Source organism: Barbus barbus, assembly GCF_936440315.1.
Source record: "Barbus barbus genome assembly, chromosome: 41".
NCBI lineage: Eukaryota > Metazoa > Chordata > Actinopteri > Cypriniformes > Cyprinidae > Barbus > Barbus barbus.
Window position 1 is genome coordinate 6628517 of NC_136719.1, and position 245012 is coordinate 6873528.

Consider the following 245012-nt stretch of genomic DNA (forward strand, 5'->3'; position numbering starts at 1 on the left):
TGCCTCCGCCCTACACGCTATGGCGTTGTTGCAGGTTCATCAGGCCAAGGCACTGAAGGACCTGAACGAGGGTGGGCACGACCCAGAAGTTCTCAGAGAGCTTCGTACTGCTACGGACTTCACGCTACGAGCGACGAAGGTCACGGCGCGGTCTCTGGGCCGTGTGATGTCCACCATGGTGGTCCAGGAACGCCATCTCTGGCTGTGTCTGGCCGACATGAGGGAGGCTGACAAGATGCGGTTCTTGAATGCCCCTGTGTCCCAGACCAGCCTTTTCGGTGACGCAGTGGAGAACTTTGCCCAGCAGTTCTCCACTGCACGGAAGCAGACTGAGGCCATCAGGCACATCCTTAGTGGCAGCGCCTCAGTCTTCTCGTCGCAGCAAACGCAGCAGCCTCCAGCAAAGCAGCGCCGTGGAGCCGGTCGCTGAGGCCCTGAGACGGGCGACCCGGAGATGGAGGAGGATGCTCTTCGGGAGATGGTGAACGCACCACTCCCTCCCCCGGAGGAGGGCCGGGGCGGAGAATCTTTTGTTTCTTTTTTCCCCGCCACTGGCCTCACGGTCAGTGGTACCCAAAAACTCGACAAAAGAGCAGTTTCCTCTATCTCCGGGTCCTCAGAGGGGACGGGGGGGTTATGGACGAGCCAGTCTTGATTCACACTCACCCGCCTCTCTCGCCAGTGAGCAGCTGTGGGCGGTTCGGGAGTGCGGTCAACCATACTACCCACGCACGCTCTGCCAGAACGCAGATTGGTGTTGCACACACACTGACCCTGCTTCGAACCGGCAAGGAGACGCCCGAGCAGGGTCCCTGCGTTCCCCCTCGCTGCCCTGCCGCGGGTACGTTGATGGTTACGCTGGTGCCACTTGTACGGTTTCTGGGAGCCTGGTTAGCGCTTCCCAGTCTGTCTCGTTGGCTCCGCCAGACCATCAGACTCGGCTATGCGATTCAGTTCACCCGGCGTCCTCCCAAGCTGGGGCTGCTTCATATGAGACCGCTTCAACACTGGCTCCATGGCCAAGTCCCGAGGTGGGCGTGGCAGCGCGGCACTCACCGTGTCCAAGTCACACCGGCCTGCCACCGAACCCTCACCCCGTGGTCAGACCTCTCGTTTCTGCGGGCTGGAGTGCCGCTGGAACAGGTCTCCAGGCATGCTGTGGTTTACACAGATGCCTCCACCACCGGCTGGGGCGCCACGTTCGACGGGCTTGCAGTGTTTGGACGGGCCCCCAACTGCGCTGGCACATCAATTGCCTAGAGCTGCTAGCAGTACGCCTGGCCTTGATCCGTCTCAGGAGGCGCTTACGGGGTAAGCATGTACTGGTCCGCACGGACAACACTGCGACCGTTGCGTACATCAACCGACAAGGTGGTCTACGCTCCCGTCGCATGTCGCAACTTGCCCGCCACCTCCTCCTCTGGAGTCAGAAGCATCTGAGGTCGCTTCGTGCCATTCATATTCCGGACTTGCTCAACCGGGCAGCCGACAAGCTGTCACGAGCTACACTCCCCGGAGAGTGGAGACTCCATCCCCAGGCGGTCCAGCTGATTTGGAGATGTTTCGAGCCCGCTCAGGTAGACCTGTTTGCGTCTCTAGAGACCTCTCATTGCCAGTTGTCTTACTCCCTGACCGAGGGAACACTCAACACGGACACACTGACTCACAGCTGGCCACAGGGCCTTTGCAAGTATACGTTTCCCCCAGTGAGCCTTCTCGCACAGACACGATCAGGGAGGACGAGGAGCAGGTCCTGCTCGTGGCACCATACTGGCCCACTCGGACTTGGTTCCCAGAACTGATGCTCCTCGTGACAGCCCCTCCTTGGCAGATTCCTCTGAGGAAGGATCTACTGACTCAGAGACGGGGCACCTTGTGGCACCCGCGTCCAGACCTCTGGAACTTCATGTCTGGTCCCTGGACAGGACACGGAGGTTCTAGGTGACCTACCCCAAGAGGTAGTTGACATCATCACTTCGGCGAGAGCACTGTCTACGAGACATGCTTACGCCTTGAAGTGGAACCTGTTTGTAGAGTGGTGTTCTTCTCACCGAGAAGACCCCCGGAAGTGTCCGATCAGAGTCATGCTGTCCTTTTTGCAGCAGGGGTTGGAGCGAAGGCTGTCTCCCTCCACCCTTAAAGTCTATATGGCTGCGATTGCTGCCAACCACGACCCCGTGGAAGGGAAGTCGGTGGGTAAGCATGACTTGGTCATCAGGTTCCTTAGGGGGACAAGAAGGTTAAATCCTCCACGGCCCCCCTCTATAACCTCTTGGGCCCTGTCTCTAGTGCTCAAAGCACTACAGCAGGGCCCATTTTCGGTCGACAATTCGTGCCTAGAGTTTGGGCCGGCTGACTCCCAGGTAATCCTGAGGCTCCGGCCTGGCTATGTGCCCAAGGTTCCCACTACTCCCTTCAGGCACCAGGTGGTGAGCCTGCAAGCACTGCCCTCGGAGGAGGCAGACCCAGCCCTTGCTTTGCTTTGTCCTGTCCGAGCATTGAGATGCTACTTTGACAGGACGCAAAGCTTCAGGACCTCAGACCAGCTCTTTGTCTGTCACGGCTGTACCACCGCTGAGCGGCCGGGTCTCCGGCTCGGCTCCTCAGCGAAAACCTGAATATGCGCTGCACCTGCTGCCTACTTATACTCACGCTGTGATCAGTGGCAGCTGGATGCAATAATCGCATGCCAATGTGCATTGGCTTGTTTAGATACTCTCGTAGGGGATTGGTCTCTCTAAGCGAGATCCCAATTCGTCGGTCACCGACGTGACGTCTCCGTTCCCTCCTTCAGGGAACGAGGGTTACATACGTAACCTAGACGTTTTTTGAGCAGCAAATCAGAATGATTTCTGAAGGATCATGTGACACTGAAGACTGGAGTAATGATGCTGAAAATTCAGCTTTGCATCACAGGAATAAATTACATTTTACAATATATTAAAATATAAAACAGTTCTTTGAAACTGAACTAATATTTTATAATAATAATAATGCATTAATATTTTAATAATAATATATTTTTGATCAAATAAAGGAAGCCATATTGAGCTTGGTGAAACTGCTTAAAAACAAATTTGACTTTATATTTTATACACTTTTAAAAATAAAGGCGCTTCAGGATGCTAGAAGAACCTTTCTGTCTAAATGGTTCCATAAGGAACCATTAACATCTGAAGAACCTTTCTGTTTCACAAAAGGTTCTTTGTAACGAAAGAAGGTTCTTCAGATTATAAAAAGGTAAGGAAGAGATGGTTCTTTAAAGAACCTTTGACTGAATAGTTCTTTGTGGAACCAAAAATGGTTCTTCTATGCTATAAATAACTTTTTGAAGCACCTTTATTTTTAAGAGTGTACACAATATTATTGTGTACAATGGTGGACATTTTTTTATTTTGTGGTGCTGTCTGTGTTTATTTGACTCTATTGAATTTATTTTAGATAAATATGTCTAATCAGCTGAAAAATAGGCATAAGTATTGTACATGTTTACTATTTTATTATACTGCATCATAAATTATAGATGTAATCTTTATTGCTGAATTGCAATTCAGTGATTTCCACTTCCTTTTATTCCGCTTTTATTCAGCTCATGCACTGAAAGTCAGCCAATGTTGCCCAACCCTGATGTATGTACTTCTAGCCCCCTAACCTTTTGTTCAAAGCTTACGTAGACCCTTGTAATTTGCATCCTAATTGACTCAAAGTTCATTGTCTTTACTTGGATGTCCATTTACTATTGACATGACCAGAATGCAAAGCACAGGATACAAACATCCCCACCAGCTCATCATCACAAAGCAAACAGCTCATGTTCATGTCCTAAAACAGACAGAGAGAGAGAGATGGAGAGCATGCCAGGACATTGTACTTCAAAATGACATTGAAATTTAACCATCCATTATGGTTTAGATTAATAAAAAAATGTATGCAGAACATTACTACATAAAAAGTACTTTTCAAAATGATTTGCATTTCTACTCAGAAAATGTGCTTTGTCCTTGCAGGGGACGGTGGCAAATGCCATTACAGCTACTCCATTAAAACAGCTGCGGAGATCTTTCCCAGGTAACAAACAGCCAATTGAAGTTTCATTGATTTACAAAATGCTGGCTGATATCCAGAGGTTCACATAAGGACAAACTAACAATTAGTTGACCCAGATGACCTGAGAAACGCATCAGAGAGGTGAAGAAAGGGTGATCGATAGAGGATCCTTTGTTATGGCAGATAAGAACAAAGAAAAAAGAGAAGTTGAGTACATTGTCAGCTAATTGTAATTTTTGTCAGCTAATTGTCATTTTTGGGTGAACTTTTCCCCTATTCCTAATTGTATCCAGACACATTCATTTAGAGATTTGTGTAATTTCCATTATTTTCTTTGCAGTGAAACATTGTGGTAAATGATGTACAGAAACTGAACTTCCTTGTGCGCTCTAGGAAATGATGTCAACCATGAATAATCAGACTGATGTGACCGTGACTGGCTGTGCCAGTTCCTGTACCTGTGCAGTCGCCAGTGTGGCAGCAGTCCTTACGGCAGGACTTTTTGTCCTCTGCCTGGCTAATGAGTTTCCCCCTCCACTCTTCATCTGTAGCTGCAGGACATTTCTCCATCTGGAACAGCCGTCTTCCTAGCTCTTCTTCATTTACGGTGTTCTCATGTCACGCTCGCAGACAGCCTTGTAGCAGTGCTGTGAGCGGCCCATATTTTAGTGCTGGGTGCAAGTGTAACGTAGAGTAAATCTTTGCCTAGACACGTTCTTATTTTCTTTTTTCCACAAAGACTGGATATACTGCAATAGAGTGCAACAGTGACTGCCCATTTTTTTCAACAGGCTTGATCCCTGAAAAATATTTCCTTTTCTTTGTCTTGAACCAACCAGCTTTAGAAAATATACAAATATAAAGCTATACAAACTATAGAAATGATATAATGTTATTTATACTTACAATTAATAACTTGTAGTCAATATAAGCCAATCACTGTCAATATAATTATTGCGAAATATTAAAACATATAAAAAATATACTTATCCTATGATTGTTATCTGCATTGCCTCATTGTAGGGCAGAGACTCTAACAGACAGAGTTTCAACAGCAACTTCACTGATCGGTGGATCTCTTTATAGGCATTATGGGTAGTGTAGTTTTTACAGAAATAAAACACTAGAAAAGATCACATTGTATGTTATACACATTGTGTGTCACAAGAACATGTGTGTGTGTGATATATATATATATATATATATATGTGTGTGTGTGTGTTTTTGTGACAAATGAGGACATAAATTTGTATAATGACACAGGTATGACAAAGGTATTACAAGGTGAAGGTGACTTAGGAGGACATTGCCCCATGTCCCCACTTTTCAAAACGCTTATAAATCATACAGAGTGAGTTTTTTGGGGGGAAAAGTAGAAATGCACAGTGTCCTGTGAGGGCTAAATTTAAGTGTAGGGCAATAGCACATACAGTTTGTGCAGTATAAAAACCATTGCGCCTATGGGATGTCCCCACTTTTCACAAAAACAAACGTGTGTATGTGTGTGTGTGTGTATATGTATATACTGTATATATATACAGTATCTCACAGAAGTGAGTACACCCCTCACATTTTTGTAAATAGTTTATTATACCTTTTCATATGACAACACTGAAGAAATGACACTTTGCTACAATGTAAAGTAGTGAGTGTACAGCTTGTATAACAGTGTAAATTTGCTGTCCCCTCAAAATAACTCAACACACAGCCATTAATGTCTAAACCGCTGGCCACAAAAGTGAGTACAACCCTAAGTGAAAATTTCCAAATTGGGCCCAATGTATCAATATTTTGTGTGGCCACCATTATTTTCCAGCACTGTCTTAACCCTCTTGGGCATGGAGTTCACCGGAGCTTCACAGGATGCCACTGGAGTCCTCTTCCACTCCTCCATGACGACATCACGGAGCTGGTGGATGTTAGAGACCTTGCGCTCCTCCACCTTCTGTTTGAGGATGCCCCACAGATGCTCAATAGGGTTTAGGTCTGGATACATGCTTGGCCAGTCCATCACCTTTACCCTCAGCTTCTTTAGCAAGGCAGTGGTCGTCTTGAAGGTGTGTTTGGGGTCGTTATCATGTTGGAATATAATTTTTGTAGAGCAACAATTCTTTTTTTCAGATCCTCAGAGAGTTCTTTGCCATGAGGTGCCATGTTGAACTTCCAGTGACCAGTATGAGAGAGTGAGAGCGATAACACCAAATTTAACACACCTGCTCCCCATTCACACCTGAGACCTTGTAACACTAAGGAGTCACATGACACCGGGGAGATAAAATGGCTAATTGGGCCCAATTTGGACATTTTCACTTAGGGTGTACTCACTTTTGTGGCCAGCAGTTTAGACATTAATGGCTGTGTGTTGAGTTATTTTGAGGGGACAGCATATTTACACTGTTATACAAGCTGTACACTCACTACTTTACATTGTAGCAAAGTGTCATTTCTTCAGTGTTGTCACATGAAAAGATATGATAAACTATTTATTTACTATACATACATACACACACACACACACACACACACCGTGCTGCGTTGTCACAGGAACATCCCAGCTGAAGATAATGAGGAAATTACATCTCTCGCTTTTCCAAGTGGATTCCAAACGACTAAATAATGGCACGCAGGTGCCCTGCTCACTCCAAAGTCCCCATTCCAAGGGGATAGGTCTGATCGCTTCCATTTGGAATTTCCCCATACGGTTCGATACGCGTACCATTCCACCCCTAATACAACCCCAATTCCAGAAAAGTTGGGACGTTTTGAGAAATGCCATAAATGTTACCTGTTTATTCTCTTTAACTTTTATGTAATTGACTAAAGTACAAAGAAAAAAATTCTAATGTTTTCACTGACCAACTTAATTTTATTTTGTACATATAGACAAATTTTGATTTTGATGGCTGCAACACACTCCAAAAACGTTGGGACAGAGGCACTTTTAACACTGTGTCACATCAACTTTCCTTTTAATTAAAATTTTTCATTGTTTGGCAATTGAGGATACTAATTGTTAAAGTTTTGCAAGTAAAATGTTTGTCCATTCTCGCTTGATACAAGACTTCAGAAGCTCAGCAGTCTGTGATCGTCATTGCCTGATTCTCCTTTTCATGACTGGTCATACATTTTCAATTGGAGACAGGTCTGGGCTGCAGGTAGGCAAGTCTAACAGTCTACAAAACCACGCTGTTGTAGCACATGCAGCATGAGAGCTGGCATTGTCTTGATCTAATAACTATGGACTTCCCACGAAAGACATCATCTTGATGGCAGTATATATCTCTGTGCAATCCCAGAATATGCCTCCATGTCAATGGTACCTTCGCACATATGCCAGTCACCCATACTGTTTGCTCTGCTGCACCCCCAAACCATGACAGACGTTTGCTATTGCTTCTGTCGCTGATGAAAATGTGGATGGTCCCTTTGATCTTTGGGACTGAGAACTCAAAATCCATTTTTCCCGGAAACAAGCTGAAACGTGGACTCATGTTTGTACTCGTGTACAGCACACATTTCCACGGTCTTTTTGACTATCTGAGATGAACTCTGGCCTAGAGAACCCGGCAGCATCGCTGCATAGAATTGATGTAACAAGCTTTCACTAACAGAAATTCAAGTTGCATTTCTTGATGCAGCAGCAGACCGTGGTAAATGACAGTGGTTTTCTGAAGTACTCCTGAGTCCATGTGGCTATATTTAACACCGCAGAATGACGGTTTCTTATGCAATGCCATCTGAGGGCTCAAAGGTCATGCATATAGACCCTTTTTCTGTTAGTAAACATTGTGACGTTTTTCTGTGGGCGGAGCTTAGGTGGAGGCAAAAAGATTCCTCTGACCGCTTCAGTAATGCAATTTCTGAATTTCAGTAATTAAATTTATCTTTTTTCATTGATTTATGTTGTATTTTTAAAAATGTTGTAGTCATTTTCCCTGAAAAACAAAACAACCTCATGTTAACCGCCTCTGACAAGTAGTTAGACAAATCATTTAAAATTAAATGAGGAAAAGGTCATAACGTCTCTGAAGGCTTATACATAACATTTTATTTTATGAAGACAGCATTGAGGTCAGTCTGGCAAAGCCAAGCGCTCTGAAGGCAACTGTAAATACTGGTGACATTGTTCTAATAATGGCAAGGCCTTAGGCAACCAACAAGCGTGCCAGCCGAGTGACAAGCTGTCTTTATTACTGGCACGAACTCCTGGGAAAATGAAATAGTCTGGAGACATTTAAGGGGGCAACAGCAAGCACTGATCCTGAAACAGCTTGTGCACACAGACAAAAACTAAAAAGACTGATGTCAGAAAAGAAAGGAAGCACATTTCAGCACACAGACGGGAAAGAGCAATTCAATATGTGAAGTGACAGTGAGAGCAAGAGTAAAACAGGTAAAAAAATAAAAATAAAAAAAAAAGTCCATGGCAGGTTTATGTGTCGGTGAGATAGTGTTTGAATGTGGCGTGACACAAAAGACTTGGTTCCCACTGAGCATTCAATGAATGAATGAATGATAGGTTACATAATGCATCAATTCAAAGATTAATGGCTTCTTTCATTTCTTGTAAACAGACTTCAGAATTACATCGATTTTAAGTTTGAAACTGAGTTTTATTCTGATCCCTTTCATGTTTTCGATCAAGTCCTCGTCTAATTTTTATGGGTGAGAAACACAGAGGCTATCAAATGAGTCTATTGACAAATGCATTTTCAGGGAGTAATGCCTTGAGGAGCCTCTGAAGATAATTTCTGAAGTGATAGATCTTCTCAACCATGCATGGAGCCCTTCGTCTTATTTCATGGTCCTATCTTGGTGGTAAGTTCCTGTGCTTTTATCAGATAGTGTTAGAAAGATGCGCAAAATCAGTGGCTGTAACCAGGCCTTGGAAATGACACAGAGATTAGAGAGAACTGGACCACAGAAAAAAAGAAAAGAGAAAGACTGCAAAGGGATGAAATCATGGAAAGCACATCAAACTATAATATGTGAACTACTGGGAGTGTTTTTTTTTCTTCTGTTTTTTCATTCTTTGGAGTATTTGTAATTAGTGCTGATTAACAAGGCAACCCATTTTAACCCTGTGAAGCCTGACATTTAATCTTATATACTCACTGTCCACTTTATTATGTTATACCTCCTTTTGCCTTCAGAACTTCCTTCATTTTTCTTGCCATACTGTATATTTAAAACACTCCTCAGAGATTTTGTTCATAATGACATTATAGCATTATGAAGTTGCTTAAGATTTGTCTCTGCACATCCATGATGCAAATCTCTTTATATGGCCAAAAAGTAAGAATAAATTCTGATAGAATCTTTAGAAAAGGTTTTAACAGTATAACAGGCAACTTACATAAACAGCATGCATATTCATATCAATTATCACTTTTTAGTTCCCAATAATGTCTTATAGGATGATATTTAAATACTCAGTTTTATGATTAAAGCTCCTTAGTTTCAAAACATGTAATGCAATGTAATACAATGATATTTGAGCTGAACTAATAAACTTTCCTCAAAAGCCTGATGGATCATAATTGATTCATTTTATATAGATTTTTCAAAAAAAAAGAAAAAAAAGTAGACATCCCAGTGACATCCAGTCCAGCCATCCCGCGAGAAAATTAACACAGAGACCCTCCGACACCCGCTGAGGTGCTTCATCGAGCTCTGCGATGAGTCAAGCTGCGATTATTATTATTATATTATTAGTGCAAAGCTGAGTCTGGCGCTGCTTCCAAGATCGAATACTTCCCTAAACATGGTTAGAAGACAGCTGCAGTGCAACAGTCCTTCATGAAACAGCCCCTCCTAACTTTAATTTTATAAGTGTCTGCAGGACTGTTAGGAGAGGTGGAGGTGTAGCTGCTCTGTTTAAAGATGTTTATCAGTGCAAGCAAATGTCATTTGGTCAGTATTCATCTTTTGAATACCTAGGTATTGTGCTGAAAGGTGCTCCACGCACCCTGTTTATCATTATTTACAGGCCTCCAAAATATTCTCCAGCCTTTGTTGATGATTTCACTGAACTGTTATCAATGATTTCCTCAGAGTTTGACTGTTTTGCTATTGCAGGGGATTTTAATATTCACATAGATAATGCAGAAATCAAAACTACAAAATAAATTATAACTGTTTTAAACACTTTTGACCTGAGTCAGCATGTGCACGGACCCACACACAATCGTGGACACACCCTAGATCTACTCATCAGTAGAGGTCTAAACATCTCATCCATTGTAATCAAGGATGTAGCACTATCTGATCACTTCTGTATTTTCTTTGATATATTGATCTCGGTCACCACTGAATCTAGATCTGTCTCTATCAGAAAGAGATGCATTAACGAGAACACTAGTGCGCTATTTATGGAGGCAATATCATTAACACCAAGCATTTCTGCAGACTCTGTTGATCTTCTCCTGGAGTCATTTAACTCAAAAATTAAGAATGTTATTGATGATATTGCCCCGATAAAGGTCAGCAAGAAGACGGGGAAACAGAAATCAATTTGGAGAAAATCAACAGCAGTTCAGAGCATGAAAAGACAATGCAGAAAAGCTGAGCGGATGTGGCGGAAGACGAAACTCGAAATTCACTATAGCATCTATAAAGACAGCCTTCATGCTTTCAATGTGGAACTAGCCACAGCTAGACAGACTTTCTTTTCAAACCTTATAAACAGTAACTTAAACAACACCCGCACTCTTTTTGCGACTGTTGAGAGACTGACAAACCCCCCAAGTCAGATTCCCAGTGAAATGCTCTCCGACAGCAAATGCAATGAGTTTGCTTCCTTCTTTTCTGAGAAGATCAATAATATCAGAAAGGAGATTGGCACATCCTCAAGTTATGCAGAGGTCACACAGATTCGACCGCAATTTCAAAAAGAAGTGACTATGTGTGTTTTTAAAGAAATTGATAACAAAATTTTGGAAGAAATAGTACAGCACCTTAAATCTTCAACCTGCTATCTTGACACACTTCCCACATCCTTTTTCAAAAATGTGCTTAACTGTTTAGAAGCTGATCTCTTAGAAGTGGTGAACGCCTCACTTCTTTCTGGGACTTTTCCAAACTCCCTTAAAACTGCAGTTGTTAAGCCCCTTCTGAAAAAGCGCAATCTTGATAACACCATGTTGAGCAACTATAGACCCATATCAAATCTTCCTTTCATAGGTAAGATTATTGAAAAGGTAGTTTTTAATCAGCTGAACAACTACTTAAAGTCAAATGGATACCTGGACAATTTTCAATCTGGTTTCCGAGCACATCACAGCACAGAGACAGCACTCATTAAGATAATAAATGATATTCGCGTCAATTCTGATTCTGGCAAAATATCAGTGCTGGTACTACTAGATCTTAGTGCTGCGTTTGACACTGTCGATCATAACATACTTTTAGAGAGACTGGAAAACTGGGTCGGGCTTTCTGGGATGGCACTCAAATGGTTCAGGTCATACTTAGAAGGGAGAGGTTATTATGTGAGTATAGGAGAGCATAAGTCTAAGTGGACGGCCATGGCATGTGGAGTCCCACAAGGCTCAATTCTTGCACCGCTCTTGTTTAACCTGTATATGCTCCCACTAAGTCAGATAATGAGGAAGAACCAAATTGCCTATCACAGCTATGCTGATGATACCCAGATTTACCTAGCCTTATCTCCAAGTGACTACAGCCCCATTGACTCCCTCTGCCAATGCATTGATGAAATTAACAGTTGGATGTGCCAGAACTTTCTTCAGTTAAACAAGGAGAAAACTGAAATCATTGCATTTGGAAACAAAGATGAAGTTCTCAAGGTGAATGCATATCTTGACTCTAGGGGTCAAACAACGAAAAATCAAGTCAGAAATCTTGGGGTGATTCTGGAGACAGACCTTAGTTTCAGTAGTCATGTCAAAGCAATAACTAAATCAGCATACTATCATCTCAAAAATATTGCAAGAATTAGATGTTTTGTCTCCAATCAAGACTTGGAGAAACTTGTTCATGCCTTTATCACCAGCAGGGTGGATTACTGTAATGGTCTCCTCACCGGCCTTCCCAAGAAGACCATTAGACAACTGCAGCTCATCCAGAACGCTGCTGCCAGAATTCTGACTAGAACCAGAAAATCTGAGCATATCACACCAGTCCTCAGGTCCTTACACTGGCTTCCAGTTACATTTAGGATTGATTTTAAAGTACTTTTACTCGTTTATAAGTCACTCAATGGCCTAGGACCTAAATATATTGCTGATATGCTCACTGAATATAAACCAAACAGACCACTCAGATCATTAGGATCGAGTCAGTTAGAAATACCAAGAGTTCACACAAAACAAGGGGAGTCTGCGTTTAGCTATTATGCGGCCCGCAGCTGGAACCAGCTTCCAGAAGAGATCAGATGTGCTAAAACATTAGCCACATTTAAATCAAGACTCAAAACTCATCTGTTTAACTGTGCATTTGAATGAGCACTGTGCTATATGTCCGAACTGACTGCAATGAATTTTATGTATAATCATTTTCTTTAAATTTATTTTAAATCATTTTCTATATCATTTTAAAATTCCTTGTTTTTATTATTCTTATTTCCATGTTTTTATTGATTTTAATGTCTATTTCACTTTCTTTTATGTAAAGCACTTTGAATTACCACTGTGTATGAAATGTGCTATATAAATAAACTTGCCTTGCCTTGCCTTGCCTAAACATAGTATGCAGTATAATACACCAAAAGAGTAGTACAGGCAAAAAGTACCCAGATGACCTACTATGAAACTGGTCATGTGACAGTGCAGATGTATGGCATGGAATTTCATTCTTACTACCCATATTCATGCTATATAGACCTGAGTTTTTTATTAATATCCTTATTATTATTTTATGTAATTATAGTTCATTATTAACTGCTAGCAGTTACGTTATTTATTACTATTCTATTTTGTTTTCTATATTATCATATATTCCATTATTAATTCATTATCTATTATTGTATTTTTACATTATATAGCCATTAAGTTATTAATTGATCATTATTATTTTTAGTACTATTATTGTTGTTGTTGTGTTGTTTCCTACTCACCACAGGATGGGAGGGTTTTACCTCCTTCCAACAATCTGAACCCAGAGGCCCATCAGGCACTCACGGCGTTGACAGCGATTGAATCCTATATGAGGAACCACATAAACAATTTCTGGATCTGTAAAGACAGTTTGAGCGAAAAAACAGATCTCATCCTTCCTCAACGTTTGGTGACACCCCGACTTGAGAATCTGGAGCCCCAGTCACCTCAAACAAAACTTGAGAAAAACACAGAAAAGACACAGAGTAGCAATAAACGAGTACGATAACACATTAAAAACAATTTATCCAAATAAATGCTCAGTGGTCAGATTTGTGATGGATAAGCATGAGTTCCAGTCGTCTCCGTGCGTCAGCAGCCTCTTTCAGTCTTCAGTTTTGTCCTGTCCCAGCAGCAAAAAAACTAATTTCCTATTAATAATCCTCTTGGAGTGTGGCGCTAAAAACTAAATTTGCGTTTTTGACAGTTTTGACGGAGAGGACGTGAGGTAATATAACATTATTACGTCTCACTCAACAAACATACATGCACACGAAATGTCAGTTTAATATATTGTTCACTCATAGAAAAAGGTACAAAAGCTGTCATTATTTACCTGTAAAGGCTGCATATGGTACCCAAATAGTACATAGCCTATTAATAGCTGTTACTTATTAGCACCTTTTCAAATTGTACCAATTGTCCCAGTGACAACGTTTTTACCCTTTTTCTAATTTTAATTTTGGTACATATATAACACAACTAAAAATAAGTAGAAATTCTCCATGTAACTAAATACTTTCTTTAAATAAAAGTAGCTTCCAGATTCTTCTATAGAAAAGTGTGTAGATTTGCTTGGTAGATTTGTTCAACATTTCTGCTGGAAATGAAAAAGAGTTAAGGATAACTCTAGTTAAAGCATATGTCGTTTCAAACCTGTATGACTTTCTTTCTCTCACAGAACATAAAAAGAAGATATTTAGAATTTTTGAATGTTAACCGAAACTGAACTGTAACTGTTTTGGTTGCTATTGCCTTCCATTGTATGAAAAAAAAAATGTTCTTTATATAAAAAAAAGATGTTCTTATATGTTCCATGGAAAAAACAAAGTCATATGCAGCTGTAGTGCATGAGCTCCAGGTTGAGTCAGCACAAAAAAAAAATGCTGGGTTAAATAAAACCCAGCGCTGGGTAAAATATGGACGAACCCAGCAGTTGGGTTACTGCCCAGAAAGTTGGGTTAAACATTTAACACAACTGTTGGTTGAAAACAACCCAGCATGTGTTCTGTCAAATATTTACCCATATATATATATAAAGACAACCACTGCATATCTTGAAGCTTGTTTGAAAGTGCATTCTCTCTGTTTGCATTCCAGATTAGAACCTTAAGGATGCATATTTGTGAAGCCAACCTCTCATGAAGGATAATTCCAAGTGAGTCAACACTCTCTCCGGCTGGGAGCGGGGGGGATATCCATCAACAGACTGTCTGTTCTTCTGAAGCTGTATTCGTCATGAGCGTACGTATGGTGTATTTTCAGTTTGACTGGGGGAAAGAGAGGCAGGGTGGCCTTATGGGAAAAATGAATGAATCCTTTATCATTTGATCTGTGCCCCAGAGACTAGAGGAGATAAAGAGAAACTGTAGAAAGATTACCAGAGAGAGAGAGAGATGAGTGGAAAAAGAGGGGGAGTGAGAGACAGAATAAGAGACTTTCCCAAGAAGCAACACACTGGTCCATGCTGTGTTCTCTAAAATGGTCATGTCAGATAAACAGAGATTCTACTCTGAATGCACAAGTTTGCTTCAACAGTGTCTGATTTGCATGAGACAGGCCGGGTTTTTGGTGTGAGTGGAATGGCAAAGACTTTTGAGGCTCTATCACTGAACAAAAGCACACATAGACAAACATGACTTTCCATTCATGAGGAGATGCCTGATCTCTGCACAAATCCACATGTATTTCAGCAATATCACATGAGCAAGAGTGCTGTTGATCTGAATATCAGTGCAGCCATGATTGAGCCGCAGACAGAATGTTGATATTTAGACTAACAGCATCTTTGTGAATGTAATTTTGTTTGTATACAGCAGTTCAATAAACAAGTCAAACAAGAAATCTATCTATCTATCCATCCATCATTTATCCATCTAACCATCTGCTCATCTGTCATCTATGTATCATCTGTTTCTTTTTTTTAAAATATTTTTTTCAAAACACTTTAAGCCAACATTCTGTTTAGACAGATTTTCAATTTATTTTAAATCTACTTCCTTATTTGCAAATTCAACGCAATTTATTCTTTGCATCTTGTTTGTTATCAGTCAATTAAATGTTTAATGATTAATTAAACAAATTATTAATTGTTACACCTTCTGGTAGGTGTTGGTAGGATCTTGCACTATGCCCCAAATTTGGAGCCACGTTGTGAACAATCCGTCAAACTGAAGTTATGCTGCTTGGCAACAGTTTGCAGCCTTATTTTGATGCACTTAATTATTAACTTGATTGTACATTACACTGATTTTACCAAACTACAGATTTTTTCTAGTGGTTTAAAACCACTATAACGTATTATAACTCATGGTTTATTTCTTCATTTTGCATTAGACAACCACCTGAATCCCGGTGTAGCAGTCAAACAAGTGCATGTGTTTTAAGCCCTGTTTGCAAAGATGTTTTCAGGTTCTGCACTTTTGGAGTTTGGCCGCAAGCTCGGGATTTGGAGCATCCCTGGAGTGACATTGCATTTCCATGCCAGCCATTCAAAATGCCAACACCATGACACCATTATAGTATGAAAATCAAGAGCCCCAGTATGTTCAACCCACAAACTTTACTCTTTTGTGGAACCCTGTTTCCCAGGCAACGCCTGGCCCTGACACCAACCAAGACCATATGAGAGAACATGGCAGAATACATCTTTAATTAGTCGACTGATATGGGATGCAGACCATTGCCTGTTATTGGGCTGCGATTGGCAGCTAGTCTGAACACACTCTGTTCTTCCGTTAAATAGACAAGGAGCTCTGTGGTGCGTCTGTCTGACCACCAGATCCGTGACCGATCCTGTTTTCCTGTCTGAGGCTGGGCATTGTCGGGAACTGTGCCCGCTGACAGCTTGCATCGGAGAAACCGGTGGCTGTACAAGGGGGGCATTGGTCTACAGTCGTTTAATTACACCAGCACTGTCCATCACTGTTTGGACACAAAACCACCATCTGCGGGTCGTTCCATATGTGTCTAAACACGGACTTTCAATCCGATCGGCAGGATCCAAAAACTTGTCTCTCTCAGCTTGCAGCCTGTTTGAAGGATGCGGTAATGAAAGTACTAATGGCACACTGGAAACACAGCCTCTCTGCCAGGGGTCAGTGAGCACTGCAATTGCTGTTTGGGTCTTGAGGCCATCAGTGTTGATGCTCAACACATGAGAAAAGGAAGAAGAGCAAACCATCTCTTCAGATTTACAAGCTTTGGGAAAGTACATTTGGTAGCTTGGTACCATAATATTGCTACATACAGTATATACATTTTTCATGACATTTAAACTTTTGAAGAAGATGCGAATTGTGCAAAACTGGAGTTCTGGTGGTTCTGTTTTGAGTGGTTGCTAGGGTCAGGGCTGTGTAAAATCACAATAAAAGAATTGGCTCCCTTTTAGTTCATTAGGGACAATTTTGACAATTGAATTGACCCTTCGCTAGGAGTTTGATTGACAGGCGATCTGACCAATCATAATGCCAAATCGACCATTTTGTCCAACAAACAAACCAGACAGGAGAGTTGATCAACGTCGGTGGACTTGAAATTGAAAAATGGTGTGTATTGACGTCTTTCCGCGGCTGAAACAAGATACCTCCTCATGTTCATTGATGTTTATTTGTTGTGTATGTGTATTTATTGTTTGCATTTCTTAAAAGCAGGTTACTTCTGGTAGGAAACAAAGTTCAGCCTTCAAATTTTGTCATTTTGTAAGAAATTCAAACAAATATTGTTTTAATGGTTCTTTAATGTGTCATGACAGATCGCTGTAGCGTGCCATCTCAGGATTAGGTGTTGTGATTGGTCAGATCACCTGTCAATCAAGCTCCCTTCGAAGGGTCAATTGGATATTCAGTATAAATTTGACTTGAAATTTATATTTAAAAAAAATTAAGCAAAGGTCAAAACTTAGTAGTATGTGGTTGCTAGGGTGTACTGAGTGGTTGCTAGGTGGTTACTTTCAGGCCCAAGTCACTATGATATTCTGGTCTGTTCAGTGCAAGTCTATTGAGACTCTCTCCCACACCTCTTTAAACTTCAGAAACCCACTTCACCAAACACCTTCTCATCTCTTCTGGTGACTGCACATATTTTGAAGGCAATCTTTGTTAATTATGACAGTAGCTGAATACAGTTCATTTAAGCAGATGTGTTCTCTGGGATTTGGTGCCGTAGCATCTCTAGGGCACTGTTCTGTTGATCATCAAAACAGGAGGGAAACGCAGGAAGTTTCGTTTGTAGAACGGGCCACTGAAGTGCTCTCTGATGCGGTGATGTTCTTCACTACACGCTCGCCTCAGATACTGTCTCCTCCACAGCTTCACGACAAGCGAGTGTTGCCCAGAGGCGTGACGGCAGCACTTAACAGGCTTTTTCTTCATTTTCTAAAGACCAGATATGGCACTTATCCTAGTGCAACTGCAAGAATGGGGGAGTCAGAGTGCACAAGAGTGTGCTGTGACCCAGAAGAAAGTCTTGTTGTGGACCAGTTGTAAAGCTTTAAGTGGAGTCAGCACTTCTCATTGTTTTAAACTGTTTAAGGGACTTGTTTTTCTGAATTGTTTCAATTCAACCTGATCCATAAATGAAAATATGACATAAAAAATACAGTGAAAATTGATATCGTTTATTTAAAATAAATGCTAAAAAATAAATGTGTATTTACTTACGGTTTGTGATGCAGCTGCAGTCAGATCATCTTTCAACATGTTTCTTTGTTACCTCTCCATGACACCGTGGCTCGTTTACAAATCAAAATGCTCTGATCAATCCTCAGATACCATCCGGGGTGCCATTAAAAATAAATTATCCACTTGTTCCTTACGCTGGGATCTGTACAAAGATGCGAACGAGCTGTTTAATCTAAACCCGTCAAAGGGAACGGTCTTTCACTCCATTTGTCCTGACGACAGACTAGAACGTGCGGACTGTGTCCGAAAGTGAACGCACATACTGTATACTGTATCCAGTGTAGACAAGATAGCGGTAGTGATTGTAATTTTTAGCCCGATCTCACGGCAATTCGTACATATTTTACAAGGTGGCTAATTCGTACGAATTCGTATGACCTCACTCGTACAAATTCATACAATTTTTGCTTAATCGTACGTATTTTACGAGTTACCAATTCGTATGAATTTGTACGAATGACCTACACTTAACCCCGCCCCTAAACCTACCCGTCACTGGGGTTTAGACAAATCATACTAAATCGTACGAGTTAGCCACCTCGTAAAATACGTACGAATTGCCGTGAGATAGCGTTGGTAATTTCTGTTTGCTTTTGATGCAACGCAACATTCGCATTCAGCGTGATCAAGCCGACTGAACAGTAGTGGGCAGGGCCTATGGTAAGAAGACTATTCGTCGATGTCTTGCTCTGGAGGCGGTATTTATGCAAATGTTTGTGCCCTGGTGACGTCATCTTGCACCTCAGATCCAAAACGAGCCGTTTTTGGAGCTTGATTAAATAAATGCTGTGTTTATGAGTAGGATGTGATGAAATTTGCAGGATGTATTAAGCATACAAAGACCTCTTATATGACAAAAGATCAAGGCAAATTTGATTTATCATGTCATGACCCCTTTAACTGAAGTATGCAAGAAAATGTAAACACAAAAGGACATTCTTCTGCTGATATTTCTTTTGTGTTCTACAAAAGAAATTCACACAGCATTAGAACAACATGACGGTGAGTAAATGATCACAGAATTAGCATTTTTGAGTGATCTATAATATTATATTGTGTAATAAACAAAATACTTCACAGATCTTTTTGTCAAGTATAATGTATAAAATTGTTAGTTACAGTTAGTGTGGAAATACGCTGGTTAAGTCATTGTCAGTATTTTTAGCCAAACTATCCATTTGCGCTTTTAGAGGATTGCGGTCTCATGATAATTTGCCCTGTTTAGTAGGCTCTGTCTCACCCTAAAGCGGCACTTTGTAACTTTTGGGCCTCTAGCGCTTAAAAAATGGAAGAACGTTGTTTTGGTAGTGTTTCGCAGTTTTGTAATGTAACAAAGTAATAATACTTCGTTACAGTACTTAAGTATTTTTTGGGAGTATCTGTACTTTACTTGAGTTTTTATATTTCAGCCAACTTTTACTTTTACTCCACTAAATTTCCTAATTAAAATGTATACTTTTAGTCTGATACATTTCCCCAAAGCATATTCGTTACTTACTACAAAGTAGTCAGAAGTCAGAAGAACACAGACTGCAGGAAAGCAGGTTTGACGAATCCAGTGGTCTGGCGCTTGCAAGTTAGACTCATTAAATCGAGTCTGGGGTCTGCGATATACAGTATATCTTCTGCGATAATATGGTAACTGTAAGTGCTGTTGTTGTAATGATGTGCGATCTAGGCTATATCACCAAATCACACACAGAGTGCACGCATGTTAATTTTTATAGTGTATTAAAACTCAGAATTCCAGGCATTCTAAATTGTAGACGGCAAAAAATTATTCTGTATGCTTTTTATATTTATATTAATATAGGCTATATCACACAAAGAGTACCATTTTTCTGCAGATATCAGCATGAAAACACATTTAATATTAATTTTATACAAGTTCAGTAAAGCAATAAGTGACTTTAGATATAATATTGCTTGTTTTTGTTCAATTTTGCCAACGACAATGGTTCCAAACAAAGATCACAGCACTGTTTTGCGTCTCTGAGCAATGGACGGTGTTTCCTTATTGACTGAATCCGCTTTTTGAACGAATCGGTTGATAAAAATGATTCATAAACACAGTCAAGCGCTTTGTTTCTGAATTAATCAGCCGTTTGAATGAATCGGTTGAATCTCGACGACTCACTCATTAACAGTCGCTTGCTGCCACCTACTGGCGGTTTCACATTTCGACTATTTTTTTCATGTTTTAAATGATCAACATTCAACGTTTTATGTTAAAATCAAACATATTATGCATCTGTAACTGCAGGTTAAATGCATCCATGCCCCCTCTGAGATGCATTAAACTGTGTAAATACATCTAAATGCTATTTCAGATGCAGATTCCAGAAATGGTTTCTTATGTTGGAATGAAAGACACTAAGAACCGGATGAAGTGCGTCTTATTCTTACCCAAAAATACAAAATGGAAGAAAGAGTTAAAACTGAACACGATCTTGCTACTCAATCTGTGTGTGAACATTTTTATATAGGCAATTTTATAGGCCATTTTGCATTTACTCGTACTTTTGCTTTCAATACTTAAGTTTAAGATGATAAAAAAACATTTATTTTTCTTACTTAAGTAGCCTACAATAAATATCACATGCTTTAACTGAAGTAATATTCTAAACGGTGACTTCAACTTCTACCAAAATCATTTTCTGGTAAGATATCTGTACTTTTACTTAAGTAAGGCTTTCAGGTACTTTATACACCACTGGTGTTTTGGCTCTGCACCTCTGTTTGGATAAATGTTCTTCGTCAATTCTTTCTCATTTGTTGTGACAATAAAATTTAAGCTTTGCTACTTTTTACTTTCTGTATACATGGACGAGTGACGTATGTGTGCAATTTCCGGCGAAATCTGTCCCGATAGCTCTAAAATGTCCTTATAAAAGTGCATTAGTGTATTTGGGTGAAGATATTGAAAGATGGATTCATTGTATTTATTTATTTTTGCACGCTCATTATAGGCTAACTGTTTTATCAAAAGTTACATAGCTTTAAGTAATATTTGTTTGTATAAGTTGTCATTAAGTGTTATTTAATAATCCCGTGACAAAAGCAGATAGCCTTGTAAAGGTGTGTTTTCCCTAAGTGTCATAAAACATGTCTGTTTTCGGGCGCGCTCGCGCGTTTGCCCCATATGTTCCACTCTCCGTCGCACGCGCTGGTTTAGATGTTGTGTAAATGACCGGCGTGTTTTATTGCACCGGCTTCATACTGTCATTCAGCTCCAGAGCCTCCTTGTGTAATCAGTGAATCGCGCGCGCTGTGAGTGCGTTCAGCAGCACTTAGGCGAGAAAGCGGAGGGAGGAGTTTAAACTTGCCCGAGGCTTCGGGAGCCGAGTGACTGTCATCCCTCTCTCGGGTTTATATGTGGACGCTCGTGCTGATTTCTCCTGCTCCACAGCAGATCTGTGCGCTCGGAGGTGTTGTTCAGGAGCACCGGCTCTCTCGTCTACCGGACCGGACACCCGTGACCATGGCAGACACATACTAAAGCCATCACGGAGAGATACGCGTTTGTACCGACTATGGCTGTAGACGGTAAGCTCAGTGTTAAACCAGTTTTTCTGTGATTCATAACATGGTGACATGCAATGCAGCAGACAATACTTATGACTTCTGCTGTGTACTGTACTATACTATACTGGACTGAAGACTAATATTTTTGTCTACTAATACCTATAAATGAACTCTTTACACTGTTTAAGCAATTTTAACAGTACTATTTACTAATTTCTTCTTATGCTAATTCTTTACAGTATAAAATATAATGTTAACATCATTGTCTACATCCAATTTCACATTAAAAAAAAAAAAATATATATTTTTTTTTTTGCCATTTACTAAAATATTTACTTAGGTTTCATCAATAATTAAATTCAAAGTGGTTAAAAACTTTTTTTTTAATTTGGCTAATTTTTTTATACAGTGTAGCTACTATTCTTAGACTATCGTTTTACTATTTACTCCCTATACTATGGTGTACGACTATAAGACCATTGTTTTACTATTTACTTTTTTGCTGCATCCTGTGATGCTATTTATATGTTTAGCTGAATGCCATGTGCATGTTTTGGTTAGAAAGTTGATGATTGGTGCAGCCACACTCACACATTGTTTTTTTTTAATGCATTTTTGCCCATCATGTTGACATTGCGCTCAACCCGCTGAAGGGAATGTCAGAGTTCATGGGTTTGTAGCTGGACATAAACATAAATCTACCCGACATCCTACATGATGAATGAAACATTCACACACATGCTTACAGTGATCTCAAGGGCTTTTATGTAAACGTAAGAAATATATGTTTTCCCTTGGCCCCAGGCAATTATATGTAATCATAGTATATCTGCAGCGCTCAGCGTGGTGCTGAAACGGACAGCAAGACCTTGCCTCTCTTTATCCTGGCTTCTTCTTCTATCACTTGTGTGATAGTGTAGATTCAGTAACTTAAAAGAATAGTTCATCCAAAAAAGAAAATTTGCTTAAAATGTTCTCACTCTCAGGCAATCCAAGATGAGTTTGTTTCTTCATCAGAACAGATTTGGAGAAATGTAGCATTCCATCACTTGCTCAGAAAATGGATCCTCTGCAGTGAATGGGTGCCGTCAGAGTCCAAACAGCTGATAAAAACATTACAATAATCCACACCACTCCAGTCCATCAGTTAACATTTTGTAAAGTGAAAAGCTGCGTGTTTATAAGAAACAAATCCGTCATTAATACGTTTTAAATTTAAAACATTGCTTCTGGTCAAAATAATCCATAATCCATAATAATGCTTCCTCCAATCCTCTGTTGTTCTCTCATATCAAAATCTAACATATTTGTTTGGGACTGTTTTTGCTTGTAAGTGATGATTCTGTGTGTATTTCTCTACTGATTCAGACGAGTCTGGAGAAAGCAATATTAGGATAAAGGACTCATTTTTTAGCCAGAAATAACAGTTTGAAGTTAAAAACATCTTAATAATGGATTTGTTACACAAGACATTAATTGATAGACTGGAATGGTTCTGATTATTTTGATGTTTTTATCAGCTGTTTGGACTCTCATTCTGACGGCACCCATTCACTGCAGAGGATCCATTGGTGAGCAAGTGATGTAATGCTACATTTCTCCAAATCTGTTCTGATGAAGAAACAAACTCATCTATATCTTGGATGGCCCGAGGGTGAGTACATTTTCAGCAAATTTTCCTTTTTGAACTATTCCTATAAAATAACAGTTTGTACCCAGAATAGGATGTCCTTTATATAGAATTATGTTGTGTTCCCTTTGAGCAAAAACATGCATTTGCAAACAAATTGCATAATCTTAAAGTCTCCCTCAAGGCATGTTAGATAATTATGTTTATTCAAACATGTTGTTTTTTTACCCAATTAGGATGGCTTGTTTTAATTAATGTTATATTCTGTGAGCAAATTATTATCAATGTTTAAGCACATTTTCTCAGCCATCCTAAGAGAAAGCCTGATATGTGAGCACACAAGAGGTTTATTTAGAGGAGCCTCATATTTGCTTTCAAGCCGTTTGATTAAACAACTCAATTACACTTCGGAGAACTGATTGTTTGCTTTAATATCTTCTATTGCACAGATATTGCCATATCATTTTCTGGCTACAATACAGTTATTGCTTGGCTATAATAAAAATATTTCCAGAATTACATTGGTTTCTGATTCACATAAAGCATGTTTGTGTCACTGCTCATATAAAGCTTCATCAGATCTGGAGAGGCACAGATGTTGGGTTAACCCCTTCTCGCCCTTTTTCACACACCTGACAGCTCTGAACCAATCCCAGCATGCAGCATGAAGGCTGGGCTATTTTCCTGCTACCTAAGGGACCACCAATGTATTAAGTGCGTGGACACATGTGTGTCACTCATTCATTCATGCATACAGATGGATTAGAAATGCTAGACCCACAAGCTCTACTCACGGATGCTAACCACACGCACAATGGCTGAAAGAGAGGAAGAACGAGCAGTAGTGATAAAAAGAGAGTAATTTCTGTCCCGTTTCGCTCAGATTGACATGCAATGGGTGAAGGGAGTGTATATTTTGGCTCAATGTGTGTTTGCCTGTTATCAGCAGAAGCGATTCCATGCTTGACCAGTCTGTCAACACCACTGACTGTTTTTTTCTGTGACTGGCAGACATTTGATTTTACTCTGTCTGTCATTTGAGAACACAAATAACGAATTTCATTCATTTTGACCGTTTCGCTTCAGTCGCCTAGCAGACGTTTTTGCTACTTTTTTAATGGAAGTAAATCTTGTGTGTCATCTTTTCCACTTCCCAAAAATAAAGAATTAAAAAAGAAAGAAATAAACAAAGCAAGCATAACTTTTTATGTCACATTTAGTCATGTTGTTCATTTATTCTTTCACCTCAACTGCTGAGAGAAGAATAGCTTTTCCATTGTATTTTATCATTATTTTGACTCCGTTTATAAAACACAAAAACTGAATGCACTTATAATGGAAAGTTTATATGAAAGCAGTTAAAAAAGCTGTCAAAGCAGAAATGTGAAGCTTGTGCTATATTCGTGTTATAATGCTTATTTTAATTCTGTCATGTGTCTTATTTTAGCTATAAAGTTGTTTAAATCATAATTTTAACAGTGGGATATGTTCATAAGTAATATTATAAGTTTTATAAGTAGGCTAATATTATAAGTAATAGTGGGGCTACTTTTATACTGTTCATTGAAAGACTGGATACTGATGTACCAAAATGATTTTTTTACCAAAATACTGAAAATGAAATCAAATTTAGCAGAATAACAAAATTCAATAGAAAGTTGTTACATTTCTTTCAGAAATGTGAGAAATAAACTAATCTACATCTCTACATTTTATTATGTTATTCTGACTTTTTTCTCAGAAAAAGAGCACATCTCTTTTTTTATCTTAAAATTCTGACTTAATATTCTGAAATTCTGGAAAAAATGTCAGAATTGTGAAATTAAAAGTTGCAGTTACCTTTTTTTTCTATTTACAAGTGCACAGGTTTCCATGCAATGCTGACACAGTCAGAACACGTCATTGCAAAGTGCTACAGTAATTAATATTGGCAATATTTTCAATTGCTATTAATATTGAATACAAAATGTTAGAAACCAGTTTCACCTTACTGGTCTCATTTTATCTTTATAACATTTACATTCAAAACACATTTACATTCAAAACAGTTTTTATCCAATATATATTATATATTGTCCTATAGACTTTATTTGTAAGTGAAATACACAATTTTTGTTTTAAAAAAAGTCTAAATTATGTCTGTGGTAATGGACAGTATGTCACAGATGCTGATAATAGAGATTAACTATTATTGAACATTCCTTTAACAATGCTCCCAAATCTGTTCCTCTAGGAGCTTTTGTCCTAAAGCCTCTTGATCTTGTTTGTACTCAGAGCATTGTAGGTCAGATTAAATGAATCTCGGCCCAACCACATGACCGAAGTTACGTCCCTGTGAACTGATTCTCACATGAGCGAATTAATAAAAGAAGAAAAGGAGGTGAAATGAAAGGAAGCTACTGTTTTCTTTAGCTACATAAACATGGTCTTTATTAGCTTTCTCTCACATGTTTGTTATGGAGGGGCTCTTAACAGCTATTTGGTGTCCTGCCCAAAAGTTGGCTCTGGAGAGCTTTTGAAATGTGATCCTGCCTCAAATGGCGTGGAATATGTGTGTGTGTTTAGGCCAGCATCCTTGTGTCCTCACAGGCATTGTATCCACCTTAAACCATCCATCCATCTGTCCCTTTATCCCTCATCCTTTTGTATCATATCTTTTAGAAGCAGACAAAGGATTTTCCCCAAATGGATTTTGTGTGTGTTGTATTTTTGTAGAATATAGCATGTTTGATCTGTCTGTGTGCGTTTTCATTATGTTTTTGTGCTGCTGTGTGTATGTTTGGGTTTTAATTCTCGTTCTGTTGACCTGTTGGTCTTAATATCCTCTTATGGTGTCATAGTTCACACAGCATCTGTGCTGACATCAGGGGAAGAGAAAGTAAAAAAGATTTGCCTGCTTTTTTTCTTGCAGTGATACATTTATATGATACAAGATTTTAAATGAAAAGACGTCACTCTCCGTGCATCATAGGTTTAATGTTTGTTGTACATATTTTCCAGAAATATACTGGAATTATTCCACCCCTTTGCGACTCTAGATTGGATCAACAAAAATGCATCTTAATACCAGGTGTAAACAGGGCCCAGGATGTCCTTGTTGGTTCTTTAACATTGTTATGTGGTTTCTAGAGTGTTCTTGTTGGTTCCTGAAACATTGCTATGTGGATTCTAGTATGTTCTGGTTTGTTTCTACTAGGGTGTTAATAGATGGTGTTTTAGGTGGTTTCTAGGGCAATGCTAGGTGGTTGATGGGGTGTTCTGGGGGATTGTTTGGGAGTTGCTTTTTGGGGCTATTGTAGGTGATTGGTAGGGAATTTCAGCCAAGGAGTTGCTGGGTGGATGCCTACTGGTTGAATTTAAATGAGCCTTTCAAGTCCCTATTATAGTATACTGTGTTCCTTCCTTCCTTGTAAATATGTTTTTTTTAACCATATTATCTCCTGCCTTTTTAAAACTGCGAGTCTGATTACATAGAAAAGTAAACCTACACCCCAACAATGTTGGTACCACAAACAGTACAGGTCGAATTTAATATTACAGGTTAGAAATTTGCTCTAATCTCTAACTTTAAAAATAACCCTTAAAAGACACCACTTATAAATATGAATGAATTGTGCTGAAACCTCTTGTTTGATCTGTTTAAAATGATACAGTTAAGGCGGAACCTGAAGGTCCAGTTTACAGCTTGCCGATGCCTTTCACATTCTAATCAATAAGACTGTATAGATCACATTCATCATCCATATGCTGCCTCATTACAGATCAGCGCCACACTTCTGAGATTCCTTATGAATAATAGTGGGATTGAGGGGGATGGGGAGGAAAAGCAAGGGGGAGGTGTCTAATAAACATTCACACCTCAATCCCTGTGGACTTTAAACAGATTGTTTAAGCATTGAAACCCGGGAGGGATCAATTTGGCTTAAATCAACAAGCATCTTTGTGAAAATGGACAGAGAGTAAGAAGGAGGCAGAGAAATGGCTAAAGAATCGAGAAAGAAAGCTCCATTTCATTTGCTGGGAGGACTGATGGCTGGGTCGACCCGTGAGCTACGGATAATTGCTCTTGCGGAGGGCAGAGCTTTATACCCTCAACATCCCGAGTGTTCTCATCTTCGTTCTCCCCGCAGTGTTATCTAATTTCTTCAGTACTGTGGTCACTCTTGATTTTTTTAAACGGCCAGTCTGTCAGCTCCTCTCATCCTGTTGTATTAGCAAGCGCACGGGCCCATGTCCAATATCTCACCATTAATTAGTGCTCCGAGAAGAAAATAAATGCATGATTGGGAAAGATAAAGAATGAAAGAGGAGGAGGATGTTGAAGCAAGAGACAGAGACAGAAATGGAGAAAAGATAATAGAAACCGCTGAGAGGGTTGTGCTAATTAGCGATAATGCACTTGGTTTGAATTTGATGGAAATTGATGGTCTCGTGTATGCTTGTTAGTAGTTGCTTTTCCAAAGCATCTCAAAGCAGTGGCTCTTAACCAAGGGGCCACAGGATGGCTTAAACCCATTTAAATTAATGGAGTATATTAAAATAATCAAATTTAAATCTAATTTAAAATGCTAAAAATAAGCACATAAAATCAAGATGTTAACTGAAATAGTTTTTGTTTTGTTTTGTTTTTTTCCCTCAATTCCATTTTGCAGCACATAGAACCACTTGCGTGAAAGTTATGAAATTTGGCAAACAGATAGAGGACAGTCTGAATATTAACCATAGCAAATTTGGAGTCTCTATCTCAAACTCTCTAGCGCCACTAATAGGCCAATTTTTCGACTAATAACTTTTGAATCTTAAGGTCTAGAAGCAAAATTCTTTGTTCTGCTTCCTTGGCTCATGCCAAGTCGAATGCATACCAACATTTAAATTTCTACAGGTCAAGATTTTTCGCAATTTTCAATTTAGCGAAAAATCTTCTTTTTTTCGAACTTGTCCTGACCTAGACAGTTCTTCTGGTTTTCACCAAAATTGCTTCAGATCATCTTCTGACAATGCTGGCAAAAATTTCTCAAAAGATTTCTGATAGACCAACATGTTTTCATAAAACGCGTTAACGAATTTGACAAAATTCGTACAAAAATAGACATGAGGCTGTATCTTCACAATGCTTTAGCGGATTCTGACCAAACTTGGTATGTGCTATCACAAGCATGACCTGAGGGAACATGTGTAGTTTCGGCACAGCATCATCTACTGGTCAAAAGATATAAAAAAATTGACTTTACTGATTATAACTTCTGACCAGTTTGGCCAAAAATCATAAGATTGATCTCATTAGATTCAGAGTGGCATACTGAACCAAATAATACCCAATTTTCCTATGTCAGCCATTTTGGGCATTTTGTAGAAAAATGCTGTATCAACAAATGTCTTTAACAGGGGTCTCCAACCCTGCTACTGGAGAGCCATACTGCAGAGTTCAACCCGAATCAAACACACCTGAACCAGCTAATCAAGGTGATCAGGGCTACTCAATTACAGATAGGTGTGTTGAAGCAGGGTTGAAACTTGAGGGACAACCTACCTAAATATAATAGCAGCTATATTTCCATGAATTAAAAACATTGTGTAAGGAAAATATTAATTGTAATATTATAAAAACTTGTTTCTAAAGATAAAAAATGGGCTTTTATGTAGCCATTGTGCTTAACCCAAAGCAAATTGTTATATATATATAAATATATATATATATATATATATATATATATATATACACGTTCTCTTATTTTCAAGTGAAAATAAGAAATAAAAACAAAACAAATGAAAATTTGCTTATAGCTTTGAGTGAAAGAACAACAACTATCAAATGTAGAATATTTTATGTATTATTATTATTATTAGTAACAATAATAATAATAATAATCAGTTTATTATTTTGTTATTATTAATATTTACTTCATATTCAGAAAATACTATATCATGTAGAGATTATTAATAAACCAGTGCCCTATTCTTTAATTGTGAACTGTTTGTGAGTGTTCATAATGTGTGATGGAGGTTTTTGATTGGTCAGTGGCCTCATTGAAGGCACTAGGCGGAGAAGATGCTGCTCCTGCCCACAAAAAGCAATTACACTTATTTTTAACATCTGTATTATCAGTCTCACCCAGCTCTCCTCCAGCTAATGGATGCATTATGAACCCGAGAACATGACAGAGGGGTTCAGCGGACCACGTCGTCTTTCTATTCTCATCTGTGTTTCTGTGCGTGATGAACAGCGCTATACATTTTACCCTGTCTCTCAAAATATCACCCATGGGCCATATCTCTGATTCGAACTCTGTCTCTGTCCCTTTCTCTCACACCAGCTTCCTCTTCTGACCCGCTTTGACCATCTGGTCATCCACACAAACACAGACCTCAGCTGGAAGGGGCGTAGATGTGGATAGATAAATAAAAAAATTAGGAGGATTATAAAATTAGGTCGCTGTTAAGGTTTACCACACAGTTGATTAGATTTTATCCTCTGATTCACTTCACAGTTGGCTGTAACGCTGAGCAGTTATGATACCAGATACTATACTTCAATATGTACTGCATAAAAACCTGGTCAGAAAAACCTGGTCTTGTTGCCTCTAGAGGAAACTGAAGCTTTCTTGAAAGGATTGTTAGAGAAGTGCACTTAATTGTATTTAATTGGCACTTGTAGTGTACTTCAAATCTTACAAGTATTTTTATAAAAATACTTGCTGCTAATATAATATTAATGAAATAAAAAGCCACTTAAGTAGACTTAAAGAGAGTTTTTAAAAGTGCACTTTGTAATAATGTCCAATGAAAAGTTCATCTTAAATCTTAATAATCTTTGTGTCACGCTACGGTGTGAAATGAGCGCACAAAGATGAAGGCAAAAAGTCTTTTAATAAATCCACACAGAGGGTAAAACCACAGAAGGCAGGCACACACATAATCCACAAATGACATCTACAATACCAGACAAGGGAACACAGGACAGACTAGAACTTAAATAGGGAGGCAAATGAGTATAATTAGTGAGACACAGGTGAATCAAATGACGAAATCAAAGCGGAGACAGAAACTAGGTCACGCTGGGAACACGTGAGGGATGAAAACACAACAAAACAGTCCAAGGCTGTGACACTTTGGTTGTGCATTAAAGTACAACACTTATTTTGATGTGTTGACTAACATACTAAAGCACATATAAAGTAGAGTGTTTTTTATTTCGATATTACACTCGATATTACAGGTTCTTATATTTTAAATGTACAAAACTACAACTTCATAATCAAAAATGTGTAATTAAAATATATTTAAGTACATGACATACAAGTGTCAACAGAAATGACATTAAAGTATATTTTAGTTTACCATAAATACTTGCCAGTACATTCAGCAATTCACTTTAACCAAATTTGAACAGACAATACAAGTAATTATGAAATTACATAAATATGTACTTAATGGGTTCAACTTCAGTGGGTCAACTTCAAGTAATTGCATTTAATATGAATTTAAACCAAATCCAATTAATTGTCTGAAAACATTAGGCTACATTATATCTGCACTTCAGTAAATTATTTTGAAGTATATTATGTTTGTAATAAGTGCTCTTGTTTTAGAAGTATGCTGTACTTCTTTTTCACAAGGGTAGAGCTGATACAGTAAGTGTGTAAGCACACTAAAGTGCCTTTATTATGTATGTATTACATAAATAGACATAAAGACATTACGTCTGTATTAAAGAGTGGGAGAGCGCAGTTGTGAATCTTTCCCATAAAGGCCCATGTGTTGTCTGTCTGTACAGGGACTGACTGCTGTAAAGATGCCTTATCAGGGTTAAGTAAGGTAGAGCTCTTACTGGCCCTGAGCAGGTAGAAACCCTGAGTTTCTAGGGTGCCTACAGGGACTGTCTGATGTATGTTGTGCACAAACAATTGTCAGTGGATTTGCCTGGGTTTGCGAATGCCTTGAATATGATGTGAAGTGGATCAGACTTTATGTCCTTGAATAAGACACTCAACTCCAGGTTGTTCCAGAGGGACTCTCCCTTATTAATTATACTGTAAGGTGATTTAGATAGAAGTGTCAGCTAATTTATATATTAATTAGTAGTTCATTAAAAAAGATTGCAACATCAACAGTGGAGCCTTCATTGTTGTCATTGTTAGGGGTCAGATAAGTGTTTTGAGGATCTGATAGTTGTTGACTCCATTTTTGCACTTGAAAGTTAGGTGAGTGTTGCTTCTAGTTACATTAAAAAATCAGTTATATATATATAAAAAAAGAAAATGGTAGTGTATATATATATATATTTTTAGGGCTGTCAATGTTAACGCTTTGACGCATGCGATTAATCTAAATATTTTAACGTTATTATGTGTTACGGGGCTGACGAGACGTGAGACGTGCGGATCCATGTGCAAAGCTTTATTGTAAATCATGGTCAAGACAGGCAGGGTCAATCAACAGCAGACAGGTATGGCAAGGGCAAGACACAGCAATCCGTGGAGCAAGCGTGGGTCGACGATTAGCGTACAATATCCAGGGGGCAAGGCAGAGAGAATAAACCAGGAAACCAGGCAGGAATTAGAACCAGGAAAACAAACAGGAAAACTATGACCAGAAAACGCTTCGTAGAGTAGACAGGCTAACAATACTCGGCAGTGAGCAATAGCAAGTCCCAGACTTAAATAGTGAGTGAATGATTGTGAAATGATAATCAGGTGTGGGTGAGATAATGGTGAACAGCTGTACGTGTCGTCAGTGCAATGGATTGTGGGAAATGGAGTCCAGTGTGTTGTGAGTGAAAAAGTCAATGTGGTGAACGGGTGACCTCTAGTGGTGGTTGACCGGGAGAGCAAGGACCGGATTCGTGACATTATGAGGCGCTGGGCTAGACAAAAGTGAAGCGAACGCGGAGAGAGAGAGAGAGTGAGCTTGTCCTAGAGAGAGAGAGAAAGAGAGAGAGAGAGAGAGCGACAGTGCACGGGAGATATGTATACTCATATGTGATAAGGGTACAGCGAACCAGTGTTGCCAGGGTCGCCGTTTTCCTGCACAATTGGGCTATTTTGAAAATACAGTCAAAATTACAGAGCTGTGGGTTGCGGTATTTTGGGCTACTTTTATAATGTACCGCAGCCACCCAAAGTGTATATATACACATGTGATCTTAAAAGGAAGTTATCACAAACACTCGATGGTGGTTTAAAGTGAGCTCTGAGTAAAAGTGTACTATTAATCTCATAAATTGTTTTATGTAGTATGATGCTAATATTAGCTCTAATAGCTCTAATGCACCTGCAGAACAGGTCCAATTCTTCTTCATAATGCATGATTTTGTCATAATACTTAATTTAAGGTCGCAAGAAATGTTTTGTTGTATTTATTTAGAAATACTTTTGATAATAGTCGGGTAAATGTATACTGGGATTGAAGCGATGTGGCTTGGTAAACGTTTTATTGGCAGTATAAAGGCTGAAGAATAATAAGGATTATGTCTCATACTTTGCGGAGGTGTGAAAGGTTCTGTTTCCTTAAATTAGTTTGTCATGCTTTTATTTATTTCAACACATTTACAGGTAAATCCTAGTATTTTAAATTTGCGATTTAATCGTGATTAATCACAGTCCATGACTGTGATTATTAACACGATAAATGTTTTTAATGAATTGACAGCACAAATTTTTTTATTGCAACTTATTTCAAAAAGTGAAACTTTCATATATTATGGATTCATTGCATGTAAAGTAAAACATTTAAAAAGTTTTTTGTTTTAATTTTGATGATTAGAGCTTACAGCTCATGAAAGTAAAAAATCCAATATCTCAAAATATTATAATATTTACATTTGAGCTTCATTAAATGCCCATCTCTACAGTATAAATTCCGGGTATCTCTTGTTCTTTGAAACCACAAATATGGGGAAGACTGCTGACTTGGCAATGATCCAGAAGACAATAGTGCCTCAGCAGAGCCACAGGCTGATCGCTTCCATGCCATTCCTCACTGATGCTGGAGTTTGTGCTAAACGAGCCCCAACCGAATATTGAGTGCATAAATGAACATACTTTAAAGAACTTTTCTGTTTTGCAAATCCTTTTTTTGATCGATCTTAGGATATATTCTAATGTTTTGAGATACTGGATTTTTGACTTTCATGAGCTGTAAACTCTAATCATTAAAATTAAAACAAAAAAACGTTTGAAATGTTTTACTTTACATGTAATGAATCTAGAATATATGAAACTTAAATTTTTTTAAACAAGTTACAATAAAAAATTAACTTTTTCACGATATTAAATTTTTTTTAGATGCACCTGTATATATATATATATATATATATATATAAAACGTATATACATTATTTGGCACTCACATCATATGGATCAGGGTTTCCACCCAAGGGTTTGTGTGAAAGAGCTGCAAGGTGAGAGGTTCGAAAGTTCGAACTGCCAACGAAAAAACTTAAAATAATAAATGTTCATTTTTCATAATACAGACTAAATAATGATAAATGCTAAAATGTTTAAAGCTGCAGTCCATAAGTTTGGCCTCCTTGTCGCCATCTCTGTTGGAAACATTGTAATTGCAGTTATTTACAGAATTATTTTCTTTACGTGGGTTGTGCGTTGGCATGGCTCCTTTGCGTGAATGTATGGCTGTCAGTCATTGCACCGATGTGGATCCTGTACTTAGGAATCACAGATTCTAGCCTACGTTTATGGAAGTATGACCCAAATAAGAATTTTCACCAGATATTGTGTCTGAAGTAACAAGTCTGCCACTTTTGTTCTGACCAACTGAGGTAAAAAGCATTACAATAAATTGTGCTACCAATGGTGATTAAATCAAAATGCTCCTTGATCCTCCACCTGCAGCATCCTAACGTATGATAGCCTACTAGCCGGGACAACTTCTTTATGTTTACGTGACTTAATGACGCAGCGGCATGCTCGAATTTCCTGCCATTTGCCATCCGTACCTCTCAAATTAGCTTACCTTTGTGAATCGGACTAAGGTAAGGCGATAGTTTTGAACACTGGCTGGTAATATATGGTTATGTACTTCAAAAATTTATTTTGGATCATTTTAACCAAAAAAAGTTACTTACTGCAGCTTTAAATAAGAATACATTTTACACAAGTAACAATTAGTGGTCGACTAATTTTGGTTTTTAATGGCCGATGCCAGTATCTTAGAGAGCTATAAGCAAATGTTATAATACTTTTTTATATACCGTTAACCAGTGGTGTAGTCTATGTGATACGAAGGTATACGGCGTATACCCACTAGCAAAGGTCAAGGATTTCCGAACACCCACTTAAAAAAGCGCGAGGATACGTAACGACATCTTTGTTCATTCATAAATTCACCCCGTCTGTGTTGCGATCGAAGCACCGACTTTTTTGAAAATCACGCTGTGTTTCTGTTGATGACCAGTGCTGTACCAGTGCTACAACTCTTTCATTTCATCTGACTGGCTGATGCATCCTAAAAATGCGCCACTGCTCTGCGTCGCCACAAAAGCTTATCATTTGCAAGCGTTTTTGTGCCTTGCCCATTTAAACATTCAAAAGAGTTTATAAGCATTCAAACACAGGACGCGAAAAACTCAAATGAGTACTCGCGCCATGTTTGGTGCACACATATATAGAGAGCAAATGTAAACGTAAGTGAATGTAAACAGTTGAGAAAAAAATCGGATGTGTATAAGATTGTATGCATTGTCTCTTAAAGTGATCGTGCCTAATTTACTAGCTGCTGTCAGTGTCCTTAATGTTAATCCAAGAAAATTTAATCAGAGAAAATCACTCACAGCTCTTTACTGAACTACTTTGTAGTTTAACAAGAATTCATCTATATTTAATTTATAAGACTATGCAATGCTATTTTATATTTGATTTTTTGGTTTCTTTACCTGGACACCTACAAACTTGAAAAACCTTAAACATTGTGTAAATAGCACAAATAAATACATAGAACAAATATATATTAAACTATTTCAAACAGGGCCCACAAGTACAACTTGCACTGGGGCCCCGCAAACCCCAGCTATGGCCCTGGGAGCAGTGACAGTTCAGTCAAGTCTCCCAAGCATCTTTCATACAGTCAACAGTATGTTGACTTTCTCAGGCCAACATAACTAAATGTTACTCTTAACTGGCTGAGTTAGATGATTAACACAGTAGAAAATCAGTCCAGTGTCCCCAGCTGTAAATGTCATTGACTCTCTTGTGTTGCTTTTAATAAATTGACATGTTGATATCATATAAGCAGTCTTTCAGAATGTTGTCAGTTACATGTAGATGTATACTGTACACATTAGTGAGTGGTGCTTATGGGGTGTCGCTTTGGGACGGGTGAGGGAGGGAAAAAAATCAAAGTTGTTAAACATAGACTGTAAACTATTGAAGATGGAGGATGGAAATTATGTGCACTCAGGTGCTGCATTTGCTTGGTTGTCAAAATAAAAGTCCCACTACTGACACATCAGCCAAGCAGAAAAATCTTATCAGCCAATAATGAATTATATTGCCAAATATCGGCCACAAATAAAAAATTATAATTGAAAAATAAAAAGCTTTGTTTAAAAATGCAATAAGAATAAGAAAAATAAATATTTCACAAGTGAACATGCAAAGATATAGTGAAAATTGTTAAATTTTATGAAAGGTTGGCATTTCTCAAAATCTGAAGTAAATAATTGAAATCACAGGAATTTACAGAAAGTTCAAGGAATGATTGGACATTTATACACATGGAAATTATATTAAGAACTAGAGAAAGTATTTTAACTATTGATCAACTAGCCAATGCCAATGTCGATATCTGTAGAACATGGTGGCTGATGGCTGATATAATTTCCATATAATAAAGCAATAAAGACATACACAAAATTGCAGAATTCATTTTAAAATATACTCAAGTTCACAAAGTATTTGAAAAAAGAAAATGTGAACCAACTATATATATTTTAGTTAACGCCAAACTCAGAATGACCAAATGTTATCCAGTTAATCAGCCTGGGTAAAATTCTGCTATTATCACTAATTTTATTATTGGGTGAGTTTAAAAATGTTCATGAATGTTTATGTCAAAATAAGGTTGCATCTTTGCTCCTGTGTCTTACTTTCTCTCTCTTGCTCTGAGGTGTATTTAAATAAGGTGGACTACCACTCTCCTTTAATGTTTCCCTTACTTACACTCCCATAATCACTGGGCATCAGTAATGTTTCCTAGAGGTAATGCATTATCTGTGACTCTAGTCTCTATGCTGTGACACAATGATTATCTCTGCTGCTTAAGTGAGTGTGTGTTTGTGTTTGTGTGGTAATATTGCATCACTGACCTTTTAACATGTCTGTTCTCATAATCCACTCTGAAAGAGTCCAGACCACCTTATCTGCGATTAGAAAGGCTTTGATGTATACTGGCATGTGTGTGAGAGAAAGCGAGTGAGGAAAGTGAGAAATGCACTCTGGCAGGCCGTCTCAGAGTAAGCAGTCCTCTCAGTTTTTGAACTCAAGCTGAAGCTTCAAAGTCACTCTCAGGATTTGCCCTCGCTGGCTTGAGGCTGTATTGAATTACATAATTCCCCTCTGGACCAAAAATAAATACTGTTAAAAATTAAAGACATTAAAGACATATCAACCAGTGCTCCTTCTGAGATGGCAAACCATGATAGCTTGAACCCTCTGAACTATTACATCTTGAATTTTCAGTCTGTGTGTTAATCAAAATCGGTCTATCATACATTAAACTAATCTTTCATGTGTGAAATATGATTTGGAAAATATGCACTTTGGGGAACCTCTGTGGCTTCCTTTGGAAATATGAGTGGAAAACATCACATGAAATGAATCTGGCATGGCTGAGAGTGTTTCTTGCCAGTTGGGAGTAGTATGACATTGTGAGATATTTCCATATACAATATAATTTAATTCGACAAACTGAAAATGACCTTAAAATTAAAAAGTGTGTGAATATGTTTTAAATGATTATTCCAGAAACTTTTATAGAACCACCTCCAAGCAACACACAGTAGTGATGTTTGGTTCCTGAATGAATCAGTGTTTTTGAACACATCAGTTGAGTAAACGATTCAGTGACTCACTTATAAATACTTGCACTTGTTTGTTCCTGAATATAGTTTGTTTGAACGAGTTGGTCAAGTGAATTATTAAAATGACTCTCTCATAAAGACAATCACTTATTTTGTTCCTGAATGAACCAGTGTTTTTGACTAAATTGATTAAGTAAATGATTCAATGGCTCACCAATAAAGACAGTCATTCATTTTTATCCTGCATGTGTGTTTGAATGAATCCGTTGAGTAAATTAAGGTGCTTTCACACTTGCCTCATTTAGTTTGGTTGAATTGCACTAAGTTCATTGTCCCTCTTGGTGCGGTTCGTTTGGGCAGGTGTGAATGCAGCAGTCGCACTCGGGTGCGCACCAATAGCGGACCAAGCAAGCATACCGAGACCTCCCTGAAGAGGTGGTCTCAGCCCGATTGCAAACAGACTTTGGAGTGGTTCGCCAGTGGTGAGAAACCAATTCGACCCAACGGACCAACGAACCAAGCGGTATCATAATTCATAATGGGACATATGTTATATAAAAAGCCTGACTCACAAAATGTCTTTTGTGATGTGTGAGAGAGAATTTGTGAGAAACTGTGATTTTGTGAGTGAGAATATTTGTTATTGCAGTTGAAAACCAAAGAGCCCTTCATATTAAACGTTGTGTTAATTAATTGTTCTTTTCTGCGCTTTACAAGAATGCTGTCCGAATGAAGCCTCGATTCCCGCTGGCTGTAACTGCATTTTTATATATATATATATATATATATACTGTATCTCACAGAAGTGAGTACACCCCTTAAATATATTTTATTATATCTTTTCATGTGACAACACTGAAGAAATGACACTTTGTTACAATGTAAAGTAGTGAGTGTCCCCTTCAAATTTGCTGTCCCCTCAAAATAACTCAACACACAGCCATTAATGTCTAAACCGCTGGCCACAAAAGTGAGTACACCCCTAAATTAAAATGTCCAAATTGGGCCCATTTTGCCAATATTTTGTGTGGCCACCATTATTTTCCAGCACTGCCTTAACCCTCTTGGGCATGGAGTTCACCAGAGCTTCACAGGATGCCACTGGAGTCCTCTTCCACTCCTCCATGACGACATCACGGATCTGGTGGATGTTAGAGACCTTGCGCTCCTCCACCTTCTGTTTGAGGATGCCCCACAGATGCTCAATAGGGCTTAGGTCTGGAGACATGCTTGGCCAGTCCATCACCTTTACCCTCAGCTTCTTTAGCAAGGCAGTGGTCATCTTGGAGGTGTGTTTCGGGCTGTTATCATGTTGGAATACTGCCCTGCGGCGCAGTCTCTGCTTCAGTATGTCGCAGTACATGTTGGCATTCATGGTTCCCTCAATGAACTGTAGCTCCCCAGTGCCGGCAGCACTCATGCAGCCCCAGACCATGACACTCCCACCACCATGCTTGACTGTAGGCAAGACACACTTGTCTTTGTACTTCTCACCTGGTTGCCGCCACACATGCTTGACACCATCTGAACCAAATAAGTTTATCTTGGTCTCATCAGACCACAGGACATGGTTCCAGTAATCCATGTCCTTAGTCTGATTGTCTTCAGCAAACTGTTTGCAGGCTTTCTTGTGCATCATCTTTATACGAGGCTTCCTTCTGGGACGACAGCCATGCAGACCAATTTGATGCAGTGTGCGGCGTATGGTCTGAGCACTGACAGGCTGACCCCCCCACCCCTTCAACCTCTGCAGCAATGCTGGCAGCACTCATACGTCTATTTTCCAGACACAACCTCTGGATATGACGCTGAGCATGTGCACTCAACTTCTTTGGTCGACTATATATATATATATATATATATATATATATATGTGAAAATATATTTAAATATAATTATATGTAGATAGATATATTGAATGGCTACATTCGTTTTGCGTTTGCCAGGACAGCTATAAAGCCACAATAAGCCCGCGGAGCAAGCTTGCAAATCCATCTTGATTAATGATGCAGATGAACGTAAACAGGTGAACACTGACCAATTAGAGGACAGATTTACTCACATGTGACTTGCATAAACACAGTTTGGCATGCTTTGCAATGTTGCCTTGTGAAAGCGAAGAAGAAGAAAATGAAGAAGAAAATGCCAAGAAAGAAGAAAATGCAACAATGTAATAAATTAATCCCTGTTTCGGAACAAAGCAAACGATCTACAGGTCTGAAAGCACCCTTATTCAATGACTCATTCATAAAGACAGTTTTTGCCTACTTATATTGCCTAAACAGTAATCTTGTATGAAGAAAAAGTACATACTTTTGAGCGTGTAGCAGTAAGAGTAAGTTCTACTATAATACTACTCTGTCACTGTTAAGTGGCCTGTCAATCATCTTGTCACAGTTAATGTCCTCACATAAACACTCCATATTTCCTTTTACTCAACAATTCTTCCTACCATATTGAAGAGAAGTGAAGTAGCATGCTGATCTGCCAGTCATGTGTCTTTCGTGCTGAGAACTCTCTAATTTTTTGCATAATGAATCTGATGCATTTAACATTAATAAGATATTGAATATTAATCACTCAAAGCTGTTTATCTAAACCTATCTATTTAAAGCTGCAGTCTGTAACTTTTTTTGGTTAAAAATGATCCGAAATCAATATTTGACATAACCAGCCAGTGTCCAAAATATTCAAAAAAGCCCGATTCACAACGGTAAGCTTATAATAATGTTTTCTAATTTGAGTGGTACGGGTAGGTTTTCCTCTAGAAATAGTATATCCATGTAACTTTGGGATACTGATTTCAACATACAACTTTTTGTGACTCGCGGATTTTAAGTATTAATACTATTTAGGACATATAGTATTCAAATCGGGATGCAGAAAGTCACTTGTTTATCCCTGAATAAATCAGTGTGTTTAAACAAATTGGTTGAGTGAATAATTCAAATGACTTATATAACTACACTCCTACTGGTGTAAGAATGTAACCTGCAGAAAGTATCACTGAAAAATCCCCACCACAAATTGGCAAGACTGACAGTCTGTGTGAACATATTTCATGCTATTATTTGACTAACCTGGCAAATCCAGCAATTATTTCATCCTCAAAAGCTCTTCTTGCATCTTTCCAGGTGGACTGGTGCATCCTGTATCATTGAAGTTATTTTTACATTAAAATGAAAAAAAAAAGAATTTAGAACATTTAAACAGAATTTTTACACATACAAAACATACATCCACTTTATACTCCCTGAGAGGTTTCTGGACCAGATACACCAGCTACACAAAGACATACACTGGAGGACATAAATTGGGTTGCAATGACATGAGATTATTTGCTGTGTGCTTTTTTGAGAATGGAGTATGTTCTGATTAGAAAGAAAAAGGTCCAAAAGAGCAGAAGCTGTTGCGTCTCATTGAGTAAAGGAGAATAGGAAAGGACCACTGACCTGACATTAATTTTACTTACAGTTAAGACACTGATAACTTAATGCTTATTTGCTTATTTCGCTTTTAAAGGAACTGTTCACCCAAATGGTTTAAATTCTGTCATTATGCTCACCATCATGTCATTCCAAACCTGTGGAACACAAATGCAGACACTTAGCTGAATGTTCAAGCTGCTTTTTAATGATGAAAGCATGAAGTTACCACAAGCAGTTAGCAAAAACAAACTTGTATTTTTAACACCGTGTGAAATATGATTGCTTGATATATTCAATACCAGTCCAATTCTACAAATGAGCTACTAATTCATTTAGTTAATTTCTGTACTTGACATCACTATTTAGCATAAAAACTATGGTAATATTTGTTTATGTGTGTTTAAAGCTTGCTATCATACTGGGTCAGCATGAAATATATTATTTATTGCCCTAGGCTGATTGCAAAGCAGTACTGTAGAATTAAAATAGACTAAAAAGCAAACCTAAAAGGCAAATTTGCAGACTTGATGGCACTGACTGATACCAGTATCTGGTGTTAATAGCTAATAGTCATAATGTAAGTAGTAGTGACCCAGCTGTAGTGTGGAATAAACGCTAATAATAATGGAATGCCTTGCATATGCCACAATATTTCTTTATTACTTATAGTATCTACTTATAGTGTTTTGAAAAATGGCAATGGCAGACAGATGGAGAGAGTGTTCATTCAGGACATGAGTCTATGGAGAAACTGTGAATGCATAAAGAGCGGCAGCTTTTATTCTCTTCTCTGTTCTGTGTCTAAATGGCCAGTGTTGGTTCTGTTGGCTACCTGGAGCCCCCCTGCCCAGACAGCACACAATATAGATGGATAATTGGCATAGCTGTCAGGCAGAGGGAGGGGGAGCTGGGGAGAGTCTTATAACATGGCAATTAAAGCAAGAGAATACAGTGACTGGAGAATAAAGCAACAATCAGAGAGAGAGAGATTACATTTGGGTCCTTTGAGGACTTGAGTGAGTTCATACCTTATGAACACATAACCTTTCTACTCTCTGTGAGACTGTCTGAGCGAATGAGACAAGAGAGAGATGTTCTCTGAATACCTGTGTCTAGAGTAATTACTATGGCATTCATTCTTGGATTTGAACAAATCCCTAAGTCTAAAATTTTAAACTTGCATAATTCATCCTGCACCATTTGTGTGGAAATGATTGAAATTGTTGATTAGATTGTAGTTAAAGGTACAGCCCACCCAAAAATTACAATTCTGGGAAACCTTAGTATAGGGACCAATTCTTTCTATTAACTACTTGCTTATTTGCATGCCTATTGTTAACATATTTTCTGTTTATTAGTAGTTATAAAGCACATATTCTGCATGACCATATTCTACATCACGAATCCTACCCAATACTTAACTTAACAACTACCTTAAGCAGCAAATTAGGAGTTTACTGAGGCAAAAGTCATAGTTAATGGTTTGTTAAAGGCGAGAATTGGACCTTAAAATAAAGCAGTGGCGGGCCGGCGGGCTTGAGTCAGTGGTGGGCCGGCAGGCTTCAATCAGCAGCGGGCCGGCAGGCTAGGGTGAGCCTCGGACGGCGGGTTGGCTTTCCCCGCGGACTAGAGTAAGCGGTGGGCTAGGGAGCTCGCAGCTCACGGACGCGCGGCAATCCCGCCGAACTCCCACGCGGACTTGCAGTGGACTATGGCGGGATGACGAGCGGCGACTTCCTTGCCGCGGCACAGACAAACAGGAACAAAATAAAAACTAGAACAAACGAACAAAAGAAAACGAGGTGAAGGGGCGCCGCTTACTGTAATGGTCTGGTCTTCTGTCACGGTGCACACACGAGGAGGATACAGGAGGCAGGAACACAAGACACATGACAGAGGACTGACAGTATGAGTGAACATTTTGAATACTAAAAAGATTTGGCTACAATTTTGACCGTTCTGCAACAACTCAAGAACTCTTAGCAATGCACTAATAACCAATTAGTTCTAGTTCTAGTTTTTTTATTTATAAAGCACATTTAAAACAGTCGCAAGACTGACCAAAGTGCTGTACAACATAATGATCAAAGGTAAAAACACATTCAAACAACGTAAACTTGCAAAAGCTAAAGAAAACAAATGAGTTTTCAAAAGAGATTTAAAAACCGATAAAAATGGAGCAGCTCTGAGGTGTGCTGGCAGGCTGTTCTACAATCTAGGGCCCATCACCGAAAAAAATCTCCTTGGCGTTCCAACCTTGTGGAAGGACCATATGTAGGTTTTGCAATTAGCAACTATATAGTGGGAAAAGAGGAGAAGCTAAAGGAGGAAGAGAATAGAACGAGAGAGAACTGTGGCTTGTTGTCTGTAATGGATTTGTTTGAGATTAACTATGTTAATTTGGGTCGTGGAGAGATGGTACCACCCGGGACTGACCTCATGTTACAACAATAATTACAGACAGACTGACTATATTCACCAAACACTGAGGATGACAGATGAAAATATGGTGGAATAAGTTTCTCCCACTGTACAGAAAAAACTGGATTTGTAAGTTTTTGCAAGTGTGACTATGTGTATGTGTGTGTGTATATGTGTGTGTGTGTGTAAATTAAACTGACACTGATTTGTGTAGCAGCACATCCTGTGAGTATCTCAACTGAGGTGGCCTGTTTGCACCTAGATGTCTGATCAGTAAGCAGATTGCAGTTCAGCAAACACACACACACACACACACACACACACACACACACACACACACACACCCACAGCTGTGACTGGAGCTGGAGACACACTGCAACGCCCCACTGTCTGTGTGAGAGTGTGTGATCCGCTGCTCTCTGCTGTTCATTACTCTCACTCTGTCCTCACTTCTGTTTGTCCATTATTATTCTCTCTCTCTCTCTGGTGTCCGGGGCCCAGAGGTGACTCTCTCCTACTCTCATTTGTTTGTTGGTTTGTTTCATCGTTGGTTAGTTCATCCTTCCTACCTTCCTTTCTTCTTTCAGCTTCTTTTTGTTTTTGTTTCGTCTTTCCTTCAATCGCTCATTTCTTTTTTTTCATTCTTTTCGCTCAGTCCTTTCTTTCGCCTTCCTTCATTCATTTATCTGGTTCATCTAGTTTCTTTCTTTCTTTCTTTCTTTCTTTCTTTCTTTCTTTCTTTCTTTCTTTCCCATTTTGTTTCATTCATTCATTCAATCAATCAATCAATCAATCAATCAGTCAGTTAGTCAGTAATTTATTTGTTTGTTAGTTATTCCTCCATTTTGTTCATTCTATTTTTCCTTCTTTCCATTTATTGGCTCATTCCTTCACTCCATCCTTCTGTTTCCTCATTCCTTTCATTCTTTCATTCCTTCCTTTGTTTGTTTGTTCTCATCCTTCCTTAGTTCATTCCTTCTTTCCATCCTTCTGCTCCCACACTCATTTTTTCCCTTCTTTCATTTGTTTGTGTTTGTTCCTCCCGTCCTTTTATTTATTCATTTGTTCCTTATTTTCTTCATTCACCCATCATCAAACTGCAAACACTAAGAGACCTGATGGTCATACTGACCATCCTGCAGAGTTTAGCTTCAACTTGCCTCAACACACCTGCCTGGAAGTTTCTAGTATGCCTAGTAAGAGCTTGATTAGCTGCTTCAGGTGTGTTTGATTAGGGTTGGAGCTAAACTCTGCAGGACACCGGCCCTCCAGGACCGAGTTTGGTGACCCCTGGTTTAGTCTGTCTGCTCTGAATGACCTGATCAGTTTTAGAATGTCACATTGGATAAATACGTTAACTGTGAAAGAAAAATAACAGAATGAAACAGAATTAAACATATTTAAATAATCACATACATAACATGTTAATTTTGACAGCTCTAATGCATACATATAAATGGATGAATACTTTACCCACTTACACTGTTTATTTAAAAAAAGTGTATGGTATGTGTTACATTATAGTTGCAATTTATGGATTGTTTCATCCACAGACACACATTTCCAAAGTCAATACAGTCGAAACAGTATTGAATGGGGCCGGAGTTGAGTACATTGGACAGCAGAGGTTGGCTCCATTGATTTGTTATGAGCATCTGATGGGCTTATATGTTTGTGTTCATATGCAGCTGGATGTTAGTCCACCGAAAGCTCTTCTCTCCTATTTCAACAATCTTGAATTGTACAGTAACATGTGCTGTGCTCTGGACGGTGGCTGTTCTTGTGCTTTCTGCCCGGGTCGGGCCGGTTGACTCCTGCGGGTGAACTGGGGTGAAGGTAGGCTGGCTGTAGCCAGCGGGACAGGCCCATGAGGAGGCACAGCGTAGTGGTGGTTCAGTCCGGCACTGCTCCGTCTTACAGAACTGCCACACATAGTTTCATCGAAGGTACATTCATTATTCATTATTGTGGTCTTTTTTCAAATATGAGGGTAGGTTTGCTTTTTCTTAATTGCTATTGGTTGAATGGTTTACAATAATGAATTTTGTATAGTGTTTGTCCCAGAGGAATGTTTTATTTCTCTCAGTACTCAGGAGAACTAATTTCGCTGTCAGTTATGTTTCATAATACGTTTCATATGTGTCATTCCTATCAGATATTTCTCCTAAAATTCCTTTAGGGAGAAATAAAAATAGATATAAATGAGAGTAAGACAGTTATAAAAAGAATGTGGTATAGCTCACATAACTGGGTCTTGAAAGAATTTGATGACTTTGGATTACAGACTTTTTTGGCAGATCTGAGAACAGTGTGTGATATTGTTGGGATCTTGTGCTTGTGTGTCCAACCAAACGCTGATGTTTTGGAGCAAATGCATTATGCATCTATTATTTAGTTATATAGGTAATTTTAAAGGTGGGGTAAGCGATTTCTGGAAGCCAATGTTGATATTTGAAAATCACCAAAACAAACACGCCCCTACCCCTCGTCCGGTTTAGACACGGTGTTACTCACCTATTGAAGAGAACCAAAGCAACCTCGGTGTCCGATCGCAGGCCTTCCGATCCTTGAGTTCTCTCCAGCACTGGAAAGCTGATTCGATATTTACACAGTTCCTACTTCTTGCTTTATCGTTCCGCAGACGTTTTCCTCTTTTGTTTTTTATCCGCCATGCCTGTCTTTCTGTCACTCGGCTCGGCTGTTCACTGAACGCTCTCTCCTCCATATCATGAGTAGACACGCCCCTTACTGCTGATTGGCTACAAGTTTGTTTTGGTACTCGGCCCAGACTCAGTTTTCTAAAGCGTTTTTGAAAAATTACATACCCCACTTTTAAAGGAATAGTTTGAAGTAAGGTAGCATTACATCACTTGCTCACCAATGGATCCTCTGCAGTGAATGGGTGCCGTCAAATTTAAAGTCCAAATAGCTGATAAAACATCACAATAATCCACAAAGTAAATGTCAAACCATTGTTACCAGCTAAAATAAGAGTCATCTGTCCACAATATTGATTCCTGTTGTCTCATCTGAATCAGGAGAGAAATATGCACAGATTTAGGATACTAATGGGATGTGTATGATTTATTTACTACAGTAGCTCATGAAGACAGCACATTCACAAAAGAGAGGTCAGGACATTATGTAATTATAATGAAAAATGGACGGACTGCTGGAGCTTAAAAGTGAATATTTAGTATTTGATACCTGGTATTTAAATATTCTGATTATGCAGAAGATGCCGACTATGCTAATGAAGTCTGCATAAAAAGTTTTCTTTCAAGGTCAAAGTTTCCCTCCAAACTCAGCAGATGTTCATTTGTTTTTGCATTCACAATTAAGTCCTCATCTCTTTTATGGATGTCATTTACTATATCACAGCTACAGGGGTTGGGGAAATTAGCTCACTCTACAAGGTTTGGTTTATGTGTGACACGAAAGTTTTCAGAAGATGCAGTCAGTGTGCATGAATAATTCACACACATCATATTAGCGCAAGAAGCAGTTGCCCACCTCAGGCCTGTTATGCCACTCTTATGCAAGTCCTACACATGTGGCAGCTAAATGACAGCCTTCAAATTAAAAATACATGCATATCATATTTTTATATTAACTTACAGCAAATGGCAGATACTTTTATCCTAAGTGACTTACAAATAAAGAAAAATAAAGTGTTTTGAATTGAAAAACTGAAAGCTGTTTCTAAATTCATTCTAGTCAGTGCAGAACAATAGATGAAAAACACTTTCTGAATGGTTGTAGATGTATATATTTTATTTATGCTGTGTACATAACCAAAATCAACTACCATCCCTATAATGTTTAGCGTTGTAGTGCACTCAAACACAACATTGCTATTTAATGCTGTATTGCGCAAGCAACTTTTCTGCTGAGCAAACAGAGATAATCAAACACATCCTCATCTACCTCGGTCATATGCATCATTAACAAGTCCAATTCATTCAGTCGGTTCATCCTAAATGGTTCTCTTTCTCACATGTAGCATAATGAAAAAAAACTAAATATACAAAATATTAGTAATATGTATACTAATAAGCAGCTAGTTAATAGTGAGAACTGGACCCTATACTAAAGGGTTACATTATTGCCATTAAGTACCTAGTAGTTGTAGATTGATAAGACTGATAACCTGACTTTACCTTATCCTTACCTTAAGAACTAGCTGAATAAATATCTGTTTCTCAGCATGGAAGATTTATTTTCTTTGCTATTAACCAGCTTCGGTAGGAATGTTGTTTTTGGTCAGAAAATCAATGTCGTAGTGAATAATCCTTTCCTGTGTTGTTTGTTTTCCTCGTTTAATGATGTTTCTTTCTGTGGACGGAGGCCGTCTCAGGCTTGTCTTTTCAGCGGGAGATCTGTTATTCTTAATGCCTCTGCCCTGTCAATCTTCCTCCATTCCGGGTTGATTTGCTGGCTGTCGAAGCGATCTGATCTCCAGCAGACTGACTGTTTTGCAGCATGGAAAGATTCATAGATATAAATAGACATCTGTGGATTTTTTTAGCCATGCAGGTCACTGGATGTGACAAACTGAACAACCCTCAAGTGGACTGTATGTGTCAGGTGTGGCCTGTGTGTGGTTTGAGTTGAACTTTAATGTCTAATTCTTCTAGAAACTTTCAAAGTTTTAAGCTGCTTTGGCTCATGTCAGTATTTGAGATTCACTGGAACTTCCAAGGTTTAACCATGTTGTGTCGACTTTGTGTCTGAGAAGTTATAAATCTAGTCATTTATTTCAGGACCAAATTGGATGTATGCTAAAGAATCACCAGTTACATAAGCAGAATTCATGATGGACCTGAAATTGTATCTGCTTGCCTTTGTGGGGTAGAAGAGTTTCCTTTGGAGGTCTTGAAGTAAAAAATAAAAATGAGAGATGGGACTATTCACTGTGCCAGCCAGTACTAAAGCTAGTTTCTGTGGATGAAGACCATTGACAACACATTCTTTCAGAACAACTTTATATTTTTACGGTATTTTTCTCGACGTGATTGAACTGCTCTCTAGAGCTGGGTCAAGATGGAATAATTTCATGCTTCATTTCTGGGGTTCAAGATAGTGACCGCAGGACTTCCCCTTGGTAAATACTCCATAACCATGGATTGAACACCCACTTGCTGGAAGACATGCTGATATGGAAAAGACTTAATGGAAAAATTATATGGTAAAAAAGGTAATCTCAGGACTGTTTTCTATTAGCTTGTGGTATATTTAATTTCATGTTAAATGTGGTTTAAGTAGCAAAAGTTTACATTTTTAAAGACACTTTAACATACTTTTTTTTTTTTTTTTTATATACCAATACTATGTTGTTGACATACACTGCCATCTAGAAGTTTTCTTCAATATTTCTTCAAACTTCAAGAAGTTTCTGTATGCAACTTTTTTTTTATAGAAATTAATAGTTTTATTCAGAAAGTATGCATTAAATTAATCAAATGAGACAGCAGTGAAATAAAAGATTTTTTAGCATTACAAAAGTTTTGTTTTTATTATTTAAAATAAATGCTGTTCTATTGATCAAAGAATCGTGAAGAAAAAAAAGGTACAGTAGTATACATTTAATGTTTGATGTATTTGTAAAATAACAATCAGATCTGAAAAAATAAGCATTTTATTATTTTTATTTTTAGTCACCACATTATTCCTAATTCAATAATTCCTATGCTTTTTAATATACCTTTTGTATATTTCATAGTTTTAATGACTTTGCTATTATTCTAAAATGTATACGAGTAAAAATAAAGCATTAATTTATGCTAAAAAAGTAATGTAAAATCTAAATCGAAAGAGCAGGTGTGGCCAAACTTTTACTGGTAGTGTTTTTGCAGAAAATATGCATATGTATGTGTGATTTATAATTTGTTCATATATATATATATATATATATATATATATATGTGCTATTTTCATGGGAGAAGGTAGCAGCAAGTGATTTAGATGACAAACTGGTTGACAGGTGAAGGAGTCTTGAAGCCTCTGGGAAAGTTTAGTAGTGTATTACTTTCTTTAGGAAGGAATAAGTTTTTCCAAAAGCGCTGCGGTAATCTTCCATGATGGGCTTTGACTCGGTATGACCTTCCCACAAGCCACACCAAACCGCAGGGTAATTGCTTGCTAATGACTGTTAAAAAAAAGGCAAGGAAATGTCGAACGAAGTTTGGAAACTTTCATGATTAATCTTTTTCTGTGGTGGCAGGAGAAGATCTAAGCCATTCCATCAATCACATCAGGCAGGAGAGTGACTCTTTCTTCAGGGTTGAAAGCATTTGCCATTGGATCTCTCTCTTTCTTTTTGCATTAACTTAGCTGTCCTTGCCCCTGTTTCCATCTCTCTTTCTGTCTTTGTCTTCTATTACATGTATCTAAGCGGTTTAGTGCCTTGCATCAGCACTCAAAGAGCTTTGTACAGAACTCTCCCAGAATATTTAATGGAAATATTCAGACTTTTGTCCACATTTGACCTCTGCTGTCTGTCTCCTCCCCTCTCCTGATGGTGGTGTCGAGACCCCCTTTGTCTTCCCACTGTGGGACTTGAACGCTTAATTGAAGATCAATTCTGGCCAAGGTCACATTCTGAAGCTCGATGAGATGCCTGAGTGAGGTTCAGAAATCATCTCGCTTCCCACTATTACACCCGACTGTCTCCTCCAGCATGCCATTATCTACACTATCGTCTTAATTACAAAGAAACATAGCGTCATGGTATTAAAGTCAACAGCTGCCCAGAGAGTGCCTCTTCTGACATATTTCTTGACCAACATTTACCAAAAATCAGCAATATCTTTTTCGTATTGCATGTATGTGCAAACCTATAGTACAAACGACATCTTCCAGGAAATATACTAAACTATACAAATGTATTATTATTCTAGTCGTCGAATGTTTATGGCCAAGATTGCATTAATGGTGGGGATTTTTACTTAACTTTCACTGCAAAATACATCATTATGCCAGTAGGTGGAGACAAGTGAGTCACTGAATCAGTAACTTAATGGTTACATTTAACAACACTAATTCATTTGGAAATTAGTTGAAACAAATGACTTTTGCTGAATTCTGAATTGCATACTAGCATACTATTATTACTCTTACTATTATTACTCCGTACTGTATATTCAGTGATGAAAATACATACTCTGTGAACAGCGCAACAAATGAATTTCAAGATCTCAATGCTAGAAGATGGTGTCCATAACATTTACGGTGCACTCTATGTCTGAATTCACTCATTCGTTTTCATTCACTCATTCAGTGGACTGTATTAGTGGACTGATGTAAGGAATAGTGAATGAGGATACACTGTTATTTTAGATACATCCAGTGTTCAAGAGTGAGTCATTAACTTCACTGTGTTGCTTGGAGATGCACAGTGGTTTATTCTGCTGTGGCTTTGTTCATATATGTTCACTGGTGGAGTAGAAATAGACAAATGACTCTAAATATTGTGTCTACAAAATCTAAGTTAGTCAACTTGTTTATTGAACTGTTGAATAAAAACAATATTACACTCAAAATCGTGCTGTTATGCTCAAAGTCAACATAAGCAACACCCCTACTAGTGTGATATTACGTAACCTCAACCTAGTGAGCTGTTTTATTTAGTACTAAAAATATTGATGCAAAGAGTTAAATGTAATTCAGTGTGCTGTTTATGTTTGTGTTGTGTTTATTAGTATCGCATTGATAGCTTAGCAACATGCTAACATCAAACTCTTTTAAGATCAAGTGCTCATTATATGTGTGTCACAGAACCTTGCATACTACAATTTTTCGCCTACTACGTAGAAAGGAAATAGGCATATTCAGACACAACCAGTGTCGTCTTCTGGGATGTCAAGTGGAAATTTGTATCCTTTGAATCCGACTGAAATGCTGACACATAGTAATTTGGACCGATGGGTAGATCCAGCAGGATATCCAGAGAAAATATCATTCTTAGCCGCAGCCCCCTGTGGATGACTGACAGATGCTGTACGGTCTTTAACCACACCCCTTTCTTTGAGCGATGGGATGTGTTTCTTATCCATCTCAGTGTTTTCGAGAGCTCTAATTTTTGCCTCCTATGGATTTGATTGGCAGTAATAAGCTTGCGGCTTTCGTTTCCTGTCCGCCCAGGAGAGAAAGAACAGTGAGGAAAGCAGACACAGGAAACGCATCACTGAACCTTGACAAACTGCTCCACGATCCCTCTTTCCCATCACCCCATGATTACACTATGAACTTGACCTGCCCTTTGGGATGGTTTTGATAGGTGGAAACACTTTTGTTTTAGCTGTCTCCAGGCCGGTTTTCCCAGAGTTTCCATTTTCCCACAGTCGCTTTTATAGTACTTAAGTTAACACAGAGCTAGCGGCGACTACAGCGCAGTTTGAAACACAATGGACTCTAGCTCTTTAAGCAATGACAATCTATGCAAAGAGCTTTGAGACCAGCTTAAGCAGACAATCAAAACTTTTTCTAAGCTGTGTAGGGCTACCTCAGTCCTTTGTCAGTTTTTTTTTTTTTTGTGAATGGCCATTAATGTATTATTTACAGTTCTCCCCACTTTTGATCTCTTGCTCCCTCTCTCTTTCTCACTGATTTGCGCTCTTGTTTTTTAATCTCTTGATTCATATGTGCTGGTATCATCTTTTACCCTTCATTAAATATTTTGTACTTGCCAAGTGCTCGCCGTAGCACTAATCACATTAGCTATGCTGGAGAAAGGGCTTACATAAGAAAGCCAACTGGGAGAGGTAGATACACAGAAAGAGAGAGATAGCCGGGGGTAGAAGAAGGTCAGAGAAAGGAAAAGAAAGACCAGTGACCTTTATAAGCACATCGGTATTTTTTTATTTGCAGTTGGGTGTTTGGTTAAAGCAGCTCAGGATTGCGAATGGTGGAAAGGGAAAAGTGAGAGATTACGACTATGGTTCATATAGCATATTAGCATTCTACTTTTGTGCTATTTCTGTAGGACAAACTTTATTTTAATAAAAAAAAAATGACATTAAGTAGCTGAAGCTTTTTTAAGACAATTAAAGTCAACATGAAATGATAATTCACCCTATTTATTTTGTAAATACATGTAATAGATCTTCTTGTGAAAGATTCATGTACTGGATATGTAATTTTTTTTACCTCATAATTTTTAATCAAAATGGATGCATGTCACAACATGGAACAAAATACCTGTCGTTACTTCTGTTTCATTGCAACATAATTTATTTAATTTTTTTTGCATTGCAAGATAACATTTTTCCCCTAATTTTCATTACCATAATGCATTTTTACATTTTACATGACATTAAATTGACTTGACTAACCTGAAAATAAAATAAAATAAAATAAAATAAAAAATAAATGGCTGTAGGATTGTCTTTTAATTATTTTGTACTCAGAAATTGCTAGTGAATTTCACATATAATTACAAAGAAATAGCAAGTCACACACTGAATTAAAAAAAATTGAAGTAGAAAGACTGAAATGGTATTTTCTTGTAAAACATGCAAAAAAAAAATCAGTTTTATGTACAATTTTGAATGTATTTTGCATTGCTACTTGCCAAAATAAGCAGTACATGTGACCTATATCCAGTGTTATTATTTAATATTAAGCATTTTTTTTACTTAAAATTTAATTATGCAATGCAAAATAACCATTTTTATTTAAAAGATTAACTTTTTAAAAATGAAATTTTATGAGTTTGCGTGACAGCAGTGAATGGCTGTTTGAAATGTTTGTGTTGCACTGCATAGTGCATACTGCTTCACTATACTGTTTATAAAATAGGTAGTCTGTACACTGTATTGTCTTCTACAGATACTTTGCATTCATGGAAGAGCCTGTGTATGATAATTATGTTGTGGCATCACACACAGACACTGACATATTGATGTGCCACATTTACATTTTCATGCACACACACTCGAAGGGCTTCTGGACTGCTCAGCGGGTCCATGACCTGACACATCTTACCTGTCTCCTGTATCCGCTGGGGTTAAAGACTCACTGGCCACTTAGAGGAAGAATTTATGTATATTCTTATCTTTTTTAGACTACAAGCACAAGATTGCTGAGTAGACTTGTTGGGTTGTTGGATCACCCCTGAATCTCACATGTGTGATATATATACAGTCATGGCCAAAAATATCGGCACCCTTGCAATTCTGTCAGAAAATGCAACACTTCTCTCAGAAAATTGTTCCAATTGCAAATGTTTTGGTATTCACGTGCTTATTGTTTTTGTTTGCACTGCAACAACACACAGACATACAAAAAAAGTCAAATTTGATCAAATTTCACACAGAACTCAAAAATGAACTGGACAAAATTATTGGCACCTTGTCAAATTTGTAAGAAATAATTGCTTTTTAAGGATGTGATGCTCCTGTAATTTGTATTTAGACACAACTGTGGCAAGTAACAGGTGTGGGCAATATAGTAATCACACTTGCGACCAGTTAAAATGGAGAATATTTGACTCAACCTTTGTGTTGTGTGTCACAATGAGCATGGAGAAAAGAAAGAAGTGTAAAGAGTTGTCTGTGGATTTGAGAGAAATTGTTTTGGAAAACATGGACAATCTCAAGGCTACAAGTCCATCTCCAGAGATCGTAATGTTCCTGTGTCCACTGTGCGTAATATCATCAAGAGGTTTACAGCCCATGGCGGCACTGTAGCTAACCTCCCTGGACGTGGACGGAAGAGCAAAATTAATGAAAAATTACAACAAAGGATTGTTCGAATGGTGGATAAAGAACCCCGATTAACTTCCAAACAAATTCATGCTGATCTGTAGACACAGGGTACAACACGAGTGTCAGCTCGCACTATCCGTCGCCATCTGAATGAAATGGGACGCCATGGTAGGAGACCCAGGAGGACACCACTGCTGACATAAAGGCATAAAAAATCCTGTTTCTGGCACTGGATGCCTTGACTGTGTGAACGGTATCATGAAATCTGATGATTACCAAAGAATTTTGGGGAGCAACGTAGTGGCCAGTGTCAGAAATCTGCGTCTCCACCAGAGGTCATGGGTCTTCCAGCAGGACAATGACCTGAAACACACTTCAAAAAGCACTCAGAAATGGTTACAAACAAAGCGCTGGAGAGCTCTGAAATGGCCAGCAATGAGTCCAGATCGGAATCCCATAGAACACCTGTGGAGAGATCTCAAAACAGCAGTTGGGAGAAGACATCCTTCAAATCTGAATGACCTGGAGCGGTTTGGAAAAGAAGAGTGGTCCAAAATTCCAGGAGAGAGGTGTAATAAACTCATGCATGGTTACAGGAAGCGATTGATTTCAGTTATTTTTTCCTAAGGGGGTGCTACCAAATATTAAGTTAAGGGTGCCAATAATTTTGTCCAGTGAATATTTTGGGTTCTGTGTGGAATTGTATCAGAGTTGACTTTTCTTCTGTTTTTTTTTTTTGTGTTCCAATGCAAAAAATAAACATGAGTACCAAAATATTTGCAACTATACTTTATATTTACAATACTTTTGACTAATTTACTAGTAAAATGTGTCGGTGTATGTTTGTCCCCATACGTATTATTTGTCTTTATTGTGATTTTGAATTTCGGTAATGATCAAGTTTAAAGCTGAATTTTTAGCATCAGTCTATTCTATAGTGTCACATGATCCTTCAGAAATCCTTCTAATATGCTGATGATCAATGTTGAAAACAGTTGTGCTGCTTCATATTTTTGTGAAAATCGTACTACTTTTTTTTCAGGATTTTTTATTGAATAAAAAAAGTTCAAAAGTGTTCATAACATTAAAAAAGTCTTTACTGTCACTTTTGATCAAATCATTGCATCCTTGCTGAATAAAAACATTCATTGAATTTTTTTTTTTTAATAACTGACTCCAACGTTGCATTATTCAATACAATACTAATATATACCTGTCCTAATTTCTTATGTCATAGAAATCTACCATGCACAATTCAGTAAAATAATCAAAACAGGCATAAAATAAATAATAACAAATATCTACTTGTTTTTTTTTTGTTATGGGTAGAAATGTATGGAACAATGACCTGTGACTGACATTCTAATGAGAGGGTTCAGAATTCATGGAGCTTTGACAGTGATCCTGTGTAATATGTTGTGATGTGGACACTATAATAGTCTTCATCGTCTGTCTTCGTCTGTCCTCCACAGCTGCGTCCAGCTTCAGCTTCTGTCGGTCTGCGCTGGAGCACACAGTCTCAGCAGAGGAGCCCAACTATCAGCTGCCACGCAAGGCCGGGGGCAACCTGACCTGGCATGAAGGATGCGGCCAGAGGGTGACGAGGAGGACCCTCAAACTGCTGCAGCAGCCCGGCACAGAAGGAATACAGGTACACAATCACAGTCACGCTACCCACAGGAGAGAAAGCACAAATCGGGTCCCTCTACCATCTTAATTGTTTCCTCTGGGAGAGATCTATTTCAACAATGTATACACAAAGACTACAAAGGTTTCATATCAATATGAACTACACTGCCGATCAAAAGTTTGGGATCAGTAAGATTTTTTATGTTTTTTAAGGGAGTCTCTTCTGCTCATCAAGGCTGTATTTATTCGATGAAAAATACAGAAAAAACAGTAATATTGTGAAATTTAATTGTGAAACAGATTATTAAACTGACAACTATTCAGAAAATTGATTATCTTTATGATTATTATTATTATGAGTGTAACTGACTGACAACCATTCAAAAATGAGTAATATTTACCAGAGGACTTTGTTTGCAAAAGTCAGTTTTTGTATTGTTTTCTATTGTTATTGTACAATAGAATGTTAAAATAACAGTATTTATTACTAAAATGACAACTATTCAGGAAATGACTAATATTTGCCTGTGAATGGTTGTGTGAGAGCCTCGAGAATGTTAATAGTTGCTGTGCAAAAACATGTTTGCAGTTGGACTGGTGTGAACAGACCTTGACTTTCATATTCACATGTGTGTTTAATATTATCCAGGATTTCTTTTTCATCCATCATAAAATATTTATGCCCTTCCTTCCCAGCTCTGAAGGTCATGTAGAGGTTTTCTTGTTTACAGCATTGGCTCTGTGATATTTCATGTGTTCAGCAGCACTTGGTAAACTTCTCCTCTGAGCTATTTGTCAGTGCTATCGCTCGCTAGCTACCTTTGTCCTTCTTTATCACTGCACACTCAAACCGTCATAACAGGTTCATAATCCACCTGTCGCGATGAGAAAAAAGCACCCCTGATGTCTGGATATTATAGCATCCCATTATTTGAGCCATTACCCAAGAATCAGAGTAAGCTTGACCTGAAGTCTCTCATAATACGCATGTTTTTTCTATTAGAAGACACAATGAGAGGCGTACATGAAATTAATTATTCCCTCTTTGTATGCATCAACCTTGAGGGCCATAATTATTTCATAATAAAATATTTTCACCCTGATTTTAACTACCAGATTTGATTAGCGTGTTCTTTATGCTCTATCTGTTTTGTTCTAAATAATTGATTATAATGGTGTGAATTGAAAAAAATATCCTTTTGTGATGTGTCACCTTAAAACAAAGGCTTAGCGGAATGGCTGACAGTAGCGTGTGATTTATTTATTTTTATATGTTAAACATCTTTGTTCTGATTGACAGTGAACTGTGAGGAGATGCATATGTAAATGGAGCTTCTCTGGTGTTGTGAGCATCACTTTAAATAGAACAGATTTTATGACTTTCTCCTGTTTTCAGGATTGGCTCAGATGAGCTCAGTATTGCATGAGGGCTGCTGGATGTGTGTGGTGTTTGTGTGTGTGTGTGTGTGTGTGTGAATGGGAGAAGGTCACTGGCGCATGTTCAAACACACATGCTCATAGCCAACTGTTGAAATTCAAGGTTATTTGCAAGTCGAATAAAGAGCAAACTTTAAACCGGGTTCTTAACGCTTGAATTATAAATTGTAGGAGTCTTTCAGATTCGGTCTCTGTACAATGGTTAACAAATGCTAGCTTTGTTAAGATTTTATCGCACCCTCCTTTCGCTGTGTGTGATTCCCTATGCCTTTAGTATCCCATATGCACAATTACAAAACACTGCTGGGTTTTCAAATAGTTTTCTTGAACAGTTATTTCTACTATTGGTCAGAAAATCATGTAGCCCCGCCACCAAACTCACCCCATTGGTTGAGCCATTGTTGCTGGGCGGAATGTTTAAACAAACAGCAAGGTTTTGATAGCTTCACCAAAGTCCCTTCAAGGCAGGGTTCCTCAAATCTTGCCCTGGAGGGCCAATGCGCTGCAGAGTTTAGCTCCAACCCTGATTTGCTTTGCAGCTGTCATCTGAGCGGGGCGTAACTTAGCGATCTGGTTTTTCCATAAAAAACTTTCTTTTTTTTTCTTCAACACTTTTTATATGTGTGTGTGGGGAATGTGGCCGTATCTGCATGATTATCATATGTATGGACGCACATCAGCGTGTTTATTACCGACTCTATGACGGCTATCATTGTGATTCAATGATCAGCTATTATTGATTATATGGCCCATCTGTTTGATTATCATCTGTATGGACGCACATCAGCGTGTGATTACTGACTGTATGACCATGTCTGGCAATATCACTTCATGTCTGGCAATCAGAATATATACTTCAGAATAGAGCCCTGCGCGGGACTGTTTTCTTCATCCCGCTCCCGCCCGCCGAATTTCTGACCATTACCGCCCGCTCCCGCAACGTGTGTGTTACACTCCCGCCCGCACCCGCAATATGTATGTCCACTCCTGCCCGCACCTGCAAAACTCTGAGAATTTATTCCCGCACGATAATAGAGATGCATTGATTTTGTGTCTTCTCCCGTCCCACAGGAAAAAAAAAACGTATTGTATTGCCATTATTAAAGAGATTCATGTTTGTTCCTTTCCCTGATCTGCATGTATTCTGACGCACTGGTAGGGAAGATGAATATAGCCTGGGCTATCTGGACATCCAAAACGCTTAGGCTACCGCGCGTTTCTTTAGACTTCAAGTACTTTGATTTTGTTGACAATGACATCATGTCGCTAGGTTACCTCCCGATCCCGCAGTGTTTTTTTTTAGCCGCCCATTCCCGCCCGCAGCAAAGTTCAAACCGCCCGCTCCCGCGAGATTTGCGTTGGGTCCCGCGGTACCCGGCGGGTCCCAATCCCAATGCAGCCCTCTTGTCACGTCCTGCTGGTGTGCCCTGATTGGCCACCAGATGTCACTGTGTGTTTGTTTGAGCACATGGCTTGTTGTTTGTGGTTTGTGCCATGTGCTCTCCTGTCTATTGTCTGACCCCACCCTCCTTGTTATCTCGTTATTGTTTCAGTGACTTCACCTGTGTCCTCCTCGTTTGTCTCCCTATTTATTCTCCTGGTGTCTGCAGTCCTGGGCTGGTTCGTTGTCTATTTGTTGATTGTGATTTGTAAATGCGTGGTTGGGGTTTTTGTTTCTAGTGTCTGCTGTGGTCTGGGATACATGAACTGGACTGCCGTTTTGTATCCCAGTCATTTTCTGTTTTGGTTTTTGTGCCGTGTTGGCCTTTCTGTTTGTTTGATTAAAGCACCTCACCTGCACTTGGACCCTGACCTCATCTTTTCGCGGCGCTTCTTCGCCGTACCGTGACACCTCTACTTCAGAATACATACTATATACAAAGCAATTTATTTCTATTTTATTTCCTTTTTTATTACTCAAATAATTATTTTTGTATTTTTTAGTGCTCAAATAAATCACTTATGATGTCTAAAATTCTGTCTATTATTTTATAATTGAAAAACTATGCAGGAATATGTATAATGAATAAAATAGTTTGTATAATTCTGCAATCCATTTGGTGGTTATTTTTCCTCAAACGGGGATGTGGGGGGTGGGAGGACTATAAATAGTTTCAGAAAAAATATGGCAGGAATCTAATTTTTCATGGTATATTTCAAATTTGAAATATAAACTCATGAGACATGTGGCTTTCAATCCATTACTTGTCTGGATTCCTTCAGGACTTATTTCATGTATTTGTATATGAAATAAAAAAACTAAACTAAACTAAAAAAATATTTTTCAAGGCACGTCAGTGTCTATAACTTTTTAACTTTTTGAGCATTATCAACTCTGGATGATGGATAGTAAAGCCTAGAGTGTGTTCTTTCCAAAGATACCTAATTTGTTTGTGTAGCACACTTTGTCAGGAACTGTTACCGTTTTAATTTAGGTAGGTTATTTTCACCTGTGAGGCCCAAAATGGGGGGCGAAGGTTAACAGGTTAACTGAAACAGGAAGACAGGGTGGGACATATAAAGCAGCCCTGCCCCCTTTTATAATAGCCAATAGTGTTCGTTTATATCACAGCTTGGGCTAAAGCCGTTCAGAGCCGTTGAGCTCCGTAAAGCCACATTTGACAGGGTATGACAGCCACAATCTCATCCATATTGGTATAAAATATAGCATTCTGTGTAGAATTCAAATAGGTCCGAGACGTTTTGTGGTCTGCGCCGACTCGCGCATGTGATCCGCTCCGTGCTATCATGTCTCTGGACTAGCGCAGACCGTGTGTGTGTGCATTGCAGTGGTTAGCGTGACAACGCGAAACCAGACTTCTTTTTTTCCTTAATGGAAAGCATATTTACACTGTCTGAATCGTTCCCTCTCCCCTATATAGTGCACTACGTGCCATTCACCGAACAGAAAATACTAATTCTGTGAACAAGTGACCTATTTTAGCCGCGGCTTCAGCGTCTATTTATAGTGTAGGGGGCGGGCACTTCGATTTCCAGAGAGCATTTGATTAGACAGAAAGTTTGATGAGAAGATAAAGTTCGATGTGACGTCAAAAAAATCGTTGAGCCATTTTGGCAGAAGTGACAAACTGCAAGCTTTGAATGTTTATATCTTCTAAATGCGAATTTTTCACTGTTTTGGAGCACACTGGCATACAGATAAACAGACTAACATATTGATACTAACACCCAAAAAAATTCTATTTTGATTTCATGGGACCTTTAAGATTAAATTTCATATTTGAAATCACCAATGAAATCTGACAACAACTGTCTCATAAAAGTTGTTTATTTTGCTCAAATAGCATTAAAAAAGTTTAATTCTCAGGCTAGACCACGCAGGTTTTCTATAGTCTTGGCTCCACAGAGCCATTGTTTACACTTCTGAGGGAAATCACCTTATCTTCTCTTTGCATTTTCTCATGTTTCCATATTTGGTTTGTTTCCTGTCCTGTGATTATTAGTTAAATCTGTTCAGCTGTGTTTTAGTTATTATCTGTGATTATCCTGTGTATTTAAGTCCTGTCTGTTCAGTTAGTTTTCATCTAGTCTACTCATTACTCCTGCTGTTTCTGTGTATCTCCCCTGCCTTGTCTTGCCCTGCCTTGTTTGAAGTAAAGACTGTTATATTTGAGTTTATCCTCGTCTGCATGTTCCTCGTTCCTCCCTGCTGTGTGCACCGTGACAGCATGTTGTTTGGTCTTCTCTTATAAAGGTAGGCACTTTATGGAGTTAATAAAGTGGCCTGTGGTGGATATGAGATATATGATTTTTTTGTGTTATAAAACATAAAGCATTTGGGTGTTGTAGTGTTTTTTTCTGCTTATCCTTGTTTGTTTTTTTTGTTATTTATATGAAGATCTGGCAACACTGATACTTTACCGCAGGGCTCATGAGCGCAGTGTCAAAATGTGCTAAGTTAAGACTTTTTTCACTGTTATTTTCTTGCATCTCACATACAGACGAAGACACATTTCTAATGCATGTTCAAATACGTCATTAACAACTAGTTGATCAGTTCAGTTCTGTACACACTGCGTAGAATTTCTGTAAATGCGGTTGTCACTACCTGTATTTTTCGGGAGTTAGTGCAGTTGTAGAATGCGGTTGTCACCCCCGTATTTTAGTGAACTATGTGTGTACAGAATGCGATTAAGGAGTAAAAGGTGAACTGACAACCGAATTTAACTGCAGTGTGTACGTGGCCAAAGATCCGTGCTGGCAAAATAAGTCGGAATGAGCTAATGAGCTCTGTTGCGGCTACAATGCATCCGCATACTCAATTACATCAACGATTGGTTGATTCTCACTCAATCGGAGCGCATGGTGGCTCAACATCGAAATTTTGTTCTCACTCACATAAAAGTGTTGGGGTTAAGACTGAACGCCAAGAAGAGGGTGCTTTCTCCATTACAGAGAACCACTTATCTTGGTGTGGTGTGGGATTCAACCACGATGCAGGCACGTAAGCCCCCTGCTCGGATCGAGTCGATCCTCATGGCAGTCAGGAGAGTGAAAGAAGGCCAGTCACTCACTGTCAAGCAGTTTCAGAGACTGCTGGGTCTGACGGCAGCTGCATCCAACGTGATACCTATTGGCCTGCTGTACATGAGACCCCTACAGTGTTGGCTCAAGACCAAGGGGTTCCCCCCGGGGGGAAACCCGATTTGCATGATCAAGGTCATGCGACGGTGCCTACGTGCCTTAGACATGTGGAGACAACCTTGGTTCTTGTCTCAGGGCCCGGTGTTGGGAGCTCTGTGTCGCCACATAACGCTAACGACGGATTAGCGTTACGGTTGGGGTGCGGTCATAAGTGGCCACCCTGCCCACGGTCTGTGGAGTGGTCGGCATCTCACGTGGCACATCAATTGGTGAAAAAAAAATAAAAATGCCGTTAAGGACAAAAGCTTAGGCCGCGGCACAGGGGCCTATTGTGCACTACCCCACCTCCTCAAAAAAACATTTTTCTAAAGGCCATAATGACTATAATGTTATATTAAAATGTTAATGTTGAAAAATTTGGTCTACCTGTTTCAGCCGGATATGTGCCCACTGAAAATGAACGCATTTTAGTACAATGCAAATACATTAAAAAACCATATATGTGTACTACTGAGCATTAACGTGTTTCATGGAGCGGAAGATATGATGACTAGTTGCCTGTAAGTATTGTAATGGTGCAAAAAATCAAACTTCAGAGGCATGTCATCAATAACCTTTATTGGAATGTAAATGTACATCCAAGCTTAGCTGCAGGAATCTGTGAGGGCAACGGATGAAGAGAAAGCACCCGTTTGATAAATGAGCCAGTAGTGGAGAAATAATCACTTTTAAGAAATAATCTTTTTTGAGTGTGACGTGATTTGTGTCATGTGCAGGTGCGATGGATCGCGTACAAACCAATAGGGTGTCGGAATGGTATAGGTTTATATTCTCATCCAACCACAATTCACTCTATCCGGATGGCGCGATTTATCTGGATAGGTTTTTTTTTTTCTTTCTTTTTTTTTGATGATGGTATAATAATAAAAAATAAATAAATATTTACAAAAAAATGTATTAATAGGGTAGGATGGTATACTAAACTTATTGCAGTATTCCACTGTATTGCATAGATGGGTATAACATCCGAGTACAAGCCAAATACAAGTCTACCTGATCTCTCACACACACCTGTTTACTGTACAAACAAAAAATGTTACTGTTTGCATTACTAGTACAAATCTTTTTCTATGCTCAAGTACAAACATAAAATTGTAAACATAAAACATCATATCACTTTAAACTTACACTGACTATCCATATTAGCAATATAAACAACACAGCTATAAGGCTGGACAATGGATTAAACTATGTGGGTGCTGTGATTAACTTTTAAAAGTTAAAAAAACAAAAAAAACGCAAAACTGAAGCAGTCTGTGAGAAGGACACACAATGTTTCAATCTCTGTCAATCACTCTGATATGCAATTAAAATGAGTGCACTGACTGAGTGCTGTCTGTCACTGTCTTTAATCACTTCTATGCATAACTGTATGGTAGTTAATGCCACATGCACTGTAATATTAAGTTCTATATTGAAAGCTAAATTTTCAAATGAAAATAGCAATAACGTGATTGTTTTATAAAGTATGCGTATAATGTGTTAAGGGCTTTCGCTGAAGGAAACAGCTGTGGTGTGATGAATGGTGAATGCAGCGAAAACTTTACAGAAGATTGGAAACCGATGCTCTCCCATGACTTTTTGTAAACTGTATTTAAGACAAAGAACTGCACAGATGTAGATATTATAACAATCTATCGATAAACACACACCTTGTCCTCTCCTCTGCGCCACCGCAGTCTGTGGATTGAAGAACGCACAGAAAGATGGGGAGGAGCCGAAGTCTGCTGCCGTTTGAAATTTAAAGGGGAAGAATCGCAAGATTTTTAGGGGGGCTGAGCAGAAATTTAGGGGTGCCAAAGCCCCCCTAAAAATGACCTAGCAACGCCCATGACGATGACAAGCCGGAATGAAATGGGAGTAACGAGGCTATTTTTAAAATGTAAGGAGTAGAAAGTACAGACAATTGCGTGAAAATGTAAGGAGTAGAAGTAAAAAGTCGGCTGAAAAATAATTACTCCAGTAAAGTATAGATACCCAAAATTTCTACTTAAGTAAGGTAACGAAGTATTTGTACTTCGTTACTTGACACCTCTGGGGAGCAGACATGCTGTCGAGACAGGGGCTGAGGTCTGGGGAATGAATAGATTTGGAGAGTGTTTGGCCAGGCACAGGTGGACCTCTTCGCTACACAGGAGACAGCGCAATGTCCCCTCTGGTACTCTCTAACTCATCCAGCTCCATGGGGGCTGGATGCCATGGTACAGTCGTGGCTGAGGCTTCGTCTGTACGTTTTTTCCCCTGACCGCTCTGTTTCTGGGAGTTCTGGCGAGAATGCGCCAGAACGAGGTCAATCTACTTCTGGTAGCACCATTCTGGCCGGGCTGAGTATGGTTCTCGGACCTGATTTCTCTCCTCAACGGCTCTCCATGGGGGATTCCCATCAGGAGGGATTTCTTTTAGTGACAGTAGCTCCACAGTGCGACAGAAGGACAGCAACAGGACAGGTAATAAAAAAAATAAAATAAAAAAAAATAAAAAGTAATAAAATAAATAATGTACAAATATGCAAAAATGGACAATGTGCCAAATAGCACAAACACAATATACAAAATAGACAATTCAGTATGTACAGGTATGTTAGGTGCAAATTTGAAATGTAATAAGTATGTGTGTAAAATAAAAATAAAAAGTATGATAGTGTTGTGTGTTTCATGTTTATTGTTAAGAGTTCAAGTGTTCATGAGATGGATTGCCTGAGGGAAGAAACTGTTTCTGTGTCTGGTCGTTCTGGTGCACAGAGTTCTGTAGCGTCGACCAGATGGCAACAGTTCAAAGAGGGAGTGTGCTGGGTGTGAGGGGTCCAGAGTGATTTTACCAGCCCTTTTGCTCACTCTGGATAAGTACAGTTCTTGGAGAGTGGGAAGGGTTGTACCTGTAATGACTGTAAGTGTAATGATTCGCTCAGCAGTCCGGACTATCTTCTGTAGTCTTCTGAGGTCAGATTTGGTAGCTGAGCTGAACCAGACAGTTATTGAAGTGCAGAGGATGGATTCAATGATGGCAGAGTAGAACTGTTTCAGCAAGTCCTGTAGCAGGTTGAACTTCCTCAGCTGGCGAAGGAAGTACAACTTCTGCTGGGCCTTTTTCACAATAGAGTCAGTGTGAATGTCCCACTTCAGGTCCTGAGAAATTGTGGTGCCCAGGAACCTGAATGACTCCACTGCAGTCACAGTGCTGTTCATGATGGTGAGTGGGGGGAGAGCAGGGGGGTTTCTCCTGAAGTCCACAATCATCTCCACAGTTTTGAGCATGTTGAGCTCCAGGTTGTTAAGACTGCACCAGACAGCCAACTCCTTAACCTCCTGTCTGTAAGCAGACTCGTCACCGTCCTGAATGAGGCCAATCAGTGTGGTGTCATCTACAAACTTCAGGAGCTTGACAGAGGGGTCTGTAAATGTGCAGTCGTTGGTGTAGAGAGAGAAGAGCAGTGGGGAGAGAACGCAGCCCTGAGGAGCTCCAGTGCTGATGGTGCGGGTGCTGGATGTTTATTTTCCCAGCCTCACTAGCTGCTGTCTGTCTGTCAGGAAGCTGTTGATCCACTGACAGACGGAGGTGGGCATGGAAAGCTGAGTTAGTTTGGGCAGGAGGAGGTCTGGAATGATAGTGTTAAAGGCCGAGCTGAAGTCCACAAACAGGATCCTCACATAAGTCCCTGGTCTGTCCAGGTGTTGCAGTCCCATGTTGACTGCATCATCCACAGACCTGTTTACTCTGTAGGCTAACTGCAGGGGGTCCAGTAAGGGTCCAGTGATGTCCTTCAGATAAGCCAAAACCAGTTTTTCAAATGACTTCATGACCACAGATATTAGAGCCACAGGTCTGTAGTCGTTAAATCCTGTAATCTTGGGTTTCTTTGGGATGGGGATTATGGTGGAGCATTTGAAGCATGAGGGGACTTCACACACTGCAATATCACTGCAAGTGGGATTGCTTCGCTACGCGGATTAATTTGTGCCGCTAATCTGAGATTTGTTCATCAGAGAAGATTTACACATTTAAAGATGAAAATGGGGATTTCTTCACCCAAATTCAGATTTAGTCTTGTACCATCTATACGGGCTGCTAATCTGATATTTCGTCAGGGAAGGTTTACGATCTACTAACAACAGAAATTAGGATTTCTTTGCTAATATCAGGTTAGTTCCTTATTGTACGATTTAAACATGTATTGTAGCATTGATAACTGCTGCACGTAGTAAGGTGCATTCAAGATATAGTCTATCTGATTTTATCAGAAACTGCATGTGTAAAACGTTAATAAAATTATGAGACAAACACAAAAGTTTGATACTGAGTCTGCTTGCAAATAATGTTTAAACGATTGCCCACATTCTCCACCATTTCTGTAACAATTTATAAGATCAAAAGGGAATTGTATATAAATAATTACATTTAATTATGATTAATTACAATTATTTATATCGGCTGACAGTAATAACTGTAGCAGAATTAAATTGCCATCAACTGATCTGCCCGTCCAGCGAGCATTCAGTGCAAGTTCGTATCAACTCTAAGAAAGGATATGTCCTTGGCCACAGGAAATACTTTCCTATTAATGCATTAGAGCATGTAGCGAGGGTCAAAATCGTAAAGAGACATTTAATTTGCAAGGCAGAACCAGAAACGCAACTTTTGTGCACACAACTTTTATTAACTAAACACTAACGCAAACTAGTCTAACAAACAAACAAACAAACATACATACATACAATCACTCATACATGGGGAAAGGGCTAATGAGAGTTGATGGATGAAACCATCAGGAAAACCAGAGAATGCAGTTATGGAAAAAAGTAATTTAACCACCTGAGTAAAACCATTAGCGCCGTTTATAACGGGGTCTATAAATTGTACTAATAACCTCTGTTTTGTTTAGTTAAATGTACAATACTTACAATGCATTTGGTCGTGACGAGTGTCCGGAATGCAGTCTCAGATGAAAGTTTTAATGGTTTCAAGGTTTTGGATTGCCGATCACGTTCTTCCGGGTTGAAAAGTGATGAATTCCAAAGATGTTCTGAGGTAGAAATGTTCTTTCCAGGTAGAAAGTGGAAAAGAACAAAGAAAGAGATCTGCTGAGGTCCGAGGATACTTTGTTGAATGGAAAGTCAAGACCACAAGGCCTGGCACAAAACTTAGAGTGTTCAGAAGAGTTTTAGCTCACATTCTCATCTTATTAGAATCTAACAGAACCGCAGACTGCAGGGGTGTCACTTACGTGAGAGCTTTATCTGCTATAGAGGTCACACCTCTGGGAGTCAAAGGGCCTATGGTGACTTGAACTTTTGGAGGAAAAGTTTGCGACTCTTTTAGCCCTTTCACACATACAGACTTTTCCGGAAAATTACCGTAAAGAGATCATGTGTGAACAGGACCTTTTCAAAAATACCGGTAAATTCTACCAAATTCTACCAAATACCGGTAAATTAAATAAGTTCTGGCAATTTACCGGTATGAGAAATTGTAACATTACCAGTAAATTGCCAGAATTCTGCTGTGTGTGTATGCAGAAGGAAAATTACCGGTATGAGCATGTACACGTTCAGAACGCGCCGACGTAAGACTCTACTCCGGGCCAATCATAACCTTCTGACACAGTTGACACATTCACTCCACACTTTCCCATGTATCCGCCCATATCCGTCGCACAGACCTCTGCATTTGTGTAAACATAACAGGTTTTTTTTTCAACTGTTCACATTTACTTAAGAAAAATCCTGGATACTGGACAGGACGGCAAGGACTGAATTTTGTGTGTATTTGGCCACTTAAGTTCAACAACAAACTACGTAAAATAAGTCAATATGATACACGCTAGATGGCTTTGGATGTGACTGTGAGCGCACAGCCTCGAAACAGCCTCTGGAGCACGCGAGTACCTATTGGCTTAAAAAGACGTGCAAATTATAAATTTTTGTGACGATGTAACAATGACCCGATTAAGCAAGTTACAATTTTGTCAACTGTCCTGAAATGCGAGCGAAAGTCTTGGATCGGTGTGCAGCAGCTCGTTGCAGACGAGATGTGCTGATGTGAAGCCGCTTTCATAGAGTGAAAGAGAGAAGACACGTCCAGCTGAATCACTCACACTGTTTTCAAATGACTGATTTAATCTGCTAGTTTGTGTGGATTTATTTACACATATAACCTACTTGCTATCTTGAATAAATGTTTGCAAGAATTCCCCTCATTATAAACTTGAAAGCTGCGGGGATGAGTAAAACTATGTAATATACACACAATCCCCCACAAAATTCTGGACATGATTAATTATAAGTAAAATTAGAAATAGAATTTAATTATTTTTTTGTATTTTTTCCCCCCAAGCCTGGAAATGGCTGTTTTCAAAATTGAATAAAAGCAACTGATGCACGCTGTTAATCACTTAAGCTGGCCCACCAATGTGATCGGCTGAATGCTCCGTTACCTCTCCCTCCTCTAATCACATGCCGGATCCATCACCCCACTTTGTTCCGGGACCTCGACATTTTCAAATGAAGCACTGGTTTGTAGTCGTCTATTACGATGTCTCTGGGACAAAAACAGCTGCATGAATGCAAAAGTTTGAAACAAAAATGAAACCATCAACAAAAAGACTGACCGCATATACCCCTCCATGTTTACAAATACAAGCACAGCCATTGGAGGTTAATGATGTCACACAATTTACCAGTATTTTGGAATGGATGTGTGAATGGTGCTTTTCCGGAAAAAAGACAGAATGTCGTTGCCTGTGTGAACAGCGCATTTTTGAATTTACCGGTAAAGTCGTTCTGGTAATTTTACGGCAATTTACTGGTATTACTGTGTGAAAGGGGCTTTTGTCTCCATGCATGGTAATTTGCATATGAACCAGATTGGACGTTGATATACAAACTATTAAAGATTCTTAGAACACTTATATATATTGCATAGGTATCGACATATAATATACACTCTCAATTAGATCATCCAAAGACGAATTGATAGAGACCAAACATGATATACATGAGGTAATACTAGTGTTCTATCATAATCATGCATAAAACAGGATACAATACGCAAAAACATATACAAGAACAGTAATAATATACACAATGACCTGAAGATATGTGTTCATTCAAAGAAAGGTTTTTCTATGAATTAATTAGAGAAGAGTCCATGTATCTTTCCTAAGGGGAAAAGAAGTGAGTTCCCGCATTCCTTTGAGCAATAAAACAAGTGTTATCAGATGGGTTGCCATGGAACCAGAGGCCTGTTCTGCCTTCTTAAGTGTTAGATGCATTTCGGGGGGAAGGGTCCACAGACCCTCATAGTTGGTTAGGTGAGGGGGCATAAGAGATTATTTGTTAAATATAACAAATAGTTGTGTGTCTGATTGGTCCAAATGTTACACTTGCATGTGTACAGTTGAAACACCTTAAATAACTTGCATACACAAGAACCCCGAGCTGTGGTTTTTGCTTCACACATGTGTATTAGTGTTCTCTTTGATCGTGGGAAATTTGAAATGTGTGCGTCTCAAATTTTTTTTCCAAGGTGACATTTTCATTTCCCCGTGTCCCTTCCACAATGAATAGCTTATTATTCTTTTATGATTGTTAAACTTAACATATATAATTTCAAACGTTCCTCTGTGCTCTAAAAATAAACATATTTCATGACATTGTGCCATGCAAGGCCTTTTCATAAACTAGAGAAACGTGCGAGTATGTCAGTGGGGTACGGTTGAGACACAGTGTATATCATCTGTACCTGGATTAGTGTCCTATTGCTTCACATGTTGTTTAGTTGTACAGTGTTATGATAATAGGATAAAAGTCACAGTTACACATATGCTACGCAAATTCTGTTAAAAAATAATATTTGTGATATTTCAACTGTCTATTGTTAATGGACATATTTTCTAACATGAATGTTAAAAGGAATACATAGCATTTTAAGAAATATACAAGGTGGTGAAGTGGGTACAGTTGAGACACCCTTTAGGTTGCTATGAACTGTATACAGTAACAGTTCAATCATAGAAAATAAAATGCATACAGAGGCTGTGTGTGCTTGTGTAAATGTAAACGACTTATGGCTATTATCAATTTATGATATTTTAGTTTATAATATTTTTTTCAATTTATGATATTTTAGTTGAGATATTTTGGACTCATGTAATCGAGAACTCAATATGAATATTCACGAAGCTGGAATGCTGCGTTTTGTAACAACAGACCTACAACTTGTGGTGACCAGAAGTGAGCAGAGAAAAAGGTACCCCTCTCAGAAAACGTAGGCTACAAATAAAGGTCATTTTAGATGTCTAACTACTATTTGGAGCATTGGGATCTATAAGAGGGCTTAATGAACTCAGTTTTGTGAAAACCACAAATTCGAGCAAAACTGACATTTTTCACTTCTTTTGCCTGTAGGCTATAGCTCAAAATTAGATTGTGTGCATTCCGACTCATTTTACCAGCACTGGTCACATTTTATTATTTTTCATATCACACCACAGGTTCTTGTTTTATAATCCATCTTGAGTCTTATTATCAACTGCAGTGAAAATGACCTCAGAAAACATCAATTTTTAAATGACTGTAATACTGTTGCAGTGTTTGATTTATTTTTTGGCTGATAGTGTTTGGAACATTGTAATATACATTTTTAAGATTCATAATTAATAATTAATAATTTCAGCTAAAATCAATATTATATGCCCACTTATTTATTGATTTATTTTGTCAGATGCATGTGTGATAAGTGGGAAAACATGATACATGAACATCATTATTATTTTGTGATAATGAACTGTAATACTACAGTTAGAGGTTCTTTCAATAGTTCAGTGATAATTTTGAAAGTTTTACACATTAAGAAATAAATTGTTTTTGTGGATAGTCATCTGAATAATGTAGAATGATGTAGGCTAAAGTCTGTCAACATAATATTTTTCTATAACAGGTGTTAACATGGTTAATACATTAACTCCGATGTATTTTACCATGTTAAAATGATGTGATGCCTCTGTTGATACGCTAGTAGCGTTGAGTTGTTTCTTGGTGATGTGAAGAGAGAATATTAGAAAATGAAACACCAATATTATAGTGCTTTACCAGCGGAGATAATGAGAGAATCAGAACTAGTGTGACTGAAGAATAAAAAAATCTGAAGCCAGAAATACAAAGAATGAGTGCAAACATTGCAATTTTTGTTGTATAGGTAAGTGAATTATTGTATAGACCACTCTAAAACTCTCTAGTATCAGTGTGATTTATAAAAAAAAAACCTCCTGCTAATCCACATCGATAGATGGCAGCGTCTAATAACATTGTAGTATCAGTACTTAAAGAACATGAATAATGCTAAAGAACTTGTGGGTTATGCTAAAATATACTAACAATAAAAAATATTCACACATACAGACATACAGTGTAAATTATATCAGATTTAAACATAATATTAATTTGAGTCATGACATGTTTTCCCTGCTTCCCATATGCAATTACGGTTTCATTTGAAGACAATTAGTACTCAGTTTTAATGAGCTTTTTGTCTCAATGAGCTATTTCCTCTCTGATGTTCCTCAATGAATATATTCCATTATATAACATCCTGGACACTACCATTCATATGCATGTAGTATTATATCATATCACCTACGGCCATGTGAGATGCAACCTGGTATTATGAAGAATGTTGTGTAATCGTATAGCAGAAGTCAAGCGAGACTCCCGGCAGTTGTCTAATTGGACGTCCCACAAGCCATAGAAATGACTTGGTGGTCATGAATCCATCATTACTAGATCATATTCTGAGATTAAACTTCCATTACACATGATTGCACTTGGCAGAGGTTGTGGGTAGAGTCCAGTTAGTGTGACAAAATGAAGTCCTTTGCAGAGTGTTATGTTGTGGCTTATTCTAACAAGGCTTATCTCATGGGGCCAGTCCTGGCATGAAAATGAGTTTTGCCGATGGAATTTGTGTTAAAGATAACATTAATTTGCTGCATTTGGCTGGAGACTGGGCTGGGAATGATTAGGGATAAACTTTTGCTATTTCAAGGTGAGCAAAAGTGTCAGATTGCTGTTGGCAAGATTGTCAAGGATAGAAATAATTAGGACGACCATGATCATGACTAATGAACTATGTACGAGAATGGTTTCACAAGTGGTTTATTTAATTACCCACAAGATGTTCTTGTTTTTTCATGTTGCATTTCATTAAGGTGTAAAATATTTTTCATAAGTTATCTTGTCAGAAAAAAGTGAGGATTTGGGGAAAAGTACTATACTGTATAAGTACTATATTTTAGGACCGGTATTGCGTCCTATTAACAGTCCAAGCACAAAGTGCTGGAACCCTGTTGTGTTTGTGAGGATTTTTTCTCAAAAATTTTTTTTTCTGCCCTAAAACTGTCTGGGGGTCAGAGACCGTAAATTATAGAGACACCAAACTTGGTGGGCTCACAGACACTAGGTGGCGCTATAATATGGAAATTTGCATTTTGGGTCATATCTTCAGAACCATAAAGGCCTATAATCAAATTTACTTTTTTGTCAATGAATTGATGGTTTCACTTTTGTAATTTTTCCGCCATTTTGTATTTTTAACTCCTCCTAGGTCGTTGGTCCAATGCGCATAAAACTTCACATATCATCTCCAGACGCTCATGACAAAAGAATCATGATCAAAAGATTTGCTTGGATGAATCAAAAGAATTTTAGATGTCAGAGCATTACAAATATGTAGGTTAATAATTTGATATTTCAAAAACATGGCCGCCAGCAGCCAATCAAACTTCAGTGGCTAATAACTTCAAATCTTAACGGTCTACCATTACAAAACTGGAAATGATCATACATTGTGTGAAAGTCAAAATATCTGTACTGAATTGTGTGAAAATTATCCACAAGGTAGAAGTATAAAAAGATACTTTAATCCTTGCTTTAAGCCCTTCCAAGAATTTCTCACTTTTATGATTATCTATCAACTTTATCCCCCATTCTAATTTGTTTGTTTGAATTTAATATAGGCTGTTTGTCTGATTTGCACAATACTTGGCATGTATCATCCCCATATCCTCATGACAAAAATTTTGATTTGTCAAAGTGTTCCAAAAATATTAGTTAATTTGTCTGGCGATGCCCACAAATTAATCTATCTGCTGAATTCAATGCCCAAACTTCACAGAACTTCATACAAATGGACAACAAGAGTAAACAAGACAAGTTTCATTAACTTGCACAGATTACTAATCTGAACAATGTCTGAAACTTTGAATTACGGACACTTCCTGTGTTTATTTGCCTCTTTATGATAAATGAAAATGTAATACAAATGTAGTTTCAGCAGCAGTGACGTGGTGCTAAAACTACTCAAACAACGCACGCACATTAATGATGGCTTCAGTGAGGGTAGTTAAATCTTTATGGGGTGTTCACACATCACCAGGTGGCTGTATATTTGTTTCAGCAGGTGTTCCTGCTGCTGCCCTGACATTTCTGTCTGCACCACTGGCCACAGCTTCTGAAAATGTGATTGCAAATGGAATATATTAACGGTAAAATAAGATGTTTTTAGTAAGCACTTCCAGCTTAAAATAAATTCTGGATTTGACAGCGCTTTAATATAAATTGTAGGCTAGCAGCACATCATTTATCATAGCGTAAGATAAATGGTTATCATTGCATGAATCAACATCTAACAAGAATGCTTTTACTAATAAAATAAAACAAACTAAAATTGCTGGTAATCCACAGCACCTCAGAAATGACTGCCAGAAATTGCCATCTTTGATTGAAAATGAATGACTTATGGCTGCTTTTGCTTTGTGAATATGTGACTTTGCAGCACAGTTGATTTTCTGTTAGTGTAAAGTCTTATATGCACATAATATTACAGATGAGAGGGACAAGAGAATGAGGAAGACAGACTAAATACGGGGTTAATTGAAAAAGGAAAACAAGTAAACTGTCTGATTCCTTCACGGCAACAGTGCCATACAAATGTTGTTTAGCATGCAGTGGGTTTAGTCCATTAAAGCAGAGCTGTGATGAGGCTACCTGAGGTTGACAGCCAGAGGAGACTGGCCTCCAGATTTGTTTAGTTTCCTCATTACTGCGAAGGTTACCGACCCCATCAGCGGCACAAACAATTTCGAAAAGCACACAGATTACCAAAAGTCAGCAAACTTTGCCAGCCTATCTTAATTAGGCTGAATGGCTCAATCTTTTTCACATCAGCATACAGTTCTCAGTTAATCTCGTCTAAATGGTTGGATTCCAGTGAAAATGAAAAAGATGATTTTGAGTTGTGAGTTGCTTTTTTGCCCTGTGTGTCTGAACAGATGTTGTGGGAACCTCATAATGAATGCAGACCCACGTCTGACGTCTCATATCAGTCAGTTGTCACCAGGCTGAGAGGGATCATTGAGTTCTTATGCATGTAAACTGTCCTGGCGCAAAGGATTGTGGGACTGGAGGCAGTCTGCAGAAGAAAAGAGAGATGGAGAGACAAGCAGGAGTGGAGGGGGGGGGGGGGGGGGGGGGGGGGTAGTGTTGTACCTATTCGCTGTGTGAAAGATTATGCTTGTGTTGAAGTATGACATGACCAGACAGAAGGATGAACGCAAGAGCAACACTGATTGATTGAAAGGATGTAAAAAAAAGAAAAGAAAACAAGATTATGGCTAGAGTGCTAGTTTACTTGCTGAAAACTTACAGCAGTGTCAGAAATTATCCAGGACTTGAGGCAAAAATGACTCTGAACATGCTAAAATGTTCTGATGTGTACAATGTATTGAATTCCTCTAGTCTCATCTCTTCTCTTTAATGTATTTCTTCATATTCTAATTATTTATACTGTATATTCTACAGTATGCAGGGGTTTAGTGTGTTTTAGCGTGTTTTATTTATATTTTTAAAGCTGCAGTTTGTAAGTTTTGCATCTTTGTCACCATCTCTGTTTGAAAACCTGGAATTGCAGTTTCTTGTGGAATTATCTTCAGTGCGTAGGTTGTACTCTGGCACGGCTCCAGCACGGATGAATCTCATGTTTTGAGGTGAATGTGTGGCAGTGAATGTGTGAATCCTATATTTAGTAATCAAAGATTCTAGCCTACGTCTTGGAATATGGAATTTTCACCGTATATTGTCATCTGAACAAGTAAGTAACAAGTCTGCCACATTTGTTCTGACCAACTGAGAAAAAAAGCCTTACCATAAATCACACTACTAATGGTGATTAAATCTAACAATCGATTAGCTCATGTCACATCAAACCGTGCAAATTATTATTATTGTTATACTTTATTCTCAAAATATAAATGTTAACAACATCAGCATTGCGTGACTATGAGTATAGTGTGTATTAGCATGTAGATTTAAATTTCTGTACAGTCTAATCTAATTGTCATACCATTTGAATTTCATATTAAGAAATTCTTTTAACCCAAAAAGAAAACTATGCTGTCTTCGAACTGGTTCTCTTTAAAATACAAATCTTTTGTAATCCCATGCTATCTGTAATCTGAAGCACATTTAAAACTGGAATATAATTTAATTTCATTCACATGTGTTTAATCCTTTCTGGATTACAACCCGTAATTTTTTTATATTTAATTATTCTAGCTGCTGTGCGAAAAGGCTAAAGGATCCTCCACCTGCAGGATAATCACATGCGATAGCCTAGCCGGGACAACTTCTTTATGTTTACAGACGTGACGTAATGACACAGCAGCATGCTTGAATTTCCTGCGAAAACCTACCCGTACCACTCAAATTATAAAACATTATTATAAGTTTACCGTTCGGGCTAAAGTAAGGTGGTAATTTTGAACACTGGCTGGTTATGTACTTGCTCAAATATTGATTTTGGATCATTTTTAACCAAAAAAAGTTACGGACTGCAGCTTTAATTTATTGTTGGTAGACTAATTAACAGCTGATTAATAACCATAATTCAAGTCAAAATGTATTTTAATTAAATTATTAATTCAAAGAATTTAATGTAAGCTATTGTTTTTATGGTTTGAAAGAATATTAAAGGTAAATCTACTGTATCAACCATTAAACTGAATTGATTTGAACTGAACTGATAAATTTAATTCAGTCAAACAAACTGAAAAACAAAACTGACTTGACCGGATTTAGAAATAAGTTATTTGAAGTTGGTTGAATTAATTGAACTAAACAAAATTTTACTAAATTGTATTGAACTTACCTGACCCCAAAGAGAAATGATTTAAACTGAACTAAACTACAGTAAACTGAATCACGCTGAACTAAATCGAACAGAACTAATTGAACTAAACTAAATTATACTGAACGGAATTGATTTGAATTGAACTGAACAGACCTCAGTATGAATTGAACTGTCCTAAGTTATTCTGAACTCAGCTATAATATAAATTAATTTAAATGCATGGAACTACTACAGTCAACTAAATTATACTGAACTCATTTTTTTATGACCTGACCTGTACCGAACTGAATAGAAATGAATCAAACTGAAGTGAATTGTTGAAATAAATTGTACTGAACTAATGAACTGACTTGACCTGAAAATAATTTAATTGAACTTAATTGAATTGAATTGAAGCTAAATTATGATCTGAACGGAAATGAGCAGAACAATTTGGACTACAGTGCAAATAGTTAGTTAAAATTATTAGTTTTTAACAATTTAGTTCAAATTAAACTGAACTAAATTGTTTTTTGAATTGGTTTAAATGAGCTATAAAGTTAAAAAAGTATATTAAACTCAGTTGATTTGAACTGATTAATTCCATTAAGTCAAACATACTGAACTGACCAGGCCTGAATAGAAATAAATTGAATTGAGCTGAACTAAATTATTCTAAACTCTGACTACATTATTGGCTACTGAATTGAACTACAATGAACTGAACTGACCTGTACCGAAATGAATAGAAATGAACTGAATTAAATTAAAGGGGTCATATGACATTGCTAAAAAGATCAATATTTGGTGTATTTGGTGTAATGCAATGTGTTTATGTGGTTTAAAGTTCACAAAACACATTATTTTCCACATACTGTACATTATTGTTGCTCCTCTATGCTCCGCCTTTCTGAAATGCGTTGATTTTTACAAAGCTCATCATTCTGAGTAGCGAGGCGTGCTCTGATTGGCCAGCTATCCAGTGCGTTGTGATTGGTCGAATATCTCAAGCGTGTGATTGAAATGTTACGCCCCTCACCGTATAGTGATGGCGTTTCCTGGCACGACCAGACTAAAACAATAAAACCCATTACAAACGAGGCATTTGTTGCATCCAGTGGCGACATAATTACTGATTATAATGACTTAGACGAGGGCTATTCAATTAACTTCATTTGCGGGCCGGATTATCGAATTGAACATTTGAAGGGGGCCAAGGGGGTGGGGGGGCCGTCCCAATCTTTTTCTGGGGGGCCTATAAAAATGGAAATTAAATTTAAATGCATATTCAGCAGTAAAATTAACTAATATTACCAACAGTAACATCTATTAAAGGTTAACATTACTGTTGTCTGCCATTCAATTAAAAATAATCACAAATCTTTTTCTGTAATTAATAAAAAAAATGAAACTAAAGGCATATTAATATATTTGTGTTGTCATATTTTCACACTGAACTTCTAAATTAATATAGAAACAACATAAAGATGGTACATTTTCAATATGTATTTAATGGCATCTTTTTACTAGCCTATTATTAATGAAATAGTCTCATTAATACAAATAATGTTACTGTTGTCTCTATTAAATATATTTTTTCCTTTAATTTTAGCCATTAATTACAGCCATTTAATATTACAGTATAATTGAAATGTTATGATGTTATTTTTAACATTTAATAGGCTTTGGAAAATATAACAACTTTTTCTAAGTGAACTTAAAACAATCTTCACATAAACTATACATTGTATGCATATGCTATATTGATTATTCTTTATTGATTAGCAGTAAGTGATTTCTCTTTTTCTTTAGTTATTTGATTTACATCAATCACAGACTACAGCAGGTTTCACATTAAAAGCAATGCAGTTTGTTTAATAAAACCTGATGCACATGACGCAGATTTGACACATATCCAATTTTCTCCCAACTCTTTATATTAATTTGGGATTAAGTGTTTATGAGGTAACCAAAACCACATATTTTTACATCATTGTGTGTGGTTTTGTCCATTGAAGCGCTGGCGCGCTTGTTTGAAGCGGCACGTCCAGTGTCGCAGCTATTTCTTGCCAGAAGTTATGTCCGATAACACTGTCTTTAAACTTGTTAAAACTAACGTTAGAATTGTGGATATCTCATAACTCCCTCACATAAGCGCTTGTCAATGCTGCCATCTATTGATGTTGCGGTCTCCAGTAGATTGTTGTTATTGCATCTTTCCCTTTTCTTTTTGGCTGGCCTGGGCCAGTGTTGGCACCTCATGGACAAACTAATTAGTACAAGAACAATTCTAGGCGAACGTGCAACCCTGCGTACTCAAGCCGAATGAAGATGATTGGCGGGCCGGATCGGGCCCGCGGGCCGCCAATTGAATTGCCCTGACTTAGTCTTTTCACGCATCGCGTTGCATAGCGCCGTGTAAACATTACCGTGTCTGCATTTATGATCAGAGAAACAACAAACAACAAGCACTCTACACTGCTCAAAACTCACGTTTGAATAGTTAGTAGCAGAAACGTACTTACAGGCTGTGAGTCAGAAGCACCAGACTGTCCTTGCAAAGTTGGAATTGCCCCACTTTATAGAAACAGCCTTAGTGCAAGCCAGCATTATAGGCTACTCTCCTGCCAGGTTCAGGGAATAGTCCTCCGTAAATTGCGCCGCACACACTCGAATATTTGCATTGTACTGCTCTGGAACAGTGTTGTAAATACAACTTAACCACTGATTTCTAATTGTGTCCTCTTTTGGAAGTCCAAACAAAGTAGTTTAGCTTTCACAGCATTTCCAGGACATGGCGCCAGTGGCAGCAACAATACTACAGCGAGAATAAAAATCACACCCCCTTTCTTTGCGTAAACATTTGGGCGGTGTTATGAAAATCTCCCCACATCGAGACATGTGGGGGTGTGTTTAAATGAGCCGTTTTAGGGGGGCGTGGCAGAGTCTTAACTTTTATAAAGAATATCTCTTTGGTTTTGAGACTTTAATCTTTGCAACTCCAGGGATCTTATCTATGCATGAACAGCTTGTAACACTACAAAGAGAAAGGAAAACTTGAAATCGCATCATATGACCCCTTTAAGTTACATTATGATTAACAAATTTGAAAAGAAATTAACTGAACTGACTGAACTTCAGTAAACTAAATTAAACTATTACCTTACAATGAACTAAATTAAAATGAATTTGACACAGGCAGGAAAGTACTAGGCAGAAATCACTGGATTTACAAGGAAACACAAGCAGCACAACAAGGTCAGTGTGACATCACCTATTTACATGGTGACAGACTCACTGTGTGCTTCAGATTGAGTCCACTAACTCATTTTGATCTCTGATTGTATCTGAGGTTGTAAGAGCAAAACGATCTCTAAGACAGAGGGAGCAGGCAGAATATTAAAGAGATGCAAGTCACCCGCCTGTGCCTTAAAGTTTAATCCCTGATCCAGCTCCAGCAGGTGAAATCAGAGATACACCGCCAAGACAGGAGGAGAGAAGATGCCAACGGGAGAATAAAAGCACACTGAGACACAAACAGACAGACAGAAAGAGTGAGACAGAAAGAAATAGACAATAAAGGAAGAGAAAGACATTTAGAATGATTGAAGGAGAGTTTCAGGGATATTTAGAAAAGAGGTTATGGAGATTGGAAAGAAGGTGGATGGAAAGAAGAATCTCGTGGTCAACTGGGTCGTGTCGGTTTCTTACGGATTACTTTATCACAGAATGTTTGTTTTCGATATGACTCGATCGAAAGTAGACACTTCAGGCTTTCTATAGAGATAACTCTCATGTTTCTGTGTTGAGTATTTGCTGAGTTACGCTTCATTTTAGTGACTCGTTACTAAAAACAGATTGCGGTTGACAGAGAAGACAGAGAGCGCACCCTGTTGGTTTTCTTTTTTCCCCCAAAACCACAACGTTTTGTTGTAATCGTGAGTGTACATAAAAAAAAAAAAAAAAAATAGACACTTAACAGTTTCGATTGATGTGTAACACTTATTTGTGTGACCAAAATCAACAGAGTATTTTTAGTGTCTTTTGCACTGATCTTAAAAAACTGAGCTGGTCACGCCGGCGATACAGCCGACCCCAGAGGGTGAAGCATATACAGACTACCATTCAAAGTTTGGGGTTGGTTAGATTTTTTTTAAATTTTTTAATTAAGTCTCTTATGCTCACCAATGCTGCATTTATTTGTAAAATACAGTAAAAATATTGTGAGAAATAATTACAATTTAACATATGTTTTCTATTACTCCTATTACTATGTTTTCATTACTCCAGTCTTCAGTGTCACGTGATCCTTCAGAAATCAATCTAATGCCAATTTGCTGCTCAAGAAACATTTCCTATTATTATTATTATTATTATTATTACTATTACTAACTATTATTATTAATTTGTATCAAAACAGTCGTGTTACTTAATATTTTGTGGAAACCATTATATTTTATTTATTTATTTCTTTTAGGGTTTTTTGATGAAAAAAAAAAAAAAAAAAAATAGAAATATATTTCAAATAGAAATATTTTATAACATTAGAAACATCTTTACTGTCACTTTTGACAAATTTAATGCATCCATGCAATATAAAAGCATTAATTTCTTTAAAAATTAATCATACTGACTCCTAGCTATTGAATGGTAGTGTATATAATTAACTGAGGAGGACATGGCTGTTCCTCTAATCATGCATCAGCTTGATGTATTCAGACTCATCTCACAAAATGGCCGCCCAGATCGGGCCGCCCCTCTCCTTACAGGTTCAATCCCCTGTGTATTATTAATGACTGTATGTTTCAGGCTGGACAGAATCAGGTCTCATGGGTTCAAGGGTGGCTGTGTAATGCCCAGAGGCTGGCTTGGGAGAGATAGAGTGTGATTGATGGCTGGGAAAGAGGGAGCAGGGGATGGAGGAGAGGGAGGAGGAGGCGCTGATGGTGACGATGAGGGTGACTAGCAGCACTCACCAGATCCTCTTTGCTCTCTGTCTCATCCTCATTCTCATCTCCCACTTTCCATAAATAGGGTGGTGTGCCATTACGGTTTCTTCAGTATAAAACCCATATCTGAGAACTATACGTTAGATAAATATTGTCTAACATACAGTACAATTTAAGCTATATCACGAGGAGCATTATCTCTATTTGTGTCCCACATTTTGCAAGCAACACTGTTACCACTTGTTCCCCTTTTACAAAAAAGTAATTCTTTAAAATAATGCCACACAAAAAGTAACATCATTTGTGTACTTCTTAGGGGAAAATTAGTAAATGAGTAAATTATCTCATTTCAGTTTAATACAAATTTTGATGAATGCGTTCATCAGCTTCAACCATTCAACTCTGTTTCCCAGGTTATTGTAGCTACTGACTGACAGTTTAATTAATACTTTAAATACAATTGCAAGCCTGTAACTTGTGTTCTGCAGCAGTTTATTTATTGTTTAAATTTATATAAATGTTATCTTTTTTGTTTTTGATGTTCACTGGAAAATGTACAGTAAGTTATGTCATAATTTCCCCACCCCCATTTAATTTTAAACCTGAATGACTTTCTTGAAGCATTTTGAAGAAATCAAACAACATTGGACCCCATTGACTTCCACTGTTTGGACAAAAAACTAAATTTAAAAAATAAAAATCAAAAGCAAAATATCTTTGGTTTGGAACAACATGAGGGTCTTAATGATGACATTATTTTATTTTATTTTATTTTAAATTTAATTAAACAGGGAAGTTGTGGCCTAATGGTTAGAGAGTCGGACTCGTAATCCAAAGGTTGCGGGTTCGAGTCTCCGGCAGGGATTGTAGGTGGGGGGAGTGAATGTCCAGCGCTCTTCTCCACCCTCACTACCACGACTGAGGTGCCCATGAGCAAGGCACCGAACCAGTGTTAATTTCGTTGACGAAGACGACGACGAAAAATATTCGTCAACGAACCTTTTTTCTGTGATTAAGAGGAGACGTTGACGAGCTAAAACTAATATCTGATGATAAAAACTATGACGAAATTTATGCGCGTCTTCGTTAACAAGACGAGACGGGACTAAAATGTTATTTGAGGACTACGGACATTCAAAATACATCCTATAGACTAAGTTAACTGTCTTGTCTTTCAAAATGTGCTTCTCTGTCATTGGATAAGGTGCGTTTGCATCTAGTCTCAGTATGGCAGCCGCAGTGGACGGATAGACTACCAAAACGCGAACTAGCGATCTGAAACAATGGCCTCAGCACCCGAAGGGTTAGGGAGTGGGTGACCAGACGTCCCGTTTTTCCCGGGAGTCACAATTCATTGTCGATTAACTTAAAGTCAGTGAAGGTGCGATAGGCGGAATCGCGCTGATAGAAGTGCTCTCTCTGGCGCACGCTCCACTTCTTCAGTTCTCATACAGCGCGCGATCAGTTCTCAGTGCTCAAATACACACACAGCAGTCCAAATGTCTCTCATGTAGAGAATCTCACGGAAATACAGTCCGTTGTGGTTTAAGTGAGCTTAAACAGGTGGGTGAAAACTGAATGTATGTCAGTAGGCTATTACATGCATACCTTCCATCTTAAATGGACAGCATTCCTAATTATCTGTCATAAATGTTAACCAACAAAAGATGTTAAATAAATGTATACTTGTTAAGTAAACCTACTGTATCTGAAAAATGAGTTTAATTTATATCTCTACCAAAAAAATGAAAATTTATTGCAGTTTTTCCAAATTCAATCCTTGATTCAAATTTCTCATAACTAAGCTTAATTGATTTGGTCTAAAGAGAGAAGAATTAATGACTATTTTTGTTTGAATACTACATATAAAATAGCTTCCAAAATAAATGTTGGTAACTGCAGTTTGACTAAAAGTTGACAAAAATGCAATGACTTTTCGTCTACTAAAACTAGACTAAAACTATGAAAGACTCAAATGACTAAAATATGACTTAGACTATTAAGCATTTTCGTCTCAAGATAAAGACTAAGACTAAATAAAAAATGCCTGCCAAAATTAACACTGCACCGAACCCCCAACTGCTCCCTGGGCGCCGCAGCATAAATGGCTGCCCACTGCTCCGGGTGTGTGTTCAAGGTGTGTGTGTGTTCAAGGTGTGTGTGTGTGCATGTTGGATGGGTTAAATGCAGAGCACGAATTCCGAGTATGGGTCACCATACTTGGCAGTATGTCACTTCAATTAATTAATACATTTTTTGAGTGAACTATCCCTTTAAGAGATCCAGCCGAAATATGACTCTTATATTATATTCTGTCTGTTGAATGCTTCTGGCCTGTGCTGTGCTTTCCTTTGTTTCATCTCTGTGTTTGACCTTGTCACTTTTTCGCACAAAATCATGTTTTCAGCCTTTTACAATCTATTTTGTCTAGTTACTTTTCACCCACTGTACATAACATATCTAATTATATGTGGGGTTCTTTATACATGCTTATAAGGCCCCGGGCGTACATGATTATTGCGTACGTGTGGTATAAGTTGTTCTTTAATTTTTTCGTACATTTAGAATAAATTTTAGTACGAAAGTTTTTGATGAATCATGATTTATTCGTGAAAACGTCCGTACGCACATTTCACGCAAAAATTTGTGCGTACGCATGTTTAGTGAATGAGATTCAATGTCTTCTGGTGGTCTTTTTTGTTGGTAATAGTGTTACACTATTCACTTTGCATATTCACTTTTCGAAATAAGACATTATAAAGATGTTTTGGACACGTATGCCAAGATTTGTCTTACAATGTAAGGTCTCTGGTAGTCACAATTAAATAAATCAGGCCTGTGAGTGTTTACACTCATAGTTTACACAAGCTAGCGTTGCATTTCATCATGCTCTCACACAAGCGTAATATACCCCAGTAAAGGGTTTTATTACACTTCTCTGCAGCAGAGAGCCATAAAAGTGTGTTTTGATAAATCTTTCTGCTCATTGCGGCAGTCAGAACAAAGTGTGCGTGTAATTAGAAGAGCATTGTTTACACAGAAGCATGCAGCGCTAGTTGTTTTAATTAGCGCTTTCACAGACAAAAGTACTCTGTAAGAGCACCCTGAAGATATGAAAACATGCCGTTTTTTCCATAATCGTCCTGCCTACTAATCCATGTGCGGTTTTTTTAGTATGATAGATTGACATTTTTAAACCTGCTGAACATATAGCTACATATAGTTTTTGCTTCAGTTTTAAACTGGTTTCTGTCGAGATGGTGACAAAAAAATATTTTCGCTCCACAGATGCAGCCAGGAGAGGCCTTCACTGTGTACCACACCAGCCCAACGCTGTCTAGCTTATGCAAACCAGTGGTGCTTTGGACCCAGCAGGACGTGTGTAAGTGGCTGAAGAAACACTGTCCACACAACTACCTGACCTATGTGGAGGCTTTCTCTCACCACGCCATTACAGGTACAGCATAGCTCTCTCTATCACACAGCACACTGGAAATACAGTGCCAGGCATTTTCAGAATTGTATTTTCTAGGCTTGGAAACATCATTAAAACTGGTCTAGACTTGATATTATTCATGTGATGAGTAAAGCATAGTCAAAGTCATGCCTAATTTATGAAGGAATCATTTTTTGAGTCATCTTTTCATTCAAATGGTTGAGCCTGTTTACAAATCTGCCTGAAGATCTATTGGCAAATCGATATCAGTGTTATTTTAGTTTTTAGTATCATTGATATACTATAGTTTTTATTGATATTTTGAATTCGTATTTATTTTATACTGAATAAAATTATAAACGCAACACTTTTGTTTTTGCCCCCATTTTTTAAGAGCTGAACTCAAGATCTAAAACTTTTTCTATGTACACAAAAGGCCTATTTCTCTCAAATATTGTTCACAAATCTGTCTAAATCTGTGTTAGTGAGCACTTCTCCTTTGCCGAGATAATCCATCCACCTCACAGGTGTGGCATATCAAGATGCTGATTAGACAGCATGATTATTGCACAGGTGTGCCTTAGGCTGGCCACAATAAAAGGCCACTCTAAAATGTGCAGTTTTATCACACAGCACAATGCCACAGATGTCGCAAGTTTTGAGTGAGCGTGCAATTGGCATGCTGACTGCAGGAATGTCCACCAGAGCTGTTGCCCGTGAATTGAATGTTCATTTCTCTACCCAAAGCCATCTCAAAAGGCGTTTCAGAGGATTTGGCAGTAAATCCAACCGGCCTCACAACCGCAGACCACGTGTAACCACACCAGCCCAGGATCTCCACATCCAGCATCTTCACCTCCAAGATTGTCTGAGACCAGCCACCCGGACAGCTTCTGCAACAATCGGTTTGCATAACCAAAGAAATTGTCAGAAACCGTCTCAGGGAAGCTCATCTGCATGCTCGTTGTCCTCATCGGGGTCTCGACCTGACTGCAGTTCATCGTTGTAACCGACTTGAGTGGACAAATACTCACATTCGATGGAGTCTGGCACTCTGGAAAGATGTTCTCTTCACAGATGAATCCCGGTTTTCACTGTACAGGGCAGATGGCAGACAGCGTGTATGGCGTCGTGTGGGTGAGCGGTTTGCTGATGTCAACGTTGTGGATCGAGTGGCCCATGGTGGCGGTGGGGTTATGGCATGGGCAGGCGTATGTTATGGACAACGAACCCATGTGCATTTTATTGATGGAATTTTGAATGCACAGAGATAACGTGACGAGATCCTGAGGCCCATTGTTGTGCCATTCATTCACGACCATCACCTCATGTTGCAGCATGATAATGCACGGCCCCATGTTGCAAGGATCTGTACACAATTCCTGGAAGCTGAAAACATCCCAGTTCTTGCATGGCCAGCATACTCACCGGACATGTCACCCATTGAGCATGTTTGGGATGCTCTGGATCGGCGTATATGACAGCGTGTTCCAGTTTCTGCCAATATCCAGCAACTTCGCACGGCCATTGAAGAGGAGTGGACAACCTAATCAACTCTATGCGAAGGAGATGTGTTGCACTGCGTGAGGAAAATGGTGGTATTGAGTGGTTTTTGGACCCCCCCGATACAGTAAAACTGCACATTTTAGAGTGGCCTTTTATTGTGACCAGCCTAAGGCACACCTGTGCAATAATCGTGCTGTCTAATCAGCATGGATGGATTATCTCGGCAAAGGAGAAGTGCTCACTAACACAGATTTAGACAGATTTGTGAACAATATTTCAGAGAAATAGGCCTTTTGTGTACATAGAAAAAGTCTTAGATCTTTGAGTTCAGCTCATGAAAAATGGGGGCAAAAACAAAAGTGTTGCGTTTATAATTTTGTTCAGTGTATATTCTATGTTTCCAATTTAAATTTAAAGTTTTAGTAGTTTCAATGTTTTTGTCATCTTTATTCGTATATATATATATATATATATATATATATATATATATATATATATATACAGTATCTCACAGAAGTGAGTACACCCCTCACATTTTTGTAAATATTTTATTATATCTTTTCATGTGACAACACTGAAGAAATGACACTTTGCTACAATGTAAAGTAGTGAGTGTACAGATTGTATATCAGTGTAAATGTGCTGTCCCCTCAATATAACTCAACACACAGCCATTAATGTCTAAACCGCTGGCCACAAAAGTCACACCCCTAAGTGAAAATGTCCAAATTGGGCCCAAAGTGTCAATATTTTGTGTGGCCACCATTACAGGTCCTTCTCAAAAAATTTGCATATTGTGATAAAGTTCATTATTTTCTGTAATGTACTGATAAACATTAGACTTTCATATATTTTAGATTCATTACAACACAACTGAAGTAGTTCAAGCCTTTTATTGTTTTAATATTGATGATTTTGGCATACAGCTCATGAAAACCCAAAATTCCTATCTCAAAAAATTAGCATATTTCATCCGACCAATAAAAGAATGGCCATTATGTTCATTTATGCACTCAATACTTGGTCGGGAATCCTTTTGCAGAAATGACTGCTTCAATGCGGCGTGGCATGGAGGCAATCAGCCTGTGGCACTGCTGAGGTGTTATGGAGGCCCAGGATGCTTCGATAGCGGCCTTAAGCTCATCCAGAGTGTTGGGTCTTGCGTCTCTCAACTTTCTCTTCACAATATCCCACAGATTCTCTATGGGGTTCAGGTCAGGAGAGTTGGCAGGCCAATTGAGCACAGTAATACCATGGTCAGTAAACCATTTACCAGTGGTTTTGGCACTGTGAGCAGGTGCCAGGTCGTGCTGAAAAATTAAATCTTCATCTCCATAAAGCTTTTCAGCAGATGGAAGCATGAAGTGCTCCAAAATCTCCTGATAGCTAGCTGCATTGACCCTGCCCTTGATAAAACACAGTGGACCAACACCAGCATCACTGACTGTGGGTACTTGACACTGGACTTCAGGCATTTTGGCATTTCCCTCTCCCCAGTCTTCCTCCAGACTCTGGCACCTTGATTTCCGAATGACATGCAAAATTTGCTTTCATCCGAAAAAAGTACTTTGGACCACTGAGCAACAGTCCAGTGCTGCTTCTCTGTAGCCCAGGTCAGGCGCTTCTGCCGCTGTTTCTGGTTCAAAAGTGGCTTGACCTGGGGAATGCGGCACCTGTAGCCCATTTCCTGCACACGCCTGTACACGGTGGCTCTGGATGTTTCTACTCCAGACTCAGTCCACTGCTTCCGCAGGTCCCCCAAGGTCTGGAATCGGTCCTTCTCCACAATCTTCCTCAGGGTCCGGTCACCTCTTCTCGTTGTGCTGCGTTTTCTGCCACACTTTTTCCTTCCCACAGACTTCCCATTGAGGTGCCTTGATACAGCACTCTGGGAACAGCCTATTCGTTCAGAAATTTCTTTCTGTGTCTCACCCTCTTGCTTGAGGGTGTCAATGATGGCCATCTGGACAGCAGTCAGGTCGGCAGTCTTACCCATGATTGCGGTTTTGAGTAATGAACCAGGCTGGGAGTTTTTAAAAGCCTCAGGAATCTTTTGCAGGTGTTTACAGTTAATTAGTTCATTCAGATGATTAGGTTAATAGCTCGTTTAGAGAACCTTTTCATGATATGCTAATTTTTTGAGATAGGAATTTTGGGTTTTCATGAGCTGTATGCCAAAATCATCAATATTAAAACAATAAAAGGCTTGAACTACTTCAGTTGTGTTGTAATGAATCTAAAATATATGAAAGTCTAATGTTTATCAGTACATTACAGAAAATAATGAACTTTATCACAATATGTTAATTGTTTGAGAAGGACCTGTATTTTCCACCACTGGAGTCCTCTTCCACTCCTCCATGCTGACATCACAGAGCTGGTGGATGTTAGAGACCTTGTGCTCCTCCACCTTCCATTTGAGGATGCCTCACAGATGCTCAATAGGGTTTAGGTCTGGAGACATGCTTGGCCAGTCCATCACCTTTACCCTCAGCTTCTTTAGCAAGGCAGTGGTCATCTTGGAGGTGTGTTTGGGGTCGTTATCATGTTGGAATACTGCCCCTGCGGCCTAGTCTCTGCTTCAGTATGTCGCAGTACATGTTGGCATTCATGGTTCCCTCAATGAACTGTTGCTCCCCAGTGTTGGCAGCACTCATGCAGCCCCCAGACCATGACACTCCCACCACCATGCTTGACTGTAGGCAAGACCCACTTCTCTTTGTCTTTCACCTGGTTGCCGCCACACACGCTTGACACCATCTGAACCAAATAAGTTTATCTTGGTCTCATCAAACCACAGGACATGGTTCCAGTAATCCATGTCCTTAGTCTGCTTGTCTTCAGAAAATTGTTTGCGGGCTTTCTTGTGAATCATCTTTAGAAGAGGCTTCCTTCTGGGACGACAGCCATGCAGACCAATTTGATGCAGTGTGCGGCGTATGGTCTGAGCACTGACAGGCTGACCCCCCACCCCTTCAACCTCTGCAGCAATGCTGGCAGCACTCATACATCTATTTCCCAAACACAGCCTCTGGATATGACGCTGAGCACGTTCACTCAACTTCTTTGGTCGACCATGGTGAGGCCTGTTCTGAGTGGAACCTGTCCTGTTAAACCGCTGTATGGTCTTGGCCACCGTGCTGCAGCTCAGTTTCAGGGTGTTGGCAATCTTCTTATAGCCTACGCCATCTTTATGTAGAGCAACAATTCTTTTTTTCAGATCCTCAGAGAGTTCTTTGGCATGAGGTGCCATGTTGAACTTCCAGTGACCAGTATGAGAGAGTGAGAGCGATAACACCAAATTTAACACACCTGCTCCCCATTCACACCTGAGACCTTGTAACACTAAGGAGTCACATGACACTAGGGAGAGAAAATGGCTAATTGGGCCCAATTTGGATATTTTCTCTTAGGGATGTACTCACTTTTGTGGCTAGCGGTTTAGACATTAATGGCTGTGTGTTGAGTTATTTTGAGGGGACAGCAAATTTACACTGTTATACAAGCTGTACACTCACTACTTTACATTGTAACAAAGTGTCATTTCTTCAGTGTTGTCACATGAAAAGATATAATAAAATATTTACAAAAATGTGAGGGGTGTACTCGCTTCTGTGAGATACTGTATATATAAATGTATATATCTCATTTGTTTTTTTTTGTTTGTTTTTTTTTTGTTTTTATTCCAATTTTTTGTTATTTTAGTACTTTAAATAAAACCAAAAGAAAATGCAAAATGATGCTTTGGAAACTAGCTGAGTTTAGCTTAAGTTTAATATATTTTATTTTATTATTTCAGTTGTTATAGTTAACTAAAGAGTTGTTATAGTTGACTAAAACTAAAACTATAAAAACAATACTTGTTTTACTTGAAATAAAGCATGTTAACTGAAATAAAAAATATATTTAAAAAATATATAAAAAATATATGCATGTGTGTGTATATATATATATATATATATATATATATATATATACTCACCGGCCACTTTATTAGGGACACCTGTTCAATTGCTTGGTAACACAAATTGCTAATCAGCCAATCACATGGCAGCAACTCAATGCATTTAGGCATCTAGATGTGGTGAAGACGACTTGCTGAAGTTCAAACCGAGCATCAGAATGGGGAAGAAAGTGGATTTAAGTGACTTTGAACGTGGAAAGTTGGTTGGTGCCAGACAGGCTGGTCTGATTATTTCAAAAACTGCTGATCTACTGGGATTTTCACGCACAACCGTCTCTAGGGTTTACAGAGAATGGTCCAAAAAAGAGAAAATATCCAGTCAGCGGCAATTGTGTGGACAAAAATGCCTTGTTGATGTCAGAGGTCAGAGGAGAATGGGCAGACTCGTTAGAGATTATAGAAAGGCAACAGTAACTCAAATAACCACTTGTTACAAGCAAGGTATGCAGAATACCATCTCTGAACGCACAACACGTCAAACCCTGAAGCAGATATGCTACAGCAGCAGAAGACCACACCGGGTGCCGCTCCTGTCAGCTAATTAGACAATAGAAGATTGGAAAAATGATGCCTGGTCTGTTGAGTCTTGATTTCTGCTGCGACATTCAGATGGTAGGGTCAGAATTTGATGTGAAGAACATGAAATTATGGATCCATCCTGCCTTGTCTCAGCGGCTCAGGCTGGTGGTGGTGGTGTAATGGTGTGGGGGATATTTTCTTGGCACACTTTGGGCCCCTTAGTACCAATTGAGCATCGTTTAAACGCCCTAGCCTACCTGAGTATTGTTGCTGACCATGTCCATCCCTTTATGGCTACAGTGTACCCATCTTCTGATGGCTACTTCCAACAGGATAATGCACCATGTCACAAAGCTCAAATCATCTCAGACTAGTTTCTTGAACATAACAATGAGTTCACTTTACTCAAATGGCCTCCACAGTCACCAGATCTCAATCCAATAGAGCACCTTTGGGATGTGGGGGAACGGGAGATTGGCATCATGGATGTGCAGCCGACAAATATGCATCAACTGCGTGATGCTATCATGTCAATATGGACGAAAATCTCTTAGGAATGTTTCCAACACCTTGTTGAATCTATGCCACGAAGTATTAAGGCAGTTCTGAAGGCAAAAGGGGGTCCAACCCGGTACTAGCAAGGTGTAGCTAATAAAGTGGCCAGTGAGTATATGTGTATATATATATATATATATATATATATATATATATATATACATACATACATACATACATACATACATACATACATACATATTTATTTATTTCAGCTAGTTTTCAAGGCAACATTTCTCATTTTCAATGTTGTTTAACTTGATCTACTAAAATAACTACAACTAAAACTGAAATGAAAATGAAAAGAAACTATATACACATATTTAAAAACATCAAAAACTACTAAAAATGGCAAAACACAACAAAATTCATAAAACTTTAAAGTTAACATTAAAGTAGAAAATCTAAAAATAAAATCAAATTCAAAATATTAACAAAAAATCTAATAGCATCTCAATGACACTAAATACCACTGATTTGAGTTAACCTTTATTTTATAACGAAAACGCTTTCTTATGTTTTAGTTTTATATGAAGCAAAATTATTTTTAAATGTGATTATACAGTTATTCTTTTATAAAGCTGTAGGATAATCATAGATCTGCCAAGCCTTACTGTGGTCTTTCAGAGGAACAGCTTTGGCAGATCACATCCTCTAACTAACACACTCTCATCCAACTCCCAGAGCTGTGTGCACTGAGTTCTCTTACTAATGGACAATTATACACCCTAATGTTGAGCCATTTGTCATGTCACAGTCATTTCCATGAGGCCTCGCCATCTAGGGTTCACCAGAGAGGCGCTTCCAAGTAATAAAATCATTTTACACTGCCATTCGTGCGTTTGTTCCTGGAAATTTAGCCGTGGAGAAGAGCTGAGACTAAATGGATTTACTTAAGGTGGACATTAAGCTTTTGTTATTTGTGGGATTTGTAATATTTGGCAGGCAGAGGATGTGATGTTATGAGTAGAGCATTTGAATCCCCTTTCAATGTCATATGCGTGTCAAGCCATATGAGTCATGTGACGTCTTCTAGCCAATCAGGGAAGAGTTGTGCCTTGGGAGAGATTTGATGGCTGGATGGTTTGTATTGGGGTCAATGACATATAACATGTCCACGATAAAAATAAATTAAAATGCATGTGGTACATTATACTGTATGTGTTCATGTTGGGTTTATATGATCTTGAAATGCTATACCATTTTCAAGAAAAGTTGAATTTAGTGTAGCTGTCACTTAAAAAGCAACAGGATATTTTCCTTTTTTATTTGACTGCATATAAGTTAACACATTTGACATTTTTTTGTTTCATATATATATATATATATATATATATATATATATATATATATATGTGTGTGTGTGTGTGTGTGTGTGTGTGTGTGAATTTCAGATTGATATTTGACATTTTACAACCTGAACTAACCTTAGTTCCCTTTCGATATTCCACTCGTACTGCGTCTGTAAGACACTTGTATGGGAAAAACTCCTTTTTTCCTCTTCAACTGAAGCCTTTTCAATCACGCAGTAAAACTGCACGTCCATTGGTTCGTGCAGTGCTATAAAATCGAACCAATGGCTCGGCGGTAGCGCTGAGCGAGCCTATGGCTATCCAGCCCGCCATAGCCCACCAAGATGCTACACCTTCCCGAAGCGCCAAGGACCCCGGCCCAAGATAGCTTTGGATCCGGCTCCTCAGAAGTCCTCCTGATCATACGGGTGAAAGTATGCGTCTTTCAGATCCAGCGACACGAACCAGTCCCCTGGTTCTTCCGTTAATTGTCCCTGCTCTGCCCCGTCAGGGCCCTGAGGGTATACATCGAGCGTTCTGCCTCATACAGGAGATCAGAACAGCTTTTTGTCAGCTTCGGTAACCGCGCTAAAGGTCACCCTGTTACGAAGCAAAGAATTTCCAGGTGGTTAGTGGATGCTATCACCCTAGCATACTCCTCCTTGGGCTTGCAGTGCCCCATTGGAGTCAGAGCCCATTCCACCAGAGGCATTGCCTCTTCCTGGACATGGTCCAGCGGGGTGTCCATTTCTGAAATTTGTGAGGCAGCCGGCTGGTCCTTGCCGTCCATATTTGTAAGGTTTTACAACCTGGACGTCCCTGCCTTGCAGGCCAGAGTCCTTTCTGCTTAGTTCGCTGCCTCCGGCTAGTTAAGCAGTCTTATGGGTTCACTTGACCAACATTGTTCAAGTCCCTCCATCACTTGGACAGTCCATATTATATATACACCAAGTATCAACTATACGGGACGACACCCAGGCCACGGATGACCCTGATGGCTCAGCCTGTGCTTGGTGTATTTTATTAACTCCCTTGGTCTTACTCCCACGTGAGTCATGGTTTTGAGTCATTCCCCGTCATAGCACGGCGTGATTGTACTGGTTCCCATACAAGCATCTTACAGACGCAGTACGAGTGGAATATCGAAAGGGAACGTACTCGGTTACTATTGTAACCTCGGTTCCCTGAGATATGGGAACGAGTACTGTGTTCCTGGCCGTGCTATGAGCTGCACGCCTCAGTCGCTTCATTCGAAGAAATCTGAGATGCGCCGACGAAGCGGCTTATATAGCCAGAGGCCCCGCCCATTCAAGGCGATCTTGGGCCGGGGTCCTTGGCGCTTCGGGAAGGGGTAGCGTCTTGGCGGGCTGCAAAGCCATAGGCTCGCTCAGCGCCGCCGCCGAGCCATTGGTTCGATTTTATAGCATTGCACAAACCAATGGACGTGCAGTTTCACTGCGTGATTGAAAAGGCTTCAGTTGAAGAGGAAAAAAGGAGTTTTTCCCATACAAGCGTCTTACAGACGCAGTACTCGTTCCCATATCTCAGGGAACCGAGGTTACGAAAGGAACCGAGTACGTTATTAAACTAGTTAGACTAGTTATTAAAAGTCAAGTTTCTGATGTTTCTATGTGTAGGTCTGCAGAGGTCCTTAATAATTTATTATTTATAGAGGTCCTTTATAATAATAATTTATCATTTTTGTCCCCCATGTATGTTTCTGCATGTTGGTTGCTTAGAACTAAAGATGTTATGCTCATTTTTAAATTTTCATTATTTTAAATTTGGACAGCTGGATCATCCTTACATTTTTATGGGGTTTTTTTTCAATTAAGATTATTATAATTTTTTAATTAAATTAGAAATTTAAAAATGTCAATTAAAGAGGTGTATTCACGTCATTGCATGTATAAATTTAATTTAAATTCATTTTTGATAAAAGTAATAGATCCTGACCAAAAAAAACAAGACCGACCCATTGTCATTTCATGATTTTAAGATTTAAAAATTCAAGAATAATCAGTATTATATATGTGTATGTGTATTGAGTGTTTACAGCAGTGGCTTGAACAAATAATATGCTCATTTTCTATTCTAACAGAAATCAATTGTGATCTAATGTTTTTGTGCAGTTCCGGCGCTTTACTTCAGATGTTTTAGGGTTATGTGTATGCAAGCCGTGGATCTTTCTGTCCTTCAGTGATGGTTGAACACAAGCACTCATTTTATCAGCATTACATTTAGTTAGGTGGAGTGACAAATGTCTGCCCCCTCCAAATGTCCCTTTAAGTAATTCATCCGGGCACCGACACCGGCTAGAGGCTTTATTCTATTATCTGCGCTATTATTTATTGCTTCATTTATCAAGCCTCATTGTCAGATGGTGTGTGTCTGTAAGTGGGTGTTTGCGTGTGTCATTTTTCCTGGGTCATTGGCACTGTAGCTTGAAGCACTGTTACACACACTGCTGTAAAACACTGTAAGACACTGACTCATGTCAGACAAGACCGTCGCTTGCTTCAGGCACAGAGTGCTTCTGCTCCAACACAGGTATTGGTCTTTTGAGTCAGATAACAGCTGCAAGTGTGAATTTCTTTGGACTGTGCCCACATGAATTACTAGTGCATCTTAAAATGCACCATAAAGAGCCCATGAAATCAAAATTGCAGTTTCGTAGCTGTGTGACAGTGCCTGTTAACTTAAAGGTCATTTAGTGTAATCTAGCGTGTGTGTGTGTGTCTGTATATATATACAGTGCTGCTTGAAAGTTTGTGCACCCTTTAGAATTTTCTATATTTCTGCATAAATATGACCCAAAACATCATCAGATTTTTCATATAAGTCCTGAAAGTAGACAAAGAAAACCGAATCAAACAAGTGAAAGAAAAATATTTTCGTTGTCATTTATTTATTGAGAAAAATTATCTAGAGTTACATATCTGTGCGTTGCAAAAGTATGTGAATCTTTGCTTTCAGTATCTAGTGTAACCCTTTTTGCTGCAGTAAGTGAAGGTCAAGTTTCTTGTAAATGCTGATCAGTCCTGCACAAAATCATGTAGGAGTTTTAGCCCATTCCTTAGTGCAGAACCACTTAAACTCTGTGATGCTGGTGGGTTTCCTCCTATGAACTGCTTGCTTAGGTCCTTCCACAACATTTTAATTGGATTAAGGTCTGGACTTTGACTCAGCCGTTCCAAAACATTAACTTTGTTCTTCTTTAACCATTCTTTGGTAGAATGACTTGTGTGCTTGGGGTTGTTGTCTTGCTGCATGACCCATGTTCTCTTGAGGCTCTGTTCTTAAACAGATGTCCTGAGGTTTTCCTTTAGAATTTGCTGGTATAATTCAGAATTAATTGTTCCATCAATGATGGCAGGCTGTCCTGACCAAGATGCAGCAAAACAGGCCCAAGTCATGATACTACCACCACCATGTTTCACAGATGGGATAAGATTCTTAAGCTGGAATGCAGTGTGTTCTTTTCTCTGAACATAATAGCTTCTCATTTAAACCAATAAGTTCTATTTTGGTTTCATCCATTAAATCTTTCTCCAATAGTCCTCTGGCTTGTCCATATGATCTTTAGCAAGCAATTTTCTTTTTGGAAAACAGTGGCTTTCTTCTTGCAACTCTGCCATGCACACCATGGTTGCTCAGTGTTCTCCTGATGGTGGCTCTCATGAACATTAACATTAGCCAATGTGTGAAAGGCCTTTAGTTGCTTAGAAGTTACCCTGGGAACTTTTGCAACCTCACAGATTATTACACGTTCTGCTTCGGAGTGATCTTTGTTGGTCGACCACTTCTCGGGAAGGTAACAGTGGTCTTGAATCTCCTCCATTTGTACACAATCTGTCTGACTGTGGATTTGTGGAGTCCAGACTCTTTAGAGATGGTTTTGTAACCTTTTCTAGCCTGATGAGCAACATCAGCTCTTTTTTCCGAGGTCCTCAGTTATCTCCTTTATTCGTGACATGATTCACTTCCACAAACATTATCAGACTTTGATAGATCCCTGTTCTTTGAATAAAACCGGTCACGTACTGACTTTGATAGTCATTGCACTGACTGAAAACCCCTCTGCACAGATGGACTCTAATTTCACCTTTAAATTAACTGCTAAACCAAGAGATTCACATACTTTTGCCACTCACAAATATGCAATATTGGATAATTTTCCTGAATAAATAAATGACAAAGAAAATATTTTTGTCTCATTTGTTTGATTCGGTTCTCTTCGTCTACTTTCAGGACTTTCAGGACATAATCAGATTTTCAGTGCGAAAATCTGATTATGTTTTGGGTCATATTTATGCAGAAATATAGAAAATTCTAAAGGGCTCACAAACTTTCAAGCAGCACTGTATATATATATATATATATATATATATATATATATACATTCATACACACACACACATTTATAATGAGCATGATTTTAATTCCTGAAACAAAATTCACTTTGATTAATTTTTGGGGCATTAAGTTAAAAATGTAAGAGTGATTAAACTGCCTTCAAAAGAAAACTTTAAGTCATGAATTTGAATTTGAAACGCATGCATTAAGTCATGTGTTTCAATCAAAAGTGCAGAAATAACAGTAAATTATATGTACATTATAGAAGAGAGGAAAGGCCTTCGTGACTGTGTGTAAAGGTAAAAAAAAAAAGATCTTAATCTTTTTATATTTTTCTGACAATGCAATGTTAGTTCAGTTTGCAAAAAAAAAAAAATTACCTTGAAAATGTATTTTAAAATGTTTTTGAAAAAAAGTCCCCAATCTGCATGTACTTTTGTACATGATTTTTTAAAGTAGATTTTACAAATATTATTTTCTTTTCTTACATTGTCATTGACCTAGTAGGAAGTCACAAAATAACAATCATGCCTGGTTATTTTGCCGGTTTGTGATATATTTATATATCAGTCCACTTTCAGTCTTTTTTGGTCATAAATGTAAGATAAATCGAAATAACCAAGTGTGCTTTTTAAGACCAACTGTTTGAAACCATTTTTCTGTCTCCTCTTTACTGCAGCTCATCTTGTTTTTGACAGCACCTCTATCACTATCCTGAGGGTGTTATTTGGGAGCACATTAAACCCGTCTGCAGGGAATTCATTTCTGCTCTGTTCACCTGTGTTGTCTGTGATACACAAAAGCCTCAGACAAACAGCAATCCTGGATAAAGGTTTCTGGAGGGCTGAATTTAAAAGCACTGAATTAGTGTGTGTGTGTGTGTATATATATACTAGAGAGCTTTACAAAAGGTTGTGAACAATGGAAGGACTATATCAAGATGGAAAATACAATGCAGCTTATGAAAAACCCCAAAATAGTCCAAATATCAACCTCAAGAAGCACCTCTGGCTAGTTACGGACGTTTCCATTATCAGCGTTATTAGCATCACCCATGCTCTAATTGTTCCTTCCAGCCTGCTGTGAATGACTGGGAAGCGAATGAAGTCCCCACAGCCATGTGTGAATTCCTGGAGCTGGAAACTGGGTCAGTGTTGGCCCATGACTCACGTGTCCTCTAAAGCCTCAAGGGGCAACTGGAGGTTGCTCCATCACAGCGCTCTGGGTCACTGGAGCATCTCTGTCCAATAATCCCCCATGATCCCCTAGTAGTTAAATACACTAGCAATTTGTTTAACAGCCTATACATCAAGCTTAACAGGATATACTTCAGTGACTGATGCTTTTTAGCATGAAGATGGATGAATGGAGAGCGCAGTTTGGAAAGATTGTTACATTAGCTTGAATATGAATTTGTCCTCAATTTATTCTGAATTCGATGGTTTGATTTTGGCAAATGAGAACAACAGTATTCATTTAGACTTGGCATTTTTCCAGTAATTTATACAGAGATTTAAACAGTATAATGTAGTGTAGCCTGTTTTTATACAGTAAATGCATTTTTACTACCCCAAAAAATACTATTAAATTTACAGTAAAAATAAACGGCAACTGTGGTTGCCAAATATTTGATGTAAAAAAATATGGTGAAAATGTTTCAGGTGTTACAGGTGTGGGTGCTTGTACATTATACAAATTATAACATTATATTTCATTAAGTGTTATAATGTTAATATACCAATCTGTCTGAACTACCAAAATCTAATTTGTATATTAAAATGTACTGATAACCACCGTAATAATACAGGTGGTAAAATAGACAGCCACTTGATGAATTAGAGTTCATAGTAAGTGATTTGTCCACAAAACGTGTAATATTTATATAGAAATTATTCATATGGTAACACACGACACAAAATAATTCAATAAATAATAACTAAATCAGAAAACGTAACACAAAAATAAGAAACAAAACTAATCAAATATAGCCTAATTGTGTTATGTGTCATGCTTTACTTTTTTAACCATAAAGTAATTCATGTTTTTTTTTTACTTTCAAAAACTATAAAGTGGACAGTATTTTACAGTAAAATTACATATGATGCAATGTTAAATATTTTACTGTCATTTTTTCCCCCCACCCTTTTATTCCAGTGCGACAATGTCTATTTCCTATGAATAAATAGATAAATATTAAAATATAGTTATATTAATTATTTGTAAAATATTTCTTAAAATTTGCTATGATAAACTATGTATTAGCGGTCCCATTGACACTAGATCATTCACATTTATAAAAACTGTTTGATGCCCTCCAAAAGACGTGATATCAACTTTTGAGCCAATTTGACAAATGCTTCTCTGATTTAGCATATATAATTTGTTGTTTCTTTGTGTGTTACATGATTCGTCAAGTGTGACACATCCATATATATCACATAAAGGAGACGAGCAGCTTGATAATAGAGAGAGCTGCAGTCACAAGTTGAGGATATCCCAGCACATTCACTTAGTTTGAGCCAATGCAATTTAATAGCATGCAAATATGTTCAACAATCTTACTGAAATGTACTTTAAAAATCACCTTTCCAAAATGAAAAGGCACTTCCCATTTCCACTTGAAGCTCTTTGATTTCTATACTGTATATTATATATATAGATAGAGGCAAGGGACACAGCTTAATAAAGTGGTGTCTGGTGAATTACTGTGATTTACTGTAATATGCTGAGGATGGGCCATTTCTGTGTGGTGCTTTCAGGCCTTTTTTCTCTCTCTCTCTTTCTATCTCTGTTTGGGATTCACCTTGCGATTCCATTTAAGGGCTTTGTTCTTTATTGTTCAAACACACAGATGTCCTCTCATACCGACTGCCCCATTATCTCTTTAACTGTAGATATTTCTGTAAAATAGCTTCGGTTTTGCAGCTGATCTCTTCCACTGTACAGTAAAGCACATTAAAGACTACATAAAATTGAAATTGCTTTTCGTGAAGAAAGCTTTTAGTCAGTGTCTGTTAGCTTTGAGGTCATCTGTATGTTAGTGTTCTCATAAAAGTTAGGAGTCAAGTAAAGTTCTGGGAAAACAGACCACAAATATTAATGATCTCACACTCATGGGTGTATCCAATTGGGGGGAAAAATGTTTTTTTTGGGGGGGGGGGGGTTGTCCAGTAAAATGCTGTCTAAAATTATTAAAGTACTAATACCATCTGTCTTTGATAGAGTAGCAAGTAGCAAGTCATAGTTTGTTAGTGTCTGCAAACACTCCGACTTCACCTACTGTTCATTTTTTTATAAGCGTCTTGTGTCACTGTGACGTAAAATAGACCAGCCATTCATTATGTCTGGACCAAGGACGGATTATTACACTGACCTGCCCTGGGCACCTGGACACAGATGTCTAGCACCATCTGTACACTGAAAGCGTGCTGTGTGGTGTGACGCAATACAACACAAAGAGATTGCGACGGTATAATCAACGAGTCTCTCTGCCTCGCAATTGTAGCGTCATTGTGCACTTGCTGTGTAGATAATCATCCTTGATTATTATGGCAACAGTCCAAGCTAATATGCATTGTTTCTGCATCTCATCAGCACCCCCTGCTGGTCTGGAGCCTGGCAGGCCTGAATACAACCCAGACTCATTGGAAAAAACATGCCTGTGATGAAATTTCTGCAAAGTAAAATTATTTTGCTTCTTGGACACTTTCACGACACTATCAAAGTGAAGTGTCCAGAGAATTGCACTAAAAGCACGTTCAGTTTTATTCAATAGATGAACCAGAATCTGGCAACGATTTATGTTTGTTGTTATATGTATCTCAGCAGTTCAGAAGTTAAATGTCTAGTATTTGAAAAGGCATTTGAAAATAACGTCGTAGCATCTAGGGCTGCCAAATAAAAGTAGAATTTTGATTATTCGTCAAAAAAAACAAAAAAAAAACAAACATTCTAATGCAAAAACATAGCATTCGAATTTTAGTAGTGTGTGAAGGCAGCCTTATCAGTGGCACACGAGATGTGATGATGATTTAAGTGTTGCATTTTAATGTCTTTGTTAGCCATTAATATTGCAGAAAAAAGAGAACATCAATTTGGAGAAGACCTTGTTTATGTCAAAACTGAATCCAAGCTGTTCACACTGAAAGCATATTTTGCACATTTTCTAGAGGGACATCCATCACAGTTGCACTCACATCTCACACAAGAGAGCCGCATGTTCAGAAAGCCATGCAAAATTAATGTAAGTTCAACTTTTAAAAAACATTTTTCCCATCCCACTGTTTCTCGTTTTTTACATGTGAATATTATTTAAAACATTATTGTAAGCACTTTTTTCACAAGTAGTCATGTTATTTTATTGCTTTGAATAAACGTGCATTGCTCGATGCGCCCTCTTGTGGCCTCAGGAGAGAAGCCAAAAGCTTTTCCCCCCTAAATGACGCTATGCCTTTTAAATTCATATATAATATGAATATTGATAACATTTAAGTACAAAATTCGAATGTAGTTTTTCAGCTATTTTTATAGCCCTATAGAATCTAACCTAACCTATAACGTTAATAAAAGAAAAAATGAGATAAAATCAAATTTGCTGAGGCAACCATGGCGATTTAGCTTCCTTTTACATGTTTTCATGCTCTGTTATCATGACTTGTGATTCACCAGACTTGTATTCGAGGACTCGTAACTCTGGACTCATAAAAGTAATGCTGTACCGGGTGCGCTACTGAGCAAGTTTACTTCATCAAAAAAGCCACACATATGGAGCTGATATGTGATACAGACTTCAAAATGTTTGAGTTTACAAATCATGCACTTTGGTAAAAAGTATTTTGAAGGCATAACAGTACTGTGCAAGGAACTGCATATAAATAGCTATTTATTAATCGATGATATGCCCTGTAATCATAATTTGTGAGAAAAGGAATAAGTTTTTGGTGTTTTACTGCCACTAGATCCGTTTGGGTACTTTCGTGTTCTGGTCTTCAAGTCAAGTCACCTTTATTTATATAGCGCTTTTAACAATGTAAATTGTGTCAAAGCAACTGCAGAATAACAAAAAAGGAAAATAGTGTCAATAATGTAAAATGAAAAGATTAAAAAAATATTTTCAGTTAAAGGCATTTCATTATTGAATTCAGTGATGTCATCATCCAGCTCAGTTCAGTTTAAATAGTGTCTTTGCAATCAGGTCGACGATATCGCTGGAAATGAAGTGTCCCCAACTAAGCAAGCCAGAGGCAACAGAGGCATAGAAATCCAAGTAAAAACGGGGTAAAAAGATAGACTGAATTGAAATATAAAAATGTGCACAGGTTTAACGTTATATTATCGGCTTGTGAAATATGTTAATTTGACTAGAAACACCAGAGACCAGAAATGTAAAGCACCTCTCCAATCGACTTTCACGTTCAGAAAAAGGTGGATAGAGGCATGTTTTTGTTATGAGGCTATAGTATGTGACCCAAATATCTACAGTATATAGGCCTTTAACCAAACTTCCTGTTTAAATTGGAAATATGTCAGCAAATGAAAGAAAACTACGCATGTCATGCTATTTTTAGCTGAATTGATAGTCAACCTTTCTGCCTCTAACCACTGACTAACCAAGTGGAGTCATTTTGTTAACCATGTCTGAACTTATAGAAGTTTCTGTAACCGAATCTCACTTATGAGAAAGTAATTAAACGGCAGGTAGTGGTTTCTCTCAAGGGACAGCTCATGAAGTTCTGTAAACGATCTGTAAAATGTAATCATCGCCATCTAATCCCTGAACCCCCAAACCACACTGCACTCATCTCTCCAATTCCACTACATCATCAGAGAAATAGCCACAGCCAGCTGTTATTAAGGTCATTATGTTTCATTTACAGAGGGGAATAGCTGTCCAGCACCGATGTTCCTGGACACACACCACACAAATCGATACACTCATCCAAGGTCACACAATGGGCCTTACGTAACCCGACTTCATTAGTAATCATCACACAAAGCAATATGTGCCGAAATTGAACACATTCATTAATGTGGCCTAAAATAGACTCTGGTTACGTAAACTTTATGCGTGGCGGTCTTGTGAGGGAGTGTCTGTGTACTTGCCAGGTGAGAATGAGGATGGATGATTATACTGTAAGAGAGAATGAGATGATTTATGCATCTAATTAGAGTGAGCACATTCAGGGCAAATGACAATAAATTCCCCTGCTTTGTGATATTTTTGAAGAACAGGACTCAGACAGTGAGGTACATGCAGGCTTTATACCGTCGGTCTGTCTGACTGCTGAGGTAAATAAACTCTCTTTTGCAAAACTAGTAAGCTGCCTAGCTGTCTACTGCCTACATGGGATGCTGCCTTCTGAGTTAGCATTCTAACTGAAATTGAGTTTTCAAGAGATTTGTACAGCTCTACATTGGCTCCATGAGCCACAGAAATATCACTTCTCAAGGGACGTGAAATGAGAGATGCAAATCACAATTGATTTCAGTAAGGTTTTAGCATGTTGCAACTTAGCTACCAATATTGTAGCCTAATAAGCAAAAAAAAAAAAAATGAAAAAAAAAAATACATTGCACACATAAACACTGGGTAAAATGTAACATTTTAATTTTGATGAATTAGTCTGTGCTGTTTTTTATTTAGACCATTTTCATTAGACAGAACTTATATATTATAAATGTTTATGTAAACCTTACATTTTTTATTTGTATTTTGTTGTATTTTACATATTTTTCTTAATTTTTGTTCACTTTTTTGTTATTATTATTCTGACCTGTGACTCTTTGAGCTGCATTTTATGTTTGAAAGGTGGCATACAAATAAATTGTGGTATTATTTTTCTTTTATTTTGTTTATTTATAACATTTCTCTCTACTACAATTGCCAAATTGGATTTTCTTTCCCTCCACAAAGCTTATATCAATCTATTTTGGGAATGTCATATCCAGTATACATGCAGTTCTGCTTTCAGAAAGTAGGATATTATTTTTTAGAATTTACAGTTTGTATATAATTTTAGCTAGTGTATATCCTTTTTTTAATTAGACCATTTTAATTAGACTAATAGCTTTGCAAATATTTATATTTTTATTTATATTCCTTTTGTTGCTTTATACTGTTGAAATTTTTCTTATGTATTTTTTTTTATTTCCTGTATTTTTTTAACTGCATTTTAAGTATGTAAGGTGCTATATAAAGAAATATGTTTGTTTGTTCTAGTTGACGTTGTATCCACCACCTCGGATTAGACAACGACAATGTATTGCCTTATCCAAAAAGGATATATTGGCCAAACTGGGGTGTTTTGGAAAGAAGCAAAGCTAAAATTGTACAGCACAAAGGGAAAGCCTTATTAAATCTCTGGCTACTGGTTTCATATTCAGAAAGCAGCAGGACATCTGCAAGACTTTTTCTTGTCTTGTTCTGTTGGCAAGACTTGTGACATTAATTTGATGGCTTCTGTGGGGATTTAAACAAATGTAAACCAATTCCATACTACTAATCAAAATTCCTCTGGATATAATCCTTTGCTGTTCCGTCTCGCTATTTTACAAAGCTGGCACTGACTTTTTAAACTGTCATTCATCCTGCCTCTCACACACTTTGTTTAGGTCGTGCCCTGTTGCGGTTGAATGGAGAGAAGCTGGAGAGGATGGGTATAATCCAAGAGACAATGAGACAGGAAGTACTGCAGCAGGTCCTACAGCTACAGGTCAGAGAGGAAGTGCGTAACCTACAGCTGCTCAGCAGAGGTGAGAGGTCAACACCTGAAACACACAACCTCATCTGCTCTTAAGTTAATCGTTATTGCTGCAGTTGACTAGAATCTCCCATGTGGGACAGAGATTCATTCAAAGATTGTATGTAGCATAACCTCTTCATTTTAACCTTATAACTTTCCTAAAAGTGATAATATAATTTAAATATATATGCTTGTTTATGTGCTTTTCTGTCTTCTGAGACATAAGTGGAAAACAAAGAGTACATTTACATTTAGTCATTTAGCAGACATTTTTATCCAAAGCAACTTAAAAATGAGGACAATGGAAGCAATCAAAATCAACAAAAGAGCAATGATATGCAAGTGCTAACAAGTCTCAAATGGCTTGATGCAGTAGCAAGGTTTGATTTTTTTAGAAAAAGAATAGAGCAAGCTAGTGTTTTTAACGTCTTTTTTGCTTTTGTTAATTGTATAATAAATAAAAAGAAACAAATATATAAAATACAAAAAAAGCTAGTTAGTGTTTTTTTTTAAAAGAATAGAATTAGAAAAGAGAGTGCTAGAGTTAGAGGGTCAAATAAAGATGGAAGAGATGTGTTTTTAGCCGATTCTCGAAGATGGCTGAACTCAGCTGCTCGGATTGAGTTGGGCAGGTCATTCCACCAGGAGGGAACATTTCATTTAAAAGTCTGTGAAAGTGATTTTGTGCCTCTTTGGGATGGTACAATAAAGTGACGTTCATTTGCAGAACACAAGCTTATAGAGGGTATATACAGTAAGTCTGAAGTGATGAATTTAGGTAAAGGGGTGCAGAGCCAGTGGTGGTTTTGTCTACTTTGCGTTTCTGCCGGCAAACATGTTTATAGTGCATTATATTCGATGTGTCCATTGCTAGCACAGCAAATCTGGTTGCCATGACCTCACAAGCTTGCTGCTGCTCTATGCATAATAAAACCGCTTAAATTGTACATGTAGTGTGAATTTGTACGTTTACTACAGAAACGCTAAAATGTATTTAAAAGTTTGACTGACCAAATCGACTGGCTTGGTTTAGCCCCCCAAGCTCAAACAACAAGCTATGCCTATGGTGCTCAGCCGCCATTAAATTCATAATAAGAAGAAATGTGCATGCGTGACGCACGAGAACCAGTGAGATTTGTTCTAGCGCGTCACACGTCTGAGCTTCTGTGTTCAATGTATTTGATGCACACTTTTGTAACGATCACTCATTCATTTATCGTTTACTTTTATCTGATGTTGGACTATCTGAGATGTTGTTGTCATAACATGACATTTTCAAATTAGTAATGGCGGCTTGGGCTCAGCTGTTAAACTGTCAAACTGAGAAATGAATCTGTGGCGGAAGGAGAAGAAGAGAGGGTTTTTAAAGAAAAGAAAAGAGGGTTTTTTTTTGGAACACTTGTGCCGTCGAACTGATGTATAAACGCAATATCACACTTGTAGCAGTGTTATATGGCTGTAGGCTATATCAGCATCAACATAATATAATATAATATAATATAATATATCAACCAATTCAATTTAAGAACCAGAAATATATAATAAAACACACACACACACACACACACACATATCATTCTCTGCAAATATCTCTGTTATTAGGTATTCTGTCTTTTGGGATAAATGTCTTTTTGGGAAACAAAAAGCTATATGTTTCTCTTTTTTTGAAGCTCACTTAAATACAACTTTCAAAGTTTCAAAGGACAACCCATAGTTGAAGACACAAAGTGTGAGGGTCTCCTCGGAGCAGATGCGTCCTCAGAACTCCCGTCTCAGCAAGTGTCAAAGCCCAGTGTACCCCACATTAACAAGGAAAGGGAATTAGAGACCACTTAAACGCTGTGTCAGGGAATTCTACCAACAGCTTAGGGGGCAATTTAATTTAACACTTCACCAAGTCCTGGTCTCCGTGCTTTGATAAAGGAATCTAATTGAGCCACCCAGAGGAAAAATCCTCACCTGAGGTTCAAACAGAGGACCTGGGTGAGGGTTCAAACAGGTGAAGGGTGTTCGAGAGAGGAGGACGGTCAAATAAAAGTGCCGTCAATGCTGATTAGTTTGTTTCTGATAGTTGCCGTCACCTGTCAGAGCGTGTTAAGTCTGGCCCCTGGAGACTGTTAGGCACGGCTGGAGGACACAGCTTATCTGAGTTTATTCTTAGATGTGTCTCTCAGCCAGCAGGGTTTCCGCTGGACGTCTAAACAGATGCCGTCAATAGCAGCCTGTCATATTTGATTCAGTTGGCATGAATGAAAATATTAAATATTGATTGGGTGAAAAACGAGAAAGCCAGTCTGACCATAGAATGGACAAAGGGCCAGTTTTACTAACAGCTTATAGCAAATCGTCTTTTGGCGTTAAAATTGTACAGTCAGTTTTTACTAAAGATGCGCAGTGACGAATTAGCGCTGAAAAGACTAGACAGTTATTTTTGTGCCTGACCTTATTTATTATGAATTTGTAGGAGTTTTCCTTTCAGACGCAAAATTTATAGAAGAAGAGTATTCAAATGAATCACGCAACACGTTTTACTAACGTTTGCGCTCGTCAAATTACTGGCATTTGTGCTATTGTTTAACGCCCAAAAAAAATAGGCATCGCAGAGAACAGAGCGCATTGTAGAAGTGAGAGGATTTTTTCCATTTGCCAAGCCATGTTATTTTTCATTCGCTTCAGGAGATAAAAGACGACTTGGAACCCTCAACTAGGAGTCATGCAATACCAGTTCAATCAAAACTTCTAGCAAACCTTCATTTTTTGGCCTCCAGTTCTTTTCAACGTACTGTGGCCTCTTTATTTCTTGCTTCTACCACGCGCTCTCTGTTCTCTGCAGTGCCTCCTCCTAGCAACAATAATTGCAATAGTTTAAGACATGCTTTTTTGATGTTAAATAATGGCGCAAATGCCAATAATTTGACGAGCGCAAACATTAGTAATACACATTACGTGATTCATTTGAATACTCTCCTCCCATAACTTTTGCGTCTGAAAGGGAAACTCCTACAAATGCATATTCAGTAAGGTCAGGCGCAAAAATAACTGTGTCCATGCCTTTTCAGTGCTAATTTTTCACTGCACGTCTTTAGTAAAATCTGACAGTACTATTTTAATGCCAAAAGACAGTTTGCGTTGGTGCAAGCTGTTATTAAAACTGCCCCTTAATGTGTTGATACTAGAAACCATGACATGAAAGAGACATAGCTACACTTCTGTTCAGAATTCTTTTGGGGGGATTTGGAGGTTTGGGATTTTTTTTATGTTTTAAAATAAATCTCTTATGCTCACCAAGGCTGTACATCATATACCCTTAAAATTGTATTTTAAAACTCTTAAATTATGTATCGTTCATTTTTTAAATGATTTATTTAGGGACCTTTTCCCTTTACCAGTACAATAGAGATTTAACAGGAAAGTGGAGCGAGAGATGGGGGAATGGGTTCAGGACACGACCCAACTCTTTATTTGACGAATCCATGTCTGCTTTAACACAACAGCTACTTTTATGTCTTGTGCAACTCACGTACCAGTGCTCCAACAAATATGGTTTCATTTATCAGTATAAATATATCAATGTAGTAATTTACGATATACAGTATGTCATTGAGGGTAATAGCTTTCTGTCTTCTGCCCAGTAATTTAGCGTTGTCTATTAACAATCAGCTTGATGCCCATCAGAGGATTTCTAGACTGGACTTCTCCTGCTCTTTTACCGGCCTCTGTTAAAACTCATAATGCTCACATGAGTGATTCGGAGGTGTAGATTGACCTTTCAGTCCAATTGCTGTTGGTATTTATCCTCTGCAATGTTGCCTCTGTACTCTACTAAATTGCTTTGTTCTTTTGGTTCCCAGTAAGGCTAAGTAATTCTGCCCTCTTCATTCCTTGCCGAACCCTCCTCCCTCCTCTCACCAAAGCAATTTAGCCCGAGAGCGAGGCAGATTCTCCCAACACTATAATTGCTGTTTCTACTGAAACACCAAACCTTATTACCTCTTCTCTAAATTACCACCCAATCGTCCAACTGTAATAGCCTTAAACATTTCACACAAATAGAAGAGAAAAACCTGTGATCCACTGCTTCATCATAGCAAACAATGCAATCGTTTGTTCCAGTTAACAAAGCAAGTCAGTTGCATGGAAACATCCTTTTTTTAGCTTCACTGTCATGTTTTGGACGTCACTTGCTCGTCACTCGAGCTCCACATGTTTATTTAAACACTAATCTTGCGTAGATGTTTTTCCTGAAAAGGATTCATACAAATGAATGCATGATGTTTCGATGAATTTTTAACGTGCTTTGTAATGCACTTTGCTTGTGTGCTATTTAGGGGGGTTGTAAAATTGAAAGCTTTAGTGTTTCATTTCATACCACAAAATGAAGATCTGAGAAAAGCTAAAACACATATCAAACCGAATATCAAATGTGAAATGATTTTTTGTTAAACGAGACAGATTTGTGATGCTCAGAGAAATGATAAGTCTTCAACAAACCAATTAAATGTTGATGTAGCTAACGCTGTGAACCCGACGGGAAGTCTCTGAGACTCAGCTTCATTTAGAGCAGAGCGACCCACACAAACTCCCTGAGACATCCACTAGCGTAATCAGCTTGTCTCCTCCATATGCCTGTCTCCATCAGGAGAGCACCCTGAGGCCCTTGCAAACATCTGCCATAACAAGCTACTCAACACACATTTTATTTATATATATATATATATATTTTATTTTATATTTTTATATATATATATATATATATATATATATATATATATATATACAGTATCTCACAGAAGTGAATACACACCTCACATTTTTGTAAATGTTTTATTATATATTTTCATGTGACAACACTGAAGAAATGACACTTTGCTACAATGTAAAGTAGTGAGTGTACAGCTTGTATAACAGTGTACATTTGTTGTCCCCTCAAAATAACTCAACACACAGCCATTAATGTCTAAACCGCTGGCCACAAAAGTGTGTACTTTTGATATAAATTTAAATTTATAAACAGTTTATTGACTGTTTATAAATAAAAGCTTGCACTTGGATCCGCACGTCTCACGTCTCGTTCGCCCCGTTACAATAGTTAACCAGTGTTACCTATTCTAAAGTGTGACTGGATTGGGATTAGGGTTTGGTTTATGGTTACTTGCATGTAATTATGCATAACTAATAGTAATTATAATAGTAAGTACATGTAACATGTTACAAGGACACCTTAAAATAAAGTGTTACCAATTTCTCAATATGTTATTGCCAAATATAGAATTAAATATTTTTTTCTACTTCTTTTCTTTCAATTAGCAAACGTTTTGTATTTCTTTTTGGAATTTACTGATTGTAGGCTTATGCATCTCTGTTTTTGAGTGAACATTGTCAAAATTACCCACCTCATAAGCTCAGATCAATGAAGCCTACAATCAATCAGTTCCCAAAAGAAATACAAAACCTGTGCTAATTGAAAGAAAACAAAAAGATTGAATCCAAGATATGGTGATAATATAAGTATAATGTGAGATATACAAGCTATTTTGTTTTAAAAAGACCAGTCATTTTTGATTGGGAACACCAAATTAGGAAAAGGATTTTCAGTGCAGCTCAAGGGTTAAACACTTTTCAGACTTTTTGTCTTCCTAAAACCAGGCCTTAATGGAAGCTTTGGTATAATTTGAACACTGTTCTCTACTTAAATTGGGTTGTCCTCCCTCTCTGGTCTCACTCTTTCCATTCTAAATGTTTTTCATAGACGGACATCTTTACCCTCACCAGTAATCAGGTGTCTTCATCAGAGGCTGTTCAGCAGACGAAATGCATTCACCAATCATTCTGACTTTCACCAGTTTTGGCACAGTGTTATTTGATGGCACAACAGCACAAAGCATGCCACCTGTTCCTTTCCTCAAAAGCGTTTGTCTCTGATTGTCCATTGTCCAGAGATTTAAATAGTTCTTTCCAGTGTACTCTTATCTTTTCTTACTTTCATATTCATACGTTCTTTCTGGTCAGATTGAACTAGACTATCATTGATTGCCAGGGCCAGAAGAAACACGTCTCTAAATTGCAATCAGTGTTTTTTACAATCCCTACAAACTGATTGCATAACAAAAAAAAAACAATCATGCAGTGTTTCCAGTAGACAGCCGGCTGCTACAGTTATAATGTATTCCGATATGATCTAATTTTGTCTAGTCCTTTTTGTTTCTGCCCTTGATGAAAAGATCCTTCCTGCATTTTTCTCAGATAACACTCTCTGCTGGTGACAGATAAGAAATATAGCACACTATGATGTTCTTGAGAGTTATGTTAATTGCTACCGCAAGACAAGCTCCACTCAAACTCTCAAACAACATCTGGGCGGTCTGTCGCCGCAGCACTTCACGTATGAATGATGGTTGCTTCACATCTGAATCTTAAGAATTACTTGTTTCTGAAGCATTTTTCTAAGAAGTACACCCTAGTCAAATAAAATTTGAACAATATCAAAACCAGATTTGGACTATTTTCCAAAAACCTGCTGAGATTAATGCCTAAATGGGTGGCTGTCTTCTAATGTATCCTTCTAACTGACAGACTGTGTTGAAATAGACAGCAACTATGTGCATCACACAAATAATACAAACAAGTAATTAATAAAAAATGGTTCACTCCTAGAATTATGAATGGAAGAAATTGCAATGCATAAAAGGCGACTGTACAAATGAGAATCAGTTAAATTGGGTAGGATTAGGGATGTAGAATAAGGTCATGTAGAGTAAGGCATTAATATGTGCTTAATTAGTACTAATAAATGGCTAATAATCTAGTAATCTGCATGCTAATAAGCAACTAGTTAAGAGACCCTAAAATAAAGTGTTACCAAAATATCTAAAAATGTAAAAAATAAATTAGAGCTGCAACATCTTCTCAGTGGGCCAGTGCCCTCAAAGATACATATTTGTACCTTATTTATCCCTAAAACTTGCATAATAGTATCTTAAGGGTACATATTACTACTCCTAGGTGCCAATATAAACAGGGGGCAGGCTAGATATGGTACAAAATTGTCCTTGCAAGAGTACTGCCCCATGCACTGACAAGCTGTATACCTAATATGTACATATTAGTACAAAAGTACATATGTGACCCTGGACCACAAAACCAGTCTTAAGTGTCTATTTGATCATTTTGACCCATACAATGTATTTTTGGCTATTACTACAAATATACCCCAGCGACTTAAGACTGGTTCACATATTATTATTTCCATTGCACACAAACTTACCAGATCATTAGTTAGTTATGGAGTTAGTTATGTTAGTTATGCATGGTTAGTTATGGAGTTTACTTACTTTTTATTTAACAACTTCTTTATTTGTGAAAAATAATAGGATGACAGAATTACAGTTGCTATCAAGTTCTAATTATTTCTGATGAAATATTATGTAAAAGTAAATATACTGTACATTTCATGAGATAAATGATGCATGTCTTATTTACTTTCAGCCACTCTGCTCTCTTAGATATACTGGCATTATTGGCCCACCACTTTATCAGACTGGCAAAGTCACATGATGGTGTATTAGAATTGTGTACAAAGGAAGGCATCTATAAAGGCAGTATAGCATTGCTGCTGCTTTTGGAAACAGCCTTCAGATCTGATACACATGATACACATTGGGATCTAACAGATAAGAAGCTAAATCCATGGATATTGAGTAAATGTCTTACAAGAGAGGTTCTGTGATGCACACCCCTTCTCCACATGTATTTCCTGCAATCACGTTAATAATTTATGCTCTTTTTCATTCTCTTGTCTCTTTTCTCTCTTTACAGCTTCCTTCGGCAACATTTCATAGCTCGCCTAATCTTTTGGCAGCTTTCTCGACTTCCCGGCAGATACGGGAGGACTTGTTCCAAACGGCTACAGTTAGAAAGAGAGAGAGAATCTGCCTGGCGGTGGAGCTGTAGACTGTTAACTCAACACCAATTTAACAGACAGGACCGTCTTTTTATGCAGATCTGAATGGGACTCAAAAGGACAAAGTTGGACTCTAAAACTGTAATATAGTGATAAGATTCAAGTCTCACCTCATCTCTACAAAACCTAGAGCACCAACCAGAGCTCTGTCAGACAATAGTGAGCATACGGATTGGATAAAGATGTTGACCTTCAAGAAGTTGACTCCAAATCAGAAGATGAACATTGATCTCAGATCATGTTAAGGAGCGATTCATCTCATCTAGTGTTGGAATGTCTGACAACCTGCTTTTTTTTAACCCAGCATCACTCGCTCAACATGGACATAGATGCAAAGCTGAAGAAATCCTGTGTGGGAACAGACAATTCCTCCTCCTACCTCTCACAATAGATTGTATCATTTCATTTGCAGAGAATTGGATATAAAATAAGGCATGAAGTTTGATTATCCAATATCTTCCCATTCAAGCTAAAGGGATGTTCACACTGACAAAAACAACGACTACATGATCTGAAACTGGATATTATGGACAATATGTTTAAAAATGAACATTGAATGTTAATAACATCAGATGTAAAACCAACAATAAAAACCAACCATAGTTTTGTTTTTCTTCTCAGGACGTTCAAGAGCTTCGTACATTGCTCCTGCTGTTACCTTCTTAAGTTATATTCTCGATTTCAGTGTCCTTTTTAAACTCTTGCACACAATGTAGCAGGTTTTCTCCTAATATACAAAGCATATATCAGAGTATGAATATACCTTTACTCTTGGAGTTAGAGTACGTGTCTAGATCACTCGTAGAAGTCCCAGTTGTCCAAGCAATAATGTAAAGAGGTGCCACATGTCTGCATGGCTAGACCTGTTAGAGACTGTTTTTAAATCAGCTTACACCTCACAATCACAAAATGTAGGTCTGCAACATACTCTACGCAAGCAAACGCTTCTAGGTTCGACATCAATTTGGTGTTGCGTTGCAAGATGTCGCAATTTATAACACTCCAAGTATAGTCAGTTTTCTCTTTCAGGTCAACTATTGTGATGGCAAGGCAGCAGATTGAAGAGAACACCAAATAGTTGTTCGTTTACATTGGATCAGTGTGTTTAACCATGTTGGTGTTTGCTGGGTCAGTGTGGACATGGCAGTTGTGTTTCCCAACATAATAAATCCAAAAGCTAACTTTAAATGTTTGAAATGTTGCTGGCTGTGTGAACTAGGCTTTAGAGTAATGAGGTTTGTTATCTCCAAGAACGCAAGAAGGCATGTTAAGTATGTACTGTAGAGAGACCGTTTGTTTCCTCTAGCGTGCTATAGAGCGTTCCTCTAGCGTGCAGAGAGAATATAATTATTTCCATATTTTCTTTATTAGTGCTGATGAATCCTGAATGCTCCAACACTCAACTATACTGTAATACAGTGGCATGTTTAAGGAAGGTTGAATGTTAGTCTGAGTTACTGTAAAATTAATTTTTTACAAAACAGCTGGAGTCTCAATGTGACACCAGTCATTGTTCAAGGCTTTTACAATGTACTCAAAGCTGACGGAAATCTGGCCCTGTGACACAAACCAATTCAGTCCATCCAGGTTATAAGTGTTATATGAAACTGACAGGCTGGAATTCTCTCAGAAATTCATGTGATGTAATGATAGATGGGTTTCCAGAGCGTTTCGTTGATTCTTGCATTCTGACACACTAGCATTTTTTCTCTCCAGACATGCAATGTTTTTTTTTCTTTAAAATCTTGTTATGTAAAAATGTGAGGGAAATGAACATTGGTTATGTAATGACTTGCTACCAACATGATTATACAAGACATGGTGTGGCAAAGACAGCTTTATGCGTGTGTTTTGGAATAAAGTTTTCAAAATATGGATTTCTCATATGTGAAGTTTGTCTTTCACTATTGTTTGAAACAATTATGGTATGGTGGAATAAATGCAAAGTAAAGAACATAATTTTAAAATGCCCGAACCACCCAAATTAGTCAGATTTATCAAAGTAAATAAGCCTTTTGGAAAAATGTGTCTTTTGGAATGTTTTTTTCCCCTTAAAATAAAAATACAGTAAAAACAGTAATATTGTGAAATACGACAGTTTGTGTTTTATTGTCATATATTTTATTCCTGTGATGCAAAGCTGAATTTTCAGCATCATTACTCCAGTCTTCACATGCTCCTTCAGAAATCAATCTAATATGCTGATTTGCTGCTCAAGAAACATTTATTATTATTATCAATGATGAAAACAGTTGAGATCTTTAATGTTTTTGTGGAAATGTTAATGTATTTTTTCAGGATTCTATGAAAGTTGTTAAGATCAGCATTTATTTTAAATAGAAATCTTTTGTAACATTATGTCTGCCGTTACGTTTGATTAATTTATAGTTGAATATTATAATACTTTTAATTTACTTAATATTATACTTGAATCATTTCCTTTTCTTTCAAAAAATCTTACTGAGCTCCAAACCTTTGAATGGTAGCATAACATGCTTGCTGCTTTAACATTTGTTCAGATATAATGTCTCATAACTGTAGAGATTTAACTGAGTCACTCAAATATTTTGAATTTGTTCACCAAAAAGATTCAAAGATTTGCTTAATGATTCATTTTACAGGTTATGTGTGATCCTGTTGTTGTTAGTCACTGAATCATTCATTCAAGACCTTTTTTCAGGAACAAGATGTTTAATTATATATATATATATATATATATAATTATTAAACATCTTGTTCCTGAAAAAAAAAGGTCTTGGTTGTGCCTTGATTGTGTGCGTTACTGTCTATGGAGAATATAGAATATATATATATATATATATATATTCTGACCCTCCATAGACAGTAACGCACACAATCAAGGCCCAGAAAGGTACCAAGAACATCAACAAAATAGTCCGTATGACATCAGTGGTTCAACCATAATTTTGTGAAGCTACGAGAATACTTTTTATGTGCAAAGAAAACAAAAATAATGACTGCATCTTGTGCAAAGGAATACACACACATGCATCATACCGTTATATACGCGTGTCGAAAACTGACATGGAAGAGAAGAAATTGTTTAATAAAGTCATTGTAAAACAATGACTGATTTTAACAGAAAAACACTACAGTATGCTACCGTAAAAACCTATTAATTTGTTAACAGTACGTTCCCCTACTATATATGATGAAAAACTGTAATTTTACAGTAATGTACAGTTTTTGGAAGTGAAAAAGAATGTATAATTTACAGTGAAAAAAACATAAATTGACATTCCCTGCATTACATTTCACATTTGATGTTTTTTCGTTGAAATAACTAGTTTCTTACCAGTTTTGTAAATTAGGGTTGTATGTTACATCTTATGTTGTTCAATTAATGTTTATTGCATTATTTCAGTATCATGTGTGTTGGTATATTAACATTATATCAGTTAATGAAATACATTTTTAAATGTTGATTTAAGTTAAATCTGCCACAGCTGCCAGTTTTTTACCGTACATTTTATGTATTTTTTTTACAGTGTACCTTTCTGGGTCTAGGAACATTTCAGTTGCATTGCTGTCTATGGAGGGTCAGAAAGCTCTTATATTTCATCAAAAATATCTTAATTTTTGTTCCGAAGATGAACGAAGGTCTTAAGGGTTTGGAACGACATGAGTGTAAATAATTAATGACAACATTTTCATTTTTGGGTGAACTATCCCTTTAATGCACCCTTATTCTCATACAACGTGATGTATCAAAAGAGAAAAAGTTCTTCGAGTTGCTTCCACCATCAGAGAATCTATCCATCCAGAGCACCAGAACTCCTCTGTCTCTCTCTCTCACATCCACAGGTGTTCTGTCCGCTCCTGCTGAGCTGGATCTCCCCACACAGGTGCAGTGTGGACTGAGATGGAGAAGAGTTAGTCACCGTGCTATTTTATTCATGAAGGATCTCTGTGAGCCGTGTGTCTGAATACCTCAAGCTTCTCCTGGTCACACAACAAAGAGCTGATTCACTTCAGTAGATCCACGGTCAGAAACTCTGAAGAATATCACTTTTAGCTAACTATATCATTTCAAACATGTTTTTCTATTGTTTCTTTGTTTGTTTTTAGTTAGCAAGTCTACTAGCTTAACATTTTCAGAGATGATTGATGCATTGAAACCTGGTTATGATGTCAAAAACACTGTTTAGTTAGGCAGCCCACTAGGTTTTAAATGAAAGCCATTTTTTTATGATTTTCCTCAAACTCCTCCACATTCCTTTAATCAGCAGTTTATTTCCCGCTGCGTGCATCTGGCCCACATCCATTATTTCTCCCCTTCTCATTTTCAGGATTTGAAACCGCTTCTAAAGCCTCTCGAAAGCATTCAATACTCAATAGAGCTGTTCGGTTTGTATCCTAAAACCCGTAACAGAATTAGCATTTTCGAGCCATGGATTCCCTTCTGAGGTTTCAATGGGTTTTAGAATAAATTACACATATTCATACCTCAAACGTGAGTTTCGAGCTGTTGTGTGCTTAAGAAACATAAGTTGCTGACGTAAGAACAGGAGTATATGTGCTTGATGAATTGGATAGTCGTTGTAATCCTTACACAGCAATTTGTTTGCAAATTTTATCCTTTTAAAGAATTCCATGTTATAGCTATAGAAGACCATTTCCACAACAAATGTAAAAAGCTGTTCAGAGAGTTTATATCTCGCAATTTTGAGTTTTATATTTCTCTCCCAAGTTTGTCTCATAAATTATACTTTTTTTCTTAGAGTTTTATAAAACACAATTCTGATTTTTCTTGCAATTCTGAGTTTATATCTCACAATTTTGACTTGTCTCAGAACTACGAGTTAACACATCACAATTCTGACTTTTTCTTAAAATTGCAAGTTTATATCTCACAATTATACATTTTTTCTTGAAAATATTTCACAATTTCAACTTTTTCCCAGAATTGTTTTTTTTTTAACTGTGAGTTCTGAGTTTGTATCTCAAAATTGTAATTGTTTTTCTCAGAATTCTGATTTACATCCCACAATTCAGACTTTTTTTTTTTATTGTGAGTTCATACTTCACAAATCTGGCTTCTTTTATTCAAAATATTGAGTTGCAAATTCTTGCAATTCTGATTGTTTTGTATTGAAATGACAAGTTTCTACATTGCAATTTTTCTCAGAATCTTACAATTCAGATCCCCCCCCCCCCCCTTTGAATTTAGCAGTTCTGAATTTTTTGCATTTGAATATTATTTGCATATTTCTTTCAATAAATATTTTGGTACATTACACTTTGTATTCATATCAATGCACAAAATCACATTTTACATGTTCAGAATTAATATTGCTGTTTTATGATCCAAGAGAAAAATTTTATTCACAAAATTAGACAGGCTAAGATTGGCCATCAGAAGCAGTGACTGATTTGGCTTGCTGCCCTGCAGTTTCTGCCAGGATATAATTTTTTTCTACAGATTCTTTCTAATCGTGTACACTTTATATTATTACCTGGCCAATGCACCCATGTGATTTCTGAATTCGGCATTCATTATTAAATCACCATTCTCATAACTTTTAAATTTCACACATTCAACACGTTAGAACCAAAGATGGATTTATTCTCCTCCACAGAGCAGAGCTTCAGGTCTGTGAATCCAAAGAACTTCTTGTGTGAATCAGATTTGAATGTACTTGAAATCTGTTTTATGGCATCAGAGGACTGAATTCTCTCGTTTGCCATCCACTTCTCTCGTTCTCTAATATAAACACCTCCTTAGGTCATTTCTCCATAAATGAGCACAAACACCATCAGCACAAACAGGCTTTTTAACTCTCTTTCACCACCTGTTCCTTTGTTCCCTGCAGGGAAATCGTCGGCCCAGAGTCCTGAGTGATTGTGCAGTTCTGCCACAGAGATCAGAGTCGTGCATCTGGCGCGTGCCGCACCTTTGTGTCTCTGAGTGTCACTTGTGGAAGCAGCTGTCACACAAACAGATAATTAAAGAGCGGTTGATCTCCACCGCCACCTTGAGAGGCAATTACCACACGACATGGAGGATTGCAGCCGCATGATGATCTGTGTGTTTGGAACACAGACACACATAAATTTGTGCATTATAAACAGCCTGTGACATTCTGTGACAGTATCTGACAGCGCTGCAGCTCAGGGGTTATGCCTCATTGGCCGCCACATGGCTTAACCAATCAAAAGCTGACAGTGCGGAAGGGCAGTTAGAGAGGTGGGACACTGTCCAGAGCGCAGTTTGTCTTATTCCCGGAACTAGCAGCGAATCTGCCTCCTGAAAATATCCTGCCTCAGAAATACAGCAATAGAGTCTGTGCAGCCTTCGATTCATGTCTGGATGATTATGAGTGCACATGAATGCCACCACATGCAGTGTTGTGATTATATTAGTGAATGACAAATGAGAGTGAAAAGGTAAAATCTTATGAATGTAGTCTAAAACACATGTAGGCTGCTCTTTGTTTTCATGCTGGTTTGGTTTCATAGCATTTTCAAGAAACGTCTAAATCTAATCTAATCTAAGATTCTTCTCTCATTTTATTTTATGTCATAACGCCTATGCCAAACTCTAGCTGGTAAAGCACTAAAGCCTGATTGACAAAGTTGCTTTGAAATGATGATAAAACTGTAAAAATGCAATGCAAAAAAAAAAAAAAAAAAAAAAAAAAATCTGTTGACTGGTTAAAGCTATCCCTTGCTGTGAAAAGTGTAATAGATGTACAAACCCGATTCCAAAAAAGTTGGGACACTGTACAAATTGTGAATAAAAACAGAATGCAATGATGTGGAAGTTTCAAATTTCAATATTTTATTCAGAATACAACACAGATGACATATCAAATGTTTAAACTGAGAAAATGTATCATTTTAAGGGGAAAATATGTTTATTTTAAATTTCATGGCATCAACACATCTCAAAAAAGTTGGGACAAGGCCATGTTTACCACTGTGTGGCATCCCCTCTTTTTTTTATAACAGTCTGCAAACGTCTGGGGACTGAGGAGACTAGTTGCTCAAGTTTAGGAATAGGAATGTTGTCCCATTCTTGTCTAATATAGGCTTCTAGTTGCTCAACTGTCTTAGGTCTTCTTTGTCGCATCTTCCTCTTTATGATGCGCCAAATGTTTTCTATGGGTGAAAGATCTGGACTGCAGGCTGGCCATTTCAGTACCCGGATCCTCCTTCTACGCAGCCATGATGTTGTAATTGATGCAGTATGTGGTCTGGCATTGTCATGTTGGAAAATGCAAGGTCTTCCCTGAAAGAGACAACGTGTGGATGGGAGCATATGTTGTTCTAGAACTTGGATATACCTTTCAGCATTGATGGTGCCTTTCCAGATGTGTAAGCTGCCCATGCCACACACACTCATGCAACCCCATACCATCAGAGATGCAGGCTTCTGAACTGAGCGCTGATAAGAACTTGGGTGTCCTCTTTAGTCCGGATGACATGGCGTCCCAATTTTCCAAAAAGAACTTCAAATTTTGATTCGTCTGACCACAGAACAGTTTTCCACTTTGCCACAGTCCATTTTAAATAAGCATTGGCCCAGAGAAAACGCCTCGCATCTGGATCATGTTTAGATATGGCTTCTTTTTTGACCTATAGAGTTTTAGCCGGCAACGGCGAATGGCACAGTGGATTGTGTTCACCGACAATGTTTTCTGGAAGTATTCCTGAGCCCATGTTGTGATTTCCATTACAGTAGCATTCCTGTATGTGATGCAGTGCCGTCTAAGGGCCCGAAGATCACGGGCATCCAGTATGGTTTTCCGGCCTTGACCCTTACGCACAGAGATTGTTCCAGATTCTCTGAATCTTTGGATGATATTATGCACTGTAGATGATGATAACTTCAAACTCTGCAATTTTTCTCTGAGAAACTCCTTTCTGATATTGCTCCACTATTTTTCGCCGCAGCATTGGGGGAATTGGTGATCCTCTTGCCATCTTGACTTCTGAGAGACACTGCCACTCTGAGAGGCTCTTTTTATACCCAATCATGTTGCCAATTGACCTAATAAGTTGCAAATTGGTCCTCCAGCTGTTCCTTATATGTACATTTAACTTTTCCGGCCTCTTATTGCTACCTGTCCCAACTTTTTTGGAATGTGTAGCTCTCATGAAATCCAAAATGAGCCAATATTTGTCATGACATTTCAAAATGTCTCACTTTCAACATTTGATATGTTATCTATATTCTATTGTGAATAAAATATAAATTTATGAGATTTGTAAATTATTGCATTCCTTTTTTATTCGTAATTTGTACAGTGTCCCAACTTTTTTGGAATCGGGTTTGTAATTAGACATTTCATGTAATTTAACAGTAAAATGCTGTTAAAAGTACAGTTTGTGGAAGGGAAAAAGAATAAATAATCTTATAATTTACAGTGAAAATCCATAAACTGGCTTTCCCAGAATTCCCTGTTTAAAATGTTACAGGTTGTTTTTTAAATATGTTTACATTTTTGCTGTAATTTTACAGAAATATTCTGACAACCACAGCAGCTGCTTTTTTTCTATAAAAACACCATGATTTAGTTTTTACAGTGTGCCTATTCTAAAAAGGACAATACAAATAAATATGATTTTGACTTTGACAACCTTAAAATAAAGAGCAATGACATATATTTTCTGTTACATCTTGAATACATGACAGTGTAAAATACATTTTTGATCATTTGTAACCACTTTTCCAATCATTCTTTGTGCGAACACAAAATAAAAATAAAATAATATAGAAAAATTTATAAAATAAAGCAACACTGCCAAGCACATCCTTTGCTGCCCAAGCAAAAAAAAATAAAAAATCTTCCTGTTCTTTTTTCTTTTTATTTTTTATCAGGAAGTAAATAAATAAATAATAAATCACAGGAAGACTTGAAGGCAGCATAAACCCATCTATGTCTTTGAAGTACTAACAATTAAGGAGACAGAAAAAGGCACGTAAAATGATCTCCCGCAGTGGAGAAAAATGTTTGAACCAACTTTTAGTATGTTTAAACTGGTCTAGCTGGTCTCCCAGCCTGGCCAAGTCAGATTAAGCTTAGCTGCATTTCCCAGCATGTCTATACACAAACGTTCTGTGCTATTTTAGCAAGGCTTTCCTGGTATGTTCTCTTTCATTATTCACAACACCGTCTGTGATGGGACAAATACAGGACTTGGTCAGGCGCAGCGTGGATGCATATGTATCTCTGTCAGTGAGCTGGTGACAGAAGCATTTATTTGAGAGCCCTGAACTGCTCTGCTATTGTGATATATGACTGCACTTTCCCTCTGGGTTCTGTTCATGTTGTGCTCCACAAAACACGTTACACACTCCATCTATTTAAGATGAAAGATCTGCGTGATCGATCATCACTGTAACAGATACACACACATACAAGCCCATGTATCGCCTATATTTCTCATGTCATCTTATTTATCACAGAACTCTTCTCATTGCTCTGTTCTCTCCGCTGCAGTCACTGGGCTGTGACTCAAGGTAAGTGAGCACCTGATGGTAAACTGACCAGCAAGTGTTGAGAAATCTGCTTAATGGTGTTCAAGATCTATGACACCGTTCTGCTTTATCAGCAACACACGCAAATCTATATATCAGCACCACTGGAAGTAGATTTATGCTCTATTCAACCATAACCATTCATTTCAGCTGCATGATGGGAAAAGGGAGATAAAGAAAAGGAGAGAAAGAGAGAGGGGAGGTAATGGGATTACTTGGAGAATGAACTATTTTCTATTTTATAACACATTTTCACAATTTCTGAATTTGATCTACTTTTATAACACACAATTTATATTAGGGATATTTTTGTTAACTAAAGACAAACAAACAAACAATAAATAAATGGAAATTAATTAAATCAAATAAATAATTGAAATTAAATAAAATATATAAAAAAACTATAAAAAAGAAAAAAAGTGTTGCTGACTTAACTTTAAAAAAATTGAGGAAACTCGTTGCCTTAAAATTAAGTAAATAATAATTTTTAAAAAACGTTAAGTGACAAGTGACAATTCACTAACTTGTACTTTTTATTATTAATTAATTAATTAACGAGTTTCGTCAAGTTAAGTCAACTTATCACTTTTTACAGTGATAAGAAGCCTATTTATGAAATATTGTGTGTCATCAAGCAGCACGCAGACTCAACCAGAGTAAAACAAGCAAAGTTTCACAAAAGTAAAGTATTTAATTGTGTTTGGGGCAAATATCTGCACTCCTTGAATGCCGAATTTGGGTGCTGTAGCTAACTGCTGTAATCAATGTAAAAAAAAAAAAAAAAAAAATGTGTTGTTTCATCTTAAAATAATTTGTTACCCTGCTGACTTAATTTTTTTTAGTTTAGTCAACTAAAATATTCCAGTTGTCCCCTAAATTAACATCGAGTATCTTAAAATTTCAAGTTGACTAATTATTTTAAGTTGAAATTAAGTTTGGGGAATTTTAAATTTGGGGAAGTCGTGGCCTAATGGTTAGAGAGTCGGACTCGTAATCCAAAGGTTGCGGGTTCGAGTCTCGGGTCGGCAGGGATTGTAGGTGGGGGGAGTGAATGTCTCTCCACCCTCAATACCACGACTGAGGTGCCCTTGAGCAAGACACCAAACCCCCAACTGCTCCCCGGGCGCCGCAGCATAAATGGCTGCCCACTGCTCCGGGTGTGTGTTCACGGTGTGTGTGTGTTCACTGCTGTGTGTGTTCACGGTGTGTGTGTGTGTGCACGTTGGATGGGTTAAATGCAGAGCACGAATTCCGAGTATGGGTCACCATACTTGGCAGTATGTCACGTCACTAAACAACTTTTTGAAACATTTTTTTTACAGTGTATATATATAACTATATATTGAAAAAACAGTGGAATTACTAAAACTTAAACTAAAATTAAAACAAATTATAAAAATAAACTCTAATTCAAAATATTAACTTATTGTATTATAAAAGTATTTCAATAATACTAAAATAACACTGTTTCATATCAAATAAAGAGAACCAAAAATTGATTAATATAAAACTTAATATAAATATTATTTTATGATCATTTATATGATTAATAAAACTAATTTTGAAATAATGGTACATTTAAAATAATAAATGAATAAATAATATTAAACTTAAGAAATATTTATTAAAATTAAATAATTTTAAAATACTTTAACATTACATGAAATATTAAATCATTTATATAAGAAACAATAATCCTATGAATTAAAATAAGGTAAATAGCTAAATAGATCTAATCAAGTTCTATTGGTTAATAACATGGTAAATAACTGTATTTAAAGTCTGGCCTATTCATGCATGGAGAACGATATTAATGCATTTTCATAGTAATGCTTAGCCATTAAAACAACCATTATTGGTGTAAAGAGTCATATTTTACACTTTTATTTATTTAAAAAAAGTATAATTGTACGTTAATTTTGAGTATAGTATATTCTAGTATAGTAAAGAAGGCTATATTTTTAAAAAGTAGAAATATTAGTTGCTGAATGTTTATGTTATAAGACAAAGATAATGTGGGAGGGACACATTCAAGAGAACTTCTATTTCTAAACTTTGGCCTTGATCAAATTTAATATTAACCTGAGCTAAATACTGTATTTTTGTTTACTGCATATTCACATCTCTTTTCCGCAAGTAGCCACAAATGGTGGACCGCCTAGAGAAACCAGTCGAAGACCCCCGGAAAGTGCATTGATAGATGAATCACAGTCTCTCTCTGCAAAATAGATCGTCAAGGGAAAGGAAACTGCTCTTCTTTTGAACTAGCAGCTCTCAATCAAACAAAAATAACACACACACTGCCAATCTCAGCAGCAAAAAGAAATTTCCCTCCATGTCTTCAGTTATTCTTGAATTTCAACAGCGAGGAGTTACTCAGAGCTCTTCACACAGCTTGCTTTACTTCATTTCATGGCCTAAAATACAGCTGGAGCATACAGTAGGAAACATGTCCAGATGACATGAACTACTCATTATAAGAGTACTTTGTGAGTAGTTCGGCCTTCATCAGTCACTAACAAAGAGGTTGAAGTGCTGTTTATGGCCTCTGGTAGACATATGAGTTTCTGTAGCTGTGGAGAATGACTCTGATATATTAATAGCATTCCAGAAAAAAAGCCAATAGGGTTTAGTTTTATCTTTCATGTGCATTATTAAAGTCATGAGATTGATAGTTTGAGAGACGTGTTAAGTGCTCATCACCTGTTATCATCCGTCATAAACTCATCCTACTGTCAAATAATCCTGCGCTATACTACTGACTAGTGGACTCTTTTATGAGAATGAAACGTACATGAAAGAAGATGGAAAACGCTTTTGGTCAATAAGATAGAGTTAATTAAATAGCATAGGTAAACATAGCATGTTATCATCTGAGAGCTTGTCTGCTAAAATTAGGCTTTCATGCATCGAGGGTTGATTTATTTGTACTTTCTGTGGCTACTTTTGGTCAAATATGGCATTTACAGTCAGCATAAAATAGGAATTCGTTTTGGGGTGACACTTTTTCCACATTTCGAGTCTCAATAACACCCTGAGAATAGCAGTCATTTGCCTCCCCCTCCTGGTGAACTCAGTAATGTTACATTAGTTTGAAGAGACAAAAAAATAATGGCTTAAAGTCTCTATTAAGCCCTGTGAGTGACCTCAGTTGAGAATTATTTAGAAAACATAAAAATAAATCATTTGTATTGCAAATGCAATTTTGACAGATTTTTTTGAGACAGAGTTTGAGAAAAGTCGTGCTTAGTTGCTAATTGTAATTATAATATTAAAACGTTCAAAATTCCACATTTTAATTGACTCAGTTTGTAAACAGAAATAAAATATAGCTATGTATTAGTTTAGCAAGTACAGAAATGAATAAAAACAAAAATCCATATAATACCTAGTTCAAATAATACAGTTGTATCAATATGCAAATGCATATGCAACAAATTCATATACATTTTTTATAGAAAAGAAGACAACGTCATAATGATCCGAGTATCCTCAGATTATTAATTTGCCTTAAAAACTAAGCAATCTTTTCTCATTATAATGTTGGGAAGACTCTCATTTTATGCGTCCGCTGCACGCTACATAGTTTTCGTCATAAGAGAGCGGCATTACGTCAAGCCGCATTAAACGCTTTCATTCAGGCAGGGGCTTTATGATGCAGAAATACCCAAATGATTGGCCTGATATCAAAATGAGTGATCATAAATAATAACGCGAGAGTTTGCAAGTTGCCTGCCGACTGTAGTCACAACTGTCAAAGGCAGCAGCGGATACGCGCGTGACCCAGCACCCATACTGTTACTGTACACGGTCTCGGAGATAATATCCCTATCAAACAAATACACGGCATAATTCCGAGGTAAGGACCGGAATCGAGGGGCTGCGGCGAAACCGCGCGACGCTCTCCGTCGCGTTCACTTCCTCCACCCTCGATTACGGCACTAAACATATCCCCGAGCCTCCTTTAGCAACAGCGCGAAGGTTTTTTTTTTTTTTTTTTTACTCCTCCTTCGTATTAAAGTCGCCATTTTGCTTCACTGCCTATGAAAGCTTCTTGTATTTTCATATTTTTTGCGGCGTTTCTGCGTTTTTGTGCGCGTGCTTTTGAGTTGTATTTTAATGAGAGAGCTCGTGGATTACATATTAATGAAGAGGGGCGCCGAGTGCTGTCTGGAAACACGGTGAAAGTGTTCGGCTTGTGGGCATTTGCATCAGCTTGCTCTTTTCTTCCTCCTCCTCCTCCTTCTTCTTCATCATCTTCCTCCGCGGATACGCACAGCGGGGGCCGTGAGTGTGGCTACCGACCGTGACGCCCGTCTGTCCGCGACCCCCCGCGCGTCAGGTGCGTTTGCCATGTAAAGTCAAGCGGCGCGACGCGACAGTAAAGGCTACAGCCTGACCCCACGTGGGTGACCCGCTCACCCGCTCACCCGCCAGTGTTGGGTGGCTTTCCAGGTAGGTGTGGCCTTCGAGAAGTCGATTATCTGTCAATACTGCCAATAAAGGCATAAGCTCGTCGAGCTGTGCAAAGCGGCGTGGTTTAACGCGTTACGCGGTATTAAGGCTTTTTTTGGGAATGAAATATACAAGAAGAATGTGTTGTGGTGTTTATGGGCAAACTGTCAGGCATGATACAAACACTCACTCTCTGTTTGAGCACTTAAAAAGACTTATGTGGGTCATTCTTATTGTGCAGTACCAGGATTACATTTTCATGCCCCTGTCATGTATGTTCCTGTCATGTATGTGTATATTGGGTTATTAAAAGTTTGTTAAAATGTCGAATATGAAAATCATATATTAGTTTCAGTATGGAGTGAAAATGATTTAAGACCTTCATTTTGTGCAATCTTGGGAATAGGGTTTTAATCAAGAATCAATATAGATTTTTACTGTGGCCTCAATATCACTTTCTATCATGTTAGTCTTTGACTTGAAAATGACTACAAAAGACTTCCCTATAGCATCATCTGCCTGGAATTTTTTTTTCGTGGGAAAACAACAGAATGAACATCTAAAAATAATAATGCACTGTTTTTGTGGTATTAATAGTTTTTTTTCCACTCTAAAAATGCCATCCTTTTTGATAAAATTACAGAAATCTGCTTATTAATATAAAAAAATGAACTTCAAGTTGACATCATAAAAACTAATCTCCTCATTGAGAAATGATTAACTTCAGCTCTTGATTTCCATTCTTTCAAGTAACCATTCTATTAATTTTCTTGTTATTGTGTAAAAAATGACATTAATAATGCTGAAGTGTTTGATTCTGATCAGAGCATTTCAGAAAGTCTGGAATAATATAATTTAAAAAATATATATATAAGGACTTGCTTAAATTACAAATCAAGCATATTTATTCTTCAGAAGTTAGAGTTTTGATAGGTTCTGCGTAGCAGGAATGAGCCATGTGTGTTTCTCTGATTGTGTAGGCACACTTCCATCCACAGCCTTTCTAAAGTGTGTGATAAATTCCCCAAATACCATAGCACTTAGTCCTACCAGCTGCTTTTCCTATTACCTTATTGCTCTTTTCCTTTTTGGAATAAACTTCTGGCTCACAAATGAGCTTCAGTCTCTGGGCCATAAATAATTTGATGTAATGATCTTCAGCACTTGACGATCTATCGTTCTTCTATGTGGGTTTGGTGATGGGAGGGCCATTCTGAGATCTGGGGATGCATTATGCGGACCTGTTTTGTGGTTTAATAGCACAGCTGTGAGCAGTACCTGTTGTTATGGTTGGCATTTTAAAAGGTAATGGTTGTCACATCCTCTCACATACAGGATGCTGTGATGGTTAGAGGGGTTACAGCTTGATTTCACGTCTCTTTCAGACGTAGTGTATATGTGTGTGTGTCAGTACATGTACAGTAGCTTTTCAACTTTTTAGTCTTATGAAAGTTTGTCATGATCATGCAGTATTGCCTAAAGTAAACCCTTTCAATTAACACTCACCGGAAATGTACTAGCGCCTCTGACAGCGAGACATTCCCGCATTAGATGAAGCATTTATCTGTGGTGTTCATAAAATCTCCTTTGACACGTGATAAATCATACAGCCATATGCCCGGCCACTGTTCAGCAAATAATAGAACACTAAACTAATGGCGGGTTAAAAAGACACAAATTAGTGACCCATTAGGCCAAACCTAATGAAGAAGTGAAATGACATTGATTTAAGATAATAAGAAAGTATGATCACATTCTAATCAGTGCTGTTTATTTTAATTAGTCATTGTCAGGCTTCATTCACTGCAATAAACTGCCCGTTTCCCTTCTGGATTGATGGCTGTGAAATAAAAAACAAAAAAACATTCAGCCAGAGTTTTAAATTGATTAATTCATTTATTATAATATTATGATTATTGTTATTATGTGCATTAAGTTAAAATTAAAATGATCTGGCCCGTATTCACAAAACATCTTAAGGCTAAAAGTAGCTCATAACTCGCCGATATAAGAGAAAATTTTAAGAATATCCTAAATTTAGAGTATTTCACAAAGCGTTATAGCGCTAAAACTAGCTCCTAAATCTGTGAAACGTTGGTAGTGAAGAGGACTCCTAAATCACGAAGACCAAGCCACAAACTAGTCCTAAAATGGATGTTGCTGGCAATCTGCCTCTGAAAGCAAACATTTGATGACAATGACCTTTTAAAAAGTTATGACCTTTGGTTTTGGAGGTTATCCCAACTCCAGATTTTCCTTTGATTATATCCTTGTTTTCATTAACCAGTTGGACAAGAAGTAACAGCTGTTCTTGCATCCAGTTTGTTTGTTTGTTTCTTTACATTTGCATGTATTACTATCAGCCATGATTTTTCTACTCTGTTAATTAAAAGGCTGTTTATATGCATATCCGCTAATTGTTTTTGAGAAGCATACATGTAAGAGCTGAACATATACTTGTTTAATTAGTGACACTTATCCTGCATTTTTAAACCTTTATTTGATTATGGCAACAGGATATTGCGCTCTACAATATTTCTATGAATAAATCTCTGACAGAGACTATCAGCCAATCACTGTGTGCAGTTAGTAAGCATGCTGATATCATCCATAGCTACGAGGTCAACTCCACCCTTACTCTTAGCTTAAGACTTCTCTCTGTTCCTTAGTAAAAGATTGTCTCAGCAGCTTTGTGAATAGGTTTTAAGAGAAAAATCTTAGCTTAAAAACCTTTACTGCTATTTAGGAGAACTCTTAGTGATAAGATGCAATGTTTTGTGAATACGAGCCCTGATGTGTAGTAAATAAAAAAAAAAATAAACACAAGTAATCATAAGGAATGACTGTATAGATAGATAGACAGACAGACAGACAGACAGATAGACAGATAGATAGATAGATAGATAGATAGATAGATAGATAGATAGATAGACAGACAGACAGACAGACAGATAGACAGATAGATAGATAGATAGATAGATAGATAGATAGATAGATAGATAGATAGATAGATAGAGGAAGACAACCGTGCTGAAAGACTGTAATTGTAATTTTCCCTCCTGCAGTCAGGCAACAAAATCAATGACAATAATTAGGTGTTTATGTCTGTATGATTTGTGTCATATGCGGTAGAGGTCTTCTCAGGTCCTAAAATCCATACCTGACCCGAATCGACCCGAATCAATTCTTACCTGATCCCGACGTGCATAAATAATTTTTTTTTAAAGATAAACCCGACCCGAGACAGACCCGATGAAATTTGACCCGACCCAACCGCATTTATTTTCAAACCCGACTGGACCCGAACGTAAACGGCATTGACGTGTGCACAGCCTGCAGCCCCGCATCGGTCCGGAAAAATCCTGGGGACCTGCTGACTGATTTGGCCGCTGCTCCATTACTTTCATTCAGTTTATTTACTTATTTATTAACCTATTACTTTATATTTTTGCCTGCCTGATGGATGTATGTTACTTCTGACTTTGGCTTTCAATTGTAGGCTAACCAGTGGATTTGAAATATAAACGTGATGGTTTCATAAAAATTAAATCGATAGGTTAATAAATCATGGATTTGCTAGATTTGTCTGCAACGTTATTTACCTCATCTCCGGTGAAGGGTTTCTGCACACAAAAAAAGAAAAGCCTTGTATTGACACGCAGCGTAATGAAGTAAGTGGATTTCCTGATGGATCTCATATCTATAAGATGGATTTCTGAGGTTTTTTCACGTGCGTTTTTCAAAAATGAACTTAACATGACAACAAGTAGGCTACGCATCCGGGAAAGTTCAAAAGAATTCGGGTCCATTTGGGAAAAGCACATTTATTTTAATTACCCGCGACCCGAGGCTGCTAATACTGAACCCGACCTGTGTCTGAGGCACTCGCAGAAGTTTTGGACCCGAACCCGTTCGGGTCTCGGGTCGGACCTTGGGTTTTCAGATCCAAGTGGACCCGTGAAGACCTCTAGTATGCGGTACTGTCTCAGCAGGTGTCTGTAATCCCAATTCAAAAACTTTCATATACAGTGAAAGCTTCTTTGGGTTTATGTTGTTTCTTTGCAGATAATGCATTTTCCTTTGGCCTGATCTATTTGTGTCCTAAACAGGCATGGACACCTCCAGCGGTGCACGGGTGGTGAAGCCTTCCTCGGGCTTGTCAAAGGGGCGGACTGCCAAACAGGCCCACCCCGCAGAGATGGCCCGAATGGGAAACGACAATCATGGTAAGAACGCAAGCTGCTTGCTTGGGTTTAAAAATACAATAAAGATTTTCAATTAACATATACAGGGCATGTAAAATGTTAACAAATCATTGGTTTATGCAGGTGGCATTTACCAAACGTTGTTTACATGGTGGGCATATTAAAAATGAATAAACAACTTTGTTGAATCGTTGACATCATTTCAGATTTTTGTTTGCACAGTCTGTGGAGAACATTTACACATTAAAATAGCTTGAGTTTTACAACTGCACACTGACTTCAACCTGTTTTACATCTCTGAGGTTTTGACAAACAATTTCACACTTGTGTGCTTAAGAGAGGAAATGATGGCTGCCTTATTATGGTGAAAGGTGTTTTGACAGATAGAGTCCTTCTACTGGTAGTAAGGTTGTTTTTAATGTCAGTGAAATACATACCACCTCCCTGCATAGCTGAACTTTAGTCCTGTACACATGTTCAGTGCTGGAGAAAAACTGAATATTGTGTCATTTCCTCTGCATTTTCTAAGCAAAGTATTGAACAAAACCATTTAAATGGACAAGTGGAATGGAAAGAAGTGGTTAAAGCGAGAAAGTATGCAGTATAGCACTGATCACAGTTGCTATAGTCTCATTGTCATTGATAAGATAGACATTACTCTGGGTCAGTGTTAGCAGGGCTGCAATGAACAGTGACTAAATCAACAATTATGTGAATGATTATAAAAAATGCAAAATGCATCCAAAAAATGCAGAAAGTAATCAGTCCGTCTCTTGATTGACTCTTCAGCTCAACTTTTGAGTTAGAAAAATCATTCAATGGCAGTACTGGCAGTACAATTTGTTTACTAATTTTTTTTCTGAAAAAAAAAAATACTAAATAAAATATGCATTAAACAAAAATATACAATTAAGTTTATTGCAACCAAACCTAAATTTAGGAAGCTAAAGTTACAATGTTTTATTATCTGAGTTTCTGTCCACATATTTTTTATGGAAAATTAGGGATGCTGGCTAGATAGTAAAAATGTATAAATATGCATAAAACTACATGGAAACACTTAAACGTCATAAACTATGAACACATTTACTGAATAAAGATGTGCTTCAAAAAAAATTTGTACCAGTTTCCATGGAAGATATGATTTGTTTGCTTTTTTTGTGTGTATTTTCTTTTCTTTATTTTTTTTTGCAGTATCCTAATCTTAAAAATTTTAATCTTTAATGTACATATAGCGTACAAATTGGAATGGAATTTAAAAAATACATGTTATAGATAATGAACAATTCAACCATGTATGCTTCATTTTTTTGACCCCATAATTTTTAATCAAATTGTAACAAACACTGTATCTCAAAATACAATAAAGAACCGATGCACACAACCAAGTCCCTGTCCTACATTTTTCTATAACATTCAGATCAGATGTAGCCTACATCACAATATTGAAGAAAAAGTCTGTCAATACTTGTGCTTCATTGAGACAAACAACAAAAAATTGGATAACACTTTAGTATAGATTCTCACCATTAACTACTTGCTTATTAGCATGTCTATTATTAACATATTGGCTGTTTAAAGCACATATTCTGCATGACGATGTTCTACATCCCTAATACTACCCAACACCTAAACTTAACAACTACCTTACTAACTATCAATAAGCAGCAAATTAGGAGTTTACTGAGGTAAAAGTCATAGTTAATGGTTTGCTAATAGCCAGAATTGGACCTTAAAATAAAGTGTGACCAAAAATTGCAAGTTACTAGCAGTGTTTTTTATTGCTAATGTTGCCAACATCAACATTACTTTGTGTACTCAGTCATAATTTGTGTGTAGTAAAGTTATCTTTCAATTTCACATAATACATTGCATTTAAGAATTTATGTAAGAACATTGCATGACATGACCACACAAAGATGAATAATGTCAAACTGACATTTCCCACGAAATCCGATCCGACAGCTCCAATGATAAATCATTATTTGCTTTCCATTGTGAATCGGGGTAAGGCAAGGGGAGTTTTGAATTCAAGATTTTTTATGTTCTCAGTAATTATTTCTTGTTCATTTTTTGTTAATTAAAAAAACCTTCCATAGTGCACCTTTAAGTAAATTAAAATGTGATGATTTTAGTGGCTCATTATGCAATGCAAGTATCATAACAAAGTATGCAAATACATTAACAGGACACAATATCATTATGTTGCATTAAGCCACACATCCAATGCAACATTATTGGCTCCAACATGTTCTTAAGTGTCTGTCTGGAGCTGCGTTCGCAGTGTTTTAATGTTGACTGCTCGTTTTCAACCCTAAGTTCTAGAGCGAGAGATATTCTGACATGAAGCAACTACAACTCACATCCAGACCACCAATCAGATGCAAAATTAGGGAAATGTCGTAATTGAGTATGTGTATGTATTGCTGTTTAACGAGCTCTGTTTCAGCGTTCTGGTCCATTCACTCCTCTACCGCTGCTCGTTTCCGTTTTTTGGCAATTAAGTGCTTTGAAAGGGAACAAGAGGAAGTTCCATATTCATGGTTTTTTGTTGTCAGTATTAGGCCTGCATGGCCATTATTAGTCGCAAATTGAGGATCTCTCTGGTACCCATAATTTGATAGGCTTTAATGATAATGGATTTTTTGCTAAATGGAGAGGCTGATGGTACTGCAATTATGTAATCCAGCTGTTTCATTTGGTAAATGTAAAATGTGCCAACTGTAGCTCAGTTTTGGTAAGTAAGCTAAATTTGAACTAGAGCTTATGTAGCTAACTTAAAAAATTGCATAATTCTTTGCTCCGAGTGAAGCGAAAGCAGCCTGGCAAAGGTCTGATGGAAAACAAACTTGGCGCTGATTCACAAATGAGCTGGGAGAATGATATTTGTGCCGGGCCATGCTGTTTGAATTTTACTGCGGATTGTGAAGAGCGTTTTATTGCTTTCACAGCATCAGGCCAGACTGTCTCTGCTGGAGAATATTTATCGCTGAGTTTGCAGCCTCCTATGTGCTGAGCGCCTCTCCTTGACTCAGACTACATGTTCAAAAGCAGGTTCCTAATGCATTCATTTAACGCTCGCTGGAATGGATGTTGGCTTTGTAGAACAACAACCTGCCGTTAGCATTTCCACCGAGTGCTGAGGCAGAACTATGCCATCTGTACAATAGTAAGTGACACAGGGAATTGATGAAGTGGCTTAGGGGTTTAATTGATTAAGAGTGTGTTTTTCCTGTGCATTGAGAATGATTTACATTATGGAAAAATGAGATTTTCTGTTTATTTACGTATTCTTTTTGGCCTCCTATTTGTGGCCTGTGGTTGTGGCTACTGCTTTTAACTTGTAAACAATGTCTCTGGAAAGAATTCAGACATAAACAATAGCATTTCCTAGCTGCGGTTTTGATGTCACAATGCCACCGATTAGTCAGTCGAACCCGAAGCATTCAGGCCAGCCTCCCTGGGATGTGTGTGAAAGCATGTATGTGTTTGCGAGACAGTGCACGGCTTCTTCTGCCAAGGGTGTGAGACACTTGTCTGGTCTTAGTCTGTTAGATGTCAGCAGCTGAATAGCACAGTTGCAGCTGTTTAGTTTCTTATGTCTGGAATGGCTTTATCTTACTTTCAAAGTGCTGTGTTCAACACGTTTGTAGCATTTAAATTATTTCCCCTGAAGTCCATTTGTAATTACAGAAGAACCAATATTAGGCTAGGCTTTATGAGCCTAATATTGCATTGAATATTAAAACAGTCAAATTTTAAGTCGCTTTACCTGTGACACTGTTAAAATTGCAGTGGTGTAATAGTTGGTGTAATAGGATGCACTATATTTAGAGACCAACCAGATGGAGCCATTTATCTGTAAACATGATATGTAATAAGTGATAATCAATGGAAAAGTTTGAATATCTGTAAGCAATGTTGGTCAAAACGACTTTCAGTCTCTTATTACTGGTATACTTGATTCTAAATGGTCAGTCGTGACTTTCCGAGGTGTTATTGCCTGATAATAACATCGGTAGCAATGCCGAATATTAACATACCATTCATCTGGGAACCTGAGGCCGGCACTTCTTTCACATCTCTCATATCACACTGCCACACTCTCTCAAATTTCATTCAAACAGTTATTTGCCACGTACACATTGTGTGGTTTCATGAGTCACAACCGCTTTTAAATACAGGAGTGAATCCTCTAAATTTTAATTCCGTGTTTGTACGGAATGCATTTCACACGTATTTTAACCAAATTAATATTACAGTGACCAAAGACTGTTCAGCGATTTTAACTAAACCACCATAAACAGAGCTGTCCTGTTTTATTCTTGTTTGGAAGGCTACTTTGCAGAGAGCGCTCTTGAAAGGCTGCCATGTCCTCTTATAATCAATGATTATTAAGTATCTCTGGGTTTGTTGTTTGGGCTCGGCTCATAAAGCAATCCAGTTTATGGAGTTAATAAAGTAGGCAGGTGTGGGGCGCTATATTTTGGTATGTGGCTTATTTCCAAGATAACGCAGTTGCGTTTGAGTTTATTATGTTCAAATTTGTTGTTGTTGTTTTTTCTAGCAAGATCTGGCAACACTAATGAGTTAAAATGTACCCTGTGAATTCTTGCACTGCACATACAAAAGAGACACAACTCGTGTTAAAATATGTCATTGACAACAAGTTGCTCAGTTCAGTTCTGTACACACTGCGTTGAATTTTTGTAAAATGTGGTTGTCATTACCTCTGTTTTTCATGAGATAATTCAGTTGTAGAATGCAGTTGTCACTTCCATAAATGACTGTCTGTGTAGAGAACAGTATTAAGTACTAAAAGTTATAATGACAACTGAATTTAGCTGCAGTGTGTATGTGGCCATCGACTGTATTTATCGTAAAATGAAGGACTAAAGTATTAAAGGGATAGTTCACCCAAAAATGAAAGTTACCCCATAGTTTACTCAGCCTCAAGCCATTCTATGTGCATATGACTTTCTTTTTTCAGACGAATACAGTCAGAGTTATATTAAAAATGGCCTGGCTCTTCCAAGCTTTGTAATAGCAGTGAATGTGGGTTAAGATTTGAAGAAAAATAAAGCACATACATCATAAAAAGTGCTGCACACGGCTCCAGGGGGTTAATAAAAGCCTTCTGAAGTGAATCGATGCATTTCTGTAGGAAAAATATCCATATTTAAAACTTCATTAACCATAATCTCTAGCTTCCGCTAACTGTCGTACACACGTTCACGAGAGAGTGGCGATTGAGTGTAGAGATTACGGTTTAAAATATTTTAAATATGGATATTTTTCTCATACAAATTACTGTATTACTGAGGACTTTTTATGATGGATGGATGCACTTTTTTGGGTCTCGACACAAATCTCGACACAAATTCACTGCCATTATAAAGCTTGGCAAAGCAAGTATATATTTTTAAAGGGGTTCTATTTTGCTTTTTCACTTTTTGAATTTTAGTCAGTGTGTATGTTTGTGCATAAAAAAGATCTACAAAATTACAAATCTCAAAGTCCACTCCAAAGGGAGATATTTTGTTTTTAAAAAATCCCTTTTCAAGAACTACAGTGAACGGCTCGTTTAGACTACAGCGTTGTTCCCCCTCGAGGGAACTCACACTGCATCAGTAACGACACTTTGGGGAACCCCCTCAGCGTAACGCGTCTTAAGCATGAATGAAACTATTCCAATCCTGATTGGTGTTGCGTCATGACGTAACATGTGATGGCATACTCGGAAGATACAAAGGGACGCCGGCACACAACAGAGTCAGCTTTTTGCTCTTCAGTAAGCGCTCTGTGTCATTGTGTGTCTTATTTGGTGTTGTTTGTCACAAGCAGTATATTGTCATGGTGAGTGGACAGTTCAAGCGGTGTGTGCATCCCTGCCTGAGGTTTTTAACGGGTGGGGACACACATCAGCTGTGTGTTCATTGTTTGGGAGTGCAGCACACCCGGGCAGCTCTTGATGCGGACTGTGAATCTCTGCCGATCAGAGTGCTACGCTCCCGCCTGGCTGTGTTTAATGAGGCTGGCCAGGCTCGCACGCCCCGTGGTTCGGGTCGGCGCGGCGGCTTAGGTTGTGGGGCTCACAGATGGATGTGTCAGGAGGGTTCGAGACTGCTGCGGCACATTCTCAATCCTCGTCTGACAGTTCCGATGCTCTCACTCCCCGTGCGGAAGCCCGCGTCACGGTTTCTTCCGCACGTTAGGAGGACCCGATGTTTGAGCTGTTTGATTTCCGAGGAATTAGACATGCTCAGCACTGAGGCGGGGGGAATTGCAGAGAGCTCGCCATTGCATTCACCCGCATTTGAGGAGCTCATAACTTAATATTAACTGGCCACAAGAAAAACAGGAAGTGCAAGTGAAAAGTAAATTGGATGAGCGCTTCCTGCAGCACAGGTCTCAGCCTCAACGCTGGGGTTTACCATTTTTTCCTGACTTACACAATGAGTTTTGTAAGTCATGGAATAAACCGTACTCCGCTCGACTGTCTAACCCTCCTGTGTTAGATTATAGTAACATTTTGGGAGCGTGTGAGTACGGTTATGGGACGATGCCTCGGGTGGAAGAGCCTTTAGCCAGCTACCTCTCCCCTGACGTTGTGTTGTCCCTTAAAGCCCCGGTACTGCCCACCAAACCTTGTCGGGTTACATCATCATTGGTGGGCAGGGCTTATATGGCGGCTGGTCGGGCTGGTGCATGCCTGCATACAATGGCACTGATGCAGGCATACCAGGCTGATTTTTTTAAAGGATTTAGATGAGGGCGAGGGACCAACTCCGGGTGATTTAGTGGAGCTGCGTAGAGCTGCAGATTTGTCTCTCCGTGTTACCAAGGAGACGGCCCGTGCCATCGGCCCCTCCATGGCGGCTATGGTTGCCACGGAGAGACATTTTTAGCTAAACTTATCAGGGATAAAGGAGAAGGACAGGGCCTTTCTCCTAGATGCCCCGATATCGCCTTCTGGCCTGTTCGGCGACGCAGTCAATATGGTCGTCGACAGGTTTCAGGAGGCGAAAAAGCAGTCTGCAGCATTTAAGCAGTACCTCCCTCGCCGCTCTAAATCTAAGAAGGCTGCTCTGAGTGGGTGGCCCCAGCTGTCATCAAGCTCCTCGTATCGGCAGGTACAAAAAGAGAGTGTCGCAGGGATCCTCCTCAGGGATCTTGGCAACAGAGGCGACGCTCTCGCCCGAAGCCTGCCGATCCGAAGGTCGATTTGAGGACCGTCCTTAAGGCTAGAAAGGCTTCGCCAAAGAGGTCCTAGCTCTCGCAGGGCTTCTGAGGGTTGCCCCCCATGGGGTGGAGCGATCAAAGTCGTTTCCACCTCGGAACCCTCAGGAAATCGATGTTGGTATCCCGCCGTCCAGTACGCTTCGGGCCACATCAATTTCCGGCGAACGCACGCTGCAGTGTCCGCCCCAAAGGCTTGCGGCCTGGCAGCGACAGTGTCCGCACACAGAAAATTGTTGTCGATCTTTTCCTTCCGGTATTCCACTTCAGGGGATCGTAAACAATACTCGAAGAACACCCGAGGTCAGCCTCGAGAGGCTGATTCCCTTAGTAGATTATATCGGCGCATGGCAATGCCTTCCGAATATATCTCCATGGGTCCTGCATACAGTAGAAAGGGGGTACAGACTGCAGTTCGGTTACCGCCCCCCGAAGTTCAATGGGGTGGTCTGGACTGTAGTGCACCCAGAGCAGGGTCGGGTGATGAGACAGGAAGTTCACTCCCTGCTGGTGAAGGAGGCCATAGAACGTGTTCCTCCACCAGACAGGGAGTCCGGGTTCTACAGCCGGTACTTCATAGTTCCAAAAAAGGATGGGGGGTTGCGTCCAGTTTTAGATCTGCGGCACTTGAATCGTTCTCTCAGGAGATTCAAGTTCAAGATGCTCACTATTCCTACCATCGTGAGTCAGATCAGATCCGAGGACTGGTTTGTCACGATAGATCTAAAGGACGCATACTTCCATATTTCCATCATTCCTTCTCACAGGAAGTTCCTGATGTTCGCTTTAGGGGGTTGGGGCACGGTCATGGACGGCCGCTTTGCGAGAGGTCTGTAGCAGGCCCGGCATTCCTCATGGCACATAAATTGTCTGTAAATGCTAGTGGTCTACAAGGCTCTGAGGAGCTTTCTCCTAGATCTCAGCGGTCACCATGTCCTAATACGAGCAGACAATATGTCAGTGGTCTGATATTTGAACCATCAGGGTGGTCTGAGGTCGCGCCCTCAGTGCAGATTGGCGCACCAGATCCTCCTGTGGTCCAAGGGGAAACTGTCGTCTCTCAGAGCGATGTATGTCCCCGGGGACCAGAATCGGGGAGCAGATGTCTTGTTGAGGCAGGGGTTGAGGCCCGGGGAATGGAGACTTCACCCTGAGGTGGTGAAGTCGATATGCGAGAGGTTTGGCCCAGTGGAAGTAGATTGGTTCGCGTCTCGAGAGACGACCCACTGTCCACTGTGGTTTTCTCTCAGGCATCCATCCCCGCTGGGGTTGGACACCATGGTACAGACGTGGCCGAGGCTACGCCTGTACGCTTTTCCCCCGATCGCTCTGCTCCCGGGAGATCTGGAGAGGGTCCGGAAAGAGGGGGTCAGTTTATTGCTGGTAACCCCGTTCTGGCCGGCCCAGGTATGGTTCTCAGACATCCTGTCACTCTTGGCAGGCCCTCTGAGGAGGGATCTGCTGTGTCAGGCAGGGGGCACAATTTTTCACCCTCGGCCAGAGCTGTGGAAACTGTGGGTCTGGCCCCTGAGGGGGCGCAGTACCTAGAGGCTGGCTTGTCGGTTGGAGTGATCGAGACCATACTCAGTTCTAGGGCTCCCTCCACAAGGAGATTGTATGGCCTAAAGTGGAATGTGTTTTCTACGTGGTGTAGAGAACATGGGTTGGACCCAGTTAACTGCCCGGTGGCTTCAGTGCTGGAGTTCCTCCAAGATCGTTTCTCTGCTGGTCTTACCCCGTCCACACTAAAGGTGTATGTGGCTGCCATTGCGGCTTTCCATGCGCCTTTATATATTGGGCCTCTGGGGAGGCACCAGCTGGTTGTGCGTTTCCTCCATGGTGCATGGAGGATGAGGCCTGCGACTCGTTCCAGAGTCCCAACTTGGGATCTGGCTGTGGTCCTGGAAGGGCTGTCACTTTCCCCCTTCGAACCTATCGAGTCATCTTCTCTGCCCTGTCAGAGCTTTGAATATCTTTATTCAGAAGTCTTCTCAGTGGAGGAGGTCGGAACAGTTGTTGGTGTGCTTTGGATCACCCAAGAAGGGACTTTCTGCTTCCAAGCAGACGATTAGTAATTGGATTATTCAGACTATTACTTTGGTCTATCAGGTGCCCGGTTTGCCTTCACCTGTGGCCTTGAGGGCCCACTCTACTAGAGGCATGGCATCCTCTAGGGCCCTCCTTTCAGGAGTCCCGTTGCAGGAGATCTGCGATGCCGCTGGGTGGTCCACCCCGCATACTTTCATCAGGTTTTATAGCCTGGAATTTCCCTCCACGCCGGGTGCACGAGTGCTCCCTCGAGGGGGAATGTCTCAGGTTACGACTGTAACCCTTGTTCCCCGAGAAAGGGAACGAGACACTGCGTCTCTTTGCCACACCTCTCCATGCCTGGGAGCGGCTTGCTTCATCGCAAAAGCTGACTCTGTTGTGTGCCGGCGTCCCTTTGTATCTTCCGAGTTTGCCGTCACATGTTACGTCATGACGCAATACCAATCAGGATTGGAATAGTTTCATTCCTGCTTCAGATGCGCTACGCTAAGGGGGTTCCCCAAAGTGACGCTACCGACGCAGTGTCTCATTCCCTTTCTCGGGGGACAAGGGTTACAGTCGTAACCCGAGACGTTTTCCAGGTGTTGTGATGTCACAAAGCGGCCCATTAGAATATCATTAAAATAAATCCCTACATAAATTCGAATGGTTGGGGAGGGGCGAGGTCGTGGTTAGAACGGTTGGTTGAGTGCATCAGACAACACGACGACGGCGAAGAAGTGCTGCTGTAGCGTCTAGTTTTCACCATGTCGAAGAAACAGTTTTTTTCTCCCCCGTGCCCAAACATCTTTTTCCTTCCTAAAGCAGATGACGTCAGGAAACAGTGGTACTGTGTGCTGCGCATTTAACTTAGGACAGCTTCCAAAACATGAGGGCGTACAGTGCTGGTTTCGCCAAAACGCTTTTGCTGAAAGACGGAGCAGTTCCCATTAAAATTGCTGACAGTGATGTAATCTGCAGAATTTACACTTCAATTATGAGACTATGGTATAAATAAATTCAACTGTATAACAGTTTCACTGCAATTCATGTTATAATGTTAGAATTAAAGAACAATAAACATAATACATATTACCGTTGCGCTTATCTGTACACAGTAAATGCAGTTATTTTTAAGCTGTTGTTGACATCCTATCTAAAACGTGATTTACCCCCCAAAAACAATAACGTTACCACTCTAATATGTCTTGCAATATCCGTGCGTGCAAAGGTTCTGTGCGATCCTCTTGTTCAATATTCTCGGGGTCTGAATCTGGCTGAAATTGATGGCAATATTGTTGCCATCCTTAACTATACCAGAGCAGACGGAACTTGGTGCTTTAGCAAGGGGGCGGGGCAGTACTGAAACACCATCTAAGCTGTTCGCCAATCACAACGCACTGGGACAGCTAACCAATCACAACACATTTTGTTTTTCGGAAGGCAGGCCTTCATCAAACCCGGAACTAATCGAGTCGTTTGTGTCAGGCTGGGGAGAAAGGTATTGTAATAATGTAAATTATGTGAAAAATAATGCGTTTTTCAAACCACCAAGCATGACAGCATGTTCTAGTACACCCCCAAAACAAAATCAAGACTTTGTCAAAGAGCATAATAGGACCCCTTTAATGTAACTCTGATTGTATTGGCTTGAAAGAAGAAAGCAATATACACCTAGGATTGCTTGAGGATGAATAAATTATAGGGCAGCTATCCCTTTAATAGTAGGCCTCCGGTAATATTGTTGAAGTGTTCATCTTTTTGCTTGAAATACTGTTTTGTACTCTGTAATGGATTAAAGATAATAAACAAGCATGATTTTAAAATGCTTTCTTCTCAAATAACATTTTATGCCCTCTTCATTATTTATGTGGTGAAAAGCTGTGTAATTAGTGATATGACTGTACATTATGCTTTAAATGTCTGAACTTGGTCTAGGCTCAAAGCAGTTTATTTGGAACTGTTTTTCTTTGCGGAAGCTTAATGTTTAAAGAGCTCAGATCAATATTTTATTTGCCTTCCTTATTTGGAAGGGTCATGAATAATAATGTTGAGCTCTGCTCTGATTGGCTGTTTCACAGTGCGGCTCATTTCAGCAACTCGCACAGCAGCGTATTTCGATACTTTCTCTCGCAGCTATATCGTTGGGTAATTATACTGTTTATAAAATGCGGTCATCAGGGAGCCGCTATTAATATGTGGAATGCACGATCGCTTTTTAGTTTCACTTTTGAGATTCGCGATCGCACATACTCCGTTTATACTATGGAGCGGCAGCACTTACCATACATTTTACAAGATCAGATGCTTGTCAGTGGTGCTCAGGATCTGTAAATCATTCACCTTCATCCTCGGTCATCTATCCTTACTCTGTTTATGTGGTAAGTGAAATCTTATGTACTGTAATGTAACAGCCGCTAGCAAGAAGCTAACCATGTCCCTTTAGTGGCTCGCGTTATTTGCTTTCCGTGGATTTTTGAATACAGACACCAACCCATCCCTGCACTTCACATCCCCTGCCCAGCCTGGAACATAACATTTATTTCCATGATCTGCCATTTTCGCTGTTGTCCTCACTTGTTTCTTCACAGTACCTGCAGAACTTCTGATGGTTCGGCTGGCGGCTAACCTAGAACATGGGCGGGTATATGCAAACTATTAGTGATCCCGACTGTAGCGTCACAGTTGGTGTTATGTTCAGATTCGCCTATTTTTCAGTGGTCTTTTGCATGCACGAGATTTACATAAGAGGGAGGAAACAATGGTGTTTGAGGCTCACGGTATGGTATATTATTCAACTATGCCAAGCTAAATACAGTTTTCCATTCTATGCCACCTTTAATAAACAGGATAATGTACACCCAGCCAGCTGTTATCTTGAATCATGAAATACTGTGTTCCATGATATACAATGTCTACACACCCCTATTAAACCTGAAAGCTTTTGAGATGTAAAAAAAGTTATTTGTTTGTTACTTGAATTTTGTTACTAGAATTGTTGTGGAATATTGCTTTAAAGGTGGAAAATATAATTTATCTTGGAGTTTTTAGATTAAAAGAGGTGTTTAGACGTTCCACAAACATAGTTCCTTCTGCACTACTTGATCAACATTTTCTGAGTGTGTTTTAGCTGTTTGTTTTTGGGGGGGAATTGGAGCAATTTGTCTTTTACTACATTTACTGTAGGAGTTCTTGATAACACACACAGCTAGGCATAAAAACATTTAGCATAATTCCAACCATTTTGTTTTGTATATAGTGTGAAATATGAATTGTAGCAAACTGTCAGTTAAAGCCCACAGTTCCCCACTGGGGAATTTGCTGTCTTCTTTTCATTATATACTTGGCTCTTGTTAGAGTGATCCCAGACTTGAGAAAACATTTTTTATGAATTGTATCACCCATTAGATAGAAGATACAGTAGATAACAAAACACTCAGTTTCAACTGGAACGAAAAACAATATAAAAGAAAAACATTGTAAAATTAAATAAAAAGAACTGGTTTAAGTCAATCAGTGTTATCACTGAGATATTTTTTAATGATAATTTAAAGCAGTTTTTAATTCACTATTTTATATATTTTTAATTTATAAATTAAAATGATAAAATGTTTAGCTAGCTAAAATAGTTCATTTTTATTTCAAGTAACAAAATGTTTTATTTTATTTTTTTTAGTTTTAGCTTTAGTTAACTAAAACCATGAATTCAAGTCAAAGAAATAATGACATATAAACTATAAAGTATTGAATAAGACTGAATCCAACACTGTTACACCAGTAAAAGTGATTTTTAAGATTCACATGCATGTAGAATTAGCTCTTTGAACTATAAAAAAAACTTTTAATCAGTATTTTTGTCTTTTCCTGTAAAAATATTTAAAATAAATAGGATCTTAGGATAAAGTTACTAGAAAAGCTTAGCTCCTTACTTTTTCTTTGCATTATATTTACAATAGCTTTTTTTCTAGCATAAAAGCATAAATATTATTACATTTTGCTAGATTTGTGCTTAAAACAAGAAAAACCTATTTGATGGGGTAAAAAAAGTATGAAATATTTTTTTACAGTGTGTTCACTTTTTGCAGTATGCGTGAACTGTACTGCCCATTAATAAAATCCCTGTCATAGTTTCCCTCCCTTTCCCCTTCTCTGTCTCTGAAACTCTTAATCTCTGTCTCTCTCTCTCCTGTGGAAAGCTGAATGATCGCATTGCTTGCTGAGGCATTGGTAAGCCTTTGGCAACAGCTGTGTGCAGTTGGCCAGTGCAGCTGAAAGAGGCAGTAGGAACAAATAAGGTCATTCTTACTGACTGCTGTAATTGTAGTGAGCGAGGAGCAGACACGCTTTTTTGACTGTGTCTTTAGACCTTTTTGTGCAAGTGTAACATATGCCGCTGTATAATTGGCCTCTTTCCTGTCAGAGAGACTGGAAAAACTATACAGCATACGAGAGAATAGTTTAATTTTTTGGCTCAAGGTTAACTTAGAGTTATATATGACTGCATTTGATTAGCAAAAAACTGACAAATTGAAAACATATCAGTCTTTGGTAACACTAGAATAACTTTATATACAGTAATGCTTTACAGATCATTAGTTTGCTTGCATTCAAGTAGTTTTGAAACTTTGATTCAGATATTTTCATTTGCAGAGTCTACAAAAATATTTTGTCATAATTTTGTAATGTCAGTACAGTTATTTAAAAGATACACATACACTTTTCAAGAATTTCATAGAAATAAGTTTAGCATGTATACACTACCATTCAGAAGTTTGGGGTTGGTAAGATTTTTTCATGTTTTTGAAAGAAGTCTCATATGCTCACCAAGGTTTGATTAAAAACATACTGTAATAACAGTAATATTGTGAAATATTACTTCAATTCGAAGTAACTGGTTTCTATTTGAATGTATTGTAAAATGTAATTTATTCCTGTGATGCAAAACGGAATTTTCAGTATCATTACTCCAGTGTCACATGGTCCTTCAGAAATCATTCTAATATGCTGATTTGCAAAAACATTTCTGATTATCAATGATGAAAACAGTTGTGCTGCTTAATATTTTTGTGGGAACCATGATACATTATTTTCTTGAAATGTAAATATTTTGTAACATTATTAATGTCTTTGCTGTCATTTATAATCCTTGCTGAATAAAGGTATTAAAACCTTACAGACCCCAAACGTTTGAACATACAAGGTATATGTGTGTATATATATACACACACACACACACACACACACACATTTTTTACTGTTCTAAATGAATTAATTTGGACACTGTCTGGTTGATAAACGCCATTGGATCACATCCATATATTTTGTACATTAGACTCTAGTCGCCTAATTCAGAAATTCAGTGGCTGCTCTTTTATTGGATGGCGGTGTTGCTGTGGTGCTGATGCTGTCAGGTGGCAGGTCGCCGGGGACGACGCAGCTCATTTCTGACCCACTGCATCGCATCCATCTGTTCAAAGCCTGAGCGCCGCCTATTCCACACCATTACTGAAGAGAGCTGCTAGGTGTGAAAACAAACTGCATCACATGCAGAAACAAAGTTTTGAGTGTATCTTTTTTCAGCCTGGTATCTTTCCCTACTCTCTCTTATTAAAGCTTAATGTTTAGGCTTAATATCACGGTATACTTTGGTATTGCATTTTAGGGATAACAGTGCAAAATTGGTGCTTACACCCCTTTAAACGTTCTAGTGTCAAGTGTTGCTTCATCCAGGGTTAAAATGGGGTTTAAAAGATGTTAAGTGTAGATAATGATTTTTATGCCATAAAATGAATAGTCCCTTTTAGATAGTGTCAGATGGTCGACGTTATATCTTGATGACAGATGTGATAGTCCATCAAATACACATTATCATTTTCTTTTTATCTGATAACCCATTATCCCTGAGCAACAGCGTAGTTGATGAAAGAAATGTTTGGCAGATGAAACCACAGGGCTAATTAGATTTGGCATCATTTTATTTAAAGAGGAACCTAAAATGTTATATTATCAGCAGAAAAAGGCTGTTCTAAAATTGTTTTAGCAGCTTCTAAGGCTTATGATTCAGTCTGCTCCTAGATTAGTGTACAAGGGCAACATTTTCCTGGAGCATTATCAGCAGCAGTGAATTATGGGATGCTGGGACTGCTGCAGACTTTTGGCCCGGTGTCAGCAGATGATAGCTGGAGATTAGGCCCAGAACAAGTTCTGCAAGGCCAATGATGTGCCGTAGCTTTATGGAGAGTAGTTTAAAAATCGATTCAACCCTTAAGAGTCAGTGCAGGGACCTTAAGTCAAGGAAATGGATCCTACCATTTTTCTTTCCTTCTTGGTGACCCCCTCACACACACACACACACACACTCCACTCATCTTCACTCAGCCAGTCTCACTATCGCTGCAGAAATCTGAATCCATTCAGAAATTCAGTTTGCTCTGCTCTTTACACTGGCTTATTGAGTCATTTGGGTTTGGCTTGCAGCTTTGTAAAATACCACCAGCTGGGCTCTTTTATAATTCATTTAACAGCAATGTTATACTTAATAAATGATAACAGATGTTTACTCACAAGGAATATTTTTTAAAACTAATAAAAAATGAAATAGCTGTGAAGCAAAACAAACTTCCAGAGAGGTCAATGTGGTTAAATAATAACTTTTGATTTTGTTTGCCCAGAATTAAAGACCACTTGAGTTAAATGTTTATCATACGTAGTTAATACTTCAGGAAAAGAGTATATTTATGAAGCATTCACACTTTTATTTACAACCAAAAACAAAGATCAGGGAGGGAAATGACGGCATATATTCACTCAAGTGGATGAGAAACTAAACGAGGGGCAGCCAAACATAATTAGTAAACCAATGAGTAACTATGGAAATAAAGTAATGAATAGAATATATGAACTATGCCACTTTATAAGCCTTGACAGTTAAATACACACACTTGTATGTGTCAAAATGACTATCTTTGCAAGTATCCTCGTATACACAGTAGTAAGTGTAAGAAAACACGTGTAACAGTATATTGGATCCGGGCAGCTCTTAAAATGACAGCAGTCTAATATTGCTGATGTCTGTCATACATGTTAATCAAACAACAAAAGAGAGAAAAGCTTGAGTTTTGTTTTTATATCATTTAGGCTAGTATTAGTTTTTTCTGATATTGACACTAGCGACAAGAATTATGATATTTATATGGTATCAAAACTTTTGATATAATAAAGACCTTACTAAAAGCAAGCTATACTATAACTATACAAATTATATAACTATATTGTGATGTATATTGATGCGTCTAAAAAAAATGACTCATATCGTGATGTAAGATTCAGCTCATATCGCCCACCTCTAATCCAAGCAAGCAAGTATCGTACTGCCCTGCACATGACATGCAGACAAAAATATATTTATATTGACCAAGAATTAATTTCCTCAAATTAAGAATACATTCCCACATTCGTTATCTCATTTTAGTTAAATCGTAGCTACAAATCAAGAATTCGTTCCCATAACTTCATTCATTAGTGAATTGTAGCCACATTGTACTAACTTGTTCCTTTGTTTTGTTTTAATTAAAATAAGGCCACAAATAAGTGAATGAATTAGTACAACATGGCCATGATTTACTAATTCTTAATTTAGGGCCATGATTTAACTAAAACGAGGGAAGTAATTAATCTTGTGTGAATGAATTTGTAATTCGTGGCCACGACATATGTATATTTTCTCACATGCCATTTGCGGGGCTCCACAGTATCGTATTTGCAGGTTTGAATTTTGTTATGGCAAAGACTCTCACTTTCCATTAGTTTTGACAATGGATGATTCCCTGAAAGTTACCGAGGGCTGCTGTTTAGAAATCACAAATGGTATAGTAGCCGGCCCTTGTTTTTATATTAACGGATATCACATAAATACACATAAAAGAAATGTCATTAATTTAAATAATTTGAAAACGTTTGATCTCTTTGGTTGCTCACATCACTGAGATTTGAACTTTTGTTAAAGTTCAGTTCATTTCAATTCAAACCATGTTGCAATTTATGTACACATTGAAACAAGAATCTGCTTGCATTTGGCACTTAATACATTTTAATTTTGTGTTAATTTTGGGAATGGGTTCATGTTTGGCCTTTAGGATTGTAAATATAAGGATGAATTGTACAAGTTTAATGTTGGAATCAGGTTTAAACCAGTATCTTGAAGGCTCTTTTCTATTTTGGATTTGTCTAAAATTAGCTGTGAGCTGTGATGCCGTCTGAGAGCAAAAGAGGGGATGAAGAACTGACAGTAAACCAGAGTTTACATTAGTTATCTTAAATGAATGGTTAAGTATCTCTTAGAATAGAGTGACATATCTCTTTCAGTAAGATTTATTTTCAGAGTGTGTCAGTAAAACCTTTTTATTGTTACTGTAGCCATCTGTAATGTCATTTCACAGGGCAATAGCAGTGCACTCTTTCTACATTTAAACATTATAAACCTATCATAAAATGTATTTAGTTTTGCTAATTATAGTAATTATTCATAAAATATTATACTTGAGCATAGATGTGTTAGTACTTGGAGAATGTTTTTTTTAAGGCAAAATTCAATAGTCTTTTTGACACTAATGAGCTGTATTCCACATTAAAGGCGAGCAATGTTTTATGTTTTGTTACGTTATCTCATTATCTCTTTGCTCTAAATGATGTGCTTAGTACTTTTGTCTTTTCCCATCACATAAATTCACCAGAATAAACATTATTTCTCCTTTACTTGTATAAGAAGTGTAATGCATAATAGAGCAATACAAAACCATTTTCATTTGAAATCTATCATCAATAACTCTTAAAATGTATTATTAGGTTCATGGGTTGTAACATCTAAGTGAAGCTTTTCAATATAAAAAAGCACTCTGAGAGAGCACGCTTGAGAAGAATACAGGTACATCTCAATAAATTAGAATGTCATGAAAAAGTTAATTTTTTCTTGTAAGTTATTTAAAAAAGTGACAATTTCATATATTTTAGATTCATTGCATGTCAAGTAAAACATTTAAAAAGTTGTTTTGTTTTAATTGAGATGATTAGAGCTTACAGCTCATGAAAGTCAAACATCAGTATCTCAAAATATTACAATATTTACATTTTAATTTCTATTAATGACCATCTCTACAGTATAAATTCCGGGTATCTCTTGTTCTTTGAAACCACAATAATGGAGAAGACTGCTGACTTGTCAATGATCCAGAAGACGAACATTGATGCCCTCCACAAAGAGGGTAAGTCACAGAGGGTCATTACTGAAAGGAGTGGCTGTTTACAGAGTGCTGTATCAAAGCATATTAAATGCAAAGTTGACTGGAAGGAAGAATTTGGTTAGGAAAAGGTGTTCAAGCAACAGGGATGACCGCAAGCTTGAGAATACTGTCAAGCAAAGCTGATTCAGACACTTGTGAGAGCTTCACAAGGAGTGGACTGAAGCTGGAGTCAGTGCATCAAGAGTCACCACACTCAGACGTCTTCAGGAAAAGGGCTACCAAGCCACTTCTGAACCAGAGACAACGTCAGAAGCGTCTTACCTGGGCTGAAAAAGAACTGGACTGTTGCTCAGTGGTCCAAAGTCCTCTTTTCAGATGAAAGTAAATGTTGCATTTCATTTGGAAATCAAGGTCCCAGAGTCTGGAGGAAGAGTGGAGAGGCACATAATCCATGTTGCTTGAAGTCCAGTGTGAAGTTTCCACAGTCGGTGATGATTTGGGCTGCCATGTCATCTGCTGGTGTTGGTCCACTGTGTTTTCTGAAGACCACAGTCAGCCATCTACCAGGAAATTTTAGAGCACTTCATGCTTCCTTCTGCTGACAAGCTTTATGGAGATGCTGATTTCATTTTCCAGCAGGACTTGGCACCTGCCCACACTGCCAAAGGTAGCAAAAGCTGGTTCAATGACCATGGTGTTACTGCGCTTGATTGGCCAGCAAACTCGCCTGACCTGAACCCCATAGAGAATCTGAGAGACACCAGACCCAACAATGCAGATGACCTGAAGGCCGCTATCAAAGCAACCTGGGCTTCCATACCACCTGAGCAGTGCCACAAACTGATCACCTCCATGCCACGCCGCATTGAGGCAGTAATTAAAGCAAAAGGAGCCCCTACCAAGTATTGAGTACATATAAACTACAAGTATATGAACATACTTTCCAGAAGGCCAACAATTCACTAAAAATGTTTTTTTATTGGTCTTATGAAGCATTCTAATTTTTTGAGATAGTGAATTGGTGGGTTTTTGTTAAATGTGAGCCTAAATCATCACAATTAATTAAGAACCAAAGACTTAAACTACTTCAGTCTGTGTGCATTGAATTTATTTAATACACGAGTTTCACAATTTGAGTTGAATTACTGAAATAAATGAACTTTTCCACGGCATTCTAATTTATTGAGATGCACAATGTCCTTCTGAGAAGTTTTCTGCTGTCTTCTCATTGGTTTAGATCCACTTTAGACATTTGGACGTGAGCCATGAAGAGTAGATTCGCTGGTTTTCTACAATCATGTCGATTCATACAGCATTGCTTCTACCCTGTGTTTTCAAAGCATTTCTTTTACATAAAAAAACACTGTAACTTTTTCCACCTCAAGACTGTATATGTGATGAGTAAATGAGTAATTATTGCATTTACCCACTTCTTGATGGAAAAAAAAATTCTGAGAAATGTGTTTTTTATCTCTCTTATGTGTTTGTGCTGCCCTGACCCCTGTTCTCATCTTGGAAAAGGCCAAAGCTTGAGGAAATGAACAATGAGTCTTGAACAATGAGAGAAAGTGGAAAATGGAGAGGGGGGGTCAGTGAGTCCAGCTGTTGGTTTTGATACTGTACACCCTTAATGGCTTCAGCAGACCCTCTAAAGCTTCTGTAGCTGATTTCTGTGGGCTCTGACACACACATGCTCAAATACTGTGCTGTATTAGTGTGTGTTTCTAGTTTTTGACTTCTGGTGTGGGCTTAAAACAAAGGACTTGGTGTCCTCAGTGATTTTCTCTGCCGCGGCGCTGCTGTCTGGAACAGGGTTCTCAGTCGCATGATTTATTTGGTCCATCACACACTTCAGACTGTTGCTGTGTCTAAACAACTCCAAAGCACTTCAAAACAACACAACCTTGTTTCTGCAAAGACATTCAGCGTGTCCTCTACAAACAGCATCTGATGTGTTTACATTTTACGTGGCGTGAGAAAGCGACACAGGCATAAAAGCTATGCAAAATCCCATCTGAGCGGTCAAACTGAAACGGATTTCCAGAAATGTGATTTGAATAGGATTTCAAACCACATATGAATGAATGAAATGGATTTATAAAAATCATATTATATGGGATATTTTTGCCGTTCACTTGCTAAATATGATCAGGTTCCAATCAGGGGCCAGTTGCATAAACTGTGTAGACTAGTCTTATTTTTTTGTCATAGAATTTTTATTGTTGCAAACTGCATTTTTACATTTTATACCACCCCACCCACCATATGCGATCTTACCCAACCCTAACAAAGCAATCCCCAATTAGTACACAATGGCAACTGAAAAAAAAAATACATATTTAGATGCATATACACATATACATACACACACATAGCATAATTCAGAAAAACATAATAATGATAAAATAAGGGGTATACATATCTTCACTCAGTCCACGTCTAAGATTTGTAAATCATTAAAGAATGTGATGAATTGTTGCCATTTTTCAAAAAAAGACCCCCCCCCCCCCTACCTCTGATATTGTACTTAATTTTTTAAAGTTTGAAAAAAAAGACAAAATCTTTGAGCCAAACTGAAATAGAGGGGGGTTGAGGGCAGGCCCAAGACAACAGTATTCTGCGCCTAGCGAGAAGAGATGCAAAACCTATGACGTCAGCCTGTCTCCGGCTTAAAGGCTGACACCGAGAAGGAACACCAAAGATTGCAATCAAAGGGCAAACAATTAACTCGACCCCTAGGACATAAGAAAGTATTTTAAAAAAGGAATTCCAAAAGTTTTGCAACTTGGAACAAAATGCAAACATATGACTAAGGTTACATGGTGAAAGTTTACGTTTATCACACAAATCTGAAACATTGGGATATATTTTAGAAAGTTTTGCCTTCGAAAGATGAGCTCTGTGAATCATTTTAAATTGTATAAAGCTAAGTCTAGCACATGAGGTGGTGGTACATACATTGTCTAATACTCTACTCCAGTAGTCATCCTCAAACTCGAGGTCAAGTTCCTCTTCCCAAACCCTGATTATTTTAATGTTGTGAGAATTATCCTTTGACAAGATAATTGCATAGAGATAATCCCACCCATATGAAGATTCAATTTAAATGCCTCCTCCCATGGAGACTTTGTAGGCAGGGAGGGAAACCCAGAGAACAGAGAGGAGGCACAGTGCCTAATTTGAAAGTACCGAAATAGGTGAGAGGAAGGTAAATTAAATGATGACGATAATTCAGAAAAACTTGCAAACACATTATTAATGAAAAGATCTTCAAAGTATTTCAGACCTTTCTTTTCCCAGAGAGAATACGGAATCTGAGAAGGGAGGAAGAAAGATATTATTTGTATGTATTGGAGCCATGGTTGATGCTGAGATAAATTTGAAATGACGTCAAAATTGAACAAATATTTTAAGAGAAGAGCATACTATTGGATCATCCATGTAATGTGAAGGGGACATGGGGAGAGAAGAGAACACCATAGCAGGGAGAGATGATGAAATACAAGACTTAGCTTCTAAGTTGCACCATGGTAAAGAGGAGTCCTGTACCCAGAACACCAACTTCTGAATATTTGCTGCCCAATAATAATACATAAAATTGGGCAGGGAAAGCCCTCCACTTAGTCGATTTTTTTTAAGCAAAATTTTGTAAACTCTAGGAGTTTTACCTGCCCACACACACACACTGTGAACACTCACCCGGAGCAGTGGACAGCCATTTATGGTGTGGTGCCCGGGGAGCAGTTGGGGGTTCAGTGCCTTGCTCAAGGGTCTCACCTCAGTTGTGGTATTGAAGGTAGAGACAGCGCTGGTTATTCACTCCCCCCACCGACAATTCCTGCCAGACCTGAGACTCAAACCCGCGACCTTCGTGTTACAAGTCCAACTCTCTGTCCATTAGGCCACGACTGACATTTTTACCAAAGAGCCATTAGAATGGGCATGTAAAGATCGTTTCTGAGATGAGATGTGAATTACGGCATCATTAAATCACATGACATATGACGGAATCTGAATTTCAATTCAAATAAAAACTTTATTTGTTGTCTATAACTAATGACCATACAACACACTTAAATAGAAATCAGTAAGGAACATACTTCACAATGTTCCAAAAAACATACAATGTAGATATCTAAATAAATATTATTAAATAATTGTAAATCTTTTTGCTCTCTAATAAGCTATTCCAAAACATTAACATTTGCATCTACATTTACATTTCAAAAATATATTTTATCGAGCATCACTGTTTACAAAATATTTTTAGCATATATTTAAAATATATTTTAGCCAGGAAAAAAAAAATGCTGATTGATTCTGATGGAACAGAACCACTTGAGAAGGTGGCAGAAACCTGTTAAGCCAGAAGATCAGAGGAGCTCTCTTGGAGAAAATACAAGTAGTTCACAGAGTTCAGGATTTGTGCGTTTGAATGTGGTGAGGATGGAGAAGGTGGAGAACAGTTTCTGTGGGTTTTAAGTGTTGATTCTGGAGTGGAAATACGATGTCTTGGCTGAGTATCTGTCAGAGTAACATTCACAGAGAAGGGTGTGTTTTGTCTTCAGTTCTTCTGGGGAATTGATTTTCTTCCACCTTCTCTATGAAACACAGTTTTGCTGTGCTACTGCCAAAGGTATTGGAAAGCCACAGGCTGGACAAAGGGTGTCAGGACAGCTTTGAGCTAATTGCTAATTAGAGCCATATGCAGTAAAATGAAGCCATAGTGAACACAAAAAAGCAACACAATTCAGGTAAATTGTGTTTCTAAACTCAAAAAATTGTTTGTTCAATATACTTAAATTAAGAAAAATGTCCATGCATTTATAAAGTTTAGGTCAGTACAACTAGAATTAAAAATGTTTTATAGAATTATTTATAATTTTGACTCAAAATTGTTCTTAAAAAATGGCTGAAATGTGAGGTTTATTGTTTTATAAAACTAGTTTTTGTCAAAACTCAGTATTTACTCTCATAATGCATGGGAACTACAGATCCACTGCCCAGTTCAACAAAAATGATTCCGTTAACTTTGATTTTACACATTTTATTACATTTAATAATTAAATTCCATCACATGATGGAATTAATTTGTGACTAAATGTTCAAGGATTGTGTTGCATTAGCTCTTTTTTAACAAAGTTATTGTAAAAGTATTTAAACAAAGTAATATTTTGTGTGTGTGTGTGTGCATGTTTATGTGGTTTACGAGGACACAAATTTGTATAATGACATGGGTATGACAGAGGTATTACAATATGAAGGTGGTTTATGAGGACACTGCCTATGTCCCCGTAATTCAAAAGGCTTAAAAAACATACTAAATGGTGTTTTTTTGAAAATCTAAAAATGCACAAAGTCTCCTGTGAGGGCTAAGTTTAGGTGTAGGGTTGGTGTAGGGCAATAGCACTCACAGTTTGTTCAGTATAAAAACCATTACGCCTATGAAGAGTCCCCATAAACCACAAAAACCAACATGTGTGTGTGTGTGTGTGTGTTTAAAAACCTAGTAAACAGCTGAAAATACAGTTGGTACAATACCAAAATTTAAGTTACTGATTCCATTTCCTATACATTTTATGATTTTTGCAAATTGATTTCATAAAAAATAAATTACTAAAATGCTAATGAACAGATAATACATTTTTAGCATCTTTTAAAAAATGTATATAGACAAACGTTTTATAAATTAGTATTGTTTTAGTACTTTTGATATTGCTACTTTATGAATACATTATGAAAATCATATAAACACTTTACCAAAAACCTTATAAACACATAAAGGAAAAGAGAACATTGAGCATCTTATGAACGCTTAAAGAATTAGGCTAACACTTAAAGCAGGAGTTCATGAATACCTAATGAACACTTAATTACGTGCGGAAAGTGTGTTTGGAGTGTATTTGAAGAACAATGTTTACTTTAGACTAAATACAGCTGCACAAATCTATAGCCTTTTACAGCATTCATCACACTGTAATCATATCAGTTATGTATTTAATACATGATATCCTGCAACCAGCTCCAGTTATCCTATTACTTTCATATGTAATTATTAATTTTTTTGTATGCCATATAAATGAATTATTTTGCATATAAAGACCCATGAGAGGAGCCCTAGGAAGTGAGGAAGACCGAGGAATTTAAAATAAGAGGGTCAAGGAGTGTGTGTGTGTGTGTGTGTGTGTGTGAGGACGTTGTTGCAGGCAAAGCAAAGAAGAGAGTGGCCGGGTTATTTGAGATCATTATGCAGTTGGCAGCACTCTGTTCTGACTCTACCCTCCCTCTCTCCCTCTTTCTCTGTCCTGCTCCAGTGAGGATGAAAATGAGCAGCGTGCAGCTGCAGCCAAAGACAGCTGGGAGGGTCTCACTCTCTCAAAAATTACAGCATACCCATCTGTGTGTGTGTGTGTGTGTGTGTGTGTATGTGTGTGTGGTGTTTGCGGTCATGAGCAGATTTTACCATTTTATAATTGTGTACGATGTCTTTCCACAATAGTTGTTCTTGTGTCTTGGGGAATGTGTGTGTCACACACACCTTTTGTTAGGCTTTTTTAAGGGGGTGTTACTGGAGAACAGAGAGTGGTTTATTTGAGCAAAACAATGAGTGTTTGTGTGTGTGTGTGTGTGTGTGTGTGTGTGTTTTAAGAAATTGGACAGTTGGTATCTTGTGCTAAGAGGCATGTGTTAAGGCTTGTTTACACCAAGAATGATAACTATAACAATAACTCTTAAGAGTCTTAAAAGTGGATTCTTATTGGCTGTCGGTGTTTGTATTGTTCCTCTTTGTTGTTATCAGTATTGCTGTGATATGGACTCATCCTGTTTTCATAGAATTAGAATTATTATAAAATTGTTATAGTTATCATATAGTTATTGTCCTTGGTGTGAAAGGCTCTTAGAAGTAATAGACACTGGTGACAACAACCATTTTTTAGAGTTCTTTAAGTAAATTTAAATGGTTGCCATGATGCATTTGCAACCGTAAAGGATTAGTTCGGCCAAAAATGAAAATTCGGTCATTAATTAGAATTGTTGAATAAAGTCTTTATTTTTGTTTTCTTTGCGCACAAAAAGGATTATTGGTAGCTTTGTAAAATTATGTTTGAACCACTAATGTCACATGGACAATTTTAACAATGTTCTTACTACCTTTCTGGACCTGATCGTGTCAGTTGCCTTGCTGTCTATGACAGGGTCAGAAAGCTCTCGGATTTTCATAAAACATATCTTAATTTGTGTTTCAATGTCGAACAAAGGTCTTGCAGGTTTGGAACAACATGAGAGTCAGTTATTAATGACAGAATTTTCAGTTTTGGGTGAACCATATCTTTAAACGCATTTATTATACTTCTGCAGATGATTTTGTTAAACTATCTCAGTGCAAGACAAAAGCATTAGCAAACACAACATTAAAAAGATAGCATAGTTTAAAGACATGTAATATTGAGTTAATACATGTTAAAAGACAAACCAACACATTCTCACCTGTAAAAGTGTATCCCATTTCTTCGGGAACTTCTTGGTGGTTTTTACAACCAGAGGATGTGTAATGTTGTGGCATCTAGGGCAATTTACTGATTTTTACTGTGAGTGGCGAGGCGACACATTGACCGTTCCAAGATGGCAGATCTATGTGCTTTTTGCTTGCTGGTTGGATTCAAAAGAGCCCACCTGAAAGTCTTGAGTAATGAGTAGTAATAAGTCCTAAAACTCAGAAACGATTTAGCTGTTTTGCACTTCTGCTTCCAGTGTCCTGAAGTCAATGAGTTTTTGGTAAATGCCTGAGATAAGGTCTGTGGTTAAAAGAATCTCAAGATATTTTCATATTTTATTCCAGACATAAAATACATCAGTAATAGTAAAACCCCACTCACGGTTTTTACTTTTAGCTTTTTACTTTTTACACGTATTTAGGCTTTAAAATTAATAAAAGTTGTGTTTGTTTGTAAAGGTAATGATGATGATTAAAATATAAGAATCATAAACTTCTATTGGTCACAGAGCTTATTGTCTGCAGTAATCCTATTGGCTTTTTCTCGAGGGAATCGGAATAATGCTAACTTACGGGTTGGCCTACAAAAATACTTCATCACTTCGGCGTCTGTTCTGGTCTCTAGATACGCCTCGAGTCCCTCCTTCAGTCTAGGGATTTTTTCATCATACGCAGGGTGAGATTTATAAGTATGATCACTAAGAAAAGTAATAGCACATCTTTCTTTTCAACAAGCCACACCAATTGAGATTTCATTCATGTCTGTAGCACGAACAATGCAGGAGGAAGTTTGACACTTTAGATTATGTATTTTGAGCTCGCCTTACTAAACACCAGTAAAGTTTGCGTGTAAATGCACATGTGTTTGCTAGTAATGTGTGTTGGTACATTTACGCTGGAAGTGGCCTGACAGATACTAAAACAAGTGGCTCTCATTCCCATAGCAACACAAACATGTCTTTCCCGAGAGCAACAGTTTTTAATTATGCTCTTTATCTAAAAGGACCTGTACATTTGCAGACAGAAATAAAAATTCACACCTCATTTCCTCTTCAATAGAAGAGTCATAATGACAGAAAAAATCTTCTCAACTAGAACACCCATGTCATTCTAATGCATCTGCGTTTATACTCCTTATCTCTTAAGTAGTGTAGTGTTCACACACACACACACACACACACACACAAACACACTTATCAGTGTTTATTTTGCAGGCAACTTTCGTATGTGTGCTTTAGCCAAATTCAGCCTGAACAGATCTCTCTAATTCTCGTTATCATAAACAGTGTGCCTTCAAATCCACCCATAATAGCCTCTAGCCCAAGTGTGGCTCGTCCTTTAAGCTTCCCAAACATTCTTTTAAACAGCATCATTTCGTTATTGACTTTTCCTCCTTAAACTGAGATCAAAGATTATGTTTAATCCCTTATCCAACAGGACTAAAACCACAAATCTAACAGGGATCCCTCCACAAAGAAGCCCCAGGAATGCTTGTAATGATGACAACAATATCCCTCCGCAAACTTGAGCTTTCTGGGTCAAATAATAGCACAAATCTAATTTACCTCGTCTCTTTTAAAACACTTTCAAGCTTTTGAGAACCCAACGTGAACCAAAGAAAGAGTCGATGAACAGTTTAACACTTTAACAGTATTATCCAGTTTAACTCTTTAAGAGTATTCAAGCTTTTGGTTGCACTTTATTTTAAAGGTGCCCTTGTTATAGTGTAATTATATGTTTTAAGAACTAAGTAATGTTAATTAACTACATGTGGCTAGGGTTAGAATTAGGGTTTAGTTGCATGTAATTATGCATAATTTATTGTTATTTCTATAGTAAGTATGTGTAACGTGTAACAAGGACACCATAAATTAAAGCTTTACCTGGCTTTTTAATAAGCTATTTTTTTATAGTATGGTAAAATGAAATATTATATATAGCCTAGTTTATGGTCGGCAAGATGTTTTAGAAAGAATTTCTCTCCAGGGCTGCATTTATATGACTAAAGATACAGTAAAAACGGTAATATTGTAAAATATTATTACAATTTAAAATAACCGTTTTCTATGTAAATATATGTTTAAATGTAATTTATTCCTGTGATGCAAAGCTGAATTTTCAGCATAATTACTCCAGTCTTCAGTGTCACATGACCCTTCAAAAATCATTCTAATATGCTGATTTTCTGGTCAAGAAACATGATTATTATTTTCAATGTTGATGCTGCTCAAATGGTTGTGCTGTGTGATATTTTTATGTGGAAAGAAATCTTGATACAGTGCATTTATTTTCAAGATACACTGCATTTGTTCTAAACAGAAATCTTTTGTAGCACTATAAGGCCCAGTTTCACAGACAGGGCTTAGATTAAACCAGGATTAGATCATAGTTCAATAGGACTTTTAAGTCATAAACATGCTTAGAAAAAAACATTACTGGTGTGCATCTTGAGACAAAACAAAGGCACTGATATATTTTAAGATCAGTCAGTGCAAGTTTATTTCAACTGAAACAGCTAAGACTTGCATTTTAGTCTAGGACTAGTCTTAAGCCTTGTCTGTGAAACCGGGGTTAAATGTATTCACTGTCACTTTTGCTCAGTTTAGTGCAAGATCAGGGATATTTATTAAGAGTAAATGGGTCATTTTTTATTTCATTTAGTTCTTAACGCACAAAAGGGTCTGGCCTCGGTCAGCATCCTCGCCGCTTCTGTAGCCGCTCTGGTTAACGGGGTCATCGGTGGGGAGAAGAGAAAAGAGCAAAGCCAGCCACTGCTGCAGCTCAGATGTGAAAAGGGCTGATAGCAGGACTCGGTGACATGTAATTAGCACGTTGTCTGGTCTCAGGCCCGCCCTTCCTCCCCCTCCTCTTCACTCTCCAGCGTTCTGTACCCCTCCCACACACTTCTGTGGAGAGTCGCAGGGCTAGCAGAGCCGGTGTGATGGAGGGCACAGATAATTGTGAACTAGAGTGTACCAGTGAAGGAGTCTGCCCTCCATACCCAGAGAGAGAGTATTGAGCACAAACACAAATTAATACAGATAACGAGTGTGTGATTGTTAAAGTGACAGTTCACACGAACTTGAAAACTCATTTACTCACCCTCATGTCATTCTAAACCTGTATGGCTTTCTTTCTTGAAACATGGAAGATGATGTTTGGTAACACTTTATTTTAAGGTGTCCTTGTTACATGTTATATGCTTACTATTATAGTAACAATAAATTATGCATAATTACATGCAAGTAACCAACAAAGACAAACCCTAATCCTAAACCTATATAGTAAGTACATGTACGTAAATGTATAATTACACTGTAACAAGGACATCTTAAAATAAAGTGTAACCTGATGTTTTATGGAATTATTACACGGCTCTCTGGAATACTCGATTCTGATTGGTCAGTCGCAACATTCTGAGTTGGTCGCATCGGGTCCCGATCCTGTTCAGGTTGATTCTGCAATAACAGCCAGCTGGATGTACAGTATCTCTTACTTATCATGCAGATCTTACATATAATGAGGGCTGTGTTCCTAAGTTTGAATTGTGTTGGCTAACAAGATATACAATTCTCATTCACATTTGAATTCAACAAAGTAGAATTAATATTGGAATGAAATTCAAAGCAGTTCATACCATTTGTGTATGAACATGCAGACAACATGTGGGATATATCTGGAAACATAATATACATTGAAATGTAAAACATTGCATACAAACATTATATATCTGTAACTTGGAAAGTACCATTTATTTCCAAAATAAGTGAGTAAAGTACTCATGAGTAGTGAGAAGTGAGTACTGAGCTGTGATTATGTATATTGCACACTGCAATTTAAAAACGTAGAAACACTGTACATACAGTAATTCATATTAACTTTTGCTATTTGTCAGAAAGTATGATGAATATCTATTTTAAATTACTTTAAAAAGTACAACATCTGAGTAAAACTACTTGTGTAACATAACTATTTGTAATTAGTTACTTCACATCCCAATACGCTGTATAAAATATATGGTATAATGTGGTAAATCACATTGTTTACAGAAAACTTTATGAAATATTGTTTTAAATTTGTTTTGACAGTTTTAAACTTAGTTTTGAGAAATATCTCGTGAAAATTTGTGTTCTATCCCTATAATATTTATTATTAGTCAAAATTAATTATGGCTTTTGTAATGTGTGTGTATGACTTTTTTTGTGTATGAATTTTTAATTCAAGTTTTAATTCAGTAAATTTGTCTTCCTGTCATTCCAAATTAAATTCCAATGCAACATCGTGTGGGGTGTAATTCAATTAAAACAGCAATATATTTGATTTAAGATGATTATAAAATCTCAATATATTCCTCACACAAGGAATCTATCGTATGACTTGAGTATGGAGTCTTGACTCATATGGACTATATACTTTATTGGCGTTTTGATGGTGTTTTTTGGTGTTTGATGAAAATAGTCTGTCATTATAGAGAAGTTTTAAAAATGTTTGTTGCTGTGGATAACCGTATATGTGTTTGGAAAGACATGACAGGATGAGTACATGAGAGAATGTTAATTTTTCAGTGACTTATTCCTTTAACTCAAGGAGTGTGTCCTCCTAGAGCTGTGTCAAAGACATGCTGATTAATGGTTCATTTACTCTAGTCTGTGAAAGGGCTTTATCACTCTCATTTACACACACACACACACACACACACACACACACACACACGCACACACACACACATACTGCAGACAATTTGTCTGAAGCCACTTTGTAAGTGTCCTTATTATGTAGGTGCTTAGCAGCCATAAGCCAGCGGGCCTCAATGGAGTATTAGTGTGTAATTATCTGCCGTTTGCTCAATGTTTTGACCTTGCCAGCGTTCGTATAGATTTGCAGCAACCTTCCATGACCTCCGCTTACCAGAAACCCAACGCATGCTATCATCTTCCATTCTCCTGGGACTTGCATGAAATAAGAAATGCCACTAATTTGTACACAGAATGCATCTGCAATTGACTGTGTCTCTAAATGTTCGTTCAGCCTCACTAAAGTCCCCGCGGGGACGTCTGGAACATATGGAGAGCCGCAGTGTTGAGGTGTTGAGGGGAGTTTCTTAGCCAATCATTAATCTGAAGTAAGGTTAATGGTTCTTCTTTGATAGCATCAAGGTGTTTTAAGGAGGACAGGATGAGATTGGAATTCCACAGAAGGCACCATGAAGCCAAAATGGACACTATTTGCTTTCTAATTCTCTTATGTGTTAATACATTATCCCAAAGAACAACAGGTTTATCATTTTCAAAATGTAAAAACTCTTCCATTACACCTTATGAGTGATGATAATGTTAATGGTAATGTTTGACAGCCACAAAGTGTCCAAACACTTATTTTTGTGAAATGCTTTGCTTTAAAAGTACCAGAATTTCCTTCAAATAAATGTCACTTGCTTTTACCTTTTTGTTTTGAACTGCCAAGACATTCATACATTTTAAGTGTCCAAATTGTTTTTGGAGCCACTGTACAGTATATAGGAATTGTATTAAATGACTGTTGTAGTTCAAAATTCAATGATGGGCAGTGTTAATTTAATCAACAGCAAATAATAATTACTTCACTGCAATATATCTTTCAAAATAAATCTGTACAATATGTCATGAAATGTTCATGTTCATCAGGTTCCTCCTATAATGAGAAATCAGAGGGTAAGAAGAAAGGACGCCCTCGCGTGGAGGTGCAGGAGCTGCGCATTATTCCTGTGAGTAAAGCAAAAAATATCCATTTTGGCCAGTGATGAAGGAATGAGGCTATGCCAGATTGGGATTTTGGGTGATTATTTGTGAAAGGAGTAAAGGGACTTTCCAAAACTATTTCCAACTGTTGTATTTGGAGAAGGATCATCTCACAGAGGGCTGTGTAGAAGTGAATTGATTGCTAATAGTTTATAATGCCTCCCTTGTGTGTGTGTGTGTGTGTGTGTGTGTGTGTGTTTTCTCGCCCTAGGCCCATATGATGGTTCAGTGGAAAGAGGAGTTTAAGAGTCGTTCCAGGGTGAAATGTCCATGCTCAGGCTGCTGGTTGGAATTCCCCAGTATTTACGGACTTAAATATCACTATCAGCGATGCCAAGGGGTAAAAACCGCAATCCAGACTACACAGTCATACGCTGCAAAATCATGAATGCAATCAACACTCGTATATTAATAGGAATGTATAAAACTACATTAATTAGAAATCAGATAGTGGGTTGTATGAACTCAACTGTAAAGAGAGCTGTAAAATTAAGCTTGGTTTAGGATCATGTCTGTCAGACAATTTGAGGTCTTACTGTTATTGTTTTGAAATATCTTGCCATCAGCAAATGTGTTAAAGAGATAGTTCACCCATAAATGAAAATTCATTTATTACGCACCCTCGTCGTTTCAAACCTGTAAGACCTTCGTTCATCTTCAGAACACAACTGAAAATATTTTTGATGAAATCCGATAGCTCAATGACACAATCAAGGCCTAGAAAGGTAGTAAGAACATAGAAATAGTTCATGTGACATCAGTGGTTCAACTGCAGGGCTACAGACTGCGACTAAAATAGTCGTATTTGCGACCAAAAATATTAATTTGCGAGTGAAGTTTTTGCTGAGGTCGCCACTGGCGAATATATATATTTACATGTCTTAAACATTTTCATGTAATGCCTTTTTTCTTGATTGTTTTGCGATCGCATCTTTTTTGTTCACGTATTAAACTGAGACGATGCACATCAAAGTTTTAGTGGAAAAAAGAGTTTCAAACAGTCCTCATCTCTGCTGCACAGCAGCGCTGACGCACACCTGATAAAGTGTTAAAAAGTTTAGCACCTCAGTTTAAGCGGCAAGTGAACCCATTATAGCTTTCTCTTTACTACTATAGTACATAATTGAACATGAATTAACATCAAAAGGTAGGCTATTTTATAAGGTGAGTCATCGCTGAAATGCCAGAGTTTTGTTATTGAGTGTGCGCGCTTTGCTGACTGAATTCTGCTCTGTCTCTCATCATAAACAACAAAGTGCAGATGCATGTATGATGATTCATTCATCAAACAGTGTATAGACAGCGTTACTGATTATAAGGGGAGTTTTATGAGAGCGCTTAAATAATGTTCTTTGACAATGTAAATGTTCTTTGCTCGCTTTCTCTGTAGAATATGTTTGCTGTTTGAATAACTGTGTAAGGTACAGGTAATAAAAAGATTAATTCATTACTAGGGGTGTTCCGATTGATCGGGTACCGATCACTATTGGCCGATAATCGCGTTGGGATGTTCTCTAAAAAGGCAGATCTCATAAACCGATCTCTAGCTGATAGCACGACATGCAGCAGCACCGTCTCAGTCTCTGTCTAAATAATTATATTGCTGAAGGTGAGGTACAATTCATATTTATTCATTAAATAACATTTAAAGTAATTTTTCAAAATCCGCAGATGGCTTCAAATCACATCCAGTCTGCACTATAAGTGAGCTGCAAGCTGCATAGTTGACACAGGAATTGTCACTTGCACAATAGAGGCAGTGTCCCATCGTTACTAAAGTTTATAAATTGCTTTTCTTGTTAATTCTTGCCAGTGTTTAACCATTCAGCGCTCGCGTGCTCTCCTGGAGACCGTGCGCTCATGCACACTCGCAGCGCACACACATAATGCCAGTCTCACATTACTCCGTTTGCAGTGAATACAGTATGTTGTGTATTTTTCTGCGCTCATCATGTTAACGGATCAGAGAGTTAACACGCCATGCGGTTGCAGTTCGGCACTGTGTTCCAGGAGCGGTGCGTCTGCAGCAGTGCAGCGATCGTTTCCGCACCGAGTCTATCTTTGCTGTACTGCACGCACTGTATTAAAGTGACAACGCAATGTTTGCGGGAAATATGAATATGGACTGACACGAAAATGTAGTAATTACACTATAAATGCATATCATTAAAGTCTACTCTGTTTCAGAGTCATCACATATGGCTTTTTGGCTAGGTTTAAAGGAAAAGAGCACTTTTAGATAAACAAGGCAATAATAGATGGCACTCATGGAGGTATGGAAAGCAAAGTTCTTTATAAACCGCAGGATTGCTTGTATTAAAAAATATTTAAATGCAAAAGTAAATTCAGTCGAGCTGACTGTTTCTGCCAGTCATAAGTTAATTTAGAATGTTTGTAAGAAAAGTAGTTTAAATGTTTTGCCACTTGCTTGAACAACTTAATATACAAATCTAGAAGTAGCCTAAATGCAAAAGTAAAAAGCATTGAATAATGTGTTTCTTATATTTATTGCATTTAAACACGTCTATAAAGATTGTATTACTGTAAAAGAAAAAAGAATCACAATGCAAAAGCATTTTCAGTAACAAAGTTTGGATTTGAAATCAAAATAATGGATAAATGTGTTTGTGGTAAACAGATGGATCAGTAGTGGACTCCTGTGTGAAATCAGGCTTGTGCTGTGTGTAAGCTTTTCTGCAACAATTGCATGATTGTAAAAACAAAAATGCACGGGATGATCAAACATTTAGGTGCAATAAATGTATATTTTTGAAAAATGTCTAAAAAATGCCCCCCTCCACCCCTCAAATTAAAAAATCCTCCCTCACAAGAGAGGAATTCCCCCCCGTTTTAAAAAATGAAATTCAGGCACTGAATAAATGTCTAAAAATACTGATTGGAGTATCACTATAAATAATTCTACATGATAAAAAGATGGCTTTAATAAGATCGGTATCGGGATCGGCCTCAAAAATCCTGATCGGAGCACCCCTATTCATTACCTCACCCATGAATATGATTTGTGAATTAAATACATCTCTGAATGGTGAAAACGACATCTCCCATCGTTCCACTCTCCTTTATAGCATCATCAAGCTTCGCTTTTGTTACTGTTTTGAACATATGACCTCTAGCAGCGAACAGCTTGCCATCAGCTGTAACAATTAGTGAAATTAAACTTTGTAAAGACCCACTATCCTTTTTTTTGCTTCAATCTGAGACCTGTGGAACTTGACCTGGCTTTGTGTGTGTCTGTTTGTGTGGCGTTCAGGCGACCATAGCAGAGAAGCTGAGTCACAGATGCCCGTATTGTGAGGCTGTGTTTGCCACCAAGGTGCGTCTTCAGAAGCACAAGCTGTGGAACCACCCAGAAAGGGTCACCATGGAGACCAAGTCCGGGGTCACCTTGGACGCCAAATCCGATGCCAAGTCCAAACCCAAACAGCAGAAAAGCCCCGTGAAGGGAAATGCCAAAAAAAGGTGTGAAAGCTCAGTATCCCTTTCCTGACCGTATTCCCACTAATTGGAATATTTTTTAGCGTGATGAGTTTCTGGAGTCGTTTTGAATTTGAATTTCTGACTTTAGTCACACGCAACAAAAATCGCTTTAGGACATGACTTGTTTTCCACACTGCCATCATTAGATTCTAGATGAAGTCCTCTTATGTTACTATAGTACCGATCCTCTGTGGATTGACTTTAATAGCCTGTGCTCCCTGCGCTCCCTCTCAGGCCCGTGGAGAACAGCCCTCCATCACCCGTATTTTTCAAGGTGAAGAAGACCCAGGAGGTGTCTCGGCCCTCACAGAATGGGGAGTGTGCCCCCCAAAGGCCGGACAGGAAACAGCAGCAGGGGACATCTGTAGACACTGGGGGCAGTGAGAGCGAGGGGGACAGTTTACCCCCACCCTTCCCTGAGGAGGACCCTGAGAGAATGAAGCACAGTAAGAATGCTACACACTGAGATTAATGGTGCGCATGTCAGCTTCTGAAACACCTGTCCATGGTAATACCGTGAAGTACCATATGCAATACTATAATGCTAATTATTCATGGTACCACTACAGTACAATTTTGGCCTGCTGGCCAGGGGCCGGTGTGAGAGACTTCATGGCCAGTTACATCACGTACATATTCACTTTTCTGTGACATTTGGATGTGAATTTTTAGGTAAAATTAAAAATGGCTAGGAAAACTAATTATTTGACAAGCTGAAATTGCTTTGTCATGCACAGTGATTTGTGATTGATATCATCTTGCATTACAAACAAATGACAAAAAAATCAGTAATGTTTTGTGTACATCATCATTTTCCAGCAGGTGTTTACTGTCAGGGTTGGGGATGAAGGGATGAGGCGAGGATTAAATAATGAATACTGAATAATGAATACTTTTATCGGCTGAATATAATATAAACACGAACTGCGTGCAACAACACAAAACACATGTGGACAAAAGAGTGCGCGGCCGAGCGAACTCGAGACCGCATGCTCACACAACGAGACAGAACATGGAGCGCGAGTGTCCGAACCCCGACACGAAACCAAAACTCAAGACATGAGTGCCGGGATCCGAACACCACGCTCCAACACAAAACAAGGCACGCAGACGAGAGAGCGCACTTAAAGCCGTGCGCTCACATGAAAACAGGACATGACGGGAGTGTCAGGGCTCTTGTCACAATACCATGAATAACACTAGACCAAAGTGACAGAACCCTGGCAGTTTATAGTTTTATTGCTGCCTTTATTTAACTATTGTTGCAGATCTTTGCAAAGTTCAAATAGTTTTTTGTTCAACAAAATTTATCTTTTTAATTTCTTTACAAAGAAGTTCTATATACTATGTGTGAAAATGTATAATAATGTTTTTTAATAATTTAATAGTTTTTTATTATTTATGTTTTTTGTGTTGTTTCCAGTAAAAATGTGGGCAAAGTTCTTTCCAAAAAATAGAAAGTAAGAAATAATTTATTACTGTGTATGTGAAGAAATAAAACAATTATTATTTTAAATTAAATTAAATAATTACATGTAAAAAATATATATTTAACATCATACACCTAAGTATAAAATCATGAATTTAAATTCAGTATAACAGTTTACATTCTTTAAGTTCTTTACAAAAACATTATATGCTGTGTATGTGTAAAAGTGCATAATAAATCATGTTTAAATTTTTTTCAATAAAAGTTAATGCATGTAAAATGAATACATGTACAATTATAAATGTAAATATAAGATGATACATTTAAATTAAATTTTGAAATTTTAAATCAATTTAACATTTTTATTCATACCTTTTTAATTTATAAACTTACAAAAAAGTAAATAAACTACAAAAATGTACAAAATGCAGTTTCACTCTGAGCAGTGCAACTTGCCTTTGGGTGATTCTGCAAACTGAAGTCATGTTAATAATGCATAACCAGAGGTCCATCATCTAGAAAAGTAGTTCCACCTCAAAAGGAAAGTTCCAGTTCTCTTTACTTTCTGTACTAAAATGTCCAAAGTTCTTAAAATTTCTATAACATTTCTCATTAACATGACCAAGAACGCCCTCATTGGCTTTGGTAGTAAATGGTGGCCTGGCCCTTTAAGCAGCAGTGTGTAAGTTCTCAGTGTTGGCTCCGTCTGAGGGCTGCTGGTCATTAAGTCTCTCTGGTAGCTGGTGGCGGCTGCTGTCTCTGTCTGTGCCTGGCAGAGACGTAGTGTGTCAAGATGTCGGCGTGGCTCGTGCTGTGAGTCCGCTATTTATGGCCTTTGTTTGGGTACATGATCCCTTCGTTTGTTGTTCCACGCCGGAGCCAGGGGCGAGGACAGCGTGTGTGTGTGTGTGTCCATGTCTGAAATGTCAGGAAAAATGCACTAGAGCAGCTGTGTTTGTGTGACACAAGTTGACAATCAACCATGTACACACATACAGAGACACAAAACATATTCGCTCTCTGCTCCCATGGCTGGTTCATGAAGCTGTGTCAGTTTCTCCAGCAGAGGAACCGCAGCATGTGAAACAGCAGGTGCTTTGGTGCACTGAGGTTTGAGCATCATTATGAGACTGTAACTTGCAGCAGAAGCTCATGAGTGTTGTTGTTTATCACTGCATGTTGTCATGAGTGTATGAACCATGAATGCAGCTCTTTGCTGTGTTATTGAGATGTTTGACCTCTTGTTGTTGTTCTTCTCATTTGAGCCAGGGAGGAAGCAGAAAACTCCAAAGAAGTTCACCGGGGAGCAGCCATCTATTTCAGGAACATTCGGTTTGAAAGGTAACACACACACTCATACATTTTTTATATAATGGCGAAGACCTCCCATGACTTCTGTTGTTCTTAAAGTCAGAATTCTGCAGTCTTAAAGCTACTAAAGACTAACTTTAACCCTTTATGTTTTGCATTTTATATATGAAAAGGATTATTTTGTCCCTTTATGAATCTGTTTTCATTTTTGTCCCTGCAGCGAGTTAGTAAACTCCTCTTCCTATCCCCACATCTGTTCTTCCAGCCAGTAAATAATTTTTTTTTTTATTAAGGGCCAATATTTGCCCTCTGGATTTGATTTTGAAAGGGATTTATTAGGGCACATTTTTGTATCCATAAAACTAAACACAGTGTGCTGTCCATATGTATCAAACTGAATCAGTCAGTGAAGTAGTAAGGCAGTTAAAACCAAACAAATCAATCAACATCAAATAGAAAAAAAATCTGCAAATATTTAATAACAGTATTTGTAAATGACTAAATAGTAAACATACTGCTGGGACACACAGAGCGCAGAAATGCAAACCACTGAGCCTTGAGGTGGAGCTGCACCGCAAGGTCCAGTGAGTCCAGAGGTGGAGCTGCACCGCAAGGTCCAGTGAGTCCAGAGGTGGAGCAGCACCGCAAGACCCACTAAGCTCAGAGGTGGAACTGCATCTTGGGGCCCACTGAGCCCAGGGCCCAGTTGCATAAAAGGTTTAGACTATTCTTACAAGTTAGTCATCTCATTTTTTTCTTTAAGACTGGCCATATTTTTTTTATTTAGTTACATAAAAGTGTAGATTAGTCTAAGTTGAATCCAAAAATAAGGCCTTTGGTGAAACTCTCATTCTTAAGACACTGTCTTAACATAAAGGCTAAGTTTATGCAACTGGGCCCAGAAGTGCAGCTGTGCCAAAAGGCCCAAAGGGACTGTACAATCATGATAAATGTTTAAATCAGACCTTGATTTTATGCTCTATGACATGCCTTGCAGAGAATCTTCAGAATTTCTCAATATTTAAGGATTTTGTTATTGAACCAGTCCAACTTCCTCGCTCAAAAATGAAGAAGTTCTCCATGGACATATTTCAGGTTCTAATCCTATATTTTATCTGATATTTGTATCTCTTCTAGATCTAGAATAAAGAATAACAAGTAACTCTTTACAATAAGTTTCTGTTAGTGAACATTGCTTAATGCATTAATTAACAATGAGCAATACATTTGTTACAATGTTTATTAATTGTAATAAAAATATAATTGTTCGTTGTTATGTTCGCTTAAGTCCAATAACAAAAGATACAACTTGCTTTAAATAATGTATTAGTAAATGTTGAAATCAACATCAATGAAGATTAATAGACACTTTTTGCATTGATACTTCATGCAATGATGACAAACGGAATATTAAATCATTTTGAATGACAGCAGAATTTATTACAGAGGCAAACTCTTTCATGAAGGGACCTAAAGTACAGGAAGTCTCTCTCTAGTGATATACTAGATTGCCATGACCCCTTTTTGTTGACTGACTGCCTCTCAGTGGTGTTTGTTGTCAGTGTTATATCAGAAGGGACTTTCAGAGTTTAGTCCTGGCCTCCATTCAATAAATACACCTTGAGATTTCAGTGGTATTTTTGCACCTGTATGTTTATAATTAGCAACCTTATACTCTTTGATAGTAATTACCCCGGTTGGTGCTAATAGGGGGTCTATAGGTCTATTCTAGAAGTGTTTCATTTCCTGTTGAAGTTACAGTGGCGCATATTTAAGAAACACACTGCACCACAAGACAGACTACAACACAACAAGGCTCTTTGACCACCAAGAGAGATTGAGAGTCTCATTTCTTCATTTCTCTTTTGTTTGTTCTTTTTTTTTAGTCATGCTTTTATTTCTGTGACTTTTGAGGTCTCTGCTTTTCCTGAATGTAATTTGTTATGTGTTGTACAGGAATGAATAAGGTGGAGGAGAAGTTGAAAGCAGGTCGGATGAAGAGGGCGGAAGGGGCTCTGTTCGCTGAGGAGTCCCAGAGGAAGCAGTCGGTTCATGCTCCCACCAGAAAAGAAGCTGCTGTTATTAGTTCAGGTCTCTCTCTCTCTCTGCATGTTTGCATGATAAAATCATCCAGTTCATTTGTACTGCCAAAGCACAACAAAGTACAACATTTATACAGATGACATAAAATAATTGAAATTAAATAAAAATGATATAATATAGAATGCACTCTACAGTTTGAAAGATTTGTGGTCATTCATTTATTTATTTAAAGTAATTAGTGTCACCATACTTTTATTCAGAAAATTGATCAAAAGTGACAGTAAAAGCAGTTATAATGCGACAAAAGATGCTGTTCTTTTTAACTTTCTATTCGTCAAAGAATCCTGAAAGAAATGTATCATGGTTTCCACAAAAATAATAAGAAGCAAAAACTGTTTGCAGAATTTATAATATTAAGATCATGTGACACATACGACTGGAGAAATGATGCTGAAAACTCAGATTTGCATCACAGGAATAAATTGCATTTTAAAATATATTAAAATGGGGAATTTGTGGCCTAATGGTTAGAGCAGGGCTGTTAAATTAACTTCATTTGAGGACCGGATTATCGAATTGAACATTTGAAGGGGGCCAAGGGGGTGGGGGGCCACCCCAATCTTTTTCTGGGGGGCCTATAAAATTGTAAATTAAATTTAAATGCATATTCAGCAGTAAAATTAACTAATATTACCAACAGTAACATCTATAAGGTTAACATTAGTGCTGTCTGCCATTCAATACCATTTGTTTTTACACTTTACATTTTTTCTGTAATTAATTCAAAAAATGTGACTAAACACATATTAATATATTTGTGTTGTCATATTTTCACACTGAGCTTCCAAATTAATATAGAATCAACATAAAGATGATATATTTTAAATGTGTTTAATGGCATCTTTTTACTAGCCTATTATTAATGAAGAAGTATCATTTACTGTTGTCTCTATTAAATCCATTTTTTTCCTTTAATGTTAGCCATTAATTACAGCCATTTAATATTACAGTATAATTGAAATGTTATGATATTATTTGTAACATTTAATAGGCTTTGAAAAATATAACTTTTTATAAGTGAACTTAAAAATCTTCACATAAACTATAAATTGTATGCATATGCTATATTGATTATTCTTTATTCAAGCTACAAAAGTTAATCAGCAAGCAGAGCAGTCAAGTGAACGCTGTTTCTTTAATAAAACCTGATGCACATGACATGAATGTGACACATATCCAATTTTCTCCCAACTCTTTACGGTCATTTAGGATTTTATAACTGATTTAAGACTGTGTTTATGAGGTAACTCACTAAAACCACGTATTTTTACGTCATTTTTGTTACGTGGTTTTGTCCATTGAAGCGCTGGCATGCTTGTCTGAAGCGGCTCAGCTTCTGAGTACAGCCAAACGCGCAGATTTTCAAATTATACTTCCTGCTTTGCTAAAAATCTTCGTCCCGTGTCGGCACTATTTCTCGCCAGAAGTTATGACCCATAACACTGTCTTTAAACTTGTTTAAACTAATGTTAGAATTGTGGCTATCTCATAACTCCCTCACATAAGCGCTTGTCAATGCTGCCATCTATTGATGTTGCAGTCTCCAGTAGATTGTTGTTATTGCGTTTCTCCCTTTTCTTTTTGTCTGGCCCGGGCCAGTGTTGCCACCTTGTGGACAAACTAATTAGTGCAAGAACAATTCAAGGCGAGTGTGAAACCTGCCTATTCTTCCTCGGACCGGATGAAGATGATTGGCGGTCCGGATTGAATAGCCCTGGGTTAAAGAGTCGGACTCGTAATCCAAAGGTTGCGAGTTCGAGTCTCAGGTCCGGCAGGAATTGCTTCTGTCACCATAACAAATATGTGTATGTGTAAAACATACCTGGCCAATAAAGCTCATTCTGATTCTGATTCCATACTTAGCCGTATGTCACGTCACTTTCACTTTTATATTAAAAGTGAAAACAGCTCTTTTAAATTGTAATAGTGTTTCAAAATATTAAGATTTTATTGTATTTCTTTTTATAAAAATGCAGTCTTGGTAAGCAACAGAGATGTCTTTCAAAAACATAAAAAAAATCTTACTGACCCCAAACTTTCAAATGGTAATGTAATCTTAATTATCCATGTTTTATCTGTTTGTCTCAGTGCCCCCTGCTGAAGCCCAGTGGCAGAACACCATCTCTGAGAGAGGGGAAGTGGTCTGTCCCACCTGCTCTGTCGTCACTCGCAAGACCGTCCACGGACTTAAGAAGCACATGGAGATCTGTCAGAAGGTTAGAGGTCACTCTAAAACACACTATTGTCATCATTAGTACTAGCACAGGCTTAGAGCAGGGGTGTCCAAACCTGTCCTGCACAGTTTAGGTCCAATTCTAATTAAACACACCTGAACAAGGTCTTCAGACTCACTAGAAACTTCCAGACAAGTGTGTTGGAGCTGGTTGGAGCTAAAATATCCAGGGCCCGGTTGCATAAAAGTCCTTAAGTAATTTGACTTAGGGGTATCCCTGAGGGGAAAAAATTCCCTGTGGTAAGGGATTTCTTTAAAGGTCCCATGAAATCAAAATTGAAGTTTTTTTGGGTGTTAGTATCAATCTTAGTCTTAAGTTTATCTGTATGCCAGTGTGCTCCAAAACAGTGACAAAATTTGCTTTAAGAAGATATAAATATTCTAAGCTTGCAGTTCGTCACTTCCGCCAAAACGGCTCAACAATTATTTTGATGTCACATCGTACTTCATCTTCTCATCAAACTTTCTGTCCAATCAAATGCTCTCTAGAATTCGAAGCGCCCGCCTATACACTATAAATAGACGCTGAAGCCGCGGCTGAAATAGGTCACTTGTTCACAGAATTAGTCTTTTCTGTACGGTGAATGGCACGTAATGCACTATAGGGGACAGGGAACGATTCAGACAGCGCAGTGAAATGAGTGAGTTTCTTATTAATAATGCAGATCGATCGAGCCTTTTAATAATGACGTCGCTCTGAGATCCTCACTGTTTTTACAGCTTGTGTGCGCCCGCACTTCAAAACACTAGGGATGGGCATTTTTGGCAATTTCTTATTTCGATCATCGATAGGTTTCAAAAACGATTAATCGAGTACTCGGGGGGCGGGGCATGGGCGTAATGGAGATAATGAAAATATCTGAAGACTGTTATGAAAATGAATGTTAAAAATAAAAATATGACATGAAAACATAAACACGATTAGATGTTAGATTATGATTATGATGCAGCAGTGTTATTAAAAAAGAATAGCTGCCTGAGGTGAAGCTGAAATATGCCAATAAACTGAAACTCGTTATTAATCAGATAACTTAACATAACATAAACGTAACATTACAACTTCTATCTGCACAAAAGGATGCATATGCCAGTGAACTTTAAGTTACGGGCACGCGCGCGCGAGAGAGAGAGAGATAGAGAGAGAGAGAGAAAAATCACTGCTGCATTATTATAGGATCAGTATTTTTGAAAAAGAAACATCTAAAAGCAATATGACCATCTCAAATAACTCAGTCAATATTGGGCATTGCATTTGAGCATGAAACTAAATACTGGTAATATGCAGCACATTGAGCTGCATTGAAATAAATGTTAATATCCCAACGCATCCAATATTAGATTAATCAGATATGTATGTAGCTAACCCAGACGTCACTACGTGACTTCAAAGCCAAGCTTCTCTCTCTTCTCACGTCTATACTTTGAACTGCATGCTGTTGCAAGCTGAACAATCAGAGCTCAGGGTGCTGCCCAAAGTGCTGTTATAACCAGTCAGATTAGTTTTTTTTCACGATCATCGTTTTCATGATCGATCATCGCTGTCATGGCCGAGTACTCGATCGCTGTTGCACATCCCTACAAAACACGCAACGCATGTTTTAAATCGCAGACTTAATTGTGATTGAAAAATCAAATTAAGAATATTGAAATTCATAATTAATGTTGGTAGGCTATATCGTGCAGCCCTAGACTGAACTGTGTGTGTGTGTGTCATTGAAACGCAAATTTAGCTGCAGCCAAGTGACTTTGTGTGGCACACCTTGTCCCATTCAGCGGGACAAATTATAAATTACTCTCAACATTCCCAATGGAAATATTTGTTTTAAAGGGATAGTTCACCCAAAAAAATTCTGTTATTAATTACTCACCCTCATGTTGTTCCAAACCCGTAAGACTTCATCTTCAGAACAAAAAGATATTTTTGATGAAATCCAAGAGCTTCCTGACCCTCCATAGACAGTAACGCAACTGACACAATCAAGGCTCAGAAAGGTAGTAAGGACATCATTAAAATAGTCCATGTGACATCAGTGGTTCAGCCTTAATTTTATGAAATGAGAATAGTTTTTGTGCGCAAAGAAAACAAAAACAACAACTTTATTCAACAATTCTTCTCCTCTGCGTCACCCTGGCGCCAATTTAGTGAGTATCACGATGTATGCGCGTGCTCTCCTCTGAATGTAAACAAGGCTCAGTGCATGTGTTCTACGTCAGCAGCACCACATGCATGTGTTGTTTACATGCAGGAAAAGCATGCGCATACATCGTGAGTAATTAATGACAGAATTATCATTTTTGGGTGAACAATCTCTTTAAGGTGAAGTTTCTTTGGCAATCCCGACCAATGTTTGGAGTTTGCGTTGAGACTTTATGATTGTTTGTCAGTTAGCAAACAAGAAAAGTGTTCAGGAAACCTATTTGAAAACAGTCATTATTTTGGTGGTTTGCTTGTTTATCTTAAGATATTGATGACAATTCACCTACCATGAAATCTAATTTATTACATGTAACAAGATATCAGACACCTCAACTGACTGCTGTCATTGATGTTTGCGTTGACCTCATGACTCATGAGGAATCCACATGAGGTCTTGTTCCTCAGTTATTGGTAACCCAAGCATCCCATGGGGACTTTGGTGGATTGGACCTTTCGTACAACCGCGCTCCTCCAAAGAAGACAGCAACTGTCTCAGTTTTCTAAACACATCAAATATAATGTGGCAGATGTGCTCAAGCTCTTCCATATGAAGAGGGACAAAGCCTTATTCACGACACTCAAGCAGAAAGAATTTTTGGCTGTAAATCATATCTAAAAACAATTGTCACACTCATTCATCAATTCATTGGGATGGTTTATGTAAGAATGGATTTATGAGCGATTTGTTCCACTTGTGTTTCGTGAATGAGGCCCAAAGAACGATAGAACGAAAGAGAGGGAATCAAACCTTGTTGTTTATACAACCAAACCGCAGAGGAAGCGGAGAGGAGAATGTTTCAGGCATGCAATTAGACACCTCTCCCTCAGGACTTTGCGTAGGGGGCCAGAGGGAGCCATTAAGGGCACTTTATTGATTGGGCATCTGTGAGTGGCCCTACCAGGTGTGCATCTGGAGTAGAGAATTATAATGGCAGCCCAGTGTATAGCACAACTCTATAAAAATTATGACATGTCTATTAAAGAGGGAATCGATCGGCTGTGTTATTGCGGGGTCACAAGTAATTGTAGTTTCTCTGGCCTCTTCCTCAGCCTGTGTGAAATCAATGATGGCTGTGATGGGCATTAAGGGAGAAGACGTTTTATAGCAAAGGAAATATATTAAAATGATAATCATTGACCTTATTTTCTCATTTGTGTTATTGTGAATGTCAATGCAAAAAATGTTAAATCTTCAGAAAAGGTATCACAGTTTCACCAAAATATGAAGCAGCACAACTGTTTTCAGCATTGATAATATTAAGAAATGTTTCTTGAGCAGCAGATCAGCATATTAGAATGATTTCTGAAGGATCATGTGACACTGAAGACTGGAGTAATGATGCTGAAAATTAGAAATGTTTCTTTGTTGCTGGATGAAGATGTTTGTCTTGTGGTTAAAAAAAAAAAAAGTGTAAATAGGCCTTGAACTTGCATTGCATTTTTAAAATAAATAGTTCTTGGTTTTGAATAGCTCTTTTTTTATATAAATCATGTTTACTTCATCACCATGGTTTTTGTATTAAAGGTTAAGTGTGTAATTTTTGTGCCATTAAAATCACCACACAAAATAAAAAATAAAAATCAATAGCCATTATGCCTTTGAACCGAATTAATGTCATTGTCAACAGTCACAGTTGTCATGTGGGGCTGGTAGGGAATATTTTAATGCTTTTCAGAAGAATAATCCTACAAATTCTTTATTAGTTGACTGCTTTAAGGGGAAAAATACATAGTTTTCGGTTTGTATCATTGTAACTGGAACATCAAATATAAAATGTCACATTTATAACCCATGATTTCATGATATTTGAGGTGGACATCATAAACTGTTTTTTTTTCTTGTAGCTGCGGGACGCTCTCAAATGTCAGCAGTGTCAGAAACAGTTCCGATCAAAAGCTGGACTCAATTACCACAGCATGGCTGACCACATTAAGGTGAGGGGCAGTGCCAGAACACATTTTACTTTAGCTTTTTATAAGAATTAACTGCAGATCTATAGTAGAGCTCATCTCCTAAATGTCAAAACAGATGAAAATCTATGATTTGAAAACCATTAAAATTGCATCACTTTGAACATCAGCTTTTCTGTATATAAATGAAACGGACAGACTCTTGAAATGTGTTGTTCTTTCTCTTCCCTCTGAGCCTTTTACTCCCTTATGAAAAAGTACACTTCAGCATACTTTTAAAAAGGATATTGTTATGGAAATAATATAGTTTAAAGGAAAAAGCGTGAACCAAAAGTAATGTTTTCAGACAATTGCATCTTATTGACAATTAAATTAAAATGTGTTATAGTTTAAATTTATATTAAATACAACTAGATGAACGCTAGAGTGTGTTTTTAGCAAATCTTTAAACAAAATATCATAATTACTTGTGTTGTTTTTGAAATATGGTTAAAGTGTACTGCCAAATGTTCTGACGCATTTATAGTAAACTAAAATATATTTCAATGTAATTTCTATTGAAATTTGTATGTCATGCATTTTTGTAATTACACATTTGTAATATATAAATTGTAATTTAGTACATTTAAAATATATTAACTTTAAATTACACGTTAACATGTTATGTAGTCAACACATCAAAATAAGTGTACTTTAAAAGACTATGTTTTAAAATGAACTGTCCTTTAAAATTTTAATTTGACATATTTAAGTGCGTTATGAAACATAAGTAAACCCTCTTTAAGTACACTTAAATGGCATTTTATTTAATTAAAATTATATTATCTGCAAGTATAAGTTTAAAAATATACTGTATATGTACATTTAATATAATTAAGTGCAATTATTTTTCCCAAGGTCTGAAACTATAGCATTTTAATGTCTTTAATAAACAAGTGGAGCTGTGTGTGTACAGTATGTGCAGAAGAACAGTGTTTAAAATGATGTACAGTTACCACTACAGAGAGCAGCGGCTGCCCTGCGTCCACATCAGCCTCTAATCTCTATTATATCTGACACCATCTCTATACTCCAGCATCACTTCAAGACCTAAAGCATCCATTAGACTAACCATTAACTGCACATATGGGAAAAGGTCTAGTAATGCCTTTTAAAACAGTCTTCAAGCAGTATTTCAACTGTAATGATTGTCTCCTGTTCCCCAGCCTTATTTCTGTACAGTAATAATTTCCTCAACATTCCTAAGCTATTAACAGCTTTCCTGCCAGTGATCTTTCTCCATGGCAAATCATGGTAATCTGCCTTATGAGTAAAGTTCATATGTTTTTTTTCCAGTCATATTCAGCCAACATCTGAATAGGAACGGCACATCCCGTAATGATGATGGTGTCCCTTGTTACCCTTGTGAGGTTTAGTGTAAAACCATGAGAGAGAAACACTGGTTAAAGAGGGCCATGAGGATGTAAGCTCCATCTGCCAAGCTCAAGCATTAGCTGGAAACAATATTTCCAATGAAATGTGTTAAATTATGCACGACCAAATGTCTCAGAAACAGTATGAAACATTAATGAGGATGTGCATTTAGGTCTGTGATCTGTTTTTTGAGCCAGGTGCTGAATCTCACTGAGCCAAACATTTGAGAATCAGCATAAGGTCTGGGCAACATTGCAGCTTATTCTAGCCAAGATCCGCCCACTTCGACAGGAAGAGAACGACAAACGTGTAAAGTGATTTCAGGGCTGGTTATCTTAGGTAGTTAAAAACAAAATTTATTTTAAAAAATTGTGATTCAATAAAATGAACATTGTTGACTGAAAGCGAAACGTCTGGACACACTTGGCCTGAAAATAAAATTAATAATTACATTAATTGCAAGTTATTCACACATCAACTGAAAATTATCCAATAATCCCATTATTATTCAATAATTATGATTATTGAAAATTGAAAAGTCATTATTGTGTTAAATGAGAAAAGCATTTAGTATTAAATGCATTAAAAAAGATTTAGAAATAAATATTTTCCTTCAACATAGGATTCATTTTAAGGCTACAATGTAGCCAAAACATTTTTTTTCAGCAGCTGCATGTGAAGTAGCATTTGGGTATATGTATATTAACACAGAGGTGGCATGAATGTATTTACACTGCAATTATTATTGCATAAATAACCACCAGTAGGTGATGGCAAGTCACTAGCCGGTTTCCATCCAAAGTTGCGAATTTAACTTATGCGCAAAATTGGAATATCGCATAAAATATTGGCGAACAAGCACTGTTTCCATTCAATGAGTCAAAGAGGACAAAATTGTCACTTCCCCAGACCGAGCAGACGATAAATGCTGTCATTGCTTTTGGAGGTGAATGCTGCTGTTTGGGAACACAGTCGTGTAAGACAATTATACAGAAATACTTTGAGGACAGACTTTGCTTTGCATTTCAGAACGACCATAATAACATTTCAGATGCTGTGAAACGACATCAGTCTGCTGCTAGTCAAGTTATCCCGTCTCATAGCGCAAAGTCACATGACTTTTTTGATGCACTTGGAGGAATTTATTTGCAAAATGCATTTCCATCTCCCATTATTCGCATTAACCCTTTTTCGCACAAGTCAAAAACCACCTCAAGCGAGCGTAAAAACCTTTTTGTGAATTAAGGGTTTTTTATTCAAAATGTTGTGTTTCCATCACGCGTTTCTCATGCGATACATCAAAATGCGCATTAAAACAGTGTGATGGAAACCTAGCAACTGTTAACGTGTGAGTCATTCAGTCATTCATATAAATGATTTAATCAAACGGCTGATTCATTCGGAAACAAAGCAAGTGACTGTCTTCATGAATAAATCATCGAATCATTGTTTCACTCGATTCACATTGAGAGCTGCAGGGCGATATACTGTAGCCAGGTGATGCAGTATCTCTCACACACCATCTAACCCTCTACATTATCAGCTCCGTGTTTTGAGTGCCTATGGGTGTTAACACTAACATATTTTGGTTTAAAAGTCTGCAAGTTATTTTTTTTCAGTACAGAACTGAAGTTGTATCTCAAACTTAGTGTTTACCCTCAGGTGCTGTGTTGAGGTGTCTGGCATCCTGTTTAGATAGCTCATGTCTCATTTCTCCTGCTGATGTTTTTAACAGGCCAAATACAGAGCTGTAGAAAGCGTTGCTGTTAACACGCCTTGAGTAAATGCCCCTCTATAAAGGCATCTGGCTTTCAGAAAGCAGTGATCGGAAACACACTGTTAGAAAGACTTGAGTTTCTGGAAAGACACTAATGTGTTGCATTGTATTTGTTTCCCATTTGTAAGCCCTCGGCGAGTGAAAATGTGTCTGAGGAGGAGCAGGAGGAGAAAGAGAGGCTACGCTGCGTCCTCAAACAGATGGGCCGAATCAAATGTCCCAGTGAGGTAGGAATTTGTCACTGGTGCCTGCCGTCTGTCTGTCTCCCTAGACAGCACTGGCTGTCCTTAATATGTCCTAATTTCTGTCTACTTTCTGTCTCCCACTCTCTCTGTTTTGTGCACACTTCAGCAGTCTATCTGTCTGTCCTTCCGCCCATCGTCCGTCTCTCTATCTATCTATCTATCTATCTATCTATCTATCTATCTATCTATCTATCTATCTATCTATCTATCTATCTCTCTATCTGTCTATCTGTCTATCTGTCTGTCTGTCTGTCTGTCTGTCTGTCTCTCTTTCTACCTATATTTCCGTCTGTTTGTCTATCTATCTACATCTCTATCCATCTGTCTTTCTGCCTATCTGTCTGTCCATCTACGTCTCTGTCTGTGTGTCTGTAAGCATGGATGTATTTGGTTCACCAGCTAGACCAACACTAACTAGCTTGGAAATTCATTTTAAGTGGTCTTTTCAGCAGAGCAGTCTGGTTCCAATTCCTACAGTATGTGTGGAGAAAGTGATGAGAGCAGAAATAGAAAGTGGAGGGAGGAAGATGAGAACATTCCAGAAAAAAATAGATTATTTGTCACTAAGGGCCAGATTTACTAAACAGGGCTAATTAGTGTCAGAGCGCAATGCAGAACTTGATTTTACCAAGTGTGACATGTTCCTGGATCAACATCTTTGTTGACCCTGGAACAACATTGTGATTAACCAATCCGATTTGAAGAACCAGTTTATAGGTTTTTGTGAAGTTTAGGCTTACAATCAGTGTTTGGTGCTTGTACATCTGTGTCATTCATCTATCATTTCCTCTGATTTTAGGGATTACTCATGGTTAAGGTTAGGTTTAGGTGTAGGGATATGGTCAATACTCAATTTTTGGATTAAAATGTTGTTCCAGAGTCAACAAAAATATGTTGACCTAGGAACACATCTAACTCAGCAAAATCAGGACGTGCATACGCTGATGGGAGGGGGGAAATTCTGCATGTGATTTACTGACAAGGTGCACATTAAAGTACACCAGATCTTTTCCTAAATGACCAGCGCAATCTACCAAGAGCAGTGCAAATTACCGTCTGCTTTAAGACTTTGCTTTTTTGGGGCATTAAATAATGCTGCACATACCAGTGAATTGACGAGCGCAAATCTTAGTAAATCACATCACGTTTCCCACTGCGTGTCTTTAGTAAATCCTGACAGTAGACACCAAACGAGGGTTTGCACTGGCACAAGCTGAGTAAATCTGGCCCTAAGTATGTAAATGTAGTTTGTGTTAGCAAACGGGCCCCTTCAAAGGAACGCTGTAACCCAGACTGTCAGCCCACAGATCAATGAGGGAATTAATGAAGTATGTTTGATTCTCTGTCAAACAGGGCTGTTCAGCTCATTTCTCCAGTCTGATGGGTTATCAGTGTCATCAGAAACGCTGTGGACGAGAGCTGCCAGGCAGACAGAAGCCTGTCTTCCTGTGCCAGCACTGTGGTAAGACCTATCGCTCAAAAGCTGGCCGTGACTACCACCTGCGCACCGAGCACCCCGTCACCACCCTGTCCGCACACTCGGTGAGATTACACAGCCACGCTGCACGTCAAACTGCTAATCTAACATTATGTGGAAAAATGTCACAACCAGTGTCATGTTATTGATCAGTAATTAATCCAGATGCTTTTAAACGTCTGTTATATCACCACATTTAGCTCACAGCTGAGGACTGGAAACAGGAAGACAGTAAAGATGAGGAGGATGTGCTGGAGGATGAAGAAGAGGAGGAGGAGGAGGATGAGGAAGAACCTGTGCAAATAAAAGGCAGAGAGAAGGCAAAGGAGAGAGTAGACGAGCCGGTGGAGAATATGGAGGAGAGGAAGGAGGAGAAAACAAAAGTGGAGCAGCTGCTGGATTTGGAGAGGACGCCCAGCGGCAGGGTGCGCCGGCGCTCGGCTCAGGTGGCAGTGTTCCACCTGCAGGAGATCGCAGAGGACGAGCTGGCCAAAGACTGGGGCACCAAACGACGCATTAAAGACGACCTCGTACCAGACATCAAGAGGGTATGGCAGAGTTGAAGTCACTTTGAAAATGCTACACTGGTCACACTTTATTTTAAGGTCCAAATCTCGCTATTAACAAACCGACTTTTGCCTACTAATTAGTTGCTTTTTAATAGTTAGTAAGGTAGTTGTTAAGTTTAGGTATTGGGTAGGATTAAGGATGCAGAATATGTGATTTATAAGTACTAATAAACAGCCAATATGTTATTAATAGGCATGCTAATAAGCAACTACAGTAGTTAATAGTGAGAACTGGTCCCTATACTAAAGTGTTACCGCTACACTATAAGTTTACGTTTACAAAAGTAAATTGTCAAATTAAAGGGGTGGTTGATTGCGATTTCACCTTTTTAACGTTAGTCAGTGTGTAATGTTGCTGTTTGAGCATAAAGTTACAAAGTCTTTTAAAAATCTGGCAGTTTAATGCCTACAAAAACGACTTGTAAGGTAGTACAACGAGTTATTTCCCGGGTCCGTTAGGCCAAGAACACAGAATTTTACATAAACCCTGCCCCCAGGAACACACAGCAAAGGGGGGGAGGCCATGCTGCGCTGCTTTAGAGAAGAAGAAGACAAAACTAGGGGTGCACGTAAAAATCTATTCATATATGGATCGTGATTCTGTCTTCAAATGATTCTAATGGATTCACAAGTTTCAAAACCAATGTTCTAGCAGCGGTTCTTAATACTGATGCTCGCGTCGCCCTGCTCTGCATCTCTCTCTCTCTCTCTTTCTCTCTCTCTCTCATTCAGATCATCAGCTCAGTGAATACACTTATTTTCACATACTGTAGCTATGATAAGCGTTATACATGGACGCGTGTGCGGTTGCTGTACTTTATTAAAGCTTTAATCAGAATAAAACCGTATATTAAAAGCTGACAGAAGCAGTAGCATTTACAAATAACAGCGTATCTAAAAGTATGAGACAACAGCAAACAAAAAACTTAGGCCTACCATTAAAAGCCATTAAAAGCACAGGTTCTGCGCAATCCTCTTCACTAATATCCTCTGCTTCTCAGTCGGACTCAAACTGATAAGCAATATAGACGACGCCATTGTTTACAATACAACCGGAGAACATACTGCTGAGGTGAGGGGCGGGACATTTAGACGTGCACTAGAGGCGGTTTAGCCAATCACAACACACTGGGCCAGCTAACCAATCAGAGCCCATCGTGTATTTCTGAAGGAGGGGCTTCATAAAAGCAGGGAATGATTAGCGCGTTTAGAGGAGAAGGGACAGAGCGGTGTGGAATAAAGGTAAATTATGTGAAAAATAATGCATTTTTTAACAAACAAAGCATTAACACATGTTAGACTGCACCCCATAAACACAATCAAGCCTAGAAAAAAAACAGTCAACCACCCCTTTAAGCTATTTATTTTAAAATAAATATGAGATTTGTTTATTAATAGTATTTATACAACACAAAAGAGATATCAATAAGTTTGACAGCATCAATTTTAATTTATATTTCATTAAAGGGATAGTTCACCCATAAGACCTTCGTTCATCTTCAGAACACAAATTTCTATATATTTTTTTATGAAATCCGAGAGCTTTCTGACCCTTTATAGACAGCAACACAACTGAAATGTTTCCAGGTCTAGAAACATAGCAAGAAAATCGGTAAAATAGTCCATGTGACATCAGTGGTTCAACTGTAATTTTATGAAGCTACGTGAATACTTTTTGTTCGCAAAGAAAAAACTAAAATAATGACAATAATTTATTGAACAATTCTTCTCCCTTATCCCGTCTCCTCTAAGTATAAACAACACATGCGCTTGCTCTCCTCTAAATGTAAACAACGTATGCACTTGCTGCTGCTTACGTTGAATGCACTGTGCCATGTTTACGCATTGAGGACAGCATGCACATGTGTTGTTTATATTTAGAGGAGACGGGATGAGAAGGAGAAGAATTGTTGAATAAAGTAGTTATTTTTGTTTTCTTTGCATGCAAAAAGTATTCTCGTAGCTTCATAAAATTACAGTTGAACCCCTGATGTCACATGGATTATTTGAACAATCTCCTTGATAAGTTTCTGGACCTTGATCGTGTTAGGACCCTTGCTGTCTATGGAAGGTCAGAGAGCTCTCAGATTTTATCAAAAATATCTTGATATGTGTTACGAAGATGAACAAAGGTCTTATGGGTTTGGAATGAAATGAGGGTGAGTAATTAATGACAGAATTTTCTTTCTTTTTTGGGTGAACTATCCCTTTAAAGACTGAAAATATTAGGGCTGTTGATTTAACATGTTAATTTGATGTGATTAATTATGGGGAAAGTAACAAATTGGTTCATTTCAATTTCAAATTTATTTATAAAGCACTTTAAAACAACCTTAGTTTACCGAAGTTCTGTACACAGTTACATTGACCTAATCACACGATAAATAAACACGTCATTAGAAAAACACAGTCACAAAACATTGAAAGCATACTTTTTAAGAGACTTTTAAACTCAAAAAGTCTATGGCAAACTAATGGCAAGTTGTTCCATAGCTTGGGGCCAGCAACAGCAAATGCTCTGTCACCCCTACATTTCAATCTAGCTCTGGGAACTAGAAGCAGATGCTTAGTTTGTGATCTGAGTGATCTAGCTGGATTGTGTACAACAATCAACTCAGAGAGATATGGAGGAGCAAGGTTGTTTAGAGCTTTGCACACAAATAGCAGGATTTTAAATTGAATGCGATAACTAATCGGTAACCAGTGCAATGAACGCAAGATAGGTGTGATGTGATTCCTTCTGCGACTGCCTGTGAGCAAATGAGCAGCCGCATTTTGAACCAGTTGTAGACGATGAATAGCTGCGACAGGCAACCCATACTATAACGAGTTACAATAGTCAAGTCGCGAAGAAATTAAAGCATGAATTATAATCTCAAAACTCTTCCTGTTTAGGAAGGGTTTGACTTTTGCTAATCTTCGCAGATGGTAAAAGCTGGCACTCACAGTAGAATTAATTTGTTTTATTCAGCTTTAGGTTGCTGTCCAGTATGAATCCCAGATCCTTGACCTCAGAAGAGTAATAAGGGGAAAGTGAACCCAGATCAACAGTGCTCAGATCGGTTTACTCGTTAGGCCTAAACAGAATAATTTGAGTTTTATCGTCATTCAAATACAGAAAATTATTGGTGAACCATGCTTTCAATTCTTGGAGACAGGCTGTAAGTTGGTATAAAGCAGACTTGTCATTGCGCTTACATGGTATGTAAAGCTGAGTATCGTCAGCATAGCAATGATATGACACACCAAATTTTCTAAAGATTGAACCAGTGTGTAACATGTACAGCGAGAACAATAACGGCTACAAAGTTGATCCTTGAGGAACACCACATGAAGAATGTGCTACCGAAGAGGAATATTGCCCAATACTGACTGAAAATCTTCTATTATACTGAACAAAATTATAAACGCAACACTTTAGTTTTTGCCCCCATTTTTCATGAGCTGAACTAAAAGATCTACGACTTTTTCTATGTACACAAAAGGCCTATTTCTCTCAAATATTGTTCACAAACCTGTCTAAATCTGTGTTAGTGAGCACTTCTCTTTTGCCGAGATAATCCATCCACCTCACAGGTATGGCATAGACAGCATGATTATTGCACAGGTGTGCCTTAGGCTGGCCACAATAAAAGGCCACTCTAAAATGTGCAGCTTTATCACACAGCACAATGCCACAGATGCCGCAAGTTTTGACGGAGCGTGCAATTGGCATGCTGACTGCAGGAATGTCCACCAGAGCTGTTGCCTGTGAATTGAATGTTAATTTTTTTACCATAAGCCGTCTCCAAAGGCGTTTCAGAGAATTTGGCAGTACATCCAACCGGCCTCACAACCGCAGACCAAGTGTAAGCACACCAGCCCAGGACCTCCACATCCAGCCACACATCTGAGACCAGCCACCCGGACAGCTGGTACAACAATCGGTTTGCATAACCAAAGAATTTCTGCACAAACTGTCAGAAACTGTCTCAGGGAAACTCATCTGCATGCTCGTCATCCTCATCGGGGTCTCGACCTGACTGCAGTTTGTCATCGTAACCGACTTGAGTGGGCAAATTCTCACATTCGATGGTGTCTGGCACTTTGGAGAGGTGTTCTCTTCATGGACATGGATGAATCCCGGTTTTCACTGTACAGGGCAGATGGCAGACAACATGTATGGCGTTGTGTGGGTGAGCGGTTTGCTGATGTCAACGTTGTGGATCGTGTGGCCAATGGTGGCGGTGGGCTTATGTTATGGGCAGGCGTATGTTATGGACATCGAACACAGGTGCATTTTATTGATGGCATTTTGAATGCACAGAGATACCGTGACGAGATCCTGAGGCCCATTGTTGTGCCATTCATCCACAACCATCACCTCATGTTGCAGCATGATAATGCACGGCCCCATGTTGCAAGGATCTGTACACAATTCCTGGAAGCTTAAAACATCCCAGTTCTTGCATGGCCAGCATACTCACCGGACATGTCACCCATTGAGCATGTTTGGGATGCTCTGGATCGGCGTATACGACAGCGTGTTCCAGTTCCTGCCAATAACCAGCAACTTCGCACAGCCATTGAAGAGGAGTGGACAACCTAATCAACTCTATGCGAAGGAGATGTGTTGCACTGCGTGAGGAAAATGGTGGTCACACCAGATAATGACTGGTTTTCGGACCCCCCTCCCCCCAATACAGTAAAACTGCACATTTTAGAGTGGCTTTTTATTGTGGCCAGCCTAAGGCACACCTGTGCAATAATCATGCTGTCTAATCAGCATCTTGATATGCCACACCTGTGAGGTGGATGGATTATCTCGGCAAAGGAGAAGTGCTCACTAACACAGATTTAGACAGATTTGTGAACAATATTTGAGAGAAATAGGCCTTTTGTGTACATATAAAAAGTCTTAGATCTTTGAGTTCAGCTCATGAAAAATGGGGGCAAAAACAAAAGTGTTGCATTTATAATTTTGTTCAGTGTAGATAAAAAGGACCGAAACCAGTCTGAATGTTGAATGTTAAATGGTTAAAAGAATGAATGAATGACTCGCTCATTAAGACTCTCCGACACCTACTGATGGGTTTTGTTTCACATTGAGAGAATCAATTATTTAAGGTATTCAAAAAATACTGAAATTCATATTTCTTTTTAAAGTTTTTTGTAATGTCTATTCATTACTCTTCTCATTTAACACAGTTATGACTTTAAAAGTTGATGTGCAGTTCATTTTAATCATTTGACAATCTTTGAAAAAGTATAGTGATAAACAGTAGCATATAACATATAATTTTACATAGCATACGTAAATAGCTTATAGCTTTAAATATTTATTTTAAATTGACTTTATCATCGAAGCAGAGGAACTACTTCATTGAAATGTTTTGTCTCTCTGTTCCGCTACTTATTGCCAAACAAGTTGCCTTAGCCAATATCATGCTACTAAAAAATGTAGTCAGTACTGTTCCTACATTTTGGTAGTTACTCCTCATATACACATTTAACTGCTTATTTTTTATTTCTATGTACACACTTTCTTTTATAGCTCAACTATACACGACCAGGTCTCCCCAATTTTAGCCCTGAAACTGTGAACAGCTGGAAGAACGAGGTGAAAGAAAAAGGATTTATCTGCTGCCCCAATTGTGTAAGTATTTGTCTTTAAAAGCTGCTAGTGCTTCAGTAACAGATTCCAACCTCAATATGAACATCTGAATGATATCAGTAGATGTAGTTTTGTTAGAGAACCTGAAGAGCTCTTGAAAAGTGTGTTAAAAATGTTGACATTTTTGCTGTTCAGTTCTTCTCCTCAAGTCTCTCTTGATTTCATAACAGAACTGCGAGGCTATCTACTCAAGTGTATCTGGACTTAAAGCGCACTTGGCAAGCTGTAACAAGGTATAAAAAACCTCTGCATGATTTGCTGTAGTATTTAATTAATTATAGATAATTTAAACAGCTGTACATGTTTGATCTCAGATATTGCTGATACTGTATCAGCTTCACTGCTGTTATTGTTCTCCGCACAGGGAGGGGGCGACGTAGGGAAGTACACTTGTTTGCTCTGTCAGAAGGAGTTTAACTCTGAGAGCGGCGTGAAGTACCATATCAGCAAGACACACTCTCAGGTAAAGCAAACCTAAAAACTAAACCTGTGTACTGTATGCTTAGCAAATGAAGCTGGGCACTTGCCCTTAATAGTCTTCTAGTATTAAGAAATGTTGACTGCTAAAGGGACAGTTCACCCAAAAATTAATATAACCCCCCACCACTTGTTTCAAATCTGTATGAATTTCTTTCTTCTGTTTAACACAAAAGAAGATATTTTGAATAGTGTTGGTAACCTAACAAGCTGTTGACTTCCATAGTACTGAAAAAAATAATACAAATTATAATTTTGGGTGAACTATCCCTTTAAGGCCTGTTCACACCAAGTTCAATATGAATGAACAAGACAATTGTTTGTAAGTTTGAAAAAGAAAAAAAAAAACGTACACTGTCATGTACAGTAAATTTTAGTTTCTTTAGAATTCATTGAAATATATTTTTATTTTATATTTTATTTTATTTTAATACTATGTTCTTTAGTTCCTAAGTTTTATAAGTTTATAGTTTACATTAAATTTGAGCTTTTCTTTTTAGCTTTTAATTTTTAGTTTTTTTTTTAAATAGACCTAATTCTTTAGATTTTTATATATTTTAGTTTTGGTTTTAAGTTCAGTTATTATAGGTGATATCTGATAATCAGAATGTTTTCAGACATTTGAATTAAATTCACTTTTAATTAATTAACTTTTTTATTTTTGAATAGATTGTAAAAATTGACTGGAAGGATTGGATTTGGCAGAAAATCGGTTAAAACCTTAAGTTAACTTGCTAATAAATCCGCTGTATATACATCTGCAGGTTAATATTTTAAAAAGGTCACAAAATTTTGCTGTCATATGAAGATTATTTTATTACAGCTATATTGAAAAATATAAATCCTGCACACTACACAAGTTTGCATCATCACAAAAAAATATTTTAATGAGCAAAGTCTCAGTTAATCGACCTTCCCTTACAAGCAAGACGTTGCTCATTAAAATATTTGTGATGATGTGTTATGATGTGAACTTGAGTAGTAAGTGGGATTTATATATTTTCTCATATTATTTCATATTTATAGGTTTATATTATATTTTCATCCAACACATAATTGATTTGTGTGTGAAGCACTTTATCGTTTGAGTATTACAGAAAGTAATAGTTTCTTATTACAAATATTTTTCGTACCTTAGTTTCAGTTTTTAGTACACGATAACGTTGCTAATTTTTGTTTTTGTCGAGGGGTCTCTAGGGATGAGTATTTTCCTTCTAAAATGTTATACTTCTAAAAATTCATGCAAATTCACTAATAGTCCTTGATTATCGGTTCCTTTTTTAACTTGATGTGGCCTTATGTGCACAGAACTGGTTTCGGGCGTCTACCAACGAGGTGACCAACAACAAGAAAAAAGAGCCAGAGAGCAATGGCTTACAGAAGGACATGAAAAATGTAGTGCCTGGGAAGAGGAGGGGACGAAAGCCCAAAGAGCACCACCTGGGGACAGCCCCCTTTCCAGCAGAGACTCAGAGCTACAGCCCAGCTACAGCTCTGCTTCCACCCCAGACCGTAAGCCCAGCCCTAGAAACCCAAACCCTCGTGCCCAACCCTGTCATCAACACCCCAACCACACCCCCTGCCCCAGTGGACAGTCGGAATCCAGCCCAATCCAGAGACACACAGCCCCCTATAAAGAAACGAGGCAAAACTAAGAAAGCGCAGACCGCTGAGTAACACGGCTTTTAATCCGTCAACACCAGAAGGGATGCTTTCCGAACTACTCCGGATAAAACTTAATTAATTCGGTCACAGAATTGAAGGATGGCACAGAAGAATGAGCTCGGAAAGATGAACGGCAGAACGAGGGGATGAAAAACAGCAGAAAACAACAATGATTTGCTCTTGTATTGATTTCACACTGATCTTTGTGTTTTTGAAGCTGAGTATATACATTATGTGTGTGCTTGTTTATACTGATATATATTACTCCTGTTTGTTTTTCATTCCATTTTTGTAGTTCATTTTAATAAGTTGTTCACTCTAAATGGGTCAATAATATTTAAGCTCCCAGTTGATATATATATATATATATATATATATATATATATATATACATAGGCCTTTATGGAAGCTTTTTTTAGAGCAGAAGTTACATTTCGACATAATTTTTGGGTAGTTACGTCAACATGTCCGGTGGTTTCATGATGTATTTGAATGTTTTTTTTTTTTTTTAAGAATATCGAACTCATTCAATTAGCATGTTGAGCTAATTTACTGCTAACATTTTTATCACGGTTATACTCTGCTGTGTATATATATAATATCTATATCTATATACGAATATATTCAAAGCAATTCATTTTCGTCCATCGGTTTCAAACAAGGTGTGTCAAAAACGTTGGTCATCGTTTATGTTGCTTTGCCTCGGGTGTGTTTGGGATTGTTTTGTCAGTGGCAGCTGAATGGAGGGTTGGATTTAGATTGACGGCTGTTGTAACAGTGTGCTACTGTGCAATAGTGTTGCTTTCGTGGTTTCTTGTCCTGTATCTTGCTCGGAATCTTGAGAGGTCTAAGCGCGTAGCCTTGCGTAACTCCTTATCCCACATCCCTTTGGGCTGTTTGCAGTAGTTTGCTACAGTTGACCTGGAGGTCTTTGTCAAAACCTTTAACTGCTTTGAAATTTGGTAGTGCTATGTGCTTTCATTTTGTCTGATTGTTTTTATGGGAATAAGAGCTTGTAGTGCTTAATGTAGAAGGAGTATACAGTGCAGACGATTAGAGAAATTCAAATCAATGATAATAAACGACTACAAATGTTTTGGCAGGAAAAATTGAATCCTCCAAAGCATAGAAATGCCCTTTGACATCTGTGATGTCATCAGTCCTTGCTTAAACTTAAGAGGTCGTTCACAAAGGTAATGGAATGAAAAACACAAGTTTTAGAGATGTGATTTTTAAAAGTTGAACTTTTAACTTGAGTGCTGTATTCTTAGATTGCCGTGCCATGTGTGAGATGCATGACACACAGCGCATGTTTACATAGAAAACCAATGGAAATGCTGCAGTGGAATGCAAAAATGCATCCTGTGTGAACAGCTCCTAAGACTCAAACTGAAAAATTAAAACTGGAAATTTGGGTGAATCTCACAAAACCTGACAAGAATTATTTCACCTCAAAATCAAGGCAAAGAAAAATAAAATTCTGTTTTACTAAAAGAAAGTCAAGATTTTTTAGTACTATTCATTTTTATGTGTATTGCAACATTTCTATGACAATTAAGCACATTTTATCTGCCTATTCTATGAAATCCAGTCTCCGTCATGAAACTAAATAAAGGTAATTGCATATTATGTTACTTTTTTTCACAGTTATGACAAAAAAAAAGAATTATGAGATATAAACATGCAACTGCTAGAGAATTGTGAATTCGTAATTACCTTTTTTAATAAAGAAACAAACTTATGAAAAAGTCAGAATTGTGAGAAAAAAGTCAGAATTATTATTATTATTAATTCTGTGGTGGAAACAGGCTTCCATACAATTCTTATTACCAATGCAGAAAAAAGTTACATTTTCCCTTTTTCTTTTTTTTTTAAGTATTATTTAAAATGTTTAGAATTTATACATTATGGTAGTAAAGTATTAAATGAATACTTTAATTTATTATTCAATTTTACAAAAAATGGTTGCAGTAATGATTTATTTGCTATATGGTAATTAGAATTTGGGAAGCAAATGTCCTTAAAAGTCACAAGAATAATGTCACAATGCAATCTTAATGCTAAAATTAGACTTTTATCCAAAAAAGTTTTTTTCTTAGTGACATGTGGCCAGGTTTTTGTGAGATTCACCCGTTAAATTCACTTTTACTAGGAGTACAAGCAATGTGTGTGGAATGCGCTTAAAGACATGACCGTATGCAATAGTGAGAGTGCTTTGGGTGCACAAGCACGTGGTGTGAAGCATTGAAGAGCACAATCAGAATGGTCACTGCAGGCTTTATCCGAATGTTTCCGAATCAGAGAGCGTCTGTCCAAAACAAACGTGACGTCCGAATGGTCCTGCACATACTGATTCCCAAGCTTCTGATTGAGGCCTGTTTGAGAAAAACGCTGGTATTGCACTTTAACCCCTCCTCCCCCTTCCTCCTTATCTTGCACTTTGCAGGCACTGTTAGGCTTCCATTCTCCAACCTCAAATGAGCGGCTCAGTGTTGTGAGATCTCGGATCAGTTTCCTTTACATAAATCCACCACACGAGAGAAACTGATCGCAGACGGGCCACCCCGAACGCCTGCCATGTGATCCGTGTGATACGTGCGAGGGAAGCCCGTCCTCCATTCCCCAATTTAGAAGGCAAATCTATGTCAAATATGAAATGGAAATTATGTTTGAAGCCATAACGGTCCCCTTGAAGGTGACGTATGGAAGCAGTGTGTCTTTTTATTCTTCCTCAGTTTGTATAAAAGATTATAGATTGAAAAAAATATATCATTTGCAACATAAATTAATTATGTATTCCAAAACCCTAATAATTCTAACTGAGGTACTTGAAATCATGAAAAAGAAATGGCCATAAAATTATTAGCATACAGGTCACAAATGGTAAAAAAAAGGATAAATTATTAAAAATATATTTATCTAATGAGAAAAAAATAAGCTCAAAGTTGCATACGTTTATTTTATACTAATACTTGTAAATGTGATCTTAATCTCATAGTTGCTTAAGAAATCTAGGGTTGGTATGTCATGGTCTTAGGCAAAAGGTGCTAGTAGCCAATCTACCTTAAGGAATGTTGTGCATGAAATTGTGAAGCAGTTAGTCTACCTTGCCATCGAGTCCCACGTTTCTGACATGAAATACTGTAGCAGTTCTCATTTTAACTGTCCTGCATCAATGGCACATAAAAATCTTCTGTGGCTTCCGTCACACTGAAATCCCCCTACTGCACTGTAAATGGTTGGCTTTTAAAATGGTGAATCTCACAAAACTGTTAAGAACATGTATCTTATTTCATCCAAAAATCGACAAAAAATAAATAAATAAAAAAGTAAAAAATATTTTAAAAAGTAAAAAATTCTATATATATATACATATAGTAAATTAATATATAACTATAAAAAAAATAAAAATAATAATTAACGGTTTTTAAATTACTAGATGTCTTTTTTAATAATAATTGTGATTCAGTAAAATAATGCAGTAATTAAAAAAAGGTTAATTATTAATTATTTATTTTTAATAATTATTTGTTAATTTACTATATAATGTAAAAAAATTTTTTTTTTAAATGTATTGGATTATGTGAAATGTCTAGATGCATAAGCATCATTTTCTTTAAGCAAAATATTTATTTATTTTATTTTATAATGCAACCTTGGGATGTTCTACAAATTTCTTACATCGTATTTCATCCCCCACACCCTCCTAAAAATATATAGTATAGTAAATTGATAAATCGTTCTTGAAAAATAAGTAACTAAATAAAAATCAAAATTTAGTACATTGCATTTTTTACACCTGTCATTTGATTTTGCTGTAAAATGCAACATTAACATGTTTTTCATAGGTTTATGAGATTCACCCTTCAAAGATTCACATACTATTAAGTGAACATGAGTAGAAGACGAGGGAACGCAAGTATCATACATGTTGCCAGGTTAAATCTGAGATAGGAGCTCAGTGTTGCTCCATGACATTTCTGACTATGTTGTGTTTTATACTGTCACTGAGCTGTAATGAAACTTTAGACAAGCAATGTGCTTTGAGTTTGGCCCAGTAGAATGTATCTTTCTCAATGGACGTTTAGTTGTCGATTCGCCATCTCATGACATAAAGGTGGCGTGTAGTTTCCTCTAGGAGTATTGTGTGTGGCTTCAATTACCCGTCTTCCTAGATTATGTGGCGTACACATATGCAGACGATCATGACACTGCAACAGATTTATTTAGAAATTACAGCAATAGCTTGCAGTCGAAAGCACTACTGCAACGTTACATGTGATTTCCAAAGCTTCTTTTGCTTTTTTGCTTCTTTCTTTGTGACATAGTTGCTTTAAACTATTTGAATATGATCTTGCGCTTTTCTATACAGGTCAAAGTACGTTGAAAATGTCCTTTTGTCCAAAACGCTATACGCAGTGTGTGAGCGGGTGTGTGTGTGCGAGCATGAATGTGTGTAGGTGTGTATTTCTGTATTTAGTGCACTTGTAATCCCATGAAATAGGCTTGACTATGGAGTGTCGGTAGAGATTTTGGTGAACTTGATTGTGTGCTGTGGAATTTTGTACTAGAAAGTGGAGCCCCCTACCAGTTTTTAAAAGTCATTCTTTTCATTACTTCAACTTTTGTGTGAAATAAGGATTTACGAAGTTAGAGTTTGACCCATCAGAGATCTGACGGAGAACGTCCTCAAAGAAGTATACAAGTAAAAGTCATTGTGTTTGATTAGAAATGAGTCCGAACAGGGCCGTCGCCTGACGGCTTTGGTTTGAGGTACAAAAGGATGATCCAAAAACGTAGATTTTATTCAGATGCTCTAGAAACTGTTAAATCTATTAATACTTATAATGGACAAATGATCTTTTATTCCTTTAAAGTGTTTACCTAGGCTGGCAAGAGTTCTGAATCTAAACTATTCTTCTCTCTCTTTTTTCCCCTGGTGTATTAACTGTGCATTAATACCCCTCAAATAATTAATAAAATGTTGACAAAGATTTGACTGACTGATTTGTTTGTTTTCTTGTGTTTGGGAAAATAAACTAGTGCTGTCAAATGATTAATCGCATTCAAAATAAAAGTTTTTGTTTACATAATATATGTATGTGTACTGTGTATATTTATTATGTATATATATATACACACACACATACAGTATATATTTTAAAAATATTTACATATTATACTATTATATTTTATATTATATATCAATATATTTAATATATAAACATAACACATTTTCTTAAATATAAACATGTATGTGTTTGTATTTATATATACATAATAAATATACAGAGTACACACACATGTAAACAAAAACGTGAAAAAAAAATATAAACTAGAAAAAATATATATATATCTCAAAATACAGTTAACTAAATCAAAGAAGCATTATAATATTTTATTTTATTGTATACTTTTTATGCAAATCATAATACTTTATTATTTATTTGAAATAAATATTTTGTAACATTTTTGCTGTCACTTTTGATCAATTTAATGCATCCTTGCTGAATAAAAGTATTTATTTATTTCCTTCAATCAATCAATCAACAAATCTTGCCGGCCCCAAACTTTTTAACAGTAGTGTATAATGCGTATATAGTTTTTGAGGATTTGTGACAGTTCATGTGTGTATAATGTTGTTGTCGTCTTTTTGTGGATATTAGTAATAGATTTGTTCACATGCTCTTTATTATTGTGTCATTATGATCAATTAAATTACTATATAATATCAAAACACATTATGAGTTTAGATGGCAACTATGAAGGATCTTCAGTATGTGTATATATTTTACCTAATTAATAAATTCCTTTACTGTCATTTTGATCAATTCAATGCATCCTTGCTGAAAAAAAAAATGTAGCCTACATAGTACATATACATTAATACTATACATTTTATCTATTATAATATTTAACGTAAATAAATGTCAGCATATAAGATGTTTTACCAATTAGCATAGGTTAAATTCATTACAGCAAACTGTACTTGCAAATATACTTTACAGTTTAGATTCTGGGATTTGTAGTTCTCTTTGGCTGAAGACACGCACGACCCTATGAAATATGGAACTACATATCCCAGCAGCATTAGTTGAGCCTAAAGTCGCAACAGCTGATTGTCAACAATGTCTGCCGTGTGTGGAGAAGGAAGGGTCTCAGCGATGGAGTGCGGAGATAAAGCCTCAATGCGCTGCACAAGGTACGTTTTAAGCTCTTTACCGTCTAACCTCAAAGCTATTAAGACTCCTGTTTTCTTAATATGTGTGTATGCATAGCTGCCATTTAATCGTGATGGTTGACCTGTCGCGCGCGTGTTTCTATGGCTTCACAACACAAGTTAATTATACACGTCTGATAATATTTATAAACGCCTCCTAGAATAACAAGAAGCGTGGATACTCGTTTCGACAATAATTGCTTGTCTTGTTTTAGTCTATCTAACATTTTCCGTGCGTCTCTCCACAAAATCTGGTCTAAAATGTGTGTTTCTGCTCACTGTGGGTGTATGACATGGTGCGATGATCAGTAGTGCCTATGAGTGACTCATATTTGCATAGCTATATGTGTAATATCATCAGCACCGTTATATCTGTGGACTGTTTCTCAGCCACACCTAATTATTAACTTATGTAATTAAACTACTTAGTGCACAACATGTGGTCGGTTCCTCATGTGCTTTCAATTAATGCATAGAATAAATTATTAAACGACAAAATGATTTGTAATAGTTTATGCTATGCACTGTAACTGTATTGTAGTTATATATTTTTTTCTCTCCTCGTGTTTGCTTTGAGTCACAGCGCCGCAGTCCGCCGCCAGGGGGCGCGCTCATTCAACCCTTCACGAGCTGAGCTCATGCTACTGTATATTTACACACAGCCAGCTGCTGGTGGGAATGTTCTCCATGTGTGTAAACTGACATGTGCTTCAACAAAAATATAGACAGCATTGATCCTTTTTAACATCGATAATAATCAGAAATGTTTCTTGAGCAGCAAATCAGCATATTACAATGATTTCTGAAGAATCACGTGACACTGAAGACTGGAGTAATGATGCTGGAAATTCAGCTTTGCATCACAGGAATAAATTACATTTTAAAATGCATTACATAAAGAACTGTTTTCTAAAATTGTTAAAAATATTATTGCATAAACTGTGTTTTTGATCAGCGTTGGTGAACAAGAGATTTACTGACCCCAAACTTTTAAATAATATTCTGCATGTATGTATATACAGTGCTGCTTGAAAGTTTGTGAACCCTTTAGAGTTTTCTATATTTCTGCGTAAATATAACTCCAAACATCATCAGATTTTCATATAAGTCCTGGAAGTAGACAAAGAGAACCCAATCAAACAAGTGAGAGAAAAATATTTTCTTTGTCATTTATTTATTGAGAAAAATTATCCAGTGTTGCATATCTGTGCGTTGCAAAAGTAGCAGTTAATTTAAAGGTGAAATTAGAGTCCATCTGTGTTTTCAGTCAGTGCAATGACTCTCAAATGTTATGATACATTACGCTATGTGCTGGGGGGAAATATGAACTAATCGAAGCAAATATGATCTAATTGAATGCTATAACTGTATGTAGATAACCAGGTCCAGAAATGATTGGGATAAATCAAGAAAACATGAGTATCCTGATAACGACAATGATTGATTGATGATGATGATGATGATGATATCATTTGCTGTGCTATTCCTAAGAAATCATCTCAACAATGTAGTGTAGCAGCAGAACAATACTGATAAAATAATACAAATATTTATATATTATTTTATATAATTAAAATGAAATGGGAAGCCGCTAAGAGACGCTCACATCCACACTGGGGGCACAAGCTGTCAATCAAAAACTCAGTAGCCAATGAGAACACACTGCTGCTAGCCCCGCCCCCACAAGAGATTTGTGCCAGAATGGCGAACGAAAACTTCAGAATCGTAAATGAAAACTCTGGAAGCGTATTTGTAAGTACAGATCAGCGAATGAAAGAGGAGAAAACCGTCGCAAAACATGCAGTGTATTAAAAACGAAATAAATTTTTTTGCATGCAATTATTTATTGTTTCAGTTTCAAAGGCATTTTATTCCGTTTCAATTTATATTTTCATATGTTTCTTGAAAAATTACATTCATTTTAATTGCCACAAAATTAATCCCATAAAATGTCAGTACGTGACCGGTTTTATTCAAAGAACAGGGATCTGTCAAAGTCTGATAATGTTTGTGGAAGTGAATCATGTCACGAATAAAGGAGATAACTGAGGACCTCGGAAGAAGAGTTGATGTTGCTCATCAGGCTAGAAAAGGTTACAAAACCATCTCTAAAGAGTCTGGACTCCACAAATCCACAGTCAGACAGATTTTGTACAAATGGAGGAGATTCAAGACCACTGTTACCTTCCCGAGAAGTGGTCGACCAACAAAGATCACTCCGAAGCAGAACGTGTAATAGTCTGTGAGGTTGCAAAAGTTCCCAGGGTAACTTCTAAGCAACTAAAGGCTTTTCTCACATTGGCTAATGTTCATGAGAGCCACCATCAGGAGAACGCTGAGCAACCATGGTGTGAATGGCAGAGTTGCAAGAAGAAAGCCACTGTTTTCCAAAATGAAAATTGCTTGCTAAAGATCATATGGACAAGCCAGAGGACTATTGGAGAAAGATTTAATGGATGAAACCAAAATAGAACTTATTGGTTTAAATGAGAAGCTATTATGTTCAGAGAAAAGAACACACTGCATTCCAGCTTAAGAATCTTATCCCATCTGTGAAACATGGTGGTGGTAGTATCATGGCGTGGGCCTGTTTTGCTGCATCTTGGTCAGGACAGCCTGCCATCATTGATGGAACAATTAATTCTGGATTATACCAGCAAATTCTAAAGGAAAACCTCAGGACATCTGTTTAAGAACAGAGCCTCAAGAGAACATGGGTCATGCAGCAAGACAACAACCCCAAGTCATTCTACCAAAGAATGGTTAAAGAAGAACAAAGTTAATGTTTTGGAACGGCTGAGTCAAAGTCCAGACCTTAATCCAAATAAAATGTTGTGGAAGGACCTAAACAAGCAGTTCATAGGAGGAAACCCACCAGCATCACAGAGTTTAAGTGGTTCTGCACTAAGGAATGGGCTAAAACTCCTACATGATTTTGTGCAGGACTGATCAGCATTTACAAGAAACTTGACCTTCACTTACTGCAGCAAAAAGGGTTACACTAGATACTGAAAGCAAAGATTCACATACTTTTGCAACGCACAGATATGTAACTCTAGATAATTTTTCTTAATAAATAAATGACAAAGAAAATATTTTTCTCTCACTTGTTTGATTCGGTTTTCTTTGTCTACTTTCAGGACTTATATGAACATCTGATGTTTTGGGTCGTATTTTCTATATTTCTGCATAAATTTTAAAGGGTTCACAAACTTTAAAGCAGTATTGTACACTCACCTAAAGGATTATTAGGAACACCATACTAATACTGTGTTTGACCCCCTTTCGCCGTCAGAACTGCCTTAATTCTACGTGGCATTGATTCAACAAGGTGCTGAAAGCATTCTTTAGAAATGTTGGCCCATATTGATAGGATAGCATCTTGCAGTTGATGGAGATTTGTGGGATGCACATCCAGGGCACGAAGCTCCCGTTCCACCACATCCCAAAGATGCTCTATTGGGTTGAGATCTGGTGACTGTGGGGGCCATTTTAGTACAGTGAACTCATTGTCATGTTCAAGAAACCAATTTGAAATGATTCGAGCTTTGTGACATGGTGCATTATCCTGCTGGAAGTAGCCATCAGAGGATGGGTACATGGTGGTCATAAAGGGATGGACATAGTCAGAAACAATGCTCAGGTAGGCCGTGGCATTTAAACGATGCCCAATTGGCACTAAGGGGCCTAAAGTGTGCCAAGAAAACATCCCCCACACCATTACACCACCACCACCAGCCTGCACAGTGGTAACAAGGCATGATGGATCCATGTTCTCATTCTGTTTACGCCAAATTCTGACGCTACCATCTGAATGTCTCAACAGAAATCGAGACTCATCAGACCAGGCAACATTTTTCCAGTCTTCAACCGTCCAATTTTGGTGAGCTCGTGCAAATTGTAGCCTCGTTTTCCTATTTGTAGTGGAGATGAGTGGTACCCGGTGGGGTCTTCTGCTGTTGTAGCCCATCCGCCTCAAGGTTGTGCGTGTTGTGGCTTCACAAATGCTTTGCTGCATACCTCGGTTGTAACGAGTGGTTATTTCAGTCAAAGTTGCTCTTCTATCAGCTTGAATCAGTCGGTCCATTCTCCTCTGACCTCTAGCATCAACAAGGCATTTTCGCCCACAGGACTGCCGCATACTGGATGTTTTTCCCTTTTCACACCATTCTTTGTAAACCCTAGAAATGGTTGTGCGTGAAAATCCCAGTAACTGAGCAGATTGTGAAATACTCAGACCGGCCCGTCTGGCACCAACAACCATGCCACGCTCAAAATTGCTTAAATCACCTTTCTTTCCCATTCTGACATTCAGTTTGGAGTTCAGGAGATTGTCTTGACCAGGACCACACCCCTAAATGCATTGAAGCAACTGCCATGTGATTGGTTGATTAGATAATTGCATTAATGAGAAATTGAACAGGTGTTCCTAATAATCCTTTAGGTGAGTGTATATACCCCTATATATTTATTGATCATAATAAATATATATGTATTTATTAAAAAAACATGTATGTTTTGTAACACAAAACAAATATTATAATTTAATAATTTTTAAAACGGCTGTGCTGCTTTAAATAGAAAGATATAGGGGGAAAAAAGCATAAAAATGTCTTACTGTTGAATGACTACAGAGCTGTGGCTCTAACATCTGTGGCCATGAAATCATTTGAAACACTGGTTTTGGCTCATCTGAAGGCCTCCACTGGACCCTTACTGTACCCCCTGCAGTTTGCCTACAGAGCAAACAGGTCTGTGGATGATGCAGTCAACATGGGACTGCACTTCATCCTGCAGCATCTGGACAGACCAGGGACTTATGTGAGGATCCTATTCATAGACTTCAGCTCCGCTTTTAACACCATCATCCCGGACACCCTTCAGAATAAACTAACCCAGCTCTCCGTCCCCACCTCCGTCTGTCAGTGGATCAACAGCTTCCTGACAGACAGACAGCAGCTAGTAAAGCTTGGTAAATTCACATCCGGCACTCATACCATCAGCACTGGAGCTCCTCAGGGCTGCATACTCTCCCCACTGCTCTTCTCCCTCTACACCAACGACTGCACTTCTAAAGACCCCTCTGTCAAGCTCCTGAAGTTCACAGACGACACCACACTGATCGGCCTCATCCAGGGCGGTGACAAGTCTGCTTACAAACAGGAGGTTAAGGAGCTGGCTGTCTGGTGCAGTCTCAACAACCTGGAGTTCAACACGCTCAAAACTGTGGAGATGATAGTGGACTTCAGGAGAAACCCCCCTGCTCTCCCCCCCACTCACCATCATGAACAGCACTGTGACTGCAGTGGAGTCATTCAGATTCCTGGGCAGCACCATCTCTCAGGACCTGAAGTGGCACAATCATATTGAGTCCATTGTGAAAAAGGCCCAGCAGAGGTTGTACTTCCTTCGCCAGCTGAGGAAGTTCAAGCTGCCACAGGAGCTGCTGAAACAGTTCTACTCTGCCATCATTGAATCCATTCTCTGCACTTCAATAACTGTCTGGTTCAGCTCAGCTACCAAATCTGACCTCAGAAGACTACGGAGGGTAGTCCGGACTGCTGAGCGAATCATTGGTACAACCCTCCCTACTCTCCAAGAACTGTACTTATCCAGAGTGAGCAAAAGGGCTGGTAAAATCACTATGGACACCTCACATCCAGCACACTCCCTCTTTGAACTGTTACCGTCTGGTCGACGCTACAGAGATCTGAGAACCAGAACGACCAGACACAGGAACAGTTTCTTCCCTCAGGCAATCCATCTCATGAACCCTTGACAACAAATGCGGAACACACAACTCTATTATACAATATTTATTCATCACACTATTTTCATTTCAAATTTGCACATATCAGACCTGTACATACATAGTTGTCTATATTATATATTGTTTTTTCTATTTTGTACATTGCCTATTTGTATATTATTCTTTTATTATCTGTGTCCTGTCCTGTTGCTGTCTTTCTGTTGCACTGTGGAGCTTCTGTCACTATAACCTTGTATGTGTAAACATACCTGACAATAAAGCTCATTCTGATTCTGAACACAGTTTTATATATATTTGTGGCTGTATATGCGCTGTAGCATTACATTCAGTACTGGCTGGGATACTAAGTTTCATCATGATGTTTGTGAGGGGTGTCCCGTGAGGGGGGCAGGTGGAGATACGCCACACAGGACAGGCTGGTTGATAAGGTGATCGCGGAGCCCTGGGGTGTAATGAAGAGAAGGCACAGACCTCATGACACGACACCTGCTGTCACGTCCAGCCCTCTCCGTTTCACAGAGCAGCCTGATTTGTTTATGTTCCGCACCTAAGAACACAATTCAAAAGCGCTCTTTCTAGTCAGAGTGTCACAGACAGATGAGCTGCCCCATAAGAGGCCAGCAGAGGGGGGGCGTGTGCTCTGCGTGTTTCCAACCTGCTGCTATTAATACCACCCACCAAACATAATCTGCGGGATACGTTATCCTCTTACGTTTGTTGGCTGGGTCTATAGTAGCACGTTAGGGAGAGAGAGAGAGAGAGAGCGAACGGTTTGTCTTGAATGGTCCCAGCCCACTAAACGTTTGTGACGGAGAAAACAAAACCAAACTGACGTGGAAAGCACAGTTTTGTTTTCCTACCCTCTGCTTCACTTTCATTTCTTCCTGTTCTGTGGCTCTCCTCGGCTTGCCAGAGGGCAGGCTCTCTGAGTGTCTGTGTATGTGTGTGTCCCAGCGCTGATCTTTCGTCTGTCTGTCTCTGCGCGCCCGTCATGAACACACTCCCAGCGTACTCGGGAGCCAGGATCTCAGGCTGCTGGGCTCTTAGGGCAGATGGAAGGTAAGCCTGGGAACTTGAAGTCATTTTCAGAGCATCTTTGTGTCCATCCTCAGGTGTGTTGGACGCTCTTGAGTTGCAGTTGTATGGTAAATTCAGCTGTTGCTGACAGGACTCTCTGCTTACTGTGTTTTTGCAAACTTATTTGCATCAGATTCATGTATTTGCAGAAAACCTCAACTCCGGTATCGATTTAGTTTCTGGTATTCTAAAATGTTTGATGGAAAATATTAATAAGCGATCTGCACAATGGTGTATTCTCATATCATCCTTGAGTGTGAACTCATGATGCGAACCAGAAGTTGCTTATGTGCTGCCGTTGAGGTTAACGTGTATTTTTTTTAAAGTGACACCTACACCCCAAAAAATTGTCACATTATTTATCCTCACAGTGTTCCAGAATCATATGACTGATGTTCTTCTGTGAAACATGAAAGGAGATGTTTTGAAAAATGTGCGCACTGCTCTGTTCTGTTGAAAATGTGAACGTATAAATTCTTGGTAATTGCTGAAAGTTTTATTTTCAATATGGCATTGAAAAAAAGTAAGCAAATCTCTCAAACAGATTAAAGTGCAAAAGAGCACAGCTGTAAGAGAAAAATAAACAAAAATCAGATCATTTTCAACCATTGTCTAGTTATTGTTTCAGGGGTGTAAACACTGAAAAAAAAAAAATTGACATCTTGGAATATTAAGTGTTAGCGAATACATGGCAAATACAGAAATCTGAATGGAAGCATGCAAATACTGACCAATGTGAAACTCATACTCTAATCCAATTTTTACGTAGCATACATGCAGTGTTGTCTGTTTTAACCAGTTGATAGAAAAGAAGTTAAACATAGGCGGAGTTTAGCGGGACACGAGAACCAATCATGATTTTGTCTGAGCTATGAATAAAATGTAAATATTAAAGAATTAATATTTTCTCATTTTATTTATATTATCTTATTATTTTAATGGATAGAATAAGTACGTTTTGGGCTCAAATTAATTTGTTATATTTAAGATCATTAAGCGAATCATGATTCTCAACTTGTCACAATACGAGAGGACTTTCTTTTCGTTATTTTACAGCTGTAGCAAGTTAACTGAATAATGGATTTTTTTTTTTTTTAAATAAACCCTCTAATAAAAATGTGGTGGACTGAGTCACTGCTGGCTGAATTGCACAGGCGATTTGAAGTGATGGCTTTGAGTGTAGCGTGTGATGCAGTATTCAGTTTAAGCATGTACACAAGCTTGTGACAGCTGATGTGGATCTTGTAAAATGTGTGATCGCATTGCCAAGAAACTTAAAGATGAAGGACAAATATCCAAACTTTTTCATTCTAATGTTACTGAAGTTTCCAGTACTCACGCTTCCCATTGGTTTAGCTACATCAGAAGTAGATTTCTCTCTGTTATGAGGAGAATCTGACTCCGATCTTCAATGGCACAGGACAAATTCTCAGATCTTTCCTTATTGCACATAAGGAACAATTTGACTGAAAAACTATCAGAAGAAATAGTGGTCATCTACGCAATTCGGAAAAGAAACTGCTTTTTTGCATTAGGCATGTTTTTTTTTACTTTGTACAGCAGTCATTTGTTAATTTTAAATGTATGTTTTAATGTAGAATAGGTATGTTATATAATTATATGAAATGTAGGACATATAAAAAAGTGCTCGTGGCTCGTCTGCCAGTGGGTGCTCCCCCACACATAAAAGTGAAAATCCACATATGAAGTTAAAAGGAAAGGTTCACCCAAAATAATTTTTTTCTGAAAATGTACTTACTCTCAAACCATTCAAGATGTAGACAAGTTTGTTTCTTCATGGGAACAGATTTGGAGAAACATTACATCACTTTCTCACCAATAGATGCTCTGCAGTGAATGGGTGCCGTCAGAATGAGAGTCCAAACAGCTGATAAAAACATCAGTAATCCACAACACTCCAGTCTGTCAATTAATGTCTCAAGTGAAAAGCTGCTGTAAGAAACAAATCCATCTGTAAAATGTTTTTAATGACACACACTAGCCACGATAGTGCTGTATAACTGGTATTTCCTTTTTATTTGAAATATTCCCAATCTATATCATTGTCAAATATGTGCAAGTAAATGCATTTTGCACCTTTATAGATCATTACAGTTGATCTATAATTAACGATGGGCAAAGTAGCCTAATAGTGTAATCTATTAACTACGCATAAAAGCCCGTCTTTTTACTTGGGTGTCATGCCATACATTTTTTTAAATACGTATGACTTTGTATTTAACGTGAATTTAATAAAAACATTGTAAGTTACTAATAACACTTACGTTGTACAGAAAGTGAGCAAAGAGCATTTTCACTTGAGTCTAGCCAGTGTTCAAGCACTCTGAAAAACTCCCATTATAATCACCGAAGCTATTTACAATGTGAAATAAATAAATAACAAATGCACATCTGCACTTTTGTTTCTGATGAGACAATTCACCTGAGAGCAGAATTCAATCAGTGAGTGCGTGCACTGAATTTTTGGTGTTTCGGTGACTCATGAATGCACTGGCCAATCAGAGGCGTTCAGATAAGGTCAAAAGAATTGTGTGATTGGTTATGATGCGCAGTGCTGTAAAAACGCGTCTGTCTCTGGCTCTGCACCAGCCAGCGAACGCAGATTTGAATTTAGCAGTTGATGCTGTGCCGCACTGAACATTCTGATCACGCCAATGTGATCGTATCAAATATATTTTTAAAAATTATTCAGCTATTTTTGTCCTTTTGGAAGCTGCAATCAAAATCCACTTGGCTCAAAAATCTGAGAGGGCATGTGCCCCCTTTATTGTAAAATTGTTTTCAAATATAAATGTTTTTCATTGTGTTATAATTATAAATTCACTTCGATAAATTTCTCTGTAAGAAAGACTTATCTTTTCTTATGTAATTTTGCGTCTCAAGTAAATAAATATTAATTTAAGAATCCTTACACATTTTCACTGGAAAATAAGAAAAAAATGTTTTTTTTTATCAGAAGTTATTTTCATACTCTAATGTTTGGGAGCAGAGCTATTCAAGACTTAAGCTATTTTGTTTGTGAAATAAATTAAGAAAAACTAATGGAGATTAGGAAATTGCAAACTTTGGAGCATTTCTAATACATGACATTTACATTTAGTGAACATATTGACGAATATGTTCCCTTCAATATATTCCTTCAATTCTCTTTACTCTGTTTTAAAAAGTCCTTTAGAAAAGTAATACATTTATTAAACTTTTAGAAACTGAACAAATTCAACAAATGGCTTGTGCGCTATATAAGTCTCAAAGTCATTCAATAGCTCTATGTGAGGAGCAGACTACAGTTACATTATTTACTGAAAATCCTTAAAAGTTGTGCTCACCATACAGGACACTTTCTTTATATTTAAATGTCTAGTGCAGCTTGGATATTCTGCTGTAATTTCTCCTTATGCTTTCCACAGAAGAAAGGAAGGCATACAGGACATGAAGACAGACTGTCATATTGGTGAAATATTCCTTTAAGAGACTCTTACGAACTATACTTTACGGTGGTTTGTTTTGCTCTGAAAATGCAAGGGCAGGGTCCACCTTTTGCTTGACGGGGCAGATTAACTAGAAAGCCAAGGTGATCTCTATTCACACAAACAGAAACTTAAAGGCGCACAACACTTCTATTCTGCCCGGTAAACTGGCTTTATTCTAGTTTTACCAGTTGTACCGTAGTTGCACAGGTCCAAAGTCTAGGCATTTTGGGTTAACCATGGTATGTAAAGATGTTTAGGGATTACACACTCATGCACCACTTGATCTGACTGGCTTTTTAAACATTTAGGCCCTAGATGATTAGTTGAGTTTTATTTCTTCTTAATGGACAAGTACAAGCACTTATCTTCTGTGGACATTTGGCTTTCTCGCCTGCTTTAGTAAGTATTTTTCTTTAAAACTTTCCGTTTCTTGCTGCTAATGAGATCTACTAAGCTCCTAAGGTGTGACACACACTGCAGAAAGTCTCTCGTAGGCGTCCACTAATTTTACCTTGTACAGGGTTCATACGGGGTTTGAAAAAATATGGAATTTGATTTTAAGTATTTTCCGGGTCTGGAAAAGTATGGAAAAAAGAGAGTATGGAAAAATATTTGTGTTTCCAGACTTGCGCCCCTATTTAGTTTTTTTTATAATAGCAAATTCAGAATTTAATGAAAATAAATTTATTGTAAAAGAAGTGAGGTTTCATGGCAGCTGTTTAGTGATCGCCAAATATGACTGAATGAATTCAAGGTGCACTTTTTCATTATGCAAAATGCAGGTTAGAAGTAGGGGTGGGCGATTTTCCCTATTTAATCAATTAATTAGAACTTAATGTTTTGCCATGATTTTATTTTTTAGAAATCGAGTAATCTATTTTGAATAGAAATATTACCAAATGCTAGAATTAGATGCTTTGCCAAGATGCTAATGATAACAGTAAAGAGAAAAGAATGATCCAACTGAATTTTGGCGCACTTGATTATCGCTCACATGTGAAGGACCATAAATATATCGCTAAGTGCCATTCACACAGAATGCACTTTTGTGTTGACAAACATGTGACATGGGCAGTGGAATAGTTAAAACATGCAAGAAGATGGGAGTGAACTTTTAACTTGAGCGCAGTGTTTTTAGACTGCCATTTCATGCATGATGCTGCAAGAGACACGTGCGCAGCAGTCACATGTTTACACAGAAAAGGCAACGGAAATGGTGCAGTCGAATAAAATTAATTCTGATATTTCATGTTTGCATCATGGTGACAGGCTGAAAGCTGCTGTTGTTTTTACTGAACATTTATAGCTAATAATAGTCTCCTCGAGTTGTACCTTCAGTCATTCTGAATTTGAATTACCTTGTCTTTTGAGATTTTTTTAAAAGCGTTTTCCTCGTATTATTTCTGAAAACATGTATAAAACAAGTTTGTACAAGATGTAGTTGTAGTTCATGCATCTTTTCTGCAAAGATATTTAAAAAGTGCTTTGTTAAACATTTACATCATTTTGACATCTTCATGTGTGGTGCACTTGGAATAGAATTTTCTTTAACTAGAGGGTTAGTAAAGAAAAAGTTACTTGAATCGTGTTGTAGTTACATTTTCAAGTTGGACTAGTTAAAAATCGGGAATCAGTCAAATGTTCTGAAAAACCTTTTGCCAAATCGCCCAGCCCTAGTTAGAAGCATTCTGGGTTTCTTCACACTATATTCTTAGCACCGTATTACATAACTCAAAGACCTTTTGCAAAAATAAAAAATATACAGACTTTTGTGTGCACAAAAAACCCCATTAAATTTAGAATATAGGACAATGCACACTGAGCCACCTGTTGTGCCATCAGCCCATTTCGCAGTGTGGTTTCTCATTAAAATAGATGAAGCTGTGCTGCATGTTAACTACATAAAGGTAGTTAATAGATGCATGAAGGTGTTGTCATTATGGTCGCCAAGTCAACTGGTAACAGTTTGTGTGCAGGAAGTCAGAGTTGGCACAGGAAATAGCAGGATGTGACTTGTCTCGTTCACTGTATCGTATTTCCTCTTTTTAATAGTGGCGGTGGGGAAGGCTCTCTGGACAGGCTCCTCCCATCCGTCAACAACAGCCTGTCGCCACGAAAACGAACCACCAGCCAGTGCAAATCAGAGCCTCCGCTGCTGCGGACCAGTAAGAGGACCATCTACACCGCTGGACGCCCACCGTGGTACAATGAACATGGGACCCAGTCCAAAGAAGCTTTTGTTATCGGTCAGTATATTAAAGTGCTCCAGGAAGGAAAAATCAGTGCTAACTCGTACGCCATCACAATCATCGTCAACCTTCATCACGTGTCAATACTGGTCTCTTTGTACCCACAGGGCTTTGTGGAGGCAGTGCTTCAGGCAAAACAACAGTTGCTCGTAAAATTATCGAGGCCTTGGATGTTCCTTGGGTGGTTCTTCTGTCAATGGATTCCTTCTACAAGGTAACAGGTCATCTCATTGTAAGTCACTCATGCATTAAACGTCCCTTCTACAGATGTCAGTGAATTGGGTGTTCTGGGAAATCACACCCATTTATATGACAGCCCTAAGCTCTGTGCTACGGAAGTTCTAAGCGGCCATGCATTATTATAATTTTTCTGTCTTGTTTTCTCGTTATCACGACTTAATTTTCTCGTGATCTCGACATAACGAAAGTTGTTTTGTCGTTATCACGACTTAATTTTTCTCGTGATCTCGACATAACGAAAGTTGTTTTGTCGTTATCACGACTTAATTTTTCTCGTGATCTCGACATAACGAAAGTTGTTTTGTCGTTATCACGACTTAATTTTCTCTGTGTATTCGTCATGAGAAAATGCTATAGAAGCAGCATCATCGCAGCATCATGGATGATCGTATTCGCTTTTACTTTGATCAGGGACTCACTCAAACTGAAATAATAAAAATAAATATATGGTATAAGTACCATCCCAAATATTGAAGGTGTTGTGTGTGTGACCGACTACATTGATCCATGATAGAATACTTCATGCATATTCATACTCGGACATTTTAGCTCTGTGTCTGTCAGTGATTGACAACTTACACATAAGTGTTGGACACTTGAGAAGGAGGCTGTCGGGTCTGCAACTTTATCGTCGAAGACAATATAGCGACCCTGATTTTCTCACTATAGCTGCAATTACGTCGTGAGGAAACGGTTTTTAGGTTGAGATCAACAACTTTCGTTATGTCCAGATAACGACAAAACAACTTTCGTTATGTCGAGATCACGAGAAAATTAAGTCGTGATAACGACAAAACAACTTTCGTTATGTCGAGATAACGAGAAAATTAAGTCGTGATAACGACAAAACAACTTTCGTTATGTCGAGATCACGAGAAAATTAAGTCGTGATAACGACAAAACAACTCGTTATGTCGTGATCACGAGAAAACAAGACAGAAAAATTATAATAATGCATGGCCGCTTAGAACTTCCGTACTGTGCAAAGGGGAATGGCATGCTTTTTTTGCCAATCAGAAACACTCTCTGACTGTGATTGATTTTTTCATCTTCGTGTTTGCTGGCATGGCTATTGTGGGCAGGGTTTTGGACATAGCACTTACGGTATTGAAGTAAACGAAACAGCAGAAATTACCGTAATGGCTGACAGAACCTTTAAGACATAATGAAATAGATGCATATTTTCTTCTGTAACAATTCCTTGGCAAACTTGAAGTTATGCAATACTTGAAAAAATGACCTGAATTTGGCCCAAAACCCAGTGGTTTGTTAGATTCCAGTGGCTGCATTTCTTGAGATCAATTTAAAGTACTACATAAGAATGTTCCTATGTGCAAATCTTGACAATTCTTAAGAAGTTGCCAAATACTTTCTCAGGAGCATCTTATTTTTAATCAACTCAATGAAAAACACCTCAGAGCCTAGGTTTTTTTGCTCTGTCTCCAGATTACCATAATAATCATAGTTTTGTCATGATTGGGTATTCACTTTTTAATGCAGAATTCACTTTATTTAATGCACTGTGTATTCTAAATGGTTATTAAAAATCTATCTCAAGACGGAGAGATGTGAATGTAGTCTCGCATAACCAGACATTCAGACTAACAGCAGAAGGTCTGAGCTCCATCACAGCTATTATTGGTCAATGGCCATCCAAGAGGCCATCTGACCGACATGTAAGGCAACCAATCACAGTTCGTTTTGTTCAGCGTCTTGTTTAGGGGTGTGTAAACATTAAGGCGATGTCCCTACCATATCAGACCAGCGTACAACCAAAAAATAATTCAAGAATTCTGTGCAAGTTTACTACAACTATGGCGCTGAGTCTATGCCATAAACTTTTGAAAAACCAGCATTTAGATGATCCTGGTAAATGATCATAGTCACTGCTCTGGGTGTATGTTCACTACTGTGTGTACACTTGGATGGGTTAAATGCAAAGCACAAATTCCAAGTATGGGTCACCATACTTGGCCACACACCCCTTTCCTTTCCTTTAAAAAGACTGCACGAGTAAAATCAGTAATTATGTCCTCCCATAATGAATGCATAACAAATACCTCGTTTATTATGGGTTTTATTGTCTTAGTCTCGTCGCGCCAGGACACGGCATCACAGCATGGTAAGAGGCGTAACATTTCCGTCTCACACTTGAGGTATTTGGCCAATCACAACACACTGGATAGCTGGCCAATCAGAGCACACCTCGCTTCTCAGAACGATGAGCTTTGTAAAAATCGGCACGTTTCAGATAAGCGGAGCATAGAGGAGCAAAAATAATGTACAGTATGTGGACACTAATTTGTTTTTTGAACCCCGAACCAAGTAAACACATTGCATTACACCAAATACACAAAATAATGTTCTTTTTAGCAACATCATATGACCCCTTTAAAGTCATTTTTTAACCTCATTTTCATTGCATTCTTTCACCAAAATAAAAGCTCTATGAAAATTAAGAAAAATATATATATATTTTTTTGTTTTCAAGGTTTAATTATTGTTATTATACAAATTATAAAATACTTTACAGTTCAAAGTATTAATATATTTTTATTGAATTAAAGAGAGAGAAAAATATTAACAATAATGCATATAAATATTGCAATTAGATTTATTTTGCCTGTTTTAATTAAGTAATGCACATACAGCTTCATGGCCAGTACAAATATTTATGGCCAGTAAATTTTCTCTAGTCACGAACATTGGCAGGTGTGGCCATTTTTGTTTTAGGCCCTGATTATATGTATATTTGGTTAGTGTCATGTTGTAATGCTAAATATTTGAAGCGACCCTATAAATTGAATAAATGGCTTTGGGGATTTTATGACAGGTTGGAGGTTCTAACTCTCTAAATCCTAACGTTTAGAGGTTATTTACAATGATTTTTCTGTCCAGCACTTCAAATTCTTAAGTTTTAATTAAAAAGATGGCATACTTGAGATGTTTTTGGGAATACAAAATATCCTAAAATGTATAATAATTTTAGTGTTAAAAATGTTTTGTGAATCCGGCCGGTTAGTCAGACTCAGGTACTTGTTGTTTGGGAATCTTACTTGACTGGTTTAACTGACTTGAATCAAAACTGTCTTATATTGAGTTTCTTCTTTGAAAGACTAAGCATAATTTCAGACAAGTGTGTCTAAAAACTTGACTGGTAAAGTGTCATCTTTTTAAGTTTTGTGGAAATTCAGTTAACCATCATCCAGATGTGAGAATATAAAAGCTCTACCCAGAGATACGAAACCTTTTATGTATCTGTTCTCATAAAAAGAGACAGAGCGCGGACACGAGCCATTAGTGTGCTTTGAGTTATATAATCCATTAAATCCTTGAGGCAGCTAGTGACTTTACAGCACAGTGAGGGATCTCAGATCCTGTCACACATCTCAGGTGTGCTGAGAAACTCAAGCATCTTTACTGTGGCCTGCAGCATTAAAACTCGAGCCGTTATGTCTTTATGATGTTTGAGTGAGCTGTGCTGTCGTGAGGAATGTGAATGACCCTGTGTTGAGTCTGCAGAGGAGCAGCACTGTCAGGTGGATCAGAGCCGCTATTCTAGACTAGTTTATCAGCTGTTGTATATCTGAAGAGAAATCATTACATTTATATGAGGAGGAACAGGCAGAATCGCACAGCTAAAGCAGTAAAAATGGCCTGTGTGTTTGTGTACATGTACCTGTGTAAATGTTCCTCCTAAATTTAGTTCCGATGACCTTAGCCATGTGCCTGACGAGAGGATGGGGGGTAATAATACCACACGCTTCATTTGCTCAGTAGACTGGCACTGTGTCTGCATGCAGGGTGGTAAAAATCTTCAACTCGTAACTTAAAGACGGAAAATATATAGCTCCATGAAGATTGGAGGGTGTTTCAAGATGTTCTCTCGTCTGGAGAATATTACTTGAAAATGCAACTCATATAGACAGTTCACACTGGAATTAATGTACTTAATGTTGTTTATAAAACAACCTTATGTCTAATTTTTTATGATATTTTTAAATTTAGTATAAATTGTATTTTTTTTTAAATACAATTTATACTTTTGTGGAAAAGCATACAATTCTATAAATTCTTACAACGTTTTTTGCCTTCACAAATAATATCTAGCCTCTGTCTCTACAAAATGTTTTTTTATTTGTTTTAAATTGCTAAATTTTTTTAAAATCATGGAAATGTACACTAGTCAGCATTTGAAGTGGATCAAAACCTTTCATCAAAGTCGTCCTAAAAACTAAACACGCGTTCATGTCTTAGGGCAACTTTGAATTTTTATTTTTTATTTTTTTTATCCACTTCAAATGTTGACTACTGTATTAGTCAAAAGGTGAGAGGAATTAGAGTTTTTTTATTTATTAATAATTTAATAATTTTATGCTTACCATTTATGATTTGATGCTACATTTATCAAACATACAGTAAAAACTGTAATTTTGTCAAATATTATTAAAATTAAAATAAAATAAACTAAAATAAAAATAAAAATAACTGCTTGCTTTTTGGATATATTTTAAAATATATCCAAAGCTGAATTTTACTCAAGCTGGGGTCGACAATATAATTGGCCCGGTGGCCCGGACGTACTTTTAAAACCGTCAGGGCCACCAGATCGCTCCAACCACTAGCCCGGTGGGGCCAGTAAAAATAATGCCTCGATTAAAAAAAGTCTAATTTCACATTAATTACCTGTGGTTCTGTGTTTTGATTTCTGTTAAATCGTCTCGGTAACCACCGCTAACACGTTACGTGATCCCGACAGCCTTACAGATGCAGCGGGTTTATGCGCTCCGTCTGCACCGCCTTGCTCGCTCCCGCGGTTACGCGCGCAAACTGCACACTGCTGCTCAGCACCTACCTATAGCTACTATTAAGCTAGGCTACATGTTTCTGAACCCCCCATCACCCGGCCAAACGCCGGGTAAAAAAGAGAAGGCAAGGAAGAGAAAATCACCAGAGGAATTGAGGGAAAGCGAAAGGGAATACGAAAAGAAAAGGCAGAGAAAGTTTCAGCCCCAGTGGCGAGACCGCTGGAATTGGCTGGGCTTAGGGGTGTGCGATATGACGATTTTTGATCGTGGACGATAAAAATGTCTCCACGATCTGCTTTTGAAGAAATATGGTAGTATCGTGCTACAGCATACATTGTCAAATACAGTTCTGGCGCCGCGGTCTCTATATACTGTACAACACGACATACAGCAGTAGAGTTACTCTGACAGGACACTGCACTTATTCGTGGTCGCAAAAGTACATTATTTGCATACAAGCCTTGCTGGTTAATAGTTTAATTCGCACGCTGGTCTGACGTGCGCTCATACACCTGAAGCACGCGCGCTAAAAAGTCTGTCTAACAGCGCCTGATTACTCAACTAACTTATTTTTTGCGCTAATACTGTCAAAACACACAAGGTTTACATACAGACTCAGTTGGTTATCTCTAAAATGAAAGTAAATAGTTAAGAGAGAAACAGATGCGTGCCTGTATATTAGATGCGTGCAGCTCTTAAAGGGACAGGACACAAAACATGCTGTCGACTGTCATTAAAGGGATAGTTCACCCTAAATTTTAATTTCTGTCATTATTTACTCACTCACATGTTGTCCCAAACCACTATTAATTTCTTGTGCTGAACCCAAAAGAAGATATTTTGAAGAATGAGGGTAACCAAACAGTTGCTGGTCCACATTGACTTTGATAGCAGGAAAGAACAATCCTATGGAAGTCACTGAGGACCAGCAACTGTTTGGTTTGCCACCTTCTTCAAAATAGCATTTATGTTCAGCAGAAGAAAGAAACTCATTCAGGTTTAAAACAACTTTTGAGTAAATGATGGTATAAAAATAAAACATTATGACAGAATTGACATACAGATGACAATATTTATTTTTGGGGGAACTATTCATTTAACGTTAACAAAACAACAAAACGCAAAGAGAGAAATCACTCACTATTCTTGACTGAAAAACCTTAATACAGTTGCTTTAGGATTCGGTCTATCTAGTGTTTTATTTTTATATTTGTTCATTCAGTTTCATTGAATGCTCTGCTAAATACACCTATTGTACCTGAAAATAAAGCACCGTTTGTTTTATTTGTATATTATGTGTATTTGTAATGTGTATCTTTGTTCTTATTTTTTAATAAGAAAGATAGAATGATGACAAATATTTTTATCTTCGCCCACTTTGGCCTAAATATCTGTCATGTCTTTTTTTTGTTTTTTGTTACCTTGAAAGGCTTTGTCTTTCTAGTTTGGCTGTAATGCTCAGACAACTTGTAAAACCTACATGACAAAGAATCGTGATAAAATCGTGAATCGTGATATTTCTAAAAAAAATCGTGATATGATATTTTTCCCATATCGCCCACCCCTAGCTGGGCTACGATCAAGAAAAAAAAAAAGAGGTTTACTGTGAGCTCTGCAGATCAATGCCCACATATGCAGACAAGTAAGTTAGAGAAAAGTTAACGTGTATGAAACCTATGGTATGAACATAATATAATGAATTGCTGTGTGACTACGGAGAATGAATCCTATGCAATAGGTTTATTTGCACTTGTTTCATGTTTTTGCACAGTTTTGCTGCACTTTGCACTAAACCTACCTTAAAAAAAATTAATGTTATTCATGTTGTTCAAGCAAACTGTTCTTTTTCGTGATTATTGGGATCAATACCCGACTCGTTGACCTGGGCCAGTGAACTTCAAAAGACACTGGCCCGGAGGGCCAGTGGCAAATTTCCCTTATTGTCTACCCCTGTCAAGTCTTCAGAAATCATTCAAATTTGCTGATTTACTGCTTGATAAACATTTCTTATTGCTGTTAATATTGAAAACAGTTGTGCTGCTTTGTATTTTTGCATAAATTGTGATTTTAAATTTTTTTTTTTTTTTTCAGGATTCTTTAATTAATAGGAAGTTCATAACAGCAGCCTTTATTTGAAATAGAAATGTGTGTACATTTTATAAATGTCTTTTATTGTCACTTTTGATCAATTTAATGCATCCTTGCTGGATAAATGTATAATTTTTTTTTTTTAATCTGACACCAAACATTTGCATGATAGATGATGATCTGGTTCTGCAGTAATAATAATAATAATAATTTTTTCCCTCATGTATCATCAGATTGTGTTTGCCGTCATTTATATTGAAGTATGGCTGTGTGTTACAGTGATTTTTGCCATAGTTTACCTCTTTGCATCATGTCTAACAGCATGCCGTACCTGTGGTAAAACCACTGTAAAGCACAAACACTCTTGTAGCTTGTAACATTTATTAAATGCATGATTTGCAATGGCAACTATCTGGAGGAACCTGGTATTTTGTTTCTTGCTCAAGGACAATGAGTTCATGGATCAGCCCTTGTCTGTTTTGAACCTACAACCTTTCAGTTAGCAGCCTTGATCTCTGACCAGAAGGTCGCACCGCTGGCAGATATTTGAGCTGAAGTTAGAGGTGTAACCTTGGCGCGTTTGCTGTGACGTCTTTCCTGTAGGTTCTGACGGCCGAACAGCAGCTGCTGGCTGCTAATAACGATTACAACTTTGACCATCCAGATGCCTTTGATTTCGGCCTGCTGGTGCACACTCTCTGCAAACTCAAGCAGGGCAAGAGCGTGAAGATCCCGGTGTATGACTTCACCACACACGGACGGCAGAAAGAATGGGTGAGTGGAAACACAGATCGTGTGTAAACCCATATCAAATTAACCTAATTCCTCATCCTAGTTCCTCATTTTTCTACTCTGATTTGCTTAAAGTGTCATGTCCATGTAAATGATCAGTGTTGGGGAAGATGGTTTAGGATTTAAAAATGGCACCACTATGGTAAAGATAACTTGTAGTGACTAGCTACATTTATTATTAAGTCGACTTTTTGTTAAATTCCTAAACTTGGTTGAGAGTTGATGAAAAAGCTATTAATTAACGAAATTATGATTTTATTTTTTTTTTAAAACAATGAAATCGTACAAATAATTATTTGTCAAATAAATTATTGTAAATAAAATTAAGTCTTTAAAATAATTAAAAGATAAATATTTAAATCACAAAATGTAACAATTTAATTTGTTTTTAAATCATACAAATATTCAATTACATTAATTCATCATTTACAAATTTAAATGAATAGTTTAAAAATCCATTCAAATTGTACAATTAAAACTAATAAAAAAAATTGTAAAAAGTAATAATCATTTTGTTTGACCATTAACCGACACCAGAGAGCCTTGAACATGCAAATATATTTACATTATTAAAATATTGGCTTAAAATCCAATACTTTAATATTTTAGGTCAAAGACCAAAAACTTTAAGCCCTGTTATATGCAAGCAAAAAATTGCTAACCTCTAGTCTTTAACTAACAGAAGCTAATAAAAGCTGAATTAGCTTTTTAATTAACTGTAATATTACATGATATAATCTGAGCATTTCACTAAAACATCTTTTAAAGTTTACTTTCTACTGGAATCACAAAATAATTATACAAAGAATTAGGGATGCACCGATATGACAATTTTGGCCCGATACCGATAATTCTTTATACATGATAGCTGATAAATCTAAATCCATTTTTTCCGATTATTTTGAGAGCCTGATTACAAAAAGAAGTCTCGCCATTAAACACTTCAACATAAATCAAACAAAGCAGCCTTGCAAATACATAAAACAATGCTTAAATAATGCAAACAAGTCACTGGACAACATTACTTAACGTAAAAAAAATAAAATAATTTGCCATGGGTAAATTAAACGGAATTGCCTCTGCACCGATAATTCAATTATTTTAATGAATTACCATATTATTGATGAAATTAATAAGATAAAAATAAAAGTGGTGGTTATTATTTATATACAGTATCAATGATTTTGAAAAAGTAGTATGTTAAATTTACCGTTTAAAATAGCAGCATGCAGTTTTAGCGCTGCTGAAGAGCTGAATGAACACCGGTAAACTGAAGCGCTTATTTATACAACATAAACATAATATTATAACTTATATATGCACAAAAAGAAGCAAATTCACAAGTCAACTCGAACTAAGTTACGTGCTAACCAGAATGTGTAACTTCTGTTGTGGATGTGCTCTTCTCATTATAATATTATGTATATGATAGTCCCAATCATATAGTTATTAATATTGTGTACTGCTGTTTGAGCTGCATGCGCTGAGCTAAAGATGATCACTGAAGCGCTCTATTAACGGCCTATGAGATAAATCCGATATATATATGCATAAAATAAACTGAGAAAACACAAGGAGCTTTTATTGTGTACGAAAATGTGTTGTTCATAAGGGAGGAAAAGTTTTGACTGAAAAAAAAAATTGACTGAAAAACGCAGGAAAAGGTGGCTTGTAAACCTGCGTCTGCGGTCGGGAGGAGCCGATCGGATAATGCTTGTGTGTGCAAAGGGTTAATATAAGATAATATTAATATATTACGATATTAATACAGATATAAATAGATAATCCAAGGCATGCCACCTCAAGCATTCAGTGTGAGACAGTCAGAAGTCACTCAATGCTAAACGCCACACGTAGACACGATGTAAATAAGATATTATTTGCAATTCAGAGAGGTTCATTGATTATAACGGAACATTGTGAGATTGCAATAAACTGAAGTGAGTGACAGCTTTTTAGTGATTTATATAGAAGCGCTATTTACTCGCTGTCTAGGTTGGGCTGGGCGATAAATCGATTTTGTCGATTAACTCGAATGTGTAGTTTACGTCGATTTGTTTGAATGAAAATTGGTTTTCTCTTTAACATCCGCCGACACTCCCCTTTGGGCTCCCGTAGTTCCGAATGGGCTCAGCCCTCCCCCGCGCGTTTGCCATATAGAGTTTGACCGATAGACGATGCCATCATCCATCGCCGATGGCTGATAGACATATAATGATCTTAAAGGCCTAACGTTACTTCGTTTTTGTACGCGAACGGCATATGTGTACAGTCGAACACGCAGCCTTTCAAAGTTTACTCCATTTGAAGTTGTACGTGAACGCTGCCGGCTGGCGCACGTGCTCTAGAAAGCTTCAACCATGTTCAATGTCTGCTCTATTTTTCCCCGTTAAGTCATGACTAATAACAAATATTTTTTAACTCTTTTAAACCAAAGCTGAGCTGTCTCATACCCTCTCACTCACAAGCGCTTGTCAATGTGAGCGTCTGTTGCGCATGTGTGTCCTGAGCGTACAAAGTACGTGATCCCCCCCCCGCAAATCCGCCGCATCCCAATACAATGTACGGTAAGAAAATTATGTGTACTACGGAACTCCTTAAAGGGAATAAATACGAGATGGGAGCACAATATATTTCAATACATTCTCTCACAGTTTTATCATTGGGTAATTGTATATAAAATTGCGGGCATCAAGGATTATGCTTGGCATTGAAACTGCTTTTGAATGCACGATAGCTTTTTAGTTCCACTTTCACTTTCGAGATTCGCATCGCATGTACTCTGTTTATACTATGGAGCGGCAGTACTTACCTTACCTTACTTGCCTTACGTTTAGCACTTAGTGAATTCGGACTGGGTCAACATGTATCTCAATATATTATCCGATCTGCTCCTCCCAACTGCAGACGCAGGTTTACAAGCCACTTTTTCCTGCATTTTTCAGTCAGTTTCTTGACTTTTCCCTCCTTATGAACAACACATTTTCGTACACGATAAAAGCTCCTTGTGTTTTCTCGGTTTGACCGATTTGAGCATTAATAAACAACTCAAAACATGGGTATATTGAGTTTCTGCTACTGATTCCTGTGGAGGAAAAATTACTTCCTGCCCTCCAGCGGCTTTTCACGTGTCATCAGAATCACGTTTGCAAACAACCTATCGGTTCATTAACGATAACAGAAAAATTTACATTTATCGGCCAATACCGATATGGTGGCCGATATATCGTGCATCCCTACAAAGAATAACTATATTGCTAAAAACTAAACTTTGCTGCTATTTTTAATGAATGTTTAATTGCTTGCAGAAAACGGTGTATGGGGCGAGCGTCATTATATTTGAGGGTATCATGTCATTTGCAGATAAAGAGCTGCTGAAGGTAAACATCATAAAATATTTCATAATCTAGTTATTTCTTGTTTTTCTTCACCTTCTCAATGACCTCAGTGACCTGTGTTTCAGTTGCTAGATATGAAGATCTTTGTGGACACAGATTCTGACATCCGGCTGGTACGGAGGCTCAGGAGGGACATCACAGAGCGCGGCCGGGACATCGAGGGAGTGATCAAACAGTACAACAAATTTGTGAAGCCAGCTTTTGAACAGTATATCGAGCCCACCATGAGACTGGCAGATATCGTGGTGCCACGTGGTCAGTTTGCTTTGGCAGATGCCAAGCACATTGCATTATGGGTTTTGCACTGCACTTTTTGTCAGTTGTACAGAAATTTCACAGTGCACATATTGCTACTGTAGTAGTAGTGCTAGTCTGATTCAGTAAAGCTTAGTTTGAATTCCTTTTCTTTATTTCCTGTAGGTGGCGGCAACATGGTGGCCATTGATCTTATAGTGCAGCACGTTCACAGTCAGCTGGAGGAGGTAAGATCTACAGACATGTTCAGAAGATTTCTTGTAATATCTAGCAGCAGAGAGCACAGTATAGACAATCACAACAATTTAAAGCATCATTTCATCATAGTGGTTCTGGTTATGAAGAATTTCAGATGTCTAATATCGCCCCCTTCTGGATGAAATTTGATTTTACTTGTAAACTCATTGTAGACCAAGTGGTTCTGTTGTCTTGAAGACTCCCCATTGTCAAACACAATATTCCAGGCCACATATTTAATAACATTTTAACAGAAACATAATATATAACTATAGTTTTATTAACTAATATTTCATTGTAAAGTTGATTTAAATATATTATTTTGTTATTTTAACAGATAATGGGAGTGTCTATAAAGGTAAATTAATCCCGTTCAAGAACATATGGTCTTCAACTAAATAAATAAAAAGAGTAAAGAAAATATCATAAATTTAATTTGATTTATGAATTATTATAACATTTTAATTAACTTAGATTTGAATGTATTTATAATATTAAAAATAATATATTAATTTAAATCATTCAAATTCTTTGCACTCTGAGTCTGAAATTTTCTTATTAGTTTTTTTCATTTTTTATTCGTATTTGTCATCCTTTCGTATCAAAATGCTTGTTACGGATGTGAAAACGCAGAAAATCGAACCTGATCTGAATTTTTTTATGATGGATGAAAGTTTCGGAGGCAGTGTGTAAACATGATTGACACAACGTGAGGTCGTATTTATTTTTTTACGTGCGAAAAATTCGGGCAAAAATTTTGGACCCAGTGTGCAAAGAAAGACCTTAAGTCATTCCACCAATACTGCAATACATTTCAGGAGAAAATCAACATTTTAATTATCAAAGAAGATGCTTATTCCTTGTGAAGACATCTTCATTAATATTTCCTTTATAATACAGCAATATGTTTTGTTAAGAGAATTTTATTAATCTTCATTTTCTTCCTCCTAAATGTTTTTCCTGAGATTTATTAGAGCAATATTCAGTGTGCGGCGCGCACCTCATGAGAAGTAGTTTTAATAACGCTTGTGCATCTTGGATTGGGAATGCTTTGTAGTGGACTGATATTTGACTTGTCATGTGGTTTGTATCATTGACTGTAATATTAACTCATTTTCAGGTCCACAGGGAATCTGCAGCCACAGATTTCATCAAAATTCAAACACACTGTACATGTTCCCCAGCCTTTTCATGTTTGCTAAATATTTAGATAAATTTGATATTTTCAGCAACTAAGAAAGTAATACTCTCAGCTCAATGAAATCATTCCATAGAATCCCACAGATTTTTTCCTAAAATCAGCTCAAAATGTCCCTTTAAAGCAGATTCTGTGTGGGCCTGCTCATTTTCTGTAATACTGGTGACACGTTTTGTTTGGCCGTGCTTCCTCACCGCACTGGATTATTCTCTCTTCCCCTCTTGCTCCGCTCGTGGTGGCACAGCGTGAACTCAGCGTCAGGTAGAGTAGCACTGCTCATCTTCTCACTTCCTGTCACTGCCTGCACAGAAGTTTCCCCTCGGCACTGATCTGGGCTCAGTCCTGACAATCAGATTCAGAACTGATAATGATATTCGGAGCAGTCACAAATACAGAAGTGAGAAAACTGGCCTTAGATCAGTCTGTAGGGGGAACTTATACCAGCCTCTCAAACTGTGGCCTTCACAGCACGACGGGATCTTCCTCCTCCTGAACCCTGCTGCACTTCCTGTACAGACCAAAAGAGGGCAGAATCTCTTTGTTGACTGCTCGTTGTCACATTGGTCTTTATGTGTGGTTCAGTTTTTTAAAATAATGAATCAAGTGAATTTTAATTTGCATGAAGACACGTATCATATTTTACCTCGACGTTATTTTTTAAAATTGTTTTTGGTTTATTTTCATTTAATTTGTTGTTGTTATTATTACTATTATTATTATATTTTAATATATTAGCATTAGTATTATTCATATACTAATATGGTGTTTATTAATATTTTGGATTAGCTTTTATCTTTATTTTCAGTTTTCATTTTAGTTTGTTTTGGCAACTTTAAGCCCTTTAGTTTGTTTTAAAAGTAGTTATAATTTTAGTTTTTAAATTTTAACATTTAAATAAAAAATATATTGTAAAATAAAAATAATAATGTATAAATTATTACATTTAATTTATATACAAAAAATAAATTTTAGTATTAATTTTACTACTTAAATTTAAGCTTATTTCAGTTAGCTGTCAAGGCAGCATTTCTAATAATATATAATATATATATATATTTGCAGCGTTATTTCAATGGCTTAAAATGAGTTTCAACTTTAGTTTTTTTTTAGCAGTAAAAACACTTTCTTTTATTTGACTAAATATTAATTATAATTACATTTTTATATTTATTTTTATATATTTTTATAAATGTTGTATTGTTTATTTGCATTTATTTTTTTATTTTTTTATTTGGGGGGTAAGATATGACCTGGAAGAAAAAAATTATAAAAAGGGTCAAGCTTTATTATTATATATAGACCCACAGTGATATATTCACAGCCATGATGTTTGGGAAACCACAGACCAGCACTGATCAATCCAGTACTGCCCAGCAGTAGGGCATCATGGGATGGACGTCTCATGGCATGATATAATATGGGAGGATAGATGCTCAGCGCTGCAGTCAGGAGGGAGGCAGATACCTTCTGTTTTTCCATCCTTCAGTGTTTTACAGCAGACACCCTCCCTGCATGCCGAGTCTAAAAATACTCTGCTGTCTTCCTCCCCTTGACCTCTCTTTCTCTCACTTTCTCTTGCTCTTTCTATCTTTCCCCTCTTGCTCTCTCTCTCTCATGGTTGTCTCTGTAGCTATTGTTGAACACGGCGTCTCGCACGCACTGAAGTTTCCTATGTCTACTACAAAGACTTTCAATTTTCCATTAGGCTAGAAACGACAGCACATGAGTGTGTGTGTGTGTGTGAGAGAGAGAGAGAGAGAGAGAGAGAGACAGACAGAAAGGAGAGGAAGAGAGAGAGAGAAACATGAGGAAGTACAGCCCCCGACACAGGATGTAGCAGACCTTTGTGTCAGTGAGAGTGAATGAGAGGATGACAGCTACAACAGGACCCACACAAAATCAGATATTTTTTCCAAAAAAAAAAAAAAAGATTTTGCATAGTACTGTCACAGATTAAAGAAATGGTTCACTTAAAAATATAAATTCATTTATTAATTTTATTTCATTGTAAACTCACATGCCTGACTCTTTTAGGGCTGGGTATCACAGGTTACCTCACAACACATGATACAAATCTCACAATACTGTGCGCCATAATGCATCATCACAATATTATAAATGGATTGTGATTGAAACTGAGTGTGCCATGAATCTCTCTGGTGCCGATCACTTCACTTTTTCCATACTATGGCTACTCTTTAAAACAAAAATGTAGGCATTTTTAATGAAACTTGAGAAATATCTGTCTCCACTGAAAGTCTTTTCCACCAAAATCTTGAGGATTCAGAAAAATTCATAACATTAAAATATCTCATATGAGTCAAGCGGTTTAATCCATGATTGCTTTATAAGATGAACAGATTTAATTTAGGCCATTATTCACATGTAAACACTGATCAAATTCAAATTCAAATTCAAATTTTATTTGTCACATACATATACATACGTAGTACGACATGTAGTGAAATGTATTGTACGACTGTCCAACAAATTGTCCAACAAAATTAGAAAAACCTCAAGTTTACAAAAATACAAATAGAAAAAGTACAGTAACCATATATACAGAATAAACTAGCAATAAAATAAAATAACAAATAGATATGAGAATAAAAAATAGAATATGATTCTATATAGATTCTATAAAAAGTAAAGTGTATGTCAGTGATAAAGTGTCCGTGTGCTGTGCTGTGCAGTGCAGTAAAGTGTATAAGTGAGTAAAAGGATACTAAAGACAAAGACAAATGGTATGTAAGTCCCACTCATTTATCCTTCCGTACCTTCTACAAATTAGTGCAGATTGTACTTGAAAAATGTGCAAAGTGGAAGTGTGGGGTGATGTGATTAGAGTGGAGAGTGGTTTAGACTCCGAATGGCCTGCGGGAAGAAGCTCCTCCTCATTCTCTCTGTGTTCGCCTTCATGGAGCGGAAGCGTCTCCCTGAACGCAGCAGAGAAAAGAGTCCATTGTTGGGATGGCTGAGGTCCTTCACTATCTTCCTGGCCCTGGTCAGGCACCGCTTGCTGTAGATGTCCTGCAGGTTAGGGAGCTCGGTGTGAATGGTACGTTCCGCTGAACGCACCACCCTCTGGAGGGCTCGTCTGTCCTGCATAGTGCAGTTCCCGAACCAGGAAGTGATGCTGCCCGTCAGGACGCTCTCGATGGTGCAGGTGTAAAAAGTCTTAAGCACCCGAGAGGGAAGTCTAAAGTCCTTTAAGCGTCTCAGATGGTACAGACGCTGCCTGGCCTTCTTCACCAGGGTGCTGGTATGACAGGACCAAGTCAAGTCCTGCGTGATGTGAACACCCAGGTATCTGAAGCTGTCCACTCTCTCCACTGGAGTCCCGCTGATCGTGATCGGCTGGTACGACCGCTCCTGCTTCGTACTGAAGTCCACTATCAGCTCCTTAGTTTTGCTGATGTTCAGGTGTAGACTATTCACCTGGCACCAACTCTCCAGGTTCTTAATCTCCTGTATGTAGGCCGTCTCGTCGTTGTCTGAGATCAGGCCCAACACAACAGTGTCATCAGCAAACTTAATGATGGTGGTGGAGTTGGAAGTGGCCACACAGTCATAAGTGTACAGTGAGTACAGCAGGGGGCTCAGAACACAACCTTGAGGGGCTCCAGTGCTTAGGGTGATGGAGGATGAGGTGTGTTTACCCATCCGTACGGCTTGCTGTCTGTCCTTCAGGAAGCTGGAGATCCATTGGCACAAGGATGTGCTGAGACCAAGGACCTCCAACTTGGAGGTGAGTGTGGAGGGAATTATGGTGTTAAACGCTGAACTGTAGTCCACAAACAGCATTTTTACATAATTCCCTTTTCTGCAGTCCAGGTGACTTGTTGTGGTGTGGAGGAGGTGTGAGATGGCATCCTCCGTGGAGCGGTTATGTCTGTATGCAAACTGTAGTGGATCCAGTGTGTCTGGTAGTGATGCAATGATGAAGTCTCTGACCAGTCTCTCAAAGCACTTCATCACCACTGATGTGAGGGCTACAGGGCGATAGTCGTTTAGGCAGGTGGGCTGCGGTTTCTTGGGGACAGGAACAATGGTGGACTGCTTAAAGCATGAGGGGACTATGGACTGTTCCAGGGAGAGGTTGAAGATCTCGGTGAACACCGGTGCTAGCTGGTCAGCGCAGGCCTTCAGAACCCGACCTGTGATGCCATCTGGTCCTGCTGCCTTCCTGATGTTCACTCTCTTGAATGCCCTCCTCACGTCATGCTCCGTGATGGTGAATACGTTGTCCTCACCGGCTTCCTCAGCGTGCATGCAGTTAGCACTGCTAGCGCCGTTAGCGTGATTAGCTGCAGCCTCGAAGCGAGCATAAAAAGTGTTCAGCTCGTCAGCCAGAGAGGCGTCCGCATTCCCCGATCTGGAGGGTGGTGTTTTATAGTCCGTGATGGTTCTAAGTCCCTGCCACAGGCTCCTAGAGTCGCCATGTTGGAATTGCGACTCTAGTTTCCTCCCGTAGCGCTGCTTCGCCTCCTTCACCGATCTGCGCACGCTGTAAGATGCAGCCTTGTAATCATCCATGTTCCCGGTGATGAGCCCTGTGTTGTAGGCAGCGGAGCGGGATCTCAGGGCGTCGCGGATGGTTTTATCCACCCACGGCTTCTGGTTGGGAAACGTCCTGATGATGGTTTTCTGCACCGTATCATCCATTAGTTTCTCTATAAATCCCACAACCGCTTCCGTAAACAAGCTGACGTCATCAGAGCTGCGCCGGAACATGTCCCAGTCTGCGTCATCTAGCGCGTCCTGCAGAGCGGCCACCGATTGGTCCGTCCAGCGTTGGACCTCCCTCTGCACCGGGGCTTCCTGTTTCAGCCTCTGTTTGTAAACAGGCATGAGGAAGATGGCGGCGTGGTCCGATTTCCCAAACGGTGGTTGTGACTGTGCCTTGTAGCTGTTCTTGTATGGGGTGTAACAGTGATCTAATGTCCTTTCGCCCCTGGTGGGGCAGCTGATGTGCTGATGGAAGTTCGGCAGTGCACGCTTGAGGTTGGCACTGTTGAAATCTCCCAAAACAATGAATGCGGCGTCCCGGTGCTGTGTCTGGTGAAGGTGTAGTGTTTCATGTAAATCCCATATCGCAGTGTCCGTGTCCGCTTGAGGTGGAATATAAACGGCACTGACGATGACCGAGCTAAATTCCCGAGGGAGATAAAAAGGGCGACATTTGATGGTCAGAAGTTCAAGATTCGGTGTGCAGGAGCGTGAGAGGGGAACAATGCTCGCGCCGTCACACCAGTGTTTGTTCACCATCAGACATACTCCGCCTCCCCTAGTCTTCCCCGAGTCCAGCGTTCTGTCCATGCGGTAAACCGAGAAGAACTCGGCCGGCTGGATGGCGTGGTCTGGTACCGCTGGGTTCAGCCATGTCTCGGTGAAGCAGAGAAGGTTGCAGTCCCGAATGTCCCTCTGGAACCTGACTCTTGCCCTGAGGTCATCGAGTTTGTTATCCAGCGACTGGACATTGGCGAGCAGGACACTTGGTAAGGGAGCGCGGTGTGCGCGTGCCCTCAGCCTGTTCCTGACGCCGGCTCGTTTCCCTCGAGGACGCCGGTACGGGTCGGGTCCTTTGTTCCTCCTCAGGATCTCGCTTGGCCAGGATGGGTCCGGGTTCAAAATCGGCGAAAGGTTAGTGCATTGTGCACCAATAGAAATAAGAGTGGCCCTGTCGTATGTAAGAATGGCCATCTTACAAAAAGAAACCGGTGTATATAGTTAACAATACGAAAAAATAACAAAAAAAGACAAAGTTTGGTCGGAGCAGTCGTGACGGCAGCCGATCTCACCGGCGCCATCTACATCTTTGATCAATGCACAGACATATCAAATATATTAAACAGAAGCTCAAACATGTGTGACTCCGTAAATGACAGAATTGTTGGGTGAACTATCACTTTAAGAGGAGGTCAGTGCCATCAGACTTCATTTGGTCCATTACTAATCGTCATTGACATCAAACCTGTCGTAGCTCTTCATATTTGAACGTGCATGAAAGACTTAAATTTCCATCAGTTCCCCACATAGGCTACCATAAGGCTTCAGGCAACTTATATCACATCACATTTCTACAGTGGGGAAAAAAAATTTTTGATCCCCCGTTAATTTTGTACGTTTGTCCACTTGCGGATTACAGAAAAAGATGGCGCTGATGATGGCAGCTATTATGCGTTGCTCTTCAGTGTTTGTACTGTTTTTGTTTGTTTTCCCTGTTTTTTGTTTTTCAAATACGATCAGTTTTACCAGGGATGACCTGTTGAACATTCGGCAGAACACACCACAAAATCTTTTACCAGATTTAGATTTTTCGGCCGTTTTGCTGGACATTGTAGTTGGCGGAGCCGTAGCTCTGGTCAAACGCTACAGGAGGCGCAGGCGGCGGGGAAGAGAGGCGGAGCGCTCGTGAAGCTTCGTCAGCGCGGATTTCTGGCAAATCTCTGCTCTCTACCCAACAAAATGGACGAACTCCTTCTGCTCTCTCGGACAAACAAGGATTTTTCTAACTCTGCTGCTCTGTGTTTCACGGAAACCTGGCTGAATGGCGACATACCGGACAGCGCGATTCATCTGCCTAATTATCAGCTGATCAGAGCAGATCGGGACGCAGAATCAACAGGGAAATCGCACGGCGGCGGGACGTGCTTTTACATCAATGAGAGGTGGTGTACAGATGTAACTGTTAAAGATGTGCTGTTCAGAGCTAGAAACGCTCTTCATTAACTGCAAGCCGTTCTATTCGCCGCGAGAGTTCTGCTCCTTCATTCTCGTGAGTGTTTACATTCCATTGCAAGCGCACGTGAGCTCAACTCTACAGAAACTCGCTGATATGATCACAGACACAGAACAACAACACCCAGACTCCGTTTTAATCATTCTCAGGGACTTTCATAAAGCAAATCTCTCCCGCGAACTGCCAAAATACAGACAGCATGTTACATGTCCCACCAGAGACAGTAATATATTGGATCACTGTTACACAACAATAAAGGACGCATATCACTCTGTTCCACGAGCAGCTTTAGGACTCTCTGATCACTGTTTGGTTCATCTTATTCCGAGCTACAGGCAGAAACTTAAGTCTGCAAAGCCTGTATTAAGATCTGTTAAAAGATGGACTAATGAAAAAGAGCGGGATCTACAAGCCTGTTTCGACCTCACTGATTGGACTGTTTTTGAAGATGCTGCCACCGATCTGGACTAGCTCACAGAGACTGTAACATCTTATATCAGTTTCTGTGAGGATATGTGCATTCCTAACAGGACTCACATCTAATCTACAACAATGACAAACCATGGTTCACTGCAAAACTCAGACAGCTCCGTCAGGCCAAAGAAGATAGCAGGGGGACCTTGCGGGTGCTGCAGGATTTCAGTCCTTCACCAATTGTTTTCTTGGTGACTATGGTCCCAGCTGCCTTGAGATCATTGACAAGATCCTCCCGTGTAGTTCTGGGCTGATTCCTCACTGTTCTTATGATCATTGAAACTCCACGAGGTGAGATCATGCATGGAGCCTCAGACCGAGGGAGATTGACAGTTATTTTGTGTTTCTTCCATTTGCGAATAATCTCACCAACTGTTGTCACCTTCTCACCAAGCTGCTTGGCTATGGTCTTGTAGCCCATTCCAGCCTTGTGTACGTCTCCAGTCTTGCCCCTGACATCCTTGGACAGCTCTTTGGAGAGTTTGGGATCTGATTGATTGATTGCTTCTGTGGACAGGTGTCTTTTATACAGGTAACAAACTGAGATTAGGAGCATTCCCTTTAAGAGACTGCTCCTGACCTTAGCTCCTTACCTATATAAAAGACACCCGGGAGCCAGAAATCTAGCTGATTGATAAGGGGATCAAATACTTATTTCACTCATTAAAATGCAGATCAATTTATAACTTTTTTGAAATGCGTTTTTCTGGATTTTTTTTTTGTCTCACTGTTCAAATAAACCTACCATTATTATAGACTTATCATTTATTGTTTTCTTTGTCAGTGGGCAAAATTGTCATTTTGGGTGAACTGTACCTTTAAAATGAGACTGAATGGCACAATCAGTGCTGGATGATTTGTCCACAGAACATGCACACTGTGTGCTGAAGTGCCTTTCGCAGCTGTCACACTCTTGTTCCACTCGGAGTCATGTGACCGCCTCATCCTCCTTTACCTGATAGTGTGTGACGTCTCTTTTCTTGTCCTTCTCTTCCTGTTGTCATTGTCTGTTTTTCTGTTGTTTGTCACTTCCCCCACAGAGAAAGCTCCGCTGGGATATGTGAGGAGATTTGCTTCTGATTTTTGGGGGGGTTTTTTTGTTTTATGTTTTATGCTGTTGTATTACAAACCATAAGTAGAACAGCAGGGATCTTGGTGTGATTTCCAAAGACTGCATATTGTCACTTCACTTCTATGTTTTAATGAAGCATCTAATTTAAATGTAAATCAATGACATGACTGTTATGCTTTACATTGAAGGTGGTGTTTTGTTTGTGACAGGATGCAGTCTTTGAGTGCTTGTGAAATTGAATCATGGGATACTCCCAAAAAAGCCTGACCTACTCAGAGCTCAAGCTTTCTAACAGATGTAATTAACCAATAGTCTTTGTAAGCTGGAGTGAACAGTGGCTTCAAAAAATATTTGAACACTTAATGCATAACTATTGACGTGTGAATGTTTGGGCTTGGTTTTATATTTTTTTATGTCTTTGAAAGAAGTCTTTTATGCTCCGCAAGACTGACATTTATTTGATCAAAAACAGTCAAATATTGTGAAATATTATTACAATTTATAATAACTGTTTTCTATTTGAATATGTAGTAAAATGTAATTTATTCCTGTGATGCAAATTTTCAGCATAATTACTCCAGTCATGTCACATGATCCTTCAAAAATTATTCTAATATGCTGATTTGCTGCTCAAGAAACATTTATTATTATCAGTGTAGAAAAGAGTTGTGCTGCTGCATAAGTGGTGTGGAAGTGACATATTTTTCTGGATTCTTTGATGGATAGAAAGTTCAAAAGAACTGCGTTTATTTGAAACTGAAATATTTGTTACAAATTAAAAGTCTCTACTGTCACTTTTGATTGATTTAATGCATCCTTGCTAAAAAAAACAAAAAAAAAAAACCTATTGACCCCAAACATTTCAACAGTCCAACCTAATGAACAAAACATTTCACTAAAATAAATTTTAAAATGTAAAACAAATACAATGAAAAGGTGTGGGGAAATACTTTTTGGGGCCACCATATACATATATCTAAACACGAATTCATAGACGGGTCAGTTTTTCATTTGGAGATTGTCCTTTGGTTCTCTGTTATATAAATCATTCCTGTATGCTTCTAAATCCTCGCTTCACGCTCTCCTCTAACATTGCATTAACATTTGGGTGACACTTGTAGCTATTGTGTGAGCATGTGTCTCTCTCCGCCTGTGTAGTGCTGGAATGAATGTATCTTTTAATTCCACTGCGTTGACGACTTCCTGTCTGTTTCTGTCTCTTGCCGGTGATGATGGTAACAGGGCGGCCCTGGCGTCTGCCCATCAGGCACAGCCCCTTCCGCAGACCCTCAGTGTTCTGGAGAGTACGCCGCAGGTCCGCGGCATGCACACAATCATCAGGTCAGAGACACACGCACACACACACGTCTGTGCCGCAGAAGTTTTCTTCACACATCTCACAGCAGTGTAAATGCAGTGCATTGTGTAAAACTTGACAGTACTGAGAGTTTCCAGACTAACTGTACAGCATCTCATATGGCTGTCCAGAGTGAAGTAACGTAGAAAGACCTTATGCAAAACAGTATTATAGTTTTGATGCTTATAGTTCGAAAATGTGTATTGTATAAAAGTAGACACAATCTCCAAAAATATGCCAATTTTTTACATAACATATGAAGAGAGAATTCACAGTTTTGTAAATACAAACAACAGCAGGAGGTAACATCATACCCTGTGATGTGCTATTGGAGTTTTTATTATTTTAAGATTTTTAAGCTTAGCTTTGTTTCCTTTTTTTTTTTTTTTTCAGTTGTCTGTTTTTTGGTTTAGTTTTGGTTGGTTTTGTTTTGTAGTTTGTTTTTTTGTTGTTTATATTGTTTATTTTTTTTGGCATAGTTTTGTTTTGTTTTATGCTCGTTTTTTGGTTTGTTTTTGCTTGGTTTTGTAATTTTTTTTTTTTTATTGTAGTTTGTTCTTTTTCTTTTTGTATTTTTTGTAGTTTTTTTATGTTAGCTTAAGTTTGTTTCCTTTTATTTGTTTGTTTTGTGGGTTTTTTTTATTTAGTTTAGTTCCGCTTCAATTCGGTCACTCTACATTGCTATGGGAAATACCTTTTTCTTGAATACTACTGAAGCCTTATTGAATCACGCCAGTGAAACTGGCCAATGGCGTTCAAGCGTGCGAAATATGAGCAGGAATCCCACTCTATATAAGGCAGTGCTTGTAGGTCATCCATTCAGAATCTTTTTCTTCAGCCAACCTTCTACTAGAAGCAGAAAACCTATCAACAAGACTACTCACTGTGATATACACGCTGCAGCGGACGCGCCTATTCTTCCCCTGCTGTGTTCTGGTGAGCTTTGGAAGCAAGATGACTCGCGATTGCCTCTCCTGTGCGGAGCCAATCAAACTCTCTGATGGCCATGACTCGTGCGTCTTCTGCCTGGGTCGTGCCCAAGCAGAGGCGGCGCTTGGGGGGTCGGACTGCCCCCCACTGCGGAGATATGAGTTTCTGGACTCTCCGGCTCCGTGTGGCCATGGTCCAAGGCGCCCAACTAGCTCTGGCGTGCTCTTCCTCTGCAGCCTCTTTCGAGCCAAGGAGGAAAGTGCCGCGGGTTTCTGATGCGGATCTATCAGGATCAGGTGATGAGCCCGCGCTGGCTCAGTGCCCACGCGCTCCTCACCCCCCCTGCTGCAGGTCCCTTTCCAGTGCGCTTCATGACCGCTGATCCCCTTCCCCGACGCTCAAGATGTGGTGTCTTTCGGTGCCATGGAGGGCACTGAAGAGGCGGATGATGCCATTTCGGTGGCAGCGTCTGCGAGAGAGGAGTGGTCCAACAGCCCGCTGGATTACACTGCGCCCCATGGCAGCGACGCGGGGTGATGTCGAGCTCCTAAGCGTCCTGTCCAAGGCAGTGGATGAGCTCGGGTTGGAGTGGGCGCCTCCTGCCGAGTCGGCCAGAAGCAGTCTGGACGAGTGGTACGTCCAGTCGGATCGCGGCCGCAAAGACACCCCACGGAGACCCTTTTTCCCCGAGGTGCACAACGAGAGAAAGTCGTGGAATCAGTCGGGTGCATAATCCGGGATCCTCCCTCCTGTCTTCTGTGGATGGAGCTGACCAAGTGGGGTATGTCACGGAGCGCTTCGTTGAAGCACAGAAGCAGTCGAAGGCCATTAGCCACTTCCTGCCAAAGCGCGCCGGCACGAAACCTCATGCTCATTCCCGCTCCTCCTCAGCGCAGCATGCGGGAAGACCGCACGCCCCTTCTGCTGCTCTTCGATGCGAACATGAGCCGGCGGTGAGGTCAAGACAACCGTGGCCGAAGCGTCATCAGGGCTCGAAGGGCCAGAGACCCCGCCCTGGCAGAAACGGAGGACCACCGGCACCGGAATCAAAGCCACGTTCCTGATGCTGTCTCTCGGAGGAGGAAAGCTGCACCCAGCGCCGAAGACGAGCCACTGAAGAAGTCCGCTCGCTCAGCTGTGTGTGCTCACCACGCCCCCCTGCCTGTTGTGGGTGGCGAGAGCAATTGTCATGTTTGTGTTTTGACTGTTCCACTATGCAGTGTAATAAAGTCGAAAAACATACAAAACTCACCTCAAAATCAGGGCAGTTTTCCTCCTCTCACTCCCCTCTCCCCCATCACTCACTCTCACAGTCGCGTGGTATTAAACTCCCCACCCCCCAACGGCGAGTTACCCCTCACGGTGTGCAGTCCGCCTCGCCCGCTGTTACAGTTCACAGAAGCGTGGCAGGCACTGCCAGGGGTATCAGAGTGGGTTGTGAAATCAATAAAGAACGGCTACACGCTTCAGTTCTTCCGCAGACCGCCCCGTTTCAACGGTGTGTTAATGTCCACTGTGCGGGAGCGGAATGCCTCCGTTCTGCGAGAGGAGATATACAATCTTCTTGTATAGCGTGCTGTAGAGGCAGTACCCCTCACAGACCGCGAGGGTGGCTTCTACGGTCGTTATTCTCTGGTGCCAAAGAAAGACGGCAGACTCCGCCCAATCTTGGACCTGAGACCGCTGAATCGCACGCTTTCAAAGCACTCGTTCAAAATTATTACGCGGAGACAAATCCTCTCACATATCAGGCCAGGAGATTGGTTTATCTCCATGGATTTAAAGGATGCTTATTTTCACATTCAAGTAGCCCACCGCCACAGGTGCTTCCTGAGATTTGCATTCGAGGGGATAGCGTACCAATGCACGGACCTGCCCTTCGGCTTATCCCTGGCCCCTCGTACATTTCTGAAATGCGTAGACGCTGCTCTCTCTCCTCTAAAGCAGAGCGGAATGCGCTGCTCAGTGACAAACTCAAACTCCTTGCTCATATTCAGAGCTTAGGGCTGACTGTAAATATGCAAAAAAGCATGCTGGTACCGAGCCAGAACATCTCCTTTTTAGGAGTGGAGTTGAACTCAATCAATATGCGAGCGCGTTTGTCGGAGGAGCGCTCACAAAAACTGATCAGCTCTCTCACACTCTTCAAACTACGGCGTTCTTCCCCGCTAAAATGCTTTCAGAGGACGCTCGGCCAGATGGCTGCTGCTTTGACAGTGTGCAATCGAGGGCTCCTACATATGGCGCACGGGCACCTTGCGCATCACAATGACGCGTGACTGTTTGCACACGCTGACCCCTTGGCACAATATGACTCTGTATCGCCGGGGTGTTCGTATTGGCCAAGTGATCAGGCGAAAGAATGTTACGACAGATGCATTGAGCATGGGCTGGGGAGCCGTATGCGATGGCATACCAGCCTTCGGGACATGGTCAGAAACAGAGAAGTCATGGCACATAAACTGTCTGGAGCTCCGTGCTGTACACCTAGTGCTCGAGTGCTTTCTCCCAGACATTCTTCACCGTCACGTTCTCATCAGGACGGACAGCATGACAGTGGTAGCATTTATAAATCACCATGGCGGCATGAGCTCGCGACCACTGCTGCGGCTGGCGAGAGACCTCCTTCTGTGGGCAGATCGACACCCCCTCTCCATCCGTGCAGTACATGTCCCCGGACGCCTGAACTATGGCGCGGATTTTTTCTGCCTCGCGTGCTTTACAAAATCAGAGAGGAAAAGGAATCTGTTCTGTTAGTGGCACCGAAATGGCCCAATCAGCCGTGGTTCCCAGAACTGGTGGAGATGCTGGTAGCCCCCCTGTGGACTATCCCACTGAAGAGAAACCTCCTCTCTCAAGCACAAGGAACGATATGGCACCCAAATCCGGAGTCATGGAGCCTTCAGGTCTGGCTGCTCGACGGAGCTTGCCAGTAACAGATGCACTTCCTTAGCGCGTGCTGAACACTATCTCTGAGGCTAGGGCTCCTTCCACGAGGTGTCTTTGCGCACATAAATGGAGAGTTTTTTCAATTTGGTGCGTATCGTGGGGCGAAAACCCAATCAACTGCCCGATACCAATAATTCTTGCCTTCCTCCAAGAGCGATTTGATAGTGGTCATATGCCATCCACACTGAAAGTGTATGTGGCCGCTATAACAGCCTTTCACGCGCACGTCGAAAATCGCCCGATCGGCAGAAATGAACTGATCATAGGGTTTTTAAAAGGAGCAAGAAGGCTGAACCTTCCTCGCCCTTCTACTCTACCCACTTGGGACTTGGCGCTTGTGCTTGACGCTCTCACGGGACCCCCGTTCGAGCCCATACAATCAGCGAACTTGCGAGTGCCCTCTCTCGAGACTGCGCTCCTGCTCACGCTGGCCTCTGTTAAGCGACTTGGAGACCTGCAGGCACTTTCAATTGACGACTCGTGTATTGAATTCGGGCCAGGTGTTTGCAGACTCACCTTGAAGCCTAATAAAGGATATGTGCCTAAAGTGCTTTCGACTCCATTTAAAGCACAGGTCATAACACTATCTGCTCCCCAAAACACCGCTTAATGAGCCGCTTAATGCACTGCTGTGCCCTGTACGTGCGGTGCGCACTTATATCGAGCACTCTAGACAGTTCAGACTCTCGGAGCAGTTATTTTTATGTTTTGGTGGGCGCACAAAAGGACTGCCTGTGTCCAAGCAAAGGCTGTCACATTGGATCGTCGACGCAATTGCTTTGGCTTACAGCTCTAAGGGCGTGGAATGTCCGATAGGGGTTCGGGCCCACTCAACCCGCGGACTCGCATCATCCTGGGCCTGGGCAAATGGCATGTCTATTCAGGAGATTTGTACGGCAGCAGGCTGGTCATCACCCAGCACTTTCGCAAGGTTTTATAACCTAGATGTGTCGTCGCTTGCCTCGCATGTGCTGTCAGTGCAAGCAACGCACGCGCCTACTCAGCCTCAGCTATGATCTGTGTATCAGTGGTTTCGACTAGGTCGTATACACCCTGTATTGACGCACCACCAATTCAATGCGGTCCCTAACAGTTTATCACAATGTTTTGATATAGTTCACCACGTCTTTTAGGACTTGATCACCATCATACTCTGCTTATTGAGCACCGCTACGGCCGTGCATCATAACACATGATTTCATTGAAATTAAACAAATTCAACTAATCTATATGTGAACGCGCCGAAACCACCGCCATTTCACATTCTCTGTTTCACCGGACTTAACTCCGCCCCTGGTGTGACGTGGCATCGTGTAGTTGCGGTTCCCTCGGTTCCCCGAAATGAGGGAATGAGACATTGCTCTTATTGCCATGTCACCGAGCTCAGGATCTTAGAATGCAAGTTGCTTCAGTCAAAAATTCTGAATGGATGACGTACAAGCACTGCCTTATATAGAGTGGGATTCCCGCACATATTTCAAGCGCTTGAACGCCATTGGCCAGTTTCACTGGCGTGATTCAATAAGGCTTCAGTAGTATTCGAGAAAAAGGTATTTCCCATAGCAATGTCTCGTTCCCCCATTTCGGGGAACCAAGGTTACGTGAGTAACCGAGAGCATTTTCTTTTCTTTTTGGATGGTTTTATTTTGTAATTTAATAAAAATTTTTAGCGTAGTTTTGCTTTGTTTTTTATTATGTTTTATGATCTTTTTTGTTTTGATTGGGGGTTTTTTTGTTTTTTTTTTGTTTGTTTTTTTTTCTCTTTATTTATTTTTATTTATTTATTTTTTATTTTTTTGCTTTACCCACCACCTTAGAACAGGAGGTAACATCACCTGTGATGTGCTATTGGAGGGTTTTTTATTTTTATTTTTTTAGTATGGTTTTCTTTTTGGTTGAAAAAGAACCCCTCCCACCCCCCACCCTCTCAGAACATACCAGTGACCCATTGTTGGGTGAAAATTGTCCCTCCCCCTCATACTACCTGTGACCAACTACCAGTTTCAAGAAGCAGAAGCCAGTGGCTGAAATGTACTCATTTTGAAAGTTTTTTTTGTTGCTTTCGTCCATGTCACAGGCTGTGCGTGGTTATGCCAGGCTGTAACGTAAACCAACGGCTATTGCATGGTAAAATAGGGGAAGTCCTACTATATATCCTGCCTAAATGCCTGTTAGAAAAATTGCATTGGTCCATATGTTTTATGAGGTCTTAAATGTCTGATTAACTATGTTAGATTAACTAGTAAAACAAAAAAAAAATTGAAAAAAAAATTATAATAGTAATAAATTGTAATATATTATGTAATATATTTTGAATAAAAAGTTTACAAGGTTATAAAAAAGATCTTCCATTTTAAATTTTTTGAACACAAATGTTTTGTCATTTTAGTAAGTAAATTTATTGTTCGCGCTTGTTACAGAAATAAAGAGACCAGTCGAGACGAGTTCATCTTCTACTCCAAGAGGTTAATGCGGCTCCTCATTGAGAGAGCGCTGTCCTTCCTTCCATCTCAGGTGAGAAAAGAGTGACAGACCAAGCAAAGATGGAGGGATTGCTAGGAAATCTTAAGATTGACCTAGTAACGGCACGCAAACGGATTTGAGCGTGTGGGCATGGAGACCTAGTCTTGAACATGGAAACTTGTCTCACTTGTCCACCGCAGTGGAAACTCAGACTAACTCAACAAACTCAACATGATAGAAATCGTCTTAGCAATGCGCAGCAGCAACACAGTGACCTTTACACTTAAAACGCTCACAGGAGAAGTGCAGTGAGCTAGTGAGCTTCATGATGTTGCTGCTGACATTTTACTGTGGCTTTTAATCAGAGAGGAAGATCAGTTTATCTACATGTGCTATGCCTGGACAAAAACAGCTTGGCGTTTCAGTTTGTCTGTGATCTGCTGCAGGTTCACATTGTTCAGACCCCACAAGGAGAAGATTACGAGGGCCGAACCTTTCATGGGAAGAGGGTAAGAAAATAATGTGCCTCGAAAAACTTCTTTTTGTGCTATCTCTTGGTGCTTCAGCCTAATCAATCTGCTCGTTTGGGGATTTTCTCTGTCATACAGAAATGTCTTTGTTCTGTGTGGAGTAAAAAAGTTTAGGCCCCAAAAAGGAAATCACAGACTCTCCCTCTTTTTTGTTTTGAGCAGATTACGGGTGTGTCGATTCTCAGGGCGGGAGAGACCATGGAGCCCGCGCTTAGGGCCGTGTGTAAAGACGTCCGCATTGGCAAAATCCTCATCCAGACCAATCAGGACACAGGAGAGCCTGAGGTAACGCCCCTTTCTGCTCTTACTACCCCCCAGAATTTACACACATCAGTTCAAGAGAGATAAAGTAAATTTTAAATTGATTTTATTTATTTGGTAACACTTTAGTTTAGGGACCAATTCTCACTGTTAACTAGTTGCTTATTAGCTGCATATCAGCTGTTTATTAGTACTTATAAAGCACATATTAATACCTTATTCTGCATGACCATATTTTAGATCCCTTAATCCTACCCCATACCTGAACTTAACAACTACCTTACTAAATACTAATAAGCAGCAAATTAAGAGTTTGAGGCAAACGTTTTATTTAATAGTGAGAATTGGTCACCAAACTAAAGTGTTACCATTTGTTTATTTACTTATTTAAATTGTTTTATTTGAAAGATTATTGTTAAACGTTTTCTGAGCAAGACATTTCAATGTTACAGTATTTTGTGTTATTAGTACAATTTATAGATATTTTGTAGTTTATAACATTTTCTTCTTTTTTTTGAGTGTAGTATCGGTTTTCTTTTTTTTCTTAAGAATTTAACTTTTATTTAATTTTTAATTTTAGTTTTTGGATTTGCAATCAATTAAGTAATTCAAATTATGATCAATCTCAATTTATTCATAGTTAACATATTCAGTTTCTTTTCTAGGAAAGAAAACTAAATATGTGAAAACATTCGTTTCAGCGATTTGTGTAGTTGACACATTTAATTTTTATATATATATATATATATATATATATATATATATATATATATATATATATATATATATATATATATATATATATATATATATATATATATATATATATATTTTACTGTATGTATTTATAAAAAAGACAATGAAAATACGAAATCTGTGTGCAGCAGTGCTCTAGGTCTAGTTTTTTAGAGTACCACTCTTAACATATTCCCATTACCTGCCTTCAGTCATTTTGCACAATATAATATAGTAAATATAATTTTTAAAGAAATAAATATTTACATAATTGCACTCACTTGTTAATTTTGATTTAGTAATTTGATTGATTCATTCATTTAGACATGTTATTGCTGCACATTTCACTTGTCTTTTCTGTTGCCGTCCAGTTGCACTATTTGCGTCTGCCCAAAGGCATCAGCGAGGATCACGTGATTCTGATGGACTGCACGGTGTCCACCGGAGCGGCAGCCATGATGGCCATCAGAGTTTTACTTGTAAGTCTGCATTTGAACCTTTTTTTCTTGCACAACACCTCTCGCCGTCTAATGGAACTGATAGTGTGCAGTGGCACAGACACACGCCTACTCAGGCACCACATGTAGAGCGGCCCAGTTTGTTTGTCTGTCAGTGTAGGCGTAGCAGAGAAACCTCACTAGCTGACAGCAGCCATAGAGCATGACATAACTTTACACATTCTCACATATTGATTCTGCAGAGCTGTATTTCAGTTTCTGTGACCGTTTTTGGCACCGGTGGAAGTTTTACAAAATAAACCCTCTGAGAACACACTCTTTACTGTCACACATGTTTAAATATAATTCATTTACTAACACTGAAGATGCATGAACTAAAAAAAAATCATCCACATCTGCGATTATATATTAAATGCAATACTTCTGTGGTGGAAATGACTTTTTGGGGGGGGCACACTGTTCAATATGAAAACTACAGGCAGAGAGTGGAGGAACAGGACTGTATTTTCTTCATGAGGTGTATGTGTGTGTGTGTGTAGGATCATGATGCTCAGGAGGATAAGATCCTGCTGGTGTCTCTGCTGATGGCTGAGATGGGCGTCCATTCTGTGGCCTATGCCTTTCCTCAGGTCAAAATCATCACAACCGCCGTCGACAAGAAGGTCAACGACCTGTTCCACATCATCCCCGGCATAGGTGAGACTCTGAACCCCAACATTACTCTGGCTTTTGTCCTAAAAAAATAATAAATTATACTTTGCTTAATGGAAAGTGAAGACTTTTTACCTCTAGGACCTATAGGACCATTAAAGTTTTTGCAATGTGTGATTTTTGCTGTATAGTTATTACTTTTATATATTATTATATATTAACCCTTTTGACGTGGATAACCGGTGCGATTTGTAGCATTTTGACCAATCAGACACACAATTTTGCATTTGATTTAACAAATCAACTAGTTATTAGATTAACAAATGGTCACAGACCCCCTCACCCAATACACATACTGGTGCTGGTGTGTCTGTCAACGACTCCAGGCCACTGGCTCCATGGCAACCCATCTGATAAGACTTGTTTTATTGCTCAAAGGAATGCGGGAACTCACTTCTTTGCCCCTTAGGAAAGAGAAATGGAATCTTCTCTAATTAATTAATAGAAAAACCTTTCTTTGAATGAACACGCATACCTTTAGGTCATTGTGTATATTATTACTGTTCTTGTATATGTTTTTGTGTATTGTACACTGTTTTCTGCATGCTTATGATAGATCACTAGTTAATATCACTTTAGCTGCATCATGTTTAGTCTCTATCGGTTCGTCTTCGGATGATCTAATTGAGAGTGAATATTACGTCGATACCTATGCAACATATTAGTGTCCTAAGAATCTTTAGAAGTTTGTGCATTAACCCAGGCGAATTACCATGTTCAGAGACAGAGTCATAAAAATTTCCCTCCAAAAATCCAGGACTCTATTGGGTATTTGACACCCCAGAGGTGTGACCTCTATAGCAGACAAAGCTCCCACTTCAGAGATGCCCGGAGTCTGCGGTTTTGTCAGATCCTAAGAGGATGTGAGCTAGAATTTTTCTGACCCTCTAAGTTTTTGTGCCAGGCCTTTGTGGCCTTGTCTTTCCATTCAACCAAGCTCCTTGGACCTCAGCATGATCTCTTTCTTAGCTCTTTTCCATTCAAAACTTGGAAGAACATTTCTACCTGAGAACATTTTTGGAATTCATCACTCTTCAACCCGGAAGAACGTGATCGGGAGTCCAAAACTTTGAAACCATTAAGACTTTCATCTGAGACTGCATTCCGGACACTCGACCCGAATGCAGTGCAAGTATAACATTTAACTAAACTAAACGGGTTTAGTATAAGTTATAGACCCCGTTATAAACGGCACTGATCAATTGATGGCAGTTTAATTCTGCGACAGTTATTACTGTCCGCCGATATAAATAATTGTAAATTAATCATAATTAATCGTAATTATTTATATACAATTCCCTTTTGAGCTTATAAATTGTTACAGATCAGAACATTGTGCGTCACATTTAGTACTTGTGTATTTAAATGTTTGAAACCTAAAATAAACATCACGTGGTTGAAAATACGGAAAAGCGGTGAGCGCTCCCCGCTTGTCATATATCACAACTTTTCAGTATTTTCAACCACGTGATGTTTTTTTTTTTTAGGTTTCAAACATTTAAATACACAAGTACTAAATATACTCTATCTATAGAAGCAGTAACTATAAAATTTACTCTTTAGGGTCAGTTTACATGTTTTAAATCTGACAGGCTCTGATAACCAGTTTGTAAAAAACGTAGAATTTTTATCATATGTAAAAGTAAAACATCTTGTGTAATTTTAAACGTTGTATCCTTCAGTTTATTTGCTTGTAACTCTCGTAGAACTGTTTTTGCCATGAAAATAGCCTCAGAAGCTGACATAGGCATTCAAATCTGTATTACTATTTTCCAGTTTGTGAATATTTTGAATAAAAAGGGAAAACATAAATAAAACCAATACATCGGTCATATACCGATACATATTGTGGATGCGGTGTGTCATGTGACAAACTCGAAATACTCACACAGGGAACTCCGCTAGAATATTTAAACACTATTCTATTTTAAATATCTTTAATATTGCGTAAGATCAGTTGAGGAAATGAAAATACTATTTGTACTGTTTTATTTAAAAAAAAAATTATAATAAAGGAGAATCTGAAGAGAATAATGAAAATTACAACTCTAAAACATCCAGACACATTACAGTAATGATAATTTAGAGAAAATGTGCTTAAAGTTTGATATTTTGTTTGTTTTTTCCAGGAAATTTTGGGGATCGATATTTTGGCACAGATGCGCCTCCAGACTGGAGCGATGATGACATGGATGAGCCCAGTTGCTGACAGGTGTCAGATCATCTCACCCGCTCAGAATGATGAAGCCAATCTGATAATCACGCTGGATATTTGTACATTATAAAATATTTTTATACTCTTTGGCACTCCCCAAACAAAGTTTTTATTTGTGAAGTTTTTTTTTATGTGATTTATTTAATAATATTTACAGTACTGTCGTCTGAAGTGTGTAGTGTTTGATGCTGAAGGCTGCATCACGTGCAGTTGATTTATTGCCTTGCATGTTTGCTGCCACTTTTGGAATCTGATGTTTATTATTTTTGGCACGTGTATGCCTTGTCATGGCAAACAGCGTGCCATTTTTATTATTGTACTCGGTTTCATGCAGCAGTCAAGCTTTCAGAGAGTAAAGTAAGACTCAAAGCGCTGCCTTGCTACACTTAGACAGTGAATTTCTTTGAAGGACCACTTCATCGGAAAAATGTGTGGGCGTTGCTTTTTAATCTTTGCTTTCTCTCTCGCTTTACCTGCAGATGGCTGCTGACCAAACCACACGCTGTTAACAATTACACTTTCACAAATGAGCACTGCATTCTGTACAACTTAAACTTTTTTTTTTTACAATTTTCAGCAAAGATTTTGACAGTTTTAGATCAGATGTCGAGCTCAATTTAAGGGTTTCTCTATCTATTCATCATACATAAACATGAAGGAGCAGCTCCTGTTAAATGTAGATATGATCTATTGTACTGTAGATCATCTGTAATCAGCAGCCATTCGTTTTTAGGAAAAATTTCACTCAATAACCTACTTTTTTCTCTTTTTTTTCTTTTTTTTTTGGACCCACAAAAGTGCAGCATGTTGCATCTGTCCAGTGAGTCTATAGCTGTCTTTACCATATATGGCTGACATCTGCTTGATGTTCGCAGTCGCGTCGAGAACATACAAGAACAAAACTAGCCCACAGGAACTGTTTGTGTTTGGCCTGAAATTCAAGCCAATGAGCGTTGCGCTTGCTCTTCTTATGGATGTCGCGTTGATATCTCTGTTTTATCGTTTTTACCCAACTGAGCACTTTGAGAAAGTACCTAGCCTGAAGAAATTAGTTCATCATTGAAATATGTGATTGTGTTTTATTTGTTTGATTTATGCTGACTCGCAATAGACAATCAAAAAAAAAAATGCTGCACTGCAATATACAAAAAGTTGTCTTTTTAATGTTTGATATAAAATGTGAACAATATTCTATTAATATGGGAGCACTGAGATCTGCAGTGATGATGTCAAGGCCTAGTGGATGTATCTACTGTGACTTTTGTCCTACAACAGGGATAATAGTCTAGATTTATTTAGCTATTTATTTAATTGCATTGTCATTGCACACATTCTGAAATACTTGATTCTGATTGGTCAGTCTGATATTTTGTGTAAAGACTGCTACACTGTATAATTGATGTTATACATAACAGTGACTTGTATCCATACCTTGCATAATAAAAATAAAAAAGAAACTAGTACTATTGTTGAGCAAGGACGCATTACGTTGAACAAAAGTGATGTTAAAATCCATCAAATAATCCTGAAAACAATGTGTAAGCAGAACAACGGTTTTCAGTATTTGAAGAAATGTTTCTTGAGCACCAAGTATATTAGAATGATTTCTGAAGGATCATGTGACACTGAAGACTGGAGTAATGATGCCAAAAATTTAGCTTTGCATCACAGTAATAAATTACATCTGAAAATATATTAAAGTGGAAAACAGTTCATTTAACTTATATTACAAGTCTTTACTGTATTTTTGATCAAATAAATGCAGCTTTGCTGAGCATAAGTGACTTCTTTCAAAAAGTCATCAACCCCAGACTTTTGTATGGTCGTACAGTGTTTCTTTTCAGCTGTAACTCTTACGGCCATTTGCTCTTCTATACCTTGCTTGTCTTTCGAGGACATAAATTAAATGTCATGTCTGAGAATTTCACATCAATGAATTTTCCATTCAAGAGATGTGAAGAGAAGAATGTGCTAGACTGTTTTATGGAACTTTTATTCTTTTTTTTAATGCTTTTTGTAACAGCGGGATTAAAACTCATTCATGTTTCAAACACACAGGAAGGATGCTGTGGTTGTCCTCTTGATATGGAAACTAACCTAGCAATCTTTCATTAGTTTCCATAATTAATCCACTCTGATATATGATAGTCAACACTATAATAATACCCTTCTCACTGCATTCTACACTAAAAGATCTCCTTACCTTTTAGTTCATCACACAACATGTAATTAATGTATAAAAGAGCTTCTGCGAAGCATTGCTTCTACAAACTGAGAACATTTGTATTTTTTAATGTAAGTGACTAATATAGCTTTTGGTTAATATGACTCATCGTTATAATCAGCCTGGTTAAAATTAACAAGCGGAGGCACTAAGTTACTATTTAGCCATGTTTAAAACTAACTGCAAACCAA

At 38.3% G+C, this 245012-nt stretch overlaps 3 protein-coding genes across 7 annotated transcripts; all 3 read left to right on the plus strand.

Annotated features, from left to right (window-relative positions):
- The first annotated feature begins 21418 nt into the window (after window positions 1–21418).
- LOC306860448 (sterile alpha motif domain-containing protein 10-like) lies at window positions 21419–114029 on the plus strand. 2 transcript variants are annotated; one of them, XM_079402174.1, is made up of 6 exons: window positions 21419–21610; window positions 23110–23243; window positions 55282–55460; window positions 83935–84103; window positions 103886–104026; window positions 111832–113852. In XM_079402174.1, exons 2-6 carry the CDS (start codon window positions 23177–23179, stop codon window positions 111852–111854), a joined length of 579 nt encoding a protein of 192 aa, XP_079258300.1. In that variant the 5' UTR covers window positions 21419–21610; window positions 23110–23176; the 3' UTR covers window positions 111855–113852. The 2 variants fall into 2 exon arrangements, with proteins under 2 accessions (XP_079258300.1, XP_079258301.1); XM_079402175.1 differs by lacking the exon at window positions 23110–23243 and having other exon boundaries at window positions 111832–114029.
- Window positions 114030–125446: 11417 nt separating this feature from the next.
- Window positions 125447–190017, plus strand: LOC306860629 (zinc finger protein 512B-like). The gene is made up of 17 exons (XM_079402416.1): window positions 125447–125936; window positions 130046–130162; window positions 161806–161885; window positions 162131–162259; window positions 165191–165399; window positions 165652–165863; window positions 168116–168187; window positions 170114–170248; window positions 172349–172476; window positions 176536–176625; window positions 179920–180018; window positions 181390–181578; window positions 181714–182061; window positions 187616–187717; window positions 187906–187968; window positions 188100–188198; window positions 189521–190017. The coding sequence occupies exons 2-17, from the start codon at window positions 130048–130050 to the stop codon at window positions 189887–189889; spliced, it is 2439 nt and encodes an 812-aa protein (XP_079258542.1). The 5' UTR covers window positions 125447–125936; window positions 130046–130047; the 3' UTR covers window positions 189890–190017.
- Window positions 190018–195969: 5952 nt separating this feature from the next.
- LOC306860318 (uridine-cytidine kinase-like 1) lies at window positions 195970–244408 on the plus strand (the record flags this gene model as incomplete). Of its 4 annotated transcripts, none has more annotated exons than XM_079401955.1 (15): window positions 196006–196079; window positions 208488–208681; window positions 208792–208898; window positions 216424–216594; window positions 219921–219992; window positions 220076–220265; window positions 220431–220492; window positions 229957–229976; window positions 231231–231329; window positions 237645–237738; window positions 238134–238196; window positions 238380–238502; window positions 239585–239692; window positions 240211–240367; window positions 242512–244406. In XM_079401955.1, the coding sequence occupies 15 exons, from the start codon at window positions 196006–196008 to the stop codon at window positions 242589–242591; spliced, it is 1614 nt and encodes a 537-aa protein (XP_079258081.1). In that variant the 3' UTR covers window positions 242592–244406. The 4 variants fall into 4 exon arrangements, with proteins under 4 accessions (XP_079258084.1, XP_079258081.1, XP_079258083.1 ...); XM_079401956.1 differs by lacking the exon at window positions 196006–196079 and adding an exon at window positions 202859–202926; XM_079401958.1 differs by lacking the exon at window positions 229957–229976 and having other exon boundaries at window positions 195970–196079; window positions 220431–220509; window positions 242512–244408.
- Between the last annotated feature and the right edge of the window lie 604 nt (window positions 244409–245012).

Excerpts from the sequence above, each read along its gene's own strand:
- LOC306860629 (XM_079402416.1), top strand. The coding sequence starts at position 130,048 with ATGGACACCTCCAGCGGTGCACGGGTGGTGAAGCCTTCCTCGGGCTTG. Across the intron at positions 162,260-165,190 it reads ACTATCAGCGATGCCAAGGG|GCGACCATAGCAGAGAAGCT; the intron begins GTAAAAACCGCA and ends TGTGGCGTTCAG. Across the intron at positions 168,188-170,113 it reads AGGAACATTCGGTTTGAAAG|GAATGAATAAGGTGGAGGAG; the intron begins GTAACACACACA and ends TGTGTTGTACAG.
- LOC306860448 (XM_079402174.1), top strand. The coding sequence starts at position 23,177 with ATGCTACATTTCTCCAAATCTGTTCTGATGAAGAAACAAACTCATCTA. Across the intron at positions 84,104-103,885 it reads CTCTCACCACGCCATTACAG|GTCGTGCCCTGTTGCGGTTG; the intron begins GTACAGCATAGC and ends CACTTTGTTTAG. Across the intron at positions 104,027-111,831 it reads CCTACAGCTGCTCAGCAGAG|CTTCCTTCGGCAACATTTCA; the intron begins GTGAGAGGTCAA and ends CTCTCTTTACAG.